Source organism: Micrasema longulum, unplaced genomic scaffold, assembly GCF_059751315.1.
Source record: "Micrasema longulum isolate JH-2025_06_02 unplaced genomic scaffold, ASM5975131v1 h1tg000074l, whole genome shotgun sequence".
Lineage (NCBI taxonomy): Eukaryota > Metazoa > Arthropoda > Insecta > Trichoptera > Brachycentridae > Micrasema > Micrasema longulum.
In genome coordinates, this window is record NW_028277281.1 from 203,979 (window position 1) to 492,336 (window position 288,358).

The 288,358-nt window shown below is 32.5% G+C and overlaps 3 protein-coding genes and 1 non-coding gene across 4 annotated transcripts; 2 read left to right on the forward strand and 2 right to left on the reverse strand.

Moving 5' to 3' along the window:
- The first annotated feature begins 19,348 nt into the window (after positions 1 to 19,348).
- TRNAS-GCU (transfer RNA serine (anticodon GCU)) lies at positions 19,349 to 19,430 on the forward strand. Its single transcript has one exon. It is a non-coding gene; the product is annotated as a tRNA-Ser (tRNA).
- Positions 19,431 to 54,399: 34,969 nt separating this feature from the next.
- Positions 54,400 to 81,692, forward strand: Lipt2 (Lipoyl(octanoyl) transferase 2). Its single transcript, XM_088232436.1, has 4 exons — positions 54,400 to 54,994; positions 55,916 to 56,128; positions 57,064 to 57,228; positions 81,374 to 81,692. Exons 1-4 carry the CDS (start codon positions 54,793 to 54,795, stop codon positions 81,448 to 81,450), a joined length of 657 nt encoding a protein of 218 aa, XP_088088562.1. The 5' UTR covers positions 54,400 to 54,792; the 3' UTR covers positions 81,451 to 81,692.
- On the reverse strand, positions 66,048 to 73,670 carry LOC148284944 (uncharacterized). Its single transcript, XM_088232536.1, has 3 exons — positions 73,641 to 73,670; positions 72,640 to 72,815; positions 66,048 to 67,443 (listed from the first exon to the last, which is right to left on the reverse strand). Exons 1-3 carry the CDS (start codon positions 73,668 to 73,670, stop codon positions 66,048 to 66,050), a joined length of 1,602 nt encoding a protein of 533 aa, XP_088088662.1.
- tyn (trynity) lies at positions 81,240 to 217,912 on the reverse strand. The gene is made up of 15 exons (XM_088232425.1): positions 217,678 to 217,912; positions 188,169 to 188,239; positions 186,425 to 186,557; positions 154,279 to 154,369; positions 149,872 to 150,039; positions 138,040 to 138,309; positions 134,381 to 134,612; positions 99,020 to 99,148; positions 96,731 to 96,906; positions 89,622 to 89,755; positions 87,964 to 88,103; positions 86,124 to 86,205; positions 84,728 to 84,872; positions 83,963 to 84,167; positions 81,240 to 81,556 (listed from the first exon to the last, which is right to left on the reverse strand). The coding sequence occupies exons 2-15, from the start codon at positions 188,227 to 188,229 to the stop codon at positions 81,405 to 81,407; spliced, it is 2,118 nt and encodes a 705-aa protein (XP_088088551.1). The 5' UTR covers positions 188,230 to 188,239; positions 217,678 to 217,912; the 3' UTR covers positions 81,240 to 81,404.
- Positions 217,913 to 288,358: the final 70,446 nt, after the last annotated feature.

The following is a 288,358-nucleotide window of genomic DNA, read 5'->3' on the forward strand; positions in this document are numbered from 1 at the left end:
ATTACTGGGTTTATGCAAAATTTTCGGTTCAGATGCGAAAAAATGTCCGGTGTCTATAAAGTGTTACGCTATTGCAGATTTGTCGGGATGCCCAAGTTTACACGCTCTTTTGTGTTCGTCAATCCTTTTCTTTGCTGTGCGCCCCGTTTGTCCTATGTACACTTTATCACATCCTTGGCAGTTTACCCTGAAGATGGCTCCTGTAATGGTAGCCGAAACGTCGGAACAAATCCAACACACACGGTAGCACCCAAAAAAGAAACAAATTGATAACAGTGACCGTGAAAACCTTCGCACCCATAAATTACATGTAATTTTTTCGCTCCTCATATTTAAGTTAGTAGAAATAATTATTATAATGCAACTATGTAGTGTTATCATATGATTTAATGTAAAGGATCTTTACCGACAAGCCACATTAATTGGCTTGGCGAGTCCTGTAAAACAAAATATTTTTTAATGTTTTAAAAAACTAATAAAAATGTTATAAAATAAAATATAAAATTTTACAAGTCATTCTACAGGGAAGGATTGAAGGGAGACGCAGTGCAGGTAGAAGGCGCATCTCCTGGCTTAAGAACTTGCGCGACTGGTTCCATTGCAGCACCCAGTCCTTGTTCAGGGCAGTTGCCAATAAAGTAAGAATCGCAATGAAGATTTCCAACCTCCATCGGGGAGAGGAACCATAAGAAGAAGAAGAAGTTGTATGTAAATAAAAAATAAATTTATAAAAATTGGAAATTTTGGGTTGATTAAATTTGAAAACGGTACTTTTACTAGTTTTGATACACGCATTAGGTAATAAGGCTTTGGAAGATTTAGATGGTTTTATCAGTCGATAAAGCTTGAATAAACTTGCAGTCCCGAATTTTGTCATTCAGAGAGTTTTATTTATGATACATTGGTCGAATTAGTTTTGAACGAAACACTCGTTTCTTCCACATGCATTCACCTTTTGACACATTTAAAGTGAAAACCAGACATGTTTCAGAGCACAAACGCGTCAAACGACCAGCTTGAGTCACACCTGATTATACAATCCACATGTTAGTGGTTAACGCGCCGTGTTACATTGGGTTTTTTCCTCCAGTGAAAAATATATTCCACATATTTTAAAAACACTGTAATCTTCATGAACCACCGTGCTCATAATTTGTTTATCGACACCTATAGTTCTTAAAATATAGCATGAGTAGAATCACAGTTGTCAGAAAAACTGACGACATAACTTTGTAGTAACGTCTAAGGAGTAATTTATATTGACACGAAAAATTATTCGTATTTGGTATGTTATTTTCTTTTAAATACAATGCTTGACATATAAATCAGCTTGAAAACTAAAAAAAACTAAAATAAACCTAATTATTAACGACGTTTTTACAAGGTTACAAATGATGGAGATGGACAAATTGATCGATGTAATTTGATCGAATAAAAAAATAATTCGTTTGATAATGTTCACGAAAAAAATATAAATGTCTTATTTTTTTGGTAAATAATTGTATGCAACACAATATAATACACTTGTTTTTGCGTTTTTATATCAATTTTCGAAAACAGAGTCTCATTTTTGCATGAAAAAACTGATAAAATCGATTTTATCGGTACATGATCAGTGATCAGTAATTTCCCATCAATATTGACATGAGTTTGACAGCTGTCATCAAGCTATATTTTAAGGACTATCATGGTACATAGGTTACTGCATCGGTACACCAATCGCAAATGATCTAATAATGAAAGATCTAACAAATTAAAATCATTACTTTGTAATCACTTACTGCTACCATCACGCCATTTCCCCGTAGGAATAGGCAAAGAGAATGGACCGCCACACATGTCTATCCTGGCATACCTTCCTAGCTTCTTCCACATTCATTCATCTTGTCATACATGCCCTTCGGTTCTGTCTACTTTTGACATGACCAGACTAAAATTTTTGGTTTATCTGATCATGCCACGTCTTCCTTGGAAGTTATGAAAAATTCACCACAACACCCGGACACCAATGAAAAAAATAGTTACGAAAAAAAAATATTTCTACATCTCTGTTTTGAAAATATGTATTCACAAGTCTGTCTGGGCCGTCACTTCCCAATTGGACTCCGCTAACTGACGTCTACGTTCTCTGAATTACAATGAAGAGTTGAGGTGTTTGTACTCTGCACCAACTCAGAGGGGTTGAAACCTACTATGTCTTGTACGAGTACTACCTTTGTACTGTATACTCCTATATAAAATGTCTAAATTCTAAGATCGATAAAATACAATGAGGAATTCTACTGTTTTCGAATTTTTATTTTCTATTAGCGTACTATTTAACAAAGCATTTTTTTTGTGCGTTATTTACAAAGATATGATTTTTTAAAGTTACATTTATCAAATACCGCGCCAAATGACTGTAATCAGTGTGTCACTTTTCAGTAGTGACGTCATGAAACGGTTGGCGTTCTTTCACTGACCTGACAAGAATCTATGGAATATTGCTTTGATTACTTCATTTAGTTGATCGTAATTTGCTCATTTCTATGTTATGGTTGTTTTTGCGAACGTTTCCATTTAGAAAAACCTAGAAAGTTGGCATAATCTCTGGTCGAAATGTCAAATTATACAAATTATACTCTTTTTTTATATGGTAAAAACGTTCCTTACAAGATGCGGGGGCTTTAAAGCGGAAACCGGAAATACTACACGTAGATATAAGGAGTGACGTCATTATTTACGATTTTAAAATGAATACTATTTTTAACATTTTTTATTTATTTTTGTGTGCGTTTTTGAGATATTTCATCCTACTCCAAAATTTTTAAATATTCACATGTACTCGAAAACATTTTTAAAATTTAATTCTGGGTTGGGCTGGATTGCATGCATTTTCTTTCGATGGTATTTATTTATTTTGCATGTGGGGGTTAAGTTCTTTTGATAGACGACACATACGCGTGCAATAATTTCACCTGAAATGTAGAGCAACGACCAAGGAAGCGAGTCATCATTTTTTATCCCATCCTATCTATCGTGGATGGAAAGTGGATGAAATGAAGTATTTGGGTATAATATCAGACTCAAAATAAACTTTGAATGCTAACTTTAAGCATGAAAAAATGTCTAAAAAAAAATCTTCCTAGGATGATTGAGAAATAAATTAGATAAAAATACTGCAGAACTTATATAAAGAACTATAATCATTCCACATATATATTACTACTCAACAGTATTATTTTTAGCCAATGACGGCAATTGAAATAAATTAAAAAAACAACAAAACAAAACAATGAGAATAGTGCTAAAGAAAAGTAGGTATAATAAAATAGAAAAAATGGGAGAAGATCTTAATTGGATAGCAATAAAAAAACTGTACAATATGCTTGTTTTTTAAATAAAATTCTTAAACAATCTAATTCCTAAAACTGCATTAATAAGATTGTGCTAAATAAAAATTTTAATAATTATATTAATAGAAATAAGAATAGAATAAGACTGCCATTAAAAAAAAAAAAAATCTCAAAATTATATCTTTATATATAATTCCTCTGTACGTGTGATGTCACCCTACTCCTCCTCCGTTGCTCTCTATCCCTGAACATATATAAGTTTTATAGTGAGAAGATCTTTTAATATAATTATGTATCCCCGTACTGCGGGCCAACTGTTTGTGACACCTGATTTTTATAATCCGAATCATTTCTATTAAACTTATGTTATTCTTATTTATATATTATGTAGGTGCATATAATATGCATTTGTGTGTTCGTTTTGAATCAACGTTCGCGTATTGTCAAACCTAATTTTATTGTTGTCATTATTTCGTATTTACTGCATTTTGTGGTTACCTACCGTACTCGTATTGTATGGGACTCGTCGCACATTATTCATTCGATGTGTATCAGTTAAATTTTAAAATAAAATGCTTTTTTTTCAGAATACGGTTTTGAAATTTAACATACTTAAAAAAAAAAAAACAATTTATATCATTTCGTCATTTGAATTTTAACAAAAAGGTTTCTAACTTTTTACTAAGCTCTTTATTGTACCATTTTTAATACAATTTACAAGTTTTAAGAAAATATTTTTTACATACTTACGCACCCACACACACGCACCCACTCCCTCATTCATTCCCACACGCACATGTATCCTCTCCCTCATTCATTCACGCATACACATATTCACATACACATGAATACAAACGTCACACAAATACAATTACTAAACTTCTTTTCTTATATATTACGTGTCATTATATTTACAGTGGATTTTTTTAATTGGCTTTAATTTTAAATATGTATTTTTAAATAAATATGTATTTTTAAGTAAATATAAATATGTATTTAATTTTAAATAAAATAAACGGCTTAACCGATTTACGTGACGTTTTCAGAAAAATATAGATCTTTGCACTATTCGTGTTCGTAGATATTAAAATTTTTAATCGAATATGTTAAAAAGAAGTTAGGAGCATAAATATTTTATTCATCGATCTACCAGGGCTGCATTCGAGGACAATGCAATTGCAAAATAATGGAAAGATATTGTTTTTTTGTGCATGAAAAAGTTTTTTTTTTAATGTTTACAAACAGCATTTGTTTTTTGTGGATCTCAATCCGATTCCTTCCTTAAATTCCTTATAATTTCTACCTATTATTTTTTTTTACTGTAGTTTTGGTAACACTAAAATAATATTAAATTCAATACATTTAAAAAAATCGTATTCCTACATAAGTACACCCCTTTGTTGGTGATAACCGGAGTTTGGCGTTTGCAAAAAGAATGCCATATTTGAAAAAATATTAATTTTATGTTTTGGAATTCAACTATAAACAAGTACCTAGGTACCTACTAATCAATGAAAAGTATTTTTCCAAGCTAATAGCAGGCAAGCCAACGTTCGGGCAGGACAACGTCTGTCGGGTCCGCTAGTTATGTATAAAGGTTTGAAAATGTATAAAGAGATGTTTGAATGTATGAAGAATGAAAAAAGTTTAAATGAATTTAAAAAGAAAAGTTAGGTGTACTGTAAAATGGTGTTAATAGATATGAAAGTAAAATAAGTGTAAATATTGAATATATACTATGTATTGTTATATAAGCTAACTAAAAAAAAAATATAAATAGGGTTTTGCCAGCAAAAATCAGATCTCGGAAATACTTTCTTGGACTGAAATAGGATTCCCATGTCAAGGATATCTACCGACAGACAAAAATACTTCCTTTCAAGGTGTGAAGCCATTGCATGACATAACCAATACTAACAATGTTTTGAGTATGTCCAAATGCTGGCAGACTGGCTGGATTCTCTCCCTAGGGAGTTGTTCATTTTTAAATTTGTTGCAACAAATAGGGAAAACATTTTTGAGAAGGGAATATGGGAGTCTAGGCATTTACATAATGATGATAAATGGTTTAAGCTCTTTTACTTCACAAAAGCCTACAGATGGAAGAGTTGAGGAATTTTTTTTTTTTTGCACCACAACAGGCCAAGAGGTCTAATTGCAGTGGTGAATTACATTACAGAACAACCAGGCTTGAGAAAAATCACATTTTTAATTTTTGTGTTCTCACCGGGAATCGAACCCGGAACCTTCCGTTCGTGAGTCAAGCGTCTTAACCACTACACCACGGAGGCCGCCAATTGTTTATGTTCAAACATAGGCAGAATAGTGAATGTTACACAGTGTGTAAAGTGGCCACTAAAACCAGCCAATGACAGGTCATAAGCCCTGTGAATGCCTAGACCCCATATTTCCATCTCAAAAATGTTTTCCCGCTCTGTTGCAACAAATTTAACCAATGCTGTTTTGAATATCATAAACTTTTCTGCTCACACAAATTTAAAATACTCATTGCTCTTATGTCATTTTCCATATCATCCAGCCATCTTAACTTCGGTCTGCCTTCCGAAGTGGTATAAAGAATTTTATTGGGGGTCAGATTATCATTCATTCTGTGCACATGGCCCAACCTTTGTAATATTTTTTTATGAATTTTACAATAGGGTGGATTAATAATTATAAAAAAAAATCATACTTCTTTTGGCCCTCAATCAGAGCTTGCCAGGCGCTCAAAGGAATCAGTTCCGCGGAGTATAAACTTTTTTCATTTCGGTAGTTTTAAAACGTGTTCGAATTTGCAAAGTGATTAAGTAATATCTTTACTAGCAAAAAAATAATGTTATCAATATAGATAATTAACAAAATGTTCAGACATTTATAAACTTCAAACCTCGGTTGAGACCAGGAGTAGTATAGAATATTTAAACAAACATTTTTTACGCTCAATGTAATCCAAAATGCAACTTTTGAGAATCCTTTCACTTTGGTGTAACACAAACAAGAAAAAAAACTTCATGGATCATTGGCCCATTTTATTGTCCAATGTTAAGTTTGCCATACAGTGCCTCTAATTCACGATTAAACCATTTCCTCGACAGTCCACTTTGGTTAGCAGCTCCAAATATCTTCCTAAATATTTTTCTTTTAAATATTAATATCATGTTTTCATCTCCTTCGTTAGCAAGCTATTATAATATCAACATTTGAGAGAGCACACAAACGATTATATTCAAAACCGCTGACAAAACTCGTCTAAAAGTTACGTCTGAAATCTCGAAACAGCGTCGAAAGTTTGGGAAAAGCGATACCCGGCTATAAGCCGGCGAGCACCCCCCAGCTAGTAAAAGTGACTTCATTTTCACCCCTTCCCGCCCCCACTGCCTGAATAACACCCATAAAAGGAAAACACTCCGAAACCACCCCCGCAGCTTTACAGCGACACCTGCGTAGGGGTTAAATATATATATTTTTTAATTTTAAGGGTTCATCAGCACGCAAAATTTTTAGAGCGTTGAGGTCTACGAATGTCTGAGCCGAAAATTTCAGTTACGCTTTTAAATAATGAAAGCGTTATAATTACACCCCTATCCACATTAAATGGTGATTAGGGCACTGCATTGGTATTCCAATTACAGGGTGTTTTGATCATTTTATACCAAGATGATTTTATTAATTGAATTACTACTACTACTACTACTACCATCACTCCGATTCCCTGTAGGGTTGGCAGAGAGGATGAACCGCCTCTCACATCTATCCTGACATACATTCATAGCATCTTGCACATTCATACATCTCGTCATGGGTGCCGTGGCGCAGTTGGTTAGAGGGGCATCTGTGCAACTGGCGTCGCGGGTTCGATTCCCACCAGTTGCAAAAAAAACCAAGATATACTTTTTCTCGATTGGTCTGAGTGTTGTGGTGTATTTTTTATAACTTCCTTCCATTTTCTTTCTTTCCCACCTGCTGATAAACCTCAAAAATATAGGTTGAAAAATACATGCCCTCAGTTGTGACTGCCTTTGCCATGATCAAACTTGAGATTTTGGTTTATCTGATCATGCCATCCATGTCTTCCTTGGTCGTCCTCGTCCAACGTTACTATTATTTCTCATAGACACCACTTTTACTATTCTTTCATCATCCATTTGCTCTACATAAAACTATCTTAGTCATTAGAGAAATCTAAAATGATTTCAAGGCATTGCCATGCAGGTTAAATACAAACAAATATTTATTAGTATAATAGTCAAAGAGGATTGGCCTACCACTCGGTTAAAGTGTACGATCTACTTCCATTATCCATAAGGATAATTAGTAAATACTCACAATACAAAATTGCTATTAAGAAATGGATAGTGGAGGTGGGTTGCGCACGGATCGATGAGTGGATCAAGCCAAATAGGTAAAATTTGTGTACTGTATATGAAATTTGGTCTACAGGTTTATATAAATTATTGATTTATGTTTCTTATGATTATTTTAGTTTATATTGCTTATTGTGTTAATGATAATTATAAGGTTTAATAGATGAATTACGTTTTTAAAAAATTATTATGTTGACTTTGTTAAATACCTAATTTAAGACATGTTTCACTTTTTGTAAAATGTTTCCCTCAGCACGGGACACTCCAGTTTTACACTCTTTAACACTTCAACATTATTCTGTATAAAAAAAAGAATACAAACATTGTAAAAGTAATAATAAATAAATAAATAACTGCGTAAGTTGTATCAGGGCGGTATTTAATAATTTTATACAGCTTGCCCACCACATACCGCATCTGAGGACATAAGTCTCCTTGGCGGTGCCCCCATACACGGAAAATTTTCTCGTTGTCAAACGAGAAAAGCTGCCCGAAGGAGCTCTCTGAAATCTGGTAGTCTTAGCATCTTTGTGCTGAAAGAAAGTAATCCAGAATTACATAATATGTACTTCGTTGGATTGAGAAAAGAGGGAAGTGAATTCTTCACTGACTGGGATTAAATTGATTGGACATTATCAATTCGCCGAAATGATTACAAAACTTTTTAAAAGTCTTGAAATTCTTTTTAGAAGCCACCAGATCTGTATATCCAACAGGACCTATAACAGGGCCACGGATAGTAGCGAGAAGCTCCATTCGGTAATCATAGAGAAGAGGAAAGGGACAAGACCACAGGATGTGTTCAGAAGATTGGTTAGGATATCCGCAACAGCACGAAGGGGAGTCAACAATATTAAAAACAAATATTTTATGATTAAATTTACCATGACCTGATAAAAACTGCGTAGTCCAGAGATCGGGGATAACCCAAGAAGATTCTAAGCGCTGACTGCTATAATTTTATACAACCAGGTATAGTCCATCGCGTTTTTTCTTTCTTTTAGATTATTTGGTTTTCAAAAAATTTAACGATTTATTACTGTGCAGGCTACTGCCGCATTTAAAGTTGCTACCTTTATATCTTAAACGTAAAAGCGGTAAACTAAACTGCCCTTAGGTGCGCTGAAACTGAAAAGGTTTCAGAGTTTCATATTAAGATCTTTACTGCCTAAATGTATACCCGCACCTTGCAGCCACCCCTTTGCGGACAAAAGAGGGGGATCGGGGTAAAACAGGTTGAGAATTTGCATAGAAAGGACGTAAACATAAACAAAAAAAAGCGAATCGAAACAGAGGATTGTCAGAATACGATGTTTTTTTTCTTCCTAGCACTGCGTTGTTTTTGATGCGATTATACTGATGGGTTTTCACATATATGTGTATATGAGTATACATAATATTGATTTGAGCGTTTACGACGTTTTACTGTAATATGATTATACGACTGTAAAATCTATGTCTTAATATATATAATTCTTCTGTACGTGTGATATTACTGAACTCCTCCTAAACGGCTAAACCGATTCACGTGCGGTTTTCAACAAAATGTAGATGTTTGCGCTGCGCGTGTTTTAGATATTATCTAAGTATTCAAAAGGTTATAAATTAATTTGTGTAAAATTTCTTAATATTTTTCTTTATTTACTATTTTTTTTCTCATGTATCTCTATAATAATGTATAAACTTATATGTATGTATATGTATGCGTGTATGTTTTCATATGTAAATTTTTTAAATATTTTTCTATGTACCATATACCTATGTTGGTACATTTCCTGATTTTTACTTATTATTGTATCTTTTAGCTTTTCTTATGTTATCTTTAATTTTAACTAAATTTACATACTCATGTTTCACTGCTGCACTTAAATGTAATTTCTAAAATATGTAAAAGCCCATAGGGCGTGTAAATTAATAAATAAATATCAAAATTTTCAAACGAATCTGTAAAAAAAAAGTTAGAAACATAAATCTTTTTTTCATCGACCTACCAGGGTTGCATTCGACGAGAATGATGTTTTTTTCTGTTTAAAAAAAGTTTGTATTTGAATGTTTACAAACAACATTCGCTTTTTATGGATCCCAATCAGATTCTTTCCCAACATTCCATATAATTTCTTCCTATTTAATTATTTTTAATGGATTTTTGATAATACTAAAACAATATTGGCTGGCATTCAGTACAATTTTAAAAATCGCATTCATGAACAAAGTGCACCCCTGTTGGTGAGAAGAGCTAAGTTTGACATTTGCAATAAGAATTCCATATTTAAAATAAATTATTTTATGTTTTGGAATTCAACCATAAACAAGTACCCGCTTATCAATGAATATTATTTTTCCAAGGTAATAGCAGGCAAGCCAATGTTCGGGTAGGACACGTAACGTTTTCAAGGTTTATAAATAACGAGCTAAACATAGCAATGCTTTGCTATAGCTACATTTAAGATCATACTCGTATACAGATTAAATTAAGAAAATCGAATGCTGTTGAAATACAATCTCTCAGGCGAATGTGTGGTAAAAATATCTACGGTAGATACACAAATGTTGAGATCCGTACATTATGTAAGGCTGAGATTGGCATTAACAACAAAATCATAAAAGGAGCTCTACGTTGGTTTGGACATATAGAGCGAATGGACGGTGAAAGAACGGCTAAAACTATTTACAATGCGAATATTGATAGACGCAGAAATGGGAGAAGACCGAGAAAGACGTGGCATGACCAAATCCAACAAATACGTGAAGATGGACATGTTAAAAGTCGGAATAATCGGCGCGTGTGCATGAGAAGATGTATGAATGCAGAGGAAGCGAGATCTGTATGCAAAGATAGAATGATGTGGCGTGATAGTTTGTTGTTGTTGTTGTTATTGGAAATCTAGTGCCAAAATTCAGATAGAAAATACGTGAATACGTTTGTATGAAGAAAAGTCGGACCGCGTATCCTCTTAAGATTAAACATAATTAAGTATACTTTCAAAAATTTAGTAAAAAATCTTTAATAAAAACCGTTCGGATAAACATTAAAAAGATGTTGTAACTTTTCGTTAGTATGTAGGTACTTGTTTATGATTGAATTCCAAATCTAAAAGTAATAGATATTTAAATATTGGATTTAAGTAGGTACCCAAGTGCTTGCGTATGTTTGAATTCCAAAACATAAAATAATCAATTATTTTCAAATAAAGAATTATTTTAGTAAATGTCAAACTCTGCTCAGGGATGCATTTTAGTCAGGAATGCGATTTTGAAAAATGTATTGAATGTTAGTTAATATTATTTTAGTAAACCCAAAAATCCAGTAAAATGAGTAAATGGGTAGAAATTATATGGAATTCAATGAAATAATCTTATTAGGATCCATAAAAAAACGAATGCGGTCTGTAAACATTAAAAAACACTCTTTTTTTATATGGCAAAAAATGATATCCATCCGTTTTTTTGTATGCGCATTCTCGGCGAATGCAACCCTGGTGATGAATAAAAAAAGCATTTACGCTCCTAACTTTTTTTGTACTTAATAAATTGAAGATTTTATGATCTTTAAACCTTCTCGCGGCAAAGAGGTACATTTATTTGAAAACCGCACGTAAATCGGTCCGGTAGTTATCGAGTCCATCGAGGAGAACCATTCGAGCATTGCCTTTTATATATAGATAACATCTTCAATATGTTCAGTGGAAAACGAGTTAAAATCATATATGTGTTTTTCATCAATTTTCCAGGGTTGCATTCGACTAAAATGCAAATATTGAAAAATTCGGAGGATGTTGTTTTTTTTGTTGTGGACATGTAGAGCGAATGGACAGCGAAAAAGCGACTAAAAGTATTTACGGTGCGAATGTTGATGGATGCAGAAAACGAGAAAGACGTGGCACGATCAAATGCAACAAACACCTGTAGACGGACATGTCAAAGTAGGAAAAATCGGCGTGCGTGCATGAGAAGATGTATGAATGTAGAAGAAGCGAGGTCTGTGTGCAAAGACAGGGTGATATGGCGTTCTATCCCCTTTGCCAACGGCATGGTGGTCTGTAGTTGTTTTTGTTGTGTGTTTCTAGTTTTCTCAGGACTTCGGATTTTAGAATGTTTACCCGAGTTTCGTCATCAAGTCTTGGGCCCATTCTTCAAGCCTAACACTCGTCCAGGATAAGATTATATTTTACACTCATTAACATATATATAGAAATCTCCAAATATGCCTTCTTTGGAGAAACGTAGAACTGAGATGGACCTTGAAAGCATTTTCAAAATACTTAATGCTATAAGTGATGTCCCATCTCTGTTGCAATCAATTTCATTTCATGTTCCCAACCATGTTTTTTTTTTGTATTTTTTTATTTTTATTTTATTTTTTTCATATATATTTGGACCCCTGTATTAAGTAGCCTTACTTGTCATGTACAAGGCTTAGGTACTCGGAAAAAAATCGTTTTTGTTTGTCTTGGAAATGGGATGTTCGATCACTGATTTTGGTTTATTACCTTTATGAGTCCAATCACCATTGTTGCAAAGTTCAAGAACAATGGCGCATGATAACTACAGTGTGGATATCTGTTAAGGATATTCCATCTTTCCTGCATTCTGTTTCAAGATTGTGGCGTTGTAAACTGAAAAATGGGCACTGAAATAACAGATGTTCGATCCCAACCATGTCACCAGAAGTCAAAATCTGCTATGTATCAAATCTTCTGAGATCAACTTTTGATTTTATGTCCCAATGTCCAGAATGTGTGGATTAATCAATTCGTCATAAAACATGGACCATCTCTTTGTTCTTATAACGATAGAACCCTTTTAATATCAATTCACCGCTCTGATTTTTTTGCCTCCCCTGTACAGTAGCAGCTGCTCGATTATGGAATAATCTACTTACTAATGTAAGAGGTGCTCGTTCTTTAATTACATTTAAATCAAGATTGAAATGTCACTATATAAATATTTGAGTTTTTCCACGGTAAACAACATTACTTTAGGTGACAATGTTTTGAGTGCGTCCAACTGTTTGTAGACAGGCTGGGTTTTCTCCCTAAGGAGTTATTAATATTGAAATTTATTGAAACTGGGAGGGAAAATATTTTTGAGAAGGGATTATGGAAGTCTAGGCATTTACCGGGCACATAAACTGAGGGAGCGAGGGAAGGGGAAATTAAGCATATCTACAAACATTTGGACATGCTTGAAACATTGTTGATTACTGTAACTAGTATAAGAAGAATAAAAATTGAAAGTACGTTGCCCGGGCCTCGGTTACAATGGGAAGTTGACATTAATTTCCAATTTTATCTACCAAGTACAATTAAGTTTTCTGTATGAAAAGCAAAATATGCATACAATTTTTTCTTCTAAACATGTTTAATTATCGGTTATTTATTTATTTATTTATTTATATATTATATATATACATACGGCCTAAGACAATTACAACAGTTACATGAAGAAACATAAATGCAAGAAACTGAACAAAAAGAACATAAAACTATTTAGCAAACACAAACAAGGGCAATACAATAATAGTATACAATATATTAAAAAAAACGAATGACCAAAAACTTTGAGCTAAACCATGCCAATCCAACTTCATCCCACACTGTTTAGTCGCGAAGAGATCTACGAAAAGCCGGAAGATCTATCCCAAAAAATTCCAAGTCGTGTGATGAATTGACTAATCTACACATTCTGGACATTGGGGCATAAAAACTAAAGTTGCTCTTAGAAGATTTTATAAATAGCAGATTTTGACTTCTGGTGACACGGTTGGGAACATGAAAAGAAATTGATTGCAACAGAGATGGGACATCACTTAAAGCATTAAGTATTTTGAAAATGCATATAAGGTCCATCTCAGTTCTACGTCTCTCCAATGAAGACTGATTAAGAGATTGCTCTATTTCAAAATAAGAATAATTACCCCTTTGTAATCCGAGCAACCATACCACTTTTCTTAAAAAACGGTGTTAAACAGACTCGATATGGTCAATATGAGTCCTGTAGAATGGAGACCAAATAGGAGAAGCGTATTCTAGATGGGTTATTGATGAATATACTTTAAATTTTCATGCAAATATATTCATTTTCGTACAAAAATATCCTTTATAGACAGTCGAAGATAATTCTGTTAAATTTCCATTGCAATCGGGGCCCTGGCAGGTGAAATAATGAAGCCAGATGAATCTCACCCCTATCAATAAAGCATTCAGCTCTTTTACTTCACAAAAGTCAACAGATGGAAGAGTTGAAAAATGTGGATGATTAAACAAAGGCAGAATGGCGAATGTTGCCAGCCAATGTCAGGTCATAAGCCCTGTAAATGGCAAGACTTCGATATTATATTTTCAAAAATGTTTTCCCTCTCTGTTACAATTAATTTAACCTTAGGTACTTTAACTTGAGAACAACCACCTTAACAAGAAGAGGGACTTTTGCCATCCACGGATCTTGTAAAATGATACCCTTAATTACAGGGTACTTTATAATGTACACCTCCTGGCCAGCAATTGCAGTCCAAATAGACCCACTTGTCTCCTGTTTTACCCTATCTTCCCTCCCAGCTAGCGGGAGGAAGACAGTTTAATTTATTACCCCATACGGAAACATACCCCGACATCCCTTAACGCACACATTTATTTATTTATTTAACTTTGTACATAATGTTATTTGGACATTGGCGGGCTTATTGCCAAATGGCAATTTCTTCCAACCAACCAATAAAATAAAAGTTTTATTTTTATAATTCAAGTTACAGAACATATTCAATAGAAAAAAAAAAGATTAAAAAGTTAAAAATACATAAAAATAGAAATAAACGTATTTGTTTATAAATTACCTTAAATCAAAACTATTACTCAATGGGGAAAAGAAAAAAAGCGGAAAGAGGAAAAAGGAAAGGAGGAGAGATTAAGGAAGAGAAAGGAGATGTTTCTTCAGACGTGATTTAAACAGAGAAAATGTAGTAACATCTTTAATGGTGGGTGGGAGATGATTCCACAGTCGAGCCGCATGGACACTATATGAGTTAGAGAAGAAAGAGGAATTGTGGATGGGTATTAAGAGAGTGCCTTGAGAATAAGAACGAAGAGGTAAACCACGAGCGTTGAAATTTTTCACACAGGTATATAGGAGCGTTAGGACTATGAAGTACATTGAACAGAAGTGAGAGGGAGTGATAGTCTCTTCGCCGTCTAATTTTGAGCCATTTCAAGTTTATTCAGAATTTGAGTTTCAATATTAAATAATGTTATTATTAGAGATAATTCATTCGAATGGAAATAATCGAATGCATTCGATTATTAAATTTATGAAAGTCCAAATGCAGTCATTCATTCTAATGAATTAGTAATTTATTCATATTTAAATTTGTTGCAACAGAGAGGAAAAACATTTTTGAGAAGGTAATATGGAAGTCTAGGCATAATTATTTATATAATCAATGAATGAATGAATGAAATTAATAATTTGATATGTAAATTCAATCGATTACTTTCATCTTAAGTTATCATCACTACACATACATTAAGAGATCCGTGTAATGTTTTGAATAATCCTCATCGCCCGATTATTTAAGAGAGCTCTTCCAACCTCTATCACAACATGGGCTATTTATTCGTTTACATAACGAATCGAAAGAACCCTTTCAATACCCATTCACCGCTCTAATTTTTTCACCTTCTCCGTCACAGTAGTAGTTGCTCGATCGTGGAATAATCTACCCACTAATGTCAGAGACGCCTCCTTCTTCATTTACAGATAGTCACGAATATTTGTTTTTTTTTTCTCCACCTTTTTTCCTTCCCATCCCTCCTCTTCTTTTCATAGTAAAGTGCAGATTTTTAGTTAATTTTTGTTCTAATTTTATAAAATGTATGTATGATACCCCATTTTAATCGCGTACTAATTCAAATTACCTCATTTTGAGAAAACTGCATTCGAAATATATCACAAATATATTTCTCCAATGTAAAGATATTTTAAAACCCTTACACTGAATATTAGATCCAGCATTTTATTTTTCAACCCAGTTTTCCTAAATCAAATAAAAAGTTATCAGACTCTAATTAATTTCTACCCAAACTTTAACAGTCCATTTAGAATTTTATTTCTGCAAATACATCATGAGTTGTTACTCTATTAAAACAGATTTTAGGAGCCGTCAATCGATTTCATTTGAAATTTTCACAATTTTTAAACATCTCCTCATATAATACGATATACTCGTAGAAATGATTTTATGAATGAAATTTTTTAACCCAGAGGTCGGCAAACTATATATATACTCGACTGCGGCTCACACCGTGCAAGTTTCACCTTCGTTCGATTTATTTCGTCTACCGGTTCTAAAGCAGAACTGTCAGGATTATTGCCACCGAAAGTTCCAACACGTGGCGAAGATATTGCAAATGTCGTCATTAAATGCATTGAAAAACATCATATTAAAGTCGATAAAATTGGGCAAAATATTTTTTTTTTAAATATTTTGAAGACAAAAATTAATCACGAGACACGTCTTTACCATTGCATCATTAAACAAGAACCACTTTATACTCAGAAATTTCCAGAAGAAATGTTTTAAAGATCAATATTGTCATCACAGTTTTAGCTCAAGCTTTTTATCATCGCTAATTTAAAGAATTTCTAGCTAAAATGGAGAAAGAATAAGCATATTTTCTGCTATGTTTGAGAATGTCTAAATGCTTGCAGACTGGCTGGATTTCCTCCCTAGAGAGTTATCCATATTTAAATTTATTTCAACAGAGGGGGAAAACATTTTTGAGAAGGGAATATGGAAGTCTAGGCATTTACAGGGCTTATATGTCATTGGCTGGTTTAAGTGGCCACTTTACACACTGCGTAACATTCTGTCCATGTTTAAACATCCACATTTCCTCAACTCTTTCATCTGTTGACTTTTGTGAAGTAAAAGAGCTGAAATATCCCTGTTATTTAATTAATGACACTGCTATTCTTAAGCAAACTTTTTATTAAAACACTCAAATTTTACATATGCATTAAGTTAACCCCATTACCACTGCATTAAATTCTCAAGTTCTGGGGTATTTAGCACCCCCATTAGCTTAGCACAGCAGTGGCCAGACAATGAGGCACCGGTGGGTGCTTGGTATTAACAACTTAACCCTCAACTCGTAAATTACGTAAATTATTAATTTCATTGGGGGTTTGACTACATTATTTATGTTTCGAAAATTTCAAGAAATATGAAGGTGTTGAAAATACGTAGGTCTAGGCACTAGTCATCGGCTGGGATGAGTGATCACTTTACAAACTGAGTAACATTCGCCGTTATGCCTATTTATTATTATTGATTTATTTTACACTTTACATCTTCTTCTTCTTCTTTTGCACGTCCGCTCTTAGGTGGTGCATGTGGACATCACCAGACGCCTCCAGGAGACCCTATCGCCAGCCAATGCGCTCGCTTCCTCCAGTGTCAATCCAGAACCCTTTAGTTCCGCTGAATAAAGTCGAAAGATCGTCATCAACGGCCTTCCAGGACGTCGTGAGCCCGCAGGTTTTAAGAAGAGGCAACTTGGGTTTGGGTTCTCCTGAGGCATGCGCAGCACGTGTCCAAGCCATGTCCACCGCCGCATCCTCAAGATGCTCGTTATAGGAGGCTGCTGCGTCTGTTCTTGGACTTCAATGTTAGATATAAAATCGAACCACCATTTGCCTAATTTTATTAACAAAATACGCAGCAGCGTAGGGAGGATCATTACCACGCTTCTTCTACAGGTAAAATTACTAAACCCAACGCTGGCTGATGCAGCAAACTTCCGTCGTCATCACCAAAGTACTTTCGAAACAACCCAAATTTTTACCGGACACGGAGCTATGAGAAGTTACCTACATAGGTTTAAATGAAGAAATGATGACTATTGTCCATGCGACGATATTTCTTCACAGAGTATCGAATATCTGTAATTTCAGTGCCCATTTTTCAGTTTACAACGCCATAATCTTGAAGCAGAATGCAGAAAATATGGAATATCCTTAACAGATATCCACACTGTAGTTAAAAGTAGTTATCACGCGCCATTGTTCTTGGACTTTGCAACAATGGTGATTGGATTCATAAAGGTAATAAACGAAAATCAGTGATCGAACATCCCATTTCTAAGATAAACAAAAACGATTTTTTTCCGAGTACCTTAGCCTTGTACATGACACGTAAGGCTGCTAAATACAGGGGTCCAAATATTTATTTAAAACATACATATCTTATATATTCTCGTCAAGCACCTTCTTAGGATTGTTCTCGGCTTTGGTATGGCTCAAACATTCGCTCTCATATAGGAGTACTGGCATTTTACAGGGTTGAATGAATAATCTGCATTTTGTTTTAACCGAGTATAGACTAGAGTTAAAAGTTGCTCCAGCAATTCCTAGGCGGGTTGCGAGCTCTTTGTGCATGCTTCCATCCCCAGTTATGTGAACTCCCAAGTATTTAAAGCTGTCAAATTTCTCGATCCTTTGTCCATTATTATAGAGAGGCTGATCAGGGTCAGGACAAGATTTGCTGCTCATAATCTCAGTCTTTATAATATAAACACTTTTTATACAAATAAATTTTATTCATAAAAAACGGGCATATAGCCATACGACAATTTTTTCTGACCAACCCAAACCGTTCAGTTAAAAAAAATAAGAAGAATATGGACATGTTCTGGGTATAGTAATATAGATTCTTATAATTTTATTTGAAAACAAAACATGTATTTACGTAGATATGTTTTTTGTTTAGAAACATCAATAAACTAAAATACTACACTGTACTATGAAGAGAGGACGGGGGATGTGTAGGAAAGAAGGACGAGAAAAGAAGAACTCAAGTAAAGACACCAAGTCATTGGAACAATGCGCACTATCCTTCGGTAACTACACATATGTGCTTTAACTGTCTTCCAGGAAGCAGCAAGCAGCCTGTTAGCCACATGTCCGGCAGTAACTAGCTACAGTCTAAAAAACTACCCTTCGGATATACATATTTCTTTTTTTTAAACAATTTTGTAACAGCGCTTAATTTATTTAGTTTTAAGCATGAACACTTGACAAATTATATACTCTGCTCAATTTAGTTTTTGTAAATTTATTAATTTAATTTTAAACTGACTGAATTCCACTCGTTCATGTGCTTTGTAGCCACAAGACGATTGGTTATCTAGCTTTATATGTAAATGTTATCAACTATCAAATACCTAAATTTTGTAAACGGAGTCTAGAATTTCAACCATCCATGCTCTCAGTAGCTGCAAGACCTGTTATTATCTAACTTCAAAGTATTATTTACCTGAATTGTCTCCTCTGCAGAGTATTTGGTGTCTTGAGAAGCCATTTTAGATGTGGATTCCCCATTACACATCGATTTCGCCACTGCAATGCTTATCTGAAATACGAAAAAGTGCATTTATAATCAAGACACAATTTAGAAATTAGAAAAAACATTCAACAACAGTTAATCTGCCCCCTGGGCCCTAACGATTCGGCCCTTCGGCACACTTGATTGACAATAACCAAAAATTATCTTTTCACATTTGGTCAGCATTTTCAGTGAAGGATTTTTGTTTGATCAGCTGTGTATACAAACTTGAATAAAATAACAGATGAAAAAATAAGAAACGCTGTTCGTGAGACGAGGTGGCCGAGTGGTTAAGGCGTTGGACTGCTAATCCAATGTGCTCTGCACGCGTGGGTTCGAATCCCATCCTCGTCGTAATCTTTTTTAAATTCTTAATTTTTTTACATTGAAAAAGGTGATAAAGGTTTCTGCTCTTTTACTTCACAGGAGTTAACAGATGGAAGAGTCGAGGAAATGTGGATGTTGAAATATGGACAGAATGGTAAATGTTACACAGTGTTAACATATTACAACAAAGATGAAAAATATTTCAGAGAAGGTAATATAGAAGTCTAGGCGTCTACAGGGCTTATGCCCTGTCTGGCTGGTTTAAGTGGCCATCTTACCAAACCAGCCAATGACAGGTCATAAGCCCTGTAGACGCCTAGACTTCTATATTATCTTCTCTGAAATATTTTTCATCTTTGTTGTAATATGTTAACACTGTGTGTCTACAGGGCTTATGACCTGTCTGGCTGGTTTAAGTGGCCATCTTACCAAACCAGCCAATGACAGGTCATAAGCCCTGTAGATACCTAGACTTCTTTATTAGATTCTCTGAAATGTTCTTATCTCTGTTGTAATATGTTAGTATTATCAGTTCCCCGGGAGTTGAAACCAGTCCTTGTCTACAAAAATTTAGATAAATTCAAAATATTGTTGCTAAACAATGTGTAAAATGGCCACTTAAACCAGCCAAAGACAGGTCATAAGCCCTGTAGACGCCTAGACTTCCATATTCCGTTCTTAGAAATATTTTCCCCCTCTGTTGCAACTAATTTTGATCTTAATAACTCCCTAAGGAGGAAATCTAACCAGTCTCAAACATTTAGACATACTCAAAACATTGTTGAATCAACATAAAACACTTATTTTATAGGTGGTTCATCGCAACGCTTTACTGTTTCTGGACTGGCACCTGAAGCGTAATACTGATCACCTAGCCGCCAAAATAAGTTGCATTTGGTGCACCAACTCAGTGCCATATGCGCCACAGGGCATGGAAGGGGAAATAATGGGCCGATTCAATAGCATAAAGGCCATGAAGGATTACAATTATTTGAGTATGTGCAAATGTTTGCAGACAAAATGTTGGATTTTACAGCGTAAGAGTCAGATTAACAAATTACAACAGAGACCGAGAAACTTTTAGAAAATATTATTTTTAGAACATTAGAGAGAATCTTTCTTATGGAATAATTGAATGGGGAGGAGCCTATAATAATCATATTAAGCGTTTAGAAACCGTACAAAAGATAACAATTGAACATATTACAACAGAGATGAAGAACATTTAATAGAAGGTAATATATGGCCTGTCGGTAGCTGGTTTAAGTGGCCACTTATACACTGTGTAACATTCACCATTCTGCCCATATTTGAACATCTTTATTCCTTCAATTCTTTCATCTGTTGATGTTTTTGAAGTTAAAGAGCTGAAATCTTTATTTATGCGGGTGAGATTCATCTAATTGAATTATTTCACCTACATACTAGGCAATGCCTGAAAATGTTATTTTTTCAATTTCTATACTTCTTCATGGACCAGGTGGATTTATCAACAATATTTTGAGTTTGTCCAAATTATCGTAGACAAAGACTGGATTCAACTCCCTGGGGAGCTGTTTTTATTAACATATTACAACAGAGATGAAGAAAGAGTTAGTTTTGTCTGAGGTTTCTAGTTGGGATATATAATTTTATTGAGCTTAGTACTTCAGGCGCATACCCTAACAAGGCGAAACTATTGTCACGAAATTTTTGTGTAAAAATAAAATAAAGTGTTTAGTAGACTCAAATTAGTGTTTTATTTCTTGTATAAGTTTAAATAAGGAGTTCTATAAAAAAAAAAAAACACCAAAGTGTAAAGTGGCCACTTAAACTAGCCAATGACAGGTCATAAGCCCTGTAAATGCCTTCCATATTCCCTTATTTAAGGTATTCTCCATCCCTGTTGCAATTTGTTAATCTTAATGATTCCCGAGGGGGTGAAATCCAGTCTTTTGTCTACGAACATTTGGACAAACTCAAATATTGTAATGAAACCAACTGGTCCAAGAAGAAGTTTAAAAAATTAAAAATTGTTTTCAGGCGTTGCCTAGTATGGGAAATAATTCATTCAGATGAATCTCTTCACAACAATAAAGGTTTCAGCTCTTTAACTTCGCCAAAATCAACAACTGGAACAATTGAAGAAATATGGATGTTCAAACATAGGCAAAATGGTGAATGTTACACAGTGTGTAAAGTGGCCACTCAAACCAGCCAATGGCAGGGTATAAGCCCTGTAAAAAAAGACTTCTATATTCCTTTATTTAAGGTATTCTCCATCCCTGTTGTAATTTGTTAAGCAAATCAATCAATATATGTAATGTTGAAATTATGAAAAAATAAAGCTGATATAAAAAGCTCTTTTTTCTTATAAATAGCAGACTTTTATTATGACTTTCTTATTTTTATCGATTTTTTTTAAAAATATTAGCACGTACTTTTCTAGTAACCTTTTTTGAAATTAAAAATAAAATGTATGCCACACATAGGCCATGTCTTTGTGATTTTTTTTCTGTTTGAGTGTATTTTGTATTTGTAACTTACGTATGCCTATTGTAAAATGCAATTAAAAAAATATAATAAACAGAAAAAAAAGAAGATATAACTTTTGAAGATAGATGTTCAAAAATAGGCAAAATTATGAATGTAATCCAGTGTATAGAGTGGCCACATAAACCAGCCAATGATAGGTCATAAAGCCCTGTAAATGCCTAGACTTCCATATTCCCTTCTTTACAATGTTTTCCATCCCTGTTGTAATTTGTTAATCTTAATGACTTCCTAGGGGGTGAAATCCAGTATTGCCTACAAACATTTGGACAAAATCAAAATATTGCTACAAAAATTCGTCTGTCTATAAACTAGTATACACATGTTTTCAATATAGTGCGATTTCTTTGAGGAAAGGAAAACCTCTTCTATATTACGATAATGTATAATGTTCTTGAAAACGAGTGTTACAATTTGTAAAGGTTTTGGGGGCTAAAAAGGCTTCGAGGGAGGGCGCTGTGTATACCTTATAATATGTGAGTAATATTGTGAGAGGGATGTATTGTATAACATTGTGAGAATATTATATTATAAAAGGGGTTTCTACTCAAAATCTTAATAGCCTTTGTGATAAGAAGGGTTGTGTACAGTGGAAACCTTTACATATAAGAATATAGATATACATATTTATACAGATAAAAAAACTCCCAAAACGTTTTTTTTTTATGTGAAAGCGTCTTGCCTTTAGTGACTGTAAATTTTCTCATTATATTTTTTTCTACCACAACTGACCAGAAAGCCCAATTAAGTGGTGAATCGCACGGAATACCAAGACTTGAGAAAATCACATGAAAAAAAAATGTTTCCTCTGGGAATCGACCCTGTTACCTTCCACGCGTGAGTCAAGCGTGTTAGCTATCAATTTATTTATTTTATAAACGTTTATGTACATTATAAAAATATTTCAATGCGAATAATACGAAAAAAATAATACTAAAATTTAAATCTCTACTATACATAGGTTTCAAGGAATTTAATAAATTACCACAAAATTTTAAAGTACGAATTTCAAAATACAGAAACAGGACGTGCCAATTGAAGAATTATTTTTTATTAATTAATGAATTTTTAGGCGTTGCCTAGTGTGTAGGTGAAATAATTCAATTAAATGAATCTCACCCGCATAAATAAGGGTTTTAGCTCTTAAACTTCACAATCATCAGAAAATGAAAGAATTAAAGGAATATAGATGTTCAAATATGGGCTGAATGGTGAATGTTACGCAGTGGCCACTTAAACCAGCCATTGATAGGTCATAAGCCCTGTAGATGCTTAGATTTCTATACTACCTTCTCTTAAATAATACTGGGAAACATACAAGACGACGACATAATATTAGTCAAAAATGCTGACATACACAAATATAACAACAACAACACTATCATATTGAAAAAGCAAAGACAAACACAGGACAGTCAAAAATACTACATAATGGACTTAAACACTACAACGACCTACCTTACTACTTGAAAACTTTTACTGGAGACAAATTTAAAATTGATCTGAAAAAGCACATGACTGAACTAACTAGACTAGACGAGACATAAAATGACTAGACAATATTAAATTTCTAATGTAACCCTCCGGGTTTTTTAAAATTGTAAATAAATAAAAAATAAAAAAAATGTTCCTTTTCTCTGTTGTAATATGTTAATATAAACAGCTCCCCAGGGAGTTGAATCCAGTCCTTGTCTAGAAAAATTTGGACAAATTCAAAATATTGTTGATCCACACTTAAGTCTGCTTCGCACCAATGAGTTATAAAGAAGCCTAAGAACAAGAGTATTCAAGGACACCTTACATACACATTCACCTCAGAGGCCATCAGTAAATAATCGAGATATGATGCAATTACTGTACCAATGCGATACGCACCAGTAGAAATGCACCGGATAAGAATATTACGATGATTTCAGTTTGAAAATGGCCCCAAAGCTGAATTATTCCATCTCAAACAGCATTAATGTATCTTCGGGTGTACCACAGGGTGCTCACCTTGCTCCTTTGCTATTCAATCTGTTCATCAATGATATGAAAAATGCTTTTATTACTTCATCAATTTGGCTCTTTGCTGATGACAGTAAAATTCTCAAACAGATTGACAGCCCTTCCGATTGTTCACTATTACAATCTGATTTATTGTATTTTAGCACCTGGTGCTCATCCAATAATCTACATCTCAACTTAAGTAAGTGCAAGGTTATGATATTTTTTTGTCTGAAAAATCCAATCATATACGACTACTCACTAAACGATGAAATATCATCATCTGTGTCTAGTATACGAGATTTGGGTATTATGCTTGACACTAAACTTTCTTTTACATTTTATATTGAACATGTTTTCAATAAATCCTTAAAACTTCTTGGATTTATTAACAGAAGCACAGCTGACTTCAAAAATATCAAAACCCTTAAAACTCTTTTCTGTTCCCTAGTTCGCTCGCACCTAGAATATTCCTCTGTTATCTGGTTTCCATATTATGATCTTCACATCAAGAATATTGAATCAGTTCAATATCGATTTTTAAGAAAGATAGGCTGGAGATTGAGACCTAGATACGTATAATGAGTTAGAAACTACCTTGAATATATCTTCTCTTCAAGACCGTCAAAATAAATCCGACCTTATAGTCCTATTTAAAATTTTCAACTCACTCTTTGATGCGCCTGAACTACTGAGCTTAATAAAATTAAATTTCCCAACTAGAAACCTCAGACAAAACTCACTCTTTCATACCTACAACCATAGAACTTAATAGAGTTTTCATTCTCCTGTGCCCAGAATTCTTAGGTCTGCCAACAAACATACCAGTCTTGATTTCTTTGATAACAAGTTGTCTTCTTTCAAACGATCACTAATCAAATTCAACACCTCTCTCCCGCTTCGACTCCCACAAAGTCTACTATAAACCAATGAGTCTTTCTATTTTGTTATAATAATTTTCTATGTATAAATGTGTCCATAAAAATGCCCATTGGGCGTATATATCAATAAATAAATAAAATAAATTCTAGTCGATACCTGTGTTCAAAAAGTATCGAAAATTTAGAATTTCCTACATACACACATATATATATATATATACATATACATATATACATATATATATATATACACATATATACACATATACATACACACACACGTACATACACCCATGCGCATTACACATACATACATTCATAAAAACATAGACAATTTATTTATGCGAAACTTCATGGTTGTCATCTATAAAAATATATATTTTTTAATTTTTCCTTATTTTTTATATATTTTTTTACATAAGTGAGTAGATTATTCCACAATCGAGCAGCTACTACTTTAAAAGAGGAGGCAATAAAATTAGAGCGATGAAGGGGTATTAAAAGGGTCCTCTCGTTACTAGAGCGAAGAAAACTAAAGCGAAAAGAAGAGAGCAAACTTTCAACTAAAAAAAAATTTATATGATGTCTTTAATTTTGTAGAAGAGTCTATGTAATGGTGCCATTACTTTTGTGAGTCTGTTTATGTGTTTAGTCCATTTTTATTGTCTGTTCACGTTGAGTCATATGTATGTAGATTCCTTGGTAACAAATATACATGTATACAGTAAATTTATAAACAAAATAATAATATTTTATTACTATTCGGTTATTCAACAAACCGTTAAATATTTTTAGCTTACAAAACACGTTTTACAAAACAAATCGGCGAACGATTTAAAATCCAGCCCAGCAGGTAAAACAAAGCGTTTGAAATAAGAACGACCATTCCAGAATGCACAGAGAATTCAAATAATTCTCAACTCCAGTAAAGTTAGTTTAAGTACTGCTAGAGGTACCCAAGTAGCTAAGTTCCCGCTAAGTTAGTGAAGGAAATCCCGCGGAAATAGTGTTGCTATGTTGCTCACGATTTATGGCCACGGCGACCCTATTTTAAGTACTTTGCTAAGTTTTAGTGTTGCCAGTCTTAGAAATTCACACGGTCGAATATTAATAAAAATGAGTGCTATTTTTTACGATCCAATAGATTTATTTGTATAAAAGCTCTATACTGATTTTAGTTTTGAATCCATTGTAAACAATAAATTAATGCTTAAGTACACTCATCGGTTGTCTGAACTAAATAAGGAAGTTCCGTGTTTTTTTAAACTCTGTTAATATAACTAAGCCAAAAAAAATTATTTAAAAAACACTTTATTTTTAACTGCTTATTTTAATTTTTTTATTACAAGGTATACTTAACTAATGAATCTTATCTTATTTTATTTTTACAGTGATTACTTAATATTATCAAATGAAAATATTTTACATAAAAACATATGGAGATAATACGAGTAAATCATCATGTTCAAATATTTTTATTATAATATGATGAACACAAAATATTAAATGAAAAATGTACTCGTGTAAATATAAATTAATGTATTAATTACATTTTCTTAACCAATTGTCATTTTTTTCATATACGCAACCCTCTTGTCCAACAGATATTTTTTAAAGATAGCACATTTGGTTAAAATTTTCCAAAACCTTTTGAAATCACCATCCTGAAGATTTTAAATGCATTTGTATGAGTTTTGTGAACGCGTGAACTCTTGTTAGTCGATCTGTACTTACTGTTGGCATTGGACAGTTAGGGTTTTGTGAAGGATCAATAGCGCTATAACGAAAGGGAAGGATTAAGATCATTTTAGGATCTGTATTTCTTCTTCGATGGCGCTACAGCCTAAATCGAGCCTTGGCTTCCTTCAACTTCTGCCTCCAGCTCCGCCTGTCCTCAGCAGCCATTTTCTGATTTGCGAATTGTAGAAGCTGTGCTGCATCTTTTTTCAGTTAATAATATTGATGTTTTTTGTTCATATTTCTTGATAAAACTCCATAGTTAATTATTATGGTAGATAAAATTATAAATAAACTTATCAATGAAACTTCTTGGTTTAGTTTTACTTTTTATTATTTTGACCAACGAGCGCTTTCGCCTAAGTATGCATCTTCAAGACTGGTAAATTGTTTACAACGTTTAGAGTTTTTATACTATTCTTTAACATATTTTGGAGATAAGATCAAATACGTATTTTAACAAGGAACAGAAACATAAATATTTACAACTAGTTTGCTAAACAGTTCATTTTTTGGAGTTTTTGGACCGAAATTGGGATTAAGCTTTTATTACTTTTTCCGCCATTTAAATAATAATAGAACTGTATTTTTAAGAAATAATAATTAGTTACTCGCTAAGATCCATATTGAGGTTTTGCAAGTATTGTCTTGATAATTTGATGCACAGGTAGCTCAATCACAAATAACTATCGACGTGCTAATAAGTGACGCGATAACAATTTCTCACCATGGTTGTTTATCGTATTTGCGATCACAATGGAACATCCGTGAACACCTAGTAATAAACGGTTGAAAAGCCAAATGTCAAGAAAAGCAGTCGCCATAGTAATTGTAATTCAATTATCACTTTTTTGTATTGAATACTCCTTACTATTTTGCAAATGCAATATATTGTATTATTTTTGATAACGTTTACACTTTGATTTTTCGCCAGCAAACTATATTTATTTACGAGGAACCGACACAAGCGTTGACTTAGAGATTACAGACGCGTCGACTTATGACTGCGATAACTTAGGCATGTTCATTATTGTTCATTGTGATCGCTCAAATGCTTGGCATGTTTTTAAGCATTACGAATTATTTCTTTCGTTTTTTAAGTGCGTGTTGTATTGAGCGAATTCTTTTGATATTTCCTGTATGTATAAAGATTTTGTGTCGTTTATTTTGTCTGGATCCGAGAAGTATGGCTGCAGTTCTAATCTTGAACAGGCACTGTATTCCTTTCCTGTCATACGAGGACTGCGGTGTGGGGAACCATACAAACTTTTAAAGTGTCCATTAGTTATTTTCACAGTTAGATTGTAAATAGATTTTGGCTAAATCAGTTCAAAAAATGATAATTGTAGTGTTATATTTCTGAATTTGGCAAGGAAACATGTTACCTACGCAGCTGTGCACAATGAACATAGTCTTGCAAAATGCATAAAAATACTTATACGTGCGTTAACAGCGACCAATGTGACATTATGCGCCACATGGCACGCACAGAGTTGAACGTCCGTTTGACAGTTGTAAACTTTCGATTTCGCCCGCTAGGGGCGCTAATTTTACTATTTCTGTCACGTGCGAGCGGGACACCTTGACTTAACCCTTAAAGGCCGTTTACACGCAGACAAAACAATTCTGTTTTATCCAGGACTCGATCATTGTCCACGTGTAAATAGCAATGTTCAAAAATTTCACGCGTTGCCTAGTATGCAGGTGATATAATTTGACTTCACAAACATAAACAGATGAAAGGATTGAAAAAATATAGATGATCAAATATGGACAGAATGGTGAATTTTACACAGTGTGTAAAGTGGCCACTTAAACGACAGGTCATTAACCCTGTAATTGCCTAGACTTCTATATTACCTTCTATAAAATGTTCTTCATCGCTGTTGTAATATTTTAATGTTAACAGCTCCCCACGTAGTTGAATCCAGTCCTTGTCTACAAAAATTAGGTAAACTTAAAATATTTTTGACTTTGATTTATGTTTTTTTTCTTTTTTTTGTCCTTGAAAAATAAACATAGTTTATTGATAACCTTAGATTTTTTATATTTTTTATTTTCTTTTATTGAGAAATCATCCAGTACAATAACATGGTTTAATAGTATATACAGAGACTTAATTCTAATGGACCAGTGAAGTTTTCCTATTAAGAATATTATCATAACCTGTCATCTTAATTCTATTATCTAAGGTTATCAATTAACTATTTTTAGTGCAAAATAGAAGGAAAAATAAATAAAGTTTGTAAATTAAAATCAAAGTAAAAAAGTTATTTTTAAAATTTTGTATATCTTACTATTATCTCTCATCAACTTCAGGGTGCCTGGAAGAATGACTAGACAGGTGCCACCGTTTTGTAGCAACAATTCACAGACAGGGTATACTTGTAATGCCGTATTAAATAGACTTCATGAACTCGGCAATAGTTATTCCCACGTATCTGATATATTTAGTGTAGGATATTGTTCCTATGGAACAAACATTTCGAACTTTTTCAAAGATCGTGAATGGTAATTATATTTATTTATTCATGCATTTCATAATACATATGTATATATTTACAGTTTTTTGTTCACTTTGCCTAGCTGCGTGAAACAGTACTTATAATTTTCTTGTTGTTTTACTGTAGAATGTTTTATTATTTAAACTTTCTACTGATTTTTTAGGTTGATTTTTTAAATATAAATCTTGCATAATTTTTGGTTTAATTTTTTTTTTATAAATCTGGGTATAAGGAATTTTTTAAATATTTTTAATAAAGTCTAATATGTGGTATTATAAATGTTTGTAAAAGCCAGATTTGCCGTTTATGTAAATAAAATATAATAAAATAAATATCTTACTATTAACGTATTTAAATAAATTGAATATTATATAATGATGATTCTATGGAGGTCATCACCATCAAACCGTAAAGTTGACAGGGCCGAACACCGTTCTGGCCCGCAACGCGTAACCCACCTCAACGTCAGCTCGGACAAATAAGATTTAAACATCGTGCAGCGAAAGAATATTCACATTTCATCTTGGCATTTCGTGTCGCCCGTCCACCAGCTCTTCGTCAAGTGTTCGCTATTGTAAATTCCTTTTGTGCAAAATTGTAAAGATGTAACCTGTGCGTATCTACTCAATAAATAACTTCATTTGTAATCCATCTTTCTCATTCCATCCAACCTTAAATCAATTCACGTGGAACCATCCAAACAAAATAATATGGAAACTTTACTGGTCCATGAGAGTTAAGTCTAACTGTGTATACTGTAAAACTATGTAATTGTACTGTATGTTTCCTGAGTAAAAGACAAAAAAAAGAGCAATTCGGATTGAACTTGCCAAAAAAGAGTAACATATTATATTGAAAGAATCGCAGTGAAAGGGTTAAGCGAACCGACGCACGACATAATAAAGCGACTGGCAACGGATCTGTTGATAGGAACGTTCTAAATTTAAAAAGTGAAAAGTTTCACCATAGAAAAGGGGTTGCAGATAATAGAAAATTTATTCTGAATTCGAACTTTTTAACGAATTTTTTATCTTTTGTTCTTTTGAAGTTATCATCCTTCTCTTTTTATTTCTTTTTTGCACGCCATTGGCTCCTACAGCAATGAGAAAATTCAATGTTTTAAAAAAAATATTTTTTTACTGTTTGTATCAAAATATATATTTTTTAAATCAATAAATTATTAACCGCATTTTCATCGATAAGATTTTTTACTGATTTTGTAATTATAAAATTACTCAGTAGAATCTCATACACTACAAACGAAAGTAAGAGGGTGTGATAATCCATCCGCAGTCCAATTTCAGCCATTTCAGTTGCCTAACAAGGAAGTTCAGTAACTATTTGAGGGTATTTGAAGCACACTTAGAAATCTCCATTGAAGGAGTTACTGAGATATTTGCGAAAAACTTTGCAAAAAGAATTGTGAGATTTGTAATAATGCTTCACCGACTCAATGGAGAATGCTAAGTTTGCGGCGTCACGTAGTATAATTGTGAGATTTGTAATCATGCTTCACCAACTCAATGGAAAATGCTAAGATTGCGGTGTCAAGTAGTAAAATTGTGAGATTTGTAATCATGCTTCACCAACTCAATGGAGAATGCTTAGTTTGCGGTGTCAAGTAGTATAATTGTGAGATTTGTAATCATGCTTCACCAACTCAATGGAGAATGCTAAGTTTGCGGTGTCACGTAGTATAATTGTGAGATTTGTAATCATGCTTCACCAACTCAATGGAGAATGCTAAGTTTGCGGTGTTAATTAGTAAAATTGTGAGATTTGTAATCATGCTTCACCAACTCAATGGAGAATGCTAAGTTTGCGGTGTCAAGTAGTATAATTGTGAGATTTGTAATCATGCTTCACCAACTCAATGGAGAATGCTAAGTTTGCGGTGTCAAGTAGTAAAATTGTGAGATTTGTAATCATGCTTCACCAACTCAATGGAGAGTGCTAAGTTTGCGGTGTCAAGTAGTAAAATTGTGAGATTTGTAATCATGCTTCACCAACTCAATGGAGAGTGCTAAGTTTGCGGTGTTAATTAGTAAAATTGTGAGATTTGTAATCATGCTTCACCAACTCAATGGAGAATGCTAAGTTTGCGGTATCAATTAGCATAATTGAAACTTGCTTTTGTAAAATTTAGAGATGGTTTTGCATTACGCTTTTATTTAGGTAGGTAGGTTTTATGAATAGTTTTTTTTGGCATTAACAATTGATTTTCCGTTTTTGGTGGAGATTTCTTAGTTTGCTTCTAATACACTAAACTAAGCCATTTTTATTTAGTTTTTAATTATCGTGTTATCAGCGTTATGATTTTTTTAAGTTTTGTGATTTTTAAATTACTCCACCTGTGACGCATCAAGTTCTCTACGATGAGTTTTCCTGATTTGATGGGTCGGCTTCTCGGTAACCTGAAATTTATCACAGCACTCTGTCTTTGGTTGATATCTGTGTTCTAGTGACGTCGCATAGCGCGAAGTAGTTGATTATAATTAATATTTTAATATATATTTTTTTATCAATATTCCTACAGAGATGTGGTAGAATTTTTTCAAATTCAGGATTATCGATATTCGAGCGTTTACAGGGCTTATGACCTGTCATTGGCTGGGTTGAGTGGCCACTTTACGTTTTACAACATTCCCCATTCCGCTTATTAGCGAATATCGACACAGGTACCATTTTGATTCTTGTATATATCTTATTAAATGAGAAACCATTCACTAGCGTGTTGGAGCACCATCTATGTATTGATATTGAAGTTAAGTATTTTTAATTAGCATATTACTTTATTTTTTATGTAAATATTTTAATAGCCTATTTTAACATTTTCTCGTTACACTTATCGAATTTTACATGTCTACCGGTTTCGAGACGTACCCGTCTCTTCGTCAGGACACCAATAAAACCAACACGAAAAACTAATATTCAATAACATTTAGATCTTTCTTATTATTTTTTCATACATTTTCGAGAAACTTCGTAGTAATAATAATAATGTTTGGATAATTTATATAGCGCCATTTTTGTAAAAATCACCTCAAGGGCGCTGTAGGTAGTATTAAATGCTTTTATTTTTACCGCGCGCAAGAAAGCATTTATTATCAAATTTCCCAATGGGCTGAACTTTTTCTTTGTTAATGTTGAAATATTAAAACATGGCCGTCGATAAGACGCCACCTGACAGGAAGTAGAAAAACACACATGGTTCGCGCCTTTGCTAAATTGATAGCTTTTTAATGACTGCGATAGCCCCTGTGTTTTTTCTTCGAAGCGACGCGACGACTGATTTAACCCCGCTTACGATTTCGTAAAAAAACAAACGGATTTTGTAACGATCAGCCCACTTCGCTTGCTTCTGTATCTGAATAAATGTTTCGTAAACTTGTGAGGAAACAGCTCGAGGATTAACAATATATTATTTAAAAAGGGTAAGAAATAATATCATTGTCAATATTACTCTCTTAAACACAACATTTGGACATAGGTCTAAGGATTATGTGTCTGCCAAACAAGAAATTTTAGCTTTACAAGAAATAAGATACAAAAATTGATTTATTACGCGCGGTAAAAATGTAAGCATAAAATTATATTAACATATTATAAAAGAAATTAAGAACATTTTAGAGACGTTAATATAGAAGTCTATACATACTACATAACATTGGCTGGTTTAAGTGGCCACTTTACACAGCGTGAAACATTCACTATTCTGCCTATATTAAAACATCTTTGTTCTTTAAATTCTTTCATTTGTTGATGTTTTTTAAGTTAAATAGCTAAAACCTTTATTTATGCCGGCGAGATGCATCTGATTGAATTATATCACATATATATATATATGTATATTTATTTAAAAATATATATATTTGGACCCCTGTATTTAGTAGCCTTACGTGTCATGTACAAGGCTAAGTTACTCGGAAAAAAAAAAGTTTTTGTTTGTCTTGGAAATGGGATGTTCGATCACTGATTTTGGTTTATTACCTTTATGAGTCCAATCACCATTGTTGCAAAGTTCAAGAACAATGGCGCGTGATAACTACTTTTTACTACAGTGTGGATATCTGTTAAGGATATTCCATCTTTCCTGCATTCTGCTTCAAGATTATGGCGTTGCAAACTGAAAAAATGGGCACTGAAATAACAGATGTTCTATACTCTGTGAAGAAATATCATCGCATGGACAATAGTCATCATTCCTTAATTTAAACCTATGTAGATAACTTCTCATAGCTCCGTGTCCGGTAAAAATTTGGGTCGTTTCGAAAGTACTTTGGTGATGACGACGGAAGTTTGCTGCATCAGCCAGCGTTGGGAAAAACATTTTAGTGATTTTACCTGCAGAAGAAGCGCGGTAATGATCCTCCCAACGCTGCTGCGTATTTTGTTTTATACAGCGTTTAGCAAAGCTAAGTGGAAATTCTGAGAAGAAAGGTGCCGTTCTTTTACAAGTTGCGGCTCTTGCTCGTTCATCCGCTCTCTCATTTCCCACGATACCAGCATGTCCTCTTATCCAGCATATTTGAATGTTCATCCCTCTTATTTTTAGATGCTTAATTTTACTCTGAATATCTACAATGAATGGATTTACCGACCGAGTATCTGTTATAGCTTGAACGCCCGAACGACAATCTGATAATATTTTTGCAATAACCCATATATCACATATATAGACTAACTTATATTTTCAAAACCATTCGAAATATAATTAATGTACAGGAATTTTTGAACATTTATTTTGCATTGTGCCAATCAATTTTGGAGTACGGTATAATCGGCTGGGGTGGTGCGAGTGACACAGTTTTAAATAGTTTATTTGTTGCACAAAAATCTATAGTTGAAATTATACTCAGAGTTCCGATACAGACATCTCCTGAAGAAATATTCAAAAAATCACAATTTATGACACCAAAACGCTAAATATACGCTAAAACAATACCCACTTACAGAAAAAAACTACTCTTACTCAAATGTAAGACAAAACCTCTACAATACATCACATACAAATGATATAATCACTAGATCCTCAGCACAAAGACAACTTAAACAAATACAAACGAATACCACTTTCGAACAAAGAGATTTTGAGTATTATTTAATTAAAATCTATAACTTACTTCCACTTTCTATTAAAACATTTAGTAACGAGAAAATGTTCAAAAAGGCTAAAAAATAATAATAGTGGAGCTGGGTAGAAGTAAAATGGATTGTCTCATTCGCCCAAACCAATATTAAATCAACCGCTCCACAAGTGTATAGCTTATGTTAGGTTTTTGTTATTTTCATTGTGCATTTTGTAATATAAATAATATAGATGTACATATAAACCTAGGTTTTAAAACAGTCTGAATATTTTGTTAATTATATCTGTGTATTAAGTTAGAATTCTTTGTTTATTCTCAAATGTAAAAACATTAAAAAAAAATATTGTTAAGTGTCCTCGGCACGGGCAACTCCAGTGAGGTCATATTATTTTTATTATTAATCATAGTTTGTAAGAGTAAAATATGAATAAATAAATACGTAAGGCAACGCCTGAAATTTTTGTTGTTCAATTTTTATACTTCTTCATGAAGTTCGGTTCTCTGAAATTTAGCGGTCTGGCCCTGAAAAACCGTGTATTTGCCAATAGACGGTTTTGCATCTGAATTATTATTTGGATCATTTTTTTCAACAAATGAGAAAATTAAATTTCACCGTACCGTTGCGAAGTGCAATCTCTATACTCACTACTATCAATCGCCAATGCGCGTTCGCTTATTATTCATGCGGCCCTGGGTTTGATTCCTGGCATTATGGCTGTAAAATATAGTTTTAAAAGGTCTCATGAACTGAAATATTTCATCGTTGCCGTACTGGCACCGGAAGCGTAAGACTGATCACCTCACCTTCCTTAACCGATGATCGAACTACGCTGTATTTGTTTTATTATTTTTTTTATTTTTTTATTTCAAAATCATGTCATTCAAAGTATAACACATTTTAATAACATTCCCAGGAGTTTCTACAACTCATTCGGGACTGAAATATTTGATAACTTTATAACTTAAAATATGACAAAAATATATAAGCCAAAAAACTTTTCTTACACAAAAAAATTATTTTAAAATCAAGAATGGAGGAAGTGGTAAATCTAGAACTAAGGGAGATAAGGTTGTTAATATCACATGCTATGCAGACAAATGGTTTACCAATGAGGTGTCCTATTCACAAATATGTACGGATAGTAAAATAATTAATATTTCTCAATGCAACTGAGTCCAATAAAAGTCATATTAATATAGAATTTGTGACGATTTTAAAATTAATTTTAATATTGATTATCGATTGATAAACGTAATTATCTTCTCATAAAGGACAAATAATGATTGTTATAGAGAATTTAACGCCAGGATGTGGTTAACTCGAATTTCCAATACCTTCTCCCTTTCTGGTCAAACAATAGGCAGGATCGGGTGTCTTGAGAGGGTGGAGGCCACACACAACCCTAGCGACATGTCAGAGATAACGCAACACAAAATCGTACCCATTTATTTATTCATTGAACTTTTCGTGAATTCGCGTGGCTTTATCGCCAAATATATTTTTTTCCAACTATCCAATAAAAAAAAGCGTTAAATTGACTAATTTAATTATTATCATATCATACACAAATAAATTAAATATCCCAACTAGAAACCTCAGACAAAACTTACTATTTTATATCGATAACTATAGAACTAACTATGGTTTTCATTCCCCTATGCGCAGAATTCTTAGGTCTGCCAACAAACATACCAGTCTTGATTTCTTTGATAGCAAGTTGTCTTCTTTCAAACGATCACTGAATCAAATTCAATTATAAACACCTCTCTCCCGCTTCCACTCCCATCAAGTCTACTATATCCCATTGTGTCTTTCTACTTTTCTTTGTAATAATTTTCTGTGTTTACATATATCCTTAAAAATGCCCAGTGGGCGTATATATAAATAAACATAAAATTATACATTTACTAAAAATTGCTTTGACTGTCTCAATGGTTATTTACCCTGTTCTAAGACAGTTAAAATATATATATACCTGCGTGAAAAATTTCAACGCTTATCAGTTCATGGTTTACCTCTTCGTTCTAATTCTCAAGGCACTCTCTTAATACCCATCCACAATTCCTCTTTCTTCTCTAACTCATATAGTGTCCATGCGGCTCGACTGTGGAATCATCTCCCACCCACCATCAAAGATGTTACTACATTATCTCTGTTTAAATCACGTCTGAAAAAACAACTCCATCCTCTTCCTTAATCTCTCCTCCTTTCCTTTTTCCTGTTTCCTCTTTCTTCCTTTTTCCCATTGAGTAATAGTTTTGATTTAAGGTAATTTATAAACAAATACGTTTATTTCTATTTTTATATACTTTTAGCTTTTTAATCTTTTTTTTCTATTGAATATGTTCTGTAACTTGAATTATAAAAAAAAAACTTTTATTTTATTGGTTGGTTGGAAGAAATTGCCATTTGGCAACAAGCCCGCCAATGTACAAATAACATTATGTACAAAAAGTTAAATAAATAAATTAAAATACAAATAATTAATTTTAGTCAAAAATATAATTAAAAAATACATTAAAATAAATGGTCAAAAAATAATTTTTAAATTTAAAGTAAAAGACATAGTGAAAACACAGTAAAAAAACATAGCAAAATGCATGTTTAAAAAAAACCAGTAAAAACAGAGTTAAAAGTAATGGGAATCTCCTAAATTCATTTATTAAATAAATATCAATAAATTATAAGATAAGACACAAATGAACTATCCTTATTTCTGTCTATAGCTTAAGTATTATTTTCCATAGTTATAAATTATTTTTTGTTCAAATAACATGTAAACTGTGCAAATTGGCTAAGGCCGCTTAAAAAGAAATAAATCGTATTGGATTGGCACCTGAAAAATAAAATAAAAATTTACTATATATCTAGACTATACTATGAAGAGACGAGAGGGTAAAGAGGAAAGAAAAGAGGAAGGGAAAGGAAAAAACTAAAATATTCAGGAAGTGACGTTTCATACGTGATTTGAATGTAAAAAAAGAAGGGGCGTCTCGTCTCTGACATTATTCCAGGGTATTCGAGGGTAGATTATTCCATAATCGAGCAGCTACTACCGTGAAAGAGGAGGCAGAAATATTAGAGCGATGAATGGGTATTTTTAAAAATATTTTTTATATGGGATTTGCATTCTTTTTTACCTTGCTTATAATATACAAGGTTTATGTTTCAAAAAGAGGATTTTTCTGCTATTATATTACTTTATTTTAGCCAAACTGTTGGGATCAGGAAGGACATACTAATGTGGGCCAATCAGGAACTTCTCAGCATTTACTCATGTGGAGAGGAAACCACTTAAAACTCTTCAGGAAAAGTCAGTCTGTTGACAATTGTCAACAGGCCTTCCGTTCGAGTATTGGGCATTTTGTTCACTACTTTGGTTTATTTTATCAATTGCGTGCACTACATTGACCATGTATGATACTACCTCTCGTGTGAGTTCTTTATTACCTATCACCGATGGGATGTCGCAAAGATCTGGAGAATGGGTATTAAAAGATATTATAGATGTTGTAAATAATCATAAATATATAGGATTAATTATTGATTCTAAATTTAGCTGGGGTGTTCATATTGATGGAATCAGCGACAGATTAAGGTACTGGCTTAAGGTGATTTATGAAATCAAAAGCATACTCCCTTTCAAAACGTTAAGATACATATATACCTCGCTCATTGAATCCATTATATCTTACGGAGTGCGTGTCTGGGCCTGGGGTCTCACCTTCCAGTCTCATCTGGGTAAAATTTATGATATTCAGGTGAGACTGTTGAGGGGAATTGTACCGGATAGCATAATCCGTGAGGCGAAACATATGGGCGAAGGTGTATATTTTAAATTCTGTAATGTCCTGCCGGTAAAACTATTTTGTGACTACAAATTGATTGTAGATCACTTTGTTGATCCGGAATATAAAAAAAGAGTTTCTCACACTCACAACGCTAGATTAAAAACTAAGGGCTGCCTGTTTGTTCCCCGAATTACAAATTACTTCGGAGAGCGAACATGAAATTGCGCTGTTCCAAGATTGTTCAATGATCTCCCACAAACCATCATTAACATGAAAGGTCTTCAAATGAAAAAAAAAGAGCTGAAGAAATATCTTCTAGATACTTTATAGTGCCTGTTTAGAAATAAATTTGTAAAATGTAAATAAAATAAATGTAATATAAACCTGTCATAAACAACGTCACAACGATTTAAACAAGCACTAAATAAATAGTCCAGATCTTGTCTCGATGTCCCTTATGTTTGTCAATGCTTCTTTCTTTTTTTTTATATGTTTTAAACTATCCTTTTATTGTAATATTTAAACCTCATTAATTGTATACATGGACAATGTCCGTTAATAAATAAATAAAAAATGTGTCCCACCGAAAAGTCTTGAGACTTAGTGGGTAACGAATTCTTGTATGTATTTTTTTAATTATAAAATTAACGCTGCTCTGCAGCATTGAAACTGGAAAGGGTCCTCTCGTTACTAGATCGAAGGGTTAGTCCATGCTGTGATGGAGGTTGAAAGAGCTCTCTCAGATAAACCGGCGAAGCGGGATAGTGTCCGGACTTAAATAAACGTGAATTTAGTTTAAAACTATGTTGCTAGAAAAACCATCAGAATCTTCAAAGGTGTTTGGTTTTGTTGTGACTCAAACGTTACTCAGGCGATTTCGACGACCAAACAGGGTTGTCGCAGCATGGAAGTTGATTGCATCAGTCTCGTATTACAATGGTTATCAACAAACTTATCTTCATTAGGGAAATATTACATGCTACGAGTACCGATAAAAATATACGAAATGGATTTGGAATAATTAATTGTATTTTCGAAATCAAAATGGATATTGTAGAGAAACGTTTTCATAAATAAATGTTTTTTTTATTGTTATTCAATAAAAATTCGTTGCATCAATTTCAACAGAGAGAGAAAACATTATCGAACAGAGAATATGGAAGTCTAGGCATTCACAGGGCTTATGACTTGTCATTGGCTGGTTCAAGTGGCCACACTGTGTAACATTCACCATTCTGCCCATGTTTGAACATTCATAATTCCTCGACACTTCCATCTGTTAACTTTTGTGAAGTAAAAGAACTGAAACCTTTATCACGTGGGTGAGATTCATCCGGCTGAACCAAATCACCTACTAGGCAACGCCTGAAAACAATTTTCCAATTTTTGTACTTCTCTTTTACCAGGCAGTTATTTGAACAATGTTTTCTCTCTGTGTTGCAATTAATTTAAATATGAATAACTCCCTAGGGAGGGAATCCAGCCAGTCTGCAAGCATCTGGACATACTCATACATTGTTGAAAATTCGTTGCTAAAAAAACGCGACATTTTTTTTTTCAATAAAAACCTTTATTAGCGTAAAAAAAACAAAACATGCAGTAAAAAAATGGAACAATTAAGGTTTAACTTGTCAAAAAAGAGTCTGGCTCTTGTGTTTGGCAAATTTACAAAATATTATAAAAAAGAAACAAAAAAATTGCAAATCAAAATAATAAAATAAATAAAGAATTAAACAATTAAAAAAAATGAAAAAACTTAAAACTAATAACAAGTAAAAAAAAAATAAGAACACAAAATTTATAAATTTAAAATACACAGGCACATTTTATACATACATTTTTTTTTCAAAATATGGTTGATGTTTGGCCTTCTGACGTCAAGATTCGCGATAATGTTCTAAACGAATTTGAATGGTCAGGAACAAATAAACATGAACCGTGACGTATAAGGGGCGTGGCCAATGCAATGACCGTTTTTGCGAGTTAAAAAATATTTTTTATACTAGTAAGTAAGCATCAATTTTTTTTTACTGGACATAGACTATTACTTTTAAAAAAAAAATAAAAAGAAGATATTCTCCCATTATATTTTGAATAAGAACGATAGTGGAAAGAGTGTTGTGCATAGTTAGAGGTAACTGTACCCGCAAGACGAGTTGGGATGTTTATTATACAGCGCCCTTGGGGTGATTTAAACGAAAAATGACGCTTTAGAATAAATCCAGAATAATAATATAATAAGGTGGCCTTTGTGGAGTTAGTAGTTAAGACGCTTGACTTGCAGACGGAAGGTTCCGTTTGATTCTCGGAGAGAATGCAAAAATTTTAATGTGATTTTTCCCAAGCCACGGTATTCTGAGATGTAAATCACCACTGTAATTGGGCTTTCTGGTCTGTTGAGGTGCAAAAATAAAATTAATAAATATTAATTAACTTTTTCAACAAGAATCTTAAAGAAAATATTCATAAGTTAGCCACTGACGTCATTGTAGACAAAGAACTAAAACTTGAACAACATTGTAATAAACATAGACATAATACAAGAATATCAGAACAATACCACATACAACATTCCAAAACGAGACAAAGACAATCGAGACTAATAAATCAGGGACTGAAAATTATACAAAAATCTACCAGACAAAACTAAACAAAAGACTTGGACAAACTTTTCAAAAGATTTAAAAATATTATTATCAATGTGGCAACACTATAGACGTCACACGCGACGTCGCGCGCCAGGTCCGAGCGACGGACAGGACGAGAAGCTTTTTGGCTGTGTTCGGTGACACACGTTCTTTAGACAAAAACTTGATTTAATTTTAATTGTTACGATTTCATACTTTTTCTTAACTGCTTTATTTTACGTAGTATTTCCATTCTCTATTATGTCAAGTTTAGTAAAGTTTATATATTGTATCTTTTGTATTAATAAAAGATAATAAAACTGCAAGTACAACCTTTTACTCTATCTGTGCATTATACATACCATGTTAGCCCGAAGATTTATCCAAAACGAGCGCAAAGTAAAAAACGTTCTCACGAGACGATTTTTACGGAACGATATCAACGCGGATAAATATTTAGCAATTTATGTGGAACCTACTAGGCAGTTGACATAACCCGACGTTTAGTAGGTAACAAACAACCATATCGACAACAAAGTACGAATAAAAAATCATATTTAATTTTTTTTAAATGAATGTAATAATCCGTAAGGGTTAATAAATTAGTTTTAATTAAAAAAATCTAATTCATACGCTTCGTGACAGCCCTGTTTGGGTGTATGCAAGTAACACACACGTCTAAAAATAGTGTTTCTGGTTTCTCCCGAGTTCCAACGCCACATGGTGTACAATTTCTGGATACCCGAAGGGGAAGATATTCTTATAATCTGATATAATCGATATTTAATCGATATAAATTGTTTCATATTAACGCCCATTAGACCATTCAAACAGATGAGATGATGACTTTGTACGAAAAATGATACTTCTAATAAAAGTCAAAAACTTTTTTTCGTTCAGCGCTGTGGAAAAAACAACAGTTTAGTGAGTCTCTAAGTCCAGAGACTTTTCAATAGTACACATTTTTATACACCGCCATCATCATAATTGACGTTTTCGCACCGAGTGGTGCATAGGGCACTGCATTTGTAAACCAAATGCAGCATTAATTAGGATCTGCAATCAGAAGATTGAAGGATCTTGGACCAACATGTGAGGAGTGCCTCTGTGCGAACTTAGTTCTGCATCCTGGAACTGACAGTACACTATCGGATCTATTACTAATACGATTTAAATTATTACTAAACAATACCCTATTCAAGTAAACATATTTCAGGCATTGTAATAAATATAATTTTCTATAACTAAGGAGCCCACTCTCTACGTATAATTTATTACTAGGAAATAGTCTATGTTTTTTGTAAATTATCTTAATTAATGGTATATTAATCCTAAACGATATTAAATTTATAAAATAATTCAAAACGAAAGAGTGAAGAGTTAAAACACATGTAAAAACAAATATTGTTTTGAATTTTTAATTATTAATTCTTTATCAAAACACAGGACTTGATCATCGGCGCTGTGGTATTAAATAAATCTAAATCATCACTGTATTGATTTGCAAGTCTATTTCCTATGTTCCTTATTTTTGTCTAGTGTTTACTAGTGATATCATCATCAAGAATGGCAGGCGAACGCGTCAGCCACTACACTACGAGGCGGACTTATCTCCACCCATTTTCTCAATCAGAATTTTTACCCGAGAGCAACCATCGAGTCGAAAACACTCATCCAGGATTCTGGTTATAATTCTCACACCGAACTGTATTCTTCATTCGCCTGGACGAGACAGATGTTTTATTACTTTTGATACATTAATGCTTTTAAATTTGTTTATTAATGATGTTGCTAAATCATTCATACTCTCGATTTTGGCTCTTCGCGGACGACAACAAAATTCTCAAAATAATTCAAACTTTACAAGACTGTTTTCTTCTTCAGACATCAGATTCTCTTTTAACCAATGTTATAAAGTCAATAAATTAGAAGTAAATATTAAAAAATGCAAAATAATAACATTTCATAGAACAAAACAACCGATTTCCTTCGAGTACCTAATAGAAAACTCCAAAATGGATGTAGCTAAGTCCATCAGAGATTTAGGAGTTGTTTTGGACTAAAAAACTGACATACAACGAGCATATAGATAACACAGTAAATAAATCACTGGAAGTAATTGGCTTCATTAACAGAATATCCTCTGATTTTACTAATCTCCGTACAATCAAAACTCTTTATTGCTGAACTGTTCGCTCTCTTCTAGAATATGCCTCCGTGGTCTGGTCTCCATTCTATGTCAATCGCATAAATCACATTGAATCAGTCCAACATCGCTTGCTTCGAAAAGTAGCGTGGATGCTTGGACTAGAGAGAGGTAATTATTCTTATGCTGATATAGAGTCAATGTTAAATATTTCTAGTCTACAAAAACGTAGAACTACTATTGATTCCATATATGTTGGTATAATCGATGTTCCATAATTACTGGGACAAGTAAAATTAAATATTTCGACTCGTAGGTTGTGAAACAATGAAGTACTGTTCATCGATCGGCATAGAACAAACTATGGCCTCAATCCTCCAATCACCCGTCTTTGTCGTATTGTTAACTCGAGACAAGATGTGGACTTTTTTGATTTAAGTTTACAACGATTTAAACGAGCACTAAATAAATAGTCCAGATCTTGTTTTGATGTCTCTTGTGTTTGTCAATGCCTTTTTTTAAAAATGTTGTAAACTATTATTTTATTGTAATATTTAAACCCTGTAAATGGTTTACATGGACAATGCCCGATAAATAAATAAATTAATATGAAATTCTGTTTTAGATACAGAACTTCTCTTTGTAACTTCAAATGATAAAAAAAGGAGGGATAAAAACTAATATCTGCACCTTATATTTGGTAAGTTATAAATAAAATATTTTGTGCTTTATTTTTTAAAATTATAAGTCACCCCGAGTGACAAACTGAAAGTCAAGAAAAGCTACGTTTATTAATGTTGTTTTGACAGTTAATACAATGGGAACACCTTTGACAGTTCTCACAGTGACAGAAGATGATGAATGCTTGTGTCACAATTGAGTACCTACTCTACCCTACTTAGGTATTGACGGGGGCTACGTTCATGGCGCACGGAAATAATTCTTTTTTTTTTTAAATTCACAATAACAATTTAATGTACATACATTTCAATTCCCCTTTCTAATTAACATATTACAACAGAGATGAAGAACATTTAAGAAAAGGTAATTTAGAAGTCTAGACATCTACAGGGCTTATGACCTGTCAATGGCTGGTTTAAGTGGTCACTTTACACACTGTGTAACATTCACCATTCTGCCTTTATTTGAACATCAATATTTCTTCAATTCTTTCATCTGTTGATGTTTGTGAAGTTAAAGAGCTGAAACCTTTATTTATGCGGGTGAGATTCATCTAATTGAATTATTTCACCTACATACTAGGCAACGCCTGAAAATGTTATTTTTTCAATTTCTATACTTTTTCATAAACCAGGTGGATTATTATACACAAAAATTTGGACAAACTCAAAATATTGTTGATAAATCCACCTGGTCCATGAAGAAGTATAGAAATTGAAAAAATAAAAAAAGGTGTAAAAATTTTGAATGACTAAAATTCTTTCTTTATTTTTTCTGTCTCTTTCACACAATATTTTATAATATAATTAGCCGCGCGGATAATTATAAACTAGTTTAATTCCTGACAATAAGGTAGTAACCGCGAAACCAGTCGAAGTATAACTCTAAATTATTTATTTATTTATTATCTAAACATTCAAAAGAAATTTATAAGGAGCCTGGAATATCGTTTTGGTAACATTGAAAATGATTACGGCGCATCTTTGATCAATTTTAATATAGAATCACTACAAAAAAGGCGCCTTAGATATGATTTAATTTTTCTTTTCAAAATTCTCAATAACATAGTTGATTCGCCGTATCTTTTACAAAATATTGGTTTCCGTTGTCCTCTTCGCTATACTAGATTAAATTCCCTTTTTTATGTACCAACTTGTAAAAACAATTATACCTCGAATTCATTCATTAGACGTACCTGTAGAAATTATAACGGACTCAGTATTGATGTAGACATTTTTAACTGCACGTTGCATTTGTACAGAAAATTTCTTCATGGGGTCGATTATTTGGGATAGTTGCTGAATGTACATCTTGAGTGGTTTATGCTATGTATATGTGCCGCATGTAATGTATATGTTTGTGTATGTTTTATATGTGCGTTCATGTGTGTGCGTGGATGGCTCGGAGTGTACATTCGGTATTTTTATTTATTTTAATTTATTACCTCCATGGAAAACGCAAATGTCAACAATTATCCTTTTTTCACTTAAAATTCTTATTTATTTTTTATTTTTTGTCACATTTAATGTTTATATCTTTTTAATTTATGAAAACTTAATTGGTCTTTTTGTGTTAAAAAATTGTTGTTTTTAATACTGATTTTGTATGACTGTATGTTTTCTAAATAAAATAAAATAAAATAAAATACGGCCTTAGCCAATTACAACAGTTACATGAAGAAACATAAATGCAAGAAACTGAACTAAAAGAACATAAAACTATGTAGCAAAGACAAACAAGGGCAAAAAAATAATGGTATACAAAATATTCATAAAAACGAAAGACATAAGACTTCGAGCTAATCCATGCCAATCCAACTTCATCCCACACTGTTTAGTCGCGAAGAGATCTACGAAAAGCCGAAAGATAGAGAAGCCGAAGCCCAAAGAATTCCAAGTCGTGTGATGAATTGACTAATCTACACATTCTGGACATTGGGGCATAAAAACAAAAGACGCTTATAGAAAATTTGATAAATAGCAGATTTCGACTTATGGTGACATGGTTGGGAACATGAAAAGAAATTGATTGCAACAGAGATGGTACAACACTTATACCATTAAGTATTTCGAAAATTAAAGTGGTTTATACAAATTTAAAAACATATAAGTGTAAAATGTCATACCGCAAAGTAAAACATGTTTTTGATAACAATAAGAAACTTCAGAACCTAAAAGTCACATTTACTCAAATTTAACAAAAATTGTCATGACCATTTTTAAAGATCCAATCTCATATATGATTTTTATTTTATTTTGCTCTAACAGGCCAAAATCGTATGGAAAAGGAATTATTTTACAGAACGTCTCTTTTTTAAAAACCATTCATCTACCACCCATTTGTTCTACATGTCCAAAAAGCATACCCAACTTCTCCTTTCATGATTTTGTCGATTGCAGGAGATATAAAAGAATTTTCATAACACGAGATCTTCATTTATTTACTGCTGGTTGTTTCAGTACTACTTTTTAATCTTATTTATTTATTTATTTGACGGACGTATGCAGTCCATTCTAACGATGGTAAAAACAATTTCTTATAATAAATACAGGCACTATTAAAATAAAACACAAGTAAATCAAATTAAAGTTAGGAAGAAAAAAAAATACTACTTAAATACAAGATCCGGTCTATCTTAGAGATTTTTTAAATCTATTTAGACTTACACCAAAAAATTCCAGATCTTGACTCGAGCTTACAATATGACACAATCGGAACATTGGTGCATGCAAGCCACAGTTTGTGCTGTGTTGATCAAGGAACAGCGCATTATTATTTCGCAACCGGCGGATTGGAACATTGAATGCCACTTGTTCCAGTAACGATGATACATCAATCAAGCCATTCAGCAAATTAAACATAAATATGGAGTCAATGTTATTTCTACGTTTTTGTAGACTTGAGATTTTTAACATTGACTCCATTTCTCCGTAAGTGTAGTCTCCCTCTCGAGACCAATCATCCATGCTATTTTTCTTAGCAAATGATGTTGCACCGATTTGATATGATTTATCCAGCCTACATAGAAGGGAGACCAGATCGCGGATGCGTATTCTAAAAGAGGACGAACAAGTGAGCAATATAATGTTTTAACCGTGAACATATAAGTAAAGTCACTAGATGCCCTGCTAACAAAACCCAAGAGTTTTAGTGACTTGTTAATCACAGTATCAATATGTTCATTAAAGGTAAGTTTACATTCCATGATACTCGTAACTCCGAGGTTCTTAATAGACTTGACTACATCCAAATTAATATTTTCTATTTTGTTATCAAAGGAGACAGGTTTTTTCATTCTATAAACATACATTATTTTAATCTTTTTTCATATATATAATTTTAAGCAGCAAACAGTCATTTGTATTTTGAATTATTTAATAAATATCTTTCAGTTTTCAGTATAAACATTTGAAATTTCAGAACAGATTCATTCGGTTATTGACAATGATGGGGGACGCACGCATGTAAAATGGCGACGCGAAACATATGGGCGAAGGTGTATATTTTAAATTCTGTAATGTCTTGCCGGTAAGACAACTTTGTGACTACAAATTGATTGTAGATCACTTTGTTGATCCGGAATATAAAAAAAGAGTTTCCCACATTCACAACACTAGATTAAAAAATAAAGGGCTCCCTGTTTGTTCCCCGCATTACAAATTACTTCGGAGAGCGAATATTAAATTGCGTTGTTCCAAGATTGTTCAATGATCTCCCACAAACCACCATTAACATGAAAGATCTTCATGTGAAAAAAAAGAACTGAAGAAATATCTCCTAAGTACTTTACAGTGCCTGTTTATAAATAAATTTGTAAAATATAAATAAAATAAATGTAATTTAAACCTGTCATAAAAAAATAAAAAAATGTGTCCCACCGAAAAGTCTTTGGACTAGTGGGTAAAAAATTCTTGTATATATATTTTAATTATAAAATAAACGCTGCTCTGCAGCACTGAAACTGAAAATGAGCGGTTTATTTATGATTTTTAAATTATTTTGCCATAACAGGGCGAAATTATTTTTATAAATTATGGAAAACGAATTATTAAAGAGTATGTCTCCATGTTTTTTTTTCGAATGTCTGAGCTTCAGAATATTCTATCTTTTACTTGAGGTAAAACGATGTTACAACACCGCGCACAAAGGACAGTACCAACGGCAAAGGCCCATCGGGCGTGCGACGCGGGAGCAGGGAGTTTTTAGTCGTAAACGTGGACCCCGTCTGTGGGTACTCCTACATGGGTACCTACCAGGCACAAAACCTACGTCACGCTTGCGACGTTTAGGTCTGCTATAATATTTTGGAAGACTTGTGCGTGACGTCGTCATTAAAAAACAGTTCTTTCCCGTGAAATACGTAAAAATTGCGGATAGAATGTATCGTTCGATAATGCCATCTTGCGCACGTGCTGTTCATTGTTAAAACACATCATCAAGTTTCAAGTGTCATAGATAAGTGGTATCAATTTCAAGATCGTGACTTCTTCACATTCTCATATAGACCCGGGTGTCATACAAGCCTCGTGGTATTCTAGTCGATTAGTTAGAGCTGGCGCGTTCGCAAAACTTACACAAAAATGAAATGAAATCTTGTTCTACTTTTAATTTATTTAACTTTTTGTACATAATGTTATTTGTACATTGGCGGGCTTATTGCCAAATGGCAATTTCTTCCAACCAACCAATAAAATAAAAGTTTTATTTTTATAATTCAAGTTACAGAACATATTCAATAGAAAAAAAATATTGAAAAGCTAAAGATATATAAAAAATATAAATTAACGTATTGGTTTATAAATTAACTTAAATCAAAACTATTACTCAATGGGAAAAAGGAAAAAAAGAGGAAAGGAGGAAAGATTAGGCGGCCTCCGTGGTGTAGTGGTCAAGACGCTTGACTCACACACGAAAGGTTCCGGGTTCGATTCCCGGTGAGAACACAAAAATTAAAGTGTGTATTTTCTCAAGCCTGGGTGTTCTGTGATGTAATTCACCACTGTAATTGGGCCTCCTGGCCTGTTGTGGTGCAAAAAATAAAAAATAAAAATTAAGGAAGAGAAAGAAGATGTTTCTTCAGACGTGATTTAAACAGAGATAATGTACTAACATCTTTGATGGTGGATGGAAGATGATTCCACAGTCGAGCCGCATGGAGACTATATGAGTTAGAGAAGAAAGAGGAATTGTGGATGGGTATTAAGAGAGTGCCTTGAGAATTAGAACGAAGAGGTTAACCATGAACTGATAAGCGTTGAATTTTTTCACGCAGGCATATAGGAGCGTTAGGACTATGAAGTACATTGAACAGACGTGAGAGGGAGTGATAGTCTCTCCGCTGTCTAATTTTGAGTCATTTCAGTTGCCTACGATAATCAGAAATGTGGTCATATTTCCTAAGACCAAAAATGTACCTTATGCATGTATTCTGAAGTCGTTCAAGTTTATCGAGTTGCTCACAGCTTAAATCAGTCATGGAAACATCAGCGTAATCTAGAATGGGTAGTAGTAATGCTTGTACAAGGGTGCATTTAGTATTAATGGGTAAGAATTTTTGCAACCTTCTAAGTGAGTGTAGACTGAACAATATTTTGCGGCTTAATTCATTAGTATGAGCTCGCCAGCAGAGATGTTCATCCATTTGTACTCCTAGATTGTTTACGGATTTCCTGTATTGAATATTGGTCTACTCACCTGGGGTAATCTAGTTTATATATATCTAGGACACAATGTCAAACTTGGTAAAGATAACCAGACAGCGGAGTTACCAAGAAGAATAGCGCTAAGTTGGGCTGCTTTCGGCAAACTTAAATATATTTTTGAAAATAAAGAAGTCCCCAAATGCCTAAAAAGACAAGTACATGTATCGTACATATTGCCGGTGACAACATGCGGACTAGAAACCATGTCTGCAACACAAAAAAGTAGCCAGAAATTAAAATGCACGCAACGATTCATGAAAAGACAGATGCTCGGTGTATGTCTAAGAGACAGAGTAAGAAATGAAGAAATAAGTCGCCGAACTTGAAATGACAGTGGGCAGGACATTTGGCGAGGCAAAATGATGGCAGGTGGACACCCGGAATAATGACACCCAGAATAACTTTACACACTGTGTAACATTCACCATTCTGCCTATGTTTGAACATCCACATTTCCTCAACTCTTCCGTCTATTGACTTTTCTGAAGTAAAAGAGCTGAAACCTTTATTATGAGGGTGAGATTTATCTGGCTGAACTGATTCACCTACTAGGCAACGCCTGAAAACAATTTTCCAACGGTCACAAATGTTTCGAGTGTGTCCAAATGCTTGCAGACTGGCTGGAGTTTCTCCGTATGATGTTATTATTTGTCAAAACAGAGAGGGAAGACATTTTTGAGAAAGGCATGTGGAAGTCTAGGCATTTACAGGGTTTATGACCTGTCATTGGCTGGTTTGAGTGGCTGCTTTAAACACTGTATAAAGTCAACAGATAGAACAGTTGAGGAAATGTGGATGTTTAAACCAAACCAGAACGGTGTATGTTACACAGTGTCTAAAGTGGCTACTTAAACCAGCACATGGCAGGTCATAAGCCCTGTAAATGCCTAGACTTCCTTTCTTATTTTTTTTTACCTCTCTGTTGCAACAAATTTCAATATTAAAATCCATTCTTGCATGTTCTGTTTTTCCGCCCTACGTAAACTTGTTCGATTTCCGATTAGGATGACATTACGAATTTAATTTAAAACAAACTTGACTATTAGATTTTATTTTGTATTTTAGTTTCTTTTATTTAGGAAACATACAGTACGGTTACATACTTTTATATTTTACACAGTTTGACTTAACTCTAGTGGACCAGTGAAGTTTCCATATTATATAATAATTATATGTAAAAAAAGGGGGGCACACATTAATCTAAACGACTGCGACACGGTACAAATCCTAAATACATAACGTCACACATAAACGACTACGACACGGTACAAATTCTAAGTACCTAACGTAACACATATTCATACACAAATAACATCAACCCTGATGGTGGACGCTGTAACGCGATCCGAAACGTCGGTAAAAAGTACGAATGACACACGGCATAATAACCCAGAAAAACTTAAGTGCATAAATGGAAGTTGTTTAAAAATTAAAATTAAAGTAAAAAAAGTTATATAAATGTTTGAAATTAGTATTAAATTAAAGTAATTAAAAGGTAACAATTGAAATGAAGGATGAAAAACATGCTCAGAAATAACATAAACCCTGATGATGGACGCTGTAACGCGATCCGAAACGTCGGTTAAAAGTACGAATGATGTATCATGAACGGCATAATAACCCAGAAAAACTTACTGTGAATAAATGGAAGTTGTTTAAAAATTAAAATTAAAGTAAATAAAGTTATATAAAAGTTTGAAGTTAGTATTAAATTAATTAAAAAATACAATTGAAATGAAGGATGAAAAACATGCTCAGATATAAAAAAACAAAAAAACATTTTTTAAAAGGAACATTTTCAAAAAGGAAAAGCATAAGTATACACATACATATTTTATGGGATTCAAAGAAACGATGAGAAGAATCTAAAATGTGTGAAAAACTATGTATGAATAGGTGTACACATGTCGAGATCCGTGCATCGTGTAAGGCTGAGATAAGTATGAGGAACTTCAGCTCTACGGGAAATTAGATGCAATATTTTTTTTTGCGTGCGGTAAAAATTAGAGCATTAAATTATGCGGTAAAGTTTCTTGAAAATACACGAAAAACGAACTACTTTGAACGACCTCACTATCATGACGAGAGAGTTGTGGAAGATTTCCGGTTTGCTTACCGTCAACGGACCAATCGGCAGGACTGACCGAGAAAAAGCGGACGAGAACTTGATACGTCACAATACATATCTTTAAAAAATCATATCACTGATAATAAGGTCCACATTTTATTTATTTTAATTTGGCTTAGGTTTAATAGTTAACTTTAACAAATAAATAAAATGAAGAAACCCCTGAACTTCCTCATTACGGACAAAATCAATAAAGGAGTTCATCAGCGTTGGTTTGGACGCGTAGAGCGAATGGACAGCGAAAGAACGGCTAAAAAGGTTTACGATGCGAATGTTGATAAATGGGGAAATCGAGGAAGACCGAGAAAGACCGAGAAAGACATGGCGTGACCAAATCCAACAAACACTCGAAGATACAAGTCGAAATAATCGGCGCTAGTGCATGAGAAGATGTTTGAATGTTGCGGAAGTGAGGTCTGTATATAAAGACGGAGTGATATAAATTCTTTTTTTTTTTTAATAGAAAAAAAGAAATATTTGCGTTCTTATGATTTACCAAAATATTTAATTTTTGGGGGTCATTTTCAACGAGTTGTAAATAACTCAATATTAGAAAGTGGAATCAAGTTGGGGTAGAGTGGGATCCGAACCACGGACCTTTGGTCCGTGAGTCCGAGACACTAGCCACAGGACCACGAGCAGATTCAAGTTCAATCCTTTCTACCTACCCTTAGTGGAAAACAGCGTGGCAGTTGGTATTTTTTATTGTTTGAATTGTCAAACAAACAAACAAACCATCACGCCGTTTCCCCGTAAGGCAGGCAGAGATGATAGAACGCCACATCAGTCTATCTTTGCGTACAGATCTCGCTTCCTCTACATTCACACATCTTCTCATGCACGCGCGCCGATTATTCCGACTTTTGACATGTCCATCTTTAAGTATTTGTTGGATTTGGTCATGCCATGTATTTCTCGGTCTTCCTCTATTTCTGCATCCATCAACATTCGCATTGTAAATATTCTTAGCCGTTCTTTCGCTGTCCATTCGCTCTACGCGTCCAAACCAATAAGGAGCTCCTTTCTTGATTTTGTCGATAATGCTTATCTCAGCCTTACATAATGAACGGATCTCAACACTTGTGCATCTATCGTACATATTTTTACCACACATTCGCCCGAGAGATCGCATTTCGACAGCATTCAGCCTACTTTAATCCCTGTTTTTCCAAGTCCATACTTCGCTCCCATACATCAAGGTCGGGACCAGGACTCCATTGAGAATTGAGAACAGCTAATTTTGCATCTTGCGACAAACATTTTTTTGCCAAGGTTGACTTTTAAGTGCACCGTTCATCCTGTTCCTGGCACTCGCCCTCCTTTTAATATATTTCTCAGTCATTCCATCCCTAGTAAACATACTTCCCAAATACACAAATTCCTCTACTTGTTTGACTATAACTCCATTCACAGTGATTCCACATTTAGTCATACTTTCATTTCTTTCAAAAACCATCACAATCGATTTGTCGACATTCATCAGCAAATCGGTTCCCTTGCATACTATAATTTATTTCGATTTCAGTTGTTATAAACCATTAAAAGATTTTACCAGACCTACGTAAAGGAGTTAAAATTTTAAACTTTAAAAAAATTCTATGTGTGTGACTTTTTACATAAACCTTTTATACAAAAAAAATAATATATTTTTTGAATAACAACCGTAGCAGTAAAAATACATAAAACAAACCGACTCACCCTTCGCTTATTGTTTCAAAGCAGCAACATTTTACGACACACAAAACAAAACCGAAAGCCAAGGTACTTATTTCTTATTTGGCACGAAATAACCGAAACAGCTGTCGTTTCAAACTGTACACGAAATAAAAACAAACACCATTAAATGTGCACCACACTCACGCCATAAATCAACTCACAGTAAAACCCGTGAAATAAACGTAAATTACAAGCTACTTAGATTAAACGCCGGTTAAAAATAAATATGTCACTAATTGAACATGATATTTGATATTTGAGTAGCGAATTGCGCTTTTACAACCAAACGCACCCTCCTTTAGCGAGGGCTAAAGGGAAACTGGTGAAATAATTGTGAGTTTACGGGAAAATACGTTTCCTACCTACTATTTCCTACCTACCTACGAATATTCGTGTTCATCGGGATTTTGTGGGCGTGCTTTGTACATACAAATAAAATTGAACTAAAAATAACCCCCCTGTTTCAACCTTTCTACTCTATGATTGAGTAGTAAAATTAAAATTTGAATAGAAATTTCCCACCAATTGTCAATCTATTTACGAGTAGCTGAATCACAATAAGTTTTCTCTGCTCTTATTTAGTTAGTTAGTTAAGATTTGAACCATGTTTTTTCTACGTTACCGACATCTATATATTGAAATGATAGCTATTACAGTAGAAAAAATATTTGACAGCTTTCTGCTGTACCATTTGAACAGAAATAGTGATGAGCTCAGATAACGGATTGATTAAATATACTACCTGTTGTTAATATTCGAACTTAACATTATTCGATTGAAGACTATGAAACAAACAAACAAACCACCACGCCGTTTTCTGTGAGAGTTGGCAGAGAGGATAGAACGCAACTTTAGTCTTTATTTGCATACATGTCTCGTTTCCTTTACATTTATAAATCTCCTCATACACGCACGACGATTATTTTGACACACATCTTCAACATCTTCATTTACATCTTCAAGTAATTATTGAATTTGGTCATGCCATCTCTTTCTCGGTCATCCTCGTTTTTTGCATCGATCATCATCCGTATCATATTTTTTGAGCCGTTCTTTTACTGCCTATTCGTTATGCATATCCAAACCAACCCATTACTTCTCTTTTCATGATTTTGTCGATTGCAAGGGATTTAAAATATTTTTTAAATAGAAGATCATCGTTTGTTTACTGCTCATTGTAAAAAACTACTTTTTAATCTTTATAAATATCTCACTGTTTTCAGTATTGGCGTTTGAGATTTCTCAGAATCATTGATCCATCATCCATGGATGATCTTTTATTTGGTAGTCTAAATTGTTTACGTCACTTATCCAGTTTTCTCGATCTTTTTAGGGATTCCTTCATTTTTCAAGAAAGTTTTGTTCTCTTCTGTCTTTTTTTTTCTTATATTGCCGATCATTACGAGTTTGGTTAAAATCAAATAATTCACTTGTGAAAATAAAGAAATTGCTCGATTATCTCAACCGATTATGCCCACCACTACGCAAGAGCAAAAGGACGTTAGATATTTGGGAATCCCAAATTTTGGGATTTGGGACTTGTATGACTTGGACTAAATAGTAAATAGTCTGTGACGTCTGTGATTGGGGCATCGTAATCAATATTGTATCGGAGTTATTATCGTGTTGTAACTACCTATTTTAAAACTTGCACTATGCATGTGCAGTTTACCGCTTTTCAAGTGTGATTTACTATGGTCGTGGTTATTAACATCAAGTGCAATGTGCTAATCGTAACTTATGTGACCGGCATTTTAAGTTTTAGTCGCTTTTAGTTAACGCGATATAAAGTTTCAATCGCGTCAACCATTGATCGCTTGCCAACTGCAACGTGAAATGGGTCTTTCAACCCCCATTTTATTGTGAAATGACTAAGTTGGTCAGGGTATGGAACCTCGGAAGGTTGTTTTACGACCAATCCAATAAGATCCAGCGTTATTTGTCAAGACTGCACAGTTTTGACGACGGAATCATAACAGAAGAAAATGTTACTCTATCGAAAGAAAAAGGCGACGCTGGCGTTCTTAACACGCTTCTTATAGTTGAACATGAACCAGTGTACACAGCTGGTAAGTTGTCGAAGAAATATTTAAAAAAAAACCCAATTAGTTTGATTGATTTTTAGGTTATAATAGTTGTAGCCGGTCGATTTGTGGAAAAAATATTACAATGCATGTACATTTATTTATTTATTAACCGACATTGTCAATTTATACAATTTTTAGGGTTTAATATTACAATAAAAGAGTAGTTATAAACATTTAAAAAAAAAGAAAAGAAGCATTGACAAACATAAGGGACATCAAGGCAAGATCTGGAATATTTATTTAGTGCTCGTTTAAATCGCTGTAAACTCAAACCAAAAAAGTCCAGATCTTGTCTTGAGTTAACAATACGTCAAAGATGGAACATTGGAGAATTGAGGCCATAGTTTGTTCTATGCTGAACGATGAACCGTATTTCATTGTTTGTCAATCTACGATGTATGCAAGAAAAGCGATTTGCTTATAAATGTTGATAAATCGAAAGTGATGGTTTTTGAAAGGGATGAAAATACAACTAAATGTGAGATCAGGGTCAACGGAGATATTCTGAATCAGGTAGAAGAATTTGTGTATCTGAGAAGTATGTTTACTAGGGATGGAAAGACCGAGAAAGATATTGAAAGGAGGGTAAGTGCCGGGAACAGGGCGATTACGAGGACAAGGTTTCATCGAAGCTTAGGACCAATTTACATTTAGTTTTATTTAAGAAGCGAGTTCTCTGTGTCCAGGCTGGTTAAGAATACAGTTCTGATTGTGAAATAGAACCAGAATCCTTGACGAGTGCTTTCGACTCGCTTTCAGGAAATCAGAGAAATTTAATGACTTGTTGAGTCGAACATTCAAACTGATTTCACAAAATTCCAGTTTAATTTTATCAATAATATCACAATGTACATATCCGTGTAAAATCCTTACTGGTGTTAATAAAAAAAAATGCATTTCTAGGCCTCCGAGACTGCCTCTCATCATCGGAGCAAGCCAAGCTCTTGTCCCTCGGAGCCCAGTACCGTAGGGTGGATCGAGGAGGTCTGGCCACCTTCCACGGCCCCGGTCAGCTCACTGCCTACCCTATCCTGAACCTCCGTCACTTCAAACCGAGCGTCAAGTGGTACGTGGACCGGTTGGAAGAAGTGGCCATACACACTTGCGCGGCCTTAGGTAAGATGTTTTTCTCTCTGTCATTTTCATTTATTTCTTTTTATTTTCATTGAGAACATTACAGAGTATTCAATTCATTCTCGATACATTAAAAAATATACATAACAGTTTAATTAAATAGAAAAAATATTTAAAAAATTATATAAAATGAACATATATGTTACAATTTGGAAATTGCTTTCCTAAGAAAAATCCCACTGTCATGAAATATATCGTCATCCGAGCGATACGATTGAATTACACGATTGCTCTACCTACCGGCATAACCATTGGCAGGTTGGTTCTGCATCACGGTAGGTTGAACAACTTTTGTTGCCTTTTTCAAAGATAATTATCAGGGATAAATAGACAGAATTAATTCAGAATATCTAAATTATGTATGCGGACCGCCCATCGGTTGAAATAAGTGAACACCTAAATGAATATCTCTTCTCCCCAACAATGATTGGTAGCCCAGCATTCGTAGTAAGAAGTCAGTCAGGAAAAGCCACGGGTAATATCCATATTCCCGAGATACAGATAACGCAGAGTTTTTCGCTGCAGCATTTAATACAGACTGTAGGCGAGTCATTTTGTTTATTGGTAGACCTGCGTAGATACCATTACAATAATCGACTCTAGACACTACAAAAGCATTTATTGACGGGCGACATCAACGGGAAAATTTTTGCGTATGCATTTAATTTATTTTTTAATTTAAGAATAAATAATAATATAAAATATCTTCTGATTGTTTAGAAGTCAAATTTTTAGGGAGGTATTGATTCCGTCCAATCTATGGCGGACCGGTATCTACTATCTTACCTACTAAAAGTAACGACGTGATTATATTTTCTCAGCATCCTTACTGATGAACGTCACCGCATGCACCTGGCATGCGGGACTCCTGATTTCTGTTTATTGATGAATAAATCGCCAAACTTTTTTCCTCCTAGGCATCGAAGCAGAGAGGTCCCCTCACACCGGAGTATGGGTCAACGACCGCAAGATCTGCGCCATAGGAGTCCACGTCTCCCGAGGAATCACAACCCACGGGCTGGCCATCAACTGCACTACGGATCTGACGTGGTTTGAGCACATTGTCCCCTGCGGCATCCGAGGTAAAGGTGTCACCTCCCTCACTAAAGAACTGTCCGGAACATCGAGCATAGAAAGTGTCCTGCCCGTGTTTCAAAGAAGCTTCCAGAACGTTTTTGACTGCCGATTGATCGAAATGATGCCGGAAGAAAAAGAGCGCATTTCGAACGATGTAGAGAAAAATTTGTGATTTTCTCGCCATTGTTTTAATTGAGGATATTATTTTATCTATTTTACATCTAAGGCCCAGTTTTTTGATCTTCAGTAATAAGTAAACTGTGGATGTATTAGGGCCGGTTGCATCAACAAAAGTTAAGTTAAAGTCAGGGCTAAAGTCAAATAAAAGTTACTTTTATGTCAAAATGCGTTGCATCAAAAAAAGTTAACTAAATATTAACAAAAAAGTTACTTTTATTTAACCGGCCGCTAGGGGGCCGTTTAAAGTTAAGTTTAAAGTTAAATGCGATCTGCCATCTGTCAAAAAAGCGTCGTGAGTGTTGAAATCCATTGATCGATCTGTGAAAAGTTGCACAAAATGTCAATTTTATCTGATTTTTCGTCTTCCGATGACGAATTTATCATCGAGTATATTCTAAACCGATAAAAAAAACTGTTCAAACCACGAACGGACCATTTTTTGTGGGAAGAGTCTGACTTTATCGCAAGATTTCGAATGTCAAAAAAGTGAAGAACTAATAATTATTTGATTTTTTAATTTTTAATTATTTTTCAAAACACAGGACTTGATCATCAGTGGCATGGTGTAAAATAAATTCAAATCATCACTGTATTGAAATGCTGTTTATTTATTTTTAAATAGAGCTAGATTGAGCTCAGCTAACTCTTTCTGGCATTTAAGGCTGCCATAATTGCCCGAAAAATGTCATTTTTTTGCTCTATTTCTAGAGTAAAAAGTTCATCATTTTGTTATAGCTTTTGCTCTTTTAATTTTTTATCTAGTTGAAAAAGGACGATGTCCCTTTTGTTCTTTTCTTCTCCGAATGCGCAGTGTTGCTTCGCCCTTTCGCACACACTGAAAATTGGAACGAAATTTAAACGTTTGTGCCCAAGGACGCGTCGCGGGGCATGTGTATTGTTACATGTAAATAAACAAGTACATGCTTGCGCAAAAATCCCAACAATTTTTAGGGTGAAACTTGAACCTTTACAGTGGCAACATTCTTAACTTTAACTTAACTAAAATAATGTTGATGCAACGGAATTTTCAGTCACCAGATTTTGAGCCTTAACTAAGTTTAAATATTTAACTTTAAACTAAATTTATACCAACTTTGATGCAACCGGCCCTAAGTCTTTAACCATTAGTTAAAAATTAATATTCCCTTTTTAAATCTCTTATTTTTTTAATGTGTCGTGACTACACAGCACCGTAACGCGCGGGTGTTTTTAGGTTAGTAAGGAAAAGATTAACAAATATGTATTTTTTAAAACCACCGAAATTCTTCATTCCGTAATGAGGAAATTCAATGATATTTTTAATGTTTTTTATTTTCCATTGGAATATGCAGTGACCGGTTTCATCGCTTTCGCGACATCTTCGAGACTGGCGTCAACTGCATGTCACGATTTAGTAAAATGTTAAAATTAGACACTTAAACAAAATGGTCAATTACACTGCGCCTACTTAGAATTTAGTTTGAGACAATATTTTACACTTTTTTTTATTTACCTCAATTTTATTCCCCACTCACGCGGCGGCTCGTCTTTTGACAGATCGAATGAGTTATGGAAAAATTTCGACGTAAAACCGGGGTTAATTGGGGGGAATATTGAATGATAATGAATGGAATAAAATGGGACCTAAATATTTCGGTGTAAAAAGCGGGAAAACATAAAATCGAGGAACGTAAAATGAGGTTTTAAAACATTATGGTTTGTTGGAATTTTTTCCTAAGTAACATTTATTTGTTTAAGATTGAATTCATTTTGAGTATTGAAGTATACACAGTTCTATCTCTGTTTACCCTTGGGCATAAATAGACTTATCTTTATTTAGGACAAATACGCTCATTAATATAATGATTTAAAATATTTACTTTAACCTCTAGGCAACTGCCCGTAATTTTGGTACCTCTCCCCCTGGAACGATGTAAAGTTTTGATATCTGGCTAACTTTCTTTTTATGTATTAAAAAAACGTTACGAAATTAAAGAAAAAAATATGGGTTGAACGTTTAAGCCGTACCTTTTAAAATAAATTATTATAAATATGTTTTTACTTTAGTAAAAAAGATTTTAGAGCTATAAAACAAAAATAATTACCTTTATTAAACATCATCCAGCAAAAGAAACACTCGCATTAAGTCCAGGAAAAATATTATGGTAAAAATTCTTTGGTTTGATCTGAGAACAAACTGTTTTCTAGCATAATAGATCCCCTGTTTCAAGAATCTTAATGTCGATAATAAATGAAAACGATTTACACTAAACAATTCGATATTATTCCCGCGAGCACACACACAATCATAGTACGCCTGTCGGCATATAAAACAGTGACCACATGTTTATATTGTTTTGTTGAACTAAATGTAAATATAAATAAATCTAAAATTTTTGGAGGGTATGATAATTTTCAAAACATGTATCTGGACATAAAGGAATTTGACAGTGTCTGCACCAAAATCTAGTTTGTACACGTCGTTTTGGTCGTAGTTTAGTTTTATTGCAAACGTGAAATTCACGGAACGCGGATTTTCTTTTAGCATCGGGAGGCAGTGGTATAAATGATGGAAAATGCCGAGCAGTGGGTCTTAGCGGATGATCGCTAGGTCTGCTGGTCCTCGGTTTATGATCGGGGTCATGGTATTTTTGCAGAAGTTGTCTAACGAGTTCTTTATGAAATTTTGTCAAACTTACTTTTTTATTCGTTTTCAACTTATACATCGCATGCGCATTTGAAACTGTCACATCGATTGTCCGAAACGCAATTTTTTAATACCATTTTATGGTTTTTCGCACACATTCGATGAATGTAATAAGCCTATCATATCGATCGACTTGTTGTGTCCTAATCCTCTTCAGGAAGGGTGGTGGATGGTTTCTTGTAGAGTTGATTGAGAACACGAGTTTTAAGAATTGACCAATATATTCACAATAAAATATACAGAGTAAAAATTAATTACAACAACGTGACGATGTTATGTCAGCGAGTCCAGAAGAATAAAAGATGTAGAGGAATAGATCTACGGGGCTTTTATAGCCCGAATCCTGTGATAATGATTGACGCAAATAGTATTTAGCAAATGCTATTTGTCACGAATACAAACGGATCTTCTTTATCTGGGTTTTTTATAGGTAACCGCAAAATATGAAATAATATTTAATTAAAAGGAAAAATAGTTAAATAATTGATAACTGTCTCCAGCATGACGTAAGTGGTATCACGCTATTTCTTTTGGTGACAAAGAAATGAATAAAAGGTCATAACAAAGCGTATTCCGGAAAGTGCATTCTGCATCGACCGAAACAAATGGAAGTCAGAACGCGCTAAGTCTGGACTATATGGCGGCTGGGGCAGAACTTCCCATCCGCTATTTTCCAAATAGTTTTTAACGGGTTGAGCAACATGTGGCCGAGCATTGTCATGTTGAAGAATCAATGTCTCAATATAAACAAATGATGACAATTTTGAAATGACAAATAATGTTTACTTACCTTTTGAAAATAGTTTCAAAGGATTGGGTAGTGAATAATTTGGAAAAATATCAATTTGTTGGTAAGTAAACATCTAGCGCGTCAAAATATAATAGGGATCCAGTGTTAATTTGCATTGAACTCGAAAAAAGGCACTCGCTAACGAAAAGTATGTGATAGGCAGGATTTACATTTTCTAGAATGTGGAATCTACCAATTTGCCAAACCCAGTCACGGAAAACACACTCCTTCAAATACTGAGGAAATCAATGTCTCGGTGAAATGTTATCATTACATTCAATCACGTGACGCAAAGTTTTACTGCAAAGTATATGCAAAAAAGAGAGGATTTTATTGAGGAATGACATTGCAAAAACCGTTTGTTTTTGTTATGCACACGTTTTCACTGGGAAACATGGCTGTCCCACACCGCGACCGACGGGTCATTCGAGGCCTCCTTCGCACCGGCCTCCTTTACACTCCTATGCCAAGCGTCTTAGGTCGTCTTCTGCGGACTGCTGCACGGAGTTTTATTGAGGAATGACATTGCAAAAACCGTTTGTTTTTGTTATGCACACGTTTTCACTGGGAAACATGGCTGGCCCCCGTGTATTTAGAATACTTTTCTCTTAACTCTTTCGCTGCTGAATTTGGGGAGCGCGGCTGTAACGCCCGTGCGGGGTTTATTTCAGAATTAATATTTTTAACAAAATAAATTCTTACCTTTATTTAAAACGCTCGATTTTTTTATATGTTGTGGATCATGACACATTACACATTTTAAGTCACTATTATTATCACAAAATCACTGAACATTATTTAAAAAAAAAAAACTCAAAGTTTTAAGGTCCCCCATACACATCAAAATAATGTATAGTCTGTTTCATTTTTTTTGTGTGACACTTGCAAAAAAATTAAAAATTTTAGAAAAAGAAAAGGTTAAAAAAATTCTTCAAAAAGTTTTTACCACTTAACATATTTTATTATTATTTGGAACAGTATAAATTTTAGTATCTTGACATCGTATGATATTCCTCAAAATATGGTGCAACACATAATGGAACGTTGCAATCCACGCACACCAACCTAGTTTCTTTGCGGATTTTTTTTGGACGTCTTTGGGATTGTGAACAAACATGACAACATCTTTATGGTTTTTTTTTGCTGGTGTCTCAGAAATTGGTTTTGGGAAATGTCTACCGGTCAGTCTTAATGGATGATCCGATGATTTGCATTGCTGTTCCTAATTGAAAATCTGATAATAAAGGTTTTTTTCCGGTAACTGTCAAATATGCGGCGTGAGAATTTAATAATATCGTGTCAATAAAATGAAACACTTTTTTTTATACCTCTTTGTGGTCTTTCTTAAACATCCAACAGAACTCAGCAACATGTCTGTTCTATCTACAGGTCCCATGTTGACGATAACTATAAAGACGAAGACTGTAAAGTCTAAAACAACTCTGCGCTTTATAATTGGTTGTTTTGTCTTCCAATCCGATTTTCCCGATGCGCCTATTGAATCGTCGTGCATTGTAGAGAGCATGTGGACTTCCCTCTTGTCTTGCCATTTGAGGGCCATCATGGTGTCAGAGTGCATGGGGATGACACTTCACCTTTTTTTAGCTTCTCAAAAGTAGGAAGCCACCTCCTATTCTTCCGTACAGTACCACACGCGTTCGTTCCATTGCCATGCAATACTTGGAACAATAATGGACTCGTGTACCAATTGTCCATCCAAACGGAGTGCCCTTTATTAAAAAGTCGGTCATGAAAGTGGTAACCACTGATCCCGATTTTTCAACATTAAATTTATCGTAAATCTCTTTATTTTCACCAATATATGTAATAAAATCTAAAATAAAGTCAGTTTCAACATCGCAAAATACAAAAAATTTAACACCAAAACGGTTTCTTTTTGACGGAATGTATTGTTCAAAACTTAGTCTACCTTTAAATAACACGAGACTTTCGTCAACACACAAATTTTGAAAAGGCTCCAACGTGGATTTGAACATATTTTTAACGTGCTCTATGACTGGTCTTATTTTATAAAGTTTGTCTTCTTTATTTGCTTCTGCATTGTTACAAAAATGCTACTTATTAAAAAATATGTGTCCCGTGGCATTATTTGAGAAAATATTGGAGTAACTAGGCCAGCATGGGTTGACCAATATTCACTCGAAGAAAGTTTTTTACTTCGTACCATCAATATGGTTAAACCAAAAAATAAATACATCTTGTCAGTTGTAACATTCTTCCATTTAAGAATTCTGGAATGAGGTCTGATATTAGCAGTTTTCATAACATCGTCATAATATATATTATTTTGTGTTGCTATTTTCTCCATCAAATCGTTCGATAAAAAATGCAAAAATATGTCAGGTTCACTGCAATCTTCGTTAAATGGAACTTTAATACCAGAATTTGCAGTGCTGAATTCGTGAACCTCGGGAAAATTGGGACCGCCTGGACCCCCACCGCAGGAGGTGTATGTGATGATGTCTGAGTTATGTTTTCTGATGTGCTTGTCGATGGATGAGGAGATAAAACTGTAGGTACTTCAAATTCAAAAATAACAGATTCGTCTTCAGAAGGTAAATCTAAATCAGAATCATGGCCTTCTTCTGAATCACTCAATCACTGTTTATTATAAAGTTCATTATTTCAACATCTCTCCCTAACAAATTTTTATCTCCAGAATGAGCCATTATAAATTAACTTCAAATAATAACTCCACAATAAAAAAGTCAAGGATGTTATAATAAAACCACTAAAAATTAGTACGTAACACAATATTCAGTCCAGCAAAATATAATAACAAGAGATTCATATAACCATATCAAAGATGAAATCCGAATATCCGTTTGAATGTTTATGTAACAGAAATAATAAAACATTCAATAACAATAACGCAAATCACCAGTCTGGGTAATTAAGTTGGTTGAAAGGAAACCGATGTTTACTTTATCCCAAGTGTTAATCGTGTAGGCAAATAGGTACGCACATTATTATTGAAACAGAGTATAGCGGCGACACATCAAGTGCATACTGTGGGAATTTTAGACTGTGGTCCTGAAAACTGATTAGAAAGAATGTTTAAAATAATACCATGTCTCCTAAAAAAAATCCGTGTGTAGAGAAAAGATGGATTTATCGAATGACGTAAAAAAAGTTTGAAATAAGTGTATATAGAGGCCACTACAAGGAAGATAATATTGAAAACGGCTATGTTCGGGATCCGCAGTTGCGGCACGGCGCCGCGTATCGGCTATGCTCGGGACCCGCAGTGAAAGAATTAATAAGTGTATCCATTGCAATCATACCAGCTGCTTTAACAGTTAAACTCATTGTTCTGTTACGGGCTCGCTGATCGACGATGAAGAAAAGACAGTCAGGCGAAGATATTAATATGTCTTGTTTATTGATAAGTTTAGCTTACAGGTGAATGTGAACGTGACCGTTCAGTATTACTTCTAAATTAACAATTCTACTTAGTACTATCAAATTATGCGCTTTTATATAATAATCAAATCAATAGAGCCGCGAGCAAAACAAATAAAGCCGACAGGAAATTAGTCCCAAACAACTTGAGTCAATTTCATAATGCGTCATGGTTTTATTCCATATATCTTTCATCCAGACCATGCATGAAGATATGGACCTGAAGCAAACATCTCGTGATAAGACGGTCAAGACTTAGGTAGTTCTATAACATCTTCCCCGTTAAGATGAGATACAGGGGGTAATCCACTTATCTCACATCAGCCCTAAGCCTTGCGCTGCGTCTTATCGGAGGTGTTTCTGTGATGTCATCTAACTCATGATCATCAATATTTTCTCTTGTTCTACATAAATTACTCATAATTGCCTGTGCCGGGTTTATTCGATTTCTTCGCTCTCTATTACATATTACATTTTTACATTTCATACACAATTTAAATAGAATATACAATACAGTTATTTTGAAAAAACATAACAATATAAATGAAAAATAGTTGTTATTAACAATTTCTTTGAAAATATTATCTTTCCCTTTTGAGTTTTCCATAGTGTCGTACAATTTATTTAGTTTGTGGCTTATGATAGATAAATCATCCTTATCTAAATTGAAAACCTTTGGGTAAAATTTTGGTGATTCTATTTGATCAATTTTGGAATAATTATCTGTACACTGTTTACAACAATAGTCTTCTACAATGTTAAACATGGGAATAATAGATTCCATTTCAAATAGGGTAGATAAATGATTATAGTTATTAGTATCACACATTGAAAAGTATGGATGTGGGCGCGAAAATGAGTAATCTAACTGTCAGTTGCCTTCTGTACGCCGATGACGCAGTCCTCCTAGCTGACAGCGAAGAGGAACTGCAATCCTTGGTTACAAAGGTTTACGAAGTGTGCAAGGAGAGTGATTTGCTAATGAATGTGCAAAAGTCGAACGTCATGGTCTTTGAAAGAAATGTAACTATGACTGAATGTAAGATTGTAGTAAATGGAGATAGTTTGAAACAGGTCGAAGAATTTGTATATCTGGGTAGTATGTTTACTAGAGATGGAAATATGGACAAGGATATTGAAAAGAGGGTTAGTGCCGGTAACAGAGTTAATGGTGCCTTAAAGTCTGTCGTAGCAAATAAGTGTCTATCGCAAGAGGCTAAATTAGCAGTTCATAATGGAGTTCTGGTACCAACCCTAATGTATGGAAACGAAGCATGGAGTTGGAAAAAAAGGGACGAAAGTAGACTGAATGCTGTAGAAATGCGATCCCTCAGGCGAATGTGCGGAAAAACAATGTATGATAGGTGCCCTAATGTCAAAATTAGAGCAGAATGCAAGGCTGAATTAAGCATTATCGACAAAATTAAGAAAGGTCTTTCGCGATGGTTCGGTCATGTGGAGCGAATGAATGATGAAAGAACGGCCAAAAAGATTTATGATGCGAATGTGTCTGGTTGTAGAAGTCGAGGAAGGCCGAGAAAGACATGGCATGATCAAGTACAACAAATTCTTGAAAGTGGTCATGTGAAAAGTCGGAATAATCGACGTGCGTGCATGAGAAGATGTATGAATGTGAAGGAAGCAAAGGAAGTGTGCCAGGACAGAGTGGTGTGGCGTTCTATCCTCTCTGCCTACCCCTCCGGGGAAATGGCGTGATGGTTAGTTAGTTAGTTAGTTAGTTAATATCACTTCCAATTATAGCCTCGGTGGAATATAGTTGGAATACAGTTTGGTTCCATGTGAAGGATACCGGTCGTTTCTAACTTAAGGTCTCTTGTTTCTAAATTTTTACATTTTATGGTAATAGAAGTTGCTTTTGGTAAAACATAAATCCAATTGTTTTGTTTACTGAGCTTATGCCAAATTTCTTCAAAGTTATAAATTACTCTAGTGTCACGAGTGTGTGGTACATGTGTTGGCTCAAACATTAGTTCAGTTTCACAAATTGGTCGGGTATGTATATTATAATAAATTAAATTATTTATTTTACAAATTGCCTTATTCTCGTAGGTGTCCTTACAACTATCTAAACTATCAATAACTACGTACATTAATTTTGAATCTGCTATAGCTAAATATTTTATAGAAGGTACAATAAAAACATATAAATTATCCTGCCTTTTCATTGGCAACGGTATTAAATTGTAAACATTATAACTTGTAAAACCGCATAAAGGGTTAGACATTTCAAATATTATTCTTCGGTTTGCATATAAGAGTTTAACATTTACCAAAGACATTATATTCTTAATATACTTTATATTAGGCGGTATAGGGTAAAAGGTAGAGCTAGGTAAATGAGGTGTTGATTTTTTTAACTCTTCAATAAATTGATTAGGTGTGATTACGAAAGGATGAATTACATTAATTTCTGCAGACAAAAGTGCATCCATTATCATATTATATTCATTTTGTAATTCCGTAGTCATAAGACTTAACAAAGCTAAATGACTATCGATATCTTGTTTTACCTCTATATCGAATAAATGTGTATTGACAGTATCGCTATATTTACTGAACTTTACAAAATTCTTACTAAATATATTTTCGTTTCTATCTAAATTAGTTATTGTATTATTGAAATTAGTTATTGTTGACATAATTATCTGCGTTTGCTGTTTTAGCAAATTAAAAAATTCGTTTTCATCTTTATTTAAAGAATTTATTGATTCGTCATAATGATGTGCGTCATTTTCATCCAATGTTCCAAAAACAGTTTTAAAAGCTCTTCCAATTATATTAAACCAACCTCGCTTTACTCTTTTGGTTTGTCCTAATATGTCTCCTAAGGCCTTGTCTTTTTGTTTTAAAACTTCGGTCAGTTGGAACAAAATATTTAATGATGGTTCACATAGAGAAAAGTTTTTATGTATTCCCTTACTACATAAAACTTCAGTTTTCTTTAAATTTCCTTCAATGAAAATTAGCTTATCATTAAATAAATCCAAATCAATATAAGTTACTAGTTTCCATAGGGTTTCCGAAAAATGCACAGTTTTCTGATGTTCATAGTAGATTCCTGTAGATGACAAAATCTGAGTCGGATTGAAGCCATTGCAGAATGTAAAAACTGTGGTTATTCTGCAATAAAAGCTTTTTTTAATCTATTGAAATGAACTTTAGTCTTTTTATTTTTAATGAGTATAGTACAATTTACATTTGAATTTAATTCTACAATTTTATACGGCCCTTCATAATTAGCTGTTAGTTTTTTTAGACTGTCTAGGTTTCGTGTGTTCGTTTTTAAGATAAACGAAATCTCCTATATTAAAACTAGCGTTACAGTTATTTTTCTTATCGTAAGTTTCCTTTGATTTTAACTTTTTTTCTAATATATGCTGACGTGCTAATTCATGACATTTATTAAGTTTGTATTGCAAATTATCTATGTAATTCTCATACGTGTATTTAAATTCTGGTTTCTGCGTTATTGATGTAGGTAAGTCGGGTTTATTTCCGTAAACTAATTCGTAGGGGGTAAAAAGTGTTGAGGAGTGTGGCGTACAGTTGTACGAAAAGCTTGCTAAGTTTAACCAATCGTCCCAATCAGTTTGATTTTCTAAAATATAGTGTTTAAGATAATCCGCTAAAGTAGCGTGCGATCTTTCCAATGCACCATTTGATTGCGGGTGATAAGCCGTCGTTTGAATTTGTTTAATTTTGAAAAGTTTGGCAACTTCTTTCAAAACATTGGATGTAAAATCCTTCCCTTGATCTGTTAATATCTGTTTAGGAACACCGAATTTACAAATAAAATTATTAACTAACTGGTTAGCAATAGTGGTTGCTTCATGATTTTGTATAGCATACGCTTGCGAAAATTTTGATAATTCGTCCTGTAAAGTTAAAATGTACTTATTTCCATTTTCAGATATAGGTAATGGACCAACAATATCTAAAGCAATTTTTTCGAATGGCTTTTCGGACATTGTCGTTATTTCCATCGCTCGTGAATGTCGTTTACGTGATATTTTATTCTTTTGACAAGACTTACAGTGTTTAATGTAATGTTTTACATCACGTTTCATATTTTTCCAATAAAATCTCTCCTTGATACGGCTATACGTTCTGTGAAAACCTGAGTGTCCCGAGTGAGGAGAATCATGGTTTTCTTGTATTATTTGTTCTCTTTCCTGTTGATCTGGGTTTTTTTATTTTATTGTTACATATCGTTATATTTATATCAGACTTAGAAAAAATATACATAATTATTGATTTAACCTTATTCCAATTAAATTCGGATGAGTTGAATTTTGGAATCGATAAAGTTTTAATTCCTTGTAATATTAGTAAGTTCTTTAAATTTAGCAAACAATCAAATAAATCGATGTATGTAGGTTTATCCCAAAAATGTTCTTTCGTAATAAGATGGTATATTCTAAATCCGTTACTTAAATCTGAATGTAGTATGTCTTTAACATCACTTTTACATTTATTTATTTCGTTATAGTTTGGTATAATATTTTTAATCTCCAAAGAAAGTCCTTCGTTCATTTCCTTATCGTTTGAAATAGTATGACATATATTATTTTTTTGTGATAAAATGTTTTCGTCGTTTTCCTTTATATTATTAGATTCGCTGTTAGTTTGCTTCCTTGAATAATGAAATTTAATAAAATCTTCGTAAGAGTTTGGTTTCGGGTTAATTTGAAAATTGAGTATTTGACTATGATCGATTCGCGACAATGCATCTGCATTCGAGTTATGTTTACCTGGTTTGTAAATAATTTCATATTGATACTCTTCCAATTTTAATCTCCAACGAATTAATCTTGATCCTGGATCCTTACAATTAAAAAGCCAGACGAGAGGTCTATGATCTGTAATTATATTAAATTTTACTCCGTAGAGGTACGGTCGGAAATGTTTAACTGCATAAACAATTGCTAAAAGTTCCTTTTCTGTCGTAGAATAATTTGATTCTGCTTTATTCAACGTACGAGATGCAAACGATATCGGTAAATCCTGCAAAATCGGACCTTGAGAAAGTATTGCGCCGATTGCAAAATTACTCGCGTCAGTAGTAACATTAAAAGTTTTATTAAAGTCTGGATACTGAAGAATCGGTTCACTCATTAATTTATTTTTAAGATTTTCAAAAGATTCTTGTTGTTTTTCAGACCAAACAAAAGGTTCGTTCTTTTTCAATAATTTTGTAAGTGGTTGCGAATGTTTACTTTATAAATCTTTTATAAATCGCCTATAATATCCGATTAAACCTAAAAATGATTTTATATTTTTTGTGTTAGTCGGAATAGGATATTTTGATACTACTTCTATTTTTTCAGGGTTTGGTTTAACATCATTTTCTGAAATAACGTGCCCTAAGAATGCGACTTCGCGACGCATAAATTCGCACTTATCTGGGTTTAATTTTAGATTATGTTGTCTGAGTTTTTTGAAAATTTCCTTTAATCGTATTTCGTGAGATTCGATGCTATCACCAAAAAGTATTAAATCGTCCATAAAAGAAAAGATCCTTAGCCCTTGCATACCAGCTAATACATTATTCATTAAGCGTTGAAACGTAGCGGGAGCATTTTTTAATCCATATGGCATCCTTAAAAATTCGAAATGATTAGTACTACTGGAAAACGCGGTTTTCTCTGAGTCCTCTGGATTCATGGGTATTTGATGGTATCCTGAATAAATAAAATAAATCCAATGTCGTAAAATATTTCGCGTGACCCAATTGGTCTAATATGTCAGTTATATTAGGTAAATTATACGCATCACCTACCGTTACTTCGTTCAATTTACGATAGTCTACAACTACCCTCCAAAATAAATCAGGATTACCTTATTTCCAATACATAATGTATTATTACCGTAATTTATTTTAGCGTTGACACGCCTTAAAAAATCATTTCCTATAAGTCCGTCAAGAGGAACATTTGTTTCCCGAGGAAACATATGCATCTTATTTGAAATAATCTTTCCATTAAAATCGATTCTTATTTTTACGGTTCCCAACGTCTGAATCGGATTTTCAGAGTTGATTCCTTTAATTTTAAAAGTTTCTTTATCATTATATTCAGTTTCGCCCTTTAAAACCATTGGGTTGATCAAAGATATATCTGCTCCACTATCGAGAAGCAGTTCAACATATTCTTTAGCACTTTCTTTTATTTTAATTTTAACATAAGCCGTTATATTATCTAAATTTAATAATCTACCTGAATCGCACTGACTTGCTTCGTTTCGGTAGTCAACGGAGCGTCTTTGGAGTTTAAATTCTCAAATGTTTTATCTTTATTAATATTTTTAAATTTTCTACAATCTCTTTTGTAATGACCTACCTTGTTGCAAAAGTAACAAATTATGACGTTTTTACGTTCGTTATTATTTTTATAATATATTTTGTTTGAATTATCTGACCGATTTAACGTGCTTACGTGATTAACATGTTTCCTATGATTATTATTACTATTGTTATGATAGCAATTATTCGAAGTGTGTCTACTTTTCTTACATATGTTACAATATTTTAAATTTATTTGGCTTTTATTCATATAATTCATTATTTTTTCTTCGTTAATAGCAAATACTGAGGCTTCCTCAAAGCTTTTGGGATTTCTCGCCCTACGGTACGGTACTGTATTGCGGTAAAGTACCTATTAAAAATGATTGCAGTGCCATTTGCTTGATAAGGGAATGTTTACCCTTCAATTCTGATAAATCAGTTGTCTCTAAATTAGTACTACGCATTAAATTTGAATAACATTTTTCTAGTCTTTGTGTATAACATAATACAGATTCGTTTTTAATTTGTTTACACAATTGAAGTTCTAGTAGCAATTGAGAGAAGTTTTTAGATTCCGAAAAATTCTCTAACAGAAATAATTTATAATCCTCTCAACTTAATAAATGTCTACAAGATGTAACTAGATCTGCCTTTCCCGTCACCTGTGTTTGTATGTATTTAAATATTATGTCTTTTTGGGATCTCGATGCTAGATTATACGCGTAATCACAATTTTTAATGAAAGTATGCAAATCATTGTTGTTTCCATTAAATGGAGTTATAAATTTACTCGAAAACTGGAGAGAAATGTCTGAATCAAGAGACATTTTAAAAATAGTATATACAATTGAGATATTAAAATTTTCTAAATATATGGATATTTACGTTATAAAATTACTTGAAAATATATTACACTTTGAACAAGAAAGATTTTCAGATAGTGTTTTTCTGGGTTATTATGCCGTGTTTGTGGGCTTTGTATTGCCGACGTTTCGGAGCACATTGCAGTGTCCATCTTCAGGGCTGAATGTATGAGTGTAGTTTTTAGTGTGTTTAATTGTGAGGAATTTGTACCGTGTCGCAGTCGGGCAATGTATGTGGTTAAGTGTGTGGAGTTTGTACCGTGGGCTTTGGAAGCACCGGGTACCATGAGGTTCGTAGTCGTAACCCATCATCCCTGTTTATGTTATTAGGATGCTTGTATATTTCTATGGCTTCCTTTATTAAACGGGCTTGATGATTTTTGGGCTTTCCAAGGACATTTGGCTCAAATGAGAAATTATGCCCTGTTTCTATGTAGTGCTCTGCAAGAGCTGATTTATCCGGGTAGCCCAACTTGCATGCACTCTTGTGCTCTTTTATTCTTGTCATTATGTTTCTGGCAGTCTGCCCTATGTAGACTGTTTCACAGCTTTTGCAATTTAATTTATATACTCCATCTGTTTCAAGTGGGTCCCGATCTTTTACTGATTTTAGTAAGTTTCTTACTTTTGAGGTCGTACCGAACACTGTCCTTATGTCCCGTTTCTTAAGCGTTTTTGCAATTCTATCCGTGACATTTTTGACCTAGGGAAGGAACGCTATTCTTTTATCCGTATTAGCATCATCCATCTTGGAAATATTCTTTGGATTTGTTACCGACATTATTCTTCTTTTTATATCCTTCTTTTCATAGCCATTACTTTCTACGTAACTACGAACCTCATGGTACCCGGTGCTTCCAAAGCCCACGGTACAAACTCCACACACTTAACCACATACATTGCCCGACTGCGACACGGTACAAATTCCTCACAATTAAACACACTAAAAACTACACTCATACATTCAGCCCTGAAGATGGACACTGCAATGTGCTCCGAAACGTCGGCAATACAAAGCCCACAAACACGGCATAATAACCCAGAAAAACACTATCTGTATTCTGAAGGCCGTGAAAACCTACGAACCTTGAAGAAAGATTTTACTCTAATAAATGAAGAGGAATTTAATACCCAAATTTACAAAATGAAATGAAATTAAGCTAAACTTACGTAAACAAAATATGATAAACCATCTTCTTCTCTATCTTATGGTCCAGGTAAATAGTGGCTCGTTCCCTCTGATTCCGGAGACTGGAACGGTGTCCTATTATCTGATCCAAGAGTAGATGCGGTTTGTTCCCTCTGAGGAGCTCGGAGACTGGAACAGTGCGCTGCTTATAGACGTCCTGTCAAGTTCAGTGTTGATGATGACGATGCGGTGGTAGCGAATGAGAGACTCATTCACCGTCCTCCGTTGAGTTTCTGTCGTGTGACCCTCAGAAAGAGTACAGAACCCAAGAAGTCGATTAGCAATCTCGTAATGACAAAAATTAGGGTCTTGGTAAATAATTCGGCCTTACCAGAATTATTTGTTGTGACTGCAGGTGAAGACTCTGGCGTAACCGGAGTGAAAATCTTCGTATTCAGTTTCCAAAAACCCAATGACCGATTTCGATCCAACACTTCTGACACCATTAATTATGTTACGGGCTCGCTGATCGACGATGAAGAAAAGACAGTCAGGCGAAGATATTAATATGTCTTGTTTATTGATAAGTTTAGCTTACAGGTGAATGTGAACGTGACCGTTCAGTATTACTTCTAAATTAACAATTCTACTTAGTACTATCAAATTATGCGCTTTTATATAATAATCAAATCAATAGAGCCGCGAGCAAAACAAATAAAGCCGACAGGAAATTAGTCCCAAACAACTTGAGTCAATTTCATAATGCGTCATGGTTTTATTCCATATATCTTTCATCCAGACCATGCATGAAGATATGGACCTGAAGCAAACATCTCGTGATAAGACGGTCAAGACTTAGGTAGTTCTATAACAGGTGCATCGATGGAAAATCCTGCATTTTTTTGTCCACAGTGTCAACATTGTGGAAAAATAAGCATGTTTATTTGTCTGCATTTGAAAAGAATATCACGGACACAAAAAATTTTTAAAGTGCGATCGTACTAATGTCGATGAAGCATTGCTCCAAAGGTTTTGTACTCACAAAACCTTTGGAGCAATGCTTCATCGACATTAGTACGATCGCACTTTCAAAATTTTTTGTGTCCGTGATATTCTTTTCAAATGCAGACAAATAAACATGCTTATTTTTCCACAATGTTGACACTGTGGACAAAGATAAAGATAACTTTGTACACGCTTCCACATTTTTCGTGCCACGTTCGATTTCACAAATAATTGCCACTTTTTTACGAATCGAGAAACTTCCTCTTGTTAGTAGACATGTTTATTATTCAGGGGTTGGGTTTTAACTGATCTGGTCTAGAACTCACTTGACATCACCCACTTGTAATGTTTATTGTGTATTAAAATAAGCTTAGAACTTTAAAAAAAATGTAAAAACCTTAAAAACCCCCGAAACAAGCATGTCATTCATAAAATACAAAAGCAGCTGTAAATTGTAACAATGTGCCGAACCGGTACTTACTAAAGCTAGGGTTTCCTAGGACAGCGGTGCCCGTATCTTAACGGCCGTAGTGAACGGTGATGCGGTGGACAGCCGTCGTAGTGGTGACTAGAGAGTGGTTTTATTTTTTAACGGTGTTATCAACACCATATTTATAGGAAACCACTCTCTAGTCACCGTTACGACGGCTGTCAACCGCATTAATGTTCACTACGGCCGTTAAAATACGGGCACCGCTGTCCTAGGAAACCCGAGCTTAAGTTTACAAAGATTGGATTTTTTAAAAACCATGTGTGTTCATTTTTCAATATTGTCAGTGAAAAATCCAATTAGGTACTTAGACACTTACATAGCTATCTTAAACATAATCCGATCCCAACGCCCGGCGGTTTTTATCCTTTACGTTAGCCGACCGTTTGGATTTTATTACTATATAGTTTTATTACTATGGTTTTATTACTATAGTTTTATTACTCTAAAGATCCAAATCTTATTTCGAGAATGATTTTTTTAACAATTGAAGATTTTTTGTGTAATTTTTGACAATATTTTGTTTGGTATGTCAGAAGTAGCTCGTTATAACAGTGAATAATTGTATGGAGAAAACCACAAACTAAAATGTCACCTAATGTTTCCTCGTTACATCCGAGATCTCGCTATTTCTGTGATCGTTATAACCGAGTTTGACTGTAATAATATAATATTAACTTTATTAAATTAAAATGAACTTCTATCAAGAATTTTCACTTACAAACCAAAATGTTTTTTATAATATGAACATTTTAACTTTTTCTTCAAAGTAGTGAGTAGCCTTTTACTCGATATTTTTATGAATTATGCCGTCAATTGTGTGGATGGAATCAATATTTAATAAAGGTAATTATCTATTCAGGAACATTTCTGCATACTTAACTCAATGACGCCAATTTTGGACATGTGCCATTAAAACCAATTTGGTGACCTGTATAAAACCGCTTTAAGATATAGGTTAAATAAATTATACTAAAACGCTTTTGTATTTTTACTTATATATTTATTAAAAAATAGTACAAACTTGCAAAATCTTGCGTTTCATTTGATTACATTGTTTTATTATATGTATGTAAACTAATAAAATATAAAAAAACACGTAGAATTGTACATTGTTATTTTATAAAGATAAAAAATACTTTTTATTTTACAGGCAATTCTAATATTTCCTACAAAAACTTGTGTCATTTCTTAATACTGTGTAGAATAAATTCAAAAATAAAATGTTTATAAGGTTGTTATATTAAATTGTGATATTTTATGCAAATAACCATAAATTTTCCCGATTCTGGGTAGGTTTATGATGTACATCCTTTGTGCTGTTTTGTGCCTTACTGTACATATTTGTTATTTTTTAAAATAAATAAATATTTTTACTATTTTAACGCGTTTCTTTTTGATTTTGAATCATTAATGGAGAATTTTCATGTCTACAATTGCAACTAAAGGGGTACTCGCAAAGGTTTGCTTTCGACCTGAGGAAACTAAGCTGGAACCAAGTGAGGGTTATCACCAGAGCCCTTACAGGGGGCACTCCAGATTGAATAAACACCTTGCTAGAATGAAACTTCTAGATTCTGCAGGTTAGGTTCTGCAGTGCAAATGATGAAACACCTTTACACATGGTCATGTGAATGTGATGCTATGTATCACAGAAGAAGCCGTATCCTCGGTGGACTATGGGTTAAAGCTGAGGATATGAAAGTATTTGCCTGCCACCTAGTAGCCCGAATACTTTAAGATCTTGGAGGAGGAGATTTCGAAATAGATATGAAAGCACTCGTCCTCTACTCGGTAGTCTGGGTCTCCAAAGACAAGTTGGGAGAGCGAGAATTAATTTACAGGAACCCGTCACAATAGGTCCTACACAGGTCGCAGTGACGTCAGAAGCTTGGATTGGCACTGACTCCCATTTCCAAGAATACACGAAGGCAAGCTGACAGGGTCTTAAGCTTCAGATGGAATCCAGAGGATATAAAATATTAAATGAGTCAAATGACTTTCAAACAGCAGACTTTTGACTTACCTTTTGGTAACCATTTTCTTTAACCGGCAAAAACGCATTTAGGCTCAATGAAATGAACCTTTTACAAAACTAAAATAACAGCAATGAAAAAATTACATCAAAAAATAAGATTTTTTTTTTAAAACAAAAACATCAATAGTACAATCAACATAAGTATAAAATAAATGTATATATTATCTTATCTTAGAATTTTTATTTTTCAGTTAAATCAGTTTGTAACTACGATCTGACTGCGACATCTTTAAAAAGGCCACGGTAAAAATAAGAAAAATAAACACCATACTAGAGTAAAAGTATTAATAATTTCAATTAAATTCAATTTAAAAGACAAATATCAATATTTTAAATGTACTTTTTGAACTTCTCTTTACAAAATGTTCACTAGAACAAAGTTATAAATTGAAAATATTTTTGCTTTAAAAATATTCTTTCTTGAGTTGTCACAACTTTCAAATAACAATGTAGGTAGTACATTTTTAATTTTTGTAAAGCGCAACCACACTAAAACATAATTAGGTGTTTTGGCACAACATTGTCACAATTCCTTTTCGTTTTCATATTTCAAATCTGCTTTGCGCCACTTTTCAAATAATTGTAATTTTTCATCTTTATAACAACCGGCATATTTCTACGTGTGTCCTTGATAGTTTACATACATAATAGTTTCTTACTTATTCTACGAAGGTGGTTATTTTAATAATTTATCTCTGTTGGTATGTCTCAAGTTGGGTTAAGATTAAACTAAAAAATCCGCAATAAAACCATATTTTGAACCAGATAAAATAAATAAAGAGCGCAAATAAAAATAGACACAAATTTATAAATACAAGCAAAAATATTTCATTTAGCCAAAACCAAGAGAGAATTAAATAAAAATAGCATTTAAAATTGTCATTAAGCTTGTTCCGCTCGCTAGGACGCCAAATTGGCCATCTTTTTTAATCTTTGCGTACAATTCACTCATGAATCCTTTGTATTTTTAAGATTTTATAAAGAACCCAAAAATATGTAGTAATGAGAGTTTATTAGTCGTAACCATGAATGCCAGCTAGAGCCTTCAAAATTGTGTCTCTCATTTAAGAAATGCCGGCTATAGACGTCAGACGTCAGACATTGATAGTGACAGCCTAATGAAACTAAAATATTGTGTTCCCATAAAAAACAGTCAACAATAGATTTACATACTGTCATGACACTTCCTTACTAGGATGTCCTTTTCAAAACATCAAGTATAGAGTGCCTACTTCACTATAGACATTAAGCTACTGAAAAAAGTTCAAAGATGTGCTAAAAAAATCCCCAAATTATTCTAAAGAATTCTTTACCATGGTAGATTAAAAGCACTAGAACTTACACCATTGGAAGAACGACGGAAAAGAGGGGACTTGATAGAAACTTATCGGATACTCAATAATTACTATGACTGCCTTCTGCATAAGATGTATCAATTGATTTGGGATTTAATTAAATTCCAACACAAATTTACAGGGTCATAACTGAAGGCTCTATCGTCCCCAATTCCACCTCAATCCCAAGAAAAACTTCCTTTCCGACAAGGTGGTTTGACTTGAATAAATTGCCAAGCCTTAGTTGTCCATTCCATTTCGGTCAACCAGTCAAAAGCCGTTTAGGTGCTTTTTTGAAGAAATAAGAACTTGGACAAAAAGCAGTACACGAGATATAGGTGCATCAGCAAAGGCTGCCAGCCTATAAATAATAATAATAATCAAATCCGGTCCAATCGGAGGTGAAATATTTTTCAAAAAATGAAGTTATGATATGGGTCCATATGAGTGGATTCTATTAGAAAAATGTTTCCGCAAATGTGTTAAATCATTAAGTCGTTAATCATTAATCATCAGTAGAACTCTAGAAAAATAAAAATGAGGAAAAAACGAGGATTGCCAAATTGCCGTCCCAGTGAGCAGAAGTGTAACGTTAGAAGGCGTGAGCGGAGAATAAATTTCAGTACTCCACAGAATTGAATCCTGGACTCGTGCCTAGCCTGGATTGAAAACGCACTGAGAACCGAATCTGAGACCTCACATTCATAGTTCCATAGAATAATAAGGCTTAGCTTCAAAGCCTTTTTTCTGTCTGCATCAATTGAATAATTTTAATAAATCAATACAATTATTTATTTGTATTGAGTGGTTAACCCAATTGAAAGATACCAACAGGCAAAATAAATATTACATGTCTAAAAAGTACCTAATTAACCTAAGTTAGTTTCTTTAACCCATAGGTATATATCGGGTTAAATAATAAGCATAATTGTTAACCTTAACACTAAATCCACGTTCCTTTGTTAATATTTCCAATGAAACTACAGCTTAATATGTTTATGAATCGTATCATTGATTGTAGTGCCTTTACATCCATATATTACGCAGATGAATCGAATTGCGTAGTTAAAACCCTGTAAACATAGCTATTCTGAACCACTTGCGCGGCACAAGAAAACACTTTTTCTCATGTATTTTGTATGTAAATACACGAGATATGGCCGCGAGAGCGTTTGGAATACCAGCCCCGGGTGTCATGCAAGACATTGAACCAATACAGTAAATACTGTGCGAAATTACTATGTAGATAGATAAAAAATTGGTCAAAAATCATCAGGTGCGTTGGTCAAAAGATGAAATTATTCTGAATGCTGTCAAAATGTTATCTCCCAATTAAAAGTATGACAATGCTGGGGTAATATGCATTATTGACAAAATTAATGAATGGGGTGCTGCAATGGTTTGGGTTTGTTGAGCGAATGAATGATGAATGAAAGAATTTCTAAAAAGATTTACACTGGAATGTAAGAAAATGTTTTGTGATTTGATCAAACAGATTCTTAAAGTGGACATTTTAAGTCAAAATTATTGGTGTGCGTGCATAGAAGATGCACAAACCTAGAATATACTATCTTGTAAGGTATTCTATCCTCTATGTCTGCCTTTTTAGGAAGACAGTGTCAGCCATTGGATCTATCGCCCTGTCACTTACTGAAAAGGGACAGGAATATACACATTTGTAAATTAATACGAACATATTATTCTCCCCTCTCTTCTAAGCAAGTGTCTGGTTCTTTGAGCCAACTGAGCCTGTGGTAGGTCCGTCTTTGGACAGCGTAATAGTAACTAGTAATAGTTCTACATTATCTCTGGTAATAGTTACTTAGAATGAGTCATTCTTCAAATAAAATGTTGATATTTTCCATTCTTCTTTTGAACAACTCACACTGATTAGAGGCTGTCAAAAAAATTAAAAACCTAAACTAGAACGGATTTTAATGCTGGCAACACCAAATTATAAGTTACTTTTTGTGATTGGTTATGACAAATTCTAACGTTTTACTTCAGTACTGTTATTTAAGTGTTACTATGAGAGAAATACCATAAGAAGCTCCCTCCATTATTTTGTAATAAAAGAAAATGTGCTAGTAAAATGTTTAAAGTGATTTTCATTAGGGGACACTATTTTTTATGAACCTAGCTGCAGAATCATTGGAATATTACATTTGAAAAACAAGGATAAGTCATGTCTTTATCATTTGTTTGAATACCAATATAAATTCATATAAATATTAATCAAATTAAATAATGTCATGTCATGTCAATTTTCACTTTTTGAGTCATTTCGATTCATCGATTATCACGATTAAAGGGTTTTTTTTAATTTTCAGATCACTATTATGTAACTAAGTCTAAAACTATTTTATATTGCAAAATAACCTATGTAATAATATGTTTATTTACTTATATCGAATTCGATTTTTCATTTGCCTTTTGATACGGTACAAAATTTATAATCCCGTTGATAAATAAATGCATTTGATTGGAACTTGGAACCTATCAGAACTGAATGAACGTGTGAAAGAACTCCCGAACTCAAAAAAGCACCGTTGCTATTTTTTATGATGGTTTAAAATGCATACTTTGTAAATTGAAAAGGATAAAATATATATTGATATATTAATTAATTCAGTGAGTTTAAAGATACATATACATATATATATATATATATATATATATATATATAATAGAAATGACAAACTGGCAGATATAAACATTTTGAAAAATAAAAATTATCTACTTATTCCATAAATTGGATTGTATTTACGAATGAAACAATATTTCTATTCTGTTTTACTCAGGCGCAGTTGCATATTTCAGTGTAGCATCACCTCTGATACTCTGATCATGATGAGAGTCCTCAGAGAATGTATTTAAAATATTTTTTTATCGAAGCAGGATTATAAAAGTTGTACCATTTCTTCATTAGTAACTCAAGCATTGTCAAAAGGTTATAAAAAATACTATTATAATGCCTAATTCGGTAAAAGCATGATATAATGTTAAGTTAGGAGTGTATGCATCTTATTTATCAAAGATTGGACGGATACATATTGATAGGACCGTAGAAAAGTTACATCTAACTTAATAAATGCACGATGTTCATAAGTATCGTTGTTTGTGAAGTGATGTGATTATTTCGTTGTTCAAAAACATGTCACAATAAATTAATATTCATAGGCACGATTTGATTGATAAAATGGTGAAAGTAATGCGTCACAAAGCACCATCCCGAATAAGTCTAAGAAAACATGAGAATTGAGGGAAATTTGCATTTGAAATACCTATATAAATAAATTAGGCACATTTAAAGCTTGACCCTTTTTTATACTAACCAGCAACCTTAATTCGCAGACTGGTTTTTATGAAACCTGGTTGCTAGTTTGGTACAGGGCTAAAACGGACTCCTTAGGTTTTTTCAATTTTCATAATGCCATTTTTTTCTCCCGAATGAGTTCATTCACAAATTGTAGGAAATAAATATGGGGTCTCAGCTGGCAAAAATTTTTTTTTTGTATTTTCAAGATTTTTTTGAAAAATTCACAGTACTTATTTATGTTGTTTTTTTCTGTGAACAATCTCATTGATACATCATCATCATCATTCCCTTTCATAGGGCACTGCATTGGTACATCAATCGCAGCGTATCTTGATCATTTTTGTTACATGAAGGTAAGATTTATAAGTACAAATGTAAAATCATACTTAACACTAATCAAGAACATGTTTTATGAAATATGTGTACCCAGTGTCTCACAAATAAGGTTAATATTATTTTTGCTCTCCCGTAGAATTTGTTAATGTTAATGAGCCCGTTTTTGCCATGTGCGCTGAAAGTCGTCTGTCGAAAGCAGTTCACCATTTTATAAATTCGATTATGTTTTCAGCCCGGAAATTGTATGTTTTAGACGGTGCCTGGAAGTTTTGTGAAGTTGGTGTCTATGGCATCTGCTTTGCTGGTGACATCCACTTCTTCATGAAGTAGCAGAGGATGGTGGAGATGTAGAGTAGAAGCATGAGGGCGCACGCTACTCCGAGCGCCAGCACTGAGTTCTTGGTCGGACACGGCTCCACTATGGTCACAGTCTTGTCTGAAAGATCAAATGAAAAAACTGTCTAATTATATATTTATGCAAAAAATGCTTCTGTTGTTTTTTACATTTTTATTATTATTATTATTATTAATAATACACTAGCAGCTATCAAGCTTATGCGTGTATATCAAGTGTACAAGTACATGGTTATTAAATATTATAAATTGCTCTGTGCATCTAGTTAACATCAACTGAACTAGCACCAATCACTTTCTCCGGAAGGCCATTCCATTTCTCCACAACTCGGTTTGTCAGGAAGTTCTTCCCGGGGTTGGATGAGGAGGTAGTGTTGAGTTTCAATGAATGACCTCTGAGATGGCAGTTTTCATTCATAGTGAACATTGATTTCAACTTGGATACATTAAATTCTTCATCTCTGTTGTAATATGTTAATATAAACAGCTCCCCAGGGAGTTGAATCCAGTCCTTGTCTACAAAAATTTGGACAAACTCAAAATATTGTTGATAGATTACCTGGTCCATGAAGAAGTATAGAAATTGAAAAAATAATATTTTCAGGCGTTGCCTAGTATGTAGGTGAAATAATTCAATTAGATGAATCTCACCCGCATAAATAAAGGTTTCAGCTCTTTAACTTCACAAACATCAACAGATGAAAGAATTGAAGGAATATAGATGTTCAAATATACGCATAATGGTGAATGTTACACAGTGTGTAAAGTGGCCACTTAAACCAGCCATTGACAGGTCATAAGCCCTGTAGATGCCTGGATTTCTATATTACCTTCTATTAAATGTTCTTCATCTCTGTTGTAATATGTTAATATAAACAGCTCCCCAGGGAGTTGAATCCAGTCCTTGTCTACAAAAATTTGGACAAACTCAAAATATTGTTGTTAAATTACTCAGTTAAGATTTCTGAATGTTTAAATCAAGCCACCACGCTGCCTCTGCTCTTCCAGTGAACTTAACCCAAGCTCCCTTGAGCGTTCCTCGTATGATTTATTTCTAAGAGAAACTACCATTTCAGTAGCTCTGCTCTGGGACTTATCTTTGGTTTTTAAGAACATTTATTGATATAATTTCACAGTTAAAGTCATATAAAGTTTCAAGTATACCCTCGAGGCTAAAATTCAGTGTTTATCTAAAAAGTACCAAGTTATGGTCCCATTGTAGTCTAGTAGTGTGTGAACTCAGTATCAGAGGTCCGAGGTTCAACCTCCATTTTACACAACTTCATTCACATGTTTTAGCTTCGTTATTAATTTATAATCCCACCCGTAGCACACTCCAAAAGTATTAAATATCTTGGGCTTAAAATAGATGAGAAATTAAGAGTAAATGTGGTCTCACTTTTCTTCATACAAATGTATTCCCCTATTTTCTACCTGGATTATGGCACAAGGCAATGATTTTTTAAAAACATTATAGATATGTGTATGTATACGTGTCTATCCTTTTCCTTGTTTGATCAATTGTTTCATATGGGAGCAAAGACCATCAAAAAACCCAAAAAACTACCCAGTTTTATCTGCCATCTTCGGACGTACGGATAAATAATTTTAAAAACAGAAAAGGTACTGATTCAGAAAATGTTATTCTGATACTTAATGTTTCACAGCCCACACTATTGCTAGTAATCCTTTTTAGTGGTGTTATAGTTTCCTTCAGCTGAATTAAGCGTTTTTATGCATATTATTTAAAAAAATACTCTAATCAAAAACTGATCTTGGGGTGTGAAAAACGGGACAGCGAAACGTCAAATTTGTCAATTTTAGTTAGTCAAAATTATTCCGACGTACAGTTGTCTTTCTCACGTAGTATTGGAGAGGCATTTACAAAAGAGACACAAAAACAATGAATCCAATTCATCAAAACATTCCTATAATATAGAACTCATAAGGATAGGATTCAATAATACAGCTAATCAACTCATTAATCTAATGTATTTCTTCAAGATCATTAGAAACATCATAAGCAAAAATGAATGATGAAATAAGTACTGTCCACTTTGCTAATCACATTTAGAATCTATATTCTATACTACCGTATTTTGTGGATGATAAGACTCATCGTACCATAAGACGCACCCAAATTTTTGGTTGAATTTTCAGAGTAAAAAAGTGCGCCTTATGGTCCAAAAAATATGGTAATTAAGGAGGATCCGCTGCAGCTACACATCTTAAACTAATAACATGAATTGAATTGGATTGTGGTACCGTGGCTAGTGTTGCGGATTCATGGATCAGAGGTCCGAGGTTCAAACCTCACTAACTTTCGTGCTCTTTTACCGATTCTGTATTTTATTCAAGAAAAAATAAAATAAAAATAAACACATCGACGCAGTAACGTCATTTTATACTGTTATCTCCATCTGATGTGGGAGCTCCTTGCATTCACAAGCATAAAATCCTTCAAATATATAAATATATTATAAAGTACCTCTACTAAAGTCGGCCTCGGCTGCCAGGCCTCCAATCTGGTCAGTCCTCAGGAAGTCGGCGCTCTGCCTCTCATCTCCAAAGTCCAATACCAAAATCTCTTGGGAGATGTTCATGTCATCATCATCCTGCTCCTCGCTGGCGTTCACAGACCTTCGGCGCCTGCCCCATGACTCGATAGAGTCACGTCCCCAGTCACAGACAGCCTGGAAATTGTTGTATTTTAGATTTTGTCAGTCAGACAGCTTGGAAATTGTTATATTTTAGATTTTGTCAGTCAGGCAGCTTGGAAATCGGTATATTTTAGATTATGTACCACAGTGGCATGACTGCTGACAGATTGGAAACTTGGAAATTGTTCTATTTTAGATGTAGTCAGTTATTACAACTAGGAAATCGTTATATTATGGATGTCAGTTAGACAGCTTGAAATTGGTATATTTTATATTATGTCAGTCAGACAGCTTGGAAATTGTTATATTTTAGATTTTGTCAGTCAGACAGCTTGGAAACTTGAAAGTTATCCTATTTTATAATAGATCAAGTCAGTTTGGAAATTATTATATTTTAGATGATGTCAATCAGACAGCTTAGAAATTTTGTCAGTCAGACATCTCAGGTAAAAATCCGGACAAATATAGAGGTTCCACTGTAAAAACCTTAAAAACGATGTACCTACCCAAATAAATTTGTAAGTAAAATTGAGCATTGATGGTCAATCAAACATAATGAAATAAAATAAAATAGTGTAAAGATGAATGCTTACTGGTTCACACTGCCCAAGACAGTACTTCACATTGCATTGGAAGATCACTCCATAAGACTCGGTGAATCTGAAGGCTTCGTACACAGACTGGAGAGCATTGCCATCTGGAGTAAACGCTGGGAAGATTGAAGCGTCAACGGGACATCTGTTAAATAAATAAATTAAATAATTCTTTTTATACAAAAAAGAACAGAACATCACACAATTCACAAGTCATTTTTCAATTAATATCACTTAAAACGCTTCTAGATCAAAGACTTTTGTGGCTCTGCATCATTTGAGAACATTATAAAATACAACAGTAATATTTTATTTATTTATCAAACACATAATCCTAACACCCACAACTTGTATTTATGGTTAAGTGATGCATACTTTGCAACTATTTATACAAAATAGCTTATTCTTATTCTTTGAAGCGGGGATTAGTATTCTATAAGCTCCTGACATCACTGCGACCTGTAAAGATCTATTGCGACGGGTCCCCGTGAATAGTTCTCGCTCTCCAAGCCCAGGTCCTTAAAGAGCCTGGCTACTGTATGGAGAGCTAGAGTTGTCATTTTTCTACATCTCCCCCTCCAAGCCTAGATCCATAAAGCATCGGACTATTAGGTAGGAGACAAGGACTGGATTCAACTCCCTGGGGAGCTGTTTATATTAACATACTACAACAGAGATGAAGAACATTTAAGAGAAGGTAATATAGAAGTCTAGGCATCTACAGGGCTTATGATCTGTCAATGGCTGGTTTAAGTGGCCACTTTACATACTGTGTAACATTCACCATTCTGTCTATATTTGAACATCTATATTCCTTCAATTCTTTCATCTGTTGATGTTTGTGAAGTTAAAGAGCTGAAACCTTTATTTATGCGGGTGAGATTCATCTAATTGAATTATTTCACCTACATACTAGGCAACGCCTGAAAATATTTTTTGTTGATAAATTGTTAAAATTAAAATTGTTATTAAAATTAAAATTGTTGATAAATTACCTGGTCCATGAAGAAGTATAGAAATTAAAAAAAAATATTTTCAGGTGGTTAATTTTAAAGTCATACCCTTACAAATGTTTCTAAATAATGGAAGGTTTTTCCCCAATATAACCAAAATATTCCTCTAATATACTCAGTATACCCTAATTGAATTTTAATTACTCTACTTATTTTGGCTTGTATAGAAATCCACAAACATAAAATAGTAACTATTTTTAGTATATAAGGAAACTTTGTAAATATTTAAGTTAGTTTGTTTGAAAATGTCCTAACAAGACGAAACGCGTCACAATATACCCTTTGTATATTTTATAAAAAATAAAGTAGAATTACAATCCAATAAACTTGTTTTATTTTGGATACATTACCAAATCAATGTTATACTGTTACAAATAACTTACCCTTCATCATCGATAATCTGGAAGGTACTCTTTGAATCCTTAGCCATAGCAATGCAGCTGCGGGCGAAGATACCATAAGGAGCTGGAATAAAAATAAATTGTGTGAAACAAAATGGTATCAACATTATTAAATTAATGATATAAATTGTATAATAAAAGCAGTCAAAGGCAGCAATATTATATAGGCCCGAGGATATATAACCTTATCCCAGATTCATGGAAATGTGGTGGGATTGCCAGGCTGAGGAAGGTGTTGACTGCATTTTTAATCCATATTGGTCGGAGGGAGTCAGAGACATTGTTTTCCGATGTAGAATGACGTAAGCTGATTTCTTGTTTTACTAGTAATGACTTAGGACTTAGGATATAGAGATTTTGGTATTATTTATGTTTTCAATGTATATTTATTATTTACTTTTAAGACTGAAAAAGCACACATAATAATAAGACTGTAATTACTTTTTAATATTATTGTAAAATACATAATTTACTGCCTTAGAACGGGGAAGCTATCCCTAGTTAGGCAGTTTATATGAACCAACAGCAAAAATAAAAAAAATAAATGTTTAATTTTACTACTTAATTAATTTGTTGTATAAATAATTCATTGTAAATTGCTGTAATAAATATGTAAAAAATAAATATATAAATAATAAAAAAAAAGCTACATTCTTGCAAAATTAATATTCCCCGTTCAAATTTTGCTCAATGCGTAGAGGTATAATAACTTTTCCTCTCGACGCAGATGTAGCTGATCTAAGCGTCTGTCAGCTAATTCATCTGGAATGCAAAGTTTCCTTAGATATTCTAGAGCAGAGTTGTGCAGTGACTTTATACATAAGCCAACAGAGTTTGTATTCCACCCTCTGTGGAAAACGTAGCTAGTTGAAATTCCCGAGGTAGTGGAGTGATATGACTGAACTTAGAGATTCCAAAAATAAGTCTCGCTGAGGCATTCAATACTGTAGACTGTAGGCGAGTTATTGAACTCCATGGACTTTGGCCCTGTGTTAAGTTGGAATGAAAAGATGATAGCAAATAAACAAAAGAGATTGCTCTAACAGGGTAAAATAACTGTCCAATTACTTATTATTATTAATAAAAAAGTGGCATACTCGAATTAGTGTTTGATTTAAATGCGAAGTTCTACAAAATAAACGCTAATTCAATAAATAAATTAACATGTTGATGTAGTGAGAGTACTGACAAAGAGACGGGTACGTCTCGAAACCAAAACAAAAGTGGTCACATAGTAATAGTTAGTAGCATAAGTTAATTTTTTTTTATTGAAAATCATTAAGGAGTTTCCAACTCGGAATCAAGTTTATTTCGTATATGCTAACCATAGCATGATTTTCGTCTCTCGATAGGTGCCTTTAATGTAGTTTTTTATCCTGTTTTCAAATATGTATTTGGAATTTCTACATCACCCACAGAAATTCGTCAAAGCCATGGACAACACTACTGGTTTCATATACCCCAAACAGAATTTTCCTTTAATTAGTGATGCAAAAATTAAACGGGCAATATTTTTGGGTCCACAATACAATCACTAATGCACTATGAAAAGTTTGAAGAACTATCGAATCCACTGGAGAATGCAGCTAGGAAAGCACTCACAGTTTCTAGGTAAGTCCAGAATGTTCGAATATCGTGCAGTTAAGAATGGGAGAAGTATATAAAACTGTTATCATATTTAAATTCAGAAGTAAATAATACTATCACAATCACATATTTTTCTTTCTGAGACAAAATTTTTTTTTACGTTGCCCAGTGTTATGAAAGTAAATTTTGTAGGTAGTTTGTTAGCTTATTCAAGTCAAAATAAAAAAGCACTTACTGTCTTCTGGGATCTCAATTCTGAAGGTGAGTTTGTCTCCAATGCGGACAGTTTCCACTTCTCGTGCACGAGCATCCAGGATACGAATTCTCGGAGGAGGAGCTTCCGGTGCTGATGTGATAGAAATCATTTCTGGATCTCTGTAATATTAATAAACACAATTTATTTTTTTCTATAAACGCTATTTTATGGCCGTACGGTTACTAGATATTAGGCAGACAGTACTTATAAGAAAAGGTGTTTGACATTAGGTCATGTTGCAAAGTGAAGGCTTGTTATTAACAAATATGGTAAAATAGTTAACATATTGCAACAGAGACAGAGAACAATTTAGAGAAGGGAATATGCAAGTTTATATTAATTAATTTTCAAGTCATGTTGAGCTTCCCAGGAATTTAATGATGCAAAATAAATTTAGATAAAATTAAATTCATGTATACTTATTTGAATCAATATTAGCTGTTTAAAGGTTTATTTATACGAGGGTCATCCACAAAGTAAGGTTACAAAGGCTCATAAGACCGCGAGAATATTTTTGTTCCAAAGTTGGCGCACCTGACGTATTGGGGGAGGCGCAGTTATTTGGTCGCGTGTGTGTGTCGGCCATTTTGTTTAGTTGCAGTATTTTTTTCTGTCTCGACCTCGACGGCGATTACGTTGAAAAATAGTTTAATATATTTGTGAAGTATCCTGTGATTACGAGATATCCTTCTCGCAATACGAGAAGCTCTCGAATGGTTATTAAAAAAACCACCAGAGAGGTGGCTTATTGCAAAAATATTATCAGATTGTCGTTCAGGCGTTCAAGTTATAACTGATACTCGGTCGGTAAAAACATTCATTGTAGATATTCAAAGTAAAACTAGGTTAGCATCTAGAAATCAGAGGGATGATTATTTAAATATGCTGGATAACAGGACATGCTGGTATCGTGGGAAATGAGAGAGCGAAATGAACGAGCAAGAGCAGCAACTTGTAAAAGAACGGCACCTTTCTTCTCAGAATTTTCCCTTCGCTTTGCTAAACGCTGTATAAAACAAAATACGCAGCAGCGTTGGGAGGATCATTACCGCACTTCTTCTACAGATAAAATCACTAAACTCAACGCTGGCTGATGCAGCAAACTTCCGTCGTCATCACCAAAGTACTTTCGAAACGATCCAAATTTTTACTGTACACGGAGCTATGAGAAGTTAAATTAAGGAATGATGACTATTGTCCATGCGATGATATTTCTTCACAGAGTATCGAACATTTGTTATTTCAGTGCTCATTCTTTAGTTTACAATGCCATTCTCTTGAAGCAGAATGCAGGAAAGATGGAATATCCTTTACAGATATCCACACTGTCGTTAAAAGTAGTTATCACGCGCCATTGTTCTTGGACTTTGCAACAATGGTGATTGGACTCATAAAGGTAATAAACCAAAATCAGTGATCGAACATCCCATATCCAAGACAAACATGAACGATTTTTTCCGAGTACCTCAGCCTTGTATGTACATGACACGTAAGGCTACTGTCAGGGGTCCAAATATATATAAATATATATTGTTAAAAAAGAAGTATCCTGTGAATTTCAATTAAATACAAGCATTTTTCGATCCCACATAAATGCTGTAAACTTATTCTGCGGATGACCATCGTAATATTCGTACCTGACTGGCATCATTCCAAAGGTGATGTTTCTGGAGCTCATGTCGTAAGTGCACTTGACTCTGTAGATCTTGTCTGCTTTTGTCATTACTACACTATGGTGCTGTAGCACCACTGTGTTTGAGTAAACACCAGTCTGAAAAGAAAAAATAATAGATACATTTATTAAGCGTATGGCAGGAAACAATTTGAAGGAAATAAAAGCATGAAAAACAATAATACACCAAATACAATTTAGAGGTCCAGGATTCAGGCTAGTAAGATATTCGATCGACACAACTGGCTCTAAACAATCCCCGTTAAATAAACATGTGTTCAACAATCCGTCATGTGTTCATTGTACTATACGACATTTATTAGTCATCCAGATGTTTACTAACTGAGACGGATATGTTCTCATCATCACTACGGCAGCGTCATCTGCATGGCATGTGATGTTAATGACCTTATCTCCCTTAGTAGATTCACTCCTTTTTTGTTTATTCTCAAAAGCGTTTTTTTATATATATTTATTCTGCTTGTGTAAGAAAAGGTTTTAGGCGTATATATTGTTGTTGTATATTTAGTTATAAAGGTGCTAAACTTGCTTTGTTTCTTTGTTGTTCTCAATATGTGTTAATTTCAAAATGTTAATATTATTTATGTCCCGAATTGAGTTGTTGTAACTCATGGGAATGTAATTCAACGTATTATACTTGTAAAATACTTTGTGTTATATGATTTATAAATAAAAATATTAAAAAAACCTGGCGGTAGATAAAATAATATGGCCACCAAATAGTTAAATCAGCCACCCAACTATGCATGCGGCTAGGCTGTTTTGTAAATTGCCGGCATTCAACTGAATGGCTACCCCGTTCGTCAAATGAACGTCGAACGAAAAGGTTGAACGTTGTTTTGTCGTTTGGTCTCTTTAATATTAATGCAACAATAATAATGTTTTTTTATTTAGTGTGTGAAATTAGGTTAAATTTCAAATTAAAAGAAAATTGTTTTTTTAATCAATTTAGATTAATGATTTTAACTTAAGTTGATAATTTAACTTAACCCAACCTATCCTAACCTAACCCGGCGCCTTTTAGTACGGCCGTTTCCAAAGATAAACTAGACATGATCCAGAGAAATCTATTACCAAAGTATGTATGTAGTAAACAATATTTTGAGCTTGTCCAAATTTTTGTAGACAAGGACTGGATATAACTCCCTGAGGAGCTGTTTATATTAACATATTACAACAGAGATAAAGAACATTTAAGAGAAAGTAATATAGAAGTCTAGGCATCTAAAGGGCTTATGACCTGTCAATGGCTGGTTTAAGTGGCCGCATTACACACTGTGTAACATTCACCATTGTGCCCATATTTGTACATCTATATTCCTTAAATTCTTTCATTTATTGATATTTGTGAAGTTAAAGAGCTGAAACCTTTATTTATGCGGGTGAGATTTCATCTAATTGGATTATTTCTCCTACATACTAGGCAACGCCTGAAAATGTTTTTTTCTTTATTAGCTCTTTAACATCACAAACATCAACAGATGAAAGAATTGAAGGAATATAGATGTTAAAATATGGGCAGAATGGTGAATGTTACACAGTGTGTAAAGTGGCCATTTAAACCAGCCATTGACAGGTCATAAGCCCGTAGATGCCTAGACTTCTCTATTACCTCTCTTAAATGTTCTTCATCTCTGTTGTAATATGTTAATGTATGTAGTTGATAAAGAAATTGTATTTTTTGTTAATAAACCATTATTATTATTAATAATAATAATTATTATGGATAACTTATATAGCGCCATTTTCGTAATATAATACCTCAAGGGCGCTTTACAAAGTGATTATATAAATATATAAATTTAATTTTAACTTTTTAATTTAAGTAAAATAATTTACTTTGTCACCACATGCTAAGAATTCATTAAAATGATTTAGAGAACAGGTGGGTTTTAAGTTTCTTCCGAAACATCACTTCACTCTCACAGTTTCGGATTTCTGCTGGGAGAGCATTCCATGCCGTAGGGCCTGCGACCGCAAATGCACGTTCGCCGAATTCAGTGCGCTGTTTGCGTAGAGGTATAATAACTTTTCCTTTCGACGTAGATGTAGCTGATCTAAGCGTAAGACGTCTGTCAGCTAGTTCATCTGGAATGCAGAGTTCCCTTAGATATTCTGGAGCAGAGTTGTGCAGTGACTTATACATAAGCCAACGAGTTTGTGTTTGTATTATTAGTGAAAAAATGCTATTGCAAAATGCCGGCTCTGAATTTTGCAGACGGGATTTCCAACTATAAAAACTCGCGAAATAAAGTAAAAAGTTATTAAAAGTAATGAAGTTAAAGGTTTTCAGGTGATTACCTGTGAAAGATATTGAGTTCTTGTGGAGTGTGATTGTCGATTGACGCTATAATCAATTTATTGGTGCGGTCATGGCTCATAGCACGATATTTACGACGGGGGACTGGGAACAGAATCTACTGGTGGAACTAATCGTTTGTGGCCCTGGACTTTACAGACCGGGGCCTCGATTATGATGGGAAGATAAAGACGTCATACCTTCACCTTGACGGTATAGTTGAAGATAAATTCCCTCCAGCGATTATAAAGATATACTACCAGCCCCCCCCCTTTAAGTTTTGGGTAGGTACATCGATATGAATCAAGGGGAAGCGTACGTCACGGTACACATATCTACGCTCTAAAATGACATAGCTTCAGTATGACGTCATGGTTGAAGATAAAAGTCTCCCGGCCGACTACAAATGTATAGTATCGATACCCCCACTATCAAGTTTTGATGTAAGTACATCATTTTATACCGACGAGTCTAGAACCCCTCGATACGTTTATCTACGCATTAAAAGTGTCAATAATTTTGTTCCACCGAGTAATTTTTCCTTTAATTATGATTTATGAAAAAAAATATCGTTTTGAGGTTGGCACTTTTTTTCTCAAAAGCCTAATAAAAATATGAGGGCGAAATAAGTAAATTTTGAAGTCGAATTAAATTCCGACATTTAAAAAAACGAACTCCTAGATGTGGAAATAATGTCGCTAGGTTCTCTCCTATTAACAAATAAGAGTATCTAGACGTCAGACACAGATTATATGCGTCAGAAAGTTACCACTCGATTGCTTTTTTTAACCTTACATTTGTGTTATAATTATATTTATTCCCATCGTGCAAGTGAGGCATAGTGGGGAAATTATTGGACACATTCCGAAGTATTTAGATATGATTCTACGCTCCTTCTGGACTATTCTTTATTCTATGGGTCTTATCTTAAAAGATAACGTTTTTAATTAGGTTTGCAAGATGCAAAACAACTTAAAATATGTGCTCTAAAAAGGGTTAAACATTATTTTATTGTAATTAGTGTACGTTGGTGTTAGCTTATAATAGCATGTGTCCGACCAGCGCGTTGGTTTCGTATTTTTGTTTTAACAATGGTGAAGGTGTAAAGTGTGATTTACTTACGAAGCCGATAGATATAAAAAAGTCGTCAAGTGATCATACACAAATATTTACTAACATTTATTGAATGGTATAGATTGGGAGAAATTTGCAACTTTAAATATGGGTACCCGTATAGTTAACTAATTATTGCGCTCTGTCGTGTGTCGATAAAAATATTTGTACCACAACATTCTCGTGTGTTATCGATTTTTATAATTTCAATGCATTAAACCTTCGGCGTAATTTAAAAAAAAGAATTATGGGTGATAACACAAATTGTGACCGCTTTTTTAAAATCTAAAAATGAGCACCAAGAGTAAATCAAAATGGTAAATAACATATTTCAACAGAGATGAACGGTATATTTGGCGAAAATGAACGATAACGTGAGACGAGGACGACCAAGGAAGACGCGGCATGATCAGATTAACCAAAATCTTAAGTCTGATCATGTCAAAAGCAGACAGAACCGAAGGGCATGTATGACAAGATGTATGAATGTGGAAGAAGCTAGGAATGTATGCCAGGATAGACGTGTGTGGCGGTCCATTCTCTCTACCTAGCCCCACGGGGAGTAGTAGTAGTAGTGAAGAACCTTTTAGGGAAGGTAACACAGAAGTCTAGCCATCTACAGGGCTTGAGACCTGTCATTGGCTGGTTTAAGAGGCCACTTTACACACTGTGTAACATTCACCATTCTGCCCATATTTGAACATCTATATTCCTTCAGTTCTATCATGTGTTGGTGTTTGTGAAGTTAAAGAGCTGAAACCTTTATTATATTTAATAAAGGTTTCAGCTCTTTAACTTCACAAACATCAATAGACAAAAGAATAGAAGGAATATAGATGTTCAAATATGAGCAGAATGGTGAATGTTACACAGTGTGTAAAGTGGCCACTTCTGTAGATGCCTAGACTTCTATATTACCTTTTCTTGAATGTTCTTCATCTCTGTTGTAATATGCTAATATAAACAGCTTCCCAGGAGTTGAATCCAGTCCTTGTCTACGAAAATTTGGACAAACTCAAAATATTGTTGAAAGGAGTTAAGGGCTGGGTTTTCCTTAGTGGGAGGGATTTGAGTGGGAAACTCCTTGATGATTTTCCAAATGCTTAAGTTTACTTTTTAACATATTGATGTGCCATATACATGTTTTTAAAAATATTTTTTATAATTTATTTATTATTTCACGTTTTACATAAAACTTTTTTTTTAAATATGAATACCTCACTGGGCACAACCCATGTCGAGACGTTAAATGAGCCGGCTTTGTAGTTGCTCGGTAGATCGATAGACGATCGTTAAGCAAATCGTCTTGGCAAGTGTCAAAAGTCTTTTAAAAATCATGTTCAAGCGAGCATTTTTTGCTTGAATTGGGATTTATTGGAGTTTAAAATCGCTTTGAAGTGGGCACTTTCTATCACAGGAGCCTATTTAAAGTATAAATGAGAACTATTTTAAATGTTAATGAAGTAAGGAAAGCGACCTAATTTTCGCAGTCATTCATTGGTTCATTTCGATCATATGATGTTGATATGGCAAGTAGGTAGAACATACCGAGGAAGATACAGATAGCACAGAAGTTAAGTATACCGTCTTGACATACACAGATGAAGATAGCGTTCATAATTGAGGCCCTGGGCTGGATTCCAAACGCTCTCGTGGCCGTATTATCTCGTGTACATACAAACTACCCGAGAATTTTTTTTTCTCGTGCCACGAGAGTGGTTCAGAATAGCACCCCTGGGAGTACAATATGTACTATATGTTTTATCTTTATATATATAACTCCTCTGTACGTGTGGTGTCACCGTACTCCCCCTAAACGGCTTAACCGTTTACGTGCGGTTTTCAGAGAAATATAGATCTTTGAGCTGTGCGTGTTCGTAGATATTAAAATCTTCGATCGAATATGTAAAAAAAAAATTTGGAGCATAAATGTTTTATTCATCGATCTACCAGGGCTGCATTCGAGGAGAACGCATTTGCAAAAATGGAAAGATGTTTTTTTTTTGTGTACAAAAAAAGTTTGTTTTTGAATGTTTACAAACAGCATTTGTTTTATGTGGATCTCAATCAGATTCTTTCCTTAAATTCCTTATAACTTCTCCCAATTTATTTATTTTTATTGGATTTTCAGTAATACTAAAATAATATTAAATTCAAAACATTTTTTAAACTCGTTTTCCTACATAGGTACACCGCTATGTTGGTGAGAAGACCGGAGTTAGACGTTTGCAAAAAGAATGCCATATTTGAAAAAATATTGTTTTTATGTTTTGGAATTCAACCATAAACAAGTACCTACTTCAATTCAATATTTTTTGAATATCAACAATTTTTAGTTTTGGAATTTAATCACAAACCAGTACCTAGATGAAAAGTATTTTTCCAAGATGATAGCAGGCAAGCCAACGTTGCGCCAACAGTGGCGTCTTTGATACCAAATTTCTAGTGAAGCTCAAATTTTAAGGATAAGCATAATCTGCGTAAATGTTAAGTAAATAACACAGTACGGACCATGTTTGTAGGCATCTATGAGCATTTTTATAGCATTTTTTTGCTAGTTTTTTGTCTCCATAATGTGTTGATATATTGCAAATATACATATTAGATTCTGGTAAAAAGCAATGATTTCTGATAGTCCTTAAAATATAGCTTGATTAGAATGTAATTTTTCAGAAAAAGTGACGACATAAGTTTGTAGTAACGTCTAAGGAGTTATTTATATTGACTCACGAAAAATTATTCGTATCTGGCATGGTAATTTTTTTTTTTTACACAATGCTTGACACATAAATCAACATAAATATATAAAATCAGCCTTAAAACAAAAAAAAAAAACTAAAATCTGACACACGTTTTGTAAATCCGAATTATGTTTCCAATAATCATGTGTTCATTGTACTATACGACATTTCTTAGGCATCCAGATGTTTACTAACTGAGATGGATATGTTCTCATCATCACTACGGCAGCGTCATCTGCATGGCATGTGATGTTAATGACCTTATCTCCCTTAGTAGATTCACTCCTTTTTTGTTTATTCTTAAAAGCGTTTTTTTATATATATTTATTCTGCTTGTGTAAGAAAAGGTTTTAGGCGTATATATTGTTGTTGTATATTTAGTTACAAAGGTGCTAAACTTGCTTTGTTTCTTTGTTGTTCTCAATATGTGTTAATTTCAAAATGTTAATATTATTTATGTCCCGAATTGAGTTATTGTAACTCCTGGGAATGTAATTCAATGTATTATACTTTGTGTTATATGATTTATAAATAAAAAAAAATAAAAAAAAAATAAAGCTTAGTTAACGATGTTCTTACAAGGTTACATCATTTTGCAAAAACGTTAGAGATGGGACAAATTGATCAAATAAAAAAGGTAAATTGATCGAATAAAAAAATAATTCATTTGATGTTGTTTGTGAAAATAGTATAAATGTCTTGTTTTTTGGTGAATAATTGTCTTGTACTGTGAGTGATCAGTAATTTCCCATCACTAATGACATTAGTTTGACAGCTGTCAGTCTAATCAAGCTAGATTTTAAGGACTATAGTGAGGCTCAGCCTCACTTGCTTCATATGCTCCTTCGTCCCTGGTCTGTCGGTCCCCCAGTTAATAAATAAAAAAAATAAAAAACTTACCACTGATTGTGTGTTGCAGTCTTGGCCTCCCATAGTGAGGTCTAGCCTGAAGAGGTCGCTGTTGATGACGTCAATGTTGCAAGTCTCTGACCTCCCGAGGGCGTAGATTCTTCCATTGAACGGCTTATTGGTCCTGACTTGGATGGCGATCCTCGTGTCCTTGCAGTTTACAGAAACTAAAATAATAATCCAAATAATACTTTAATAAACACCCACTGGAAGATTGGATGAATAAATCCGGGACTACATAGTTATGGTTCAATGGTACTAAAAGACATTAAACCAAAAAAGTTTGAAATTAAATAATATAATTTATTGTTGCGTTTTCGTCAAAGCGGACAAAATTAATTTCACCAAAGCTCCTAATATCTTTATATATACAGGGTGTTCATTAAACCCTGTCACATCCGAAACCGCGATGATCAGTATGAGCAAGAAGACATATTGGCACATAAAAATAATTTTTTGGAACGAAATTAAAAAAAAAAAATTTAACATAAAAAAAAGCAAATTGTTGTTTACTTCTGCAGGAGAGAAACGAAGGGGAGAGGGGGAGTCTAATACACCGACAACCGAGCTCCCCCCCTTCGCCCCTGCAGAAGTAAGCAACAATTTGTTTTTAAAAATATTTTATGTAAAAAAAAAAATATTTGTTCTTAATGTGTTTTTAAGTATGCTAATATGTCTTCTTGTCCATACTGATCATCGGGGTTTCGGATTTTTTATATATATTTTTTTTATATGGGAGTTGCTTTATTATTTACCTTGCCTATTAAATACAAGGTTTATATTTGAAAAGGTGGATTTTTCTGCAATTAAATTTCTTAAAATTTATCTAAACTGTTAGGATCGGGAGGGATATACTTATGTGGACCGGATGTGACAGGGTTTAAAGAATACATCCATGATATCCTTGCTCAGATAAACCTTAATGTACCTCGCCGTAACTTGCGTACCGATCCTGATTTTGCTGTGGGAAATTATAAAACTAACATCGGATTCTTTTCCCCTCTGCCAAGGATCCTCAGAACAGTGAACGAAATCTCACTAAACGGTACTGTCGATGTGTTCCTACAGCAATGGCAGACATTTAAGAAGCAAGCGATATTGTCTCTCCTGACTCGCGATGTCACACTTGCCATTTCCGCCTAGATTATGCCATATACATACCTTTTGTTAATTATAAACTATTAATTTAAGTAGATTTTAAAAATGTTTAGATTAAATACTACTCATTAATTCCAATCTATTAGGGCTTACTTAAGCCTGTTGATTGGCTTAATTTTTTTTTTAAATAGCGTGATAAATAATCAATAAAAATAGCAGTTTCGGAATATTTTCCATATTTACACCAGTAAAATTTAAATATGTAATTGCTCAGCAAGATTATACGTCTCGAAATGTAAATATTTTGAAATTTAATATAGGTTTTTTTTGTTGATATTTCTTGATAAAACTCCATAGTTTTTATATTTTTTTTTAAAAAAATAAAACTTAACCAAGAAGTTTCATTGATAAATTTATTTATAATTTTATCATAATCATAATAATAATAATGTTCGGATAATTTATATAGCGCCATTTTTGTGAAAATCACCTCAAGGGCGCTGTACAATAAATAAATATCCCAAAATGTCTTGCAGCTACAGAGCGCATGGACGGTTGGGATTCTAGTTCCTCGTCACCAATTATGATATATTACTATTATGATATATATGAGCTAGATAACAGAACGTCTTGCTGCTACAGAGCGCATGGACAATAAGAATTCTAGCCCTTATTTACATTTTTTTATATTTTTTTTATTTGACAATGAAGTTTACAGTTTCAGTGATATTTTAAAAACGAAATAAAAAGCAAATTTATAAATTTAGAAGTTAGATAACAACAAGTCTTGCAGCTACTGAGCGCATTGACGGTTGAAATTCTAGACCCCATTTACTAAATTTAGATATTTGATAGTTGATAACATTTACATAATATGATAAAAATAATATGATAGCTAACATCACAAAAAGTCTTGCAGCTTCAAAACGCATCGCCAAATGGAATTTCAACAACATAAAAATGATTTTAAAAAGTTAATACTAATAAATAATTTTAAAAAAACACAATAATAATACATTGAATATTAGGTTTTCACGAATGTTCCATTGTGATCGCGAATACGATAAGCAACCATGGTTATCACGTCGCTTATTAGCACGCCGATAGTTATTTGTGATTGAGCTACTGAGGTTCGTTAGCAAGACTATTCTTTAGTTTAATAAATAATTGTATCGGACTCACCATCATAACACGTTCCGGTTTTGTCGCAGTTGGCGTCAGTTCTTGTTAAATTGTTGAGGGTCGGGTCTTCGTGGGTTTCAATGGAGACGGGAAGGGTGTTATCAGATTGCGCTCCAGACTGAGGGGGTTCTGAAACAGACAAATAAATAACTTAATAAAACGCATCATCAAATACAAGCTCTTCAGAACAGAGCTTTGAAAAACTGGGATTCCCATGTCAAGGATATCTACCGACAGACAAAAATACTTCCTTTCAAGGTGTTGCCACTGCATGACATAACCAATACGATTTTGAATATCGTAAACTTTTCTGCTCACACAAATTTAAAATACACATTTGGTCATGATATTCACAATTACAATACGCGATACTCGGGAATCTTCACGTGTCTAAGTTACGCTCAACAAAGTTCGGCAAAAGGTCTTTGGAAAATATTGGCCATTCCGAATTTAATAAACGGCCCGATGAGCTAAAACACGAAAAATCAAATAAAAAATACAGAACTGTCGCAATTAAAAAAAAATTGTTTATTGTAATAATTATTTATTTATTTATTTATTAACGGACATTGTCCATGTATACAATTTATAAAGTTTAAATATTACAATAAAATAATAGTTTAAAACATTTAAAAAAAAGAAAGAAGCATTGACAAACATAAGGGACATCGAGACAAGATCTGAACTATTTATTTAGTGCTCGTTTAAATCGATGTAAACTTAAACCAAAAAAGTCCAGATCTTGTCTTGAGTTAACAATACGACAAAGGCGGGTCATTGGAGAATTTAGGCCATAGTTTGTTCTATGCTGATCGATGAACAGTACTTCATTGTTTCTCAATCTACGAGTCGGAATATTGAATTTTACTTGTCCCAGTAATGATGGAACATCGATTATACCATTTAGTATGCCGAACATATATATGGAGTCAATATTAGTTTTACGTTTTTGTAGACTAGAAATATTTAACATTGACTCTATTTCAGCATAAGAATAATTATCTCTCTCTAGTCCGAGCATCCACGCTATTTTTCGAAGCAAGCGATAATTATAATACAGGGTGTTTTTTAAACCCTGTCACACCCGAAACCACGATGATCAGTATGGGCAAGAAGACATATTGCCCCACTAAAATAATATTTAGAACGAAAAAAAAATTGAAAAAAAAAACATATAAAAAAAAAAATGGTTGCTAACTTCTGCATGGGGACAAACGAGGAGGGGGGAGGTGGGAGCACACCGTTAACCGCGCGTCCGCGCCCCCCTCGCTTCTCCCCTGCAGAAGTAAGTAACCATTTGTTATTTTTAATATTTTATTTTTACAAATTTTCTTCGTTCTAAATATTTTTTAAAATATGCCAATATGTCTTCTTGCCCATACTGATCATTGTGGTTTCGGATGTGACAGGGTTTAAAGTACACCCTGTGACAGGGTTTAAAGTACACCCTGTTTATTAAAAAAAATAACAATTATTTTATCTACTACATACACACTTAGGTAATAGATTTTTCTGGATCATGTCTAGTCTGCCTAATTAGGTACAACCTGTTTTAAGGCAGACATTTTTATGCAAAAATAAACAATAGCATCACTACCTACTAGTTAATTTACCATACAGTTATAAAATATTAATTTATACCATATTTTAATTAAGAATGTATTTTGTACTTAAATCTTTTTTATAGTAAAAGTTTTTAATGGTATTTATATAGATGGTGTAAAGTATTGTGTTTTATGTTTCTTTTATAATGTTTTCTTACTATTTCGGATGTATTGACTATGTATGATATTATGTATTGTCACAAAAATGTTTTTTTTTTTTTAATGTGCGGTCCCAAATGAGTTTATTTAATAACTCCTGGGCCTCGATTATGATGGGAAGATAAAGACGTCATGCCTTCACCTTGACGGTATAATTGAAGATAAATTCCCTCTAGCGATATTAAAGATATACTACGAACCCCCCACCTTTAAGTTTTGGGTAGGTACATCGATATGAATCAAGGGGAAGCGTACGTCACGGTACACATATCTACGCTCTAAAATGACATAGCTTTAGTATGACGTCGTAGTTGAAGATAAAAGTCTCCCGAGCGACTACAAAGGTATGGTACCGATACCCCCACCATCAAGTTTTGATGTAAGTACATCATTTTATTCCGACGAGTCTAGAACCCCTCGATACGTTTATCTACGCAGTAAAAGTGTCAAAAATTTTGTTCCACCGAGCAATTTTTCCTTTAATTTTAATTTATTAAAAATTTTAATCGTTTTGAGGCTCGGACTTTTTTTTTTAAAAGCCTATTAAAAATACGAGAGAGAAATAAGTAGTTTTGAAGTCGAATTAAATTCCGACATAACTGTCACTTTAATAAAACGAACGCCTAGATGTGGAAATAATGTCGCTAGGTTCTCTTCTATTAACAAATAAGAGTATCTAGGCGTCCGACACAGATTATATGCGTCAGAAAGTTGCCACTCTAAAAAAATAATTTAGTTATTACATTTTTTCCATCTGTTTTACTATATTTCCGAGTGTATGTATCGAGACGTTATAGGAGCCGGCTTGTCCAGGTGATTTCCAAAAGTCATGCAAAATTCATGTTCAAGCGAGCATTTTTTGCTTGAATTGGGATTTACTAGAGTTTATAATCGCTTTGCAGTGAGCACTTTTTATTACAGAAGCCTATTTAAAATATAAATGAGAACTATTTTAAATATTAATGACGATCATATTATGTCGATATGACAAGTAGGTAGAACATACCGAGAAGGGATACAGATAGTACAGAAGTTAAGTATATCGTCTCGATATATACAGATGAAGATAGCGTTCACAATCGAGGCACTGGGAGTATAATATGTATTTTTTTGTATTATATGTTTTATTAATAATAACAAAAAAAAATGTTTTAAGCAGATTATATAAAAGTATTTATCAACATTTATTGAAATGTTTTTTCACAAATGTAATGGTTTCAATTTTCAATACTAAAAATATAAAAAAATACATGTATTTTTTGGTGAATCATGAAAATGAAAAGCAGAAATCACACCCGAGACAAATTTCGTAAGAATTCGTTACGCCACATTTATATCGTGAGTATTTTTCGCTCTGTGAATCTTCTAATACAAATAATATTCTTTGGATACCTCCTAAATCTTTATGAGGTCATAAAAACTTAACTCATTTGTCTGTTTATAGCTGGAACGGAGGAGAACAAAAAGATTAAATAAATATTTAAAAAATATTATGTATTGTATTGGTGGTTTATTGGTAAAATTCCATCGTATTTTGTAAGGGGTAAAATTTATGATATTCAGGTGAGACTGTTAAGGGGGATTGTACCGGATAGCATAATCCGTGAGGCGAAACATATGGGTGAAGGTGTATATATTTTTTTTAAATTCTGTAATGTTCTGCCGGTAAAACAACTTTGTGACTACAAATTGATTGTAGATCCAGAATATAAAAAAAGAGTTTCCCACACTCACAACGCTAGATTAAAAACCAAGGGCTCCCTGTTTGTTCCCCGAATTACAAATTACTTCGGAGAGCGAACATTCAATTGCGTTGTTCCAAGATTGTTCAATGATCTCCCACAAACCATCATTAACATGAAAGATCTTCAAATGAAAAAAAAAGAGCTGAAGAAATATCTTCTAGATACTTTATAGTGCCTGTTTATAAATAAATTTGTAAAATATAAATAAAATAAATGTAATATAAAACAGTCATAAAAAAATGTGTCCCACCGAAAAGTTTTTAGACTTAGTGAGTAACAAATTCGTATACGTATTTTTTAACTATTTATAATTTTAATAAACGCTGCTCTGCAGCACTAAAACTGAAATAAAATAAAAAAAATAGGATACCTAAATACTGTTTTTTTTTATATTTTACCAAAATATGTATGTTTATGGTGCGTTTTGTCTTATAAAGCAAATTTCTAGCAACAATTTTTGTAGACATGGACTGGATTCAACTCCCCGGGGAGCTGTTAACATTAACATATTACAACAGAGATGAAGAACATTTTAAAGAAGGTAATATATATGTCTAGGCATCTACAGGGCTTATGACCTGTCATTGGCTGGTTTAAGTGGCCACTTTTACACACTGTGTAACATTCACCATTCTGTTCATATTTGAATATCTATATTCCTTCAATTCTTTCATCTGTTGATGTTTGTGAGGTTAAAGAGCTGAAACCTTTATTTATGCGAGTGAGATTCATCTAATTGAATTATTTTACCTACATACTAGGCAACGCCTGAAAATATTATTTTTTTCAATTTCTATACTTCTTCATGGACCAGGTGGATATATCAACAATATATTGAGTACCCTTGTCTTAATTTTGTTCATCTCTGTTGTAATATGTTAATGTTAACAGCTCCTCAGGGAGTTGAATCCAATCCTTGTCTACAAAAATTTCGAAAAACTCTAAATATTGTTGATAAATCCACCTGGTCCATGAAGAAGTATAGAAATTGAAAAAAATAAATTTTCAAGCATTGCCTAGTATGTAGGTGAAATAATTCAATAAGATGAATCTCACTCGCATAAATAAAGATTGCAGCTCTTAAACTTCACAAGCATCAACAGATGAAAGAATTAAAGGAATATAGATGTTCAAATATGGGCAGAATGGTGAATGTTACACAATGTTTAAAGTGGCCACTTAAACCAGCCCATGACAGGTCATAAGCCCTGTAGATGCCTAGACTTCTATATTACCTTCTCTTTAATGTTCTTCATCTATGTTGTAATATGTTAATTACTGTTCTGTATTTAAAAATGCCTCCTGTACTTTATATTAAATCTTAATACTGTATTTCCTGAATAATTAGTTGCTTGTAAACATTTTTTAAATATTATTTACATATAAAGCCTTATTGACGTTAAAATATTTTTTTAAAATATTTTAAGGCTTTCTATGATCGTATGCTGAGTATGATCGATTAATTTAAGGTAAAACTTACGGTGATTCACAGTAAAGTGCCTTATGCAATTTAAAAGCGGATGGGTGAAATTACGCGCTTCCGTTTGGTAAAAATGCACTTCAGATTCGTTTAAATTATACGTTTAAAATGTCGAATTAAAAATGAACACCAAGTGCAGGAATTAATATACCGACACCTCGAGACATAATTTAAAATAAATGATTAAATTAACTGTATAATTTATTCAAAGTATATATTCATAACAAATCTTGATCGAATTTATTAGCGGACGATTTTTTTGGAAAGCACGTAAGCTTTTTCTATACGATTACTTATGAAAAATAATAGCGTTTGTTAATGTACCATTTTTTATCCATCATCAAGTATTACAACAGGCTTATTCTGATACAATTTCGTTTCGTAAGTTCGTTCGTGTGTCCGACTTACTCTAACGCTATTAAAATCGTATTTCGCTCTCATCATCTCTTACGAATGAATTTACCAAACGAATTAGTTACATACATATAATGCCACGAGCTTAGTTATAATTTGTTTTGTATGTGTCTATGCCAATTATGTAGATCTGGGTTGGTATTTTGAATTTTATCTCCCCTCTAGAACTGTAGAGACTGATTAAATTGGGAATTTTTATTTTAAGCATGTGCATTTTAATTAAGATTTTTTTATGATTAACCCGATAAGGCACTATTTAGAGGCTCGTCAGCAGGTGGAAAAGACGAAAAATGGAAGAAGGTTATGAAAAATACACCGCAACATCCAAACCAACTTGAATCGGGTTGTGGTCCCGTGGCTAGTCTTGCGGACTCTCGGATCAGAGGTCCGAGGTTCGAACCTCACTCTACCCCAACTTGATTCTCATTTTCTAATGGTGAGTTATTTACAACTCGTTGAAAATGGCTCCAAAGTCAAAATATTTGGGTTAATAATAAGAACGCAAATGTTTCAATTTTAATTTTAAAAAATTAGGAAAAAATCTTTCTTGAATCTTTTTATTGCAACTGGCGGGAATCGAACCCGCAACGCCAGTTTCACAGTTAGCCATCTAACCAACTGCACTACGGCGCCTGTCAGTGAGTTATTTATTTATTTTATTTAACACTTTATATATATATATATATATATAAAGTGTTAAATATACAATTTATATACATAGAAGGGCGGGCACATTGTCTTAAGGCAATTTCTTCCTACCTACCCAAAAATTACAAGTTAAATAAATTGAGAAAATTTCAAGTACATGGACATATTGAATCCTACAATTTTATACAAAAATTAAAAACAAAGATTAATAAAATAAAAATATATAAAAAAATAACACTATACTATGAAGAGTGGAGATGAGGTGAGAAGGAAAGAAGAAGGATAAAGGAATAACTTAAATATTTAGATAGTAACAATCTTGACTTAAGTGTAATTAAAAAAGGGGCGTCTCTAACATTAGTGGGAAGATTATTCCACAATCAAGCAGCTACTACTGTGAAAGAGGAGGCAAGAAAATTAGAGCAATGACAGGGTATTAAAAGGGTTCTCTCGTTACTAGAATGAAGAAATAGTCCGTGTTGTGATAAAGGTTGGAAGAGCTCTCTCAGATAAACAGGCGAAGTGGGATTATTTGAAATATTGTGAAGAAGTGATAGAATGTCAATGTTTTTTCTATGCCTGATACTGAGCCAGTGTAGTTGCGTGCGATATTCGGTTATGTGGTCGAATTTGCGAAGATCAAAGATATAACGTATACAAACATTCTGCAATCGTTCTAACTTATCAAGTCATTCAGAGTTAGCATCAGGATAAGTGACGCATTTAAATAAATAAAAATACCAAATGATCTAACGGGTTTAAAATTGGCGTTAGATTGTAGAAAAAACATTTAAATTCAATTCATTTGATTTGGAATTTAGTAATACTCTTTTTGATTATGATTGGTTCAAACTGGTCACAACGTGACATCTGTTGGAAATGTACAAAAGCTTCGTCTTATTTAACTCGCAACTAGAAGAATGTGCAAGTCATTCTGAGGTTTACAGTGCCGGGAAGTATTTGATGCAGATCAACTTATTTTTTGAATAAATATTTAATGCCAATGAAGAAGTTCAGTGCTACAGGAAATTTGATTTGTGAAAATTGGAGCGAAATTAATAAAATAAATTGCACGGTGAAGTTTCTTGAAAATGTATCAAAATATTATATTTTTTTAAACTACTTTGAACGACTTCACTAGTTCTTCCGAATCAATCAGTGTCGTGATAAATTTCCGATTTAAGGGAAGCCAACTCACTTTTCAGCAAAACTCACTGAAGAGAACTTGTAACCTTGTTGTTAAAAAAATCATAGCGCCGATAAAAGCGCTGTTGATTATGTTGAAAAATAGTTAAGAAATTAAGCTTTCCAATGATGTATTTTTCAGTTCAAATAAAAAATGCCTTAAACCTGGAAAAATTTGAGAACCTTATTTTTTACACAACCCTCGTATTTACGTACCGACTCTGGTAAAATTTCTATGATACTTGGAGCGTTGGGAATCTCTTTGGACTGTTATATTTTTATGGACAATTCGCAAATGGAAGTAATTTAGACGTTCGTGACTCTGGTATAGCACGACATCTTTAGCGAAAGGCCGATTTAACACTGGTCGTACAAATTCACACGACACAGATCCCTGTGAATAATGTGTACTTACATATACAGGGTGGAAACCCTGTCACATCCGGAACCACAATGATCAGTATGGGCAAGAAGACATATGGGGAACTGGTAACAAGACAGACATAACAAAAATACAAAGACAACAAAATTAAATTCTTAAACTAACATACAACCTACCCTACCTGATCTATACGACTGAACTGTCCAAAAAAACAGACCAGTTTGACATAACTACTTGACTAAAATTGAGACCTTAAAAACTGTGCACAAAATAACACTGGGAAACTTAGCCAAAAATGCTGACATACACAAATATAACACCAGACAACAACAACACTATCATATTGAAAAAGCAAAGACAAACACAGGACAGTCAAAAATACTACATAATGGACTTAAACACTACAACGACTTACCTTACTACTTGAAAACTTTTACTGGAGACAAATTTAAAATCAATCTGAAAAAGCAAATGATGACTGAACTAACTAGACTAGACGAGACATGACTAAAAAATGACTAGACAATACAAAATTTCTAACCCTAACGGGTTTTTTAAAATTGTAAATATTTTTTTTTTAAATAAAAAAATTAGCATATTTAAAAAATATTTAGGACAAAGAAATTTATAAAAAATAAAATATTAAAAAAAAATGGTTGCTTACTTCTGCAGGGGAGAAGTGAGGTAAGCGCGGCGCAGAATCAGACGACCCCCTCACCCTCTTCGTTTCTGCCCCGTAGAAGTAAGCAACCATTTGCTTTTTTGATATTTTATTTTTTTAAATTTTATTCGTTCTAAAAAAATATTTTAATGTGCCAATATGTCTTCTTGCTCATACTGATCATCGTGGTTTTGGATGTGACAGGGTTTAAATGAACACCGTATATATATATATATATATATATATGTATTGTTTTTAAATACTTTTTTTTTTACATATTTTTAAATTTGGATTTCAGGCCGGAGCGTTCTTAACAATCTTAACAATTTTACATCGATCGATAAGGTGGTTGATAGGTTTCTTAATTAGGGTTTTTAAAAAAAAACAGTTATTTTTTGATGATCATTGTTCAATAAGTCCACTTATATTCACTACACACTCTCGAATACACACAATACTCACACACCCTAAATATATATACTCACCCTCACTAACATGTACAATAATAAAACGGATACACTAAATTTTTTGTGACTAAAACTAGTACTTACAGTAAATATTATTATGTTATGGTAAAATTTATACTCATAATGTAATTGAGACACACTTAATGTATAAATTTCTACAGACATATTGTAACTATTGTATAAATTACATAGTTTGTTTTGTTTTTATAAGAAAAATAAAATTAAAATAAAATAAACACGGTAAAATAAAGATGAATTGGTTTATACTATCAGGGCTGGTATTCTGAACGAAATTGCGCGCAAAGAGATCGCTCTGGTTGCGTGTATTTAGTACGTACAAACGCGTTAAAAATGCGTTTTCTACTCGCGCTTTTGTAAAAACGTAAAAACATTTTTGCAAAAACAAAAGGTAAAAACGGAAAAAAAAATTATACGGTTTGGTCAATTCAACTTAATGAAGTATTTTAGGTAATTCTTAAGGTCGCAATAATGTTGTAAATGAAAATTTTCATAAATAAAACAACTTTATTTTTAACCACTAACTTTTTTTTTTTTACCCACCGACCGGTTTCAAAGCAAACAATCTTCTTCGTCAAGGTTTACGTAACCAATGAATTAATTCCTATTTTATTTTTATCATGTTTATTAAATATTTTTTTATTTATTTATTTGACATTTTATATACATATACAATAAATATACATATAAGGGCGGGCATATTGCCTTAAGGCAGTTTCTTCCTACCTACCCAAACCGTTCAGTTTGAGAAAATTATAAATACATGGACATATTGAATCTTACAATTTTATACAAAAATTAAAAGCAAAGATTAACAAAAATATAAAACAAAAATAACACTATACTATGAAGAGAGGAGAGGGGATGGGAAGGAAAGATGAAGGATAAAGGAACAATTTAAATATTAAGATAGTGACATTTCAATCTTGACTTAAATGTAAATAAAGAAGAAGAAAAAAAATACTACGCTTGGACCCAATAAATCAAGTCTTTTTCTCCTTACAAGGGTGGTAATTTGATATCAATATTTTCGAAGCTAGACAGGAGAGGAATAATAGAAATATTTTTCATTTGGTTATTAATTATTTTTTCTTTTTATGAATCATTTTTTTTTTTGGAGTTTTTTTTTTGAAGTTATGATTATTTTCTATCAGATGATTTGCTAATTCAGAAAAATGATTATTATTTAAGCATCTTAAGTGTTCATTGACTCTAATATTAAAGTTTCTTTTAGTTTTTCCAATGTAGATTGAATCGCAATCATTACAGTTCGATTGGTATATTCCAGATTTAATATATTTATGGACTTTGTCTTTGTGATTTTTTAACAATGTTCCTATATTATTAGTGGTGTAGAAAGCAGGCTTCATGTTTGATGGTAGAGAATTAGATAATTGTTTTGTAAAAATGACATTTATTAAAAGAATTCACCTCCATTGTTTAGATGGGTTTGCTTTATTTACTGTGAGAGAAGAATATAAATATTTGTTTATAAGGGTTGCGTTTTGTTTTTGATTTAATATTTTATCAATTAAGTTCTCATTGTATCCATTATTATTAGCAATCTGTTTTATTGTATTAAGTTCTTTTTAAAAATTAGTTTTATCTAGTGGAACGTTAATTAACCTATGTATCATTGAATGGAATGCAGAATGTTTATGGGCAATTGGATGATTTGAAGAATTATGAATAATTGTGTCTGTATATGTTGGTTTACGGTATATATCAAAACCATATAAATCGAATAACCACAAAGTTGGTTCTTCAAATATAAACTTTATTTAAATAAATTTTTCATATATAGTTGCACGTGTTCGTATTTGTTTGATGATTAATCATCTGTATGATCATTATATGAAGCAAATAAAAATCTTCAAATTAATCACTCTCCAAGGGTAGCGAAGATCCAGAATACCACCCCGGTAACGTGCTAGTAAATTCGGCTTTTCTAGCTCGAAAACCACATAAAAAATTCAGCTATATCAAATAATTTGACATATCACATATTGATTTCAATGATCGTATTATTTTGTATATTTGATTATGTCTGTAATTCAATTAGTATAATTTACATTTTAATATTTATATCTGAATATTTTTTTGTGTTGTTATTAATTATTTTTCTGTATTGTTAATTATTGCATCACATGGTAGTATAATTTATTTTGTAGTATAATTTATTTTACCGTGTATTTTATATTCTTGTTAATTATTACGGCTTAACACAGACACAGTCTAAAAAGCCATAATAAGTTGATGAATCTGTAAACAAATGTAATTTTGAATGAATATATAAAATAATACATTATTTACACAAAAAGTTAGATATGCAAGCTCTCTAAATGCAATTAAGAAGCATCTTTTATGTGAAATGATGCAACCAAAACCACGAAAAATATGTACATAGATAATAATATATTAAAAAATTAGGATACTGAGCGATCGAAACGTTACTCAGAAGATTCGTCATTCAAAATAATGCTACCTGCTACCAATACTACCCAAAATATTTAGATACATATATTTAATATCCAAGCAAAAACTCAGGTTAGTGAATCGAAATACAATTAAGAAGAATCTTCAATTTAAAATAATGCTACTCATAAAATACTTGGATAATATTAGATATCCTAGCAAAACATCAATCGAAACGTAATTAAAAAGAATCTGTCATCTGTCATCTGTCAAGAAAAGAAATTTAGTTTGTTTATCTAGTTTTTTTATTATTTATATCTTATACAGCGTTATTTCTCGTATGCAACATAATTTATTTTTTTAACGTTTTTTTACTGAATTTTTAAATATCTACTTTTTTTAAACATTTCATTTATTTATATAACTTTTTGCACAATATTATTTGTATATTGGCGGGCTTATCGCCAAATTGCAATTTCTTCCAACCAACCAATAAAATAAAAGTTTTATTTTTATAATTCAAGTTACAGAACATATTTTATAAAAAAAAAGATTAAAAAGCTAAAAATATATTAAAATAGAAATAAACGTATTTGTTTATAAATTACCTTAAATTAAAACTATTACTCAATAGGAAAAAGGAAAGGAGGAGAGATTAAGGAAGAGAAAGGAGATGTTTCTTCAGACGTGATTTAAACAGAGATAATGTAGTAACATCTTTGATGGTGGATGGGAGATGATTGGATGATTCCACAGCCGAGTTATACTGTATGTCAATAATTTAAATGCATTGAAAAAGCCTTATGGGCGTTAAAATAAATAAATATATAAATGATAGTGAAAATATTGTTGAAGAGCACCGGTAATTCTGGGTAAACTAGAAAGGCGTATTCGCTGTAGAAATTCAGAAGAACTTTAATATGCTGAGTTGTTTTTTTCCCAACCAATAAAAAGGCTTACCAGCAGAGTGTAACGGTTTTCCAACAATCGTATAGACGCAATCTCTTTATTATTTTCTTGTTATTACACATTCATATCATTAAGACATCTTATTTGCTGTAATGAGAATGACTTGTAAATTATTTCTCTACGCCTGATTCCAGATAAAAATACATTGATACTCAAATGCGAATCGTACATCAATTGATTTTAACCCATTGCAGCAAGCGAGCGTTAAATATTTCAAATAAAATATATTTTATCTCTTGTGTGGCTGTGGTTGTAACACGAGTCTACATAGGACACGAGACTTGATATATCTCTCTTGTGGGATTGGCGCGGCTAGCGTATTGGATGCAGTTTTTAAAGTACAAAAACTCGTGCTTAGATCAATGAAAAAAGTACCCTTTCGCTATCCTTCAAAATAATTGTTTGATATTGTAAAGTTCTAGATGTGCGGCAGCTATTTGTCAAGGAGTTTCGTAATTTATTCTATGTAATATTTAACTCAAAATTAGTATTTTTGAGTTATGTCTATTTTATCGGATGTGCGATATTATTTATTTAAATGATAGTAAAAATATTTATACGCTCGCATGTACCAAAGAGCAATGTCTTTACTCAACCACATCTCTTCGGATATCAACATCTCCTTGACTATGCGGATGTATGTTATCCAGATGCTAACTCTGAATCACTTGATAAGTTAGAACGATTGCAGAATATTTGTATACGTTATATCTTTGATCTTCACAAATTCGACCACAAAATCGAGTATCGCACGCAACTCCACTCAGTATTTCGCATAGAAGAAACATTCACATTCTATAACTACTTCAATATTTTGAATGATCCCACTTCGCCTGTTTATCTGAGAGAGCTCTTCTAACCTCTTTCACAACACAGACTATCTCTTCGTTCTAGTAACGAGAGAAACCTTTTAATACCCTGACATCGCTCTAATTTTCTTGCCTCCTCTTTCACAGTAGTTGCCTCTCGATCGTGGAATAATCTACCTACTAATGTTAGAGACGCCCTTACTTTATTTACATATAAGTCAAGATTGAAATGTCACTATCTAAATATTTAAATTGTTCCTTTATCCTTCTTCTTTCCTTCCCACCCCTTACCCACTCTTCATAGTATAGTATTATCTTTTATATTCGTAGTAGAGTGTTAATTTCTTACATATTTTTATTTTGACAATCTTTGTTTTTGATTTTTGTATAAAATTGTAAGATTCAATATGTCCATGTACTTGTAATTTTCTCAAACTGAACAGTTTGGGTAGGTAGGAAGAAATTACCTTAAGGCAATACGCCCGCCCTTATTTTTTTATTTTATTTTATTTTATTCAGAAAACATACAGTCATACAAAATAAGTATTAAAAACAACAATTTTTTAACATAAAAAGACCAATTAAGTTTTCATAAATTAAAAAGATATAAACATTAAATGTGACAAAAAATAAATAAGAATTTTAAGTGAGAAAAGAATAATTGTTGAAATTTGCGTTTTCTATGGAGGTAATAAATAAAAATACCGAATGTACACTCCGAGCAATCCACGCACACACATGAACGCACATATAAAACATACACAAACATATACATTACATGCGGCACATATACATAGCATAAACCACTCAAGATGCACATTCAGCAACTATCCCAAATAATCGACCCCATGAAGAAATTTTCTGTACAAATGCAACGTGCAGTTAAAAATGTCTACATCAATACTGAGTCCGTTATAATTTCTACAGGTACGTCTAATGAATGAATTCGAGGTATAATTGTTTTTACAAGTATGTATATATATTGTATATGTATATATTAATTTGACACTTTATAAAAGTTAAGAGAGGAGAGTATCCTTTTTCTTTAATTGCTGGGTATTTTATTTTATCATCTTTGTATATTTAAAATTAAGTATACATTTTTTTGTAATGTACATAAACGTATAAAATAAAGACATTGAAATTTAATACAATAAAAATAAGCATACTTGTGTACGCTGCATTACCCCCCTTGCAATAATTTTTTTTTTTAATTAAAATAAAAAATATAACCACAATGTTCGTAATTTAAATATTTTAAAAATATGAAGATCCGGCTGTTACTTATTTTAGGAATACAGGGGGTTATAAAAGTTCCTATTCTTATGCATTCAATAGAGATAAAGATTATTAATTTATTATATAATGCAGTGTGTTAAAAAGGTATATTGTAAGTTCCGCGTAGAGCTTTGTCGACTGCAGAGGGCGATGACTTGATCGAAGAATTTATACACAAACGTCTTTAATTAAATTTCAATTTATAATCGAATAGCGCCACGCTATTCTGTGAAATACGAACGGAGCTATTGATGAAATTTGAAGTGTGTATTTTTACACTTTTATGTTCTATTCAAAGGTTTTCAATGTATTTCAAAAAAGTTTATTCGGCAATCATGCAATGAGTTGCATTTTTTTTACCCGTATCGGGGTTTTCATTCATTTGTATTTATGCACACTGGCGGGCTTATTGAAAATGTCAATTTTTTCCAAACAACTCAGCAAATGTGGAATCATCTCGCATCCAATATCAAAGATGTTACTTCAGTATCTCTGTTTAAATCACGTCTGAAAAAACCTCTCCTTTATTTATTTATTAAAAAATACACACGTACATTTTACAAAAAAAAACGTATCCCAAACTCTATGAGGCCAAAACCCTGTGTTGAGTCAGAATACAACTATTATACATAAACAATATTTTGAGTTTGTCCAAATTTTTGTAGACAAGGACTGGATTCAACTCCCTGGGGAGCTGTTTATATTAACATATTACAACAGAGATGAAGAACATTTAAGAGAAGGTAATATAGAAGTCTAGGCATCTACAGGGCTTATGACCTGTCAATGGCTGGTTTAAGTGGCCACTTTACACACTGTGTAACATTCACCATTCTGCCTGTATTTGGATATCTATATTCCTTCAATTCTTTCATCTGTTGATGTTTGTGAAGTTAAAGAGCTGAATCCTTTATAAACCATCATTATATTAATTCATTAATTGTTCACTGCTGTGATTATTTCTGTAAAACTTTTTATTGTAAAAGGTTCTTTGAACCATCGATATATAAATAAATAAATAATGAAAAGTAAAAGCATGTACAGTATTAAATAATAAAAAATAAAAAATGATACAATATTACAATATTTGAGTTTGTCCAAATGTTTGCAGACAATGACTGGATTTCACCCCCTCGGGAGTCATTAAGATTAACAAATAGGGATGGAGAATACTTTAAATAAGGGAATATGGAAGTCTAGGCATTTACAGGGCTTATGACGTGTCATTGGCTGGTTTAAGTGGCCACTTTACATACTGTGTAACATTAACCATTTTGCCTATGTTTGAACATCCATATTTCAAATATTGTAATGAAACCAACTGGTCCAAGAAGTTTAAATTTTTTTTCAGGCGTTGCCTAGTATGTGAAATAATTCAGTCAGATTAATTTCTTCACAACAATAAAGGTTTCAAGGCTCTTTAACTTCAATAAAATAAACTAATGGAAGAAATATGGATATTCAAACTTATTATTAACGACGTTCTTACAAGGTTACATCATTTTGCATAAACGTTAGAGATGGGACAAATTGATCAATGTAAATTGATCGAATAAAAAAATAATTCGTTTGATAATGTTCACGGAAAAAATATAAATGTCTTATTTTTGGTGAATAATTGTATTCAACACACTATAATAGGCTTGTTTTTGCGTTTTTTTAAATGAATTTTCGGAAACAGAGTTTCATGTTTGCATAAAAAAACTGATAAAATCGATTTGATTGGTACATGATCAGTGATCAGTAATTTCCCATCACTATTGATTTGAGTTTGACAGCTGTCATTCTTATCATCTTACATTTTAAGGACTATAGATATGTACAATTATTGTTATTATTTCTAATAATATGGATATATTATTTAGTTTGTCTTTAATTTCTTAAGGGTAATGTATATTATTATGTAGCAATCACTTATATGCGAGTATTAATTGATTCCCTAATCAAAAACCCCACCGCAAGCCCGTGATCCCTAGGTATAGAAGATCGCACGTCGTCGTATCATCTTATTAGGTAAGAAATGTTCCTTGTATTTTCCACGGTTCATTGTTCGAATCAGATTTAAAGATTATAGTTTGAATTAATTTAATACAGTTAACTCCTTGGTACTTTAATGATAGGTTCTCGAACAATAAGAACCCAAGGTGAGAATTTTTTCATCGGGAAGATTAATTAGAATATGCAACCACCCGCGAACAAAGTTCACGGCGGGTTCTTAAGGCTGTATTAATTTGGCTGATTGCACAGAAAATTAATTAATAATGCCATTATGTGCTCTAGTTTGCAGATCTGCTATCGCTAATGAGATTCCATATTTCATTTTCATTGTATTTTACTGTACCAAAATGATACGACAAATAAAACAAAATATTAAACGCGTTGAATTGGGACAGCATATCAAGCAACGAGTTGCGAAAATACTATTTATTTTAAGTTCAATGAAGGGTTCGTATTACAGTGGAAAAGTAACATGTATCAATTTATTTATTTATTTACACCTTTTATCAAAAATATAATTTTACGTTCACTTCGCCCAGCTAACAAGGGTACATACCCCGTTCCAAGCAAGGCAATTACATTCTAATATATGAAAATAGTTAACAAATTAATAGAGAGCACAGACTAATAAAATATAAACTTACTCGTATACACATTTTGATACATATACATACACACACACGTACATACACCCATGCGCATACACATACATACATACATTTATAAAACATAGACTTATTTATAACGCGAAACATCATGGTTACCATCTGTATATATATATATTTTAATTAATTTTTTTTTTCATATTTTATTTACGACATCCATTAATAATCTCCAATCCGTGGCATGCATCAACTTTCCTGACTCCCTACGACCAATGTCATGAAAGAGCGAGGTCAACACCTTCCGCAACTTGGCAACACTCCCGTCTTTCCACCATTCTGGCAAAAGGTTATGGACCTTTTTGCCTACGTAATAGTGTTGTCTCGATGGCAGAACAGTGTTGACCCCTTCACTTAGTATCCGATCCCTATTAGAGTATCTTGTATTATGGTTGTGGTTGACGCTTGGGTAAATGTCTCTATTGATGTGTGTAACCACTACCGTTCTCAATATAAGTATACCGTTGAATAATATTCAGTACTCTGAATTCTTTGAAGAGCAAGTCACTCCCTATATGAATATCATTTATGATTTTTGATAAAGATATTCCCAATAACTTAATATATGATGAACTTATTCTCAATTTTCGACTTGATTTGATGTATTTTTTTTTTTTGAATTGCAGTTATCTTCAATCTATATATATATAACTAGCGAAGCCGACAGGTATTGTCCTGCCCGAACGTTAGCCTGCCTGCTATCATCTTGGAAAAATACTTTTCATCTAGGTACTTGTTTGTAATTAAATTCCAAAACTAAAAATTGTTGATTTTCAAAAAATATTGAATTTAAGTAGGTACTTGTTTATGGTTGAATTCAGGAAGGAAATTCTGAATTCAGCAGGCAAGCCAACGTTCGGGCAGGACAACTTCTGTCGAGTCCGCTAGTATATTATTATTTTTTTATTTTTTTTATTTAAATCTTAAAGTAGGGCACACACATACATATTGTTATGTGTGTTCTAATAATAACATTGCAAATATATTTAATTTATAAATTGTTTATCACATATGTCTTGACCATTATTTTAAATTTTGATAAGTTTTTTTCTTCATAAATATTTTTTTCCATTTCGTAATACTTTTTGATTGCTTTAAATAAAATTGAATTTTGTGACTTTGCCCTTTTCCTAAATGGAAGTCTAATTTTGTTCTTTTCTCTAGTATTGTGATCGTGTTCAAGCTGGTTCCGATCAATTTTTTTCCAAAATTCTGTTTTTTTATTAGAGTTTATAATTTTATGAACAAATATCATTCTATTGTAAAATATTCTTTGTTTATATGTTAATAATTTCATTTCATTTACCATCGACTTTACCCTCGTGTATCTGTTTTTTTTCAAAATGATTATAAAGGCTTTATTTTGTAATACAGTTAGTTTATCCATGTTTTCATTGTTTGATAAAAATAAAATGCTACTACAGTAGTTAACGTGTGGTTCAATAATTGCTTTGTAAATAGTTTTGCAGGAGTCCTTATGAATAAATCTTCTGATCCTTCCCAAAATTCATATTTTTTTGCAATCTTATTTATTACCATCTTAGCGTTTTGGTGAAATGTAAGTTTTGAATCCAACATTACACCTAAATATTTAATTTCAGTAATTTTAAAATAATAAACCTTGAGAAATTTCAATGAATACTACGCTAAACTGTAACAATGGAGAAGACATTAGTGGTTTTACATTCGTCGTGCGAATTCGTCGTCTTCTACCTAATAAAATAGACATAATAATATGAACTTAACATTGACCGTCATGCAAAACAAATTGTATGTTACTTCACAAAGACATTTCCACTGTACACACCGATGTATATTTATGATGGGTTTACAGGCCATCGTAATGCTTGTAGATTCTCAGTAAATTTTGCACCGGGAAATCGGTTTGTTTCGAAGCGCACATGCGTCGTTAAATTGCACACAGGAAGGAAGAATGGTTTGCACAAATTGTTAATTATGACAGAATGTTGCTTTTGGTACATTTTTATTATTTAATCACTGGGAACCTCAACTTAATTTTAACTCTGTGATGTCACACTAGTCGACCATATTTTTTAATTTTTTTTTTATTCAGATAACAAATAAAAATACAATATTACAACATTAATTTAACATACTTAAAAATAAAAAAAAACAATTTATATCATTTCATCATTTGAATTTTAACAAAAAGGTTTCTAACTTTTTACTAAGCTCTTTACTGTACCATTTTTAATACAATTTACAAGTTTTAAGCAAATATATTATTTTCATACTTACGCACCCATACAAACGCACCTTCTCCCTCTTTCATTCCCACACGCACATGTATCCTCTCCCTCATTCATTCACGCATACACACATTCACATACACATGAATACAAACGTCACACAAATACAATTACTAAACTTCTTTTCTTATATATTATGTGTCATTATATTTACAGTGGATTTTTTTAATTGGCTTTAGTATTGTTAAGATTTTTCTAATTATTTTGTTTATGTAATAGCTGTAAAAATCCCAAATAAAATGAAATAAATAAATAAATAAACTAAATACATTTTTTTAGCATGAATTAAATACATAAAATTACAACAAGGATGAAGAATACCTTCAATAAGGGAATATGGCAGACTAGACAGGGCTTATGACATATCATTGGCCACTTTTCACACAGTGTAACATTAATTATTTTGCCTATGTTTGAACATCCAAATTTCTTAAATTCTTGTGGTTTTAAAATTGTTTTCAGGCATTGCCTAGTATGTGAAATAATTCAGTCAGATGAATCTTTTCGCAAAAATAAAGTTCAGCTCTTTAACTTCACTTAAATCTACAAATGGAAAAATTGAAGAAATATGGATGTTCAAACATAGGCAAAATGGTGAATGTTACACAGTGTGTAAAGTGGCCACTTAAACCAGCCAATGACAGGTCACAAACCCTGTTAATGTCTAGACTGCCATATTCCTTTATTTAAGGGATTCTCCATCCCTGTTGTAATTTGTTAATCTTTATGACTCCCGAGGGGGTGAAATCCAGTCTTTTGAACATTTGGACAAACTCAATTATTGTACATAAAATTACATTAATGTTTCCCATTACGTAAAATAAATAATCAGTTCTAGTGTACATAATGGGGAGTGACGTCTTACAATAGTTTATTTTATTTTAGTTATTAAAATTTTTAGGATAATATATAAAAAAAAACATTAAATTTGTTAAAACTTAATGATAGAAGAAAAATTATAGACCTTTTAAATTTATTCAAAATTGTAAATTCAATATGGGATTGCCCTGAACTACTCGTATTATCTCTCATCAACTTAAGGGTGCCTGGAAGAATGACTGGACAGGTGCCACCGTTTTGTAGCAACAATTCACGGACAGTGTATACTTGTAATGCCGTTTTAAATAGACTTCATGAACTCGGCACTCGTTATTCCCACGTATCTGATAGATTTAGTGTTCCTATAGAACAAACCTTTTGAACTTTTTCAAAAATGGTAAATGGTTATTATATTTATTAATTCCTGCATTTCATAATATACACAGTTTTTTGTTCACTTTGCCCAGCTGTATGAAACAGTACTTGCTAACAGAATGTTTTATTACTTAAACTTTCTACTGAATATGCTGTATAATTTTTAGGTTTATTTTTTTTATAAAACTTGGGTATAAGGAAATTTGTTTTAAAAAAAATAAAAATATTAAGACTAAAACTATAATTGGCCTATAATTTTCGTTTATTTGTAAAAAAAATTTTTGTTGCAAGACTGTTGTTTTCTTTTAATAAATAAAATTAAAATAACAAGAAAGACAGAGACGCTGTTCTGCGGCGGGTGTTGTCTAAACAGATTCAGTCTTCAGTCGGTTGACGACAGTAATGGGGGACGCACGCGCGTAACATGAACAGCGTATTTGTGATTTATTTTGCAATAACAAAGCTAAATTATATTTTTATTCGCATAAATGATGGGAAAGGAATTATGAAACATTATGTCTTCATGTTTTTTTTTTTTAATGTCTGAACTTAAGAATATTCCGTATTTTACTAGTGGTAACACAAAGTTACATCACCGCGCACAAAGGGATTATTTACCACAGTCTTTTAAAAGTTAAAATGAATTCATTATTGTTACAATGAGGAAGTTCAGTAGATTTAAAAAAAGATCCGATTTTTTCTTCAATTTTTACATATCGTATTATCAGCGCTGTGATCTATGTATATCTGATTCCGTTACTAACTCATTCATACAAAGTTTTCAGAAGTTACGCCAGTGTTAGAATGTTCCCATTTTTTACCAGTAAATGAGCCGAGGAGTAATTGAAAAGTCATTAGCATTGGAACAAATCATGAATATGTGGTAACAAATTGTAACAATGAGCAGACTAGAGACGGAACCATTGACTCTGTAAATAAAGGAAAAGTGGATTTAATGACTGCGGAGTGCTTAGCACAATACTCGAGGAGATTTCGTTCGTAGATTAATTTTCGTTACCAAAACGCACGCAAATTAAAAATATATCAAGTTTGCATTCGTTTCGCGAATGTCAAAACGACGGAACAAATTCAAACAAAAAAGACGATCCATATAAGGGTGTAGTCTGGCAAAACGCACGCAAAATGAGGAAATCATACGATTTTGCTATTTTAAAACGAATGTTTTTTTAACCGCGCAATAATAATAAAATAAAAAAACATAAATTAGACAAAAACAATAATTTTTAAAGGTATTTTTGTTGAAAAATACACTTAAAAGTTTTATGTTACTAAAATATAATTACTTTTAGGGCCGGTTGCATCGACAAAAGTTAAGTTAAAGTCAGGGCTAAAGTCAAATAAAAGTTACTTTTATATCAAAATGCGTTGCATCAAAAAAAGTTAACTAAATATTATCAAAAAAGTTACTTTTATTTAACCGGCCACTAGGGGGCCGTTTAAAGTTAAGTTTAAAGTTAAATACGATCTGCCATCTGTCAGAAAAGCGTCACTAGTGTTGAAATCCATTGATCGATCTGTGAAAAGTTGCACAAAATGTCAATTTTATCTGATTTTTCGTCTTCCGATGACGAATTTACCATCGAGTATATTCTAAACCGAAAAAAAAACTGTTCAAACCACGAACGGACCATTTTTTGTGGGAAGAGTCCGACTTTATCGCAATATTTCGAATGTCAAAAAAGTGAAAAACTATTAATTATTTGAATTTTTAATTGTTAATTATTTTTCAAAACACGGGACTTGATAATCAGCGGGCGTGGTGTAAAATAAATCTAAATCATCACTGTATTGAAATGCTGTTTATTTATTTTTAAATAGAGCTAGATTGAGCTCAGCTAACTCTTTCTGGGCATTTAAGGCTGCCATAGTTGCCCGAAAAATGTCATTTTTTTGCTCTATTTCTAGGATAAAAAGTTCTTCATTTTGTTTTAGCTTTTGCTCTTTTAATTTTTTATCTAGTTCAAAAAGGATGATTTTATTTATAAGTATGAAATATTTCTCTTTATAATTTTTTTGCATCATTTTATATTTTCATACATAAATATGTACCATTTACCCAAGTATTAGTTTTAAATAATAATACATATATTTATATATTAACAAATTACAACAGGGATGGAGAATACCTTAACTAAGACAATATAGAAGTCTAGGCATTAACAGGGCTTATGACCTGTCATTGGCTGATTTAAGTGGCCACTTTACCTGTGTAAAATTCACCATTTTGCCTGTTGTAATTTGTTCACTCCAAATTATTGTTATTATTATCATATTGCAATTTAGCTTGGGAAGGTTGCTCTCGTTCAATCCTTGAACCAGCGAAAATAGCATAAAAATTGATAATGAAGATCATTTTCAAAAAACCTTTGAGGTTTTCAACGGAAGATCTATTCGCTAAGTTAAATATATTGGATGTAAGACAATTGTTTGTAAGGTGCCTACTACTTAAATTTTATAATAAATTAAGTGAGGTCAAAATAACCCAACAAAATATAAATACTCGTTCAGCAACACAAATTAACTGTATTGTCCCATTTGTATCAACCGCCTTTGGTAAAAAGCAATACAATGTAATTGCTCCAAAAATATTTAATGATTTATTGCCAAATATAAAAGACTCAAAATGTAAAACAAATTTTAAAATAAAAATAACTGCACATATAAATAGTGTAACGAGAGATTTTTTGAAAAATATATGTAAATCAAAAAACGTAGTACTTTATATAATTGAAACACATATTATTTATATTTTTATGTATTTCGTTGCTTTATATTTGTTTTTATATATATTATACTATATTATTTATGCTTAAGTAACATGTATTCTTGGCACATATACTTTATATTTGTATAATAATGATTTTTAATTTCTTACATTTGATTAGCTAGGCATTTATATGTAATTAAGTAGTTTTAGTTTTTCTTTTTTATTTTATTGTTTTCTTAGTATTGGACTACTTATGCTCTAAAGATAGAAAATCTCCATCTTAGAACAGGCTGTGCCATGTTAGATGGAGACTATCATAAACAGAGAACACTCCGTTTTCATTTTACATTAAGTAGTTTTATATAGATTCCCTGTTATTAAGTATGTATATATTTTTTTGCAATAAATTTATAAATAAATAAAATAAAACTGTTTTTTTTTTTTTATATAGTTTATCCTTTTTAGACTTTCATAATTTGTAAATTACTAATATTGTTTTAAATGCTCTGTCTTATAATAATACTAACATGTATGTTTATTTAACTGTATTTGTAACTAATATGGAAAACGCACTAAGTGTCCTTTATTTCAATAAAACAAAATAAAATGTAAGCACAAATACGATCTTTCGCATAAAAGATCGCAAACACGATCGTTCGGTTGAATTCGTGGTTAGTTATCTCAGCAGAAACTGCTTGTCAGAATAAATGATTGATGTAACTCCAAGGACAAGGTGTTCCTACGATTAAATAAACAAATATAATACTTTATAATGGTTTTTTTATTAGTAGGCGCATTCACGCTTCTTTTAATTACCGACTTAATTGTTGTAATAATTGATGTCATTAATCAAGCATAAGTTAATATGATTTTCAGAGCTGATTAATTTCTAAGAGAATATTTGAGGTAAAATGATAAAAGTTTTGGAGTAAAAACTTAGACATGTGCTTAATGTCTATTTACATACGCCTAGTGGGCATTTTGAAATACTAATACATTATAATAAAATAAAAAAAACAACTTTGTTTTTAACTAATTGTTTTGTTTTGTTGTTTTATTTATTTTATTATAAAGAATAACCACAAAGTTAGTGCTTCAAATATAAACTTTATACTTATACATTACATTATCCGTGTCTGGGTTTATAAGAATACAGTTCTGTGTGTGAAATAGAACTGTAGTTGGTAGATTCTAATCTTTGAGATCTTTCATATTCATATTTTTGTGATTAAAAATATTTTGAGTTTGTCCAAATTTTGTAGATAAGGACTGGATTCAACTCCCTAGGGAGCTGTTTATATTAACATACTAGCGGACCCGTCAGACGTCGTCCTGCCCGAACGTTAGCTTGCTTACTATTAGCTAGGAAAAATACTTTTCATGATAAGTAGTAGGTTCTTGTTCATGATTGAATTCCAAAACTAAAAATTATTAGTATTCAAATATTGAATTTCAGTAGGTACCTAGGTACTTGTTTATAGTTTAATTCCAAAACGTAAAATATTTCATTTTAAAATATAGAATTATTTTTGCAAATGTTGAACTCGGCTCTTCTCACCTGTTGGGGTGCACTTTATTACTTTTTACTTTATATGAATGCGATTTCCAAAAATGTATTCAATGTCAGTTAATATTATTTTAACATTAAGAAAAATCTAGTAAAAATAAATAAATTGGAAGAAATTATAAGGAATGTAATGAAAGAATCTGATTGGGATCCATAAAAAGCGAATGTTGTTTGTAAACAGTCAAAAACAAACATTTTTTAAAAACATAAAAAAACAACATACTTCCATTTTTTTCGTAAGTGCATTCTCGTCAAATACAACCCTGGCAGGTCGATGAAAAAAAGATTTGTGTTTCTAACTTTATTTTTACGGATTCGATTGAAAATTTTAATATCTACGAACACGCTTAGTGCAAAAATCTACATTTCGTTGAAAACCGCACGTAAATCGGTTGAGCCGTTTAGAAGGAGCTCAGTGACATGACACGTATAGAGGAATTATATATGTAAAGATTACAAAAGAGATGAAGAACATTTTAGAGAAGGTAATATAGAAGTCTGGAAAGTTGATTAATCCACGACGAAAGCTTATTGACCGCCCCGCTATTATTTTCAAAATTCAAAAACTTTTCGTATAATATGTTTCCCATACACAGTGATTCGCCCGAGGAGTGCTCAAATGGTCAGTTTCCTGTCAATTAAATTTTACGTGCATAATTAAAGCGTACGTTTTTATTATTTATGAATTCATCTCGACGCTACGTGAGAATCCAATTTACTTTTGAAATACTCAATTGACCAACACGTTTTGTAATAATTTTAATGTCAATATTATGTGTGCATTTGAATATTTATTTGTATTTGTTCTCTGCACTGATTTTTTCAAGGCATTTGACAAAGTAGATCATAAAATTCTCATATTTTCACGGACCAACTTCGAAATGCACTCACCTATACCCAGGATACATAGGTATGGAAAAAAATTAGAACAAATATTCGATATTTTTAATAAAAAATTCTGTCCATGAATTAAAACGAATTCTCACTCAATATTATGTATCTTTTTTGGGTGATACCGTGTATGTTGGATTTGATCCGAATAATAAAAGAGGCAATTGAAATACACAGACATCCAAATAATATAAAAAAAGACGACGGGCTTAAATTAAATTCAACATGGTTCCCAGCACTACATATTATGACAAAAACGAATAGAAATGCGCCTACTGCCGGCTGCGACACAGTACAAATTACTAGTACATAAACATAATTATTCTTTCCTACAAAACTAGAAATGTGCCTACTGCTGACTGTGACACGGTACAAATTACTAGTACTTAAACACATACATTTCTCTATAAAACACACAGTTTTCCCTGAAGATGGCTCCTGCAATGGTAGCCGAAACGTCGGATCAAATCCAACATACACGGTATCACCCAAAAAAGATACATAATATTGATAACAGTGACCGTGAAAACCTTCGCACCTATTGAATTCTCACTCGTTATTTATTAGAAAAATAATGGATTTATTTTAAAATATAATATCAATTTAACTTTGTTTTCTGGAATACGTGATTTTTAATTCATTATTTAATATGTTAGACATAATTTAAATTGTACATCGGTGGATTTATTGCCAAATGGCAACTTCTTTAAACCAACTGATGATGATGATTTCACTAAATAAAGGTATTATTTAGTTAATTCAATTTAAGTTTTTATTTTTTATTGTTCAAAAAACATATATTTTTTTAAAATACTAATGTTGTATTATGTTTTTAATTATTATTATCTTGTCATTCTTAACTTTACCGTGTTATATTTATATTTAGAACATAAGATTTTCTCATGGTTATTGTTATATTTTATTTAGAGATGTTTTGTTTCTTTTTTACTTTTTGTTTTTTGTATTATATCTTCACTATTTTTTTTAGTTTTAATTATTCTATTATTTCATACTCTGTACTACATGTTTATTGTGCACTGCTGTGATTATTTCCGTAAATTATTATTTTTTTGTAAAACGTTCTTTGAACCGTTGATGTATAAATAAATAAATATTTAAATTACATGCCTTGGGAATAAAAGATCAATTACTCTCATTTATTAATTCGTATCTAACTGGTAGGAAACAAAATGTTAGGATATATAACTGAAGACCTGTAATAAAATAGGGCTTAAATACCAAAAAATAAAAAATTACGTTGAGTATGAGGAAATGTTCTATATGCCTATGCTAATAACACAAATTAGAACTTATGTACTAGAAAAAAATCTTTTATATCAATCTGAAGTCATGTATATGGGATGGAGCCTAAGTACAATACCCATTAACGCATATAAGGGCCTACGTGATTAATCGCAGCGCCAAGCATTTCATACAAAATGGCTGGACGTGAGACTTGTGATCCGGATACGCCTTTTACAACAAAGCGGAAAAGAAGTGGTTTTAATAAGTTAAGTGAAAATAAAAAGTTAAAAGCCCAAGGGAAACAATATTGTTCTACTAAAAATGTGATTGTACCAGCAATAAGTCCTCCGAATACTTCGGTAAGCCGATTTGTTTTTAAAAACTGTTTTGACAAATTTTTGATAAGTTTTAACTAGCGTTCAAAATCTAGGGATGTGCAAACGATGTCTGTGGTGCACAGGGGTCAAAGCACGTAGCCTGGGAGGAGAAATCGAGTGAACACGATCACCAAATAGTGAGTGATATTTTCTGCCATTTTTTAAATGAAGAACCGGCTGTCAAAAATTTTATGTTTGTATGGGGAATTCCAAATAATTGTCGGCGAATTTCGTTTTCGAATTGCACGGCGTCTGATATTTCAATTATTTTAGTATGGAAAAATATCGGCTTAAAATACAATATTTGAGTGAATTACTAAAGTTTTAAGAATAGCGGAGTATTTTATGTTCATTTGCATGATATTTTGCCTTATTTATTCTGAGATTTTAAAAGGATTTTTCTAAATTTATAGCTGTAATAAGTGCTAAATTGACCCCGTTATACCAAATTTTACAAATTTTATTCAAACGTTTTAACTAAAATTCATGTATAATTTAGTATGTATTTCATATATAATTTAGAAGATTAATAGCTTTATAGATGAATTTACAAGAAACATTGGGCATTTTCCTAATTACTCCTGCGAAATTATCAGATAGGTGGGTGAATATTTATTTTTTGGCAAGAAAGCGATAAAAATATGGCTTTTCGAAATGTCAAAAGTGAAATACATATTCACCCAGGTAAATAATTTGTAGTATTGCATTTAGGGTTATTTTTGACAGTCCTCCGTAAAGTTGACTTTTTTTTTCAGTTCACTTGCAAGTGCCAGAATGACTGTAAAAGTCTTCTTTATGATCAAAAACTGCAGTTGCATAAATAATTTTACGAAGCAGGTGACTGGTTGAAGCAAAGTGCAAATTTAATGGGATTATTCCATATTTCAAACATTAAAAGACGGAGAAATGGGAAATACAAAAACCCATCAGAAAGCAAAAGGCAGTGTACTGTTTATTACACTGTCCCCAATGACAATGGTCAAGTAGTCAATGTCTGTCGTGCCACTTTTATTGATATATTTGGAGTAAGTATTAAGGTATTCGAGTCCTACTAATAGAGAAAAAAACGCGGAGAGACTACCCTCACCGAAAAAGGGGTAATAAGAAAAAATATCTAAAATTCGATCTTGAAGACGAAAACCAAGTCATCGGGCATGTTAAATTGTTTCCACGACAAGAAAGCCACTATTCACGAGCTAAGACAAGTAATAAATTAATTAAATTTAAAAATAAATAAATTAATTGGCGATATAAAAACCTATAAACTACGCCAATTAGATTACCAAAGCCGGATCACGGACGAAAAAAAAAAGATTTACTCAACATGATCGAGTATATGCCTTCTGAAGAACACAAAAATTTCTACAAAAATCTTTTCCAGTAGAGAGTTATGATAGATATCTTTTTCCATTGATTAATAATTATTATTTTTAATTTACATACCTACATTATAAATGATGTATTTTTTTGTTCAAAATTATTAGTTTTACGCATCCTTGAATTAAAAATCAGACATTTTAATGGATGTTGGTGATAGGCCCTATTTTATGTTTTTACGCTAGGCACTTAGGCCTGACTAATGAAATAGCAGTTGGTCTTAAGGCCTTCTCAATTACTTTGTTATTTTATACCCTTTTAAAATAATATTTTACTATATATTTTTCACTAAACTTATTTCTTACACATTTGTACACATTTTAAAGAATTAAAAAATATATGCTGTATACCAAAAAAACTGAGTATATCTTTAAACCCTTGTAACTTTTTTTCACTTTTCTGGTGCTTAGGCCCAATTTTATTACAGGTCTTCAACTATTGGTCAACCAGTGTTGATGTTACATTGAGTGTACCTCAGGGTGCCCATTTGGCACCCCCGCTTTTCAATTTGTTTCTTATTGATGTTTCTAAATCATTCTCTAACTCTCGCTTTTGGCTCTTCGCGGACGACAACAAAATTCTCAAAATAATTCAAACTTTACAAGATTGTTTTTTTCTTCAATCAGACACGAACTCTTTTATCGAATGGTGTAAAGTCAATAGATTAGAACTAAATATAAAACATTCCAAATAATGCCATTTCATAGAACAAAACAACCGATTTCCTTCGAGTACCTAATAGAATACTCCAAAATTGATGTAGTTAAGTTCATCAGAGATTTAAAAGTTGTTTTGGACTACAAACTGACATACAACGAGCATATAGATAATACAGTAAATAAATCACTAACATTACTTGGCTCCATTCACAGAATATCCTCTGATTTTACTAATGTCCGTCAAATAAAGAGTTTTGATTGCTCAACTCTTCGCCCTCTTCTAGAATATGCCTCCGTGGTCTGGTCTCCATTCTATGTGAATTGCATAGATCACATTGAATCAGTCCAACGTGCTTCGAAAAGTAGCGTGGATGCTTGGACTAGAGAGAGGTAATTATTCTTATGCTGAAATAGAGTCAATGTTTAATATTTCTAGTTTTTAAAGAAAAACTAGAAAGCTACTAAATAAAAACTTAGAACTAATATTGACTCTATATAAGTTCGGCTTACTAAATGGCATAATTGATGTGTCATCATAACTGGGATAGGTGAAATTCTGTATTCCGACTCGTAGGTTAAGAAACAATGAAGTACTATTCATGGACCAGCATAGAACAAACTATGGCCTTAATTCTCCAATGACAAATTTTAAGATTCTCGACTTGGAAACTAGTATTTCGAACATTATTTTCGAAGGACTATTTTTCTTTGATAGGATACCGTCGACATATAATGTATCACATAAGACATGTGACGATTGAAGTGGCCGTTTTTGGCATTATTTATTTTAAAAGGAATCGAATAGTGCTCAATAATGACATTTCAATTATAATATCTGCTGAATGTAATTGTGGTATTTTTTTATTCAACTTTTGTACAACTGTTGTTTTAAAATAGTGTAGAATAAAGCTACGTCGTTGAGCCAATAATTTATTTCTATGTATTTTGGCCAGAATAATCATATGTAGGTAGTTACTGGCTAATTTTGGTTTTGTGAGTTTGCGACGCCTGACGGGACATTTTTGGTTTGGCTACACTGTTTGGTCCGCTCGCTTCTCCTTGCTTTTTTGACTGAATGATACGCACGCCTTTTTGAATTGCTAAATGTATTTCGCTATTTTCACCGTGAAAGTAATAACTTTGCCTAAACTCGCACAACGCCGCAAACATTTTATCATCCATCACCGTTTATCATCATCCGCCGCCTCCAGATGAAATTTGTGTGCCTGCAGTGTTCCTGATCACAGATTTCCCTGATTTCGTGAGCTGATTAGCCGATAAGAAGGAATTTTCAACACTAGGTTAGGCAGTGATATAACATGTTGATTTTCTCTGGTCCGAGTACATGTTTAATAAATTGTTGCCTGCATAATTCATTGTCAGTTTGGAGAAATTAATTTAATTTTCCGCTATCACAAATCTATTTCCTCGATTTACCACTACGCATATCGCGAAGTTAAAAATAATTGTTTTTTGGGTTGATTTTCACAGAACCACAGAAAAAAATAACCATTTATAATTATGTTGGCATGGTTGCTCGAATTACAAAGGGGTAATTATTCCTATTTTGAAATAGAGCAACCTCTTAATCTGTCTTTATTGGAGAGACGTAGAACTGAGATGGACCTTATATGCATTTTCAAAATACTAAATGCTTTTAGTGATGTCCCATCTCTGTTGCAATCAATTTCTTTTTATGTTTCCAACCGTGTCACCAGAAGTCAAAATCTGCTATTTATTCAATCTTCTAAGAGAAACTTTTGTTTTTATGACTCAATGTCCAGAATGTGTAGATTAGTCAATTCATCACATGACTTGAAATTCTTTGGGATAGATCTTCCGGCTTTTCGTAGATCTCTTCGCAACCAAAACAGTGTGAGATGAAGTTGGATTGGCATGGTTTGGGTAATGTCTTTCGTTTTTATGAAAATATTGTATACCATCATTGTATTACCCTTGTTTGTCTTAGCTACATAGTTTTATGTTCTTTTTGTTCAGTTTCTTGTATTTATGTTTCTTCATGTGACTGTTGTAAATTGACTTAGGCCGTATATATTCTATTCTATTACTTCTTTACAATATTTTAAATAATACCACTTCGCCTGTTTATCTGAGAGAGCTCATCCAACCTCTTTCACAACACGGATTATCTCTTCGTTCTAGTAACGAGAGAACCCTTTCAATACCCTGTCATAGCTCTAATTTTCTTGCCTCCTCCTTTACAGTAGTAGCCGCTCGATTGTGGAATAATCTACCCACTAATGTTAAAGACGCCCCTTCTTTATTTACATTTAAGTCAAGATTGAAATGTCACTTTCTAAATATTTAAATTGTTCCTTTATTCTTCTTCTTTCCTTCCCATCCCCTCTCCTCTCTTCATAGTATAGTGTAATTTTTTTTAAATATTATTTTATTTTGTTAATCTTTGTTTTAAATTTTTGTATAAAACTGTAAGATTCAATATGTCCGTGTATTTATAATTTTCTTAAACTGAACGGTTTGGGTAGGTAAGAAGAAATTGCCTTAAGTCAATATGCCCGCCCTTATATGTATATATGTTGTATATGTATATAAAGGGTCAAATAAATAATAAATAAATATCATTTACTTATATGTAAGTACAAATTAATTATATTTTTTTTGTAGATTACCTGAAAAAAATATCGCTTGCCACTGTGACGTACCATAAACTCCTGAACTATAGTATTATATACGGATGATAGAAATGATTTTAATTGATAATCTAGTTTATAAACTTCTGATTACAGTAACGCATATCACGCCTCTGTAAGTCATGTAAACATCCACAGTGAGCGGACCGGAAACGGCCATTATGCTGTGTAATCACTATTACATTGAATGCGTTTAGCAAAATAACTCAGAGATATTACAGAGATTGTTGCTGACTCTTCCCTTACAGTGCCAAAAACATCCGCGCGTTGCGGTGCTGTGTAGTCCACACACATGCAAAAATGAGAGATTTCAAATCGTAAAAAATGGAATATTCATTCAATATTTGAGTTTGTCCAAATTTTGAAGACGAAAGACTGGATTTCACCCCCTCAAGAGTCATAAAGATTAACAAATTACAACAGGACAAATAAAACAAACAACAAACAAACAAACAAACAAACAAACAAACAAACAAACAAACAAACAAACAAACAAACAAACAGACAGACAGACAGACAGACAGACAGACAGACAGACAGACAGACAGACAGACAGACAGACAGACAGACAGACAGACAGACAGACAGACAGACAGACAGACAGACAGACAGACAGACAGACAGACAGACAGACAGACAGACAGACAGACAGACAGACAGACAGACAGACAGACAGACAGACAGACAGACAGACAGACAGACAGACAGACAGGCAGACAGACAGACAGACAGACAGACAGACAGACAGACAGACAGACAGACAGACAGACAGACAGACAGACAGACAGACAGACAGACAGACAGACAGACAGACAGACAGACAGACAGACAGACAGACAGACAGACAGACAAACAAACAAACAAACAAACAAACAAACAAACAAATAATCTAGTTTAAAAAAAATATTTTTCACAGATCTTCACAACAATAAAGGTTTCGGCTCTTTAACTTCACTAAAATCAACAAATGGAAGAATTTAAGAAATCTGGATGTTCAAACATAGGCAAAATGGTGAATGTTACACAGTGTGTAAAGTGGCCACTTAAACCAGCCAATAACAGGTAGATGCCTAGACTTCCATATTCCCTTATTAAAGGTATTCTCCATCCTCCGTTATTTTAATTGAATTTAGCTCTACTGCTTTAATTGCCTTTTTCACTGTGAGTTTGGCAATGAACATTTAATACGTTCAATATTTTGGGACCCGAAAACCTGAAACATTTTTGCCCGAATTTAGGGTTCGTGGTAGTTCCCACCACCCTTTAGTTTATTTTTTTCCGTTTGATTCCTCGAGTTAAAAATTTGGATCTGTCTTTCGTTAAAGCTTTTTGATTGTATGTCTATATTTTTATAGACACATTGAATACCAGGTTCACATAAACCAACCTAACAAGTCACCAAATGCTGCGAAACGGAAACCGAAATGAGACTATCTCCGTTCGGCGCTGGTACCGGTTATACAACACCACATTGCTAATGATACTCAACACAAACGAAAATTCTATTCACGTTTTTTGACACGGCTAGATTCAAAGTATTATCTACGTTTCTTATTTATTGTATTCGAACCATTATTATAATTAATTAAATGGTAAAATTAATTAATAAAGCTCACCGTAATATGTACGCCACCTATGTAACAAAATTTCTGCTAAGTTCAATTAAATATAATCATCCTTACACGAAAACAGTTAACTACATTTTCATAAATATTTTTTAAAAACTTTTGTATTGTTTTTTTATTATTGCATACCTTGTACATTTTGCTTTTGTGTGCATTAACGACTTACGTAAATTTTAAACAAAATTCAGGTACGTTGCATTTAGCGTTCAAATAAAATGCCCTAAGCGCCATTAAGTATGAATAAGAATGATGATAATGATTATCTTCCTATTTCAAATCATAAAACATCGTTTAAATATGTCTTCAAATCTTCGACGACCATTTTTCAAACTGATTTTTAAATACCTTGGCGGTGTTCCGCAATGGCCGTTTTTATCAGACAGGAGAACTATTTACTTTTAGTGCCTAATAATAAAGTGATTAGCACGCTTGCCAACTGATCTAAAAGTCGCGAGTTCAAGGCTTGTGGAGTTCACTTTAGTTCCTGAATACGGAGTCTAGACTGCTATTAGGCAAAAATCATGATTTACATTGCGCATCGATTCATCTCGAAAATAGAACAAAAAAAAGGTTGAATAATTACGAAAAACACAACTTAAGTTACGTTATTACAAAGTCAGCAGAGTGGGAATACAGAGATGGAATAATTGAGGGAATATAGCGGTTCAAATATAGGCAGAAAGGTGAATGTTAAACAGCATTGTGGATTCCTAGACTTCAATATTCCCTTCTCTAAAATGTTTTCATCTCTGTTGTAATATGTTATAACATTATTCTGTCGTTATGTACGATTGAAATTATTATGATTTTTTTTTATATTATAAAAAATATTTCATCCTTGTTTTTTTTTATATATATTATTTTTTTTTTTAATTTTATTTTTTTAGTTTTTTTACAATAAACATAATAAAAAAACAGAGTATTAAAAAAATAAAGCATAATTACATATCAATGAAATTCATATTAATTGAAAAATAGTAAACAAAAAAATCCCCCAAAGGCATGGCCTGTTCGTGGGTATACAAGGAAATGTTAATGAATTTTTGCTTCTATTATAAATAATGGACAGTTATAATATTTTTGTATAACATAAGAAAGAAAAAAAAATATTCTGTAAGAGATAATATGGTTTTTTTTTATAGTAATTAAAAAAGGAAATAAAAAATATTTTTAAAAAACACAAAAATATTCCTTATTACTAAAGAGTAACAAAATAAATCATAGAAAAAAAGAGTTCATATCTTTAGTTTAAATCCAGGATAGTGCATGTTTTTTAAAAGAAGGAAAATTTTGAAAGTTTGGAATCAATGAAATATTATCAGTAAAAAAATAATTAAAAATTTTTGGGCCTATAAAATATGCATGTCTCTGCACAGAGTCCCGCACGAGCCTCGTTTTACAATGTGGTATTTCTAACACACGATTCTTTCTTTGACTTGATCTATTTGAATTACTTGTAAATAAATTTTGGTTCTTAAATATATATTTTAAACATTGAAAACAATATATTTATCTTAGATCTAAAAGTTAAGCTTATTGGAACAATTGGAAAGAGGGAAAAGTGCGATTTTTGTGAAGCATTATTTTTAATATAAATTTTTGAACAGTTTATAATGGTTTAATATGATTGTTGTAAGTTCCCCCCCATCCAATTATTCAATAGGAAAGCGATAACTGTATAAATGAGCTCTGGCTCTTCAACTGACAAAGCACAATCTAACATCTATAAATTTTGGGGGTTGATTGTTCTAACTAACTAAACTCTATAAATCAAAAGTCCAACCGTCGCGCGTCGCGTCAGTTTACATTTTTTTACAAGGCTCAGAAGAAATTCTAGTAAAAGTTTGAATGGTGTCACTTACTGTCACAGAAGTTCTCAAAGTAGTTTCCGGTAATATCTCCATCATCGATGAGGGGTCTCTCGGCGTTCAGGTAAGTCGAGGGGCCGTCAGGCAGGGACCTGTGATCCAGGTGGAACAGCCTGCAGTTGTACTGGAAGGCGGGAGAAGGGGCGGAGCCAAGATACAGGAACGATCGGCAGAGGAATTCAGTCTCTATCTCACAGGCCAGGCGGCAGGCAGACTCAGAAGTGACCTGGAATAATAGTTTTTGTTATTAATTGTATTTCATGGGAGCCAGGGCCTTCAAAACCCTTAAAAGCGTCTAGTTTTATACGCTGTCTAATAACACTTTGTATCCCGGAGCCGTGTAAACTCGTGACTATACAGGTGTTCTTTAAACCCTGTCACGTCCGAAACCACGATGATCAGTATGGGCAAGAAGACATATTAGCATATTAAAAAAATGCTTAGAACGAACAATTTTTTTGAAAAGAAAATATTTAAAAAAAACGAATAGTTCCGTACTCCTGCAGGGAAGAAGCGAAGGGGGCGCCATCCTCGTTTAACCCCTGCAGAAATAAGTAAATATTTGTTTTTTTAAATATTTTCTTTTTGTAAATTTTATTCGTTCTAAAAATTTATTTTAATGTGCCAATATGTCTTCTTGCTCATACTGATCATCGTGGTTTCGGATGTGACAGGGTTTAATGTTTCCAAGTGTTCGGTCACGTCCTTCACTAGGGCCCAAAAACTCTTTTTTTTCGCTACAAAATGAATGTCCAGAATCTGATACGAACATCGAATGTTAAGGATCTGGGCGTTAGATTTGTAAGCACTCTGACATTTCATGAACACATAGAGACAATCAGTGGTGATGCATTGAAGATGTTAGGATTTGTTCTGCGTACTGCCAGGGTTTTCGAAAATACCCGCGTACTGAGAACTCTTTACAACTCCTCGGTGCGAAGTAGACTCGAGAGTGGCTCGATGATTTGGGGGCCACATGAACTGAAGTACTCTCTTATGATAGAGAAAATCCAAAATAAATTTCTGAGATATCTCTACATGAGAGAGTGCGGGTATTATCCTTGGCTCTACCCGACCGAGTTTCTCCAGGGTATGCTTGGCTACAACAGTTTAGAGACTAGAAGGAATGTGTATTTGACCACACATTTTCTGGAATTCGATAATTCTGAAATTATGATGAGCATTGGTTTGTATGTTCCTGATAATCACCTAAGACAGCGTCAGCATAGATTGTTTCATATTCCGATATTCAGGACCAACCTGCCTATGGTTATGCCTGTTGGAAGAGCTACCGCTATGCTGAACAACATCGCTCTGGATATTGATCTGTTTCATGTATCCGAAGGGGTTTTCCGGAGCAGGATTCTTCGACTCCTTTGACATGAGTCTCTTTCGTGTATTTTTTTTCCTTTTTTATAATATGTACGTATTGAATATATTTTTGTAATGTATATGTTATATTTAAAATAAATAAATTGAATTGAATTGAATTGAATTAAAGAACACCTGTATAATCACGCGTTGCGTCCCGGTCACGTGTTTTCACGTGGTTTACCAGCTGTTTAAGAAGGTGCATTTTATTGACATCTAGTGACTTTTACTACTACTTTTTCGCTGCTGGTAAACCACGTTAAGACACGAGACCGGGACACAACTTGTGGTTATTATAATCACGTGTTTACACTGCTCCGGGATACAAAGCACAAAAAAGAGGTGAGACGCTGTATATGTGCGAACATTGCAATGTGGCTCTCCATACTCTCCATAAAGGCCAATGTTGGCAAAACTTTTATAAAAAAATGACTTCTTAAATTGTTTCAAATAAATGTGAGAAGTTTTAATTGATTTAACCCAGAATTTTTATAATTATGACACTTTTAAGAAACCCTTCACAAAGCATGAAATTTCACAAAAATGGACCGGGTACAGGGTAAATTCTATGTGTATTCGGCCGGAACTTAAAAGTGTCAATATGGTAACTATTTTTTAACGGTAATATGACTATTTTATTTATATCACTACAGAGATGGGTAGAATTTTTGTTTCAAGATTATGGATATTCGAGCGTTTACAGGGCTTATGACCTGTCATAGGTTGGGTTCAAGTGGCCACTTTTATGTAGATACTACAACATTCCCCATTCCGCTTATTAGCGAATATCCATATCGGTGACATTTTTGGTTTTTGTATATATGTCATGAAACAAGGAAAGCTTTCGCTAGCGCGTTTGGAGCGCCATCTATGAACCACTGAACCACTTGAACCCAACCTATGACAGGTCATAAGCCCTGTAAACGCTCGAATATCCATAATCTTTAATATCAATATCCATAAAAATTCTACCCATCTCTGTAGTGATATAAATAAAAATATACCTACTCCCCCTTGGATAAAACCCAGAATTGTGTGTGTATAAATATGTAAATATATATACACATACCAAAAATAATATTGTGTAATATGACTATTTTTGAAAAAAGCCTGCCGCACAAAAAAAATATTCATGATACTTATTCTAAAAAAAATAAATAGTTTCGTTAACTCTTGTGTGGCTGTGATGTCACACTAGTCGACGCAGAACACAAGGCTTGATATATCTTAGTTTTTAAAATGATAAATTCGTATTTTTGTAATCTTCAAATGGACATTTTTACATCCGATATGGAAAGTAAAATTTGTATAATTATGCTAAGTGTCAATAAAAAAAATATTTACTCTTGTTACGCAAATAATGAATGTTCGCTAATTCAGCAACACATCAATACCTTATACAAAAGAGAGAACGAAGACAGAAGTCATAACAAGGAAGACAGAGACGCTGTTCTGCGGCGGGTGTTGTCTAAAACAGATTTAGTCTTCAGTCGACTGATGACAGTGATGGGGTACGCGCGCGCGTAACATGAGCGGTGTATTTTTTATTTTAAATTTATTTTGCTATAACAGGGCTAAATTATATGTTCATTCACATAAATTATGGAAAAAGAATCATTGAACAGTATGTATTAATTTTTCTTTTTCAAATTTTGAGAAATTTTGATTTTGAGAATCTCACCCACGTGATAAAGGTTTCAGCTCTTTTACTTCACAAAAGTCAACAGATGGAAGAGTTGAGGAAATGTGGATGTTCAAACATAGGAAGAATGGTGAATGTTACACAGTGTGTAAAGTGGCCACTTAAACCAGCCAATGACAGGTCATAAGCCCTGTAAATGCCTAGACTTCCTTATTCCTTTCTCATTTTTTTTCCCTCTCTGTTGAAATAAATTTAAATCTTTTACAGCTTGGTTAATATCTTCTGGAGAATTTCCGCCATTTCCGATATCATCAGTGGATCTTGATGAGTTGTCTCCCGAGGATGAGGCTCTTTTTATCATATAAAGAATATCATTAACCTACGCTTAAAAGTTTTGGAAAGGTTCATTCCAGCAAGGTGTTTGTTCAATCTGCAGTGCCCTGTAAGGGCTCTAGTGATAACCAAAACTTTTCTAGTACCCTTTTATCAGTTCCTTCGCATGGTTCCTGGCCTATGGCCTAAGGTCATTACGAGTAAGACATTCAGGCAACCCCTAGCTCCGCATCTGCGAGTGTCAAAAAAACTGTTTTCATCAAACCGCCTTCCGCCGCATATCCTCCTTAAACGACCGGCGCCTTACCTGCAGCTCCTTGTCCACGTAGTAATGCAGGCCCGCGTACTGCGCCACCTTGTCTTCCGCCACGCCCAGCCGGGGCTGGGAGAAGCCCCGGTTGTCCTTGCAGGCCTGGCCGGCCCGCAGACACAGGTTCTCGAAGTAGTCGGTGCCCGGGGAGTCCGCCAGGCGGGGCGCGGCGCCGGCGCCCGCGCCCCCCGTGCGGCGGTCCGCCTCGCTGAGGGCGCAGCGCATGGTGCCGTATTCGTACTCGGCCGAGCGGCAGGTAAACCGTTTCTGGAGAACAAAATTACAACGTTATTGATTTGTAATGGTTAGATTGTGACGAAGATGACTGGAGTGCGCTAGGAATAGAAACTGGAGAAGGATGGACAAAGACAGAAGCCGATGGAGAATACGCCGGGCGGTACACTCTTAACCATATTAAACCATTAGAAACTGTTTTGTCAGTTGAAGAGCCAGAGCTCATTTATACAGTCATCGCTTTCCTATGAAATAATTGGATGGGGGGGAACTTACAAAAATCATATTAAACCATTAAAAACTGTTCAAAAATTTATATTAAAAATAATGCTTCACAAAAATCGCACTTTTCCCTCTTTCCAATTGTTCCAATAAGCTAAACTTTTAGACCTAAGACAAATATATTGTTCTCAATGTTTAAAATATATATTTAAGAACCAAAATGTATTTACAAGTAATTCAAATAGATCAAGTCAAAGAAGGAATCGTGTGTTAGAAATACCACATTGTAAATCGAGGCTCGCACAGAGACATGCATATTTTATGATCCAAAATTTTTCAATTCTTTTTTTATTGATAATATTTCATTGATTCCAAACTTTCAAAATTTTCTTTCTTTTAAAAAACATGCACTCCCCTGGATTCAAACTTAAGTTAACTTACCTCTTTTTTTCTATGATTTATTTTTTTGCCCTTTAATAATAAGGAATATTTTTTTGTTTTTTTATAAATGTTTTTTATTTCCTTTTTCAATTACTATAAAAAAAGAATGGCATATAATCTTTTACAGAATATTTTTACTTTTCTTTCTTTTGTTACACAAAAATTATAACTATCCATTATTTATTATAGGAGCAAAAATTCATTAACATTTTCTTGTATACCCACGATTAGGCCATGCCTTCGTGGGATTTTTTGTTTACTATTTTTACTATTAATATGTATTTCATTGCTATGTAACTATGCTTTATTTTTTTAATACTCTGTTTTGTAACTTATGTTTATTGTAAAAAAACAAAAAAAATAATTTAAAAAAAATCTCTCTTATATATAAGTAAGAGCAAGGTTATGAGATTTTTTAATAATACGAATACTCACTGAACGATGAAATATTGTCATCTGTGTCTAGTATACGAGATTTAGGTATTATAACTTGACACTAAACTTTTTTTTACAATTCATATTGAACATGTTATCAATAAATCCTTAAAACTCCTTGGATTTACTAGCAGAAGCACAACTGACTTCAAAAATATCAATACCCTTAAAACACTCCTCTGTTCCCTAGTTCGCCCACACCTAGAGTATTACTCTGTTATCTGGTCTCCATATTATGATGTTCACATCAAAAATATTAAATCAGTTCAACATCATTTTTTAAGAACGATAGAACTCGAAAATCTTTTCTCTCTCTGTTGAAACAAATTTAGACATAAAAAACTCCCTAGAGAGGAAATCCAGCATGTTTACACACATTTGGGCATACTAAAAACATTTTTGAACCTTGATTATTCCATCATCATTATGATCATTCCTTTCCGCACCTAGAGGTGCATAGGGTACTGCATTAGTACACCAACCGCAGCGTATCTTAATCATGTGTGTTACGCAAAGGAATGAATTATTTAACAGATTTTAAATATTATATTAAAAATAAATAAAAACTCTAATAATTTGATATAATATTATGTACTTGCCTGCTTCAATTTTTGTACTGTTTCTATCAATTTAATGTATTGTATTTATGTATTGAGTGTTTTTTGGTTATCTTTCCATACTGTATTTCTAAATACTGTACTTTCTTTAAATCTTTTTACGGTATTTCTGGAACTGCATGTTATTTATGCACTTATGTTTTATATAATTTATATTTAAAGGTCTTGCGAGCATAAGCATTAATTCAAAAATCAAATAAGACGGCAAGATTTATATTAATAGCGTTTAAAAATAATCGCTAAATTTACAGTAATTAACGGCTTTTGGGGATAGCATCTGGCATACATAATATCTATATAATATTTAGAGGTAGGCAAACAGCGTTTTGCGATGAGTAAGATTAGCGTTTTATTTTTATTTTACTATTTCTTAATAGACTTTTATACTAAGACAAAAACATATATTTTAAATTTTTTATGTGACGTATAATCAGCGCTATGATTTTTTTAAAGTTTTGTGTTTCTGAAATTACTCCGTGGGTGACGTTTCAAGCTCTCTTCCGCTTTTTCTCCGTTAGTTCTGCCGATTGGTCCGTTGACGTACCGTATACCGAAAATATTTAACAACTCTTATCATTGGTTGGTTCATATAAACTAGTGATGTTATAGTTAAAAAAAAAACGTATTTTTTTTATACATTTTCAAGAAACTTTCACATACAACTCGATGCTTTAATTTTTACCACACGTAAAAATATTTTTTTATTTATTTATAAATCATATAATACAAAGTGTTTTACAAGTATAAATTACATTCCCAGGAGTTACAATAACTCTATTCGGGACATAAATAATATTAACATTTTAAAAATAACACATATTGAGAACAACAAAGAAACAAAGCAAATTTAGCACCTTTATAACTAAATATAGCACAACAATAAATACGCCTAAAACCTTTTCTTACACAAGCAGAATAAATATATATAAAAAAAAACGCCTTTAAGGAAAGAAAGTAGTCAATCTACTAATGGAGATAAGGTCATTAGCATCACATACCATGCAGATGATGCTGCCATAGTGATGATGAGAACATATCCATCTCAGTTAGTAAACATCTGGATGCCTAAGAAATGTCGTATAGTACAATGAACACATGATTATTGGAAACATGATTCGGATATGCAAAATGTGTGTCAGACCAAATCATGGTGTATACAACAGAGGCGAGGATAGATAGAGAGAAAATAAAAAATACAAAAACTAAATATAAAAACCAAATAACTGCTCAGAACGTCAGAGATGAAATATATCTCATTTCTTTCCTGGGCTGAACTCCCGCATTATTAATTAGCAGATTTTAGCTGACACAAAGTATTAAGCAGTTCACGGTGAAAATTAGAAATTATCCTAGACTGAAGAAGGCAAAAAAATGTTTTTTTATCGTTTTCCGTTCTTAAGAAAGAATTAATTATTATTTTATAAACACTAAAACTAAGCGAGTTGAATTTGGGATCTCCTGAGGTATTCGCAACACGTGTTTAAGCCAGGGCTTGTATTCTGAATATTATAATGCCCATAGAGAACACTTTGTTATCGCATATTAAGTACGATAAATTTCTCTAAAAAAGCGTTCTCTACGCGCGATATACCGTCCCAGGTTTGCTACTGAACCTTCAAGACGCTCGTCATGGGAGGCTGCTGCATCCGTCCTTCGTCGTTCCTTCCACATCCCGCGGAGCGACACATAGTGGACTATAGATTCAATGACCAACGCTACCTGACATGAAAGAGGATGAATTGAGGATCTTCACTGATGGCTGTCTCTTAAATGGTAAAGTAGGTGCAGCATTTGTATCCTACGATGGCGTAAGAGAACTGCCTGCCAGGAAGTTTAAACTCGATCACTTTTGCTCAGGGGGGTGGGCTGCTGTCCGGGGTAGGGGTGCATCTGGCGCGAACAACGACGCATGCGATTTTTTACATTTTCAACTTTACATGACAGCGGTTTATCTGACACTTTATGGCGTAACTTGATAAGCACAAAAGTAAATCCTTTAACACTTGGGTGAGTTATAAATATATATCTTTTTTAAACCTGGAATATGAAGTCTTATTATTTGTTCTTTCTTTTACTGAACCATTCATAATTTTCGTTGATTTAGCCGTGCGCGATTTTTATATAAATTTGAATAAAAATATAGCCTGATATAACGCCGGATAGACGTCGCGTCGCTTGAGGTATTGTGGATACATCTACCTACGAAACACGGGTATTTGTGATTCGTATATAGTCCCTCTCCTTAACTTCAAACCGCAGTAATATAAGTCATGTTTTTGCATTAAAATATTAGCGGTTTTGGGATTGACAAGAAAATACGTATATTAAAATGTATATTTATATCTTAAATTATGCACTATGAGAGCCAATAATAATTTATTTTATGTTCAAAGTTTGAGTTGATTCAGAATTCTATTTAATCGTTTGTAGTTGATAAATAGCGACAAGGTTTCTGGTTGAATTGTCTCGGTAGGAACAAACTTTTAACAACTGGCTACAGAACTTTTCAAACGAATGGCTTAAGAGTGCAGTGAGTATTGGAAATAGTACCTACGTGAACTTTTTAAATTCCCCTGAGAGTATCGATATTTCAGGCTTATTTAGTATTTCAGGCTTTTTAAGTATTTCAGGCTGAAATATACGCTATTAGGGATCTATAGTTTACGTTTTAAAAAAACCGCCTAATAGATGGAAACATATAGCAATTTTGACAGACTATAAATCATGTATTCCAATCAGCGGTATTCCAAAAATCATTTCTATATAACGGACCTAAACTTTACAACCTGATACCGTCATTTTGGAAATCTGATAAACCACCAGATCTGAAAATAAAAAAAAATATTTGACAGACATTGGAAGTAAGGAATCTGAGGATTTATCGAGGATAGTAATCTAAATATTATGCTTTCCCATTGAATCATTTATAAATTTATTGTATTTTTATCACTATCCTAAATTGAATGTAGTTATGCAGAAAGCAACCAGTTTCTGATTTAAAAAAAATGGTGTTATCGGGTGCCGTAAGGTCAAATCTATGTTCTGCTAAAAACAGCCAGGTCGTTTTCTTACAAAAAACTGTAATAATCACCTTCTGAAAATAGCTTTGATCACAAAAACGGCATTTCTCAATTTGTAGAAAACACCCACAGCGCTAGAAAAATCTTACGGTATAAATACTGATGGAAAGATTAATGCCTCCAGAAATCTAGTTCTCTTAAATAAATTAAAATAGAAAAACACGTAAGTATTTAATTTTCACAAATTCATTCATTTAATTTATTTTTTATTATAAAAGAAATATTTGCGTTCTTATGATTTACCCAAATATTTAATTTAGAGGGCCATTTTCAACGAGTTGTAAATAACTCACTATTAGAAAATGGAATCGAGTTGGGGTAGAGTGGGATTCGAACCGCGGACCTTCGGTCCGTGAGTCCGAGACACTAGCCACAGGACCACAACCCGATTAAATGCCTGTAATAAATATAACATATTTAAATACAGTATGTTACCTCATACATTCGAAGTTTGAATGAAGTATCATTCAATATTAGATCTGACTGTTTCCGCAGAATGCATATTTTTGGTTATGTGGTCACCAAGACTTAAAAAATCCTCATTATTTCTTTAACTCATAATTAAATTTTTTGATAAGTCAATATAACAAACTAATTAAGTAATTCTTTACAATTAAGTACTCTAATATAAATAAAAAGTAATATAACAAGGTTTTGAGTATGTTCAAATGCTTGCAGACTGGCTGGATTTCCTCCCTAGGGAGTTGTTCATATTTAAATTTGTTGCAATCGAAAGGGAAAACATTTTAAAAATGGAAATATAGAAATCTAGGCATTTACAAGGCTTAGGACCTGCAATTGGCTGGTTTCAGTGGCCACTACTGTGTTACATTCACCATTCTGATGTTTGAACATCCACATTTCCCTGTAAATGCCTAGACTAATGACTTCCATATTCTCTTCTCAAAAATGTTTTCCCCCTCTGTAGCAACAAATTTATACATAAATAACTCCATAGGGATGAAATCCAGCCAGTCTGCAAGCATTTGGATATACTCAAAACATTGTTCAATTAACTACCTGGTAAAATAAGAATACAAAAATTGGAAATTTGTTTTCAGGCGTTGCCTAGTAGGGGAATTGGTTCAGCCGGGTGAGCCTCACCCACGTGATAAAGGTTGTTGCTCTTTTACTTTACAAAAGTCAACAGATGGAAGAGTTGAAGAAATGTGGAAGTTCAAACATAGGCAGAATTATTAATGTTACACAATGGGTAAAGTGGCCACATAAACCAGCCAATGACATGTCATAAGCCCTGTAAATGCCTAGATTTCCATATTCCCTTCTCAAAAATGTTTTTCCTCTTTATTGCAAAATTTTAAAAAATAAAAATAAGTTCAATACACAAAGACACAAAATACACTAGAGTTTTACTAGGGCTGGCTGTTTTCTACAAAATGCATACTTGTATTAGGTTGTGCGGTCAGCCAGACTTTAAAAATCAGTCAAATTGGTTAAATACACAGCTAAATTCTTTTTTGTATTATAAAAAAACGAATGTCTGCATTATTTATCATTTGTAAAAGTAAAAAACTCTTTTCACAAAATTATGTATAAATATATATTTGTAAAATTCAATGTAAATACATTTTATTTTTATTTTATTTTATTTTTATTCAGAAAACATACAGTCATACATAATAAGAATGAAAAACTAGATTTTTTTTAACATAAAAAGACCAATTAAGTTTTCAAAAATTATGCAAAAGATGCGTAGAATTTAGGTAGTTGGGGGTTGGTTGGAGTTCCTACCCCACTTAGAGATGAACAGAGAAGACAGGAGGTTGCTGTTTGATGTTTATTTATTACATGGCGAATAAATAATGAATTGTGTCGAACGAGTGTTACGTCGATGATAGGTTGATGAGACTGCACTTGAACTACGTGCTGGAGCTGAGTGAACTGCACTGATCTTGTTGGGTTGATTAACTGAACGGACTGACTGACGTTGGCTACGTCCTGTGGTCTCTTTATGGAAGAAGTTCCTTTGTAGTTCATTTTTTCATGGTAGGGACGATGTGAATGTACTGCAGAACGATGCCCTCCGATTTCATGTGCAATACTCATTGAGTTGCATTTTACGAATGTATTGGATTCGATTGAAAATGATGACATTGCATCGTCGGTCATTAGTCTATTTTAGGTGAACTAATTTAACACGTGTGTCATCGGCTATGGAACATCAAATGTGACAAAAAAATAATGGTAATAAATTAAAATAAATAAAAATACCTTATGCACACAAAATACCGACTCATCCACGCACACACACATGAACGCACATATAAAACATACCCAAACATATACATTACATGCGGCATATATACATAGCATAAACCACTCAAGATGCACATTCAGCAACTATCCCAAATAATCGAACCCATGAAGAAATTTTCCGTATAAATGCAACGTGCAGTTAAAAATCTCTACATCAATACCGAGTCCATTATAAGTTCTACAGGTACGTCTAATGAACGAATTCGAGGTATATCTGTTTTTTTTTTAAATAGTCTTCTTTTGAATTTTATTATTTATTATTTATACTTTGTATTTCTGGATTATTATTATATTGCATCACATGTCATTAAAATTTAATTCATTTTACTATTTATTTTTATTTTTAATTATTATGGCTTTACACGGGCACAGCCTTAAAACCCTTAATAAGTTCATTAAACGAGTGTAATAAAAGAAAAAAAATTCTTGTTGCTTTTAACCCAGTTTCACTTTTCTAAGGCTGGCTACTTCCTGCATAACTACGTTATATTTTGTGTTACCTATAATCACTAAAATAATTAAAAGTCACATTCTAAATTTTACTAAATATTGTATGTTTTTTTTTATTCGACATACGTTAGCGTTGAACACAAAAAGGGACGTAGTTTTTAAAGAATCAACGAATACCTGAGTAGTTTTTGTTGAGAGAGGTGGAACATGGTGGAATGTAGGCAGAATGCATAGTAATTTATGTTCTAATGGAGGCTGTTACTAAAGAACCGTTAGGATAATTCTATAGAGGACAAGTCGACCACAGACTTCTCGTGTTAGATTTAATTTAGTCAACTCAACGGGTTTTAGCTCCAATGCGTTGATCTCTCTCCATACAACTGAAGCGTTAAATTGTGTGAATCGATGGTTTCACACGGAATTTTAAAGGCAACAGATAACCGGGCTGCATAATTTACGTTAAAGCATTGTTAAAAATATAATTGCTGTTTTAAACACCAATTTCGTGATTTTATTTTATTATTTTTCATTATTTTTGTAAAATTGATTTTTACACTAGCAGGCTTATTGACAAATAAAAAACCTCTTCTAACCGATCAATAAAATAAAGGCGTTTTATTTTCTTAGTTTTAAATACCCAAGTTATTGAAAAAAAAAAAACAAAAAAAAAGGTACTCAAATAGAACTAGCATTTTGTGAATAATTATAAAATAATTTTGAACTCGATAAATTCGAGAAAAAAAAAGGTAATTGTTTCTTTAGACGTGAGAGGTGGTTTCGGATTTGTATTAAATTTATATAAATGATATGGTGAGAACTCAAAAATTAAATGTGAATTTCCTCAAGCCTGGGTGTTCTGTGATGTAATTTACGACTGCAAATGGGCTGCCAAGCTTTTTGTACTGCAAAAAAGTGAAGTTTAGTACCTACATGGCGGCTCCTGTATTTCATGAGTAGGAGAAGCCAGTATCTAATTTATTTATTTTTATCATTCGGCATTGTTATTTTTTTTTTTTAATTTCTTTACTAACGTTTTTTTAAAAATATTAATGGTACAAATCATTAACTTATTAGCTTTCTCTTTTCACTACATTTTTTTGTATAAGCTATTTACCTAAGTAGTAGTTTCAAATAATAATAACACATCTCCAAAACTGTTCAATGCGCTTCTTAAGGGCAATATAATAGAGTAAATTATTTAATTTTTTTAAATTGATTTTTTTGTCGAAATTGTGAATAAAATAAAAACAATTTCTTTTTTAACGAATAGCATAAACATTATTATTATTTCCTCGTTTTTATTGACAAAAAAATTGTGTTCTAATATTTTTTTTTTTATTTATATCTATTGTAGCGTATTTAAAATAAAATTTATGGCCACACACAGGCCATGTCTTCTTGAGATTTTATCGTGAATTTTGTATTAGTACCTTCTGTTTTCCTATTATAAAATGCAATAAATAAAAAGCAAAAAAAAGTTTGAAAGAAATATTTTTCAAGGATTTAGTACCAAACTTAAGTCGATTTAATTTTTTTTTATACTGGGGCAGCTGCCTTTTCTTTATCATCATCATAATTCCCTTTCCGTGCCTAATGGTGCATAGGGCACGGGATTTGTACACCAACCGCAGCGTAATTAGACAGCGGAGAGACTATCACTCCCTCTCACTTCTGTTCAATGTACTTCATAGTCCTAACGCTCCTATATACCTGTGTGAAAAATTTCAACGCTTATCAGTTCATGGTTTACCTCTTCGTTCTCATTCTCAAGGCACTCTCTTAATACCCATCCACAATTCCTCTTTCTTCTCTAACTCATATAGTTTCCATGCCGCTCGACTGTGCAATCATCTCCCATCCACCATCAAAGATGTTACTACATTATCTCTGTTTAAATCACGTCTGAAGAAACATCTCCCTTCTCTTCCTTAATCTCTCCTCCTTTCCTTTTTCCTTTTTCCTCTTTCCGCGTTTTTCCTTTTTCCCATTGAGTAATAGTTTTGATTTAAGGTTATTTATAAACAAATACGTTTATTTCTATTTTTATATATTTTTAACGTTTTAATCTTTTTTTTTCTTCTTTTTTCTATTGAATATGTTCTGTAACTTGAATTATAAAAATAAAACTTTTATTTTATTGGTTGGTTGGAAGAAATTGCCATTTGGCAATAAGCCCGCCAATGTACAAATAACATTATGTACAAAAAGTTAAATAAATAAAAAAATAAATAAATATATTGATGATTTTAGAAAAGGAAAGAGAAATACTTGAGCTCTTATTATTTACTCAAATATTTAAATTTTCAGACCATTTTCTAAAAGTCGTAAATCACTTGTGCTGGAAAAATGGAAACCAAGTTGTGGGAGAGTGGGATTTGAACCTCGGACCTCGTCCATTTTTGTTACATGAAGTCAAGATGATCAGTCTTACGCTTCAGATACCAGTCCAGGGATTATGAAATATTCTGGTGTGAAAACACCCTTTGAATATGTATTTTATTTCAACCATGTCGGGAGTCGAAACTGAGACCTTTCGCATGGTAGGCAAACGCGCTGACTATTACACCACGAGGCAGACAAATAATCAAACGAAATTTCAAATGATTCGAAGAATCTCACTTCACGTCATAATTATACATTGTCGTCAGGTCTTACATATAACATAACAGTAATCGAGGATGCTCGACTCTCGAAACTATGTCTTACGACGTATTTTAGACGAAGATAATGACTTTAGAAGCGTTTGCGTTCCTTTACTCGAACGCCGACAAAATAAAGTAATTAGTAAAAAAAATGACACAAGTCCAGAACGACTCGAGTTAAAAATGTAGGTAAATTCATTACAAAGACGGTACCAAGAAATAACAACAACAAAAAACAGTGAAGAAAGAGATACTGTATTAGTATTATTAATTTTGTTTTTTATTTATTTATTTATTATACGGCACAAGTGCCTTTTACAATATAAAATGTACAAAATATTGAGTTGGTTAGATATACAAAAATTAGAAATATTAAATATAATAGAAAAACGGTACCGTTTTCCTAGGAAACCACACTCTAGTCACCGTTACGACGGTTGTCCACCGCATCACCGTTCACTACGGCCGTTAAAATACGGGCACCGCTGTCCTAGGAAACCCTAGCTTTACTGTAAACTAATTTTTATTATTTGTTTTTAACAATAATTTGTTAATTCCATTTTTTTATACGTATAAGTATATGTAAATGTATATATTTTTTTGTTTAAATTCTTTACAAGTTATTTACAATTTGCTTTTTAATTCAATTACTTTTCTTATATCCATATTTTTTTTTTTCTTTTTTACTATGTAAAGTTTCACTTTTTATTTTGCATACCAATATGCGTTTTATTGTTTCTACATGTATACAAAAAAGCGTTGTTTATCTTTTTAATTTTTACTTACTATGTTTGTACTAACCTGTATATTTTTTGTAAATGCCCCTTGGGCGTATTGTAAATTAAATAAATAAATAAATAAAAATAAAAAAAAATAACAAAGTAATATTCTCAAACTGAACGTAAGTACTGAGGTAAGTAGAAAAAAGTTGCCTTAAAGCAATATGCCCGCCCTTATATGCATATATATTGTATATAAACATAATATAATGTATGTATTATGGCTTAATAGTGTATTATGTTAACTATGTAACTATATTTTTTAATTTTAAAAATATTAAAAAAAAAAATATATTTCAAAAAATGTTAATTATGTTTAATGTGTAACTTTTTCTTATTATATAGTATGTATAATGTAAAAGCCCCATGGGCGTCAAAAGAAAGAAAAATAAATAAATGAATATGTAAATAAAGTGTTAAATAAATAAATGCTGAGCTCGGAAGCAAACGTACAAAAAAATTCAAATGCGATGGTAAGTTTTTTATGCACAAGACAAGCAAACATTTATAAAATAAGTAAAAAACAAATCTTGACCGACAAGCTTGCAGTCTGTTATTGGTTGGTTAAAAGAAATTGTATTAAGGAATTAGCTAGCCATCGTACGAATACTTGAATGAAATGAAAAATATCCAATGATTTATTCCTAATTACCTCGTTAAGACAGGCGGCCAAGCAGGCTTCCTTGGTAGAGGTGTAGATTAGGGCATTGTCAAGCCCCCTGAGGGCCTTCCCCGGGACCCTCTCGAAGGCCCATGGTCGCAAGCAAACGCCTTCCGAACGCACCTGCATCTTCACCATATAGTACATGCTGACGGAACGCTGGAACAAGAGGAAGAAGAAAAATTAATAGAGGTTTATCAGCACTTTTCATTTATTATATACTGTATGAGAAAAAGGAAAAAAATATATATCAAAAACGTTAATTTTTCAATGTATTTAATGACATGATAGTTGTAATAGTGAATTGGGGAGATAATTATTAATTTTTTTATTCATATTTTACTCTTACAAGTTTGTTCTTATAGTTATAAACAATAATATAAATAATGTGACCTCACTGGGGTTACCCATGCCGAGGACACTTAACAATATACTTTTTTGAAATGTTTTTACATTTGAGAGTAAACAAAGAAGACTAACTTAAAAAACAGAGATAATTAACAAAATGTTCAGACTGTTTTAAAAACTAGGTATATATGTACATTTTTATTATTTATATTACAAAACGCACAATAAAAGTAACAAAAACCTAACATAAGCTATTTTTTTTACATTTACATTTTTTTTTTGCACCACAACAGGCCAGGAGGCCTATTTACAGTGGTGAATTACATCACAGAGCACCCAGTCTTGAGAAAAATCACATTTTAATTCTTGTGTTCTTACCGGGAATCGAACCCGGAACCTTCCATGCGTGAGTCAAGCGTCTTGACCACTACACCACGGAAGTCGCCTATACCCTGTTACCAAGCTATACACCTGTGGAGCAGTTGATTCAATATTGGAATGAAATTCAATTATCTCTTTCACAAAGGAAAGGCGATCATTATTACTTTTGATTGTCGACTCACATACTTAAATTTTTCAGTTCTTTCATACAGTTATCGATGTATATGTTGAACAACCGTGGTGACATTACACATCCCTGTTTGACTCTTAGGAATGTTAAACCACGATAAGAATGACTCATTCACCTTCACACATGCTGTGCTGTCCTTGTACAGTGACGCAATAGCCCTTGTCAGGTTACCATTCACTCCATACTCCGATAAAACCTTCCACAATTTCTCTCTGTCAACTCTATCAAATGCCTTTTGCAGATCGACAAATGCGCAGAAAAGTTTCTGGCATTCAACCAGTCATATCTCGCTGAGCAAATATTTAATCCATACATCGTCCATTCATAAATCCGCTTTGTATATCCCACACTCTGTCTTTAGTCTTTTTTCTTACTCCCTCAATCAGTATTCTGCCATATATATTTTCAACAGCGCTCAAACAGTGAACCACTTTGAAAATAAATAAATCACGTTGATCCTTCCAGAAATGGAGCCCAAGATCCCAAACGTGGTTGGCAAAGATGCCAAACACTACATTTCTCCATTCAATTTTATTTTCAAGATGTCAATCTGAGAGCATCCATCGAGTTGAAAACGCTCGTGCAAAGTTCTAGTCCTACTTCACACACAGAACGGTATTCTTCATCCGATCGGAATTATTTCACCTACTGGGCAACAATGACAGGTCATAAACCCTGTAAATGCTAGGCCATAATCCCTGGAAACTAACATCTTCTCAAATAACTACAGTATTGATAGATCTCGAATCTTTATTATAGCCACTTACTTGAGATCTGTGGCCACGTTTTTTAAAACGTTGTCATGTATTTTAAAATAATAACAAAAACTGCAAGTTAACAGCTGCTCTTTATAGAGGTAAAAAATTGCCATCTTAGTCGAAATAAAATTCATTCAACATCATCATCAATCCTTATCCACACCCGGTGATGCATAAGGCACTGCATTTTAAAATCAAATGCAGCTTGTCTCGATCACCTGTTACATGGAGGTAAAGTACCTCCGTGATTTTCCATTTCATGCGTTACCTCTTCGTTCTAAATATCAAAGTTCCCTCTTAACCGCATTTCCTCTTTCTTCTTTAACTCATATAGTGTCCATGCGGCTCGACTGTGGAATCAGTTTTTATCCGCTATCAAAGATGGTTCTACAATATCTCTTTTTAAATCACGTCTGAAAAAAACATCTCCTTTCTTTTCCTTAATATCTTCTCCTTTCCTCTTGCTTCTTTTTTCCTTTTTCCATTGAGTAATAGTATTGATTTAAGGTAATTTACCATCTTCATCATTCCCCTTCCGCAGCTAATGGTGCATTGGGCACTGCATTGGTAGACCAATCGTAGTGTATCTTGATCTTTTTTTGTTACATGAAGATAAGATGATCAGTCTTACGCTTTAGGCACCAGTTCAGGGATTATGAAATATTCTGGTGTGAAAACGCATTTTTAAATAATCATTTTATATGAACCATGTCAGGAATCAAATCCGAGACCTCTCGCTTGGTGGGCAAACGCGCTGACCATTACATCACGAGGCCGACAATTATTTGTATACTTTTAGCTTTGAACATGTTTTGCAACTAAAATTATAAAAATAAAACTTTTATTTTGTTAGTTGGTTGAAATAAATTGCCAATCGGCAATAAGGCCGCCGATGTACCATTAACACTATGTATAAAAAGTTAAATATATAAAATCTGTCTAACGTTTCAGGTACAATGCAAGCACTTCCTCCACATAGCCGAAAACCATTTAAAGACCATTGGGCCTTTCTATCGGTTTCGCTCGTACTAAAACACAATGTATATTTTCAAGAAACGAGGTACTTTTTATATATTTAAATTTCAAAAACCGTGATTTTAATTGATTTTAAATATTTAATTTGAAGGGCCATTTGCAACGAACTGTAAATAACTCACTATTAGAAAATGGGAATCAAGTTGGGATAGAGTGGGCGAACGCTGCGAATTCCGCGGATGGCCAGACGCACGAATGCATCTATAATCCAGGAACTGGACATAGGAGAAAGACTAACATCCATGTGTGAGAAAAGAATCTTGCAGTTCTTTGGGCATATTTCCATGGGGAACTCTGATAGTTGGGAGAAAACTATTCTCCTGGAAGTGTCGAAGGGACAAGGTCGCATGGACGCCAACCGACAAGATGGAGCGGCACAGTCACTGAATTATCAGAATCATCACTGACGAATGCCTATAGAAGAGCACAAGACCGTAAGAGATGGAGGGACACTATCCACAGACGAGCCATGCCTGGAGTCAGGCGTAATCACCATCCTCAGACATGAGGCACGGATTGAAGAGAGAGAGTGGGGTTCTAGAGACACTAGAACCTACGCTTACCACAAAACCTGGTTCAAATATTTCATAGCAGGGCTGCCAGGAATTGAATACATCTTAATTTCAGTGACGTATTATTTATTTATTTTTTTATTTATTCATATTTTTTGCTTACAAACTATAATTAATAATAAAAATAATGTGACCTCACTGGGGTTTCCCGTGCCAAAGACAATCAACAATATACTTTTTCAAAATAACATTTGAGAATAAACAAAGAAGACTAACTTAAAAAAACGAAGATAATTAACAAATATTCAGACAGTTTTAAAAACAAGGTATGTACATCTACATTATTTAGATTACAAAACACACAATGAAAATAACAAAAACCTAACATAAGCTTTACACTTGCGGAGCAGTTGATTCAATATTGGTATGGGCGAATGAGACAATCCATTTTACTTCTACCTAGCTCCACTATCTATTTTTGTATAGCCTTTTCAAACATTTTTTCGTTGTTTTAATAGATAGTGGAAGTAGGTTATAGATTTTAATTGTATAATACTCAAAATACATTTAAACAAACATACTTTTAAAAAATACAATTTTTAACATTTCTTGATTTAAATTTTAACAAATGGGTTTTAAACTTTTTACCAAGCTCTTTCTTGTACCATTTTTGATATATTTGCAAGTTTTAAATAATTATTTTTATATACTTACGCACCCACACACACGCACCCTCTCTCTCACTCATTTACGCATACACACATTAACATACACATGAATACACACGTCACACACACAAAATTACGTTACCTCTTTTCTTATATGTATAGTATGTGTCATTAGATTTACAGTGGATTTTTTTAATTGGCTTAAGTTTGTTAATATTTTTCTACTTATTTTGTTTATGTAATAGCTGTAAAAATCCCAAATAAAATAAAATAAAATAAAAAAATAAAAATCCCTTTGTCCGTATGTGGTTTTAGTTTGTATTTGTTTAAACAAATAAATATAAATAAATAAAAAAAAACAACTGTCCGTTATTTTTATTGTTAGTTTATTGATTTGTTTGGACGTTATTGAAAAACTGGTCCCGAATGGAATCCCGTCAGTAGCCGGGAACAGTAAAAGCTAGGAGGAGCCGCAAAGGGGTTATCATGAACATAATTAGTTTTACCTGTGGCGTCACGTTGGGGTTATTGGCCTGCGTCTCGTTCTGTAGCTGGCACCGAGTTTCCTGGACGGGCGTCAAGGGGTTAAGGACGAAACTGTAACAAAGAGAACAGGCACGTTTAATAGCTGACTAACACATTACAACAGAGATGGAGACCGCTTAAGATCAAAAATGTCGAGAAAGAATCGCGTGTTAGAAATACCACATTGTAAAACGAGGCAAGCACAGAGACATGCATATTTTATAGGCCCAAAAATATTTATTTTTTTTTGCTGCAAATATTTCATTATTCCCAAGCTTTCAAAATTTTTCTTCTTTTAAAAAACACGCACTATCCTGGTTTCAAACTAAAGATGAACTCTTTTTTTCTACGATATATTTTGTTGCCCTTTAATAAAAAGGAATATTTTTAAACAACAACAAACCGTCACGCCGTTTCACATCACTCTATCTTTGCATACAGATCTCGCTTCTTCTACATTCATACATCTTATCATGCACGCGCGCCGAATATTCCGACTTTTGACATGTCCATCTTCGAGTATTTGTTGGATTTGGTCATGCCATGTCTTTCTCGGTCTACCTCCATTTCTGCATCCATCAACATTCGCATTGTAAATATTCTTAGCCGTTTTTTCGCGGTCCATTCGTTCTACATGTCCAAACCAGCGCGGAGCTCCTTTCTTGATTTTGTCGATAATGCTTGTCTCAGCCTTACATAAGGTACGGATCTCCACATTTGTGCATCTATCGTACATAGTTTTACCACACATTCGCCAGAGAGATCGCATTTCGACAGCATTCAGCCTACTTTCATCCCTGTTTTTCCAAGTCCATATTTCGCTCATTCGAATATTTTTATGTTTTTTTTTAATATTTTTTATTTCCTTTTTTAATTACTAAAAACAAAACATACAATCTTGAACAGAATATTTTCTTTTCTCTTTCTCAAGTTACACCAAAATATTATAACTGTCTATTTATTGTAGGAGCAAAAATTCATAAACATCTCTTGATTTTTGTTTACTATTTTTACTGTTCATATATATATACTTCATTGCGATGTAATTTTTTTTTTAAATATTCTGTTTTACCTCTTATGTATATTAAAGAATTACAACAGGGATGGAGAAAACCTTAAATAAGGGAATATGGAAGTCTAGGCATTTACAGGGCTTATGGCCTGTCGTTGGCTGGTTTAAGTGGCCACTTTACACACTGTTTAACATTCACAATTTTGCCTATTTTTAAACATCCATATTTCTTCGATTCTTCCATTTGTTGATATTAGTGAAGTTAAAGAGCTGAAACCTTTATTGTTGTGAAGAGATTCATCTGACTAAATTATTTTACATACTAGGCAACGCCTGAAAACAATTTTTCAATTTTTAAACTTCTTCTTAGACCAGTTGGTTTCATTACAATATTTGAGTTTGTCCAAATGTTTGTAGACAAAATATTGGATTTAACCCCCTCGGGAGTCATTAAGATTAACAAATTACAACAGGGATGGAGAATACCTTAAATAAGGGAATATGGAAGTCAAGGCATTTACAGGGCTTATGGCCTGTCATTGGCTGGTTCAAGTGGCCACTTTACACACTGTTTAACATTCACCATTTTGCTTATGTTTATATCCATATTTCTTCAATTCTTCCATTTGTTGATTTTAGTGAAGTCAAAGAGCTGAAACCTTTATTGTTGTGAAGAGATTCATCTGACTAAATTATTTTACATACTAGGCAACGCCTGAAAACAATTTTTCAATTTTTAAACTTCTTCTTGGACTAGTTGGTTTCATTACAATATTTAAGTTTGTCCAAATGTTCGTTGACAAAAGACTGGATTTCACCCCCTCGGGAGTCATTAAGATTAACAAATTACAAGAGGGATGGAGAATACCTTAAATAAGGGAATATGGAAGTCTAGGCATTTACAGGGCTTATAAAACAAAAATTAAAAAAAAAAATATTTCCAAATACAAGTAATCTAATTTTCAAAGTAATTGCTTTGCCGAATTTCAATTATTGTTCTAGTGTTCTCTTTCTGAGCACTGAGAGTCAATATAATGTCATGCAGAAGCTTAGAATAGGAAAATGGGGACAATATTGAGATGTGGCAGATGACAAAAATTCAACATATTTTGTTGACGGTAAAGCAAGAGAAAGCAAAGAGTCATTTTAAATACTTCAGTGTTAATATTTAAATTAAAAAATAAATAGTTGTCCGAATACGTGTTGCGTGATGCTCAGCGTAATTCTTCATTATTTAACAACAATATTTTGAGTTTGTCCAAATGTTTTCAGAATGTTACACAGTGTGTAAAGTGGCCACTTAAACCAGCCATTGACAGGTCATAAGCCCTGTAGATGCCTAGACTTCTATATTACCTTCTCTAAAGTGTTCTTCATCTCTGTTGTAATATGTTAATATAAACAGCTCCCAGTGAGTTGAATCCAGTCCTTGTCTAAAAAAATTTGGACAAACTCAAAATATTGTTGATAAATCCACCTGGTCCATGAAGAAGTATAGAAATTGAAAAATTAATATTTTCAGGCGTTGCCTAGTATGTAGGTGAAATAATTCAATTAGATGAATTTCACCCGCATAAATAAAGGTTTCAGCTCTTCAACTTCACAAACATCAACAGATGAAAGAATTGAAGGAATATAGATGTTCAAATATGGGCAGAATGGTGAATGTTACACAGTGTGTAAAGTGGCCACTTAAACCAGCCATTGACAGGTCATAAGCCCTGTAGATGCCTAGACTTCTTTATTACCTTCTCTTAAATGTTATTCATCTCTGTTGTAACATGTTAATATGCATTATTTACCATTTTTTAAAGTCAAAAATATTCTAACTGTTACGTAAATTTGATAATTCCCTTTTTTCACAAAGGTCCTATTATCTCAGTTTTACTTTTCTCTGACTGGCTCCTTTCAGCATAAATACGTTCAATTGGTTCATCCGGATGAATCTCACCTACATTTACATAATATATTAAACATCTTCTTTCTTTTAACATATAAATGATCGTCATGACGTCAATGCTTAAACCACTCTCATACACACGTTTGTCTAATATTAATGCAAAAAATAAAATTGAGCGGGTATTTCTCGTACCCATTTTAAACGAACCAATACAGACCAAAATAAATACAAAGTCATTGGAACGCTAACAAAACATGGACATCAACCATCTCCCAGGAATTAGCAACCAGCTTGTTTAGCCACATGTGCGATAGTTACTACCCAAAATCTACGAAAGCTACGCTTCGGATATTTTTATTTATTTTTTATCCAAAGTGTTGAAACGGTGCTTTATCTGTTTTTTTTTATTGTTTAATTTTTAACATGAACACTTGTCACATTTACTATTCTGCCCAATGTTTATCTGTGTAAATTAGTGGATAATTTTAATTGTGCTAGAATTTCACATGTCCATGACCTTTGTAGCTGCAAGACGATTGGTAATCTAGCTTCAACAGGTAAATATTATCAACCATCATATTCCTAAATTTTGAAAATAGGGTCTAGAATTTTAACTGTCCATGCGCTCAGTAGCTGCAAGACTTGTTGTAATCTAACTAACATTTTTATAAATTTATTTTCATTTTGTTTTTTTTTAATATCGCTTAAACTCTAAACTTCATTGTCAAATAAAATTTAAAAAATCTAAATGGGGGCTAGATTTCTTGGTGTCCATACGCTCTGTAACTGCAAGACATGCTGTATTCTAGCTCCTATATATCATAATTAGAGACGAGGAACTAGAATCCCAACCGTCCATGCGTTCCGTAGCTGTAAGACGTGATGGGATATTTATTTATTATACAGCGCCCTTGAGGTAGTTTTCGCAAAAATGACGCTGCATATATTATCCAATAATTGCGCTTTTAATTCACAAAAGTCAATAGATGAATGAATCGAAGGAATATATATGTTCAAATATAGGCAGAATAGAAAGAGGCCACTTAAACCTTAAACATAAATACTTTAAAAAAATATGTGACCCACCGACAAGTCTTTAGACTTAGTGGGTAACAAATTGTTTATGAAGTCAGAGACCTGAAACTTTTATTGTTGCGGGTAAGATTGAATTAATTCAGCTACATACTAGCAAAAACAATGTTTTAAGCACGTTTTAATATTTGTCAACCTGTCTGCAAATATTTTGACATACTTAAAACATTGCCGTAAATAACGTATTAGAGAATGGGAAACAAGTTATGACAAAGCGGGATTCGATCCTCGGACCTCCAGATCTGGAGTCCACGACGCTATCCACGGGACCACGACCAGCATCTATATTATATTACTTCTCGATCACGATAACTTGCGACTCCGGCGAGTCGGATGACGGTGCGTTATGCAGCATTATTCGCCGACTGCAATCTCCGCGCTAGATCGACCGTGGCCGGGCGTTTCGGCGCAGGTACGCGAGGCATCATCGGGTTTCTGCATCAACCGGCAAATTGGTACCGTCCGACGTGCCGCGGCGGTCGTCTAGCGCGGTATGTCCCAGCTGGGGTGACAACGGCTTACGCGAAACGGGATAATAAACGCGGAAAAAATATTGCACTCCGAAATATCTTGCTGAGAATTTCATTTACCTTTCTGATCATGGTCTTTCGCTTCGCTATTCTTTGGAGAGAACACTTTCCATTCCTCGACATAGCCATCATTTTTCGGCTATTCCTTTTCCGTTCAAGCTGCTAGACTTTAGAATGAGCTACCTCTTCATATTAAAAATGCACCTTCTTTAGCCACCTTCAAGAAACGCTTGAAACATTATTATTTATCCCCAGAATCCTAATTTTCCTGAAATTTAATGTTTTCTTCATATGAAAAAAAATTTATCACGTTTTCTTTCCTTAGTTCATCTTTATATCTCCTTCTAAACTCATCATCTGATTCCAAATTCTTCATCATTTAATATGTATAACATGATGTTCTTTAAAAAAAAGTTAATATGTGCAAGGCTTATCTCCCGAATAAAAAACAGCTATTTATTAATTAGGTTTTTTTATTTTATCCATGTATCTTTTGATATACATTTATGGTTTTTTAGTACGACATTGTGACCACCTCTTTTTTTGACCAGTCTGTTTTTTGGTTGGCTGGAAGATTCTGATTTTAGATTAGATTTTATTTTCTCTTGTTTGAAAGAAGAAAGGAGGTAAAGTTGTTCTGGGGTTACTCCGTGTGAATCTGCTGGCGAAAAGATTTTTTAAGACAGAGTAAACAAAAAACTTTTTTTAATTCAAATTAATTTGGCGAGATCGAGGTATATCAATAAACATAAAAAAGCGATTGATGGAAGCCCTGGTATTCTCCGTTTTCCTATATGGGGCTGAAACGTGGACAATGCGTGCCTACGAGAGGAAGAGGATCGATGCATTCGAGATGTTATGTTAGAGAAGGCTGCTGCGAGTGCCTTGGACCGCCAAAAGGACGAATGCATCGATACTGGAAGAGCTCCATATTACAACTCGTCTATCAGTGGTGTGTTTGAGAAGGATACTGTCTTTCTTTGGACATATTGCTGGACGTGAGCCAGACAATCTAGAAAAGGCTATAATGTCTGGCCGAGTTGAAGGTAGGAGAAGCCGGGGTAGAACCCCATATAGATGGACTGACCAAATAAAGGTGGCTACGGGGCTAAAATTTGATGAGTCAGTACGTCGGGCTGAGGGCAGACTGGAGTGAAACAGACTAATCAGAAGTGTTCATGGTGATCACGATCCTCAGCATTGAGGGACCGACTTGGAAGAAAACAAAAAACTTTTTTTAATTCAAAATCCAGCCTGTCTACAAATATTTGGGCATGCTCGAAGCATTGTTGATTTGACTAACTGGTAAAGGAGGCATAAAAAAATACAAAATTGTTTTCAGGCTTTGCCTAGTAGGTGAAATGGTTCAGCCGGATAAATCTCACCCACATGATAAAGGTTTGAAATCTTTTATTTCACAAAAGTCAACATATGGAAGAGTTGGGGAAATGTGGGTAAACGTAGGCAGAATAGTAAATATTATACAGAATGTAAAGTGGCCATTTAAACCAGCCAATGACAGGTCATAAACCCCGTAAATGGCAAGACTTCCATATTTCCTTCTCAAAAATGTTTTCCCTCTCTGTTGTAACAAATTTAGCTTCAAAAGGCTTAACCAACTCTTTAATATATCAATTTAACATAAGCCAAACTATTTGTGTAAAATTGAGAGGAGATTGAGTGGTCATTGGTATAAATAAAAGACTTGCGTCGAAAATAATCAAGATAAGTAATTAAACTATTGGACATTCGTACGTCTCTTTAAAATTCGTTTTTTTTACTGTTATTATATGATTCGTTATTTTACCGTTGTCGGATGTAAAAAAATATGGAGAACATTGTGACCCGGAGACGAATCTGCGAATTTAATCCCCCGTGATCTAATTTGTAAAAGTGGGAGTTTACAATATTCCAGAAGTGATGTGGTCTCCGAAGATTCATAAATTTCAAATAATATCACATCGCCACGTGCAAACGCAATTTTGATATTTATTTATTTTGTTTAATTTTTACTTGGGATTTTTACTGCTATTACATAAAAAAATAAATATAAATATATTAACAATACAAGTGTTAACGAAAAGGCGGACTGTGAATGAAAATCGAATTTCATTCAATTTTGTTATTGGGAAATATTTGAGAAAGGAGAGGAACATGGAATGGATACCTACATTTAATATAATCTGAATGTTCTTCAATTTCTGGCACTGGATCACAAAATAAACTATAAAATATAACAAGGTTTTCCACGACGCGCGACTATTCCAACCACTTTTTATCCGATTTTATGTCAAGTCAAAAATGTTGCTTGGTTTTTGTTCTAAGTCCGAATCTTCTAATTTTGAATATCTTCTGTGTTGATGTTAGGTAGGTACCATAAGGATGGGTCAAAGGAAGGATGGGAACGAAAGGTAATCGGCCAGGAAAAGTATCGATAAATGTTTTTATTTACTTAACAACTAGAACCAATCAAAAAAATCCACTGTGAATCTAATAATACATAAGAAAAGAGTTTACGTAATTGTATGTGTTTGACGTTTGTATTCATGTGTGTGTATGTGAATGTGTGTATGTGTGAATGAATGAGGGAGGGTGCATGTGTGTGGGTGCGTAAGTATAAAAAATAATAATTTAAAACTTGAATTTACATTGAAAAGGGTTCAGGAAAGCGCTTGGTAAGAAGTTTTATTATTTCAAAAAAAATTAGTTTTACCTACTTTCGAAAGCTTTTTAAAAATATTTAAGTCAGGAAATGTTAAAATTGTATTTTTTAAAAGTATGATAAATTTCTAAACCTTTCTCTGGAAAAAAGCATTTTATTTAAATATTTTATTTATACACACTGAATTAATAATGTAGTAATATGACTGTAGTATTGACATACAGTAGTGAATTTTTATTTTTTAAGTATTTATTTATTTATTTATTAACGGACATTGTTCATGTGTACAATTTATAAGGTTTAAATATTACAATAAAAGAATAGTTCAAAACATTTAAAAAAAAGAAAAGAAGCATTGACAAACATAAGGGACATCAAGACACGATCTGGACTATTTATTTAGTGCTCGTTTAAATCGTTGTAAACTTAAACCAAAAAAGTCCAGATCTTGTCTTGAGTTAACAATACGACAAAAACGGGTCATTGGAGAATTAAGGCCTTAGTTTTATGGAAGCTTTTTAATGTGCCTTCATGTTATTGAATTATTTTTTTGTTTTTTATTTGAATTAAAAAATTTAACTCTAGTATCCTTTTTAAAATCGTACTTTAAATTTATTGTTTTAGTATTTGCTTGTTTGTAGTGAGTGTCCTGACGAAGAGACGGGTACATCTCGAAACCGAGAGACATAAAAATTCGGTAAGGGTTTTATAATTTACTAACATTATTTCAAACGTTTGACTACAAAGTTAATGTTTTAAACGTAAATAATACAAAATACATTGTTTGCAGAATATTTCATTATAAGTGATTATTACAAGCTGTTTATTTTATCTGATTCGAAATTCAGATTCTAAGTTGCTCGTTATTTGTATTACTGAACGAAATCATGTTATACAATGATTGCATCACAGATCCTCGTTAAAGGAATTTAGTCCTTATTTGGAATGAAGTTCGTCCCGATAAGGAAGCGTGGTTTCCCTATTCTATGGCGAAATTCCAACTCTTTCCGTCTACCCCGCACTTTTCCATAGTTTACCCCACCGCACACAAAGAAATAGAAAGAGACCCGCTGAGAAGAGAAAGGAAGATGTCAGAGCCGGCTCTAAAAGGATGCAAACCGAAGGAAAATGTAATATTTGCTACAAATCTCCATCTTGTAATGGGTTTAACCTAATCTAACCTAACCAGAGGTCGCTACATGTTTATGTTAAAACTCTTTAGTGATGGATAGATTCTGTGAAGGGAGATCACAATCAGAAGATACAGAAGCCATAACTTTAATACGTAGGAGTCACCCGGAAATCAATTCTCAGTGTCAGAAACTGCTGATACGAGCGGATATTAAAATCGCTAAGAAACACGAAATTTGTGCACGACCTCAAAATCTCATCAGTAGCTCAATCACAAATATCGACCTTCCCAATTAGCGACGTGATAACAATTTCTCACCATGGTTGTTTATCGTATTCGTGATCACAATGGAACATCCGTGAACACCTAATATTAAATGTCAACATATTTACGTTTTGCGACGTATAATCCTGCTGCACAATCGAATATTTCTATTTTACCGGTGTAAATATGGGAAAAATTCCAAAACTCAATTTGATTTATTATTTATCATGGTATTTATTGCATTTAGCCGGCGCGGCGGTTGACAAGCCAAATGTCAAGAAAAGCAGTCGCCATAGTAATTGTAATTTAATTTTCACTTTTTTGTATTACATACTCCTTACTATTTTGCAAATGTAATATATTGTATTATTTTTATAGTAAACGCTGATTTTTTGCCAGAGAACTGTATTTATTTACGAGGAAAACAAAAAACAAACCAACACGAGCGTTGACTGCGATAACTTAAGCATCTTCATTATTGTTCGTTGTGATCGCTCAAATTCTTAGCAGGTTTTAAGCACGTCGATAGTTATTTGCGACGGAGCTACACGAAGTAAAATTGACACTGGACAAGCGATAACATCTTCAGTTACAATATGTAGGAACAATATGCAGTTCAAATGATGAGTTCCACCATGCAGTCCAGTTCAGTTCTCAGTGACATCAAGTAGAACGTTTACGCTGTTACTCTCTCCGATACACTATTTATTCCTCAGACCTTACTTATTAGATTTTCTTATACTATGTTTATATTAAGAAATAACTATACCCGGTTTAATTATTTATAACCGATATAAAAAAAACTTACTTGTTAGCTTAGCTTATTACCTAGAATAACAATTCACAGGTTATTTCATGCTTAATTTTTTTAAACAGTTAACACTGATATGTACGCGTGCGCAGCAACTTTTATAACAACACAAACAAACGTCAAAGTCAAATCGAGACTACTGTCAGTGTAATCGAGAACACGGAGAAAACCGTTAGAAAATTAAATCAAAATTAGAAAGAAGAGGAGAAGTTAAACACGACTTCTAAAGTTTATTCGCGTTTCTTTTTTTATCACAATTAATTAAAACACATACAAACATATAACATTTCAGATATTATATAAACAAATAATTTAAAATCACTTGAATCGCATTGAAAAGGTCGCAGGACTTCGGAATTGTTTAAAATTAAAAAAAAACTGATCCATTTTGATTACTGAAAAATATGACTTTTGATCGTGTGCTTATTCCAGCGTTATACCACATAACATGCCGGTATAAGTCTCTATGGTCGCTATCCCAGATTTAAACCGAATTTAACTCTATGCGAGGTTTATAAGTGATACTTTTTGCTATACCATCATTATTCTACCACTATTCTCAAGCTTAACATTTTACCCGATTTATAAGTAAGACCCATAATGCAATAAATACACAACATACCTTGCTTATAAAAATAAAAACTAAATCAGAATAAATAAAATGACAATATGAAAAAAGTCATTCATGTTTGACACAATTATAATGACTACAATGTTATTTTTAACTTTAAAATTTTAAACTTTTTTTTTATCTTGTCACTTTTATTCATTTCCAACGAATCAAACCGTGATTATAAAAGAACCCCGACACAAAATTAAAAGGAAAATAAATAAAAATACAAAGAAAAAAGGAATCGACCAACAGTCGTGATAACAAAATTTAGTAACATTACATGCAAATCATAAATATAACATTGGATGAGTTGGTGGATTGTGCTACAAATTAAGCATGAATAATAGCATTATTTATATAACACTTAGAAGCAAAAAGCATTTTCATATGTAGTGTGTTAGTGGTTTGCAACATAAACTATTTTGGGTCCAATATTATACATTTTATTCATTAATGATTTGTCACTGTACAACTTCAAGGGAAAAATTATTATGTATGACGACGACATTGGACTATTTTATAAAAATCAAACAGACGTATTAACAAACAACGACATAAACAAAGACCTAACTATGTTGACTAAATGGACAAACACAAACTTACTTACACTTAATGAAAAAAAATGCAATATTATCCAATTTGAAACTAGAAAAAAATGTCATAAAATAGATACTTACATAAATAATGAACGACTTACTGAAATTGAACATGTTAAATACCTAGGACTAACAATAGACAGACAATTAACATGGACAATTCATATCAACAATTTAATTAGCAAAGTGGCGACATTATCGAGTCGTTTTTTAAAAATCAATAATTTTATTCCAAAAACGGAAAAAATTCTAATGTATGAAGCCTATGTAAAAATTAAAATATGTTAAACGCAACTACTATGGGGAGCAGGATATCAAAATCACATAAACAGACTACAAAGACAACAAAATAAAATATTAAAGTTAGTATATGACCTTCCCTATTTAACTGCAACTAGAGAACTTTTTAAACAAACTAAGCAATTAAATATAACTGAACTTTCAACTAGAATCATTAAAATTTATCCATAAATTAGCCACTAATGTAATTGTAGACGAAGAACTAAAACTTGTAAAAAAATGTAGTCAACATGGACATAATACGAGAATATCAGACAAATACCATATCCAACTTTCTAAAACAAGACAAGGACAATCAAGACTAATGAACCAGGGACTGAAATTATACAATAAACTACCAGACAAAACTAAACAAAAGACTCAGACAAACTTTTCGAAAGATGTAAAAAATATTATTTTGAACAACAGAGTATAAATGAAAAATGTATATATTATTTTATGTAAAATGATAAATAAATTTTCAAATAAAAATTTCACCAATTTATAATAACACATTATGTACACAAACTTTTATTCAGCGATAAAATAACAAAGTAATCTCAAACACTTTGAAGTCTTTGACTTTTGATCGTATCTAATATTATCATTATTTTAATGATTATCTTAACATATTGGCGGCCTCCGTGGTGTAGTGGTCAAGACGCTTGACTCACGGACGGAAGGTTCCGGGTTCGATTCCCGGTGAGAACACAAAATTTTTAATGAAAATTTTCTCAAGCCTGGGTGTTCTGTGGTGTAATTCGCCACTGTAATTGGGCCTCCGGGCCTATTGTGGTGCAAAAATAAGTAATCAAAAATAATAATATTATGTATGCAAGTTTTCGTGAAGTGATATTGTACATAATACGGGCCTAGGATTTATAAATATTATGAATAAATATGGCAAGTGATATGATATCATATTCCAATTGATTTCAACAGAGAGGGAAAATGTTTTTCAGAAGGTAATATGGAAGTCTAGGCATTTACAAGGCTTATGACCTGAAGTTGGCTGGTTTAAGTGGCCACTTTACACTTTACACAGCATTTTGACATACTCAAACATTGTTGAATTACTACCTGGTAAAAGAAGAAGTATAAAAATTGGAAAATTGTTTTTAGGCGTTGCCTAGTAGGTGATTTGGTTCAGCCGGGTGAATCTCACCCACGTAATAAAGGTTTCAGCTCTTTTACTTCACAAAAGTCAACAGATGGAAGAGTTGAGGAAATGTGGATGTTCAAACATGAGCAGAATGGTGAATGTTACACATTATTTAAAGGGGCCACTTAAACCAGCCAATGACAGGTCATAAGCCCTGTAAATGCCTATACTTCCATATTCCCTTTTCAATTTTTTTTTACCTTTTTGTTGAAATAAATTTAAATATAAATTAAAACTCCCTAGGGAGGAAATCCAGCCAGTCTGCAAGCATTTTGACATACTTAAACATTGTTGAATTACAACCTGGTAAAATAAGAAGTAAAAAAATTGGAAAATTATTTTCGGGCGTTGCCTGGTAGGTGATTTGGTTCAGCCGGATGAATCTCACCCACGTGATAAAGGTTTCAGCTCTTTTATTTCACAAAAGTCAACAAATTGAAGAGTTGAGGAAATGTGGATGTTCAAACATGGGCAGAATGGTGAATGTTAAACCAGCCAATGACAGGTCATAAGCCCCGTAAATGCCTAGACTTCCATATTCCCTTCTCAAAAATGTTTTCCCTTTCTGTTGAAATAAATTTAAATATGAATAACTCCCTAGGGAGGAATTCCAGCCAGTCTGCAAGCATTTGGACATACTCAAACATTGTTGATATGATTTCACTTTAAGCATTTACACTGAAAAATCAAACTGTCTGACTCCGATACTGATTTTATGTAGCGCAAGACGTAAGAAATGTATGTTATTATATTTGCGTACTTCTGCAAGTAAATTAGTGGATGCATCGCGAAAATAATATGACGTAATGATATAATTTTTCATGGATTATGCATGGCGTATAGCCTTCCTCGCCATTATACGCCTGATCAAGATAACGCTATGCAATCTCATTCTGCAGATACCATAGACAAAATTATATGAAATGCAACTGCACGTAAGGGAACAAAATACCTTAGTCTAATCAGGGGTTAGCGAGCTTCGGCCTTTTGTCTAATTTCAACCCGGAACGATTGCTTATATGAAATTTCATACTAAGTTTTGGAATTAAAAAAATAATTATAATAAATATACGGAAGTATAATCATCACCTGTTCGCACCTGATGGGCATAGGGCACAGGGGCGAACCGTGTATAGAAGCGATTATGCGCAGCTTACTATTATATTTACCATTATAACATTATAGTATTCAAATTGTTATAAATTAATCTGTATAAAATTTCTTAATATTGTTCTTTATTTACTTTTTTTTCTCTCATGCATCTCTATAATAATGTAAATATTTATGTGCATATATATATATGTATATGCATGTATGTGTATATACATATATATATATATACATGCATGTACGTAAATGTGTGGGTGTATGTATGTGTGTATTTTTTAATATTTAAATTTATTAAATATCTTTTTATATGGGTACCCATATACCTTTGTTGGTACATTTCCTTATTTTTACTTATTATTGTATCTTTTAATTTTTCTTTTATTAATAAATGTAAAATCCTGTAGGGCGTGTAAATTAATAAATAAATAAATATTTGAGTATCCATAATAATATTTTACGGTAACTTTATTTACAAAATAAAAACAAATGATAATTTTTCCTTAAAAACCGTTGCAATCATTTGTATTTTTCTCAAAATATAAATAAAAATATTGATAAAGCGCGCCCAGCGCCAGCAATGAGCCAAGGAACTAGCCGATTACTCCAGCTTATTTCTTCATATAAATAAGTGTACTATGTTGTAAACATTTTAAACCCAGTGGCAGGATTTTTCTCCTAGAGAAAATTTGCACATTACACAAATTCTTTGAAGATTCTCGATTTGGAAAACAGTATTTCAAACATTTTTTCTAAAGGACTATTTTTCTTTGAGATGATACTTTTGACATATGACTCGCCACACATGTGGCGCTCGACGCGGCCGCTTTTGATACTATTCATTTTAGAACAAATCGGCCAGTTGACATTTTAATCGTAATGAGAATTTATAAATGAATTTAAATATGAACAACACCCTAGAGAGAAAATCCAACTTTACTGTTTTAACAGTTAAAATGTATTTAATTGCTTTGTAATCCTTAATTTTTAAATACTCTGTTTAACCTCGGTAAAAAAAAATATTAAATAAAACGAACCCATGACAAGTCATAAGCCCTGTACATGCCTAAGACTTCCATATCCCCTTCTCTGGAATGTTCCGCATCCCCGTTGTAATTTGTAAATACATGTATATAAATATTTATATCGCTGGTCTGTCTTTAAACCGTATCTTTTTTATGTCATTATATCATTAAAAATGTTGGGATTCGCTCTGCGTACTGCCAGGGTTTTTGAAAATATCCGCGTACTGAGAACTCTTTACAACTCCTTGGTGCGAAGTAGACTCGAGAGTGGCTCGATGATTCGGGGGCCACGTGAACTGAAATACTCTCTTATGATAGAGAAAATCCAAAAGAAGTTTCTGAGATTTTAATTTATTTCAATTTATTTATTTTAAAAACGTTTATGTACATAACAAAAAAATTCAATGCATACATAAAACGAAAAAATGAACACTAAAATTTAAATATACAAAAATGGTAAAATAAAAAATACCCAGCAATTATAGAGAAAGAATGCAATCCTCTCTGAACTTTTTTTCACTGATATGAAAGATGTCAACATCCGAAGAGATACGGTTGAGTAAAGACATTGCTCTTCCTACTGGCATTACCATCGGCAGGTTGGTTCTGCAAGCAGGAAGATAAAACAGCTTAAGCTGTCTATGTCTAAGGTAGTCATTAGGAACATAAAGAAAAATACTCTCCGTTATACCTATGTTGATCGTAATACCACGGATTAATCGGAAAAAATACATAAGCAAGTATGCATTTCTTATTTTCTCCAAACTATTGTAGCCAAGCATTCCCAGTATGAAGTCAGACGGGTACAACCACGGATATCTCTACATGAGAGAGTGCGGGTATTATCCTCGGCTCTACCCGACCGAGTTTCTCCAGGGTATGCTCGGCTACAACAGTTTAGAGACTAGAAGGAATGCGTAGTTGACTGCACATTTTTATCGATTGTTGCGCGGTATTTTCGATAATCCTGAGATTATGATGAGCATTGGTTTATATGTTCTTGATAATTACCTAAGACAGCGTCAGCATAGATTGTTTAATATTTCGATATACAGGACGGTTATGCCTGTTGGAAGAGCTACCGCTATGCTGAACAACATCGCTCTGGATATTGATCTGTTCCATGTATCCGAAGGCGTTTTCCGGAGCAGGATTCTCCTACTACTTTGACATGAATCTCTCTCATGTATTTTTTTCTTTTTTATAATATGTACGTATTAAATGTATGTTTGTAATGTATATGTTATGTTTAAATAAATGAATTGAATTGAATTGAATTGAATTGAATCATTGTTGACTTTTTTATTTTCTTGTTTTTTGTTTTATTGTGTTTGTTATGGTTGTAAGCCTTATAAATACAAATAACAACATGTCATCAAATGCACGTTTTTGATGGTGGCATAAAAAACAACAATAAGATTCTAAATACGATTTTTCCCATACAGCTTTCAGAGCGAGTTCTATCTGCGCGTTCCCATAGAGTATAGAGCCTTCCCCGCCTAGCAACAGGCCAACGACCTACAGGTGACCTTGCCTCCTTTAGTTCATTATCCTAAGCAGAACACAAGGGATAATAAATCTGCATGATCCTTGTTTGAAGTTATTAATTTATCTAAACGTATACAAGACTTGTTATTGAAAGATTTTACGTAGGACGATGCACTCTTTATGAATGTGAAAAATCGTGAGCATAATATGTACAAGAAAAATGGCCAATTCAATTTTTTGCCAAGTTTAAGTGCAGTGCCTCGATTATGATCGCTATCTTCATCTGTATATATCGAGACGGTATACTTAACTTCTGTACTATCTGTATCTTATCTCGGTATGTTCTACCTACTTGTCATATCGACATCATATTATCAAAACAAGCCTATGGAATAACCGCAAACAATTAGTCCGCGTTCCTTACGTCATTAACATTTAAAATAGTTCTCAGTTATACTTTAAATAGGCTTCTGTAATAAAAAGTGCTCACTTCAAAGCGATTATAAACTCCAATAAATCCCAATTCAAGCAAAAACTGCTCACTTGGACACGAATTTCGTGTGATTTTCGGAAGTCACCTAGACGGTACGCTTAACGATTTTCTGTAAGTATCTACCGATCGGCTACAAAGCCGGCTCCTTTAATTTCTCGATACATACACTCGGAAAGATAGTAAACCGGTGGAAAAAATAAAACAACTAAATAATTTTTTTAGAGTGGTAACTTTCTAACGCCTAGATACTCTTATGTGTTAATAGGACAGAATCTAACGACATTGTTTTTACATCTAGGAGTTCGTTTTATTAAAGTGACAGTTGTGTCGGAATTTAATTCGACTTCAAAATTTACTTATTTATCTCTCATGTTTTTAATAGGCTTTTAAGAAAAATAGTGCCAATCTCAAAACGATTATAATTTTAATAAATCATAATTAAAGGAAAAATTGCTCTGTGGAAATTTTTTTTTGACACTTTTAATGCGTAGATAAACGTATCGAGGGGTTCTAGACTCGTCGGTATAAACCGATGTACTTACATCAAAACTTGATGGTGGGGGTATCGGTAGTGTACCTTTATAGTCGGTTGAGAGACTTTTATCTTCAACTATGACGTCATACTAAAGCTATGTCATTTTATAGCATATGTGTACAGTGACGTACGCTTTCCCTTGTTTCATATCATTGTACCGACCCAAAACTTGAAGGTGGGGGATCGGTAGTATATCTTTATAATCGCTGGAGGGAATTTATCTTCAACTATACCGCCAAGAAGAAGGTATGACGTCTTTATCTTCCCATCATAATCGAGGCCCTGGATCGCGATTACGGACGGATATCTTCATCGGTATTTACTGAGACGGCATAAACTAATATCGATATTTATATACGAAATTGTGTATATTTGTATAAAAAAATCTAAGTATCTTCGTCGGTAACCGGTAATTGAACATGTTTATAAAAAAATTGTAAACGAACTACATTTTTCATTAAGAAAACTTATTTTTACTTTGTAGATAAAATTGGAGATAAATGTTAAATATCCATTGTAATCGGGGCCATGATATTTTAAACTTTGGACCCTTTTGATGATTTGGTTTAACAGTCAAGAGATTTTGAGCATCAAGGCACACACAGTGCCTACATGGGTTTTTGCATTGATTTTTAAACAAATTTATATATTTTTACTCTAGAAATTCTTTACTGAAAATAAAGCTAGTCCACTTAGGTATATTCCAAAGTTTTTTACAAAATTGATAATAGGAATTTCACTTTTTTTATTATAACAATTTAACTAACTAACTGTTTGTAACTAATAAAAAAAAAATGTACTCATTAGTAGCATTAAAAATATTTTCAAATTTTTAATTTTAATTCCTGCGAAAACGGTTGATTGCGTTAGCCACGCTCCTAAAACGTCACGATTCGGTAAATTGTTGAACTTTGTTTGTAACCGTTTAAATTTAAATAGAAAATCGTCACGAATCTTGACGTCATTATTACGATCATCACCATTCCCTTTCCGCACCTAGTGGTGCATAGGACACTGCATTCGTACACCAATTACAGCGTATCTTGATTTTTGTTACCTACATGAAGGTAAAAGATCAGTTTACGCTTCAGGTACCAGTCCAGGGACTATGAAATATTTTAGTGTGAAAACACCTTTTAAAATAAAAATTTCATATCAACCATGTTGGGAATGAACCCAAGACCTTTACCGTGGTAGGCAAATGCGCTGACCGCACCACGAAGCCGACAAAATTTAAATTGACGTCATTATTGTCAAGGCCAAACATGTCGCGTTTTAGTAAACATATTTTTTCAATTTTTTATTTTTAAAATCATGCAAGGTAACATTTCTCCACAATATCCATATTGATTTTGATAATTAATTTGAAGTTATATAATTTTGAATAAACATGATAAAAAAATATGTACGAAATAAAAAAAAAAAGAAAATAGTGATACAGTAATACTAATAATAATAGAGAGCCGTTTTACTCGGGTTCAAAGAATTTCTTTAAATTTACCTTTTTTTTTAAAGAAAAATAAATATTTGCGTTCTTATGATTTACCCAAATATTTCATTTTGACGGCCATTTTCAACGAGTTGTCAATAACTCACAATTAGAAAATGGAAATCGAGTTGGGGTAGTGTGGAATTCGAGCCACGGACTTTTGGTCCATGAGTCCAAGACACTAGCCACAGGATCACAACCCGATTAAACCGATAAACCTTGAATTTATTTACTGAAATATAAGTTTTAATAGTATTTAATTCATTGGGGAGATTATTGTAATTTTTTATTTCTTCGAAAGCAAAACTATTTTGACCTTAGGAACTTAGGAATTTTTATATTTTTGTTATTCCATGCATTTCATTTTCATTTAAATCTTTATTTATCTTGCCTAAATATTGATAAAAGAAAAAAAATGCTTTCGTTCTCTCCACTGTAATATATGTATATATATTATGTGTTCCTGTACACTTTTTACCAATAGAAACATGTTTTTTTTATTTTTCTTCTTTTTGATTGACTTTTGTTTCCTACTTTGTTTTTTTTCGCTTTAAGTAAAAACATTAAACTTTGCATGATTTCAAATATTATGGACATATGTAATTGTTACTTTTTGATTTCTATTACTTTGTATTTTGTTAAATACATTTCTGACTGTATATTTATATGATAAATGTAAAACATGTAAAAGCCTACAGGGCGTTTAAATAAATACATTTTAAAATAATAATTGTTACTCTTCTTGATTTATGAACGCCAAATTACATGGTCTGAAGAATCAAATGTAAATTATGATAAACTTGTTTTTATTTTATTGCACAAAATATTTCATTAGCTTTTAAAGTCCATTAATTTTCAACTTCGCCGTGAACTACACAAAGGAACATTACAGCAACTCATAGCAAGGTGGTGGCTGATAATTTTGTATTCGTAGTTAACTCTTAAAGAACTGTGGTAAATTATACCTCTGCGCGCGGTGTTGTAACATCGTGTTACCACTAGTAAAAGATAGAATATTCTAAAGTTTAAACATTTGAAAAAAAAAAAACATAAAGACATACTTTTTAATAAATCTTCATTCATAATTTATGCAAAAAAACATATAATTTAGCCCAGTTATTGCAAAATAAATTAAAAATCACAAATACGCCGCTCACATTACGCGCGTTCATCCCTCATAACTGTCATCAACCGGCTGAAGACTGAATCTGTTTTAAACAACACCCGCCACAGAATAGCGTCTCTGTCTTCCTTGTTATGATTTTTATCTTCGTGCTCTCTCTTGTATAAGGTATCTGAATAGATGTGTTGCTGAATTAGCGGACTCATTCTTTGCGTAGCATGGATAAATATTTTTCGTATTACTATTTAGCCTAGTTATACAAATTATACTTTGCAAATCGGGTGTGAAAATGTCCATTTTAAGATTACAGAAAATACGAATTCATTATTCAAAAAATTAAGAGAGACATATAAAATCTTGTATCCTATGTCGACTAATGTGACATCACAGCCACACAAGAGTTAAGAAAGCTTTAGAGCTACAAGAGACCTTCAACACATGGGTTAATGAGCTGGAATAGCAAGGACTGGGGGTAAGTCGTACAAAAACTAGTACATCGAATTTGGAGGGGTGAAAGACGTAAGCTGTGATATATTTATCGATAATAAGTAATAAGACAAACCCACCCAAGGTGTTTCACATTAAATACCTTGGATCTACGTTATAACCGTGTAGATAAAGATGTTCATCACCGTACCAATACAGCATGGTTGAAGTGGAAATCTCTATCTAGCGTACTCTGCGATAAAAGGATGCCTTTTAAAACCAAAGGCAAAGTATTCCAAACAGTGGTAAGGCCATGGTACGTATTCTGATAAGATAAAATTTATTAAGGTTAGTGCCGGTAACAGAGTTCATGGTGCCTTAAAGTCTGTCGTAGCAAATAAGTGTCTATCGCAAGAGGCTAAATTAGCCGTTCATAATGGAGTTATGTATGGAAGCGAAGCATGGAGTTGGAAAAAAAGGGACGAAAGTAGACTGAATGCCGTTGAAATGCGATCCCTCAGGCGAATGTGCGGAAAACAATGTATGATAGGTGCCCTAATGTCGAAATTAGAGCAGAATGCAAGGCTGAGTTAAGCATTATCGACAAAATTAAGAAAGGTCTTTTGCGATGGTTCGGTCATGTGGAGCGAATGAATGATGAAAGAACGGCTAAAAAGATTTATGATGCGAATGTGTCTGGTTGTAGAAGTCGAGGAAGGCCGAGAAAGACATGGCATGATCAAGTACAACAAATTCTTGAAAGTGGTCATGTGAAAAGTCGGAATAATCGACGTGCTTGCATGAGAAGATGTATGAATGAGAAGGAAGCAAAGGAAGTGTGCCAGGACAGAGTGGTGTGGCGTTCTATCCTCTCTGCCTACCCCTCCGGGGAAATGGCGTGATGGTTAGTTAGTTAGTTAGTTAAAATTTATCTTCAATTTTATCTACAAAGTAAAACAAAGTTTTCCGTATGAAAAATTGCCTTTTTTTACATTTGTGTTATAGTTTTTTTCCCATCAAGCAACATTACGTGCGACCTCACGAATGCACGTGGCGAAAGTAAGGCATAGTGGGGGAATTATTGGACACAGTCCGATGTATTCAAATATGATTCTACGCTCCTTTTGGACTATTTTTAATTCTATGTTCCAAACATATACAGTTGATTTATATTTTATTTCTTTTAAATAAAGTGATTTTATAGCTTAGAATTTTTATCGCGAGTAATAGTTTATTTGCCAGTTTAGATAGTTAAAATTGAAAATCTTTGAAATTAGTAGAAAAGGGTAGTTGATTCAAGATTTTTTTTTTTTTAATAAAAACCTTTATTGGCATAAATAAACAATACATTCAGAAAAAAAATGGAACACTTAAGGTTGAACTTGCCAAAAAAGAGTCTGGCTCTTGTGTTTGGCAAGTTTACAAAATAACATAAAAATGAAGCAAAAAATGCAAAACAAAATAATAAAATAAATAAAAAATTAACCAATTTTAAAAATTGAGAAAATATAACACTAAAAAATATTAAATAAAAAGGCAACATTCATAAATTTATAAACACAGGCACATATTGAACATACATCTCTTTTTTTTTTTTTTAAATACAGTTAATGTTAATTATGCCAAGAAGCTTTTCTTTAATTTGTTCTTAAATTTTCCGTAATTTATTTCTTGACGTAGATATATTTAACGACGTTGATATTTAAAGATATTTAAGAATTAGGTACTAGCAATATTTTGAGTTTGTCCAAATTTTTGTAGACAAGGACTGGATTCGACTCCCTGGAGAGCTGTTTATATTAACATATTACAACAGAGATGAAGAACATTTAAAAGAAGACAATATAGAAGTCTAGGCATCTACAGGGCTTATGACCTGTCAATGGCTGGTTTAAGTGGCCACTTCACACACTGTGTAACATTCACCATTCTGCCCATATTTGAACATCTATACTTCTTCAATTTTTTCATTTGTTGATATTTGTGAAGTTAAAGAGCTGAAACCTTTATTTATGGGGGTGAGATTCATTCGATTGAATTATTTCACCTACATACTAGGCAACGCCTGAAAATGTTATTTTTTCCTATCCTATGTATTTTATTTAGTATGTAGGTGAAATAATTCAATCGGATGAATCTCACCCGCATAAATAAAGGTTTCAGCTCTTTAACTTCACAATCATCAACAGATGAAAGAATTGAAGGGCTCTAGGTGTTCAAATATAGGCAGAATGGTGAATGTTACACAGTGTGTAAAGTGGCCACTTAAACCAGCCATTGACAGATAATAAGCCCTGTAGATGCCTAGACTTCTATATTGCCTTCTGTTAAATGTTTTTCATCTCTGTTGTAATATGTTAATTAGGTACTAGTATTAAAAATGTAAACTTTATGATTATGTATTAAATTCACATACTGTAAAGCAAGTGTTTTATTTCAGATATTTCTTCTCCAGTGTAATTCTGTGTTCTGTGTGTTAAACTTCGAGCCTACGTATACTAGTCATGCTTTAATGTTCTAGCCTAGCCGGTGGTGGCTGGTTTTCTGACAGAAGGATCGCAGATTAGTGAAGGCATTTTTTGGACAAACGCGTCCAATGTTTAAATTAAATTTTGTTAGTCAATCCTTCCCGAACTTACCGTCGCAATAAATTGTAATGTTGTTGTTTCCCTAAATAAACAAAATGGAAATAAAATAGCCAGATTGTTTTGTCGATAGCCATTCAGGATTGCCGGTAGAAAGGACGGACAAATATTTTTTTATTTTATTGGATAATTGATGGCGAATACATTATACATGCAAATCAATTGATTTTCGTACTAACAAAACCTGTTTCTGGAAGGGTTAATGGCAATTAAATGGTTGTTTTATTCGATTGTCCTATTTATATCACGATTATGTCCAACTCGTTGGTGCGAAGCAGGCTTGAAAGTGCATCGGTGATATGCAGTCAACGAGAGGATAGTTATTCCCTCATGCTGGAGAGGGTTCAGAAAACAAATTCTGAAGTATCTCGACATGAGGGAGTATAGTACTTGTCCGTGGCTCTATCCCACTGCATTCCTCTAGGGCAGTGGTCGGCAAACTCATTAGTCAAAAGAGCCAAAGATCAGCAGTAAAACAATTAAGATTTTCTTTGAGAGCTAAATTCCTTAATGTTTTAAACTGTTTCTTCTGTAATGGCAAAGTATCTTAATATTACGCTGATTACGATTAGATTAGATTACCCTGATGTTTTCATGACTGATTTAAGCTGTGATCGATAAACTTAAACGACTTCAGAATACATGCATTAGGTACATTTTTGGTCTTAGGAAATATGACCAGATTTCTGGATCACATTTCTGAAGCGTAGTCTATCTTGCTCAAGCCACGGTTTTTCCAGATCGGATATTTTTCACACAAAATCAAAGTGCAAAACAGAGTATGCTTTGTGACGATTGCGCATGCGTAGACAAGATAAGAAAGATTTAAAAAGGTTACCGACGCCTAGTTTAAAGGCATCAAACACAATGTAAGACAAATAATCAACATGAGTTTACATCATACATTCCTCCGCACAGCCATTGTTCTAAATAAAACACACCGCGCGTACAAACATTTGTGGCCAGCGTTATTGTATGTGCGGTGAAAGATGCTCATGTTTGTGGCGGTCGCTAATTTAACAAATGGACATTCAATAACTAATGGTTGAGTTATCATTCAACTTATTACTTTGCCAACTTCAGTCGTGACAGGGCGTCGTATTGAAATAGGTGCGGTTACTGGGATCATCAATTGATTCGGGACTGATTGACCAAATACTGCAGGCTTATTCTGTCAACAAGTTCGTTTCGTATATTCGTTCGTTCGTCGTAGATCCATCTCACTCTAACGCAATCAAAATCGTAGTTAGCTCACGTTTCCTCTCATTCGGTACGAATTACTTACAGAATAAGGCCACTGATGCGTTGATTTTCGCGGTCACCGTTCGATATTTTTAAAACCGAAATAAAAATTGCTGACTCTACGAGAGCTGGTCACTTTATGCAAACAACGTCTGCAAGAAGGCTGCCAATCTTTCTGGAATGCTTGTGAGAGCGGCAAAACCAACATAGGGGTGCTGTCCTGCAGTAATGCAGCAAATATATTGTGGTGCTATTGAACCTCTTGTTACATATGCGGCCAGCTTATGGGGTGAAGCGGTAAAAAAGAAATGCAATAAGAAAAAACTTGACAGTTTACAAAGACAATATGCCATAAGATGTTGTAGAGGATACAGAACAATTTCACTCATCTCAGCTCAAGCCCTAACAGGGTTTTCATCGTAAGACCTTAAAATTCAAGAAATAAAGGACATTTATAATCAACAATATTTTGAGTTTGTCCAAATTTTTGTAGACAAGGACTGAATTCAACTCCCTGGGGAGCTGTTTATATTAACATATTACAACAGAGATGAAGAACATTTAATAGAAGGTAATATGGAAGTCCAGGCATCTACAGGGCTTATGACCTGTCAATGGCTGGTTTAAGTGGCCACTTTACACACTGTGTAACATTCACCATTCTGCCTATATTTGAACATCTATATTCCTTCAATTCTTTCATCTGTTGATGTTTGTGAAGTTAAAGAGCTGAAACCTTTATTTATGCGGGTGAGATTCATCTAATTGAATTATTTCGCCTACATACTAGGCAACGCCTGAAAATATTTTTTTTCAATTTCTATACTTCTTCATGGACCAGGTAATTTATCAAAAAATAATTCAATTAGATGAATCTCACCCGCATAAATAAAGGTTTCAGCTCTAAAGAGCTGATGTTAAAACTTCACAAACATCAACAGATGAAAGAATTGAAGGAATATAGATGTTCGAATATAGGCAGAATGGTGAATGTTACACAGTGTGTAAAGTGGCCACTTAAACCAGCCATTGACAGGTCATAAGCCCTGTAGATGCCTGGACTTCTATATTACCTTCTCTGAAATGTTCTTCATCTCTGTTGTAATATGTTGACATTTATAATGTCAAGAAATTTGGTAAGCTGTATTCCATTCCAGATGATCGCAAGTATCAAGGAACTGCAAACTATTTCGATTTATCTCACCCGTGCGGAAGAATTCCCGAAAATATCCTTTAACTTGACAAAGATATACCTCCTTAGGCTCCCAACGAAATTAGAATCTTTACGGATGGTAGCTTGCTCGACTGCAAAGAGGGAGCGATATTCGTTTCTTTTGAGGCTGATAAAGAAAAACCAGGCAGAACATTTAAATTAGACAATTTCTGCTCAGTTTTTCAGGCTGAACGACTCGCAATACAAGAAGCTCTCGAATGGTTATTAAAAAAACCACCAGAGAGGTGGGTTATTGCAAAAATATAATCAGATTGTCGTTCGGGCGTTCAAGCTATAACAGATACTCGGTCGGTAAATCTATTCATTGTAGATATTCAGAGTAAAATTAAGCATCTAAAAATAAGAGGGATGATTATTCAAATATACTGGAAAAGAGGACATGCTGATATCGTAGGAAATGAGAGAGCAGATGAACGAGCAAGACCCGCAACTTGTAAAAGAACGGCACCTTTCTTCTCAAACGCTGTATAAAACAAAATACGCACCAGCGTTGGGAGGATCATTACCGCCGTTCTTCTACAGGTGAAATCACCAAACCCAACGCTGGCTGATGCAGCAAACTTCCGTCGTCATCACCAAAGTACTTTTGAAACGACCCAAATTTTTACCGGACACGGAGCTATGAGAAGTTATCTATATAGGTTTAAATTAAGGAATGATGACTATTGTCCATGCGATGATATTTCTTCACAGAGTATCGAACATCTGTTATTTCAGTGCCCATTTTTCAGTTTACAACGCCATAATCTTGAAGCAGAATGCAGGAAAGATGGAATATCTTTAACAGATATCCACACTGTCGTTAAAAGTAGTTATTACGTGCCATTGTTCTTGGACTTTGCAACAATGGTAATTGGACTCATAAAGGTAATAAACCAAAATCAGTGATCGAACATTCCATTTCCAAGATAAACACAAACGATTTTTTCAGAGTACCTAAGCCTTGTACATGAAACGTAAAGCTACTAAATACAGGAGTCCATATATATATATAAATATAATCATAATTGTCAATCCACCCTTATTTTACCGTGGAGTGAGGATTTGGATGAATCGTGTTAATTGGGCATACGTGTTCAACAACCACACACCTGTACCCTTCAGAATTGTATATAGATAGAGCAAATGAGTATGAATGCGTGGCCACAACTAAAGTTTACCTATAACTCACTATTAATAATTATGTATTACAAAAAAGTATCAGTGATTAGTTTTGGTTGTTTGTTCAAAGCGGTTCCTTTGAAAATGTGTGTATTTTTTATACTATGCTGATCTTACTCTAATTGAAGGTTCGGTTCGTAGTTGTAATATGTTCTAGGGTGATTTATAAGGGTCTAATATTCCTAGTTGGTTCAATACACAGGGCATATGATTTATTGACGATTACCCTTTTTATAACCTTGAGGAATCACCGTCAGTTAAGGTAAATCAATTAAGGTCACGTTGGTATATCAAAAGATTGAAATATGCCTAAGGGTTTTTATTATTTTTAATTATATATATATATATATATTGAATATATCAAGATATAATAGGACAAACAAAAACATATTCTTTAACGCATATTTACTAACCTTCTGTTTAAATATTTTTTTACTTTTTTTAAAGGTTTTTTTTTTCATTTCATAATATTTTTTTACTACGTTACATAAAATTAAATTTTGTGACTTCGCCCTTTTCCTAAATGCGAGTCGGTTTTTACCCTTTCTCTGGTTTTATGATCATTTTCATGATGGCTTTGATAAAAAAAAATCCGAAATTTTTTGTTTTTTTTCGTAAGTGTTTTTTAAAAATAATTAATATTATAGACAAACATATAATTTGCTTATTTATATATATATATATATTTGGATAATTTATGTAGCGCGGTTTTTGTGAAAATCACCTCAAGGGCGCTGTACAGTAAATAAATATCCCACCACGTCTTGCAGCTACAGAGCGCATAGACAATAAGAAATCTAGCCCCTATTAACATTTTTTATTTTTTATTTGACAATAAAGTTTAGAGATTTAGTGATATTCAGTGATCAGTAATTTCCCATCGTCAATGACATTAGTTTTACAGCTGTCATTTTAATCAAGCTATATTTTAATGACTATAATGTATTTATTTTAATTAGATATCTACCTATATCATTTATCATTTTTTCATTTATCATTTATTTATTCATATATATGTACATTACAAAATAAAATATCTTAATTCATACTTATAGAAATAATTAGGTAAAATTAGGTATATATAAAAAAAACACATTAGTATACATAATATACAAAGAATAATATGTTAAAAAAGTAAGAGAATCTTGTAACGAAAAACTCCCTCAGAGACGTGAAAAATGTCAATGTCCAAAGTGATATTGTTCAACATAGAGATAGCCCTTCCAACAGGCATAACCATTGGCAGGTTGGTCCTGTATATTGGAATGTGAAACAGTCTATGCTGACGCTGTCTAAGGTAATTATCAGGAACATAAAAGCTAATGCTCCGCATAATTTCAGGGTTGTCAATAATACCGCGCAACAATCGAAAGAAGTGCGTTGTTAAATACACTTTTATTCTAGTCTTCAAACTGCTGTAACCAAGCATACCCTGGAGGAACTCAGTGGGATAAAGCCATGGATAATATCCGCACTCCCTCATGTGGAGAAACCGAAGAAATTTCTTCTGAACCCTCTCCACCATAAGAGAGTACTTCAACTCACACGGTCCCCAAATCATCGAGCCACTCTCGAGTCTACTTCGCACCAACGAGTAATAAAGAATTCTCAGTACTCGTGTACTACCAAAAACCCTAGCAGTACGCAAGACGAATCCTAACATCTTCAATGAGCTACTACACACTGTTTCGATCTGATCATGAAATGTCAGGGAACTCACAAAAAAAAAAAAAAACTATATGTACTATCATACCCACTAAATGTAAGAACATGATTATTTTTTCAGCCTTCCTACTAATAATATTCACCGCACGCGCCTGATGTATATAAAGTGTTAAATAAATGACGGACGTAAAGTCACACGACTTAAACCAGGAAGCGCCCTTTATATTAAAACATTATCTTTAATAACAGTTGATTACAAGTTACACTATTCTAATTTATTAAGTGCTTGCAACTTATATGTAATGATACGCCCTTATTCTCAAACTCGTTTTAATGATTTAAGAGAACCAAGTCATACTGTTTCACCTATACTAAAGCTAGACAAGATAGTAGAATTCCTAGCTATCACAAATTATAATCGAGATATTTATCCAGCGCCGGTGCCAGCAGGGATTCGAACCGAAGATCTTAGTAAACCTGTTTCAGAAATGCAAACCGCTAGATTTAACTGTTACAAGTCTGGTACTATAAGTGCATTAAAACGCTTGCCAATTAGACGAAGATATTCGTCTTCTGATTTGCAGATACGCGAAATACTCGTGTATTTTTTGATCAAAACTATTTTATAAAATTGTAAATTAACACTTTGTGTCCCGCACCCGTGTTTTCACGTGGTTTACCAGCTGCCTAAAAAAGTGCATTTTATTAACATCTAGTGACTTTTATTAGTATTTTTTTACTGCTGGTAAACTACGTGAAAACACGGGACCGGGCTTGCATAGCCAAATATAACAGACTCAAAATGTAAAACAAATTTTAAAATAAAAATAACTGCACATATAAATAGTGTAGCGAGAGATGTTTTTGAAAAATATAGGTAAATTAATAAACGTAGTACTTTATAAAATTGGTACACATATTTTTTATATTTTTATGTATTTCATTGCTTTATATTTGTTTTATTATATATTGTACTATATTATTTATGTTTAAGAATTAAGAATTAGAAAGGGTCTCTGAGATGGTTTGGTCACGTAGAACAAATGGACGACGAGAGAATGGTAAAACAAGTATATATGGCAAAAATGAACGGAAACGTTAGACGAGGACGACCAAGGAAGACGTGGCATGATCAGATAAACCAAAATCTTAAGTCTGGTTATGTCAAAAGCAGACAGAACCGAAGGGCATGTATGACAAGATGTATGAATGTGGAAGAGGCTAGGATTGTATGCCAGGATAGACGCGTGTGGCGGTCCATTCTCTCTGCCTACCCCTACGGGGAAATGGCGTGATGGTAGTAGTAGTAGTAATAGTAAGAAACATGTATTCTTGGCACATATATATATTTTATATTTGTATAATAATGATTTTTAATTTCTTAGATTTGATTAGCTAGGCATTTATAATTAAGTAGTAGTTTTTCTTTTTTATGTTATTGTTTTATTAGTATAGGACTACTTACGCTTAAGATAAAGAATCTCCAACTTAGAACAGGCTGTGCCATGTTAGATGGAGACTATCATAAACAGAGAACACTCCGTTTTCATTTTACATTAATTGGTTTTAAATAGATTCCCTGTTATTAAGTTTGTATATTATTTTTTTGCAATAAATTTATAAATAAAATAGTAATTATAATCACGTTTTTACACGTCTCCTGGATACAAAGCACAAAAAAGAGTGAGATCCTGTATATGTGTGAACATAGCAATGCGCAATGTGGCTCTACATAAAAGCCAATGTTGGCAAAACTATCATACACAAATGACTTATTAAAGTGTTCCAAATAAATATGAAAAGTTTCAATTGATTTAACTCGGTATTTTTAAAATTATGACACTTTTAAGAAACCCTTCACAAAGCATGAAATTTCACAAAAATGGGCCAGGCACATGGTGAATTCTATGTGTATTCAGCCGGTACTCAAAGTGTTAACATATTACAACATAGACGAAGACCATTTAAAAGACGGGGATGTAGAAATCTAGGCATCCACAGGGCTCATGATTTGTCATTGGCTGGTTTAAGTGGCCACTTTACACACTGTGTAACATAAACCATTCTGCCTATATTTTATTCAACAACCACAACGGTGTAAGGAAGTTAAAAAAATACACCACAAGATGTACAAAAATAGTTAAAAACATAAATACGTAGTCATAGAATTAAGAATAGTCCAGAAGGAGCGTAGAATCATATTTGAATACATCGGACTGCGTCCGAAAATCCCCCCACTATGCCCACTTTCGCCAAGCGCATTCGTGATGTCGCCGCGTAATGTTGCACAATGGAAAAACATATAATCATAACACAAATGTAAGGTGAAAAAAAAAAAGTAATCTGTTAATTTCTCTAAAATTTTATTGTGCGCGCGGAAACATTGATTGACACAACAGAGTAGATAAGTAAAGGGTTATTTAATAAGAGTAATTGAATTAATAAACTTTGAACTTAAAATGTAAAACAAATTTTATTTGACATAAAACGGTTATCTTTATAACATGTTAAATAATATTTGATGTTTTGAAGATAATGTCGTTTAAATGTCCCCCACGGCGTTGTTTAATCCGAGGTCTAATTTTTATTAGATGAGCAAAGTAGGGTAAAAAAATTTACTGCCCTGGCAACACTAACGAAATTTCCATTTTATTTCTTTGACAATCCGACAGATGGAAAAAGAAATAATTTTTAAGTAATGCATTTGTTATGTACACATTCATTTGCAAATAACAGATGAAATGTGATTGCATCCTGTTTCTTTAAGATCCTAGCAGTATTTCTAAACTTCAAAAGGACACAACACGGCATAGTTGAATTTAAATCAGGAGTTGCGTACTGAGCGACGTCTACAATGAAACTAATTGGTCAAAACGTAAACCTACTCATAAATATGAGTAGTTGAGTCGTCTTCTGTTTGATGTGCGTATGCGGTTTCTGGACTATTCTTAATTCTATGTACGCAGTGTTTAAAAATGTCTTCTTTGTTCATTCTCAAATGTAAAGATATTTTTAAAAATATATTTTGGTTGGTGTCCTCGGCACGGGTTGCCCCAGTGAGGTCACATTATTTTTATCATGAATAGAAAAAATATGAATAATTAAAATAAATAAAAAAATACCCAATCAATTGAAAAAATATATACCAAGGATCTTCAATTTACTGGGTTTGTGTCCGTTTTCTAATGGGAAATTAAAAGTTTATCTTCAATTTTATCTAAAAAGTAAAATTAAGTTTTCTGTACGAAAAATTATTTAAATTACAGGTTATAAGCAAAGACGTTTGAAATTTTCATCCAGATATACTCATTTTCGTACATAAGTATCGATTTTATTTTGTGTTGTCTTGATATGTATCGATGAAGATAGCATTTGAACGATACAGAGAAGAATGAGAGTATGATAAATTTTAAACTTAAAATCAGTCATTAATTTTTAAATTACGATTTTTTACTAAAAACATTAAATTTGTTAAAACTTAACGATGGAAAAAAAATTATAGACCTTTTAAATTTATTCAAAAATGTAAATTCAATATGGGATTGCCCTGAACTTTTATCTCTCATCAACTTCAGGGTGCCTGGAAGAATGACTAGACAGGTGCCACCGTTTTGTAGCAACAATTCACGGACAGTGTATACTTGTAATGCCGTTTTAAATAGACTTCATGAACTCGGCAATAGTTATTACCAAACAAACAAACCATCATGCCGTTTCCCCGTAGGGGTAGGCAGAGAGGATAGAACGTCATAACACTCTATCTTGGCATTCAGACCTTGCTTCCTCTACATTCATACATCTTCTCATGCACGCACGTCGATTATTCCTACTTTTGACATGTCCTTTTTCAAGTATTTGATGGACTTGATCGTGCCATGTCTTTTTCGGTCTTCCTCGTTTTCTGCATCCATCATCATTTGCATCGTAGATCCTTTTAGCCGTTCTTTCGCTGTCCATTCGCTCTACATGTCCAAACCAACGCATCACCCCTTATAGTTATTACCACGTATCTGATATATTTAGTGTGGGGTATTGTTCCTATAGAACAAACCTTTTGAACTTTTTCAAAGATGGTGAATGGTAATTATATGTATTTATTCATGCATTTCATACTGTATATGTACACAGTTTTTTGTTCACTTTGCCTAGCTGTGTGAAACAGTACTTATGATTCTCTTGTTGTATTACTCTAGAATGTTTTATTATTTAAACTTTCTACTGAATATGCTGAATAATTTTTAGGTTAATTTTTAAAATATAAATCTTGTATGATTTTTGTATTTTTTTTTTTTTTATATAAATCTTGGGTATAAGGAAATTCATGTTTAAAAAAAAAAATATTAAGCCAAATATGTTAATATTGTTAATGTTTGTAAAAGGCAGATTTGCCGTTTATGTTTATGAAATAAAATCAAATAATGAAGCATTTTAAAGGGTTTACCTGAAGGCTGCAGCCTGGCAGTCTGGCTCCTCCCTGCACCACCCTTGACACTCATAAAGGCTCAAGTTCTTCACCGTGTAATACGTACTTCCGGGGAAATCGAAATCAGTCAACTTTTCGAAAGCCACGCGACCTGCAAAAAACACGATTTATTATTTTCATTTATTTTTTGCTCCACAGCAGGCCAGTAGCTCAATCGCAAATAACTATCGACGTGCTTAAAAACACGCTAAGCTTTTAAACGATCACAATGAATAATAATGAACATGCTTAAGTTATCGCAGTCATAAGTCAACGCGTGTGTAAATCTCTAAGCAAACGCTCGTGTCTGTTTGTGTTTTGTTTTTCTCGTAAATAAATACAGTTCATTGGCAAAAATCGGCGTTTACTATAAAAAATAATACAATATATTACTATTAACATATTACAACAGAGATCAAGAAGGTAATATGTAAGTCTAGGCGTCTACAGGGCTTATGACCTGTCAATGGCTGGTTTGAGTGGCCACTTTACACACTGTGTAACATTCACCATTCTGCCTTTATTTGAACATCTATATTCCTTCAATTCTTTCATCTGTTGATGTTTGTGAAGTTAAAGAGCTGAAACCTTTATTTATGCGGGTGAGATTCATCTAATCGAATTATTTCACCTACATTCTAGGCAACGCCCGTTGCCCAGCTCTTTAACTTCACAAACATCAACAGATGAAAGAATTGAAGGAATATAGATGTTCAAATATAGGCAGAATGGTGAATGTTACACAGTGTGTAAAGTGGCCACTCAAACCAGCCATTGACAGGTCATAAGCCCTGTAGACGCCTAGACTTACATATTACCTTCTTTTAAATGTTCTTGATCTCTGTTGTAATATGTCAATATAAACAGCTCCCCAGGGAGTTGAATCCAGTCCTTGTCTACAAAAATTTGGACAAACTCAAAATATTATTGACAATATATTACATTTGCAAAATAGTAAGGAGTATCTTATACAAAAAGCGAACATTTAATTACAATTACTATAGTGACTGCTTTTTTTGACATTTGACTTGCCAACCGCCGCGCCGGCTAAATGCAATCAATAGCATGATAAATAATAAATAAATAAATAAAAATAGAAGTTTTGGAATATTTTCCATATTGACACCGGTGAAATTCAAATATGTGGATGCGCAGAAGGATTATACGTCGCGAAACGTAAATATTTTGACAATTTAAATTAGGTGTTCACGGATGTTCCATTGTGATTTCGAATACGATAAACAACCATGGTAAGAAATTGTTATCAAGTCGCTTATTAGCACGTTGATGGTTTTTTGTGATTAAACTACTGACCGATTGCCTTTCTTTCCTATCCTTTCTTCGACCCGTCCTTATGGTATGAGATAGAAAAAATACAAAATTAGAACATTTGGTTTTGGAAATCAAAAACGAAGTTTTGACATTGCATTGCAAATGAATTCTTGTAATCGTCGCGTATCGTTGTGAAAGTAATTGTAGTAAATCATTAAATATCAATTCATAGTGAACTTTATCATCCAGTGCCCCAAAATAGAAGAGCTTCCTCATCACATTAAAGGTAGGTCCATTTCCGTGCTCCTTTCCTTTACTCCAATATTCCAAACTTACTCGAAATTGGATGATATTCATTTTGAAATTATACAGTCCGCTTTTTGTCAACAATTATCTGTATAATAAAAATAAGGAAATGGTCTTGATGATAACAAATTATTTTAAGTATTACCTTCTGTGGAAGTTACTGCGAGAAGAACAAGGAGGGCAAATCGCTGCATTGTTTCCCTCATTTTGGACTATCTGAAAAAAAAACATTTTTCAACTATTAATTATTATATGTAGGTATTACACAAAGTTACATAAATTATTTTAATATCCTAACTTGCTATATTATAAATCCGTGTAAGTCGGGACTTATTGATTGATTATTTTGAAAGTGATCAAACGAATATTGATGAATAATTGAGCTTAAGTTGATTTTTACAAATTCCCAGTCATTTTTGAACATGAGGTGCATACATGTTTATTCATGAAAAAAATATTACACTCTATAATAACACAACATTTTTAATGGCATCAAAATTTTATTTCTCCCAGTATTTAACGTGATTAAAATAGGGATTGATTGAATGATTCTGTCTCTGTAAATAAAATCAGGGAAAATAAGAGTAGATATTTGATAAATACGCACGCTAACTCACGACTTCGTAATCCGAATATATTCAGGATAATTTCTCCTCAAATACAGGATATTTTAATCCTCGCATGTATAGACCGTATAACAAATTACACACGGGGACCATAAAGGCAATTACAATCGGAAAATATGAAAGCCATGCCTTTACTATGGCGGTATAGTTGAAGACGAATTCTCCCGAGCGATTACGGAGATATTTATTTATTTATTTGATACATATACATATACAATATACGCTAAAACAATACTCACTTATAGATTCAAAAACTACTCTTACTCAAATGAAAGACATAACCCCCACAATACATCACATACAAATAATATAATCACTAAATCCTCAACACATAAACAACTAAAACAAATACAAACTAATACCACTTTCAGACAAAGGGATTTTGAGTATTATTCAATTAAAATCTATAACCTACTTCCACTATCTATTAAAGCAATTAGTAATGAGAAAATGTTTAAAAAGGCTATAAAAAAATGGATAGTGGAGCTAGGTAGAAGTAAAATGGATTGTCTCATTCGCCCATACCAATGCTGAATCAACTGCTCCACAATTGTATGGCTTATGTTAGGTTTTTGTTGTTTTCATTGTGTGTTTTTTAATATAAATAATATAGATGTATATAAATACCTTGTTTTTAAAACTGTCTGAATATTTGTAAATTATGTTTGTTTTTTAAGTGAGTCTTCTTTGTTTATTCTCAAATGTAATAAAAAAAAACTAAATTGTTAAGTGTCCTCGGCACGGGAAACCCCAGTGAGGTCACATTATTTTTATTATTAATTATAGTTTGTAAGCGAAAAAATATGAATAAATAAAAAATAAAAAATACATTTATATAAGGGCGGGCATATTGCCTTAAAGCAATTTCTTCCTACCTACCCAAACCGTTCAGTTTGAGAAAATTATAAATACATGGACATATTGAATCTTACAATTTTATACAAAAATTAAAAACAAAGATTAACAAAATAAAAATATTAAAAAATAAATAAATAATAACACTATAGTATGAAGAGAGGAGAGGGGATGGGAAGGAATAAAGAAGGATAAAGGAACAATTTAAATATTAAGATAGTGACATTTCAATCTTGACTTAAATGTAAATAACGAAGGGGCGGGGCGTCTCTAACATTAGTGGTTAGATTATTCCACAATCGAGCGGTTACTACTGTGAAAGAGGAGGCAAGAAAATTAGAGCGATGACAGGGTATTAAAAGGGTTCTCTCGTTACTAGAACAAAGAGATAGTCCGTGTTGTAAAAGTGGTTGGATGAGCTCTCTCAGATAAACAGGCGAAGTGGGATTATTTAAAATATTGTGAAGAAGTGATAAAATGTGAATGTTTCTTCTATGCCTGATACTGAGCCAGTGTAGTTGCGTGCGATATTCGGTTATGGGGTCAAATTTGCGAAGATCAAAGATATAACGAATACAAATATTCTGCAATCGTTCGAAGGTACTATAGAACCTGTATCTTGAAGATTTAAGGTAAATACAACGATAGCCGTCGAGGGCATTTGTACCTCACGGTGCGATCATCTACGCACTGGAAGTGACAAAAAGCATGTTCAAGCGAACATCCAGTCCTTGTCTACACACATTTGGACAAACTTCATAAATGTTTTATTAAACCAATTAGTCTGAGAAGTGCAAAAATATTTTAATAGGAGAGGAAATAATTCAGTCAAATAAATCTCTCTCAAACCAAAATATTCTTCAAAAAGAATAGGTACTTGATTGTTAATATTTCATTTCTACGGTATGCTTGTAGCAAAAATTTAATGCCGTCAAATTAATTTTATTTACTTATTTATTTATTTGTTTAATGCACAAAATACACAATTTTATCATAGAGCCCAATTATATTTTTTTATGTCCCGACTTGTTAGAAAATTCCGCGTTAAGTCGGGACTCTTCTATATATAAATCAAAAACACCTATTAACATATTAAACAATATATAAAATAATAATAGAAAAATATAATAATTATGGTTGATATGAATATTTGAATTTTTGCTCAAAACGTACTTTAGAAATTAAATATTTACAATCAAAATATTCTTCCTAAACAAAAGACGCAAAACATAATTCCATTAAAAATTGTTTGAACTAAATTATTTTTGAACATTTTTATATTGAACATAAGCCCTACAAATGCCTAGAATTTAATATTCCCTTCTCAAAAATGTTTTTCTGTGTTGCAACAAATTTAAAGATGAATTATTACCTAGGGAGGAAATTTAGACAGTCTGCAAGCATTTGAACATACATACTCAAAACATTGTTGAATTAAGTACCTGGTAAAAGAAAAACTATAAAAATAGAAAAATCGTTTTCAAGCGTTGCCTAGAAGGCGAATTGGTTCAGCCGGATGAATCTCATCCACATGATAAAGGTTTTAGCTCTTTTAGTTCACAACAGTCAACAGATGGAAGAGTTGAAGAAATGTGAATGTTCAAACATCGACAGAATGGTAAATGTTACACAGTGTGTAAAGTAGCCACTTCAACCAGTCAATGATACGTCCACAGCTCTGTAAATGCCTAGACTTCCATATTCTCTTCTCAAAAATGTTTTCCCTCTCGGTTGCAACAAATTTAGAACGGTATATGAAAAAAAACGAAGAAAAACACAAGTGATGTTAATCAGCGTGTAAAGTGGCCGCTTTGACCAGCTATCTCTTCAATCCATGCCTCATGTCTGAGGATGATGATTACGCCTGACTCCAGGCATGGCTCGTCTGAAGACAGTCTCCCTCCATCTGGAACGGTCTTGTGCTCTTCTATAGGCATTCGTCAGTGATGATTCTGATAACTCAGTGACTGTACCGCTCCATCTTGTCGGTTGACGTCCACGCGACCTTGTCCCTTCGACACTTCCAGGAGAATAGTTTTTTCCAAACTATCAGAATCTCCCCTGGAAATATGCCCAAAGAACTGCAGGATTCTTTTCTCGCACATGGATATCAGTTTTTCTCCTATGTCCAGTTCCTGGAGAATAGATGCATTCGTACGTCTGGCCGTCCACGGATTTCGCAACACTCGCCGCCAACACCACATCTCGAAAGCTTCGATTTTATTCTTTTCAGATTCCCTCAGTGTCCAACTCTCCACACCGTACATGAATACTGAGTAAACCAAGGCCTTCTACAGTCTTTTTTTGGTATTAATGGTTATACTGCGATTCTTCCAGATCTTCACCAGCCGACTCATAGTACTTTTGGCAATACCAACACGTCGCCGTATTTCACCTTCACACCCACCGCCATCGCTGATGAGAGAACCTAGATAAATGAAATTGTTGACTCTTTCTAAGTTGCGCAGTAAGGATAATGGCGCTACTTTACCAGCTAATGGCAGGTCAAATGTCTAGTTAACACCTATAATTCTACTTTCATATATTGTGTTTTAAATTCTGTGTTTTTTTGCGGTTTATCTTAACTGAATGTATGATCGTTAAAACACCCTTTAGACCATAAAGAAAAATGTCCGGAAATTCGGCATTTACTTAATATGTCGGGATTTAAATTAGTTGATAATCTTAATTGAGAAGTTAGTGGCACCGTATACAAACTTAACCTCATGTAACTTACAGATATTGGTTATATTGAACCTGACTACAGTTAACTGTTGCAGCAGTCAAAAGTTACAGTTATCCATGGAACCGGATTTCATTTCGATACTCACTTCGACAAAATTATATCGACACTAAAATACAGATAAAACGAAGAATATTAAATGATTTACCGTATTATAAAACTTATCGACCCGACGCGCGACCGTGATGATAAAAGTTACCGCTGCAAGTCCGATAAAAAGTAAGTAAATCAAACGATTTTGCCATTTTAATACGCCGATCTTTTAAAACCGCGTGTTTAAAAAAATAAAGTAAATGTATGAAGCCTGTGTAAAGCTCAAAATAATAAGTTATATGCAACAACCACGGGGAACAGGAAACAAAAAAATATAAAAATAACGTATCCCAAACTTTATGAGGCCAACATAATTGTCTAGAATAAAACTAACTGTCATTAAATTTGCGTAGACTTGCATATTTTTTTTAAAAATTTATTTATAAATCATATAACACAAAGTATTTTACAAGTATAATACGTTGAATTACATTCCCGGGAGTTACAACAACTCAATTCGGGACATAAATAATATTAACATTTAGAAAATAACACATATTGAGAACAACAAAGAAACAAAGCAAGTTTGGCACCTTTATAACTAAATATACAACAACAATTTACACGCCAAAACCTTTTTTTACACAAGCAGAGTAAATAAATATAAAAAAACGCTTTTGAGAATAAAAAAAAAAAAGGAGTGAATCTACTAAGGGAGATAAGGTCATTAACATCACATGCCATGCAGATGATGCTGCCATAATGATGATGAGAACATATCCATCTCAGTTAGAAAGGATGCCTAAGAAATGTCGTATAGTACAATGAACGCATGATTATTGGAAACATAATTCGGATATATAAAACGTGCGTCAGACCAAATCATGGTGTATACAACAGAGGCGAGGATAGATAGAGAAAATTAAAAATACGAAAAATCAAGTAGAAAAACTAAATAGAAAAACCAAACAACTGCTCAGAACGTCAGAGATGAAAGTACTAAAGACAATGGGCAGAATTGATCGAGAATAAGCGGAAGAGAACCTCTGACGTAAAACTTAAAAAAATCGTATCGCTGATAAAACGACATATAAAAATTTAAAAATAAACATTAAAATAAATATTTAATACTACTCTCGACTCAATGCACAGTAACATAAAGCCAGCTTTCATTGGAGACATCCGTCGGTACAGTACTCGATCAAAAAACAATATATATATTGGATCTGTGAAGTCTACGAAGTTTGGTACTAGATCTTTACAATACATAGGTTTCAAGGAATTTAATAAATTGCCACAAAAATTTAAAGTACCTATTTCAAAATATAGAAACAGGACGTGCGAATTGAAGAATTATTTTTTCCAGAAGTACTTTGAATAAATAATGTTAGTTTATGGAGAATGCGCATCTTGAACATATACCTTTTAATATTTCACCGTTTTTGCTTGTATATGTAATTTTAATACTATTTAAATGTTATTTGTGTTTTTTTCTTTTTATATACTTTTTTTGGCTTGTATACATAATTTCAATTTTTTCAACGTTTTTGATAAAAAAAATTAACCTGTATTGGGTGTGCGCATATTTTGTTAATTAAAAAAAATGATTTTATTTTGTACTAGTTCAGTATGTATATATACATACATACATCCATGTAATTTTTAAACTTTTTCAATTTTCTTTCCCAGATTGCATAATGTAAACATTATTTTGAATTTATTTCCATGCCTAGTATTCTGTTTATTCTGTTATTTTCAAGTATTTTTCATACCCTTTTTAATTTGTAGTATATCATAATTTTAATTTTTCTGCTTTTGTTAAATAATATTATAGTTTAAAATTTAAAAACGTCTCTAAAAAAAATATTATCTGTATGTCCCTAAATGAGTTTTTTTTTAAAAAACTCCTTGGGAATATTGTATATAATTATGTATAATATGTTTTCAATATAATAAAAATAAAAAAAAATAAAAAAAAAACTTTTTTGGTTAGTTTAATAGTCTTTTAACAAATATTATGTTTTTGTAAACCACTGAACATCTTCATTTCTTAATAACATCATCAAACCGGTTTGGTAAACCGTAATACTAAATAATTTAGTGCCCTACATCAGTTTTTATTTCCTTTCGCCATAACCAGGAAGCTGATTATCTTCGCATCAACAGGGTTATTTAATTCAATAAGCGAGTCTAAGAACTTGGTGATTCGGTCCAATGACTTGGAGGCTAGCGTCATGCGTCAATACCATTAGATCACCTGGTCAGCGTTTGTTCATTCAAAATAATACATAACTTGATAAATGTCTATCGCTCCCTCAATTTCACTGTTCTTTTTGTCAAATTGTCATAGGAAAATATCACGTTTTTTAAAAACATTTTTAAAGTAATGAAGGTCTATGAAATACTGTCCAGCAATTTTTTTTTTTTAAATGTAATTTTGAATTCCGCAAAAACGGTCATTGCATTGGCCACGCCTCTAATACGTCACGATTTATGTTTATATTCAAGATTGTTCCCGACCGTTCATAGTTTTTTAGAACATAGTTACGCTACAAGAGTAGATCCCAGCAGAATGCTCGTAGTAGGTTTTCCTATAATTTGAATTATTTAAAAAATAATGTTTGATTGTGCCCAAATGCTTGCAGACTGGCTGGATTTCCTCCCTAGGGAGTTGTTCATATTTAAATTTGGATAAAGGTTTCAGCTCTTTTACTTCACAAAAGTCAGATGGAAGAGTTGAGGAAATGTGGATGTTCAAACATGGGCAGAATGGTGAATGTTACACAGTGTGTAAAGTGGCCACTTAAATGACAGGTCATAAGCCCTGTAAATGCCTAGACTTCCATATTCCCTTATTTAAGGTATTCTCCATCCCTGTTGTAATTTGTTAATCTCAATGACTCCCGAGGGGGTGAAATCCAGTATTTTGTCTACAAACATTTGGACAAACTCAAATATTGTAACTACCTTTGGTTTAAAACCTTCTCCTTATATTGCTTTTTCAAATTTTAAATATAACTCGCTATACCTGTTATTCCTTCTTTTTCCTCTGCTGCATTGACATGTTTTAATACTTTTAAACTACTTTTAATTACTTATATTGTATATGTTTATAAAATCAATATATTGCTGCTCTTACAATAATGTTTCATTAATTTTGAAGATGTTTTTAAATTCGACTTTAATTTACTGTCCTATATTTCATTTAAAGATTCTTCTCATCGTTTCTTTAAATCCCATAAAATATGTATGTGTACATATATTTTTTTTATTTAAATCTTAAAGTAGGGCACACATATCATACATATTGTAATGTGTGTTCTAATAATAACATTGCAAATATATTTAATTTATAAATTGTTTATCACATATGTCTGGACCATTATTTTAAATTTTGAAAAGTTTTTTTCTTCATAAATATTTTTTTCCATTTCGTAATACTTTTTGATTGCTTTAAATAAAATTGAATTTTGTGACTTTGCCCTTTTCCTAAATGGAAGTCTAATTTTGTTCTTTTCTCTAGTATTGTGATCGTGTTCAAGCTGGTTCCGATCAATTTTTTTCCAAAATTCTGTTTTTTTATTAGAGTTTATAATTTTATGAACAAATATCATTCTATTGTAAAATATTCTTTGTTTATATGTTAATAATTTCATTTCATTTACCATCGACTTTACCCTCGTGTATCTGTTTTTTTTTCAAAATGATTATAAAGGCTTTATTTTGTAATACAGTTAGTTTATCCATGTTTTCATTGTTTGATAAAAATAAAATGCTACTACAGTAGTTAACGTGTGGTTCAATAATTGCTTTGTAAATAGTTTTGCAAGAGTCCTTATCAATAAATCTTCTGATCCTTCCCAAAATTGATATTTTTTTTGCATTCTTATTTATTACCATCTTAGCGTTTTGGTGAAATTTAAGTTTTGAATCCAACATCACACCTAAATATTTAATTTCAGTGACTTCATTAAGTTTTCCCTTTTCGAAAATATCTTTTTTTAAACTTCTGAGCATGTTTTTCGTTCTTTATTTCAATTCTTAACTTTTAATTACTTTTTAAAAAAATAATTTCATCACTTTTAATATTATTTCCATTTGTAAATACTAACTATAAACTTTAAAATAACTTTTTAACTTTAATTTTAATTTTTAAACAAATTTTATTTATCTTTTTTTTTCCTTCTCTTTTTTGTACTTTCATTGATAACCTTACATTTAATGTTTATATAATATGGAAACTTCACTGGTCTATTTGAGTTAAATCTAACTGTGTAAAATATATAACTATGTAACCGTACTGTATGTTTCCTGAATATAAGAAAATAAATATATAAAAAAAAGATTTTCTTCAACGTCAACGTGAGAGCGGTTTAACATTTTTTTACACCTAAGATTAAGTCATAACTAAAAAAAAAGTAAACATCTTTGGGTATTTGGGTTAGTTATACATATTTTTTTTCGACCAGAAATATAAAATCTTTCAGTTTTTTAAAAACCTTTTCAAAATCAAATTTAAAAGAAAGTCAACGTCGCATTTTTTGCACGTCCATCGTTATTACTGTGATCACGACGTTATGTTTGAGCACCGATGACAAATTGCTTGAAAAGCGGTTTATTGCTGATTAACAAACTGATTGACATATTGATTTTGATAAAAGTATCGATACGATTCCTTGGTTACATTTTACTTTGAAAGAAATTTTATTCGTATTTTTTATCAAAATCATTAACTATGGAATTCTTAAAAAAATTACATAAAAACCTCAGTATTAAACGGTCAATTTTTTTTGGTTTTGGCAACCCTAAGTAGTTTTCACAATATTAATATTATTGGTCAGTCCGTCCGTTGACCCATTCATTCTGTACGAAGTTCAAGGCCGTCATTACAAGTAAAAAATCAAGGTTGAGCGAAATTAATTGCTCTGTGAACAAGAGAACATTTTTTGCCAACATATTGTTTATGAAGATTGAAAGTTGATGATTTTTTACGCTTGTAAAAAATCATGGCTTTTCACTTGTCCACAGTTGATTAGATAGCTATAAAATCTTCGATAGAAAAAAATGCATAGAATTAAATTTTAATTAATTGTACCACCATATCCCTCATCCATAATTGATGGTGCGTAGGGCACTGTATTGTTTTACAAAATGCAAAGCAACCCAATCATCTGTTGCATGAAGGTAAGGTAGTAAGAATCGCGCTTCAACCGTCAGTCTGTTCTTTAAAATGGGGTTTAGTGCTACAGAAGCTCCTGACGTTCCTGCGACCAGAGAAGATTTATTGTGACGGGATCAGAATCAGTTCTCGCCAGGTTTTTTAAAGAGCCTGGCTACTGTGTGTAAGGCGAGTGTTTTCATTCTGCTAAATCTCCCCTTCCAAGCCCTAAATAACTATGAACGTGCTTAAAAGCATGCTAAGCATTTAAGCGATCACAATGAACAATAATGAGGGTGCTTAAGTTATCGCAGTCAACGCATGTGTAATCTCTAAGTCAACGCTCGTGTCAGTTTGTCGGTTTGTTTTTTTCCTCGTAAATAAATACAGTTCACTGGCGAAAAATTGGCGTTTACTATACAAAATAAAACAATACATTGCATTTGCAAAATAGAAAAGGAGTATCTTATACAAAAAAGTGAAAATTAAATTATAATTACTATGGCGACTGCTTTTCTCGACTTTTGGCTTGCCAACCGCCGGCTATTATATAAATTAATTAAAATTGCAGTTTTGGAATATTTTCCATATTAACACCGGTGAAATTCAAATATGTGATTGCGCAGCCGGATTATACGTCGCGATAATATTTTTACATTTACCATGAGGTGTTCACGGATGCTGCATTGTGATCGCGAATACTATAAACAACCATTGTAAAAAAAATGTTGTCACGTCGCTTAAGCTAGGGTTTCCTAGGACAGCGGTGCCCGTATCTTAACGGCCGTAGTGAACGGTGATGCGGTGGGAAGCCGTCGTAACGTCATCTAGAGAGTGGTTTCCTAGGGAAACGGTGTTAAATGGTGTTGATAACCCCGTTTTCCTAGGAAACCACACTCTAGTCATCGTTACGACGGCTGTCCACCGCATCACCGTTCACTACGGCCGTTAAAATACGGGCACCGCTGTCCTAGGAAACCCTAGCTTTATTAGCGCGTCGATAGTTATTTGTGATTGAGCTACAGATCCGTAAAGTATTGGGCTATTAGGTAGGGGGCGAGCTCTTTAACATCCTCAGTTATACCCACTGGTCAACGCCTGAAAATATTTTAATATTTCTTTTCATACGAGTCAGTTTAATCAACAATATTTTCGATATGTCCAAATGTTTGTAGACAGGCTAGATTTCACTTCATTGGGATATCATTAAGATCCACATTTATATGATTAAGATTTTAATTTATGTAATAAAAATATAATAAGTGGTATGCTGATATGTACGAGGGTTGTGTAAAAAATAAGGTACTCAATTTTTTTTTTAGGTTTAAGGCATTTTTTATTTGAACTAAAAAATACATCATTGGAAAGCTTAATTTCTTAACTACTTTTCAACACAATCACCAGATTTTTCAACGCATTTTTGTTGACGACTAATCTACTTTTGGAATTTTCAGGCGTTGACCAGTGGGTAAAATAATTCAGCCAAATTAATCTCACCCGAATTAATAAAGGTTTCTCTTCAGCTTCACAGAAGAATGAGGTAAAAAGGATTGTTGCGGCATTACCCAACAAACAATGTATACTAGATCCGATTCCAACATGGCTTTTGAAAAAATGCATTAACGCATTAGCTCCATTTTTAACAGACTTATTCAATACTTCCATGGAGCACAGCATTGTTCCAAAAGCCATAAAGAAAGCGAATGTAACTCCACTTTTAAAAGGTTCACAATTAGATGTGTTCAGTTCATATCTTAATGAAAGAGAATATGCAGTTGTGTTCCAGGGTAATAGTTCACCCAACTCTAAGGTGTCTACTGGAGTACCCCAAGGATCAGTACTCGGACCACTCCTCTATCTCCTGTACACCAAAGATATAGAGAATATTATAAAAAAATGTGGATTGTGGTCTCACTGCTATGCAGATGATACGCATATTTATTTTTATTGTAAACCGAGCGAGAGAAATGTGCTTGTTGATTTGATTAATGGATGCATTGAGAAAATAGGAAACTGGATGGCTGAAAATAGACTAACACTTAATCCATCTAAAACGGAACAGCTATGGATTGCTTCAGCCAGACAACAGAATTTGACCCAGGATACGGCACTACCCGATGTAAGGAGTACCGCTTTACCCACCGTTAAACTACTGGGAGTCATCCTTAATTCTGACCTTTCTCTTGACGCTCAAATTAGTACAACGATAAGTTCATGCTTTTACCAGCTGAGACAGATTAAATGAAAATTAATAAATGCGTTTGTAGTGTCTAGAGTCGATTATTGTAATGGTATCTACGCAGGTCTACCAATGAATAAAATAACTCGCCTACAGGCTGTACTAAATGCCGCAGCGAGACTTATTTTTGGAATCTCTAAATTCAGTCATATCATTCCATTACTTCGGGAATTGCACTGGCTACGTTTTCCACAGAGGGTGGAATACAAACTCTGTTGGCTTATGTATAAGTCACTGCACAAATCTGCTCCAGAATATCTAAGGGAACTCTGCATTCTAGATGAACTAGCTGACAGACGTCTAACGCTTAGATCAGCTACATCTACGTCGAAAGGAAAAGTTATTAAACCTCTACGCAAACAGCGCACTAAATTCGGCGAACGTGCATTTGCGGTCGCAGGCCCTACGGCATGGAATGCTCTCCCAGCAGAGGTGCGAGGCTGTGAAAGTGAAGTGATGTTTCGGAAGAAACTTAAAACCCGCTTGTTCTCTAAATCATTTGAATAAATTCTTAGCATGTGGTGGAAAAGTAGTATGAAAAAGTACATTATTTTTCTTAAATTAAAAAGTTAAAGTTAAAATTAAATTTATATCTTTATATAATCACTTTGTAAAGCGCCCTTGAGGTATCATATTACGAAAATGGCGCTATATAAGTTATCCATAATAATTATTATTATTATAACAGACGGAAGAGTTAGGAAAATGTGAACGTTTAAGCATAGACAGAATAACGAATATTATACAATGTAGGAGACTGCTGCGAGATATTGCATAGATTTATATACTATCAAGCGTGTTGTCCAGATACCTTTTGAAATATATGCGTGTTTATGTAAAAATATTTTATTTTTATTTTTACTATTATTGAATTATGAACGTGCTTCCACTTTCCATTATGTTGTACCCCAACTTAACACAGGGCCCTTGGCCTCATAGAGTTTGGGATACGTTATTATTATATTTTTTGTATTGTGTATGTATTTGTATGAATAAATAATTTATTTATTTTCAATTAAAATATATATATATATGTAAAGGGGCCACTGAAACCATCCAATGACAGATAATAAGCCCGGTAAATGCCTAGACTTCTATACTCCTTTCAAAAAAACGTTTTTCCGCTGTTTCAATAAACGTAAAACTGTAATGCCCATTTAATATTTATGTTTCAAAGATTCTCTGTCTCTCTTGAGATGTAAATATTATATCTAGATGAGTTTGTTTAGCTGAGGTCAGACAATAATGAGGGAAACCGTTTGAATTGAAATTCAGAACACGGAACTAGTTCTGAATGTGCAATGGCGCGAAACGTTTCAAAAACGGAACTTTGTCTTACTATAGTGCGTTCTATTTATGAATAGTGTCGCCCTAATGGCTATTACAAACTATTTATACTGTCAACGATATTTATGGTAATTATTAAATATTTATTTAAATCTCTAAGTACAAATAATATTTTGGGTGTCAACATAAGTTGAGTAATTTTTTTTAAAATAAAGAGAACGAGAGGACACAATAAAAAAATTACAACGAATTAGTCAATAATTCATAGCATCTTCACCAAACACTGAGTAAATAGCGAGCGAGCAGCTTTGGCAGATTGTTTTTTTTTTAAATTAAAAAAAATATTACATGAAATATCACTTTATTTATTTAAAAAAATCTAACATAGGCATGGCCTGTACGTGGGTATACTAAATCTAGAATACGTAATGAAATATGAATTTATTCTCTCGATTGAACGCGAACAGAAGAAAGTGTCTAAAATGCTCACATTCATCTATAAAATTCACTACTCCACGAGTTGGGAAAAATGAAAAGTGTTAGCGTGCATATTATTTAACAGTACTAAAATTTAAAAAAAATTGGAGACAAATATTTTTCAATAATTTTCTAGCCGGACAATAAGGAAAGGTCTCAGCAAAATATCCGCACGAGGTTTTCTCAGAGCATGAATTATGTCATACCCAAAACCCGTACGACTTTTGTTCAGAGACATCTCTCATTTATCGCACCGAGAATGTTCAATATTTTGGAAGAGCGTATTAAGCTCTCAAAGATAAAAACTATTGTCAAGAGAGGAGTTAAGGACCGGATTTTCCTTAGTGGGAGGGATTTGAGTGGGAAACTCCTTGATGATTTTCTGAACGTTTGAATTGACTGTTTACCATATTGATGTGCCATATATATGTTTTTAAAAAATATTTTTTATGTTTCTGATCCTATATTTGTGGTGATATACTCATGTGTCTGTGTCATGTAATTGCTCGTCCCATCTCAACACAGGACTTTTAGTCCCATGGAGTTGGGACTTATCGTCTCAAATAATGTACAATAAACTACATGTATGTAAATAAATTAATAAAGAAACATCCGGACAACACGCTTAATAGTATATGCAATATCTCGCAGCAATCTCCTGCAATGGTCTCTTTCCCTGGACAAAATCTAAACTTGCACACTTCTCTTGAAAATGGCCTTCGTTTTGGAGAACTTAATATCTTCATCCAGGACATTGAACACTCATGGGGCCATTAAAGAGATGGTTTTCTGAACGAAATTCATTTCATTTTTCATTCAGCCTACTTTTATCCATATTTTTCCAATTCCATACTTTTAAACTGATTTATTTAATACGTTTACGTACATCATAAAAATGTATTTATTTATTTATTTTACAGAAACCAAAAGTCAACAATAATTAAATAACCTAATACAGATAAGGTTAAAAGATAAACCAGCGAAGTTTCTAAATAAAAATCATACATATTACAATATTTGAGTTTGTCCAAATGTTTGTAGACAAAGACTAGATTTTACCCCCTCGGGAGTCATTAAGATTAACAAATTCCAACAGGGATCAAGAATACCTTAGAAAAGGGAATATGGAAGTCTATGCATTTACAGGGCTTATGACCCTGTCGTTGGCTGGTTTAAGTGGCCACTGTACACACTGTGTAACATTCACCATTTTGCCATCGAAAAAATACCTTGGTAAATATGCGTTTCTTTTTTTATCGCTTTCTTACATAATGTTCTATTAATTACGCCCCAATCATTGAGTTAAGTCCAGAAGGAGCGTAGAATCATATTTGAATACATCGGACTGTGTACATAAATGCCCCCACTATGCCCCACTTTTGCCGCGCGCATTCTTGATGTCGCCGTAATTAAATAATTGTCGCGTAATTAAATAAGAGTAATTGAATTAATGAATTTTGAACTTAATATGTGAAACAAATTTTATTTGACATAAAACGGAGTTTTTTATATCATGTTAAATAATATTTGATGTTTTAAAGGTAATATCGGTAAAATGTCCACCACAGAGTTGTTTAATCCGAGGTCCAATTTTCATTAGTTCTCTCATCAGATGAGCAAAGTAGGGTAAAAAATTCACTACCCTGGCAACACTAACGAAACGTCCATTTTGATTTCTTTGACAATCTGACAAATGCAAAAATAATTCAATTTTTAAGTAATGTATTTGCTACTTACACATACATTTACTATCCTGCGATCCATCGCTCTAATTTTTTTGCCTCCTCTTTCACAGTAGTAGCCGCTCGATTGTGGAATAATCTACCCACTAATGTTAGAGACGCCCCTTCTTTATTTACATTTAAGTCAAGATTGAAATGTCACTATCTAAATATTTAAATTGTTCCTTTATCCTTCTTCTTGCCTTCCCATCCCCTCTCCTCTCTTCATAGTAAAGTGTTATTTTTTTTTATACATATATTTATTTTTGTTAATCTTTGCTTTTAATTTTTGTATAAAATTGTAAGATTCAATATGTCCATGTATTCATAATTTTCTCAAACTGAACGGTTTGGGTAGTTAGGAAGAAATTGCCTTAAGGCAATATGCCCGCCCTTATATGTATATTTATTGTATATGTATATAAAGTGTCAATAAATAAATCCCATCCTGTTTTTTTAAGATCCTAGCAGTATTTCTACACTTTAAAGGGACACACGGCATAGTTGAATTCAAATCAGGAGTTGCGTACTGAGCGACGTCTCCAAAGAAACTAATGGGCCAAACGTAAAACTTCTCATTTATGAGTAGTTTAGTCGCATTCTGTTTGATGCTCGTATGCGGTTTCTGGACTATTCTTAATTCTATGGCTTCAATAATGCCTACGGTACTAATGTTGACTGAACGACCTTTGTGAGATTGGCTGATGCGTAAGTACTCTTTGGGACCTAGTTTGACCGTTAATAATTTGTTTTGTTTGTTTTTTTTGTTTAGATCGCGTCAAATTGCCTGGCGCGCCGAGTAGATACCCACATAACCAAAAACCCGACGAAATTAGTCGAATCCAACGGTAAGTAATTGTGGAATTACTCTAAATTCTCCGTTTTGATGACAAGAGAGATGAAGGTCGCTACATTAACCAGGTCAAGTCACCATCCTACTAGCGGTATTACTGACTATGTTATTTACGTCTTTAGCATGCTAACCGTATTAGCATTTTTATTTTGTTTTATTTTCATTTATTAAGGGAAAACATCAGTTGTTATATAAGAATACAAAATATAAAAAATAGTACATACATCCAGTTAAAGTTTTTCACAAATATAATGAGAGAACATGTTACACAGTAAAGAGAAAAATAATATATTATATAAGACATGAGAAAAAAAAGAGCTCGTAAGAAGGTTAAGGGATGAGGAAATAGAGCGGAGGAGTGGAGGAGAGGGATTTTCAAAATATGGTTGACCAATTTAAAATTTTAATATTATAATAAAATAAATATAATTAAAGGAACATAAACTTGTTACACACTGACAAATGTTTTATTTTACAGTGTTTCAAAAAGTTTTTTTTGAAGTCACAAAATTTTGTATTAAAAATATCTAAATGGGGACAAAGTAAATTAAATTTGTAGCAACTACGATAAATAAACGAGTTTTGAACATAATTTTCTTGGGCAATGAATTTTAAAAAAATTGAACTTCTCATGTTGACTTTACGGGACAATTGATTGAAATGCGCTCCGAGAGATATGAACTATCGATAAAATTGTTTAAAATTTTGAAGAGGAAAGACAGATCAGAAGTGCTTCTACGTTTAGTAAGGGAAGTTAAACTATGAAAGGAAGAAGAGTCTTTATACGAGTCAAAATATATAAGAGATTTACGATCCAGAAGTTTAAGGAATCTATTCTGTATGTTATCTAGTTGTGATTTATAAATTGTATATCGATGATTCCTAACAACAGATGCAAACTCAAGATGGCTGCGAACGTATGCATTTTATAAGATTTTGAGGGATGCGGTTGTTTTGAATGGAATTTTGAAATTCATTCATTTTTATTTCATGTCCGCTCCCTAGTTGGAGCGTACGGTGTCCACAAAGAGCCTCCATGCACCTCTGTCGGCTGCCAGCTGCTGTGCGTCCTCCCAAGTCAGGTTCGCGTCCCGAGGTTCTAACATAAACAGCCAAAGAACAGTCAGCAGTGGACGTGCAGGACGTCAAGAACCCGACGCCTTGTAAAGTAGGCAAGCGTGGTTAAGGCTCTAAGGAGGTGTCCACAGTATTTGGCCCAGCCGACCGTATAACCTCAGCTTGATGACAGTTATCACCGGAGTTTGCTCCGTCAGATCGCTTATTATTTCAATATTTGAGTTTGTCCAAATGTTTGCAGACAAAAGACTGGATTTCACCCCCTCGGGAGTCGTTAAGATTAACAAATTACAACAGGGATGGAGAATACCTTAAAGAAGGTAACATGGAATTCTAGGCATTTACAGGGCTTATAAGCTGTCTTTGGCTGGTTTAAGTGGCCACTTACAAGTACGCACTGTGTAACATTCACCATTTGCCTATGTTATTAAGACATTATTTTTTAATTTATTTACTTTACGAATGACTTAAAGATATTTATAGATTACCTTGAATAAAATAATTTTTTCGTCATCACCGTTTCCTTTCCGCACCTATTGGTGCATATGGCACTGCATTGAAAACTTGATAATTTTTATGTTACATGAAGTTAAGATGATCAGTCTTTCGCATTAAGTGACATAGCGTATTCGCAATATGGTAATTGAATGGTAATAAAATGGGATGAAAGTAGACTGAATGCTGTTGAAATGCGATCTCTCGGGCGAATGTGTGGTAAAACTATGTACGATAGATGCACAAATGTTGTGATCCGTATATTATGTAAGGTTGAGACAAACATTATCGACAAAATCAAGAAAGGAGCTCTGCGCTGGTTCAGACATGTAGAACGAATGGACAGCGAAAGAACGGCTAAGAATATTTACAATGCGAATGTCGATGGATGCAGAAATAGAGGAAGACCGAGAAAGACATGGCATGACCAAATCAAACAAACACTTGAAGATGGACATGTCAAAAGTCGGAATAATCGGCGCGCATGCATGAGAAGATGTATGAATTTTTTATTTTTTTTCATTTCACGTTTTACATAAAACTTTTTTTCAAAAATATGAATACCTTACTGGGCACAACCCGTGTCGAGGCATTCATTTACATGATTTAATATATTATACTTATAGTGTCTAAAAAATATTTATAAAATACATATTTAATAGTACATATTCACATTCAAATCCACACAGATATATATATACATATATAATAGTAAGAGAGAAAAAATAAAATTTAAAAAAAAAATATAAATGTAGAGGAAGCGAGATCTGTATGCAAAGACAGAGTGATGTAGCGTTCTATACTCTCTACCTACCCGCCGGGGAAACGGCGTGATGGTTTGTTGTTGTTGTTGTAATTAAATTAATAAGTGCGTTGGCACTTGCTATTGCTAAAGTGACTTCACGGTGCTAATGCTAACAATTTTAGTACTGATCGTTATATGGCAGGGCCGACTGTACTTGTCACGACTTGCAGCTCAATTTGAGGTGGAATTTGTGGTATAACGGTGATTTTCCCAACACGTATTTGGGTATTCCTAGCACAGTAAATCACGCCAGCCTTTTGTTGATATTCTAACACATTGACACCCGAGATGATTGGAAATAAATAACGGGAACACTATTTTTTTTATTACCTCGTCAGTACGTAGGTCTCTTCCAACTGTCAACTTCATATAACTCGTATCACCGCAAATCCAAAAATAGTTTATTATAGAAAGAAAAGACGAGTGAATCCACAAATTTGGAATATCCAGTGACCGGTTTCATCGCTTTCGCGACATCCTCGAGACTGGTATCTTTATTAAGGAGTTCAATGTATTTGTACAAAACAGAGGTAAGGATAGACAATTCAAAGTTCTCGTCAAAACTCGTCTTTTGTTTTTATAATAAATTACAATGAATTTCTATCAAGAATTTTCACTTACAAACTTAAATGTTTAAAAAAATAGTGTTTTGAGTTGAGTTTCATTTAGCCTTTCTCTTACTGTCCTAAAAAAACCCGCGGGTTACGGTGCTGTGTAGTCACTACACATTAAAAAATAAGAGATTTAAAAATGGGAAAAATTGAATATTTATAGGGAATGGCTTTCAACGAGAATCAAACGGTTGATTCTCGTCTAGAAAATCAAATTATGTAGCCAGCTTTTTAATAAAAATTTTGTTTTCTAAAAACAATAGAAGTTTTTCAGAAGAATGTTGCAACAGAGAGAGAAAACTTTTCAGCCCATAGGAAAGCCGTGTAAAAGGAGTACGCTTTTAAGTTGATTTGTTGAGCTTGTTCCGGCTTTTATTGGTTTGTTTGGGAACCCATGTCAATGGTACCAATATTCAATACAGGAAATCCGTAAAAAAATCTAGGAGTAAAAATGGATGAACATCTCTACTGGCAAGCTCATACTAATGAATTAAGCCGCAAAATATTTTTCTGTCCACACTCACTTGGAAGGTTGCAAAAATTCGCTAAAAAAAGTTAAATAAATAAAAATAGCAGTGATGGTAAGAAGTAACTGCACTTGGACTACAAGCTGGAACTGAGTAACTGCGTTGGCTGACTTAGTTAGGCTGACTTTTTGGGCTGACTGGGCATTACCACGACCCGTGGTCTCTTTATAAGCCACGTTTATTTGTTATCTTTGACGTGAATGTACTTCAGTATGTTGCTCTTATCTTAATGAACATACAATAGATACGCATTTATCATCAACCTCGTGTCTTCTGTCAATATCCAACTGGGGTAGGAACTCTACGACCCTCAACAACCTAAATCCTTCACTCTCACAAGAAACAATTAATAAAAAAAGCAAAACGTTAGACGTGCCAATTGTTAATATCTATAGTGTGTAAAATTATAATAATCATGTTTATAATATAGAAAACGTTCAACATAAATTTCTACGATACATAAACTACAAATTAAACATTCTAATACAAAATGTGAATTATGACTATTTATTAACACTGCTCAAACTAACAACACTTTCTGAAAGAAGAATTATTAATGATCTCATTGTACTGTATAAAATTGTTAACTCTCTTTTTGACGTACCAAAAATACTTGAATTAATTAATTTTAGAGTACCTGCTGTCAACACTAGGAGTACTTTATTGTTTCGTTGCTCCAGTACTTCTTCCAACCAACAAAACAATTCATTGATACCGAGACTGCATAGGTTAGGTAACACTTATGGAACGCTGCAGACATTCTGTCCAATTCTTTACTATCTTATAAGTCCACAATATCAAGTTTATTTGTAGCTGCTCGTCAAACTATTATTGACAATTCAATTCCATAAATCAAAAAAATACTTTCTTGTTTATTTTTATTACCTTATACTTGATTTTTATTTTTATTTTTAACTATCATATCAAACTGCATTGTAGTATTGGCAAATACGCATTTCATATAAACATAATTTTATTTCTTATTTTTTCGGGATAATATATGCTGGCTTGTTTATTAATTTAACTTAAAAATGTCTTTCTTGCTTACCGTAACACTTTATTTATTGTTTGCCTTACAGAATTTATTTCATGGGCTTATATCTTTGAATTTTTGTTTATATGCTTACTGTTTATTTCTTGAATACCTTTGTTATTATTGTTTTTTTTTTTACTTTGTAAAACTTTTTATTATATTGATCTAATAACTTATATTTCCATACAAGTTATTAATTTTAAAAAATACTCGGTACACATCCACTTACTTATTTTGACCAATTAGCGCTTTCACCCTCTAATGGGCATTTTCAGACTGGTTTTTCAAATTAATAACTTGTATGTAAATATAAGTTATTACATCACTACAATGAAATTCCATCAAGAATTGTCAATAAATAATTTGAATGATTTTTTTTTAATTACATCCTTTCTAACTAATTTCACATATTTTTTCTGTGTTTATTATTTAGTATGTTAGCATGTATTTTATTTATTTTTTTTTGTAAATGCCTTTTGGGCGTTAATGAACAAAATAAACAAATAAATAATACAGGAAAAAAATACGCGACTCCGTTTGTATGAAGAAAAATAATAACGCGATAATTCTTAAAATAAATTCTCTATTTGACGGTCAAGGTGTGAAGGTGTTGACCTCAAAACACTTGTTAATGCTCCAAGAATCAAAGACACATTGTACTTTTCGTCATAAAGTCAAATTGAATGAAACAGTGACTCAATGGGAAGTCGCATAATATATTTTACTAAAGCGAAACTAATTCAGTAGTCAGCCGTCCACCTTTAGAAACATACATGTTATGTTTTTCTTTGCTAAGATCTAACTAATGGCATAAAAGAGTATTCAAGTTTACACAATTGAACGTAGTTATGCAACCAGTCAAAAATTTGAAAAAAATACATATTGGTGTTGTCAAATGCCGTAAAGGCTATTCTATGTTTTGCTGAAAACAGCCAGGCCGCTTTCATACAACAAAACTATCACCTTCTGAAAAAAGTGTTGATCACAAAAACGACATTTCTAAATTTACTGAAAAAACCCGCATCACTCGGAAAACCTTATAGTATGGATGCTGGCGGGTAGTTTAATGCCTCCAGAAATCTTGGATGCTTATCATATTTTTAAATGTTCTTTAATTTAGGAAACATACAGTACGGTTACATAGTTTTATATTTTACGCAGTTAGACTTGACTCTAATGGACCATATTTGTATCCAATTTAGAAATTTTTTTAGTACTGTTAAATAATATGCACACTGACACTTTTCATTTTTCCCAACTCGTGGAGTAGTGAATTTTATAGACGAATGTGAGCATTTTAGACACTTTCGGAGAAGATATTGTAAAGCTACTCTACTTTCCTCCCTCTCTGTCTGCTTCCATGAACATTTAAATTTAATTGTAAAAAATCACAACCAACAATAAATTATTCGATGCAGGTAGTAGATGTAGGTAAGTATAAATTAAGAGTTGAAATCAAATGTTTAAAATTAAAAGCAAAAGTTAAAATTAAAATGAAAAGTTTAAATTAAAATTAAGTTAAAAGTTTAAATTAAAAATTAAAATTAAGAATTAAAATTAAAAAGTTTAAATTGAAAGACAAAATTAAAAATCAAATTAAAAGTTAAAAGTCAAGCAGGAGATAAATTTTAAATGTCTTTAACTGATCTGATAAAAATATGGTATTTACAATGTAGTATGTCGATGTCACTAACTAACTAACTAACTAACTAACTAACTAACCGTAACTAACTAATTATGTTTTCTTTTTCCTTCTCTTTTTTATACTTTCATAATTAACCTTACATTTAATTGCTTTTTAATATGGAAACTTCACTGGTCCATTAGAATTAAGTCCAATTGTGTAAAATATTAAACTTTGTAACTGTACTGTATGTTTCCTGATAAAAAGAAAATAAAATAAAAATAAAATTTTAAAAAAATAACCATCACGCCATTTCCCCGGAGGGGTAGGCAGAGAGGATAGAACGCCACACCACTCTGTCCTGGCACACTTCCTTTGCTTCCTTCACATTCATACATCTTCTCATGCACGCACGTCGATTATTCCGACTTTTCACATGACCGCTTTCAAGAATTTGTTGTACTTGATCATGCCATGTCTTTCTCGGCCTTCCTCGACTTCTACAACCAGACACATTCGCATCATAAATCTTTTTAGCCGTTCTTCCATCATTCATTCGCTCCACATGACCGAACCATCGCAAAAGACCTTTCTTAATCTTGTCGATAATGCTTAACTCAGCCTTGCATTCTGCTCTAATTTCGACATTAGGGCACCTATCATACATTGTTTTTCCGCACATTCGCCTGAGGGATCGCATTTCAACAGCATTCAGTCTACTAAAACTGTCATTATAGGTAATCTGTATTCTTCGTAGAGTGCTATTTTTTAAATAATTAGTCATTGAGTTAGGAATGTCGAAGAGTACAGATTGACGAGTGCTACGGACAGGGACTCGATTTGAAATGCCTCTAACAATTTCTGGGCTATCAATTGCGTTATTAACAATTTTGTATGGAAAGCTCATATCCAACATGGTACGCCGAGTTGCGAGATTTTGAACCTTGCGAAAATTAGCTGACTCGGTTCTTCTTGAGAACGAAACATTATTTCTGAAATCTAATTGTATAAGAAAATAATTTTGAATATGTTCAATACGATTTTTGTACGTATTATATTGGGGATTCCAAATCGGCGAACCAACCTCGAGGACACTACGTACATATGAAAAAATAAAAATTTCTTAATGCGTCAGTTCTTGTGAAAGGTTTGGTTGATCGTATGACAAACCCTAACATGTTGCAACAAATTTAGATAGAAATAACTACCTAGGGAGGAAATCCAGCCTGTCTGCAAACATTTGAACATACTCAAAACATTGTTGAATAAAGATTGCGCCTCATTCCTGAAGATGCATAGGTGCTAAAAGCTAAAATGTAAATAAAAAAACTTCGTTTGTGGAAACATGACTTTCTTACAAATAGAAAATGCTTTAAGTCCTGAGAATAAAACAGGTTGTAAATAAACCGGTTGGGGTTTATAAATAAGTTATATTATTTAAATAACTTATAAATAAAATTATAAAAACAGGAGAACTTGTTGTTTTAGAAGCTTGGCAGAATGACGATCGGTTCAAGTAATTTTGCAAAGCATAAATTAAAAAATAAATGTTTCAATAAATTCTTTTACTATAATTTATGTTTAAACCAGGGGCGAATCGTGTAGAGAAGCGATTATGCGCAGCTTACCATTTTATTTGACTATTCATAATAATTGTTAACAGTGATTTTATTTACAGAAAAACAAACAAATAATTACTGTTTCTTATAAATCATTGCCACCATCTGTATGTTTCTCCAAATATTGTACATAACAATATACATATATAAAAATATAATTAGTTTTCAGATAAAATTTTTGGCATTATTTTAAAAATAAAAATGCTTTTTGTTAAAGTCGAATTTTACAATATTCAAAATATTGTGATAACAAAATCACTATATTTTTTATTATTATTTATTATCCTAATACATGCATAAAATACTACATGTATACAGAGTTTCTTTGACTACCTAACTAGGGTTATTTCCTTGTTCTAAGCTAGTCAAAAATATATATTAAAAATAGTAATCAATACATAAAAACAATAAATAAAGGTAAAAAACGTAGTGAAAAACATAGTTAAATACATGGAAAAAAAGTTTTTAAAAATGTTGTAAAAACATAGTAAAAAACATATTCAAGAAAACCCAGTAAAATACGTTGTAAAAAAATAAAATATACAGTAAAAACATATTTTAAACCCAATAAAATCCGTAGTGAAAACAACATTCATAGTAAAAAAAATCGCAAATAAAATATATGTGTTTTTTATATTTTACTTTTTGTGCTGTTACATGTTCACTTAATTGCCATATTTACTAGTTCTTTGCTCAATGTATTATTATTGCGTTTTTATAAATTATTTATTATTATTTTTTTAAAATCATTCTTATGTTGTTGAAATTCCATTTGTCGATGCGTTTTGAAGCTGCGAGACTTTTTGTGATGTTAACTATCATATTATTCTTATCATATTATGTAAATGTTATCAACTATCAAATATCTAAATTTAGTAAATGGGGTCTAGAATTTCAACCGTCCATGCGCTCAGTAGCTGCAAGACTTGTTGTTATCTAACTTCCAACTTTTATAAATGTGATTTTTATTTCGTTTTTTAAATATCACTTAAACTCTAAACTTCATTGTCAAATAAAACAATAAAAAATAGAAATGTAAATAGGGCTAGATTTCTTATTGTCCATGCGCTCTGTAGCTGCAAGACGTTCTGTTATCTAGCTCATATATATCATAATTGTTATATATCATAATCGGAGACGAGGAACTAGAATCCCAACCGTCCATGCGCTCTGTAGATGCAAGACGTGTAGGGATATTTATTTATCGTACAGCGCCCTTGAGGTGATTTACACAAAAATGGCGCTATATAAATTATCCATACATTATTATTATTATTAATAGCAAAAAACCTAGTTAAATACGAAGTAAAAAGAAAACAACATGTTTTTTAAAAAAAAAAGTTAAAAGTTTTTTTTTTTTTATCGTATGAAAACTTCATTTCATTTTTTTGCACCACAACAGGCCAGGAGGCCCAATTACAGTGGTGAATTACATTACAGAACAACCAGGCTTGAGAAAAATCAAATTTTAATTTTTGTGTTCTCACCGGGAATCGAACCCGGAACCTTCCGTGCGTGAGTCAAGCGTCTTGACCACTACACCACGGAGGCCGCCGAGTAATTAATGTTTTTTAATAAACCAACAATGTCTTTGTATTTACGCAAATTTAAAAAAATGCTTAGTTTAAAACGCTTAATTATAATTAGAATTACAAGACAAGTAAAATAAATCAACAGATTTGAAATTACCACTGACCGGTTTCATCGCCTTCGTAAAATCACCAAGAAAGATAACTTTATTTTACGTATCTTAAAATAAACCAACATATTTTTTTTAAATCAGTAATGATATAGAATTTAAATATCGGTAAACGTAAATGAATTTGAAATCATTTTAAAATATCAGCTCCGCAGGTGCACAGTTCATGTTTTCAAATACTGTAAATTTTTTTTATGTACCTACATAGATATTCTCGCATGTAATTAAATTAAAATATGTTGCCAAAATATGTTATTGTCACACAATTCTTTCATACTGATTTAAAACATCTCACATTGTATAATTTTTTCTGGGGTATGTTTTTTTGTTGTTTCATTAAAGCGCATATTATTTAACTTTCTTATTCGTGTTTTAAAGAGCCAAAATCACTCGCAAACGAGTGAAGGTGTATATTTTTTTTAATGTTCTCGGTACAGATTACCCCAGTTACTACACATTATATTTATTGGTTAGTATTGTACATAATATAAAAAAAATGAATTAATAATTTACTTGTATTAAAATTTACAAAAAGCTGAATTTTTTTCCTGCACAGAATAAAACAATTATTTCTTTATCCTTTGATATATTTGATTCAAAACATTCTCTATAATTTATTTTTTTTAGACGTTAATTAAATATTTATAACTTTCATGTTATTCTCCTGTCTCTATTCTTCATATGCATGTTAAGGGTAATCTCCTCAACAGAATCCTGGTTCTTCCATCTGTTGATTTAAGTGAAGTTAAAGAGCTGAAGCCTTTATTGTTGTGAAGAGATTCGTCTGACCGATTCCTTCACAACAATAAAGGTTTCAGCTCTTTAACTTCACTAAAATCAACAGATGGAACAATTGAAGAAATATGGATGTTCAAACATAGGCAAAATGGTGAATGTTACACAGTGTGTAAAGTGGCCACTTAAACCAGCCAATGACAGGTCATAAGCCCTGTTAATGCCTAGACTTCCATATTCCCTTATTTGAGGTATTCTTCATCACTGTTGTAATTTGTTAATTTAAATATTTATGTTATATACAAGTGCAGCAGGGGTTGTAATTCGTGATTTTATATAATTATGGAATTCAAAGTGTTTAAATTAAAATAATTTAAGTATAAAGTAATAACAATTGTATAATTTTTTTTTTTTTTTACTGTATATAATAAAAACCGGTAAAAATTATATTATCTTATGAAGTTTTATAATAAAAATGTATTTGAATTACATGTATTTAAATTTATAAATAAAAGTAAAATAAAACTTTATACGTGTATTAATTATTACAATTAAAATGCAGTTCCACCAAGAAATGTCAGTAGAAAAACCTTATCTATTAAAAAGTATTTATTAATGTTTTTTATGTATAATTTCTCAATGTAGTTTTTATATTTATGTTTGATTTTTTAATGCAGATATGTGTTTATATATGTGATTATGTACTTGTGGGAGGTATAATGAGCGACGATAGCGGGGTGGTCCGCGGTCATTCAGGTGCATATAAAAATATTTAAGGGAGTGGCCGTGGATCTCCTTGCTATCGCTTCTTGCCGAGCTGCCTCTGGGTGCGATACCCTACCGTTACCACACCATAATGTTACAACTTGCATCTATCTTGGTACGGGTTTACCTACATAGATGCAACAATTTTTTTTATCGGAAATACAACATTGTAATCTTAGGGATTATATCGTGGTTGTACAAGTAAAGTAGACCATTGGTTAAAATGACGAAATTGAGATTATTGACTTTTGACATCGTATTAACATAATGCTTTACTGTTAGAAATGCCAAGTCGACCCGACACTCAAGAATATTTTTTTTTTTTAAATATGTGACCATTTGATAGAAGCTCACAGATTTTATACAAGTAAAACTGACCATCACACATAGTCACTTTTATTAGTAAATTTAAGATCCAAATAATTTACCAAGTTACAGTTGGTCAATTTTATTTGTAGGTGATGTCGCCAGTGAAGAGTTAGTTAGAGTTAGTAAGTAAGTATACGTTTTGCATTTGACAGATACAATTTTTTTTATAAAAATTCAACTAATAAAATTTATTATTTAGGTTATTACGTAACACTTCTTAATTATTTGTTCTCTTTAATTTATTTTGTATTTCAGTGTTTATTTAACTTTTATAAATATGAAAAATGGATTATTGAAATAAAAAATTCCAAAAACATAATTTATAGTTATAGAAAAAAAAAAATACCACCTCCCTCAATTAACGAAACAAACTGATTATCTGCAAAATTTCGTGACAAGTTTTACAGGTAAACTTAACTAAGTCTTTAATTATTTTTTTTACAAAAGTGATAATGTTTTTTAAATACGTTAAATACTCTACAATAAAGCTGAAAGTACCGTACAGATAATGTAACATTACCAACCACCTACTTGAAAAATCTGAAGAAGCAATTGAACTCTAAAAAATCACTAAAATGGCTCCCCTGGACATAATTGATTTTGTCACTTGGTCAATTTCTATTGTATGCCCACGATATATGAATATCTCTGGAGGATTTTTATATAAAAGCATTAATTCTAAATTCGATTTTTGCGAACTCCTAGATTTAATAAACATTAATATACTAATACGTAGAGCTGGACAAAATAGTCTTTATTATTGTCACCCTTCTCAAAGCGACTATCTTTATCTCACTCACCAATACCGCTTATAAACAGACTAGGAAACGGTACTCGGTAGATTCAAATCATCTCTTTATAAATATTTTATGATGTTCTATAGTAACGATTAACGAATTATTTGCAAAATCTACTTATGCGTATGATCTGGTGTTTATTCATTTTATATTTTTTATATATTTTGTATGCTGACATACATACATGTATATATATATTTCTTGTTATTTTTTTAATTTTTTTTATACTAATATTTTAATATTGTTTTTTAATTTTTGTATATCTAACTAATTCATTATTTTGTATACTTTATATTGTATAAGGCACTTGTGCCGGATAATTAATAAACAAATAAAAATAAAATAAATAAATACATTGTTTTGAAAAACTGTAATTGGACTCATACACTTTACCATAATGTGAATTGTTAATAAATTTACTGTTGTTTTTCAAAATAAATTTTTTAAAAAAAATATAATTATTGATGCTGAAATCACGAGCAACTTGTATGAAATAAACATCTTTACCAATGACAGTAAAATGGAAGGACGAGTCGGAGCAGCATTTGTCATTTTTAAATATAAAGTTGAAACTGCTAAAAGACAAATAAAGTTGGCAAATGAGTGTAATGTCTTCCAAAGTGAACTAGTGGCTATAAGAGAAGCTTTGAAGTGGATTCTAAAAAATGCCAAAAATTCTACAATTATGCTACATGGTGACAGCATGTCAAGCTTACAAGGATTGAATGATCCAAAGTCCACAGATCCAATTATTTACGATATCAAAGAGCTTGCTGAAAAAAATACCGAACATGTAAAAAACGAAATTGCAATGACATGGATTAAAGCACACGATGGCAACATGGAAAATGAGCGAACGGATGAATTAGCGAAAAAAGCTTCCAAAATGAGAACTTTTCCTACCTATGACCATATTCCCATATCATATATATAAAAAAAATAGTGCAAGAAACATCATACGATACTTGAAACAAAAGATATCTATCAAGTGATACAGGCAAAATAACGAAATTGTTTTTCAAAAATATAAAAGATGCCGAGATATTGGATACTTTTGGGCGGACTTACGAGCTGACTCAAATGCTTTCAGGTCATGGTGCTTTTCGAAAATATCTTTACAGATTTAAAAAAAGAGAAAACGATTGCTGCCCTTGCGATGGACTCAGCTCTCAGGACGTCCTCCATATATTACTAGATTGTCCTATGTTTGATGCCGAGAGGTTAAACTGCATACAAGTGTGCGCACAATACATCTAAATTTTTGAAAACCCAGAGGAAGTTATAAAAAATGAAACTTCGCCGAAAAATACATTGACTTTCTAAAGGCCATAGTTACAAAATTGAAAAAAAATAATGAAGGAATTGACGCAGACCCGTAAAAAATAACTATTGTGCAAAATATACATAGCAGGAAAAAAAGCTTTGTATGCATAAGCAAAGCAATGAATAACGGGAACAAGAGGAAAAAAAAAAACCTAAAATAAAAAAATTAAAAATATATTTTACCTTTTTTAATATTGTCGTCTCAGAATCACTAAAAAAATACTAGAAAATACTCTTTAGCACTCTTAGAACTTAGTTACGCGATCTCGAACAACGGGATATTTTTATGAATGTTGTCAAGTACGCGATCCGTAGGGCGTCAGCGAGACGACCGAACCGTTTGACGCACGCGAAGGCACTGCCGCTCGTGAAGTCCGCCTGAGGAAGTTTGCCTGCGCCGGCTCTGCATAGTTTATTGAAAGAGGTAGAGAAAATTCCGTTATTTCAACTATTTTCATACCGCGAGGTTGTTGGTACATCAATGGATAAAGCTATTGAGGCCTGAACACACTTTTATTATAATAATTCATGATTTATTAAGGTAGTTTAATACGCACCACCCCATCGTACAATACCATATTGCAACAAAAATTGTACATTTGAGTTATAAGCTATTTTTAAATGATTGATTTTTAAAATATTCCTTAATCTAATTAATATGTATAAACATTATCTAATTCGTTTAACTAGTTCACTAATATAGTCTTTCCATTTTAAGTTTTGGTCTATGTATGCAATAAGATATTTAATTTTATCTGCTGTATCAAGTACTGAACATGTGAGATCGCAGTGAGTTTTGTTGCTTCGTTTTTCAATTGCTTTGGTGAATAATTATTTTTACTATTGAATCTATATTTGTTTTGTTAATAAAAAATGGGATGAATTTGTCTCAAAAGAATATTAATTATCACATGCTACGGATTTATTCAAATGATTAAGAAAATAAGTGGGTTTTTTATTATATAAACCTATGAATAAATAAATTGAAATTAAATAAATTAAAGAATTTAAGAAATATGGATGCTCAAACATTGGCAGAATGGTGAATGTTACACAGTGTGTATTGTGGCTACTTAAACCAACCAATGACAGGTCATAAGCCCTGTAAATGCCTAGACTTCCATATTCCCTTTTTAAGGTATTCTCCATTCCTGTTGTAATTTGTTAATCCTAATGACTCCCGAGGGGGTGAAATCCAGTCCATTGTCTAAAAACATTTGGACAAATTAAAATATTGTAATGAAACCAACTGGTCCAAGAAGAAGATTAAAAATTGAAATATTGTTTTCAGGCGTTGCCTAGTATGTGAAATAATTTAGTCAGATGAATCTCTTCACAACAATAAATGTTTCAGCTCTTTAACTTCACTTAAATCAACAAATTGAAGAATTGGAGAAATATGGATGCTCAAACATTGGCAGAATGGTGAATGTTACACAGTGTGTAAAGTGACCACTTAAACCAACCAATGACAGGTCATAAACCCTGTAAATGCCTAGACTTCCACATTCCATTTTTAAGGTATTCTCCATCCCTGTTGTAATTTGTTAATCAATAATTTCAAATTCGTCATTTTTGCAAATTGTCACTTTTACTTGTATAACCACGATATGTAACAATTAAATAAATAAAAAAATACCTTTGAAATATTTTTAAAAATCTAATTACGCAGAACAGTGCTATGAGAGTAGTATTTAAGTAGGGTCAATGCCCCCAATATTAAATTTATGTAAGAAAATACGCGGAAAAAAATAATAAATATGTGGAAGTCAAACGGGTATCCTAATTTGTGACGTGTGTTGCCATATTACTACTACTACTACTACCATCACGCCATTTCACCGTAGGGGTAGGCAGAGAGAATGGACCGCCACACACGTCTATCCTGGCATACAATCCTAGCCTCTTCCAAATTCATACATCTTGTCATACATGCCCTTCGGTTCTGTCTGCTTTTGACATGACCAGACTTAAGATTTTGGTTTATCTGATCATGCCACGTCTTCCTTGATCGTCCTCGTCTAACGTTGCCGTTCATTTTTGCCATATATTATTATTGAAAAGAGCTGAGTCGCAAAATTGTTTGATGTATAAGGGTTTAAAAATGTATGATGAGATGCCTGAATGTATGAAGAATGAAAAGTGTCTGAAAGAATTTAAAAATAAATGTATAAGTTACTGTAAGGAAATGTAAATATATATAGATGATGTAAATGTACATAATAGTTTATATTAGTTTTAATATAAGCTAACTTAAGAAATAAATAAAAAAAATAAAAAAATATATATATACTTGTTTTACCATTCTCTCGTCGTCCATTCGTTCTACGTGACCAAACCATCTCAGAGACCCTTTCTTAATCTTATCAATTATACTTGTCTCAGATTTACACTCTCGCCTGATTTCATCATTCGTAACCCTGTCATACATTGATTTCCCACACATTCGTCTAAGAGATCGCATTTCAACCGCGTTCACTCGGCTTTCATTCTTCCTCTGCCAGTTCCATGTTTCACTTCCATACATAAGTGTTGGGACTAAAACTCCGTTGTGCACTGCCAGTTTAGCTTCGATTGATATATTTTTATTAGAAATTACTGTGCTTAGTGCTCCGTTCATTTTGTTGCCATATTGTTTTAATAAATGAAATTTTTAGCCGCTTGGAGTGAAGAGGTTTGTTGCATGGTTCATGGTTATACTTTACGCTTGATAATGTACTTTGGTCTTGCACTTGAAACTAGCATTTGGTCCGTGGAAGGTTCACAGACAGTTTATATCGTGAAATACAAACTTTACCTCATTTTATTAGGTCGAGGAGGAAGATGCTTAACTACGTACGATAAATCGTCGGAGGCGCCAACTTCAAATCATAAATATTTGTTTATTTATTTATATCTACGCCCAATGGCCATTTTTAAGGACATTTTTATACATAGAAAATTATTATAAAGGACAGACACAATTGTATGTATTTTCAATTTTATTTTCAATTTTATTTATTAATTCATATACTACTACTACCATCACGTCATTTCCCCGTATGGGTAGGCAGAGAGAATGGACCGCCACACACGTCTATCCTGGTATACAATCCTAGCCTCTTCCAAATTCATACATCTTGTCATACATGCCCTTCGGTTCTGTCTGCTTTTGACATGACCAGACTTAAGATTTTGGTTTATCTGATCATGCCACGTCTTCCTTGGTCGTCCTCTTGTTTTACCATTCTTTCGTCGTCCATTCGTTCTACGTGACCAAACCATCTCAGAGACCCTTTTTTAATCTTATCAATTATACTTGACTCAGATTTACACTCTCGCCTGATTTCATCATTCGTAACCCTGTCATACATTGATTTCCCACTCATTCGCTTTAATTCTATAATAATAACATATACTAATAACATTAATTCATATAATAATTACATTAATTCATATAAATTGTGTAAACTATGTAAAGTTTCACTTTTTATTTTGCATGGCAGTATGCTTCTTATTGTTTCTAAATGTATACAAAAAAGCGTTGTTTATCTTTTAAATTTTTACGCACTATGTTTGTACTTACCTGTATATTTTTTGTAAATGCCCCTTGGGCGTATTGTAAAATTAAACAAATAAATAAAAATAAATAAAAAAATAAATTATGTACATTACAGTACTTATGATTTTCTTGTTGTATACTGTAGAATGTTTTATTATTTAAACTTTCTACTGAATATGCTGTATAATTTTTAGGTTAATTTTATAAATATAAATCTTGTAAAATTTTTAGGTGTAATTTTTTTAATATAAATCTTGGGTATAAGGAAATTTATGTTTTTAAAATATATATATATATATATATTAAGCCAAATATGTAGTATTATAAATGTCTTGGGGTACACTTATGTGCAGTGCTACCATTCGGAGGGCGCCGCCAAAGCTGCCATAGAGGTAAAATTCACAAATTTAAAACTTACATTTAATCATGAAATTCACAACTATAATACACGACATGCAAAAAATCTTCACATTTCTAAATTGTGTTCCACGAAGTTCGGCAAAAGGTCTCTGGAATACATTGGTCGTATACAATTGAATAAACTGCCTGATGACCTTAAAAATGAAATGTCAAGTGGTAAATCTCAAAGACCAGAAATGAAGACCTATTTCTTGAATCTTTTTGAAAGTGATAGTTTTTAGCTCAGTTTCTGTGAATAGTCTATATATTGTGTTTTAGGTTTAAATGTTTTTCTTTTCTTTTTTTAATATTAAGTTCACAGAATGTTTAAATGTTTTTATTTTCTTTTTTAATATTAATTTCACAGAATGTTTAAATGTTTTTCTTTTCTTTTTTAATATTAAGTTCACAGATTGTTTGAATGTTTTTATTTTCTTCTTTAATATTAAGTTCACAGATTGTTTAAATGCTTTCTTTCCTTTTTTAATATTAAGTTCATAGATTGTTAAAATTTGTTTAAATTTTTATTGTTTAAATGTATACTATGTATTGTTACAAGAAATGTACTATTTTTTTTATGTACCGTCCCAAATGAGTTTTCTCGTACAACTCCTGGGAATATAATATCATGATATTCATGTCTTATATGTTTTATTAATAAATAAAAAAATAAAATAAAATAAAAAAATTATTAATGCATTTATGGGTAATATAGTATTATTGTGTACATTTCTTACTAAATAAAGTCTGTTAAAAAAATTGATCTACTACTTTTAGGTCAACTAACTCCAAAGTTTGATTTTTTTACTTTGCTTTAACTCCTAGAGAAATCGTTATCATTTTAAAGAAAATGTAAGTTTTTGATCTATACACGTGTTGATTGTGCAAAATTATTGAAAAAATCGAGACAAACTTACCACTTTGGAACTTAAAAAAAAGAGTAACCCGCTAAGTTTCTGTTTTAGTGGCCGGTTAACAGATCAGAAAGAGGGAATATCGATTGAAATTATGAAAAATACACCGGAACATCCGGACTAAGTGAGAAAAATATTTATTATTATATTATACCTACTGTTTTTTGCAACCGGTAGGAGACAAATCCCTGACGCCAGTTTCACAGTTGGCGCCTGAAATGAGTTTTAATACCATGTCGTTCTTTTTTCAGATGGAGACTCAAAGGATTGTGGCATCCCTTTCCGTCGTTAGCGATTTGCCGTTTATGTTAATAAAATAAAATTACAAAATGAAATATCTTAATTCATACATATGGAAATAATTAAAATCATTAGGTATATATAAAAAAACACATTAGTATACATAAATATAAAGAGAATAATATGTTAAAAAAGTAAGAGAATCTTGTAACGATAAACTCCTTCAGAGACGTGAAAAATTATAATGTCCAAAGTGATATTGTTCAACATAGAGATAGTCCTTCCAACAGGCATAACCGTTGGCAGGTTGGTCCTGTATATTGGAATGTGAAGCAGTCTATGCTGACGCTGTTTAAGGTAATTATCTGGAACATAAAAGCTAATGCTCCGCATAATTTCAGGGTTGTCAATAATACCGCGCAACAATCGAAAGAAGTGCGTAGTTAAATACACATTCCTTCTAGTCTTCAAACTGCTGAAACCGAGCATACCCTGGAGGAACTCAGTGGGATAAAGCCATGGATAATATCCGCACTCCCTCATGTAGAGAAACCGAAGAAATTTCTTCTGAACCCTCTCCATCATAAGAGAGTACTTCAACTCACACGGTCCCCAAATCATCGAGCCACTCTCGGGTCTACTTCGCACCAACGAGTTATAAAGAATTCTCAGTACTCGTGTACTACCAAAAACCCTGGCGGTACGCAAGACGAATCCTAACATCTTCAATGAACTACTACAATATATTTTTATAGTAGACTTTGTGGGAGTGGAAGCGGGAGAGAGGTGTTTATAATTGAATTTGATTCAGTGATCGTTTGAAAGACGAAAACTTGTTATCAAAGAAATCAAGACTGGTATGTTTGTTGGCAGACCTAAGAATTTTGGGCATAAGGGAATGAAAACCATAGTTAGTTGTATGGTTATCGGTATGAAAGAGTAAGTTTGTCTGAGGTTTCTAGTTGGGATATTTAATTTTGTTGAGCTCAGTAATTCAGGCGCATCAAAGAGTGAGTTGAGAATTTGAAATAGGACTATAAGGTCGGATTTAAGGTCGATATATTTAAGCTAGTTTCTAACTCATTATACGTATATAGGTCTCTGGATAAGCCCAACCTCCAGTCTATCTGTCTTAAAAATCGATGTCGAACTGGTGAAATATAAAGATTTAACATTTTGTTCTGTGTCCGGTCGGATAAAAAACACGGTAAACACCTATTTTATTACGCGTATTTCAATATTGTTTTATAATTACTGTCTGCCTTGAATTCAGATTCAGTGGAGATTTTGAAGTTTTTCTTTGTGTATGTTATTTTATAGCTCGAAAACTATTTATTTGTTTTTAATAAATATTTATTTGTTCAATGTATCATCAATTTTGTTGCATGAAAGTAAGATGATCAGTCTTACGCTTTAGGTACCAGTCCATGGACTTTAAAATATTCTAGTGAAAAAACAGCTTTTTGAATAAATATTTCATGTCAATCGTATCGGAAATCGAACCCGAGACCTCTTGCATGGTAGGCAAACGCGCTAAACACTACACCATAAGGCCGACAATATATAACTTAATATGCCTAAAAAAGTGACACATCTTGCCTAGCCATCATTCCACTGTTCTCAATTTGTGTATGTTATTTTTTCTTTAGTAATTTTTCTGCAATACTCAGGTTTTTTCTGCCATAATCTTTTCATTCGTTTTCCATTCTCCCGTTGAACTGTAACTGTAAATGTGTCAGGTAGGTAGCAATGGCGGATAGAAGGTCACAGGTGGATGAGCAGGGGAGACACGCAGTGCGCGCAGCGTGGCGACTATCACTTTGACATGTTTGTATTTCTGTACAGGTGATAACGTCTCACATAACATATAAATTATTATCATATTACAACAGAGATGAAGAACATTTTAGAAAAGAGAACATAGGCTCATAGAACAAGACTCAGTGCTAGGGCCCATACTGTTTATCATATCACACAATTTACTCATATGTATATATTTTTTTTTTAACTTTGCTGGTCTGTCTTTAAACTGTATTTTTTTATAATGTTGTTATATCGTTTGTTTCTTTAATATAAATAAATAAATTTACACAAATGACATCGGTGAATCTCTAAAATTTTATACGATCCAACTTTTTGCAGATGATGCACTGGTTTACATATTAGGAGATAATTATGATACAGTGATAAATAAGATTAATTATGATTTGGAAAATATATCAAAATGGTTAAAAAAACATGAATTAAATTAAATATCTCAAAAACAAAATGTATTAATATTGAGAGAAAAAATATACCCCAGATATTAAAAAACAAATGTTTTTTTTTTACAATATACATAAGAGGTAAAACAGAGTATTCAAATAATAAAGGATAATTACAAAGTAATGAAATACATATTAACACTAACATTAATAAACAAAAAATCACACAAAGGCATAGCCTGTTCCTGACTATACAAGAAAATGTTAATGAATTTTTGCTCCTATAATAAATAATGGACAGTTATAATATTTTTGTGTAACATAAGAAAGAGAAAATAAAATATCCTGTAAAAGATTAAACGGTATTTTTTTAGTGATTAAAAAAGGAAATAAAAAATATTTTAAAAAAACATTTAAATATTCCTTATTATTAAAGGACAACAAAATATATCAGAGAAAAAAAGAGTTTATATCTTAAGTTTGAATCCAGGATAGTGCGTTTTTCTTAAAAGAAGAAAAATTTTGAAAGTTTGGAATCAATGAAATATTATCAGTAAAAAAAGAATTAAAAAATTTGGGGCCTATTAAATATGCATGTCTTTGTGCGAGCCTCGTTTTACAATGTGCTATTTCTAACACACGATACAATTTTTTTTTTTTTTTTTTTTAAAAAAAGAAATATTTGCGTTCTTATGATTTACCCAAATATTTAATTTTGAGGGCCATTTTCAACGAGTTGTAAATAACTCACTATTAGAAAATAGAATCGAGTTGGGGTAGAGTGGGATTCGAACCACGGACCTTTGGTCCGTGAGTCCGAGACACTAGCCACAGGACCACAACCCGATTTATACAATATTAATATTGACAATTTAAATATTAATTCTTTAGACGAAATAAAGTATTTCGGGATTTGCTTGGATAGATATTTTAATTTCAAAACACATTCTCAATATGCAACAAAAAAATTTACTTAAGGGAAGATTGCAAAATGTAGATAGATGTAAAGAGTAGTGTTCTTATATATAAAACAATTATATGTCCACACATAAATTACTGTTCTTCTATTCTTTTTTTATGTAATGAAGGAAATCTACAAATTCTTCAAAATAAGGCTATGAGAATTATACTAAAAAAATATATTCTATTGTAGAAATAATGCACAAAGGAATTGGCTTGCTCACAGTAAAGCAGCAAATTAAATATAATGTAGCAATTTTTATACATTTCGACAAACTCAAAATATTGCAGATCGATCCACCTAGTCCATGAAGAAGTATAGAAATTGAAAAAAAAAATTGTAGGCGTTGCCTAGTATGTAGGTGATATAATTAAATTAGATAAATCTCACCCGCATAAATAAAGGTTACAGCTCTTTACATTCGCAAATATCAACTGATGGAAGAATCGAAGGAATATGACGGGTCATTAGCCATGAAGATGTCAAGACCTCTACATTACCTTCTTAAAAATCTTCTTCATCTTTGTTGTAATATGTCAATATAAATTATTAACAATGTTTTGAGTTTGCCCAAATTTTTGTAGACAAGGACTGGATTCAACCCCCTAGGGAGCTGTTAATATTTTACATAGGGGAATATAGAACTTCAGGCATCCCCAAGGCTTTTGACCTGTCATTGGCCGGTTTAAGTGACTACTTTGAATTGGGGTTGAATCCAGTTCTTACCTACACAAATTAGGACAAACTCAAAACATGGTTGATGAATCCACCTGGTCCCAGAAGAAGTTTAAACATTAAAAAATAGTTTCAGGCGGATGCATAATACTCGTATGTAGGTGAAATAATTCAATCAGATGAATCTCACCCGCAACAATAAAGATTTTAGCTCTTCAACTTCAAAAACGACAACAGATGAAGGAGTCGAAGGAATATAGATGTTCAAATATAGGCAGAATGCTGAATGTAACAGTGTCTAGAGTGGCCACGTAAACCAGCCAGTGACCAGAAGGACTGTGCAGTGTTAATTTTTTGTTCAATCTAAGGGAAAACATGTTTGATAAGGGAATATGGAAGATTGGGCACTTACAGGTCTTATGACCTATTATTGTTTGGTTTTAGTGGATACTATTTAATAAAATTATTTTATTTTGTGATACTAAAAACCCTGCTGCGTTAAAATGATCGACTACGCCCTTTGTAAAAATCGTTCTTCAATAAATACAAATATTATATTGTAAAAATTCAACTACTTGTCACATTTTAACACACTAGGTTTTTTTATAGTGATTATTTTTTATAATACACAAAAAAACAACAACAACAACAACAAACCATCACGCCGTTTCCCCGTAAGGGTAGGCAGAGAGGATAAAACGCCATATCACTCTATCTTTGCATACAGATCTCGCTTCCTCCATATTCATACATCTTCTCATGCACGTGCGCCAATTATTCTGTATTTTAACATGTCCATCCTCAAGTATTTGTTTGATTTGATCATGCCATGTCTTTCTCGATTTTCCTCCATTTCTGCATCCATCAACATTCGCATTGTAAATATTTTCAGCCGTTTTTTCGCTGTTCATTCGCTCTACATGTCTAAACCAGCACATAGCTCCTTTCTTGATTCTGTCGATAATGCTTACCTACGGATCTCAATATTTGTGCATCAGTCGTACTCAGTTTTACCACACATTCGCCTGAGAGATCGCATTTCGAAAGCATTCAGCCTACTTTCATCCCTGCTTTTCAAAGTCCATACTTCGCTCCCATTCACCAGGGTCGGAACCAGGACTCCATTGTGAACTACTTATTTTGCATCTTGGGACAAACATTCATTTGCCAAGGTTGATTTAAGTGCACCGCTCACTCTATTCCCGGCATTCACCCTCCTTTCAATATTTTTCTCAGTCATTCCATCCCTAGTGAAAATAATTCCCAGATACACAAATTCCTCTACTTGTTTTAGTATAATGCTTTTTTTTCATCTATTGATATAATTTACATGCCCCTTAATTTATTTCAAATAAATTAAGACTCATTAATTCTGGCTGCGATACAATCTCACTTACTATTAAATGATGCTTACACTTACACACACCTGAACACTTACTCCCACACTAATACACATAAACACACATCTACACTTATTCTCATACAAATACACATAAACACTCCCTTTTGTTGTAACACAATTTAATAATATGTATGATTTTTTATTTAGAAACTTTGCTGGTCTGTCTTTAAACTGTATTTTTTATGTTATCATATCACTGTTGACGTTTTTTTCTATAAAATAAATAAATAACCCCCCCCCCCCCCCATTCACGCCGTTTTTTTATAATATGTACTGCAAAATAGGTTTCGTTCCTGACCATACGTCAAATCGACTTGAGGAAAATTAATAGGTTTGGAGTGCTTAATCACGTTAATACGATTCAAATTGCTTTTGGTGCAGACATTAAATCTACTGAACGCTGAACCCTTTTGAAGTAATAATATTTTACAACATATAAACAAACAAAGCATCACCTCGTTTCCCTGTAAGGGTAGGCAGAGAGGATGGAATCTATGTACATTAAGGCGATTCTAAACGAAAATATCAAACTAATTATTCATAGATGGCGCTTTTATATTTTTTTATTGAAAAATACCATTTTAAAGTTTATTTTCAATGGAAATTTTACGAAACTTAGTTTGCGGAAACTTTACACTATATTGATTGTAAGGAATACCAAAACAATATAATTTAGTTCTTTTCACAAAATGGTCTACGAAACAAAAAATAAGACAAGTATTTTTTTGTTGTGTACACCATTTTATGAAAAGGACCTAATTTATATTGTTTTGGTATTCTTTACAATCAAAATTGTGTAAAGTTTCCGCTGAACCGTGAACTAACTATGGTATATTGTACTCTACGGTTCTTTTCCCGTATTTATTATTGAATTTAGGGAGAGCTAGTCCATCTACACTAGTGAACCGAATATTATATACATGCTTCAATTTATTTCTATATTCAGATAGAGACGCATGTTGAGAAACCAGCTTGGACTATAATAAAGCCCTAACATATAGATCTATTTAATAGTGTATTTGTTGCACAAAAATCGATAATTAAAATAATACTCAAAAGTCCCGATACAAACATCTACTGAAGAAATATTCCATAAATCACAACTTATGACACCAAAACAATTATACGCTAAAACAATACTCACTTATAAATTCAAAAACTACTCTTACTCAAATGAAAGACATAACCCCCACAATACATCACATACAAATAATATAATCACTAGATCCTCAACACAAAGACAACTTAAACAAATACAAACTAATGCCACTTTCGGACAAAGGGATTTTGAGTATTATTCAATTAAAATCTATAACCTACTTCCACAATCTATTAAAACAATTAGTAACGAGAAAATGTTTAAAAAGGCTATAAAAAAATGGATAGTGGAGCTAGGTAGAAGTAAAATGGATTTTCTCATTCGCCCATACCAATATTGAATCAACTGCTCCACAACTGTATAGCTCATGTTAGATTTTTGTTATTTTCATTGTATGTTTTATAATATAAATAATATAGCTGTACAAAACTGTCTGAATATTTGTTAATTATGTTTGTTTTTTAAGTTAGTCTTCTTTGTTTATTCTCAAATGTAATTTCAAAAAAGTACATTGTTAGGGTCATCGGCACAAGAAACCCCAGTGAGGTCAAATTATTATTATTATTAATTAATTGCACAGAAATCTTTAATCCGAGTAATAAAAAAAAAATATTTCGTTATCCAAGTGACTTGCTCTTCAAAGAATTCAGAGTACTGAATATTATTCAACAGTATATATTGAGAACGGTAGTGGTTACACACATCAATAGAGACATTTACCCAAGCGTCAACCACAACCATAATACTAGATACTCTTATAGGGATTTGATAGACAGTGAAGGGGTCAACACTGTTCTGGCATCGAGACAACACTATTACGTAGGCAAAAAGGTCCATAATTTTTTGCCAGAATCGTGAAAGACGGGAGTGTTGTCAAGTTGCGGAAGGTGTTGACCTCGCTCTTTCGTGACATTGGTCGTGGGGAGTCAGAAAAGTTGATGTATGCCACGGATTGGAGATTCTTACTGGATGTCGAAAATAAAATATAAAAAATAAGGAATATTTTTTTTTTAAATATTTATAGATGACAACCATGAAGTTTCGCATAAATAAATTGTCTATGTTTTTATGAATGTATGTATGTGTATGCGCATGGGTGTTTGTACGTGTGTGTGTATGTACATGTGTATATATGTGTATATATATATAAGTGTGTATATATGTGTATGTATATGTGTTAAAATGTGTATCCGAATAAGAATATATTTTGTTTGTCTGTGCTCTACATTAATTTGTTAACTATTATAATATTTTGAAATGGAGCTTGGAACGGGGTATGTACCCTTGTTAGCTGGGCAAAGTGAACATGGAATTGTATTTTGATAAAGAGTGTAAATAAATAAATTATAGTTTGTAAGCGAAAAATATGAATAAATAAATAAATACAATAATTTCTTCTTGAAATAATTGGTTTTATTACAATATTTTGAGTTTGTCCAAATGTTTGTAGACCGAAGACTAGATTTCAACCCCTAAGGAGTCGGCATTAAGTTTAATATGTTTCTGTTTCGATTTTGGCTGAAAATCTTGTTTCGGAGGTCATTATTAATTACCTAAATAATGTCTACTTAATACCACGTCAACGAAGCCGCGGGTCGAAGCTAGTAAAAAAATTATTTGAAAAATTAAGATGAAGAGGAAGTATCTTCAACAAAGATTCAGCTAATACTGACGGATTGTAGATTACAACCATAACAAATCGATAATCAATCGATTATGCAAGATACATGCTTGTCAATTTCAGTATAATCGCAGAATACAATGTTGGTATATATTTCGAAAGGTAAGCTCGAAGAAGCATAACTAAAGACAAATTATGCCATCTGCTTAGATACAGCATTATGTGTTTAAGATGAAAACACCGATGGTAAAATAAGTACCTTATATTTTTTAATTTTCAATTTATTTTTTATCTTTATCATTGCAGTATTATTGACAATGCTTATAATGTACAAGTTTTATTTTAATTTTATTATTATTTATTTAGGTAAAACAATAGTTGTGTATAAGTTGTATAAATTGACATTTTATTCAAATTTATTTTCTTATTTAAAGATTCTTTAAAGATTCTTCTCATCGTTTCTTTGAATTCCTTAAAATATGTATGTGTATATTCATGTTTTTCCTTTTTTAAAAAAATGTTTCTATTTTATTTTTACATCTAAGCATGTTTTTCATTCTTTATTTTAATTCTTAACTTTTTATTACTTTTACAAATTTTCTTCATTTTTTTTACTTTAATTTTAATTTTTAAACAACTTCAACAAAATATTTGCCATTCCGAATTTAATAAACTGCCCGATGAGCTTAAAAACGAAAAGTCAAATAGCAAAACCAAAAGTGTCGCAATATTTTTCTTTCTTTTTTTTGATAGTGATAGCTATTAATGTAATTTACATAGATATTGTAAAGTACTGTGTTTTTTTATTCTTGTATTGTGTTTTCTTACAACTTCAAAGTGTATTAACTATGTATGATATTATTTATTGTTACAAAAATCTTTTCTTTTTATTTACAGTCCCAAATGATTTTTTTATATAACTCCTGGGAGTATAATATCTACTAAATGCATTGTTTGTTTTATTGATAATAAAAAAAAATACAAAAATAAAAAAATATGTTAAACAGTAAAGAAAAAAAAAATTATATAAGACAAGATAAAAAAAGAGCACGTAAAGAGATGAAGAGTGGAGGAGAGGAATTTTCATAATATAGTTTACCGATTCAAAACTTTAATATGATAATAAAATGAGCATAAATGTATTACACACTGACAAATATTTCATTTACCGTATTTCAAAAAGCTGTTTTTTGAAGTCATAAAATTTTGTATTAAATAGATCTAAATTGGGGACAAAGTAAATTCAATTTGGAGCAGCTACGATAAATAAACGAATTTTGAACATATTTTTCTGGGCAATGGATTATAAAAAAATAAATAACTTGTTTTGACTTTACGGGACAGTTTATTGAAATACGCTCCAAGAGATATGGATTATCAACAAAATAGTTCAACATTTTGAAGAGGAAAGACAGATCAGAAATGCTTCTACGTTTAGTAAAGGAAGTTAAACTATGAAAGGAAGAAGAATGTAATGTACAAAGTTTATATTTACTTTAATGGGATATTTATTTATGCTTTTTTAAGTTAAAACATTTAAGTTTGTAAGTGAAAATTCTTGATGGAAGTTCATTGTAATTTATTATATAAATAAAACACGAGTGATACTTTAATCCACAAATTTGGAATATCCAGCGACCGGTTTCATCGCTTTCGCGACATCTTCGAGACTGGTATATTTATTAAAAAGTTAAATGTATTTATACAGAACAGAGGTAAGGATACATAATTCAAAGTTATATGTAAGTAAATTAAATAAAGTTATTTTTATCTTAAGGATCATTATCGACAAATTTTCTATGGGTTAACAAATGAATGGATATAATGTTATTTTAATGAGTTATAAATACATTTAACTTTTTAATAAATATACCAGTCTCGAAGATGTCGCGAAAGCGATGAAACCGGTCGCTGGATATTCCAAATTTGTGGATTAAAGTATCACTCGTGTTTTATTTATATAATAAATTTTTTAAGTTAGTTACATTACTTAACATATTACAACAGAGATGAAGAACATTTAAGAGAAGGTAATATAGAAGTCCAGGCATCTACAGGGCTTATGACCTGTCAATGGCTGGTTTAAGTGGCCACTTTACACACTGTGTAACATTCACCATTCTGCCTATATTTGAACATCTATATTCCTTCAACTCTTTCATCTGTTGATGTTTGTGAAGTTAAAGAGCTGAAACCTTTATTTATGCAGGTGAGATTCAACGAATTGAATTATTTCACCTACATACTAGGCAACGCCTGAAAATATTATTTTTTCAATATGTTACACTTAAACCAGCCATTGACAGGTCATAAGCCCTGTAGATGCCTGGACTTCTATATTACCTTCTCTTAAATGTTCTTCATCTCTGATGTAATATGTTAATATAAACAGCTCCCCAGGGAGTTGAATCCCGTCCTTGTCTACAAAAATTTGGACAAACTCAAAATATTGTTAGTTACATTACAATTTTTTTATCAAAATTTCTCAATAACATATTTTTTCCAATTAATTTTAAATATTTCAATCGTTTCAATCTCCTTTATTTCATCTGGTAACTCATTGTGCAGCTTCAATCCCTTACCGTGAGTTTTAAGATTCAGTTTTTCTCCTCATTGGTAATCTTATATTTTTTTTATCCCTTGTTTCATATGTATGACATTGTTAGTTACATTTTATAGTTGTTTTTATTTTATTCATCCCCTTATTTATTTTACGTATAAAAATTGCTATATTATATTTAATTTGCTGCTTTACTGTGAGCAAGCCAATTTCTTTGTGCATTCTTTCTACATTAGAATAGATATTTCTTTTGCGTATAATTCTCATTGTCTTACTTGGAAGAATTTTAACATTTTTAATTTCTCCTTCATTTGTTAGTTTACTTCAAAAAACAACGTTTTATTAAATTTACTTCAATGAAAAAACTTTATTTAATTGATATGTTTATCATAAGTAAGGATCTAGTGGGATGTTTCGGCTGTGGCCTGTTTTAGAAGCCTCTCCGCATTTGCTCTAGTGACGAGAAAACCACAGAAAACTCGTCAAGAGAAGGCAGATTTTCGTCAACAGACCTTACTGTAAACAATTGAGTTAAAACTTAAGCTGGCGCGTTCGCAAAACTCACACAAATGCATTTAAAATCTACAGGATGTTTATTTAAAAAATGTTATATTAAATTTTAACCAAATTTGCTATCTTTGTTTATTTATTTTTGGAAAAACAACGGTTGTTAAATAAGAATCTTATATCATTCTTGTTTATCAATAAGTGTGTTTACATATTTTCTCCAATATAATATATATATATAATATAACTGTGCATTTTAATCACACCTTATTGATTATTATTTTAATAAACACAAAAATAAATTTTTAAAAACATGCTTGTTTATAAATAAATCAATATATGACAGCTTCTTCAGTGATTTCTTGAGAGATTTTTAAAAACATAAAAGATAATATCAAGATTTTTAAAATCAATATTCTGTATATTAAAAATGTTTTTGTTTAAGTTTTGCGAAAGCACCAGCTCTAGGTTATTGACTAGTACATGATTTGATTAAATTATGTTTTTTTAATCTTTAGCTTGACACATATACATCGAATACATAATATTATATTTTTACTATTAAGAATCGCAACGAAATTCAGACGAACGCAGAAGCATCCTGAGAATATTTTATTATCATATCATTAGAAACTAACAGAGCAATAGTTGTATATGTCACGCTCATAAGCGCGTCTGAGCGCGAAAGAGACAAAGATTATTTTCATAATTCGTATGCCGTGCGATGTTATACCATGAGTTTATTCACAGATACTGCACGATGCGTTTGTGTAAGTATTGCGAACGCGCCAGCTTTAAAATTCCACCAGTACGTCAAAAGCCAATATTATATAGTAACATAAAACTGGAACGAAACAATTGGAAAAGCAAAGAAAACCATAAAGAACCAACATTATGCGTTCTTGGTTTATTACAGGTAAAAACAATTTATTGAACATAATTAAAAAATATATTTATCCTGGTTAAGTTTACAACCAATAAATTCAGATCCTGATTGTTGTTAACAAGTTTGATTCTGGGTAGAGGTGCCTGGAAACTATAATTATTCTTATGATGACCGAGGAACAGAATTTCATTTTTGATGAGTCTACGTGAAGGAACATTAAGGGGTTTTTATTGGAGAATAGTCAGGACATCAAACAAACCAAGTGATTAACCCTTTATTCCCGGTGATGTGCAGCTAGTAAACATCGCATCTAATCACTTTAATATCCCTATAAATAAAATAAATACTGGGTTAAGATTATTGATGTTCTTCAGTTTTACATTAACGTATCGGTTAAAACATATTTTTATTAAATAATTAATACTTATTCGGCTCCGCAAGCATCCTGCCAAGACAAATGTTTGGAGCATATTGATGTACGGTTGTGAGGCATGGTGCCTTACCGAAAATGATATAAAAAAAGACTAGAGGCCTTTGAGATGTGGTGCTACAGAAGAATATTAGGAATTTCCTGGAGAGACCACATCACTAATGACGAGGTTCTAAGCAGAGTCGAAGAAGGGAGGCACCTAATCAAAACCATCTCAGAGAGGCGAGCCCGACGGATCAGCAACATTACGCGCCATGAGGGTCTCCTGCATGATATAATAGAGATAACGGCTGAGGGGACAAATCACAGAGGGCGCCCCCGACGCCGACGTGAGTATTTGGAGCAAGTGTGCGAGGATTTAAACTTCGCGCTGCGCCTCATATATCGAGCTGAAAAGGGCTGAAGAAAATAAAGACCAGTGAAGGACGAGATGCAAGATGCTGCGAACCAATCCCCAGGATTGATACTGCAAAGAAGACTTATTAGGAACACAAAAAGCATTTGATCAAAAAACGGAGATAAATCATTAATACAATAGAAAGTTTCTAATGTGTCGCACATCGCGTAGTATGAAGTAAAAGATTACTAAATATATATTTGCCTCGCACACTATTGACGTCTTACTCTCGATACTACAGGTTGATTTGGGAGCGGGAAAAACAATTTCACGCGTCACACGCGTGAACATCAAAATTGCCAGTACTTCTGCCAGACGCCAGTGATCCAGTTAGAACAAGTTAGTAGCTCTCCGGATTTTGCGGGGGCGGTTCTTTCGTCCGCGCTGCGAGCATGAGCTAATATTTTTTCCATGTTTGTAACAATTAGATTAAAAATGTTATTATGACTTTTGACTTCAATTTTACATAGTTGAAGCGATTGCCTATGAATATTCCATTTTTTCGAAATAAAATCTCTCATTTTTTGTGTGTGTAGTTATTACACGGTCCCGTGACGCGATGATGTTTTTGACACAATAATGGAAGGGTTAAGAGTCTTCATTAGGGCGTTTTGAAAGACTCGATGGATTTAGAAAAAGTTGCGCAAAGGTGCTTTCACTGTACACAAATTTTCAGAAATCTTAGTGATTTCCCATGAACGTGTATGGGCAGGCAAGATCCGAGTAATGGCGTACGAATATGGTGCGTGGTACGCGATTTCTAGAACCACTCTGGTGTGTTATGTGCGAGACCCGCCATCGTCAAGTCTCCCGGTGGCCGTGGCTTCCTCTCTCCGGAGCGTGTCATGGCCGCCCGCGGACGGCGACAGTGTGACAGTCGGCTGACGGGTGACACTGACGGCTGCGCACTGTCACGGGCGGTTATTAACCCAGACGGGGAGGGGGTCTCTACCGTGGCCGATCTGGCCCAGGGGCGCGCAACAATGAGACGACAATCTGCCGGACGAAACAAATGAAAAATAATATTCTATTCTCAGATGCAAAATTTATTGCGACAGAGAGGGAAATCATTTTTGAGATGGAATTGTGCAAGTTTAGGCATTTACAGGCCTTTAACAAAACTTCCATGCCCCATTCACAAAAATGTTGTCCCTGTCTGTTACAATAAATTAAGACCTTAATAGTAGCCAAGGAAGCAAAACCCAGCCTGTCTGCAAACTACTACTACCATCACGCCATTCTCCCGTAGAGGATAGACCGCCACATACGTCTATCCTGACATACATTCCTAGATTCTTCCACATTCCTTTTCATACATGCCATTCAGTTGTGTCTGCATTTAACATGACCAGACTTGATATTTTGATTAATCTGATCATGCCACGTCTTTCTTGCCCATCCGCGTCTACATTACCATTCTTTCTCGCCATATATATCTGTTTTATCATTCTTTCGTCATCCATTCGTTCTACATGACAAAACTATCATAGTCTCAGATTTTAACTTTCGCCCATTTTTATCTTTCGTAACGTTGTCATACATTGCTTTTCCACACATTCGTCTAAAAGACCGCATTCACTCTGTTTTCATCCTTTCTCTGCTAGTTCTATGGTACGAGTATTGGGACTAAAACCCCGTTGTGCACTGCTAGTCTGGCTTCGATTGACATATTTTGCTTTTCGTAGTCTGCTTTTGAAATGACCAGACATGAGATTTGGATTTATCTGATAAATAAATCTATGTTAAATGATTTATTTATTAGATGAAAATTATTAAAAGTTCGCCATAAATATGAATTTTGCCTATAATTAGATGAAACAAGAGGTATGTGAAGAAGAGGGTTATTTCTTAAAACTTTGGAAGGAACATTGATAGAAAGTTTGCAAAGTAGTTCAGGACAGTCAATTGAACCAGAGGCAATTTTAAGTAAATAAATTATATCCGCTATTTCACGACGTTTTTGCAGAGGCAGTAGGTGATGTTTTTTACATATATGAATATACCGGTTAGATTTAAACTCAAGTTTCAACCGGAAACACATGAACTTTACGAATTTTTTTTAAATATTTTCAATGCGTGATGTCTGCACATTGTACATAGGATTCCATATTTGTGGAGCATATTCTAAGTTTTTTATTTATTTATTTAACTTTTTGTACATAATGTTATTTGTACATTGGCGGGCTTATTGCCAAATGGCAATTTCTTCCAACCAACCAATAAAATAAAAGTTATATTTTTATAATTCAAGTTACAGAACATATTCAATAGAAAAAAAAAAAAAAGATTAAAAATTTAAAGATATATAAAAATAGAAATAAACGTATTTGTTTATAAATTACCTTAAATCGAAACTATTACTCAATGGGAAAAAAGAGGAAAGAGGAAAGAGGAAAAAGGAAAGGAGGAGAGATTAAGGAAGAGTAAGGAGATGTTTCTTCAGACGTGATTTAAACAGAGATAATGTAGTAACATCTTTGATGGTGGATGGGAGATGATTCCACAGTCGAGCCGCATGGACACTATATGAGTTAGAGAAGAAAGAGGAATTGTGTATGGGTATTAAGAGAGTGCCTTGAGAATGAGAACGAAGAGGTAAACCATGAACTGATAAGCGTTGAAATTTTTCACACAGGTATATAGGAGCGTTAGGACTATGAAGTACATTGAACAGAAGTGAGAGGGAGTGATAGTCTCTCCGCTGTCTAATTTTGAGCCATTTCAGTTGCCTACGATAATCAGAAATGTGGTCATATTTTCTAAGACCAAAAATGTACCTTATGCATGTATTCTGAAGTCGTTCAAGTTTATCGAGTTGCTCACAGCTTAAATCAGTCATGGAAACATCAGCGTAATCTAGAATGGGTAGTAGTAATGCTTGTACAAGAGTGCATTTAGTACTAATGGGTAAGAATTTTTGCAACCTTCTAAGTGAGTGTAGACTGAAAAATATTTTGCGGCTTAATTCATTAGTATGAGCTCGCCAGCAGAGATGTTCATCCATTAGTACTCCTAGATTTTTTACGGATTTCCTGTACTGAATATTGGTACCATTGACAATAAGAGGATTAAGTGAAGGTATGTCTAGCTTACTAAGCAATCTTTGACTACCTGCAAACATAATTTGTGTTTTAGACGGATTTATTAGTAAACCATACTCTTTTGTCCATGTTGACACGCAATTTAGTGTTTTGGACATCGATTCTATTGCTTTGCTGGTGTTTTCAGGTCTGCAATGAAGATATAATTGTAAATCATCTGCATAGAGATGATATGAACAATTGAGACAATCTGCAATCGGATTAATAAACAGGGAAAATAGTAATGGTGATAAAACTCCACCTTGAGGTACTCCAGCGGCAATATCGACCCATTCCGATTGATGATCTGGTGTTTTGATGCACTGTTGTCTAGCTCGTAAATACGATCCGAACCATTTTATAACCGGTTGTGTCATATTTAGTGTTTTAAGTCTAGCCAACAAAAGATCGAAATCCACAGAGTTGAAAGCGCTACTGAAGTCGAGTAATGTTATCAAGGTTATCATTTTGTTATTCATTGCGTATCTAATGTCATCTGTAACCTTGATTAAAGCGGTAGTTGTACTATGGCCCGCACGAAAACCTGATTGATTGGGATCAAGAAGATTATTTGACAATAGATAATTATTTAGCTGATTATATACAACTCGTTCAATGACTTTGGAAAAAATTGGAAGAATAGATATAGGTCTGTAATCTTTGACAGAAACTGGTAAAGAAATTTTGGGAAGTGGTATAATAAATGCTTTTTTCCAAGCTTCAGGAAAATCTCCAGTATTTAAAGAAAAGTTTATAATGTGAGTAATAACCGGTAAGATAATAGGAAAAATAAAGTGTATCAATCTCATACTCAGCTGATCACTGCCCATAGATTTGGTTTTTATAGAAAGTAAAATACGTTGAATATCAGTTTCTTGAACGGAAGAAAATAAAAACGGTGGATAATTGTAAGAAGCTGCCATACTTAAACGTCGGAGAGTGTCAGATTTAGTGCTGACATCCAGTATAAGTGGAGGTGTAGCAAAGTGAGTATTGAGATCGTCTAGTTTGACAGTTGAAGATAATGTTATCTTAGGTTTACCTGCGCCAAGAGATTTTAAAAACGACCAGGATTTACTAGTAGAGTTTTGATTTAAGTTTGTGAGGATATATTTCCTTCTGGCATTTCTGCACAATTGGTTGCAACGATTTCGCAGGACTCTGAAGGCTTCCCATTTTTGAGATGAAGCATTTGACTTAAGTTTAGACTTTGCTTTGTCACGTTTCGCCATTAGTTGAATAATGTCACTGGTAAGCCAAGGGGTAGGTGGATATTTAAGTTTGACAGATCTCATAGGAGCATGAATGTCAAACAGACCAGTAATCATTCTGTTAAAAGTTTCAACTTTTTCATCAATGGTCTCTAGATTATTAATAACTGACCAGTTTAAACTCATGGCATCAAGTTCAAGTGATTCCTTATTAACGCTTCTAAAGTTTCTGGCAAGAAATGTGACAGGAAGTCTTTTGAGACATTTGATCTTATAGTTAATAAATAATAATTCATGATGAGAAAATCCGGAAGCGGTCAACTGTCCATAATTAGAGACTTTGTCAGGCATGGAAGTTATAATAAGATCTAAAAGAGTATGAGAAACTTGAGTGTGATGAGTAGGATCTAAAGGTAGCAAAGATAGGTTGACTGAACTTATAATATCTCTCAAACGTTGGCATCTGGAGTCTTGTTTTAAAAGACAAGTATTAAAGTCACCCATAAGAATAACTGAGTGAAAATCACCTACCGTGCTTTCCAGCAATGTTTCCATCTCAGAAAAATAGTTAATATCAGGGGGACAATATACCACACCAATCATCATATCATGGTATTTGAAATTAATCTTTAAAAACAGATATTCAGGATGGCCACCACTGGTTTCAGATTGTTTTACGAGTGAATAATTTATTTCTTCACGCAGATATATACATACTCCACCGCCCCTTCGATTAGTTCGATCATTGCGGATAAGTCGATATCCATGTAAAGGATACAAAGTTGATGGTAGTGATGGTTTTAGCCATGTTTCGCTGACCACTAATGTACAGTAAAGGATTCTAAGTGTCTTTGCCATAGTGAACGACGTAGAGCTACGCATAACAAAGCCAAGCGCACGCGATGACTTTTTTATGATGGTGTCAACATGGGCGTCAAAAAGTAATTTACTATCATGGAAGACACCTAGATCCTTTACACATAATGAGCGTTGGAGGTTTTGACCCTTAAGCACATAGTTGGTACGTAAAAATTTTACTTTGCGACTAAATGTAATAACTGAACACTTAGAAGGATTAAGGTCCCAGCAGTTGGAGTTGCAGTAATCCTCTAGTCGGTCTAGATCTGACTGTATTTATGTGTATTTGTATGAGAGTAAGTGTAGATGTGTGTTTATGTGTATGTGTAGGAGTAAGTGTTCAGGTATGTGTAAGTGTGAGCATCATTAAATAGTAAGTGGGATCGTATCGCAGCCAGAAAAAAGGAGTCTTAATTTATTTTTAAATAAATTAAGGGGCATGGAAAATACATCTATAGATGAAAAAAAAGCATTATAGTTAGAGCAAGAACGATAGAAGAAAGAGTGATGTGCATAGTTAGTGCTACAGACTGGCAGATGGAATAAATGCTTATTTCTTGTCACGAGAAAGGGGACATTGAGATTAATTTTGGAGAGTAGGTTAAAAGAGTCTATTTTTTTATTTATATCCCTACAGAGATGAGGTAGAATTTTTTTTGTTTTCTCAAATTCAGGATTATGGATATTCGAGAAACCATCCACAAGCGAGTTGGAGCGCCATCTATGTATTGATATTGAAGTTAAGTATTTTAATTAGCAGATTATTAATTTGAAAAATTTCTACCTCATCTCTGTAGGGATATAAATAAAAAATATATACCTACTCCCCCTTGGGAGAAATCCAGATTTGTGTACAAATACACGTACCAAAATAATGTTGTGTAAAAGAGTCTACTTTATTATTTAATAATTTATGTAAATAGCATAATTCAGATACAGTGCGTCTATTTTCAAGGGTGAAAAATATATTTTGTTTGGCAGATTGGCTGTAAGAGTTTTATTGTTTTTATTGTCTCAGTATTTTAAAAATTTTCTTTTTTTTTTTTAAATTTTCAATTCTTTCTATGTTTGTTATGTATTAAGTTATCCATAATAATAAAAAATTGCAAGAATAATAACGTCGTTACGTCAGTTCTAATAATAGAATAATGTTTCCTCATGGGGAGCATTTAAAACATTTTTCAATGCGACCCGTTGTTGCGAGTGTTTGCTTCAACTTTCAACCGTTACGAATTTGATGTTTTTTTGATCCATTCACGATTGTATGAATCGATAATTGTTGGTGAGAAGAAATATGGTTGAGAACTTCTTTTTGCTACCGAATACCTTCACCTTGAGTTAGTTACACGGGGGTTCCGTGTTCGAGTTCCGTATTAATCTCTCACGTAATAATGACATAAGCGAGGTATCATATGATGTACTGCCGACTACAGTTTAGCCTTAACACAATATGCAATCATGTACAGTTGCATGCGCAAAAAACAGCACAGTAGCGTTGTGTGTAAGTGTTTCTAAGCGCCTAAACGTAATTAAACAGAAAAAATACCAGTGGGTAAAACAATTTTAGATATTTAAGTACAGTCACTTATATTATACTCTTGAGACCCGAGACTAAACCTAAATACAAAGAATAAGGAATAGTCCAGAAACCGCATACGCACATCAAACAGAAGGTGACTAAACTACTCATAAATGAGTAGGTGTACGTTTTGATCCATTAGTTTCTTTGTAGACGTCGCGCGTCGCTCAGTACGCAACTCCTGATCTGAATTCATTTATGCCATGTTGTGTCATTTTAAAGTGTAGAAATACTGCTAGGATCTTAAAAAAACAGGATAGGATCACATTTCATGTGTATTTATCAAATGAATGTGTAAGTAGCAAATGCAATACTTAAAAGTTGAATTATTTTTCCATCTGTCAGATTGTCGAAGAAACAAAATAAACATTTCTCTAGTGTTGCCAGGGTAGTTTTTTTTTTTTCTGTACTTTGCTCATCTAATGAGAGAACTAATGAAAATTGGACCTCGGATTAAACAAATCTGTGGTGGACATTTGACCGACAGTATCTTTAAAACATCAAATATGGTAGGCAATATTGAAGCCATAGACTTAAGAATAGTCCAGAAACCGCATACGAGCTGATTTGATAACAGAAGACGACTAAACTACTCATAAACGAGAAGTTATACGTTTGGACCCAATAGTTTTTTTGGAGACGTCGCTCAGTACGCAACTCCTGATTTGAATTCAACTATGCCGCGTTGTGTCCTTTTATAGTGCAAAAATACTGCAATGATCTTTAAGAAACAGGAAAGAATCACATTTCACATGTAATTAGCAAATGAATGTGTATGTAGCAAATGCATTACATAAAAATTGAATTATTTTTCCGTCTGTCAGATTGTCAAAGAAACAAAATGAACACTTCGTTAGTGTTGCCAGGGTAGTAAATTTTTTTACCCTACTTTGCTCATCTAATGAGAGAACTAATGAAAATTGGACCCCGGATTAAACAACTCTGTGGTGGACATTTGACCGACATTACCTTTAAAACATCAAATATTATTTGGCATGATATAAAAATATCCGTTTTATGTCAAATAAAATTTGTTTTATATTTTAAGTTTAAAGTTCATTAATTCAACCACTCTTACTTAATAATCCTTTACTTATCTACTCTGTTGTGTAAATCAATATTTCCACGTTTACAATAAAATTTTAGAGAAATTAACAGATTACTTTTTTTTACCTTACATTTGTGTCGAAATTATATTTTTTCCCATCGTGCAACTTTACGCGGCGACATCACGATCACACATCGCATCATCACCGGCGATTATTGGACACAGTTAAATACTTTATATAAAGTTTATATTTGAAGCACTAACTTTGTGATTATTTATTATAATAAAATAAATAAAACAACTTTGTTTTTAACCACTAATTTTTATTTTCCACCGACCGGTTTCAAAGCAAACAAGCTTCTTCGTCAAGGTTTACGTAACTAATGAATTGATTCATTAAAAAAAAAAAAAATTATCATGTTCACTAAATACTACACGTGAACCCAATAAATCAAGTCGTTTTTTCTTACACGGGTGGTAATTTGATATCATTATTTTCGAAGTTAGACAAGAGAAAACTAAAAGAAATATTGTTTATTTGGTTATTAATTATTGTTTTTTTATTATGAATCGCTTTTTTAATTTCTAAGATTTTTGAGTTGTCAAATTTTAATATTTTATTTTCAACATAAAGAACTTTTAATCCAGTGTCTTTATTGAAGTTATGATTATTTTCCATCAGATGATTTGCGAATTCAGAAAAATATTATTATTTAAGCATCTTAAGTGTTCTTTTACTAGAGTAATGTTAAAGTTTCTTTTAGTTTTTCGAATGTAGATTTATTAATATTTTTAGTTGGTCACTAAGGGTTATTTGAACTTTTCAGATATTACAGAATATGATTGACGTAAAAAATGTAATTATGAGACGAATTTGTTTAATTGCCGCTGCAGGAAATGTGGCACTAAGATTTAAAAGACAGGTAATGTATCTCAAGATGAACAAATAACTCTCATTTCCTGCTGATGATACAGAGACATCTTTGGATTACTGCAATTTGGCTGGTCGTTAGATTGCTGTTTCTCGAGTTGAAACTTCGACGACCAAATTAATTTCATATGTATCGTCCAAATCCACACAGAACGCTAAAATTAGGGTGAATTAATATATATTTTATGTTTACACTGCTATTTATGTATTTTTAATTTAAGACGACAATAAAATTCGTAAAATTATTCAAAATACAAATGACTGTTTGCTGCCACAGTCAGATATTGATTCTTTTAATATGTGGTGCAAAGCCAGCTACCAAGAATTAAATGTAAAATAATGTCTTTTAATAGAATGAAAAAACCTATCTCCTTTGATTACAAAATAGAAAATATTAATTTAGATGTAGTCAAGTCTATTAAGGACCTCTGAGTTATCAAGGACTGTAAACATACCTTTAATGAACATATTAATACTATGATTAACAAGTCACTAAAACTCTTAGGTTTTGTTAGCAGGACATCTAGTGACTTTACTAATATGTTTTATTTTTATTTATTTATTTGACACTTTATATACATATACAATAAATATACATATAAGGGCGGGCATATTGCCTTAATGCAATTTCTTTCTACCTACCCAAACCGTTCAGTTTGAGAAAATTATAAATACACGGACATATTAATCTTACAATTTTAAACAAAAATTAAAAAGAGAGATTAACAAAAATAAATATATAAAATAAAATAATAACACTATACTATGGAGAGGGGATGGGAAGGAAAAAAAAGGATACAGGAACAATTTAAATATTTAGATAGTGACATTTCAATCTTGACTTAAATGTAAATAAAGAAGGGGCGTCTCTAACATTAGTGGGTAGATTGTTCACGGTTAGAACACTATACTGCTCACATGTTCGTCCTATTTTAGAATATGCATCCGTGATCTGGTCTCCCTTCTATGTAGGCCGGATAAATCATATCGAATCAGTGCAACATCGTTTGCTAAGAAAAGTAGCATGGATGATCGGCCTCGAGATGGGAGACTACACTTACGGAGAAATGGAGTCAATGTTAAAAATCTCAAGTCTACAAAAACGTAGAAATAACATTGACTCCATATTTATGTTTGATTTGCTGAATGGCTTAATTGATGTACCATCGTTACTGGAACAAGTGGCATTTAATGTTCCGATCCGCCGGTTGCGAAATAATAGTGTGCTGGTCCTCGATCAACACAGCACAAACTATGGCTCGCATGCACCAATGTCCCGATTGTGTCGTACTGTAAACTCGAGATAAGATCTGGACTTTTTTGGTGTAAGTCTTTATAGATTTAAAAATTCACTAAGATAGACCGGATCTTGTCTTGAGGTAATAATTTATATATTTTTTGTCCTGGCTTTAATTTTATTTTATTTTGTTAGTGCCTGTATTTATTATAAGAAATTGTATTTACCATCGTTAGAATGGACTGCATAAGTCCGTCAAATAAATAAAGTACTTTATAAATTAAATAGAGTACTTTATTGTTTCATTGCTCCAGTACTTCTTCCAACCAACAAAACAATTCATTGATACCGAGACTGCATAGGTTAGGTAACACTTATGGAACGGCTGCAGACATTCTGTCCAATTCTTTATTATCTTACAAGTCCACAATATCAAGTTTATTTGTAGCTGCTTGTCAAACTATTATTGACAATTCAATTCCATAAATTAAAAAAATACTTGTTTTTTTTTATTACCTTATACTTGTTTTTTATTTTTTACTATTATATCAAATTGCATTGTAGTATTGGCAAATACGCATTTCACATATACATATTTTTATTTCTTATTTTTTCGCGATAATATATGCTCGCTTGTTTATTAATTTAACTTAAATTTGTCTTTCTTGCTTACCGTAACTCTGTGTTTACTTTACAGAATTTATTTCATAAGCTTATATCTATGCATTTTTTGTTTACATGCTTAATGTTTTTTCTTGCATACTTTTGTTATTGTTGTTTTTTTTTTCTTTGTAAAACTTTTTATTATATCCTTTCTTACTAATTTCACATATTTTTTCTTAATTTTCTGTGTTTATTATCTAGTATTTTATGTTAGCATGTATTTTATTTTTTGTAAATGGCTTTTGGGCGTTAATGAACAAAATAAATAAATAAATAAAGAATTGAGTAGTAGTAAATACGTGATACATAGGACACCATAAATCGTGGTTTGCTTACTTATTTTGTTACACAAAGGTACTGTAAAGGTATCCCACCAGCAACAGTAGATGAATGAGGTGAAATTGATTAAACCGCAAGGCTAAACAACTGTACTCGTACAAGACAATAAGGAAATTGGATTCTAGTGAAAAGGCTTACGTTTATCTGCATTGTTTTCTCCGGCGATCTGTCAAGACGTTGATTCAAGAAGATATAACTTATGATTTATTTATGTATACACTTTGAATTAACTTACAGTTTATATATTCACAAACATATGTTTTTTTAGGCTGTACCCGCGTTAAATTATAATAATTAACGAAGGTAAAAAAACGTAGTTAATTGAAAAAAATATGTACCTACACTACATCCATTTTTTTATCGACATTTTTTCATATAACATTCATTTAATTCCTGAAAAAGCAGTTTTTTGCAGGGATTTTTCTCTTAAAATATTTTATTAACACAATAATAGAATGTTTACATAAAAAAATCTTAAATAAATATAAGTAAATCAAGTCTTTTTTTGATTCTGAAAAACATAAAAAAATAATAAACAAACAGCAGTTTTTTGAACACTGTTTTAAACTGTTTGGTTTTTTTTCTTTCACAATAAACTTAGAATTTAAAAAAAAGATTTTTAAAACAAATTTAACTCTATTTTTTTTATATCGTCTAGGAGTCTATTTACTATGCGTGGGAGTATACAGGGTGTTCATTAAACCCTGTCACATCTAAAATTACGATGATCAGTATGAGCAAGAAGACATATTAGCACATTAAAAGAATTTTTTATTTTAAAAAAAATATATCAAAAAAAGCAAATGGTTGTTTATTTCTGCAGGGGTGAAACGAGGAGGGAGAAGGGGGAAGTGTGATACTGCACCGCGCTCCCCTCACTTTTTCCCTGTAGAAGTAAGCAACCATTTTTTTTTTAAATATTTTATTTGAAAAAATGTTCTCCGTTCTAAACATTTTTTAAAATATGCTAATGTCTTCTTGCCAATACTGATCATCGTGGTTTTGGATGTGACAGGGTTTATAAAACACTCTGTATACACCCTAAGAACCTTATGCTGGACTCATTCGTCTTTAGAATCGTATGCGACTTTCGTAATTCGACGAGTTACAGCATTCTTGAACCAAATACGAATGCAGTCGATTGAAAACCAATCGACTTTATCTCGAATGCCACAAAGTACTCTACATTGACAAGCGAATGCGACATCGCAACTTCAGCTGCCAAACTTTTTTCTTGTAAAAAGCTCGGCATTTATGTTTGAATGACGAGTACGCATTTTTGTTGTATTTAACTTAAAATTTACAACACTGATCAAAATTATAATGATGACGTATCAACAAATGTGCAACAAATACAACTGTTTTATTGAGTTTTCTACTGACATTTCTTGGTGGAACTGCATTTTAATTATAATAATAAAAATATTGAGTCAAATCATGTTTTTGATAAAAATACAAATGTTCAATTCCTGCACACATGCAGCAAAGGCCAAAAATTAGATAAACTTGAAATTTTAGAAATAAACCGCTTAAAAAATTGCTCTGATAAAATAATATTAAACGATCAAGTAACACACGTGCATTCTCCATTATTGTATCCATTAAAATACAAATAATGAAACTAATCGATAAGAATTAACTGCCGGGAATTTTTACTTTCAGAGAATCACTTAATTACCCCCCGGACCCGGAGACATAGCTGTCGATGGAACCACCAACCAGCGGCCCCTGTTATAGTTTTAATTAAATTTAAATACATGTAATTCAAATACATTTTCATTATAAAACTTCAAAAATTTATACATTTTACACCAGTTTTTATTATATACATTCAAACAAAACTTATATTCTTATAATTGTTATTACCTTATAATTAAATAGTTCCGAGATATTTTCAAAATAAACTAAAAAATAATGAGTTCTTTCATATAAACTATGCAACAAGAGGATCTAAAAATATAAGACTGGAAAAGAAATCAAAAGCAATGTCCCAGAACTGCCGCATGTACAAGGGAATAAAACTATTTAAAGAAATGCCAGAAAGCATAAAAAATTAAATTATTGTAAATATATTTAAAATTAAATGTAAAAAGTATATATGTGAAAAATATTAGGTAGTAAATAGTGTAAATAGTGAATATAATTAATGAAAATGTACATATGAAACAGTTAATATTATAAATTAGGATACTAAGTGTATAATAGTGATAAATAATGTTAGAATAAGTATAGATGTAAATATTGTGTTGTAAATATATATTAGACTATGTAATACATAGAACTAAATAAATATATTTAAAAAAAATTTTTTTTTAAATGATTTTAATTTAAATTTTTTTATTTACATAATTATATAAAATCATGATTTACAACACCTGCTTGCACTTGTATATAACATAGAAATTTGTTTAGTCTCCCACCAGTCTGACGATGTCGGTCACGACAAAACCCAGTCAGTGGTAAAAAAATTATAAAATTATTATAAATAAAAGTGGAATAAAACTATAAACCATTTTTATTATTATAAATACAACTGTACTTATTTTAAATACATTAACAAATGACGTTTCACAAGAAACATGATTTTAAAATTATTTTATCGCTCGTCGTATTTAAGATATACTCGTATATTATACAATGTTTTTAAAATCCATTAAATGAATATGAAATATTTGTATTAACATGTACATGTGTTTTATGTCAAAGACAAATAATAATTATAAATGTTGCAGTGTCTCAGTAAAATATTTTTTTATAAATTTTCATAATTTTCCATTTACAAAATATTCAACAGAAGAAATCGGACGAGGCAAGTAAAGGCTCATCAGTATCAGGCATAGAAGAAACATTAATTCTATCACTTCTTCCCAATATTTTTAATAATCCCACTTCGCCTGTTTATCTGAGAGAGCTCATCCAACCTCTTTCACAACACGGACTATCTCTTCGTTCTAGTATCGAGAGAACCCTTTTAATACCATGTCATCGCTCTAATTTTCTTGCCTTCTCTTTCACAGTAGTAGCCGCTCGATTGTGGAATAATCTACCCACTAATTTTAGAGACGCCCCTTCTTTATTTATATTTAAATCAATATTGAAATGTCACTATCTTAAAATTTAAATTGATCCTTAATCCTTCTTTTTTCCTTCCCGTCCCCTCTTCTCTCTTCATAGTATAGTGTTAATTTTTTAATATATTTTTTTTTTGTTAATCTTTGTTTTTAATTTTTTGTATAAAATTGTAAGATTCAATAGGTCCGTGTATTTATAATTTTCACAAACTGAACGGTTTGGGTAGGTAGGAAGAAATTGCCTTAAGGCAATATGCCCGCCCTTATATGTATATAAAGTGTTAAATAAATCAATAAAATGCTCACAATAAACAAAGGCAGATTATTGAATGTTACACAATGTATAAAGTAGCCACTTGAACCACGCAATAATAGGCCATGAGCCCTGTAAATACCTAGACTTCCATATTCCTGTCTCAAAAATGATTTTCTTTTCTGTTGAAATACATTTAAAACTGTGCGTCTCTGATACGCCAAGACACGGATAAGCGTTTAATGATACGTTACCATAGAGTTCATTGTTGCTTACATGTAATTTCACGAAACCTCTCATTATAGACTTAGCGAAATTGGCTTGTAAATAATGCTTTACCAACAAACCTATATTGGAAAATAATGGTTTTACTGGCGTAGTTTTACGAAAAATAGTTACCTTTGGAAGTCATTGACACAGAGTGCGCTAACTGTACCATATCACTAGTGCTTGTACACTGGCAGTCGTATTATTGCGTGTATCTGGAGCTATTATCCTCTCCCGGCTAGCAGTTATATGAAATATTAAGAATTCTGAAAATCAAAGGAAATCTCGTGCGAACGAGGAAGCTAAATGAAGCGAGTGTGATTCTGGAAAATCAACGCTGTCTTTCCAGTGCCTCGATTATGAACGCAATCTTCATCTGTATATATCGAGACGGTATACTTAACTTCTGTACTATTTGTATCTTACCTCGGTATGTTCTACCTACTTGTCATATCGACATCATACTTTTTTTTTATTTTTTTATTTATTTACAATTTTAAAAAACCCGTTAGGGTTACATTAGAAATTTAATATTGTCTAGTCATTTTATGTCTCGTCTAGTCTAGTAAGTTCAGTCATCATGTGCTTTTTCAGATTGATTTTAAATTTGTCTCCAGTAAAAGTTTTCAAGTAGTAAGGTAGGTCGTTGTAGTGTTTAAGTCCATTATGTAGTATTTTTGACTGTCCTGTGTTTGTCTTTGCTTTTTCAATATGATAGTGTTGTTGTTGTCTGGTGTTATATTTGTGTATGTCAGCATTTTTGCATAATTGTGTCTATGTAAAATTGTGTATTTTGTGCATTAAATAAATAATAAAAAAATTGAGTTTGTCCAAATTTTTGTAGACAAGGACTGGATTCAATGTTGTAATCAACTCAATGTTGTAAAGGATCTCAGTTGTAATATGTTAATATAAACAGCTCCCCAGGGAGTTGAATCCAGTCCGTGTCTACAAAAATTTGGACAAACTCAAAATATTGTTGATTTTATTTATGGTTTTCCAAATTCTTTTCTTGTATAATATAACTTCATTTATGACACATTACGTATATTGAAAATTATAAGTTTGAGATTATTTTTAGTCTAGTTTTAAGTATATATTATATTATAACCGTGTTATTGTATATGACTGTAGATTTCAATAAATAAATTTACAAAAAGTTCAAATTAGAATAACTGATCTGCAATCACTCTTCTGTACTCTAGATTTGGAATACAATTACATGTGTGTTTTATTAAATTTACATTTTTTTCTGTATCTTTTCTAGGTTTTTAATATATACCTTGTATTAGGGACTCCATATAATATAATACAAATATATACACATAAGTATATACATTATTATAGAGATACATGGAAAAAAAAATAAAGAACAATATCAAGAAATTTTATACAGATTAATTTATAACCTTTTGAATACTTAACCTATAATTATACAGGGTGTTCTTTAAACCCTGTCACATCTGAAACCACAATAACCAGTATGGGCAAGAACACATATTAGCATTTTAAAAAAAATATTTAGGACAAAGAAAGTTTTTTTAAATAAAAATTTAAAAAAACAAATGGTTTCTTACTTCTGCCGGGGAGAAGTGAGGGGAGCGCGGCGCAGTATCAGACTCCCTCCTCCCCCTCCTCGTTTCTGCCCTGCAGAAGTAAGCAACCATTTGCTTTTTTTGGTATTTTATTTTTTTAAATTTTATTCGTTCTAAAAAAATATTTTAATGTGCCAATATGTCTTCTTGCTCATACTGATTATCGTGGTTTCGGATGTGACAGGGTTTAATGAACACCCTGTATAAAGACAGACGAAATATATCAACTTCACCATACTCGTTACCTAGCCGCTGGCCGGTGTAGTCTAGGTATTGGTGAATTATAATAATAATTGTGACTGCCAGGAGATTAAAAAAATAGCTTTAGCTGCCGAGTATTTTGAACAGTATAAAGCATAGGTTCTTACGCCTTTTATGTAGGTACTGAGACTTTAATTATATCTTATCAAAAATGTTTACTCTCTGTGTCGTGCCAATAATCAAATCCCTTTTAAGGTAAAATCCAGTATGTATCTGCAAACATTTTGGCACTTTTTTTAACTCTAAATATTGTTAAATTTTCTAGAAAAGTTGTCTGCATAAATTAAAAATGATTATTGCTACAAAAAACTGGTCGCGAATTGTATTTCCTTTCTCTATTCGGCTTCAACACACTTCTTAGATATTCAAGAAACTAATCTAATTCAGCAAACCCCATAATATCTGATCAACTTTTTAAAATTAAATACGAAAACATTTTCATAAAATTTGAAATACACGGACATAATCTAGTGCCTAAAAATTATCAATGACGCAAGTGGATTTAATAACTAATAATGAATCGATAAATAATGGATATAATAATACATTAGTTGATAACCTAATAAGAAAGAAACAAAAGCGTCTCGTAAACAATAAATTAACCCAAAGTTTGACACCAAACAATAATAATAAAGACCGAAAACGGTGGGCAAAATTTTCGTATATTGGAAAAACTAGTGACAAAATTGGACAAATAATAAATAAAAATAAATGCACTGCAGCCTTTTACAATAATAATTCCTTGGATAATTTGTTGGTAAATACTAAAGATAAAAAAGATAAGTTTTCCAACTCAGGAACTTACTTTCTTAATTGTAACGACTGTAAAAATACATGCTTCGTAGGCCAAACGGGTAGAGCCTTTAAAACACGCATAAAAGAGCACATATAATCATGGTCTAATAATAAAGATAATTCAAATTTTGCCAATCATTTAATAGAAAACAAACATTCCTTCGAATTAAAAAATAATGTAAAAATAATTCATATTGCACCTAAAGGCCATAAACTTGACAAATTAGAAATTCTCGAAATTAACAGATTAAAAAATAAACCCTACGTAGAATTACTTAATGAACAGATAACACATGTGCATTCTCCATTACTTTACCCATTGTAATATAATTTTACTAATGACTTTTTACCCTTTGTTTTTCAGAAATCATTATTTACAAAACCACACTCACGAAGGATGGGACACCAAAAATAAAATAAAATACTTAAACTCATTAATATAGCATTATATCAATTCATACCCATAGAAAATTTGTTGATAATGATCCTTAAGATAAAAATATAATAAAATATATTATATAACAATAAAATAAAATACGAGAAAATAAAATACTTAAACTCATTAAAATAGCATTATATCCATTCATTAGTTAACCCATAGAAAATTTGTTGATAATGATCCTTAAGATAAAAATAACTTTATTTAATTTACTTACATATAACTTTGAACTTAAACTCATTAAATAATGAACTTAAACTCATTAAAATAGCATTATATCCATTCATACCCATAGAAAATTTGTTGATAATGATCCTTAAGATAAAAATAACTTTATTTAATTTACTTACATATAACTTTGAACTTAAACTCATTAAATAATGAACTTAAACTCATTAAAATAGCATTATATCCATTCATACCCATAGAAAATTTGTTGATAATGATCCTTAAGATAAAAATAACTTTATTTAATTTACTTACATATAACTTTGAATTATGTATCCTTACCTCTGTTCTGTATAAATACATTTAACTTTTTAATAAAGATACCAGTCTCGAAGATGTCGCGAAAGCGATGAAACCGGTCACTGGATATTCCAAATTTGTGGATTAAAGTATCACTCGTGTTTTATTTATATAATAAATTACAATGAACTTCCATCAAGAATTTTCACTTACAAACTTAAATGTTTTAACTAATAATGCATTAAACTTTGATCGAGTAGCCACTGTTATCACATCTTATTAAATAAACCAAAATAATGTCTCTTTTTAAGATGTACATTGAGAATAGAATTTTGTCGAAGAAAAGAGACCACTGTATATTGCTCATTATTAAATTTATAGTATCGATGTTGTCTTCATTACTACCCTCATATGTATATTATTTTTTAATAAACGAACATATAACAACAAAGATGAAGAACATTTTAGAGAAGGTAATATAAAAGAGTAGGTATCTACAGGGCTTATGACCTGTCCATGAAGAAGTATTGAAATTGAAAAAAAATTTAGGCGTCATCTAGTATGTAGGTGAATTTTTTTTTTTTTTTTTTCCATACACATACACATACATAGAAATATAATTACAAAAATACACTTTAGAAAAATACGTCTTAAAATTAAGCTATAACATGAATTGGAAAAAATGCCCACAAAGACTACAGCGTCTGAGCGTGGGCCAAGTATCTCTTCGGATATTGACATCTTTCATATTTGTGAAAAAAAGTTCAGAGAGAAAAGCATTCTTTCTCTTTGATTGCTGGGTATTTTTATTTTACCATTTTTGTATATTTAAATTTTAGTATTAATTTTTTCGTGTTATGTATGCATTAAAATATTTTGTAAAAACCAAAACCACACTCCACTTTTTTCCTCACACAAAAAAAACTCGCACACATGCACTTCTATGAATTATATCTAACTAAACTGGATTTTTATAATTGTATTTATGTGGAAAACTGATTTGGCTTTATTATATGTTTTTTTTTATAATGTTGTGTATATTTTTTGGATTGCTGTTGTTTTTCTGAATAAACAAAATTAAATTAAATTAATGTACAGAAACGTTTATAAGATAAATAAATTGAAATTGAAAAAAATATTTGATAACTTATTTGGATTATATTTTTTTACTTGTATTATGTTTAGGGTGAACGGTGCACTGCAATCTACTTTGGCAAACAAATGTTTATTGCAGGAGGCTAAACTAGCTATTCACAATGGAGTTCTAGTGCCAACTCTAATATCTGTAAGGGAAGTTTGGAATTGAAAAAATGATGATAGTAGGTTAAATGCTGCCGAAATGCGATCCCTCAGGCGAGCGTGTGGTAAAACGATGTATGATAGGTGCACAAATGTCGTGATCCGTGAACTGTGTAAGGCTGAGACTTGCATTATCGACAGAATCAAGAAAGGGGTGCTGCGTTGGTTTGGACATGTAGAGCAAATGGACAGCGAAAGATCGGCTGAAAGGATCTGCGATGCGAATGTTGATGGATGCAGAAAACGAGGAAGACCGAGAAAGACATGGCACGATCTAATCCATCAAATACTTGAAGATGGACATGTCAAGAGTAGGAATAATCGGCGTGCGTGCATGAGAAGATGTATGAATGTGGAGAAAGCAAGGTCTGTATGCAAAGATAGAGTGATATGGTGTTCTATCCTCTCTGCCTACCCCTACGGGGAAACGGCGTAATAGTTTGTTTGTTTGTTTGACATGTATACATTTTTATAACGCATTTTGTATTTTGATGTATCGTAATATTTATGAAGGTATCGATTTTGGCATAGAAGAGTCTCGGCTTAACACGGAATTTTCTAGCAAGTTGGGACATAAAAATGGATAATTGTGCTTAAATAAAATAGTGGATTGTGTGTATTAAATAAAAAAATTAAAAGATAAACTGTTTTTTTTGTGTATAAAATGATTGAAAAAAGTTATAGTAAAAATGTTTTTTTTACGTATTTTTCATATGTTTTGCCGTGTAATTAAATGTCTGTTTCCTCATCATGTCCCAGAACACATATTTAAAAACTAATTTCGGTGGGTAAGCATAACTCGCCGTTATGAAAATCGGCCATCTTGACGGATTGAAATTATTGGTACCTAACTAGTAAAATGCGGGAACAGGAAACGGCGCTTGACAGTTATGATGGTTTTTGCGATGCGCATTTAATTTCCCGCTAAAATTACTACTCACGACGAGTAGCCAATTTGTCACGCGGGAAAAATATTTCAAACATTTAAAAAGCGAATAAAACAACATTTAAAGTCTTTAACATACTATTAAATTTACTTGGAATTTTTGAATAAAAATGTTTTAGACAATAGTCTAGAAACCGCGTACGCGCATCAAACTGAAGCCGACTTCACTACTCATAATTGAGTAGTTTTACGTTTTAGCCATTAGTTTATATAAATCAACTCTATTTAAGCATTTCAAAGATGGTGAAAGTTAATTTACATTTTTTAGATTAAAGTGCTTTCTATGTTTACTTTTGTGTACTATATTTACGCGTATATTTATTTTTTAAATTACTTTAATTGTTATTATTATTACTTTTTTTAAATTATTTTTTTCAAACAAAAGTATTTTATTGTACTTAATATACTCATATTTTGTACCTCTTAGAGAAAAAATATTTTCCTTTTAAAATCTTATCTGCACACATTGATATAGATATAGATAAAGATATAGATATAGATATAGATATAGATATAGATATAGATATAGATATAGATATAGATATAGATATAGATATAGATATAGATATAGATATAGATATAGATATAGATATAGATATAGATATAGATATAGATATAGATATAGATATAGATATAGATATAGATATAGATATAGATATAGATATAGATATAGATATAGATATAGATATAGATATAGATATAGATATAGATATAGATATAGATATAGATATAGATATAGATATAGATATAGATACAGATACAGATACAGATACAGATACAGATACAGATACAGATACAGATACAGATACAGATACAGATACAGATACAGATACAGATACAGATACAGATACATATACAGATACAGATACAGATACAGATACAGATACAGATACAGATACAGATACAGATACAGATACAGATACAGATATAGATATAGATACATATACAGATACAGATACAGATATAGATATAGATATAGATATAGATATAGATATAGATATAGATATAGATATAGATATAGATATAGATATAGATATAGATATAGATATAGATATAGATATAGATATAGATATAGATATAGATATAGATATAGATATAGATATAGATATAGATATAGATATAGATATAGATATAGATATAGATATAGATATAGATATAGATATAGATATAGATATAGATATAGATATAGATATAGATATAGATATAGATATAGATATAGATATAGATATAGATATAGATATAGATATAGATATAGATATAGATATAGATATAGATATAGATATAGATATAGATATAGATATAGATATAGATATAGATATAGATATAGATATAGATATAGATATAGATATAGATATAGATATAGATATAGATATAGATATAGATAAAGACATAGATATAGATATAGATATAGATATATATAAAGATACCAAAAAATAATAAAAAATTACTAAAATAATTTTAAAAAATAAAATTCTGAATGCTTTAAAGTCACATTTTGGAAAAATCTCAATGAAGTATAAAAATTGTCATATCTCTCTAATAAAAACTATAAACTAAATAAAAAATAAAAACTATAAACTATAAAACTTTAGGTAAGGAAAGTAATTATTACTATGGATAACTTATATAGCGCCATTTTCGTAATAAAATACCTCAAGTAAGGTCCAATAATTAGCAAAAGACCTCCTCCTTATGCGAATTTGCTATGGCGGATTCAGTTCCAGTCACCCTGTATATCTGTCATGCATTCAAAAGTTTCGCTTCTTAGAATATGAACTTAAACGTCCTAAACCAACGTTATTTGTAAGTATAAAAGTTAACGTTATAAAATTATCCATTCAATGCTATCTTTTCACAATGAAGTTTATCGGTAAATATTTATATAAAAACTTAATAATATTCCCAGATTGTTTCTTCATCAATTACGCATGTAAACATTGCATTTCTCGATGGGTCTGGAATAGTAAGCTCCATTTTCTCATTATGTAATGTAACTGTGGGCTGTGGGTACGGTCTACGTGAAGTTACGGCGTTTTTACCTGGACCCATTACGACAAAACGGCCAAGAAATTTATCGATGTTTGTCGATATACTTGCTAGCTTTCCCGGAGCTTTTAGTAATGAATTAGTAAGGGCAATTTGTCAACCTTTGAAAAAATACGCGAGTTCCTGAGGGTGGTACCGGAAATAACCCAGCTGAAATGCTATAAATACGACTAAAAAAAAAGGCATTAAGATTGTCATTTATTAACGGACATTGTCCATTTATACAGATTATACGGTTTAAATATAATAATGAAAGAATAGTTAAAAACATTTATAAAAAAGAAAACAAGCATTGACAAACATAAAGGACATCAAGACAAAACCTGGACTATTTATTTAGTCCAGTCCAGTAAAAAAGTCCAGATCTTGTTGGGTTAACAATACGACAAAGACGGGTCATTGGAGAATTAAGGCCATGGTTTGTTTTATGCTGTTCAATGAACAGCACTTCATTATTTCTCGACCTACGAGTCGGAATATTGAATTTAACTTGTTCTAGTAATGATAAAACATCGATTATACCATTTAGTATGCTGAACATGTGTATACAATCAATATTAGTTCAACGTTTTCGTAGACTAGAAATATTTAACATTGACTCTATATAGTAGTATAATTATATGGAGTCCCTAATACGATATATATTAAAAACCTAGAAAAGATACAAAAAAATGTAAATTTAATAAAATACATATGTAATTGTATTCCAAATCTGGAGTACAGAAGAGTGATTGCAGATCAGTTATTCCCATTTGAACTTTTTTTACAGTCATATACAATAATACGGTTATCATATAATAGATACTTAAAACTAGACTAAAAATAATCTCAAACTTATAATTTTCAATATACGTAATGTGTCATAAATAAAGTTATATAATACAAGAAAAGAATTTTGAAAACCATAAATAAAATCAACAATATTTTGAGTTTGTCCAAATTTTTGTAGACACGGACTGGATTCAACTCCCTGGGGAGCTGTTTATATTAACATATTAAAACTGAGATCCTTTACAACATTGAGTTGATTACAACATTGAATCCAGTCCTTGTCTACAAAAATTTGGACAAACTCAAAATACTGTTGATAAATTACCTGGTCCATGAAAAAGTATAGAAATTGAAAAAAAAAATTTGTTTAGGTGTTGCCTAGTATGTAGGTGAAATAATTCAATTAGACGAATCTCACCCGCATAAGTAAAGGTTTCAGATCTTTAACTTCACAAACATCAATAGATGAAATAATTGAAGGAATATAAATGTTTAAATATAGGCAGAGTGGTGAATGTTACACAGTGTGTAAAGTGGCCTCTTAAACCAGCCATTGACAGGTCATAAGCCCTGTAGATGCCTAGACTTCTATATTACCTTCTCTTAAATGTTCTTCATCTCTGTTGAATTAAATTAAATTGAATTGAATGAAACAGGTGGTACCGTCTATCTGTCTACAGTATCTATCAAGTATGTAATCGGTATTTTATTACTTCGATAAATTTCTTATCGTCTCATAGCAATCGAGGGCCTGATCACGTCATGACGGCTGGGAAATATGGTAAATATTACTGCCACCATACACAATAATGAAGGAACGGTAAAATGCTTTAACTCTACATCTACAGGTAACCATGGAGATGATTGGTTACTTATTTACTTAGGCTTACGAGTAGATAACCTTAGTCGATTAATACCTACTTTTACAATTGGAGAAATTATCATTTTGAATAGCTTATTTATTTCTAAATATGTTGCAACATAGAGGGAAAACATTTTTAGAGTACATGAAAATAACATTTTTATATGTATAAATTGTATGTATTTATTTGATATGTAATATATTTTCTTTACTAACTTTGTATACTATGTGGAAATCTGTTTACTAAAAATATGTATGTAGAACTGTTGATTTCCCAAATAAAATAAAATAAAATAAAATAAAATAAAATAAAATAAAATAAAATAAAATAAAATAAAATAAAATAAAATAAAATAAAATAAAATAAAATAAAATAAAATAAAATAAAATAAAATAAAATAAAATAAAATAAAATAAAATAAAATAAAATAAAATAAAATAAAATAAAATAAAATAAAATAAAATAAAATAAAATAAAATAAAATAAAATAAAATAAAATAAAATAAAATAAAATAAAATAAAATAAAATAAAATAAAATAAAATAAAATAAAATAAAATAAAATAAAATAAAATAAAATAAAATAAAATAAAATAAAATAAAATAAAATAAAATAAAATAATCTAGTTCAAAGATATCGAGGTTACCGCAAGGCGCATTTTTTGAAAGGAACTCCTGGAGATCAGCTTTAGCAGCTTTCGAAATTGTTATTTTTACCAAAAAAAATAATTAAATACGGCTTAAAATTACTATAATATGTGAACAAACTTTTCAATAATAAATTTAAAAGTCTTGAAAAATCGCTATTTTTGGGCCTCCTGACAGTATATAACCCCTAAAGTGGCCGTTTTACTCACTGTGTAACATTCACCATTCTGCCTATGTTTAAGCATTCATATTTTGTCAACTCTTCTATCTGTTGACTTTTCTGAAGTAAAGGAGCTGAAACCTTTATCATGTGGGTGAGATTCATTCGGCTGAACCAATTCACCTACTAGGCAACGCCTGAAAATAATTTTACAATTTTTATACTTCTTCAACAAATTTAGAACTAAAAACCTAGGGAGTAAATATAGCCTATCTGCAAACATTTGGACATACTCAAAACATTGTCGAATCAACTAACTGGTAAAAGAAGAATATTTTTTGAAATAAAAGTATTGCTTTGAACAATCGCATATTTCACGTCTCAGGGAGTTTTTTGTTACAAGATTCTATTATATTATGTTTACCTACGTGATATTTTTAGATATACCTAATATTACAATTGAGATTTAATATACAGAGATAACAATCCATACAAATCCGAGCTAAAAAGTCGTCCTCAAAGAACAGGGATTGACCAGCGGAGATGGTAAGTATCGTCACATCGACTTTGACAAGCAAAACAAGTAGTACAGTAAAAAGCACGGACTATTTACATCGGTTTACTATTAGTTCTATTCAGTATGTCGCTCCCTTCCACATACGCCTTACACCTTTGTTTGTCGTTTCGCTTTACGCCCGACTAACTGAACAGGACGGAGACAGGAGATAACTCACGAATTGTAACATATTAATAAGACGTTTTTTGACATTAAAATCGCTATTTTAAACAAGTATTGATTAAGATAAGAATATTACTTGCCGGTGAAAGGTTACACCATCGCTTTTTCAGATCGACTTGTGCAGTATCTTAGCGTACATAAAGGCATTTAAGTAATTTCGAGGAGAAAAGTAGCTGGTGAACGCTAGCAACAGACTAAAGTCCGTTCTTCCAAACATAGACCAATTGGCCGCAGGTTGAGGGAACATATTTCGAACGCTTATGTTTTACTCTAGTTATAAACCACAATGAATTTTATTGACTTTTTATTTGTATTTGTTGAGGAGTGGACGAGGTGTGAAGAATAACTCGTCGTAGGAGGATAAAAAAATTTAAGTGGACTGTATTGTTTGGGGAAGGTTGCGCTACTCCACTAACCTGCTGATGATGAGGCGTGATGAGTGCTGGAACCTGGCTGATGAAGCTGGCGGTCGTAAAGGACGCTGGCACAGCTCGCTTGATGATTGATTTTGAAGAAAGAAAAGCACTTCACTCGGTTGATGTTATTTGTGTACTGATAATATAATGTTTTTTCCGGCACTCACACGTAGAATTATTGTCACACGGAGTGCGCTAGGAAATTTAAAGGACGGGTAGGTAGGTATAGATAAGGCTGAGAATTGGTCCGAACGGTATTATTTCCATGTCTATGAATTAAGATACTCTATTTCGTCATGCACATAACGATGGTTTAAAGCGCACTTATTGTATGTCCTCTTTTAGGTAAATTTGAGTTTTATACGAGTAGTTTCAAATGTTCATTTTTATATTTATATTTTGTACTGCACAAACGCTGTATGTCCTAACCCACATACATTTTTAATTATTGCCATTTCAAAACTGAAACTTTTGATTCGAAACAAATAAAATGGCACAATTATCAAATATCCAAACACTATGGTTGTACTCTATACTATCGCCATTATTCAACTTCTTCCAACCAGCTGATGATGATGATTTCACTAAATAGAGGTATTATGTAGTAATTTAACTTTTTAATTTTTGTTTTATTGCTCAAAAAACTTTTATTTTTTAGTACTAATGTTGTATTAATTTTTTTATTATTATTATCTAGTTATTTTCAACTTTACTGTGTTATATTTATATTTAGTGCATAAGATTTTCTCATGGTTATTGCTATCTTTATTTGGAAATGTTATATTATTTCATACTATGTACAAACATGATTATTGTGCACTGCTGTGATTATTTCTGTAAATTATTATTTTTTTGTAAAAGGTTCTGTGAACCGTGGATGTAAAAATTAATAAATAAATAAATAAATAAAATAAAATAATAAATAAATAAATAAATAAATAAATGAATGAATGAATGAATGAATGAATGAATGAATGAATGAATGAATGAATGAATGAATGAATGAATGAATGAATGAATGAATGAATAAATAAATAAACAAATAAATAAAATAAAATAATAAATAAATAAATAAATAAATGAATGAATGAATGAATGAATGAATGAATGAATGAATGAATGAATGAATGAATGAATGAATGAATGAATGAATGGATGAATGAATGAATGAATGAATGAATGAATGAATGAATGAATGAATGAATGAATGAATGAATGAATGGATGAATTAATGAATGAATGAATTAATTAATGAATGAATGAATGAATGAATGAATGAATGAATGAATGAATGAATGAATGAATGAATGAATGAATGAATGAATGAATGAATGAATGAATGAATGAATGAATGAATGAATGAATGAATAAATAAATAAATAAATACATAAATACATAAATACATAAATACATAAATAAATAAATAAATAAAAATAAATAAAAATAAATAAATAAACAAATAAACAAATAAACAAAAAAATAAACAAAAAGATAAACAAATAGATAAACAAATAAATTAATTAATTAATTAAATAATAAATTAATAATAAATAAATCAACAAATAAATAAATAAATAAACAAATAAATAAATAAATAATTAATGAATTTTTATGTTTGTCAACATTATTTTCATTAATTTCTTCGCTGACTTTTTTATCAAATGTCCGATCGCTCATTGCGCCGACCCATATTTTGGTGTGACGTCATCGCAGCCTTGTCCTTGCTCGGCCCGGTCTTCTTACGGCGCGGTGACCCCATTGACGAAAGACATATTTTGGAGCGGTCATGCGATGCACCGTTGTCTTTTGGCATCTCGCACACACAACGCACTTCTCCGGTGAGAACGGAACGTGCGAAATGCGCATAACGGGCTTCGTAATACCAATGGCGCCAGAGAAGTGAGATACCAAAATATTTTACAAATTTAATAACATACAAATCTGTTTGTTCTCCAAATGCAATGAGGAAGTTCAGTGCTATGGGGAAATTGGTAACAAAAATGTTTTCTTCCACGCGGTAAAAATTGAACGTAGTTATGCAGAAAGCAGTCAGTCCACAATTTCGGAAAAATGATATATTGATGTTATCGGGTGCAGTAAGGTCGATTCTATGTTCTGCTAAAATCAGCCAGACCGCTTTCATATAAAAAAAAAACTGTATTAATCACCTCCGGGAAAAGGTGTCGATCACAAACACGGCATTTCTCAATTTGCAGAAAACACCCACAAAACTAGAAAAATCTTATGGTACTTTAAAAATCTTTTAAACTGGTCAAACACACAATAAGATTCTTGTTTGTAATATATAAAAAAACTTATGTATTCATTGTTTATCGTTTGTTATAGACAAAAACATTCAAACTATTGTATAGATTTTATAATTCACTCTTTTCACAAAATGGCTATTATCTCTGTTTCACTTTTCTATGGCTGGCTGCTTTCATTTTGTTCAATTAAAGCATTGAATTATTCCATTTCAAATCAGTCATACAAACTTTTCACAAAATGCTTATCTTAACATCAAACTACATAATAATAATTGTCTTCAAAGTGCTCATTGTAATTGCCCAATACTGGATAGGACAGACAATGTCAAATACTTAGGAGTTGTTATTGATTTAAATTTAAAGTGGAAACAGCAGATTGAAAATATTACTAATAAACTTAAAAGACTAATGTGTATATTCAAAACAATTCGAAATATAATTAATGTACAGGAACGTTTAAAGATTTATTTAGCATTGTGCCAATCGATTTTGGAGTACGGTATAATCGATTGGGGTGGTGCGAGTGACTTAGTTTTAAATAGTGTATTTGTTGCACAAAACCCATAATTAAAATAATACTCAAAGTCCCGATACAGACATCTACTGAAGAAATATTCCACAAATCACAACTTATGACACCAAAACAATTATACGCTAAAACAATACTCAAAAATTCAAAATCTATTCTTACTCAAATAAAAGACATAACCCCTACAATACATCCTATACAAATAATATGATCACTAGATTCTTAACACAAAGACAACTTAAACAAATACACACTAATACTAATACCACTTTCGGGCAAGGGGATTTTGAGTATTATTAAATTAAAATCTACAACCTACTTCCACTATCTATTAAAACAATTAGTAACGAGAAAATGTTCAAAAAGGCTATAAAAAATGGATAGTGGAGCTAGGTAGAAGTAAAATGGATTGTCTCATTCGCCCAAACCAATATTGAATCAACCGCTCCACAAGTGTATAGCTTATGCTAGGTTTTTGTTATTTTCATTGTGCGTTTTGTAAAATAAATAATATAGATGTACAATAATATATATATATTTTTTACCCTACTTTGCTCATCTAATGCAAGAACTAATGAAAATTAGACCTCGGATTAAACAACGCCGTAGGGGACATTTGAACGACATTATCTTTAAAACATCAAATATTATTTAACATCATATAAAAATATCCGTTTTATGTCAAAAAAAAATTGTTTTATATTTTAAGTTCAAAGTTTATTAATTCAATTACTCTTATTAAATGACCCTTTACTCATCTACTTTCTTGTGTCAATCAATGTTTCCGCGTGCACAATAAAATTTTAGAGAAATATTCACATTGCTTTTTTTTACCTTACCTTTGGTGTTATGATTATATTTTTTCCCATCTGGGAACATTACGCGGCGACTTCACGAACGCCGCAACGAAAGTGGGGCAAAGTGGAAGGATTTTTAAACGCAGTCCGATGTATTCAAATATGATTCTACGCTCCTTCTGGACTATTCTTTATTCAATGCGTGTGTGTTATTTATTTTTTTTTTTTTTTTATTATTTTACATATTTATTACAGCAATATACAAGTAATTATTTATACAACAAATTAATTCAGTAGTAACAGTAAGCATACATATTTTTTATTTTTGCTGTTAGTTCATCTAAACTGCCTAACTAGGGATAGCTTCCCCGTTCTAAGGCAGTAAATTATGTATTTTATAATGATATTTAAAAGTATTATCTGAGTATTACTGTATATCAGCATTTTTGACTACCTGCTGTTTTGATTGCCATTCTCTTTTGTGTTTCCCAATGCAATTTTATGTGCACAATTTTAAGGGTATATCGTGGTTTGCGATGCCTTTTCTCCAAATTATTGAGTGCAACGCAATATTAACGAAAAAACTGAGATGCGTTTAGTAAAAAAATCTATTTATTGTACAGTACATTCGTCAATGATAGTAGACCTTTGTTTTATTAAGAAACAGCACACAGAGTTTTGTATACCTATTGTATATTGTATAAGTAATTAGCATGCTCGTCCCATAGCGCCTACTAGGCCTGATTATGCAAAAGACGACGGTATTTATTGTCTGAGAAATTCTCGTATTTAACAAACGGTAAACATTTTAATTTATGACTAGATTATTTCCGGCAGATAGCCACTGAAATTTTATTATATTGTTAAAAACATCATCTGAAAATATAAATATAAATACATGGGAAAAAACGGGACGCTTAGTGGTACTATTTTTACTTCTTGTGAGAAGAATGGTAAAGTATTTATATTAATTAATAAATGTAAGCAAAAATACATTTATTAATTAATATAACAAATATTTACTTTATCTAAAAATGGATAACAAATTACAAAGTTTCTGGTCAAAATATTAATTTTTAAAATTTACAACAACAACAACAAACAACAAACCATCACCCCGTTTCCCCGTAGGGGTAGGCAGAGAGGATATAACGCCATAACACTCTATCTTGGCATACAGACCTCGCTTCCTCTACATTCATACATCTTCTTATGCACGCACGCCGATTATTCCTACTTTTGACATGTCCATCTTCAAGTATTTGATGGACTCGATCGTGCCATGTCTTTCTCGGTCTTCCTCGTTTTCTGCATCCATCAACATTTGCATCGTGGATCCTTTTAGCCGTTCTTTCGCTGTCCATTCGCTCTACATGTCCAAACCAACGCAGCACCCCTTTCTTAATTCTGTCAATAATGCATGTCTCAGCCTTACACACTTCACGGATCTCGACACTTGTGCACCTGTCATACATCGTTTTACCTCACATTCGCCTGAGGGATCGCATTTCGACAGCATTCAACCTACTTTCATCATTATTTTTCCAATTCCATACTTCGCTCCCATACATTAGAGTTGGAACTAGAACTCCGTTGTGAACATATTTTTTTATTGTGTAACGCTGTTATTTCCTAAAAAACAAATCAATAAGGGGGAGCTAAACGGTAGATATAAGACTCCTCTGATTAGATTATATTATCTGTGTGAGATTCGTATTACTTTGAATATCATAACTATGTCAGGCGTTTTTTTAACTCTCCCTTCCCGGTGATGTGTAGCTAGGACGCGTGGCATCTTCTTCTTCTTCACGAGTTGGCGATCACTCGGGAGAAAGCTTCCTATCCTCAGCAGTGCGAAACAGCCTCTCCACAGTTCTAATCCTGGTCCACGCTCGGATGTTTCGAAGCCAGGAAAGCTGTTTTCTTCCGACCCCTCTACGTCCCGCGATCTTCCCCTTCGTGACAAGCTGAAGTGTGGCATATTTACCACCTCTCAACGCATGGCCAAAATATGAAATCTTACGGAGCTTAACAGTGGTGAATAGTTCTCTATTAGTATTGGTTCTACGTAATGCTTCATTGTTGGTTATCACATCAGTCCAAGATATTCTTAACATTCTGCGGGGGATCCACATTTCAAATGCTTCAAGACGGTTTATAATATTAACTTTTAGAGTCAACGCCTCTACACCGCGCAGTAAGACAGACATATAACATTTGACCATTCGATGTCTCAGCTTAACACTTTGTATCCCGGAGCCGTGTAAACACGTGATTTTATAACCACGCATTGTGTCCCGGTCCCGTGTTTTCACGTGGTTTACCAGCTGTCCAAAAAAGTGCGTTTTATTGACCTCTAGTGACTTTTATTAGTACTTTTTCGCTGTTGGTTTATGGTTTTTTCAGGTTTTTAGCATTAAGATTTAAAACATTATCACTTTTGACTTGAACTATAAATAAATTAAACAATTGCAGATGAATATTATATTTTTTCCGATTTAAACCCTCTCATTTTTTGCATGTGAAATGACTACAAAGCACCGTAACGCAAGGATGATTTTGGGACAGTAAGGAAAAAGTACGGCATTTGTTTCCAACGCATAGCTGTCAATATTTACAGAACTTCATGAGCGTGTAAACGTCAAAAGGCACTTCTTAAATTGCCAGAAGATTAGTTCGGCAAGAGACATTATTTACCAATCGAATGTTCTATCTCGACAAAAAAATGTCCCGTTATTTCCATGGTTTTAGCACATTTTTCGCCTTACTTAGGGAGTAGACACGAACAGTTTAAAAAGTCAATAAAAACGCATAATCATATGTAAGATAATAGTGTAGTTTGTGCGCGTGATGTCATTTTTTAGCGCTTAAAAATTCCATAACTGTTGTGTGAATCAGTATTTCTACTAAATACAGTAATCGGCAGAGTTGCTGTCAGCAACAGCTTTTAACGGAGATTCGGCCAAGCTGTTTCCATACCAGTATAATGATGTATCCTCCGTGTAAAGTTATTTGTGACTTGTGACAGTTGTGTGTTTGCCGGTGATTTCACAGTATCAGTGATTTGATGAATTTCGAATTTGATAAGCGCCGTTTCTTTTTATTGTATTTTATTTTATTTTGGATTTTTACAGCTACTACATAAAAAATAAGTAGAAATATATCAATAAGAATCAATTAAAAAAAACCACAGTAAAACTAAAATACATATATGTACCTAAGAAACGTAAAGTAATGGTTACCAAAACATTTTTTTTTTCTTTTATTTAGGAAACATACAGTACAGATACAAAGTTTTATATTTTACACAGTTAGACATAACTCTAATGGACCAGTGAAGTTTCCAGATTATATTATTAATATATAACATATTATTAAGTAATTATATGTAAGGTTATTAATGAAAGTACAAAAAAGAGAAGGAGAAAAAAAACAAAACAAAAGTTATTTAAAGTTAAAGTTAGTTTATTCTGTCTATATAAATATAGGTTAAGTATTCAAAAGGTTATAAATTAATTTGTGTAAAATTTCTTAATATTTTTCTTTATTTACTTTTTTTTTCTCATGTATCTCTATAATAATGTATAAACTTATATGTATGTATGCGTGTATGTTTTCATATGTAAATTTTTTAAATATTTTTCTATGTACCATATACCTATGTTAGTACATTTCCTGATTTTTACTTATTATTGTATCTTTTAGCTTTTCTTATGTTATCTTTAATTTTAACTAAATTTACATACTCATGTTTCACTGCTGCACTTAAATGTAATTTCTAAAATATGTAAAAGCCCATAGGGCGTGTAAATTAATAAATCAATAAAATAAATAAATTAAAATTAAAATTTAAGTACAAAAAGCTATTTTAAAGTTTGTAGTTTGTAGTTAGTTTTTACAAATGGAAATGATATTAAAAATGAAGAAAATTTTAAAAGTAATTAAAAGTTAAGAATTAAAATAAAGAATGAAAAACATGCTCAGATGTAAAAATAAAATAAAATAGTAATAACATTTTTAAAAAAGGAAAAACATAAATATACACATACATATTTTTGAGGGATTCAAAGAAACGATGGGAAGAATCTTTAAGTGAAAATAAGACAGTCAATTTAAGTCAATTTAAAAAACACCTTCAAAATTAATTGCACATTATAGTAAGAGCAGCAATATATTGATTTTATATACATATATAATATAAGTAATTAAAAGTAGTTTAAAAGTATAAAAACATTTCAATGCAGCAGAGAAAAAATAAAGAATAACAGGTATGGCAAGTAATCTTTATAATTGAAAAAGCAATATAAGGAGAAGATTGTAAACTAAGAGTAGTCGATAAAATTTCACTAAAGCGATTTTAAGCGATCAGTAATACAAATTTCAGAAGAGAAATTTGATTAAGAATAATAATATTAATGTATGTAATGTGAAGTGATGTAAGAGAAAAAGGGACCAACGGGAGTTTAATTCAAAAGCTTTCAATACACTATTTTGGAATAATTGTAATCCTGTATGATATCTATCTATATGGTTAAAAAAGCTGTTAAAAGTGGAACACGATCTATGTAAAAACGAATTCTGGCAATAGTTCGTATTGACACTAGGTATTCTAAAGGTTGGGTGATTTCGTAGGGCACGTGATGGACAGTTGATTTGAATTTTAATATTACTTAACTTTTTGTACATAATGTTATTTGTACATTGGCGGGCTTATCGCCAAATGGCAATTTCTCCCAACCAACCAATAAAATAAAAGTTTTATTTTTATAATTCAAGTCACAGAACATATTCAATAGAAAAAAAATAAAAAGCTAAAGATATATAAAAATAGAAATAAACGTATTTGTTTATAAATTACCTTATGAATCAAAACTATTACTCAATGGGAAAAAGGAAAAAAGAGGAAAGAGGAAAAAGGAAAGGAGGAGAGATTAAGGAAGAGAAAGGAGATGTTTCCTCAGACGTGATTTAAACAGAGATAATGTAGTAACATATTTGATGGTGGATGGGAGATGATTCCAGTCTTACTTATTCCACGTACTTTGAATTATGTATAACTATATACGGACATTAAATCCATCTAATCTTCACATTCGTTTGAAAATGCCCTTACAAGGCGAAACAATTGTCACGTAATTTTTGTTTTTATATTTGTAAAAATAAAATAAAGTGTTCTGTAGACTCAGATCAGTGTTGGATTTCTAATATTATAAGTTCATCTACATTTCGCTGAAAACCGCATGTAAACCGCTCTCCTCTGATTCACTTGACGCGTAATTATAATGTATTTTTCAATAATATAGACACATTTAACTGCAGTAAACTCACTTTTAAAACCAAAATTAAAAAACTATTACTTAAAAAAAATTATGTTTCTTTATAAAAACAAAATATTTTTACATTGTAAATTTAAGTTGTTTCTATTCACTCATATCAAGCACACACTCACCCTGTCCATAAACCTACCCTCACACCCATATACAATCACACACATATTCACATACCTACCATATCCACACTCCACTTTTTTACACACGCATCGTCACACAATAAAAAACTCGCATACATGCACTTCTATGAATTAATATCTAACTGAACTGGATTTTTATAATTGTGTTTATGTGGAAAACTGATTTGGCTTTATTTTATGTTTTTTTTATAATGTTGTGTATATTTTTTTGTATTGCTGTTGTTTTTCTGAATAAACAGAAATTAAAATTTAATTTAATTTAATCGGTTAAGCCGTTTAGTAGGAGTTCAGTGGCATCACACGTACAGAAGAAATATATAAATAAAGAAGAAGAAGATGGATAATACTTCCATCATAAAACAACACAATATTGTGTTGTCCGATTGGTGTTGTTATGGAAGTATGAAGTCTGGGTCAAGTTTGGTTATAACCGTTGTTCGTCGCCCAGTCAGTAAGCATCAGGTCTGATCTCATAACTTGAACTCTGCTCAGCCGAGTACAATATTCACGTACAAGTACAAGCCTACATTAACTAACTCCCACGCAGGTAACCCAATAACATAACGCAAAGTCAGGCATTTGCAAGTAAAGGAGATCTATTATCATTTCCTTATCCGCAGATACGCACCCAGTTATGCACAGAGCAGAGGCGAATCGTCCATTTAATCGATTATGCGCAGCTTACCATTATATTTGACTATCAATAATAATTTGTTATAAAAGTTTTAACCATGGGAAAATAAATATAATCATCTATACCGCCGGTGTGCCAAAGGGGGGGTACTTTTTCCACTTTTATTTCCCCTTTTTATCAATTCAATAACAAAAAACCCCCCTGTTCGTACCGTTTATTTATTTTATTTTTATTTATTAAGGAAAAACAACAGTTGTTATATAAGAACACAAAATATAAAAAAATAGTACGTACATCCAGTTAAAGTTTTTCACAAATTAATGAGAGAATATGTTACACAGTAAGGAGAAAAATAATATATTACATAAGACATGAGAAAAAAAAGAGCTCAAATAGAGTGGAGGAGTGGAGAAGGGGGATTTTCATAATAAAGTTGACCAATTCAAAATTTTAATATTATAATTAAATAAACATAATTAAAGGAACATAAATTTATTACACACTGACAAATGTTTCATTTTACAGTATTTCAAAAAGTTTTTTTTTAAGTCACAAAATTTTGATTGATATGCCGATGATTTGCAATTGTATATTCATTTCGAACCCGTTGATATTGTTGAAACACATAGAGTAATGTCACTTCAAGCATATCTTTTCATGGACAAAAAAACATGGACTTCTCATAAATCCAACAAAAACCCAAATTATACCTGTTGGTAGTAAAACAATATATTCAACGGTGAAATTTTCCACACTTCCTCTTTGCAAAATAGATGGCACGGAAATTATATTGATGACTTTAGTCAAAAACTTAGGTGTTATCATTTATAAGCATTTAGGGTGGCACGATCAGGTTAACGAAGTTAGTCGTAAACTTTATACCAGTTTGCACTCACTTAAAAGATTACAGACTTTCTTGCCAATTAATGTTAAGCAAACATTAGTCCAGAGCTTACTTCTTCCACTCCTTGACTATGCGGATGTATGTTATCCAGATGCTAACTCTGAATTACTTGATAAGTTAGAATGATTACAGAATATTTGTATACGTTAAATCTTAGATCTTCGCAAATTCAACCACATAACCGAATATCGCACGCAACTACACTGGCTCAGTATCAGGTATAGAAGAAATATTCACATTTAATCATTTCTTCACAATATTTTAAATAATCCCACTTCGCCTGTTTATCTGAGAGAGCTCTTCAAACCTCTATCACAACACGGACTATCTCTTCGTTCTAGTAACGAGTGAACCCTTTTAATACCCTGTCATCGCTATAATTTTCTTGCCTCCTCTTTCACAGTAGCTGCTCGATTGTGGAATAATCTACCCACTAATGTTAGAGAGTTATTTCTTTATCCTTCTTCTTTCCTTCCCGCCCCCTCTCTTCTCTTCATAGTATAGTGTTAATTTTTTATTTATTTTTATTTTGTCAATCTTCGTTTTTAATTATGTATAAAATTGTAAGATTCAATATGTTCAGGTACTTGTAATTTTTATATACTGAACGGTTTGAGTAGGTAGGAAGAAATTGCCTTAAGGCAATATGCCCGCCCTAATATGATAGATCACAAATTACAGTAGATAGTTATGTTATTATGTTAATATAACAAAATGTACAAAGAAAAATTAAAAGTTAGAAAGTGCTTTCCTAAGGGAAGGCCCAATGTCGGGAAATATGTTGACATCCGAGGCGATGCAATTAAGTAGCAACAGGGCTTATGACCTGTCATTGGCTGGTTTGAGTGGCCACTTTACACACTGTGTAACATTCACCATTCTGCCTATGTTTAAACATCTTCATTTCCTCAACTCTTTTATCTGTTGACTTTTGTGAAGTAAAAGAGCTGAAACCTTTATCATGTAGGTAAAATTCATCCGGCTGAACCAATTCACCTACTAGACTAGGCAACGCCTGAAAACCATTTTCCAATTTTTTACCAGGTAATTAATTCAACAATGTTTTGAAAAGATTTTTGAGAAGGGAACATGGGAGTCTAGGCATTTACAGGGCTTATGACCTGTCATTAGCTGGTTGAAGTTTAAGCTGAAGCTCTTTTACTTCACGAAAGCCAAAAGATGGAAGAGTTGAGGAAATGTGGATATTCAAATATAGGCAGAATGGTGAATGTTACACAGTGTGTAAATCGGCCACTTAAACCAGCCAATGACCGGTCATAAGCCCTGTAAATGCCTAGATTTTCATATTCTCTTCTCAAAAATGTTTTCCCTCTCTGTTGCAATAAATTTAAATATGAATAGCTCCTAGGGAGGATATCCAGCCAGTCAGCAAGCATTTGGACACTTAAAACTTTTATGTTTATTTTATTTTTCATTTTCAATTATTTTTTGTATAAAATGTAAATTACAAAAAAAATTGTGTTTTTAGTGCTACACAAAAAATAATTTTTAGTATATTTTTTTAAGCGTTTGCAAATATGAACTGAATTAAAAAATTAATAATTGTTGTGTAAGTTTAATTGGTTGATAATTGGTAATAATTATTTTATCTTCTGTAGTCAACAGGTGAAGCGGAGAGATGAAGTTGGTTTTAAAATAAACCATAGCAAAGAAGCCGCGTATATATTTACTTTAAAACTTATATGTATGTACGTACATATAATTTATAAAGTATGCGAATGGTGATTTTATTTACAGGTAAGCTATAAAAAAATATCATATATTTGTACCTACATAGAAGGTACATAATATAATGTAAGTAACAAACACTATAAATTTATATTTTTCTGTGGTTCTGTGTGATACAACAACTCTCATCCATGAAATCAACTTAAGCGACGTAACTTATTGATATATTATATTAAATAGATGTATTATCTATTCCTTAAATACAGAACTCACTTAAAAATAAATAAAAAATAGCTCTGTGAATTCAGTCGATATTGGGTATTCAATTGAAATGTCAACTGGCCGAATTGTTCAAGAAATTAATAGTGCTAAAAACGGCCGCGTCAAGCGCATATGTCCTGCAAAATGACGCATGAAAGTCATTATCGTCTTATGTGAAAAGTACCATCTCAAAGAAAAATAGCTCTTTAGAAATAATGTTTGAAGTACTGTTTTCCAAATCAAGAATCTTCTAATAATTTGTGTAATCTGCAAGTTAAATCTAGCAGAAAAAATAAAATGTTCAGTAGACTTAAATCAGTGTTTTATTTATTATATTATAAGTTTGTAATAAACTGTTTTTAAGTTAATAAATGAATATGTTTTTTTTTACTCTGTGTTGCGATTAAGTTCTTTTTCTTTGTTTATATTTGGATTTTCACAACAACGCAATGTAACACGACCTGACCCGCACTTTGGTTGACCTTCTCAGTTGTTTGTGACCTCACCAGCACCCACGACTATCTCCACGTAATCGTATTTGGATTGTTACCGTTACGTTACTAAATTCGAAATCGTTCCAGCAAAGATCAAAATTAGATTATCAATTTTGGGCATGAGCGAACAATTGATGAATGAAAAAATTGGACTCGTCTAACAGCACGTTTGATGACATCATCATAATACCCTTCCAGCCTGTTCGTTCTGTAACTCCTTCATCGTCCCGTCTCCAAAGATATCAATTTTCAGGGCAATATCAGGGCCCCCATTACAAAGGGAAGTTAACAAAGTTATCTTCGACTGTCTATAAAGAAAAACCGATATTGGTGTACGAAAATGAGTATATTTGCATGAACAATTAAAGTATCTTTATCGGTAACCTATAATTGAACAGGTTTAGAAGAAAAAAAATATTCCTAAGCTGCTTTTCATACAGAAAACTTACTTTGCAGATAATTTTTTTAAATTAATAAATTTCATATAAAGTACGTGTTTTTGTAAAATTATAAACATATCTACTTTTACACATCTAGTAAATGTCATCACTGTAACTCTCCAAAAAACTAACTCTTTTGCTTGGAGAGTGACTCACACTGTTTTTTTCGTTTATTTATAAGAATTTATATAATTTTAAATACGAGTACATGAGAAAGAAAAATAAAAACATAGGATATTTAAAGAAAAAACATAAAACAATAATACATTCATACTAATTAAAATTTAATGTTTTTTTACACGTGTTCAAAAAATTCGAATGAAACGAATGAAACTAATGTAACGAACGAAACGAACGAAACGGATGAAAAACGAACGAAACGAACGAAATGAACGAAACGAACAAAATGAACGAAACGAATGAAACGAATGAAACGAACGAAACGAATAAAACGAATGAAACGAATGAAATGAATGAAACGAACGAAACGAACGAAACGAACGAAACGAATGAAACGAATGAAACGAATGAAACGAATGAAACGAATGAATCGAACGAAACGAATGAAACGAATGAAACGAATGAAACGAATGAAACGAATGAAACAAATGAAATGAATGAAACGAATGAAACGAATAAAACGAATGAAACGAATGAAATGAATGAAACGAATGAAATGAATGAAATAAATAATAAATCCACTTTTCCTGGAAAATTTTGGAATAGCATGATTTGACGTCCTTGTGACCCACAACAGTAAAAATACACCGAAATTAACTCTGGATAAAATAAATAAAATAAAATTTATATTACCGTTTGATTGGCACCATTATCTTTTTCTCACCTTTTCATTGTTATTAATTACTGGCGCAGTTCACAGTTTTCCCATAAAATCCAGTTCTTAATAAATTATATGAGATAGACCCGTTGCATCCCGTGTAAGTTCACTCACCCATTACTGCTCTAACAATACCGCGCTAAACAACACTAGTAAACTAAACATACTTATTGGACCGGGGTTACCATGATGCTTATGTTAGAGGTCAGAAGTGAGGAGCATGAACGAATTTGCTATGTAGGGGAAACCGGTGCAATATTTTTATTTATTTTATTGAAATAAACGGAACATACTGTACATTCACTGAGACTGGACCGCTGTGCACGTGCAAACCACGAGCCCACTGCGTGATATCGCATGATTGGCCGCTTTCACTCCACGACATGATGAAATAAAATCCGCTGGATCGATATTATTTTACAATTATTTATTTATTTAACGCCTGGCAAACGCAATAAAGAGTACTGGTGGATTTTTTAAGCTGGCGCGTTCGCAATACTTACACAAACGAATAGTGTAGTATCTGTGAATAAGCCCGCGGTATGACATCGCACGGCATACGCATTATGAAAATAATCTCTGGCATTGTATTAAAAAAATTCATTAACACGCCAGATACGAATGATTTTTCGTGTGTCAATTTAAATAACTCCTTTGACGTTACTACAAAGTTATGTGTTACTACAAACATCATTATACTTGCATAGGACGGAAGCTTTTCAATAATTTACCACAAAATCTACGTCAAGAAATAAATTACGGAAAATTTAAGGATAAATTAAAGAAAAGCTTCTTGGCATAATTAACATTAACTGTATTTTGAAAATAGAGATGTATGTTTAATATGTGCCTGTGTTTATAAATTTATAAATTTTGTGTTTTTATTACATACTTTTTAGTGTTATATTTTCTTAATTTTTAAAATTGTTTGATTTTTTATTTATTTTATTATTTTTTTTTGCATTTTTTTTTCTTTTTTATGTTATTTTGTAAACTTGCCAAACACAAGAGCCAGACTCTTTTTTGGCAAATTCAAAGTATCGTTTATTTATGCTAATAAAGGTTTTTATTAAAAATAAAAAATAAAAAATTGTCTTCACTTTCTCTGACAAATGCCATTCTAATCAAGCTATATTTTAAGGACTATGGGTATTTTCTCTTACTTTGTCCTTAGTGTCAAACACAATTTATTTTATTTTATTGCAATTTAATGTTTGTCTTTTACGTTTTTTCACAGCTAAGCCAGCGCCAACGATATTATCTAAACGATTTGCGAATTCCGTAATATTATCGTCATTATAAACTACTTTTTATCGACATTATGGGTCAGTCGGCCAGGCACATATTACGGGCGAAGTGCCATTATGAATACAAAATACATATTTTGTCGACCCGCACGTGAAGTGCTGTTTTATCGCATTTTTATTGAGTGTAACAAATTGTTTCGTGTGTTTTAAATCACGCGATTGTTTTTATCACGTCTCATAAAAAGTTTAGCGTTGTGCGAAATTGAGAGAAATGGTTTTCTTAGATATAACCTATAAAAGAATTCATAGTATTTTCAGGTGTTGCCTCCCAGTAGTGGCGAACGGTGATTTTATTTATAGGTAAGCAAAAAAAAATATCATCAATTTGTACCTACACAGTATATAATTCCGTGGACGGCCAGACGTACGAATGCATATATTCTCCAGGAACTGGACATAGGAGAAAGACTGATATCCATGTGCAAGAAAAGAATCCTGCAGTTCTTTGGGCAAATTTCCAGGGGAGACTCTGATAGTTTGGAAAACTATTCTCCTGGGAAGTGTCGAAGGGACAAGGTCGCGTGGACGTCAACCGACAAGATGGAGCGGTACAGTCACTGAGTTATCAGAATCATCACTGACGAATGCCTATAGAAGAGCACAAGACCGTTCCCGGTGGAGGGAGACTGTCCACAGACGAGCCATGCCTGGAGTCAGGCGTAATCACCATCCTCAGACATGAGGCACGGATTGAAGAGAGTAAATAATATAATATAATTAATATTAATTGCCCTGCTTTAGAAAATTACAAACTCGTGTCCCTCAACGTACAACTCGGCTGCAACAATTGTTTCATGTTGGTATTTCAAGCACGAATAATAATAAGAATGCATCTTTTCCCAGAATTCTAAATAATTATAGCACGTTTTTTACTGAAATTGATACATATTTCCTCACTTTAAGCTAATTTAAAGAAAATGCTAGAACGCTAATTAAAAATAATAATTATATTTTAATCTTACTTTTCCTACCTAATATTTTTATTTTTTGTACACTTTAATATTGTGATTATTTTCTCTTGTTTAAAAGAAGAAAGAAGGGACGACTGATAGCTCCGTATTACTCCGTATGGATCCGCCGGCGAAAGGATTTTAAGTCCAAGTAAAAAAAAAACTTTTTCTTTTATTTTTTTATTATTATTGTAATATTTTATTTAATTTTACGTGTGGAATGATGGATCTATCGCAAGAGGCTAAATTAGCAGTTCATAATGGAGTTCTGGTACCAACCCTAATTTATGGAAGCGAAGCATGGAGTTGGAAAAAAAGGAACGAAAGTAGACTGAATGCTGTTGAAATGCGATCCCTCAGGCGAATGTTCGGAAAAACGATGTATGATAGGTGCCCTAATGTCGAAATTAGAGCAGAATGCAAGGCTGAGTTAAGCATTATCGACAAAATTAAGAAAGGTCTTTTGCGATGGTTCGGTCATGTGGAGCGAATGAATGATGAAAGAACGGCTAAAAAGATTTATGATGCGAATGTGTCTGGTTGTAGAAGTCGAAGAAGGCCGAGAAAGACATGGCATGATCAAGTACAACAAATTCTTGAAAGTGGTCATGTGAAAAGTCGGAATAATCGACGTGCGTGCATGAGAAGATGTATGAATGTGAAGGAAGCAAAGGAAGTGTGCCAGGACAGAGTGGTGTGGCGTTCTATCCTCTCTGCCTACCCCTCTGGGGAAATGGCGTGATGGTTAGTTAGTTAGTTAGTTAGGAATGATGCGGAGTGGCTATTAAAAGTTCGTTTTTTTTCTTCTTTTTTTAACATTGTATTACATAATGTATAGAAAACTATAATTGAACGTAGTTATGCAGAAAGCAGCCAGTTCACAATTTCGGAAAAATGAGATATTGATGTTATCGGGTGCAGTAAGGTCGAATCTATGTTCTGCTTAAAACAGCCAGACCGCTTTTGTATAAAAAAACTGTATTAATCACCTCCGGAAAAAGGTGTCGATTACAAACACGGCATTTCTCAATTTGCAGAAAACACCCACAAAACTAGAAAAATCTTATGGTACTTTAAAAATCTTTTAAACTGGTCAAATACACAATAAGATTCTTGTTTGTAATATATAAAAAAACTTATGTATTCATTGTTTATCGTTTGTTTTTGTCAAAAAGATTTAAACTTTTGTGTAGATTTTATAATTCACTCCTTTCACAAAATGGCTTATCTCAGTTTCGCTTTTCTATGGCTGGCTGCTTTCTATATAACTACGTTCAAATGGCCTATAGTTTTGGTTTTTTTTGTACATATTTATTTTTTGTTGTAATGGCTGTTATTTTCTATTAATAAATAAAATTAAAATAAATATCCTGCAAACTGCTATTTTTTTCTGTAACTCTGGGTGATCAACTAATATCTCTCATCCATGAAATCAACTCAAACGACGATTATTGTTAACTTCGTAATATATTATATTATGTAGCCTATATAAAAGTTTATGAAAAAAGCCTTTTTAATTTATCAGGTAGGTATGACGATTGAAATGTCAAATAGCCGATTTGTTCTAGAAATGAATAATGCCAGAAATAGCATCATCGAGCGTTACAACGTTTTTATTTTATTTAAGACGGTAAACATGAACATAAAATATAAAAGGAAAAATAATGAAACCCACTAAACCGCGAAACCGGCTTGTCAGCAGGATTCTTAATTTTCCTTTACAAATTATATAAATTTAAATAAATAATATAAATTTAAAAAGTAATATAAACATTATTAAGAACTAAAAGCATACGTATTTTTTACACAAAATATATTTACAAAAATTTTAATAGTTTACTGTTAACATAAAGTCAAGATAAAGACTTTTTATTTGGCTGATTTATATAGCGTCACTTTTGTGAAAAATCACCTTGTTACATATTAGCCATTGAATTATTTCGACATTTTCTTTTAAGATCTGCTTAGGAATCTTGTTGAAAATTTTGGGAATTTTAAACTCCTTTTTGACCAGTTGGTTTTATAACAATATTTATAGTTTGTCCAAATGTTTGTAGACAAAAGACTGAATTTCACCCCCTGTTTTTATTGTATTGCATTGTATGGCAAAGTTTCTCAAAAATATATGAAAAAATCATAAAAATAAACTATCATGAACGAGGTCACTAGTTCAACCATGGCAGAGCGTTTCATACATTTCCGGTTACCGGGAAGCCAACCTACCAATCAAGACAACTCACAGTAGAGAACTTGAGACGTCACAGACGGAGTAATTTCAAAATCACAAAACACAAAAAAATCAATGCGATGATAAAACGATGCATAAAAATACGTTTTATTTTTATTTTAAATTGTTATCTGAATAGAAAAAATATGTATATATATACAGGTTGTTCTTTAAACCCTGTCACAGAAGTGAGGGGAGCGCGGCGCAGTATCACACTCCCCTTTTCCCCCTTCTCGTTTCATCCCTGCAGAAGTAAGCAGCCATTTGCTTTTTTTAATATTTTATTTTTTTAAATTATATTCGTTCAAAAAAAATATTTTAATGTGCCAATATGTCTTCTTGCCCATACTGATCATCGTGGTTTCGGATGTGACAGGGTTTAAAGAACACCCTGTATATGCATACATTGTCTGAAATTTATATAAAATTCTGAGTAGTAGTTCAATCACCGACCGTCGATAAAATAAATTCGAATAAGATATTTCTTACTGTTTGCGTCTTAAAATAAATTGTTATACCGGTTATCGCAAGTTCAGTGGACCAATTAAGATAGTGTTTGTACCAGAATTCCGTTACGGATAGTTAACCACGCTTTATTAAGACGAAAGGGCTTATTTTTTGTGCAACGCGGCTTAAATCGTCAAATCTACAGTAATATTGAACGGTAGGTTACATTCAACTAACCCTTTAAATGTACGAGGTTTGGTGAGAAAAATAGTATTATTAAAAATAGTATTTTTTCTTAAACGTCAATGAGGAACTTCACTGTTTTCTAATTTATTTATTTTTCTATTAGCGTACTTATTTTTCTATTTAACTAAGCATTATTAATTTATTTTTTTTGTGTTTTATTTACAAAGATATGATTTTTCAAAGTTTCATTTATCAAATACCGCGCCAAATGACTGTAATCAGTGTGTCACTTTTCAGTAGTGACGTCATGAAACGGTTGGCGTTCTTACTTTCACTTACCGCGGTAAGTTGTTTTTCTCCAGCCAATAACTTCTAAGAATCTATGGAATATTGGTTTGATTACTTTATTTAGTTGATAGTAATTTGCTCATTTCTATGTTATGGTTGTTTTTACGAACGTTTCGATTTAGAAAAACCTAGAAAGTTGACATAATCTCAGGTTGAAATGTCAAATTATACTGTTTTTTTCTATGGTCAAAACGTTCCTTACAAAGTACGGGGGCTTGAAAGCGGAAACCGGAAATACTACACGTAGATATAAGAAAAAGTTATAAGCATAAATCTTTTTTTCATCAACCTACCAGAGTTACATTTGACGAGAATGCATATACAAAAAAATGGAAGAATGTTGTTTTTTTTGTTTAAAAAAGTTTTTTTTTAATGTTTTCAAACAACATTCGCTTTTTATGTATTCCAATCAGATCCTTTCCTTACATTCCTTATAATTTCTTCCCATTTTTTCTACTGGATTTTTGGTGATATTACAATAATATTAAAAGACATTCAATACATTAAAAAAATCGTATTCATGAATAAAGTGCACCCCTGTTGGCGAGAAGAGCTGAGCTTGACATTTGCAAAAAGAATTCTATATTTGAAAATGAATTATTTGATGTTTTGGAATTTAACCATAAACAAGCACATTGGTACCTGCTTAAATTCAATATTCAAATATTAATAATTTTTAGTTTTGGAATTCAATCATTAACAAGTACCTAGATACCTATCAGTGGCAAATGGTGATTTTATTTACAGGTAAGCTATAAAAAAAAAAAAAATATTTGTACCTACATAGGAGGTACATAATATAATGTAAGTAATATATACTATAAATTGATATTTTTCTGTGGTTCTGTGTGATACAACAACTCTCATCCATGAAATCAACTCAAACGATGTAACTTCGTGATATATTATCCATTACTTAAATATATAATTGTTAAAAAATAAATAAAAAATACCACTATAAATTCAGTCGATATTAGGTATTCAATTGAAATGTCAACTGACCGAATTGTTCTAGTAATTCATAGTGCTAAAAACGGCCCCGTGGAGTGCTAGTTATCATGCAATATGACGCATGAAAGTAATTATGTTCTTATGTCAAAAGTACCATCTCAAAAAACAATAGTCCTTAAGAAACAATGCTTGAAATACTGTTTTCCAAATCAAGAATCTTAAAATATTTTTTGTAATCTGCAAGTTTAATCTAGGAGAAAAAACCCGCACTGGGGAGACATTCTAAATATAGTATACTAATTTGTATGAAAAAATAAGCTGTAATAATTGGCTAGTTTCTTGGCTCACCGCAGGCGCTGGGCGCGCTTTATTAAAATTTATATTTATATTAGGATAAAAATACAAACGGTGGAAATGATATAAAATAAAAGTTAATTATTTATTTATTTTTCTGTGAATAAAGTTACAATAAAACATTATTATGGTAAGTCAAATATAATGGTAAGCTGCGGATAATCGCTTCTCTTCACGGTTTGCCCCTGGTGCCTACTTATCAATGAAAAGTCTTTGCCCAAGGTGATAGCAGGCAAGCCAACGTTCGGGCAGGACCGCTAGTATTGTTATCTAATCCCGTAAGGGGAATATAAACACATTACGAAGTGAAGTTGTGTTATGCCTCGTCCGGTTAAGCTAGGGTTTCCTAGGACAGCGGTGCCCGTATCTTAACGGCCGTAGTGAACGGTGATGCGGTGGACAGCCGTCGTAGCGGTGACCAGAAAGTAGTTTCCTAGAAAAATGGTGTTGATAACACCGTTAAAAAATAAAACCACTGTCTAGTCACCGCTACGACGGCTGTCCACCGCATCACCGTTCACTACGGCCGTTAAAATACGGGCACCGCTGTCCTAGGAAACCCTAGCTTTAGTATACAGGTGCTTCAGGGCTAGGCCGCTAAACTTCAAAGGAACATTCCTCATGGTAAACTTTAAAAAATCGTAAGATTTTTTTTTTTTAAATGGAGGAAATCTTTAATTTCTTTTCCACAAATTCCTACCTGGCTGGCAACTGACTTGGACAAGAGAAGCGGCTGGGTAAGGGAAAAGGGAGGGGTATGGGTTTGTAGAAGGGACGCTAGTCCGAGGCATTGATTATTTACTCTGTTTTCAAATTATAAAAAAAACAACAAAAAAAATTACAACAACAACAAACCATCACGCCGTTTCCCCGTAGGGATAATCAGAGAAGATAGAACACCATTCAGTCTTTGCATTCAGACCTCGCTTCTTCTACATTCATACATCTTCTCATGCACGCACGCCAATTATTTCTACTTTCGACGTGTCCATCTTCAAGTATTTGATGGACTTGATCGTGCCATGTCTTTCTCGGTCTTCCTCGTTTTCTGCTTCTATCAACATTCGTTCGCTCTACATGTCCAAACCAACGCGGCACCCAAAGGGGTGAGATCAAGAAAGCTTGATTCTGTCGATAATTAAATGAAGTCTCAGCCTTTCACAGTTCATGTATCTCAACATTTGTGCACCTATCATACATCGTTCTACGACACATTCACCTGAGGGATCGCATTTCGACAGCATATAAACTGCTTTCATAATTATTTTTCCAATTCCATACTTCGCTCCCATACATTAGAGTTGGCACTGGAACTCCATTGTGACCTACTAGTTAAGCCTTCTGCGATAAACATTTGTTTGCCAAAGTAGTTTTTAGTGCACCGTTCATCCTGTTCCCAGCAATCACCTTCCTTTCAATATCTTTTTCAGTCTTTCCATCTCTAGAAAACATACTTCCCAGATACACAAATTTTCTCAAACTCATAAGAAAAGGGTGAGATTGAAGAGGGCTGGAAGAAGACAGATGTCCTGCGGTGCTATTCTGAACCGCTATTGCGGCCGCTGAAAACAATTTTATTTCGCGTATTTACATACTTTTTAAAAAGCTTTTTCTACGGCCGCGAGAGCGTTTGGAATATAACCCTGGCTGCGTAATGTATGAGACTGGACTGGCTTCAGGACTGTGGAGCAGATTTTCCGGCAGCACAGGACAGAAAGAATTTCGCGTGATTGCCAACGTTGAGGATACCTGACAGAGCACCAAGAAAAGATAAAAAGAGTTTTTTGAAAAAACTTTTTTTAAATTTACCGTAAGGAATGTTTTTCTAAAGTTTCGCGGTCTGGCCCTGGTGCACGTGTATAGTCATCATGCGCTTTTAAGTGTCGATTGTAAATTTGTCTCCAATATAATTTTTCAAGCAGTCTAGTCCATTGTAATCCAACAAAAACCCAAATTGTACTTGTTGGTAGTAAACAAATATATTCAAAAGTAAAATTTTCCACACTTCCTCTTTTCAAAATAGATGGTACAGAAATTCTATTCATGACTTCAGTCAAAAACTTAGGTATTATCATTCATAAGCATTTAGGATGGCACGATCAGGTTAACGAAGTTAGTCGTAAACTTTATACCAGTTTGCACTCACTTAAAAGATTACAGAATTTCTTACCAATTAATATTAAGCAAACATTAGTCCAGGGCTTACTTCTTCCACTCCTTGACTATGCGGATGTATGTTATCCAGATACGAAATCTAAATTACTTGATACGTTAGAACGTTTGCAGAATATTTGTATTCGTTATATCTTTAATCTTCGCAAATTTGACCACATAACCGAGTATCGCACGCAACTACACTGGCTCAGTATCAGGCATAGAAGAAACATTCACATTCTATCACTTCTTTACAATATTTTTAATAATCCCACTTCGCCTGTTTATCTGAGAGAGCTCGTCCAACCTCTTTCATAACACGGACTATCTCTTCGTTCTATTTATATTTTAGTATTTTTATTTTTGTTAATCTTTGCTTTTAATTTTTGTATAAAATTGTATGATTTAATATGTCCATGTATTTATAATTTTCTCAAACTGAACGGTTTGGGTAGGTAGGAAGAAATTGCCTTAAGGCAATATGCCCGCCCTTATATGCATATATATATTGTATATGTCTTATATTTTTAGATCCTCTTGTTGCATAGTTTCTATGAAAGAACTCATTGTTTTTTAGTTTATTTTGAAAATATCTCGGAACTATTCCTTTAATAATTTTTGAGAAGGGAATATGAAAATCTAGGCATAAACCAGCCAATGACAGGTTATAAGCCCTGTAAATGCCTAGACTTCCATATTCACTTCTCAAAAATGTTTTCGAAAAATAATCCCTAGGGAGGAAATCCAGCCAGTCTGCAAGCATTTGGACATACTCAAACAACGTCGATAGCTATTTGTGATTGAGCGATAGGAGGAATAAAGCGTATCATAAACTTAGTGCCTGACACCAGACTTCAGCGATCAGCATTGGTAAGACGATAAGGGAGAACAAATTCAAAAATATTTATTTATTAAAACACACAAATATACCCTATGGATTCTTATTTAAAATAGTCCATTGGATAACAAGAAAGGGCCTTTGCGATGTTTGAAGATAAATATTGACTCTAAACCAGACGTGAACCGAGTACCTTCGGAAAGAAGTAAATATGTACACAGCGCTTTAGTACTATTGTTGTCAATGTTTGAATAAATCCTTATTCATATTTGTTTATTTACTAAAGATAATTCACAGTAAACAGTCAAAATTTACTTCGAAAAATGTTATCAATCATATTGAGAGTCAGTTGCATCAAAAACAGGCAAGTTAAATGTTAAATCTTTTATGGGCGGACTTCAGAGTATAACTGCATTTTTTTACGATTTATATGAGAACTAGCGGACCCGACAGACGTTGTCCTGTCCGAACCTTGGTTTGCCTGCTGTTATTACCTTGGAAAAAGACTTTTCATTTATCAGTATGTACCTAGTCAATTGTTTGTGATTAAATTCCAAAACTAAAAATTGATGATATTCAAATATTTAATTTAAGTAGGTACCTAGGTATTTGTTTATGGTTGAATTCCAAAACATAAAATAAATATTTTTTCAAATATGGCATTATTTTTGCAAACTTCAAACTCCGGTCTCTTCACCAACAGAGGAGTGTACTTGCGTAGGAATACGATTTTTAAAAATGTATTGAATTTTACATTATTTTGGACAAACAAACTCCATAACATAGTATGGATAGAACTCCATAACACTCTATCTTGGCATACAGACTTCGCTTCCTACATTCATACATCTTCTCATGCACGCACGCCGATTGTTCCTACTTTTGACGTGTCCATCTTCAAGTATTCAATGGACTTGATCGTGCCATGTCTTTTTCGGTCTTCTTCGTTTTCTGCATCCAGCAACATTCGCATCGTAGATCCTTTTAGCCGTTCTTTCGCTGTCCATTCGCTCTACATGTCTAAACCAACGCAGCACCCCTTTCTTGATTCTGTCGATAATGCATGTCTCAGCCTTGCACACTTCACGGATCTCGACATTTGTATATTATTTTAGTGTTACCAGTATACAGTAAAAAAAAAGGGGAGATATTATAAGGAATTTAAGGAAAGAATCTGACTGAGATCCACAATAAACGAATGTTGTTTGTAAACATTCAAAAACAAACTTTTTTAATACGCAAAAGAACAAAATCTTTCCGTTTTTTTGTAAATGCATTCTCCTCGAATGCAACCCCGTTAGATCGATGAATAAAACATTTATGCTCCTTATTTATTTTTTACATATTAAATTGAAGATTTTAATATCTACGAACACGCACAGCGCAAAGATCTATATTTCTCTGAAAACCGCACGTAAATCGATTAAGCCGTTTAGGACGAGTACAGTGACATCACACAGTACAGTAAAGAGGAATTATTTTATTTTATTTGGGTTTTTTACAGAAACAAAATAATTAGAAAAATCTTAACAATGCTAAAGCCAATTAAAAAAATCCACTGTAAATATAATGACACATAATATATAAGAAAAGAAGTTTAGTAATTGTATTTGTGTGACGTTTGTATTCATGTGTATGTGAATGTGTGTATGCGTGAATGAATGAGGGAGAGGATACGTGTGCGCGTGGGAATGAATGAGGGAGTGGGTGCGTGTGTGTGTGTGTGGGTGCGTGGGTATAAAAAAAGAATTGTTTAAAACTTGTAATTGTATTAAAAATGGTACATAAAGAGCTTAGTAAAAAGTTAGAAACCTTTTTGTTAAAATTCAAATCAAGAAATGATATAAATTGTTTTTTTTTTTTTTTTAAGTATGTTAAATTTCAAAACCGTATTCTGAAAAAAAAAGCATTTTATTTTAAAATTTAACTGATACACATCGAGTGAATAATGTGCGACGAGTCCTATACAATACGGTAGGTAACCACAAAATGCAGTAAATACGCAATAATGACAACAATAAAATAAGGTTTGACAATACGCGAACTTTGATTCAAAACGAACACACAAATGCATATTATATGCACCTACATAATATATAAATAAGAATAACATATAAGTTTAATAGAAATGATTCGGATTATAAAAATCAGGTGTCACAAACAGTTGGCCCGCAGTACGGGGATACATAATTATAATAAAAGATCTTCTCACTATAAAACTTATATTTGTTCAGGGATAGATAGGATTATATATATATATTATTTATATATATTTTTTAATAAAAACCTTTATCGGCATAAATAAACAATACATTCAGTAAAAAAATGGAACACTTAAGGTTGAACTTGCCAAAAAAGAGTCTGGCTCTTGTGTTTGAAAATGTTAACGAAAAGGCGGACTGTAAATGAAAATCGAATTTCATTCAATTTTGTGATTGGGAAATATTTGAGAAAGGATAGGAACATTGAATGGATACCTACATTTAATATAATATGAATGTTCTTCAATTTCTGGCACTGGATCACAAAATTAGCTATAAAACATGACAATGTTTTCCACGACGCGCGACGATTCCAATCACTTTTTATCAAAAATGTTGTTTGGTTTTTGTTCATTTTGTCATCCAGTTCCAGAAATTGAAGAACATTCAGATCATATTAAAGGTAGGTATCCATTCCATGTTCCTATCCCTTCTCAAATATTTCCCAATCACAAAACTGAATGAAATTCGATTTTCATTTACAGTCCGCCTTTTCGTTAACATTTTGGTCCTTTGAGCCGGATATATATATGAAGATATGTACCTTGTGTAAGCCTGCATCAATAGTATTAACGGTGTGGTATTAACAGTACACTTAAACGACTACTCAAAACAAATATATACAATATTTTGAGTTTGTCTTAATTTTTGTAGACAAGGACTGGATTCAACACACATTACACATTACAGCAGACATGAA

Coding starts and splice junctions, on each gene's coding strand:
- Lipt2 (XM_088232436.1), top strand. CDS start 54,793: ATGACTAAGTTGGTCAGGGTATGGAACCTCGGAAGGTTGTTTTACGAC. Junction 54,995..55,915: donor TGAACCAGTGTACACAGCTG/GTAAGTTGTCGA, acceptor ATGCATTTCTAG/GCCTCCGAGACTGCCTCTCA. Junction 56,129..57,063: donor ACACACTTGCGCGGCCTTAG/GTAAGATGTTTT, acceptor TTTTCCTCCTAG/GCATCGAAGCAGAGAGGTCC.
- LOC148284944 (XM_088232536.1), bottom strand. CDS start 73,670: ATGTCGATGAAGCATTGCTCCAAAGGTTTT. Junction 72,816..73,640: donor AGCATTGCTCCAAAGGTTTT/GTGAGTACAAAA, acceptor TGAACTTGACAG/GACGTCTATAAGCAGCGCAC. Junction 67,444..72,639: donor GTTTATCATATTTTGTTTAC/GTAAGTTTAGCT, acceptor CTTTTATTGCAG/AATAACCACAGTTTTTACAT.
- tyn (XM_088232425.1), bottom strand. CDS start 188,229: ATGAGGGAAACAATGCAGCGATTTGCCCTCCTTGTTCTTCTCGCAGTA. Junction 186,558..188,168: donor CGCAGTAACTTCCACAGAAG/GTAATACTTAAA, acceptor TGTTTTTTGCAG/GTCGCGTGGCTTTCGAAAAG. Junction 134,613..138,039: donor ACGTGGACAAGGAGCTGCAG/GTAAGGCGCCGG, acceptor CTATTATTCCAG/GTCACTTCTGAGTCTGCCTG.